The 241,033-nt window shown below is 40.5% G+C and overlaps 5 protein-coding genes across 22 annotated transcripts; 1 reads left to right on the forward strand and 4 right to left on the reverse strand.

Moving 5' to 3' along the window:
- Window positions 1-7,179: 7,179 nt before the first annotated feature.
- Window positions 7,180-14,403, forward strand: LOC311254663 (cytochrome c oxidase subunit NDUFA4). Its single transcript, XM_084348540.1, has 4 exons — window positions 7,180-7,342; window positions 10,089-10,174; window positions 13,195-13,258; window positions 14,243-14,403. Exons 1-4 carry the CDS (start codon window positions 7,301-7,303, stop codon window positions 14,297-14,299), a joined length of 249 nt encoding a protein of 82 aa, XP_084204666.1. The 5' UTR covers window positions 7,180-7,300; the 3' UTR covers window positions 14,300-14,403.
- A 9,458-nt stretch (window positions 14,404-23,861) lies between these two features.
- On the reverse strand, window positions 23,862-50,283 carry shmt2 (serine hydroxymethyltransferase 2 (mitochondrial)). Its single transcript, XM_084349379.1, has 12 exons — window positions 50,135-50,283; window positions 41,300-41,491; window positions 37,548-37,627; window positions 35,746-35,946; window positions 35,416-35,497; window positions 32,890-33,012; window positions 30,147-30,286; window positions 29,662-29,824; window positions 28,670-28,769; window positions 27,178-27,333; window positions 26,346-26,453; window positions 23,862-25,636 (listed from the first exon to the last, which is right to left on the reverse strand). Exons 1-12 carry the CDS (start codon window positions 50,165-50,167, stop codon window positions 25,509-25,511), a joined length of 1,506 nt encoding a protein of 501 aa, XP_084205505.1. The 5' UTR covers window positions 50,168-50,283; the 3' UTR covers window positions 23,862-25,508.
- Window positions 50,284-52,842: 2,559 nt separating this feature from the next.
- nxph4 (neurexophilin 4) lies at window positions 52,843-170,546 on the reverse strand. Of its 7 annotated transcripts, none has more exons than XM_084348023.1 (4): window positions 170,502-170,546; window positions 165,154-165,307; window positions 139,151-139,262; window positions 52,843-54,238 (listed from the first exon to the last, which is right to left on the reverse strand). In XM_084348023.1, the coding sequence occupies exon 4, from the start codon at window positions 54,179-54,181 to the stop codon at window positions 53,420-53,422; it is 762 nt and encodes a 253-aa protein (XP_084204149.1). In that variant the 5' UTR covers window positions 54,182-54,238; window positions 139,151-139,262; window positions 165,154-165,307; window positions 170,502-170,546; the 3' UTR covers window positions 52,843-53,419. The 7 variants fall into 7 exon arrangements, with proteins under 7 accessions (XP_084204149.1, XP_084204148.1, XP_084204150.1 ...); XM_084348022.1 differs by lacking the exon at window positions 170,502-170,546 and adding an exon at window positions 166,268-166,373; XM_084348024.1 differs by lacking the exons at window positions 165,154-165,307; window positions 170,502-170,546 and adding an exon at window positions 151,052-151,127.
- Window positions 170,547-173,865: 3,319 nt separating this feature from the next.
- On the reverse strand, window positions 173,866-180,614 carry LOC311253515 (SH3 and cysteine-rich domain-containing protein 3-like). 2 transcript variants are annotated; one of them, XM_084347538.1, is made up of 13 exons: window positions 180,443-180,614; window positions 179,906-179,987; window positions 179,536-179,614; window positions 177,065-177,218; window positions 176,842-176,939; window positions 176,655-176,736; window positions 176,340-176,437; window positions 176,153-176,219; window positions 175,326-175,375; window positions 175,119-175,222; window positions 174,975-175,026; window positions 174,704-174,841; window positions 173,866-174,261 (listed from the first exon to the last, which is right to left on the reverse strand). In XM_084347538.1, exons 2-13 carry the CDS (start codon window positions 179,920-179,922, stop codon window positions 174,163-174,165), a joined length of 1,038 nt encoding a protein of 345 aa, XP_084203664.1. In that variant the 5' UTR covers window positions 179,923-179,987; window positions 180,443-180,614; the 3' UTR covers window positions 173,866-174,162. The 2 variants fall into 2 exon arrangements, with proteins under 2 accessions (XP_084203664.1, XP_084203665.1); XM_084347539.1 differs by lacking the exons at window positions 176,655-176,736; window positions 176,842-176,939.
- A 1,297-nt stretch (window positions 180,615-181,911) lies between these two features.
- On the reverse strand, window positions 181,912-238,852 carry r3hdm2 (R3H domain containing 2). 11 transcript variants are annotated; one of them, XM_084349705.1, is made up of 28 exons: window positions 238,582-238,852; window positions 238,160-238,214; window positions 213,531-213,610; window positions 212,807-212,965; window positions 212,427-212,649; window positions 212,013-212,054; window positions 210,353-210,439; window positions 210,054-210,177; window positions 209,224-209,302; window positions 208,362-208,421; window positions 207,930-208,070; window positions 206,473-206,581; window positions 204,759-204,854; window positions 204,153-204,184; window positions 203,387-203,440; window positions 199,984-200,219; window positions 198,460-198,632; window positions 197,876-197,974; window positions 196,900-197,193; window positions 191,826-191,961; window positions 190,044-190,201; window positions 188,916-189,055; window positions 188,550-188,650; window positions 186,718-186,887; window positions 186,443-186,587; window positions 184,547-184,641; window positions 184,190-184,274; window positions 181,912-183,505 (listed from the first exon to the last, which is right to left on the reverse strand). In XM_084349705.1, exons 5-28 carry the CDS (start codon window positions 212,583-212,585, stop codon window positions 183,129-183,131), a joined length of 3,192 nt encoding a protein of 1,063 aa, XP_084205831.1. In that variant the 5' UTR covers window positions 212,586-212,649; window positions 212,807-212,965; window positions 213,531-213,610; window positions 238,160-238,214; window positions 238,582-238,852; the 3' UTR covers window positions 181,912-183,128. The 11 variants fall into 11 exon arrangements, with proteins under 11 accessions (XP_084205831.1, XP_084205832.1, XP_084205824.1 ...); XM_084349706.1 differs by having other exon boundaries at window positions 198,460-198,590; window positions 204,153-204,202; XM_084349698.1 differs by having other exon boundaries at window positions 204,153-204,202.
- Between the last annotated feature and the right edge of the window lie 2,181 nt (window positions 238,853-241,033).

The raw sequence follows: 241,033 nt of genomic DNA on the forward strand, positions 1-241,033 counted from the left end.
CGATCAGTTTAAAACACCTTCTTCACACGTGTTTTCGCCTAATAAACCCAAAGCGCGCGTTAAACAAATGCAGTACCTGTAAAACTAGAAGGTGTAAAACTCCGCAGATTGTGTGAATTCACCTTTTCTTCACACTTCAGGATAATGGCAAATGGATCTAATGGTGTGTTTTTATTCTGATAAACTTGCAGTCTCAAAGAAAGAAATAGGTTGTTGTTGTTTTTTTGGAGAAAAGCTGTCAATGAGCCCTATCTGAACTGATTAGGCAATTCACAGGTCTGGAAACAAACCAGTTACATGCGGGAAGCATACTGTGGGTTTATTAATGATTTTGTGAGAGCAGAATTTGTGGGCTAGAAAACCAAAGTAATGAGTGGAAAAAGCTACAAAGCAGCAGTGCAGTGGTAAACACTGTCACCTCACAACAGGAAGGTTCTGGTTCAAACCCGCCGGCCAGCCGGGGCTGTCTGTCAGGAGTTTGCATGTTCTCCCCGTGTGTGGAGGTTTCTCTGGGTCCTTCCTCCCAGAGCACAAAAATGTTAGATTTGACATACCAGAAAAAAACAGAGAAAGGCAAACTCATCGACTGGCAATGGGAAGGGGTCAATTGTCTATCTGAAGTTACAAAATTCTAAAAAGCTCTGGAATAGATAACTCTCTTCGGGTTTGTCGGTACAAGTGAACCGTTGAATACTGATTAGTGAAGCTTTAAATGCAGCCATCTAGCTACCAAGCAGTGATGGGAGATCAATTCAAAGTGACATGAAATCACAAAAGAAAAAAAACACGGCAATACAAATACAAGTTGGATATTGCAAGTATTCCACCTGCACGTTTGCTTCGGCCTAGAGAAACACAAACCTACAGAAAATCAGGTCGAACCTACAAAACATTACAGAGAAAGAGGAAGAGGAAGAGGAGAGGGGGGAGAGAGGGTTTCATTACAAAGTGTACCAAAACAGAACTTCAGCACTGCCACGATTCTGTCAGCTGGCACTGTGGAGGTACATTATAGGGCTCTTTACAGAACTTATATTATTGTTACAAAAAATTCCAGTGCAGCAAAGAAAATGTGACAAAGAAGAAATGGCGAGGATACTGTGTGCTGTCTGGAGGAATTGGAAGCTATGCGTTTTTGGCATTCATGTCACAGCCCTTTTGAAAAATGCATCAAAGCAATTGCAGAACTCGTGGGACTGGGTTTGGGCACACAAAGTCGTGACCATCATCCAAACCTCAGTGGTGAGGATGGAAGGGAGCCGCTGCTGCTTATAGTGAAGGGTTTGAAATGTGCTACTGTGCCACTTAATAATAAAAACTAGTGCCCTGCCAGACCATGGTAACAGAGATTCCTCTAATTTCTGCGGATGTGCCCGTTCAGATATGAAATGTGCGTGTATGTGTGCGCGCTCGCTTCGCCTTTGTGTACAGAAACAATTTGTCTGCGGCGGTGACGGGTATTTTTCATGCTTCTTGAAAAACTTGGAAACAGATTGTGTTGTTTTTCATGCTTACATTCACACAGGGCTATTAGCTGAAATGCCTTCTGCTTTTAGAACAACTCTGTCTTCTACCTTCTGTTGGAGAAATCTCAAATAACGAAGGCCACAGTCTAACTATGACTTTCTTACATGTGCACTGATGGCTAGGAATTGAAATGAGATCACTCACAGATGGATAATTCCCCACAGATGTCGTACTCGCCACTCATCTCCTGCTTTGTAATTTCTGGCCAAGACTTCTCTAAAAAAGGAAAAATAAGTTTGCATCTCTTAAAGCAGCAAAGCTCAGGCTGCTACTACTACAGCTACTATTATTACTTCTGCTCTGTTCCTGGTAAGTAGGCCTACACATACGATGATTTGCAATTTTATGATAAAAGTAAGATGTACGAGAAAACCGCATTATAATGAAGTGCTGTAGTGTTGCAGAGACGTCCTGGCCTACAAATCCTCTTATCCAGGAGGGAGAAAACATGTTTGTTTGATACAGACGGCAGCAAATGTCATGTTAACTCGAAAGATGCCCACATTTCTGTTCAACCAACATAGTTTATTACAATAACACACATAACCACAACAACACTACATATGTCCCAACCCTGAGGACTAGTCTTAATATCATCTAATAAAATATAAATCATCTTTTAAAAATACATGAAGAGGTATTATTTGACATGTAAAGAACAAACTGAATAGGTGGAGATATTACTGTGCTAATTTTTTTTTTTTAATTAGTAGTCAACCTAAGTGTATATACAGTGTTGACTGGCTTTTGATCTGTATACGAATATATTTTTCATATTAATGTAAGTAATGTTATTTAATGCATATTCTAATGTTCATCATGTTTGTGATGTGTGGCCCATGGCATCAGCTAAAGGGGATCCCTTTTCATAAAATTTCTTTCAGTGGAAATTTAAATTCTGAAGCAAAAACGATCATTCCCTCTTAGGACTGGGCAAAATATTAATACGACATACGACAAGTCTTCAATTTCATCATTATGTGATGTCATTTGAGGAGCTAAAACAAGAAAATGGTTGTCATTTCTGATAATTAAAGAATTGTGACCGAGATGTTCACAGCAGGAAATGATATTACAGTTGAAATATAAACCAAAAAAACAAAAGTAAACACATAAACAACTAACAAAGAATGTCACAGTGAAGTTGTTCCTATATTACCGTGAACATATTTTCTGTATAGGTTTTATCAAAAGGCCCTGAGCACGTCGGTCTATATAAAAGAAATGCTGCTGGAGCTTCTTCGCCTTTTCAGACTTTCACACTTCTCCATGCACATCGGAAGCAGGTGAAGTTGTGACAGGAACAGCTAATCTGCAAAGGATTCCTTCATGGCAAGTTTCTTTTTATCATATACTAGCTGACATATAAGCCAACAGCAAAGTATCTGTGACAAGCTAAAATCAGCTGATGTGTTGGTTGGCCTCTAATTATAATGAACTAGTTCTGGCCGGACACGATGTCATGTCAAGCTCCTCGGCCCATCACTCCCATGCCCTGGTCCGCTGGTCTATTTAAAGGCCCTCACTCTGACTGCAGCTGTCCACAAGGCTCTGCTCTGTTTATATACACCCTGCAGTCATTGTTTCTCAGATAAGTGAACGATTTTTCAATTCTGCAATTATCTTTAAACATGATTTATCTTATTCTTGTCCAGTATGTTAATTCATCAAGGTAGCTCAAGGTTTGTGTTCTTGGAGTTGAGAGTGTAATAATGGCACCCCTGGTCCGGTGTTCAACATCTGAAGTGGAAACACATGGAAAATAAACACATTCACAGCCAATCTCTGTACAGTCAGGAGCCACAATCACACACAGAGACATCAGTAACACAGCTATCTATTATTCTGAGGCTATCCCACTGGGGTCACATCTTGGGGTCACCACTTATTTGTACAGGGGGGCAGACTGAGTTTGGATAACAGCGTCATATTCCCCGGTGTTTCAAAGTCGTGTCACTGAGGGGGCTCACAACTACTCACCACTCTCCAAGGAATGAAAGAAAAACTTGTTGAAAATTTATAGGAGTTCTGAGTGTGTGTGTCGGGTCGTGTGGTGGATCTCTGGGATACGGCAGGTTGCATGAGTGTGTAGTTTTGTGAATGTCTGTGTAAAGGAGAGAGCAGGAAACGAACAGAAAATGAGACCAAAAAAAGAGCTAAAAAGGTTTCTAAGCATTTTATACCTGCAGGAACTGACTTTTTGCTCACTTGGTGGCAGCAGAGACAAACTTTGAAGAAAATTATATGGTGAATTAGCTAGTAAGTAGTTGCTCATTCACACACTGAGCAGAAAAGAAGCAACAACATGTTTCTGGCCGCCCTGTGACTGCGAGTCCAACATTTGTTTTTCTTGAAGCTCTGTTTTTGTCTTTTTCATCACCAACTCTTGAGAAAAATATCTGCTTCATTCATTAGTAAATGGATCCATTTTTGTTTTTTTGCAAAAACAATGTGATGAGAGCAGTGAAAGTGAACCAAAAACAGTGAGGATGCTGGATGGGAAAACACAACAATGAGCTGAAAGACAGGGACATTTTTTTACGTAAAGCTGAGGGAAACTGCAAAGTGGGGAGATAATTCTCTGAGTTCATCACTGCAGGTAACCTCTTTAACATTACAAAGTCATTTGATCCTTTGATAATATCAAAATATTGTTGTATGTATGTATGATGTAAGATTTGCAAATACTTTTTGACCCATTTGTGTAAACGTACACTGATTCTGAATTTTATGATTTCAAACACAATAATAATGTGAGGACAGGGGCATGTTTACCAGTGTGTTACATCATCTATTCTTTGTACAGCAGTCAGTCAGGGTTTGGGATCTGAGGACACTGATCATTAAAGTTTTGAAAGTATAATTCTTTCCCATTCTTCATTCTTCCGTTTACGTTTTCCACAGCTTTTTGGGAATGGCGGAGGTTGTGAATCAATACAGCTACAAAGCGGTGATTGGGAAATGTATCTAAAAGAAAAGCAAGGAAACACAAATAAACTGTGATATAATACAATGTATAGTGATCACATGTAACATGTTGTTTGTTTCAGACGTGTATGTTCAGTATGTGAGTGTATGAATGTGCTGAAGGTTTGGTCGGGGGGCCGGGTCAGGACTCGGGACAGGCTCAGCCTACTGGATCCATTCTTACACAGGAAATCTCATTAAAGCCACTCTTCCTCTTAACTACATCACCAGTGGGAAACAGATTTGGATATTGCACTCTGCCTCTTCTTTTAAACACCCGGCCTGCGATCTGTTAGGGGGAACAATGGAGGAGACTGATGAGGGACGGGGAGCATGTATTGACTTTTTCTCTCTCCTCTTTCGTCTTAATGCATCTCATTTCCCCCCCATCCTCTTTTGTTGAACACCTTTCCTTCCCCATCAACTGTCATCAATCTCTCTATCCTTGCTGGGTGAAAAATTGCACCCATTACCTTTGTCATGTGGTATACAGAAATAGCAGACTCTCCACTGACAAACGTGAAGTAAAACAACTTAGGGTGGCTCACACGACTGCAGGACGAAGGCAGCGCGGCATAAATCACTCATAATATCGGACAACTTTCACACTGTAAACAGAAGTTATAAGATGAGGAAACTGGTGCACATCCTGCAAACCAAGCCTCTACACATGGGTGAAAGATTTGTTATCTTCCTTATACTTTATCCCACAGGCTGCTACTGCAGATAACAGTGTTTTTAGTATTTGGTCAGCTAAATGAGGTTTAGATTAAAGTTACAACAGTGTTTGTTGTATTTTTCACATCTTTAATTACATTAAAGGGCAACATTTGTTTTATAAAGTAGGGAATCGTTCACGGTCATGTCTTAAAATGACTTTGTGATGACTTTAGAAGTTAAAGCCATAACCATTTACATAGCAGCGGCCTTCTCATGACTTCCCCTCTTGAACGCCAAGCACATCGTGTACACGACTTTCCATGTTCTACAAAACATTGATGATTAGCACCAATCAGAAAGCGGAGAGTGGCAGGAACGTTGGTTTGCAGGTATTAGATCATAAAACAAAGTAGGGCTGCACGACATTGGGAAAAACAAACATTACAAAATGTTGGTTTTCTGCAACACATATTGTGATATGAAATCTAATTTTCACCAGATAACGGGATTAAGCTCTATTTGGAAAGAATTAACCATTGTAGACATAATTGGGGTGATTTTTTTGGGGGGTGCATTTTACCAAACAACCAATGTAGGCCATGCTTTGTCTGATAAATTGATCAAGGATGATGGTGATTGGTTGTTTGCTCCCATCTATCGAAGAACCCTTAAATCGGACTAAATGATATAGTATCATACGAACTTCTCTTGTTGATTAATCATGGAAGATGATGATGATGAAAACAAATTTGTAGCAGGAAATGTTTAAGTTGATCTGCCAGACTTGACATTGGACGTCATACATACATTGCAATGTCAATGCTGAAACTATACATTGTGCAGCCCAAAATCAAAGTATTGCACACACAAAAAAAGAAAGAAAAGATGACCAGATGATGGTGCTCGTCTAGATAAAAATTCAGGGGCTCAACAAACATTGAGTACATCCTGTGGGGAACAGAACGTTTGAACCAAAATTCATGTCAGTCCCTCGAATCCTATCAAGATTAATTAATCATTAAGGTACAACATCTGGGAATCATGAATATTTGTACAAACGTTTTCTTCCAGTCCATCTGGTAGATGTTGGAATACTTTCTGGAAAGTGAAAAGTTTTACCTGCTGGTGGCGCTAGATGAAAAGTCAGTGGATCACCAAAGTTTTTATGATTCATCCTCTGGGGACCTTGACTGTTACCGTACGAAACTTCACGACAATCAGTCCGATAGCCGCGACACGAGTGTGGCTTGAAAAAAATGCAACCACTTTGCCTCATCCACTTAAGCATGATAAACAGTGAGAACAACCTTAAGTAAGGAATAGTAATGACCTCTGCATTTTGCACAGCGTAGCATTTTGGTGTTAATTACATTAGGTTGCAGAGTGCTGTTAAGGAACCTGAAAGGTCTGCAGGCGCTGCATCACCTACTAATCAATTGCCATTATCATGCCTGGTACAAAGGTCTCAACCCAAGGGACGTGTTAGACACCGCTATTACTTCTCTCCTCTTTACTCCGAACGAGACGCTCTACGAAAACAGCTCAGTTTAATGGCCACTGGGGGGTTATTTTAAAGTTTCAGAGTGATGACTATCCATAAAAACAGTAGCTTGTCATTTTAGAAACAACAATATAACTTGAAACTATCCAACACAATGGCTGCTCTCTGGGTGTGAGGTCTAAACATGGAGCCATTATTGGAGCAGTCTGCACCTCCAGGAGAAAATATCAGTCTGCATCTGTTGTGTCAGTGAAAATCTGAGTTTCAGTACCTGCAGTTTTGTTGTTGTATAACAAAAACACTTTAGGACACAGAGTACCCAATGAGCCTCAGCGGAAACATACAGTGTCGTCAACAGATGTGATTATGAGGATTAGGACTGCCTCACCCTCTCTTCCCCCGTCCTCCTCTCTCCTCTGACCCTCTCATTCATCCAATGGGAGGGACGGATAGAGGGAGGCAGGGAGGGAGAGGGACAGATTTGAGGGGGGAGATTGGCAACAGGTTTTGCTGCTCCGGCCAACACTGTACTTCAGCAAACAAACATTCATTCACATGGATACACTCGTCAGACTTTGACGCTAGTTTTAACGTTCTTTTCACATGGTTTAGTTTTTATTTGCTTCTTGTTTCGGGAGAATAAAGATGATTAAGACTATGTTTCAGCATGCGAAGAAACATCCAGGGGTAGGTTGCATCATTCTCATGTATCTGTTGAGCTGTGTGATTATTTCTATGGCTAACATGAAGCTCTTTTTGACATAATGTCGTGAACACAAATTCTAAGAAACAGACTTTACAGTTAGACTGTGTTTTTAAATTCATGAATGTGTGTAGCTTTTCTGTGGTGTTAGGCATTTTCAAATTGATTATATTGAGGTCATCAGTCTTGAATTAACTGAAAACTGAAGGACTTACTTTGAAAAGAAACATACTTTATATACAAAAATGCAATTACAAGATGTCCTCATGGGCTCCAGGAACTTGTGATGAACATTTTGCACCCTTTCATGATATTTTATAGGCAAAGAGTGTTGACATTAAATAATTCAAACTCAGAATTATAATATTTACAATATTAATGAGGTAATAATTCAAACTCTGGACACTGTTTGACGCTAGAAAGGTGGCAGGATCAGGCAAGTATAAACAAAGTAAAATAGTTTGAAATTATCCTTTAAGGTTAGTTTAGGCATAAAAAATCAGTCTATGAAGATGTTCCTCTTCTTAAAAAGTCTTCCCCAAAACTACATAATGCACCTTTAATATAATATTAACACCTCTGTGAGATGAAGCCTAAAGCTCTAAAAGCTTGTAAGTGGACCTTTGAGCTTAGATCCTTTAGTTACATAAAACATTAAAAGGATTATAATTACTGATGTGCTCACCTGAATCTTTTAACACAAGTGCTGTGACTGTACATAATTTCTTCATTAGTATCATGATACTATCATAATAAATGTAGAAAGAAAGTAAAAGAAAGGCACAGCAGCTCTCTGTGCTTGTGTTTTCTCTGTTGCCTCGCAGCTATGCTGAGGGTGACCCAAATTCATGGATTGACAGGGCTGGTTTGGCAGTGCACCAGAAAAGTAATAAGGGCAGCAACAGTATTGAACCCCAGCGAGTATAAAACACTTCCTATATCGGTCAGGCTGAATGGTAAAAGGTGAAACACTCTCTTGTGTGGCACGATATGAAGATCTCAGCACCGGGGAGTGGACAGCTCCCCACGCACAGGCCTGTCTCGATTATTTGTTAAGTGTGTGTGTGTGTGTGTGTGTGTGTGTGTGTGTGAGTGATCAAAGCTGACCTGCTTCCGTGTTTTTATGTGTGCTGCTGTGTGTGTGTCTACTTCAGTGATCGAAGCTGAGCGTCTGCAGTCAGCTCACAGCACGTGTTCAATGTGCACTTGTGTGTGTATGTTAGCATGTACAGTACGTGTGTGTGTGTGTGTGTGTGTGTGTGTGTGTGTGTGTGTGTGCATGCAGTGAAAACTTGGTGTGTACTATGTTTTTTTTTTTTTCCAAGGTTAACCTGGAAAAGTTGAGAAATTTATAGTAACATATTCTGAGAAGAATTCAGCCGTGCTGGGTGAGCAGCACGATGAACACGAAAACAGACTGGTGCTGAAATACAGTAAAAAAGTTAAAGCAACATTATGTAACATTTTTACTAGAAAATAACAGCTTCAAAATAAGTGAGAGTAGGATTACAACGTTTCGTACACGTTTACTCCAAGACACAAGTATTCAACACCTAACATTGTTATGACGTGACGTGGTGTTGCACTCAGAAACAGTGGGGGGCGCCAAATCGCACAGAATGCCAATTCCTACATAATGTTGCTTTAAACGTTCGGTTGATGAAAGTTGAGTACAATTCTTCTAATCGATTAATCATTGAAGCCATTTATAAAGGAAAACACCAAACATTGACTGCTTCTGTTTGCCGTCAAACTGCACTTGAGTAAAACTGATTCCTTGCCTTGAGTCGGAGCTGTGCTGAGCGTTTACAGCATGAAACCGGGGAGGGATATTTTCCTCATCTCTCTTGCTTTAAAGTAGTAAATATCAAAGTTTTATCACCAGACCTTCTCCTAATCAGCAACAAGAAAAGTGGCAACACAATCAGACAGAAGACAGATGTCCAGATACAGCTGAGTAGAGACATCCTTCAGTTCAACCTGATCAAACTGTCATCTCTCTACAGCTTGACTAGATCTGTGTGTGTTGAGAACAGCTGTTCGCCAGCGGTGTGACTCTCCCTCTCTCCCCGTCTCGCACACACAGTATCACGTAGCAAAGTAGACAGGAAATGTATGGCAGTGTAGTGTTGATGAATAGATGCAGCATGGTGAGAGGATTGACGCTAAGCTTTGGCTGTTTAAGATGACATATCACATTATCCCCCTGTCCCCCTAATGTGCTTTTATATTTTAATTCCTGTCATCATCACAGCTCAGAACATCAAATAAAAGTGTGTCCGCGCACACACACATTCGCGCCCGTGTGTTTGAGTGCTCAGACTGGGAGCGTTAGCTGATTTACGTGCATGTGTGTGTGCGTCTGTTTACGCCCACAGTTTTTGTGTGCGTTTGTGTGTGTGATGCTGTCGCTCAGTCTGACAGGTATAGTGTCGAGGAGGAGAGGCTGGCACACGCAGAGATGCAGCAGCTCTCTCTTCCACCGCGTCCTTGCCCATTCAACCCAGGCTGACAGTGAGCTGCCTCACACATGGCCCGGACCTCATGCATATGGAGGAGGGCAGGCAGAGGGAAAACAGGAATAACAACTACCTGTGTATGTGTGTATAATGTGTGTGTATCTCACAAAAGGTGTATGTTCATGGTACATATCACAGCCAACCACTTGATGGAATATGTTTGTTTACCTTCATATGTCTCTGTGGACTAATGCATTCCTCCTCTCCTCAGTTAATCCCTCAGTTCATCTTCCTGACTCTGGGCATCACTGGGGCCAGCTTCTATCTGGTTCGTCTGGCAAGAGGACCACATGTCACGTAAGCTCGCCATCTGTCTAAACTTGTAGCCGTTGTCGTAATCTTGCAAATATTTTAAAGATTTCTTCTGAATTATTGTCAACTGAATCCAAATGTGGGGTACAGCAAGAGAAACAGAGTTGGGATCTGATGGTCAACCCTCTTTAGGATCTGCGTCCAGGTTGGCAATAAAACCACATTTGCTGAGCTCAGAGGAAAAATAGATCTCTCATAGCAGAGTTATTCAACAAGTTTAGCTCGGTCAGATTTTAAAACCAGGAAACAGAGATGGGCCAGACGGGAGAAAGATAGTTTATATTGCGTCTCATCCCCAGGTTGTCATGCTTTGGGACGGCGTCTGGCGTCTGCCAACCAAATGTGTGAGATATTTGACAATCTGGGGATGAGACTCAACAATCAAATTTCTTTCTCCAGGAAGCAACATTTTGTTGCTTTAAAACAGTTTTCATTGTCAATTTTATGTGTCAGGGTTGACAGATATTTTCAGTCAAGCACTTGTCAGCTTGTGATTGTCACAGGCAGATGTTTTGAAAAGCTACAAAGCATGCTAACAACTGCATCACATGAGAAAACTTTGACGTCTTGCCTGATAGGTACTGTGCATGTGCAACTGTCAACAGAGATGAGAAGGAAGTGAGATGGCTCACTCCTCCTGAGCTACTTCCATCAACAGCCATGTCAAAAAAACAACAAACGATGTTTTTAATTCAGAATGTAATGCAGGAACACAACACTATGTAGAAGTTGGCATTTGGTGAGATGTGGCGCCCTACATAAATGGAGGTCCAGACTCAGAACAATGTAAGATTAAAATACAGACATGATGTAAGTAAATAAAGTTTAACGAGGAGACTCTACCCCCTGACACGGCTCAGTTTAACAAACATTTGTTTTCAGACTTTGTAAAACAGGCTTGCAGAGCACTCTTTAACTTGACGAGAGTTTATTTTCAGCTTTCGGGCCGGTTCATTTCAAAATCTACATTAATAAGGTACAGCTGATGATCTTCTGTGGCTGACATTTGTGATTTGACATTTGTCGGAGAGACAGATAGCACTAGCTAAAATTCAGAATCCTTCTACCTGAATGTTTTTTCATTGTTCTTTGCTATTAAGAATGAGTGAGCAGATCCTATAAGATCGGCCTTTTCAGTTGGCAGCCTGCGGACCACATGTACATAGATCTGATAAACTGCAAAATATAAGAACTACATTTTTTTCAGACATCCTCTCAAAAACAAGTGCTTCTTCATTCCAAGTTGCAAAAAATGTAAAACATTTATTGAGGATTTTAGGTTTAGTTATTTATAATTTCAATAACTTGCACATCAGAGCAATACCAATGTCCTGATAACAATTCACCAACTACTGGGTCATTCATTTTTTAGAATGAACACTGCTAAAGTGCCCTCTTGGATGCCCCTGTGGTAAATAAAACATGATGAAGGGCACATCCAGAATGTCCTCCGTGTAGTTTAATACAGCCGTACTTATAATAACATAAATACAATTCTTTACCAGGGTTTGTAACTATTTCACTCTAAATGTATCATGACTTTCTGCGCCTCAGTGCCCCACCGCGTACAGCTGGTGCCCTTTTTTATTTTTTCCACCGCCGCCCCTCAATCATCCGGAATCCGCCACTGATTAGAAATGTTGAAAGGGAATTAGATTCGATTAGGATTTAATAAACAGGTATGCATTCAGATTTGAAAAATGCCATCAAACCTGCGTCCTAATGCTATCCATGTATATGCGCTGATTTTAATATTCCTATCAATAAAAACCTTTTTTTGATAATGTTTATAGCAGCTGACTGTTCAGTTTTGATATCTCAGAAGCTGCACACGCCACACTGAACTCAGTGACTGCACACATACAGTGAATGTGCACTGTTTATGTCCTGTTTGGGGCCACACAGAACCACTTGTTCTGAGGGTCAGCCATAACGCCTGACCTCATCATCAGCTGGTGGTGAGTGCTGTGGTCAGTGGCTTCCTCTCTCTCTCTCTCTCTCTCTCAGAGGCTGTCTAGTGTTTGTGGTAATGGAGAGAGAGGGGGAGACATGCCCGCTCTGCCATCACTCTCTCGCTCTCTTTGTTTTGTGCTTTGGCTGCGTGTCGTTCTGCCAGAGCGGGAGGAGGAGGGATGGACAGTCACAGTGGAGTGCTGTGAAATCCAGACTTTGGTTAATGAACAGAGGAGAACTGCCAAGTCACCGAGTTCACCTCATCTCATAATCCCACATAATCTTTTTTTTTCCAACTTCTTTGTCTTCATCTCCTTTTGTCCCAGTCCTTCTGTTCCTATGTTCTTTTTCCAGGTATTTGTTTACAACCTTGGTTTCTCTTCTCCAAATGTTAGTTTTCTCAATTTTTACTCCAAAATTAATACGTATATGAAGGTTGTTAAAACATGGGTAAACCTGCTAAAACAAAGGTGATTGAACACCTTCCCACTGCCAGTAGATGAGTTTGCTTTTCTGTTTTGTTTCTTTTGCGTCACGTTTGACGTCACATATGTGCCGGAATACAGGGAACAGTTCAAAGCAGCAGATCATCATCATCAGACTGCATTCAGAAGACCTTAATATCCATTTTAAAAGTTACTTTTTCGTACAGAAACTTTTACTTCGGTCTCTTTTTTAAGCTGAGGATCATGTCCATCCGGGTGCCATGTTTCCATCAGAGCTGCTACAGATAAATACCTGTGAGAGTCACTTGACCTGTGATTGAATGGCGACTGAAGCCCTTCCCACTAAAGACAAAAGCCACATACCACAACACCAAAACCACGAGGTTGATTGTCAGCGTCTCCCAAAACAACATGACAGTGACATATGTACTGTACTGTACCTTCGCCGTACGGTCACAGTTTGGTTAGGTTAAGGCAAGAAATGTTAAAAGGTTTTTTGTTCGGTGTGAAAGAAGTATTACGTTGCCCTCCATCATACATGCTTGTCTTCTCTCTTCCTTCTTCCTCTCTCTATTCTGCATGCTCTGTATCTTTCCACATGTGCAGCCTCTGGGACAGGAAGAACAACCCAGAGCCCTGGAACAAGCTCGGCCCGAACTACCAGTACAAGGTGCCTACTCCCCTGTCACACACTGAAGGGCCACATGCCTGCTCACACCTATCACACCTGCCAGGTTAACTAGACATGAATGGCATCATTTCAGTGGGTCACTGAAAATCTCACATTCGTCACCAGCCCAAAAATATCCCAAAATAAATCTGGACCAATCATTGCAGGCGTAATAATGTCCGATCAACACGGCTGCTTCCTCGTTTCCTTCACATCTGTTCAAGCCAAAAGTACAAAAAAGTGTCTTTCAAAAACAAATTAAGGCAGATGGAACCGGTAGCTTTTAGTAGTCTGTAATAATTTGCCTTACCTCTTGAACAAGGCCAGAGCCACACACAAACTATTGAAAATATTAACAACGCTGACCCAAAATAGAGCAGAAAAACAACTAACTGACAAGTCCCAGAAGAGGAGAGCTGGATGATGTGTTTTTGAGAGAAAAGAGCATTTTCTGAGGGTTTCAAGGCTGCGTTGCTTGCCAGTGGAATGAAAGTCGCTGCAGACAAAAGGTCAGGACACGGCATGTTTAATTCTCGATAGTGAGGCAAAGGTCTCGCATCGAAATTCCACTGAAGTCCAAACAATGATCGTAATGAGGAGGGGGAAGTGGGAAAGAGGGGAGGGAGATGGTGGGAGGCGAGAGTCTTAATGGCAGGCCAATCAAGATAAATACACGGGGAGAAAATAATCACGGCAAGAATGTGAGTTTATCATGGTTGGAGGGCTGTGATGTATTTATAACACATGTATGTAGTCACACAGTATATACATCATCCACGACAAACTCAGCGAGACAAAAATCTGGAGAATGAATGATCTAGAAAGTATCGTGGTAAATAAATGTGTTTGGGTGTGTGTATTTGCACGAGAGGGATAAAATGTTCACCCCTGCCTCTTTGTTTTCCACGCGTTCTCCTAAAGACAGCACTGATGAATTTAATTTAAGCAAAACAGATTTAAATGTATTCCTCCTGCCTTCCACAGTTTGTGGCCGTCAACACAGACTACAAGAACCTGAAGAAAGATGGCCCTGACTTCTAAAGGTCCTCCAGGCAACTCCGGGGGCACCAAGTTTGGCATGACCTCCTGCTGCCGCGTCTTCCTGAACATTTCCGCTCATACTATTAAAAATCACATAAGACAGACGGCTGGTTCATTATTTCATCATTATATATAATATTGTATGCAAGCTACACTGTTGTTTAGAGGCTGCGTATTCATCAAATATTTGACTTTGGGGGGATATTGGAGATGAAAACGAATCTTTAATATTTCCAGCTACAGAAATAAAAATGATAGATATCTGTTAAAGTTCCCTGTTATTTCAGTTATTTTCTGTTGTCTCTCTTGTATGAATCCCTCAGTTGAAAGGTCAAAGGTCAGAGTCTGAAGCGGGTAGTTTCTTTAAAGCTGCACTATTGGAAATGGATCACTACATTTAAGTGAAATGTCTCCTTGACAGTTATTATTGAGCCAGATTTCAGTGTTTCCCACACATAGACTTTACTTGGTGACCTATTTTAGCATTTCATACTTTTATGTTTGTATATACGCCATTGTTTCGTACGAGCTTGTAATTGCACCTGGTTGTTGCGATGTCATTTGGTACCACTTTGGTCTCGATAGTTACGACAGTCTACAGAATTAACAAGCTTCCTCCCCACACAGATCACCTGCTGCTGTAAAAAACAGAACCGGGGTAGAAAAAATCACAAGCTGTGTTTATTGGGCAACTTTGTAAAAAAATACCGCTGATGCAGAAAGTCAACAGAGCAGCAGGCACATACTGGGAGAGAGGAACAGAAAGTACAGGCACGCCGGTGTGTGTGCGCATAAAGGTGGACAATTAAAGCATCAAAAAATAAGAAAGTGGATTTTTGATTCTCAGGTTGTCAATTACTGATGTTCTGACTGCCTTATTTTTTACTCTTTCATTACAGAGAGATTCAAGCTGTTGGGTACCGATACTGAATTCAAGGTATTGGTTCAGACGTGAACGGTACCCATCCAGGCTTATTATGTCACCCTGCTGCTGAACTAGAGTCTTTGACCACAACACGGACAGCCAATATCTGTGCTTAACTGTGCTGATGAACTCCGTGCCTGACCAAAAACCTAAATCTCGCTTTCAATTTCCAAGGGGAAAAAAACATTATTCACTGTGCTCATCACACCACAGATCCAGCGCTGCTGGGACAAGTCACACATGCACACATGCTGAGATACGAAGTTGCAGATGAAGAGGACCAAAATAGAAATCAATCATGAGAGATGAATATTCGTGTGGGTCATAGAGCTCTTTCAAACCAGTTTTCAGTCCCAGAAAGATGCAGTCCAAAGAGACAATTCACTAAACTGTTTGATCACTGCTTGTCTGTAAAAACCAAAACATTATTTTCACTTAGGTGTGGAGCAGAAAAGTGACAAGACTGAGAATAAGTAGCTTCTGCGAATATGCCTCCTGCAGCCATAATTTTCCCATTTTGGAGAGTTCATTGAATGATGAATGTTTGTGTCCGCGTGTGTTCTCACTCAGTATCACTGGCCACCAGACAACATAAAATCCTGCTCTAATGGCGCACAAACTGTCTCAATGTCGGACCCCTGGGTTCTCCTAATACACTCCTTAATAGACAATCTATGTTCCAGACGCTGCGTGGGCCCATTTATGTGTGTGTGCTCCTTTTAAACAGCAATATGCCTCCTGAAGCCGTGTGCTGACCTGCCCAGTGGGTATTGTCTGTTGCTGGGTGATGATTTGTGTGCGTGTGTGTGTGTTTGTGTGTGATGCACAAAACCTGCTGACAGGTAATCAGCCGGGCCAAAGCATCACACTGGGGCATAATCACAAGGTCACACACACAGAGGGGGGACAGTTATTATCCAACCCGAGCAGCCTCGCAGGCCGTTGTGATTGCATTGCCTCAGTTTGTTAGTATCAGTATAAAACTTTAAGGCCGAGGGCAACGCAGAACTGCAGCTCGCCATCAAACAATTTACCAATTAGGATAAGAGTTTGTAGAATATGGTGATTTTCTTTCTTTTCTGTCTCTTTTTTTTATGCCATTAACGCTCTCCCCATCCATCTTCCAACACTTCAAACGCGACACCTGAACACACTGTCCCTTCTTCATGTCTCTTCTCAGCTTTTTTTAAATTTTTTTTATCTAATGACACGTTTTGCCTGCCTGCTTTTAGTCGTTTTTCCAACTCATGCTACAGATAAAATAGGCCTAAAGTAGAGCTTAATTACTATATTCATATGGCTTTAACTGTTAGCGAATGTGTCAGCAAACCCACGCATGAAGGCAGACGCACAAACCGAAGCAGGCCCCTGTAAGCAGTGAAGTATGGCGGTGTGTGATTAAGATCTCAGCTTTACAAACACAGGTTGTGTTTGTCATTTTCGTACCTCGTCATTTAGTCGAAGTGAGAGCGCTTTCTCAACAGACACTCGAGCGCTCGTCGGCGAGAGCGAAACAGAAGGAGGGGGGGAGAATTGAGAGAGGCCATCTCCTCCTCGATTACATCCTCTCTGACGAGCCAGAGTAGATATTTTTAGATGAGGATTAATTTTAATGGGCGAGATAAGAAGTGAGTCGTGGGTGGAGGAGGGACGAATAAATAAGTAAATAGGACATGCTGCAAAACAGGAGGCAACAGTGGCAGGCAGCGTTGGGGTGGTGAGGCTGTGGTTGCGAGGCCCTGGGCAGATCCACTGATCCAGTGGAGATAGCGAGGCCTTTCATCCTCTAATGTTGTCTCCCAGAGGTGGAACACGAAAATCAAAGAGCGAACCAGTGTTTGTCCCTAACTTCAAATGGAGTGACCTTTCATAAAGGAGAGGTTGTTAGGTTAGATGGGGCTTTTGTTCCTACTTTTGATTGATGTCATTTCCAGCAAAATATTCTGCCTAAGAACAAAAGGTCCGTGTACCGACCCAGTGATGGCAGAATCACAAAACATGGTTTGGTTTTTGATACTAATGACTTTTTTTACTTTGATACTAAAAGCTGCTATTATAGTTTTAAATAAAATTGGACAACATCTTGGTGTGGCATGTTTCAGAGTTAATTTAAAGAGCGTTGCAAGAAATCTATGACATTTTCACGGGCGTACACCAACAGATGGTTGAGTGTCAAGTGCCACCACACAGTTAATAACAAGCTTACCGCATGTAGGGTGATAAAAGCACATAACTCACCAGCAACATTCAGTGTACAGACAGTCCGCTCTCACAAATGGACTTCTCTGTCTCTGCTGTGACAGTTTCCGTCTGATAAAGCTCAGGACAGAAAGACGCAGCCTGAACAACGTCCTCCATTTTCTCGGTTACCAGAGCGACAGGTGGCGAGCGCCGACTGATCCAATATAGGATCGCTTGCCTGAAAGAAAAGCAGACGAGACGCCACCGGCACCTTTCTGAAAAAATGAGAGATTTTCTATGTGACGCACTTGGAGCGGCCGCACAAAAAAAAGTGAAGGTGCACCTTCAAAGCAACTAGTTACTAAATTCATCAAATAAATGTAGTGGGGAGGAAGTATAAAGCAGAAGAAAATGGAAATAAGTGAAGTACTTAAAGGAACCGTACTTAAGAACAGTACTATATCAGTTTTCAGTCTCCTTGATTTCTAGTAATCAGTAACAGTATCGGTCCTGAAAAAGCCATATCGGTCGACCCATAGTCATTAAGTCACTAGATCTTGCTCTGGTGTCAGACTGCAGTGTCAGCTGTATTGAAGTCAATGGGAGACGCATGGAGAGACGCACCTAAACCCAACATATCTAATTCGTATGACATCTGATGAAGAATGTCTCCAGAAAATGAAAGAACACACTTCAGAGAATAGGTTAACTACAGGGCTGACGATATCATGACCAAACAGGGCAGGTCAGACTAAATATTACTGATGCTGACACTGCGACCAGGAGCCTTTCCCAAACGAAATGGAGGGACGAACGTGTCCATAAAAAAGAAATTAGTCTTAACCTACTCTTTGAAGTGTGTTCTTTCATTTTCTGGAAAAAAAAGTTCTACATGCAGGTTCTTGCAAAATTATTCCATAAATAACTTGATATCTGATGTTCATCAGCGAAGGAGAAAATTAAATTTGAAAAGGATTTTTTTGGTTAGTCTAGAGAGAAATTGTTTCATCCACGAAATTCAACATAAAACGTCTTTGAAATGGGCCAATTGCAAGTTTAACAGGGTACTTTTAGTGTTAATATACAGAACAGACCGACAACATAAATTATTCTGTATTTGTAAAATCAATTTGAATATAGAATTAAATATTAATAATGAAGCTGATAGATGAGAACGTGTGACGTGAACAGATTAGTTAAAGCATTGTTTTGGTTTTAATGACACATTTCAGCTGCTGTAGCCATGTAGAGACACGGCTGTGTGTCTGTGTGATAATATTATCACCATGCCAGCAGTTTTTTTCAAACTTTATATAAGTACGCTGAGCTGACCAATACAGATCATGAAACCACAACTCAAGTGAGCCACTTGTGAACACGGCTGCAGAGAGAAAACAGGCAGCACGTCCCACTAAAAATATGACACTGTACAAAGAAACATCCCGCCTGTATGGATTCCTAAATATGCCGGCGGCATGTTTATAATATACAGCATGAGAATAGCTCGCACTGTGTGAAAGGCAGGACAAAGATTTATGCTGCGTTGGCAGTCTTGTTCTGAGAATCCCTCGTCGCTTCAGGAGCGGAGAGTTTCCATCGAGTTAGAGGAGGTGATAAAAAAAATAAAAATAAACAGGTTTCAATTATTGGCTCCCTGCTGCAGGTGTGACAACATGTTTGTTTACTAAAGGTGAGGCTAAAAAAGGAAAATCTGGGTGTAAAATAGGTGTAACTGAGGGACACAACCCTGTAAAAAGAGCGTGGTTCAGCCCCAGATTATTTTAGTATTGGCTGATTAGACCCCCTCTTACCATCATCTGTGTAGAGACTGCACCTAAAATTGATATCTCGCTGAGTCTCCTGTTTGCTTATCTCCTTGGGCTGGACAAGTTTTACCTTTAACAATCTTATAAGCACAAGGAGTCCGGTGACAACATGTAAATCCCATCTTTACTTTGCCCATCTTCAACGAGGGGAGACAGAAAAAGGGGAAACACCTGTGAGTGTGAGTGTGTGTGCAGGGCATTTAATACGGAGTGTTTCTTTTATTGTGGTTTGTTAAATATTGCAAGTTGTCCCCACGTGCAAACTTGTCTTTATTTGATCCGTTCCTTTATTTTTGCCGCGCCTCACCGGCTGTTTTTACAGCAGGTACAGTGAAGTGATACAGGAATAAAAGTTTCATCACTGTTATTAGCAGCAGTAGTAGCAGCAGCAAGGTGCAGTAGTGAGGAGGGCTTAGGACAGGGATTAGGATTATTGACAGACCACACACACACACACACACACACACACACACACACACACAGAGAGAGAGAGACTGCAGTGATGCTTCTTACACTATGAGGAGCACTCATGTTTCATTACAGGATAATTAGGCTTACAGCGCATTAGAGTTGCTATGCTTGTCTAAATATGATTTGGAACGTCATTACGTCCAGACAGCTCTTCCCATCTATATTTAGATCTTTTTACTATCATATCAACTTCTGTCAGGTTTAATCATGACAGGTATTGAAGTGACAGAGGTACATTCATGCATACTGTATCTACACTTATACACACACACTCTCTCACACACACACACACACACAGACATGACAGATTGAAGATAGGCTTCTAATTAATTGGTGACATTGTCATTTATCCCTCTCCTCATTAAACAGACATGATTTATTGTCAGATCAGCTACCAAGGGAACTGAATTTTATCATCTTTTCATTTCACATTTCATACATTTCAGCATGTGTGTGTGTGTGTGTGTGTCTACAACAGCAGAGGGCAGATTAGAGGGGAGTTTTAAGGCTTTGAAATATGACCAACATTATGAGGAAATGTACCAGATGGGTAATACTGTGTACAATTATGACAATTACAACTGAAGAGTACTTTTTCATGGGACTTTTTTCTGCTCATGGACCTATTCATTTTACAGAGTGATTTTATGGTCCATCCCGCTCCTAAAAGATATCGCTCATCTGCGTTGCTCCTAAGGAATGGGAAAATTGTGTTAACGCCTCCACAGGGACAAGAGAAAGCTCCATTATGTAAAATGACCCACGAACAATTACAAGGGGGCTTTAAAATTCCCCCAACAATGTACATATAATGCTGCCTGTGAGAGTTGCTGACATATTCATTCATATACACACTGTAGATTCTCAAAGCAGTTTCTAAAATGAATTGCCAACTTTTGATAAACAAGTTATCAGTTCAAGTATCTCTCCAACAAAAAAAAAAGTCAAAATTCTCTGATTCTAGCTTCTTAAACATGAATATTTCCTGGTTTCTTCACTTCTCTCTGACAGTTTACTGAATATTTTTGGGATATTGGTAAAACCAGACATTGGAGGATGATAGCTTGGAAAAATCATCTATTTTGTAAAGACTGGTCGACATTTTTCACCATCTTTTTGATGGTTTCTGTGGCTTTTTAGGTCTTTTAAAAGGATAGGCCTTTAATGAAGAAGTCGGTTCAGTTAAATCACTTGTCCTTGTGTGTTTGTACATGTACTGAACACCTGCAGTTCAGTTTTTAGGGAGTTGTGATGGTTAAGTCCGAGCACAGCAATGCAACTGATACGCAGCAGGAGGTTAACACAGTGCAGCATATAACTATTAATTTACACATCAAATAAATTAATGCATCTGAACTGACAAACTCCTTATAAAATTATACGTGACACTGAGCAGCAGAAAACACCAACACACTGACAGTGTTTCCTCTGGATCTGTTCTGTTGAAGTGGTTGTAATGTTAGGTATTTGTTCCACGTCCATCTCTTTTGGTCTTAGTTTTGGTTTGAGTGCTACAAGCTGAAAAAAAAGCTTATTCTGTTCATATTTGGTATCTTGCTCACGATTAATGAGCTACATCAACGCATTAGGCCTTATACAGTACTTATTTCTGCTGGGTGTTTTTCTGTCCGTTTGTTTTATCTAGATTAAAATGTTGCATGTTATCTAGCCGTGGAGGTGATGTTCTTACTGTGGGTGTCCACCGCTCCTGGATTAATGTAGGGGAAACGCTGCTTTGATATGGAGCAGCATTTAAAGCTACACTATGTAGTTTTGGGGAAGAAAGCTCTTCACTGACAGATTTTATTTATGCCCAAACAAACTAAATAAACAAAGTCTTTGTTTTCATGACTGAATAAACTGAATAAACAAACTGACCTTAAAGGACAACACAGTTTCAAACTGTTTGACTTTGTTTATATGTGGCAGACCCTGCCACCTTTCTAGCTTCAAACAGTGTTCTGGGGACCTTATTTTCCTCTGAGAACAGCTTGTTTATTCAGTTATTTGTATTATCACCTCATTAAGACTGTAAATATTAAAATTCTGAGTTTGAATTTCTTCTCCTGAACTACCTTTAAGCACAGACATGTTAGCATTAGACTGTAAGTATGAATGAGGAAACAGAAAAGTAAGCGGTCACATAACCACACGGCGTTCAGCTATTATTACAAAGAAATGGCAGGCCTATGTAAAAGCGCTGCGTGCAGGCATCAGTCATGTTTGAATCTCTAACTTTATCACACACACACAGCATCATAATTCAGATGTCAGACAACCAAACAAAGGAGAAGTAATCTCATCCACTGTGAGAAAGAAATCAACAATGAATACGGAAGCAGACAGCACAGCAGAAACCATGACAACAACTACAGGAGCTATAAAAGGAGTCTGATAGCATGTTAGCACAAACAAGAAACACTTACTTGGTGAAGCAGCTGGCCACAGGAAGCAACTAAACCACAAATAATTCTTCCACAAAGTCCCTTTTTCAAAAGTGGTTTTCAAAAGTGTTTCAGTGCTTAACAGGTGAGTTGTGAAGCTGCAGGTGAGGAGCCGCACATGGGTGGGTTTAAATAAGCCGCCCAATCAGAGAGGGCGGGTTGGATTTGTGTTGCATCAAGTCGAGGATGTCGTGTGTGATTGAAGCAGCATGAGCAACAACTAGCTCTGAGCTAGCTTGCTGGCCTCACCATTATAACCTTACCGGCAAATGATTGTCACCTGGAAGGATAATGCATAATAATAACAATTATAATAATACTTTTGTTTATATAGCACTAATCTAAACAAGGTTACAAAGTGCTGCACATAAAATACAGGTTAAAATGCACTAGCTGAAGTCAGAGGATTCACAAAGGCAGGTGACAAGTGCATTGCAATTGTCGAGGCGTGCAAAAACAAGGGCATGAATAAGCCCATGAAAGTCTTGTTTGGAAGTCTGTTTCCCCTTCAAATAGTGTTTCCTTTATGTCCAGCTGTGAAGTTTAGTTAAGTTTAGATGATGTGAGATAACTTTATCGAGGTCAGGGTAAGGTTGAGGACAGTTTAAAGCAGGGTGCTCGACATTTTTCAAGCCAAGGACTCCTTCACTGATAGAGAGATGGAGCGGGGACCCCCTACTAGACTAACTGCTTGTTTTTGAGTAATCTCACTCCGTCATTTACTTTAGTCTGTGGCCAAATATGTAAATGAGGCAATTTCTGCTCACAAGAATATCTGTACAGTTGAGATATTCATACGGATAACTGGCCAATGACTAGGCTGCCGATATGTCTAGTAGCAGCACAGTGTTTTAGTGTGTGGTTATGAGGAATCGCAGCTAGACTATCAATGCAGATTACATGAAGTGTTTGTTTTTTTCTTTTACAAGTGTCCTCCAGATGCATTAAAATCTTTTGAAAAAACAAAATCTTCAAAATATTGTCATCCAATAAATTTGCAGGCCCCTTGCAGTAACTCTGAGGACCTGTTAGGAGTCAGGGACCCCCCTGTTGAAGACCCAGCGTTTGAAGGGACAGACGTCGACACAACACTAGCATTAAACGCTGCAGTTGCAAACAAAATTTAACCTAATTTGGCTAATTGCAGCCTAGCTAAAACTCTGAACACTGAAACACATTTCCAGGTGGATTAAACATATATATATATAAAAAATACATGATAAAAACATGTTTTGTAGGTAAAATCTACTTTATAAAGTAGCCTAACTTGTTACTAGATGTCAATTCAATGTAGATAGTAGTTTCATTTAAGAAGATATGTGAAGTTGTATGAAATGAAAATATACTCAAGTACAATGAATATGGTAATGTGGTCCACTACAGTTCATGAATGCAAAATAGGTGGAAAGTAGGAGGACAATTGCAGCATTAGTTCAGTAAGAGGTGGTTAAAATGGCTCTTAACTGTACTCATTACTTCACAGTCTGATGGCACACATTTTCAAATCCAGTTCATGCCAGATAAACTACGTATAAAAATATTACTAATCCAGTGATTCTCCTAATCGTATTCATTACAATATCTGGTCACGTATCAGTCCACATTTGGTCACACCCCAACACACATCTGAACCATCCAGATAAACATGATGACATTTTGACAGAATGACACAGTATTCTCACACACAAGACAAATATCAATGACATGAGACAAACTGTTTGCAATACTTTATTAGGACCCGGCTAAAAACAATCAAGTGTTAATTAATAAAAAATGTTTTGGAAAAGACAGTTGGTTCAAGCTTATGTTGATGTACAATGGCTGGCAACATGTAGTAAAATATAGTAAAATACTTGTTGGTATGTTTTGGCAGAAAGTCTAATCTACTGGCTGTGAGCGAGTTGTGATGTAGATAAATCATGTTTTGGTTTTAGAATATGTGTTTTGTACAAAGTAAGACATTAAGCATACCATCTCTTAATTGTGCAGTAAGACCATTTCACAAACAGAAATGCCTCCTCACTGATGCAGTGATAATGACAACAGTCCTGATCTGTGAACCAGATACAAGACAACACTCTGAATAAGTTCAAATCAAGCTGCTTTACAGTTTCCGTCAATGAACACTGCGGTGAAATAAATGATACTTAAATCATGCAGACTGCTCTACGAATCATCTTTCTTCTTGTACAACTAATCAGCTGGTATCAGAAACGAGAAAGTTTTATGAGAAATGATGGCAGTTAGACAGGGAACTCTATTTAAATAAGATATAGAAAAGTATATACTCTTTGTAAACGCACTTAAAAGGAGTAAGTATGGAAAAATGCAGGTTGATGCTGCTGTTATTTCATTTGGTTATCGGTCATAACATAACAAACGGCAACTAAAATCTGACATTGATGATATGCTGGAAGAAAATAAGACGAAGCAATCACAACGTAACACGGAAAATTAACTTTGAGCTTCTAAACTTTAAAAAATAGATTTCCATACAAGGTGGACTTTTCATGTTAAAGCAATCTTATACAATTTCTTGTTAAATACTATATTTGATGTTTGTTTACACTGTGTGTGAGATGTGGTATTTAAACAATATTTGTGACCACAGTATGTAGTGTTGCTATACTTGACCTTAGTGTATTAATTCTGTTAAAATTACTGAGTCCACCTCCTGTATAATCTTACCATTTCACCAGAGACACAAGTTAAAGGGCTAATTTTGGGATTTTAACAAGAACTCCCCAATAAAACTTTCAAAAGGCCAAAATAACATTTTTATGGCAGAGCACGCACTCAACCTCATGAAGCTTTCCCTCGTACCTAGTTTCATAAACAGAAAATGATGATACAAAACTATCACGCACATATCTCCGTCTGACAAGAACAACACATCAGTGACATTAGTTAAGACTCTTTACAGCATTAAGACTCATCAGCGTGTCTTATTATAATAACCAATTATAAACTGATCAAGTCACAGAGCATGTGACACTACGAGCTGCTGGTTGTTGTTGTTTGAATGTTATTTTCCTCCCACACACCCACTTTTAAGAAAAGGTGTGAAGACAACTGAGAGAGATCTTTACACATGCATTAGAAAATAGGTTGTTCCGCTCTATAAAATCCGTCCAAGTTTATTGTTTCTTTACCTCGGCGTGGAGGCCACGTTTTTACAAGAATAGATTGATGGATGACTGAAAAGAAGTATAAAAAAATGTGGTTTCCCAGATCTGATTGGAAAAAAAGGGAACTCAAGAGTCATCCCGATTCACAGGCACCAACCACATTTCACTGCCACAACCTGTCTCCCCTCTCCTGTTGCCCGACTGTTATGGCCCCCTGACTCTATACTGGCTTGTCTAATGGTCGTGGAAGCCTGGCATGGGGAATGGCCTGGCGAAAGCTTCAACACGGTGGCGCAGATTGGCAATGCGAGCCACAGTCTCTGGATCCTGGAGAAGGAAGTTCTTGAAGTCCTGGAGCTTTCCTGGAGAACACAACAGAGAAGAAAGTGGAAATGGATCAGCTTTCCAACATTTTGCTTCCTTTGTTTTATCACCACTGGGTTTTTGCTCTCTCATGCTTCAGCATCAAATAATTTAATATACAACATACAGCATTATGTAGCATGTCTAATAAAGACAGTTTTAAACTCTGTTTTGAAAATAAGAGACAAAAAGATGACACCAGCAGGGTTGGATACTGTTCACATATGAACAAAAACCAGAACAGATACTCAACACTACCGTTTTTTGGTACTTTACTGTCTCTGTGGTAACAAAAATGAAAATTTTCAGTTGTAAAAAAAAGAAAGAAAGAAAAGGCACCAATATGACCGGCACTGCGTCAAAGGAGGGAGCTGTTTTTACTCTTAACTCAACCTGGATCCCTGGACTTAAATGAAGAAAATGATTGAATATTAGTTTTGGACTAGATAATGGCTTGTATTTTACATTACAAATGACTGACTCACTTTGACTTGTTGCAGGGGTGACATCATGCTCTCTTTCTTTCTATAACATTACTCTAAAGATGCACTCTCAGGTATTGAAAAGTGGAACGATTGATTTAACGTAGATCAGTACTCAGTAGTACAAATGCAATTTGGCCGATACCCTTAAAAGCACCGAGTTTGTCACCCAACCCCAGACACCAGGCTACAGTGTACTCCATCTCCCCTCTCACACTAGACTTACCTGTCTTTTTCTTGACATCCAAGGCGATCTTGAAGCCCTCATCCATGAACTCGACAACCTGCACAAAGTCAGCTTCTTTGAACTGTCTTGAGGTCAGGGCTGGAGCACCTAGAACAGTACAGAACACAACATCTGGAGCTTAAAATACAAAGTAATGACTGACAATTACTTCCTTTTACAGGTTCAACTGTCTCTAATCAAGTTTCTGCTTTTTCCCTCTATTTAGAAACCATATGGTCTTTGCAAAAAAAGAAACAGAACCCTGGAGCATCTTGAAATCTGAATCTACAGAGACTCCAGATGTATCACACCTACATTAATGTTGATGGGTCACAAAGATTCAGCCCAAATCTCAATATAATAAAGAATTGAGAAGGTAATATGTGCAGTACATCACACTGAAGGTGAAGTACCTTGCCTTAAGACAATGCTAAAAATGTGGCAGTGTAGATGTGGAGCCACTGAACTTCCTGGAAGATGATTAAAAAGCCAAACATGCTTAATTAATCATGATCTGCTCAGAGCTTCTGGCTTAATTGGTGGCTGACTAATTTCCATATGCAGAAGTGCATTTTTAAAAAGTAAGTAAAACTGAAGAGGGTGATAAGTGCAGAGTGTACATTTGGCAAAAACCTCACGAACATAAAAAGACTGATTATCTTATAATAATCACAATAATCACTACATGTACAGGTGTTTAAAGACTCATTTTAAATGTACAAATCAGCACTTTGTTCTTTTTTTAAATGGTTTCTGATCATACTCATAATAAGTATGACGGGACCTTGTCTGACTCTAGTTAAATATAGTGTAATGTGAGGTTGTTCCTTACCTAGCCTGAGGCCACCAGGAGTCAGAGCGCTCTTGTCCCCGGGGCAGGTGTTCTTATTGGCGGTAATTGACACAAGCTCCAGCACCCTCTCAGCCCGCGCACCATCGATGCCCTTAGGCCGCAGGTCCACCAGGACCAGGTGGTTTTCAGTCCCACCTGAAATATTCAGCATTCCTAGTAAGAACTTTTGAAAGGGAGGAAAGTCCGAGGCTTCATACACATGGACTTCACTCTTTAATCCTTTGATCAGACCATGAGGTAATGTTACAGCATTTGGATGTAAAACTGAATGCAGTTAATGATGAAGCCAAATTACCATATTTTTATTCAAGTCAGTTACTTCATCCATCTCTTGCATACGTTATTTTATCTTCACATCTGTGCACTGTATTTATTTTAGATTTACTTAATTCTGGGACAACATGAACAAAACACGACTTTGCTTTAAGTCATGCACGATATTGATTTTAAACAATAATTACCCGCTTTTCATAGCAGATAACAAAATGGTAAACAACAAATTGACAGTTATTTTTATAACTATCGATTTATTGGCGTTAATTTCACTGATACTGATAATAAATACCAATATAAATGTTACCATACGATACATATACATTGTGTATCCATATGTGCTCTGTGAAGGATCTACCCCAGGTTAAACTAATGTAGCCTGACACAGCAATTCTGAGGATGGTGTTGTTGAACTGTATTGCGTTATACAGCAGATATTTCTATTATTTTGTCCACCCTTTTTAAAATCAATACAGAGAATTACCTCAATACAGTTCACCAGCACCACAAACTAAAATGATCTCAGCTGAATCAACACTTCTGTAAAAAAGAACTGAAAATTATAACCTTTGTGAAGAGAGGATTTATTACAGACCCGTAGGACTGCATTAGTTTTGGCTTGGTGTATCTAATAAACTGCCAAATTAAGTGTATACTACAACTCTAAAGTCTTGAAAATGTTTAAATAATCCTTCAGTCATTAATGTAACTAACTTACTTGAATATTACTTACTTCCTTTTGCAAGTCTCTTACTGACTGGAGCAGTAATACAATGCGCGTTTCACTTTTTTTGAACACCAAGATCTACAAATGTATTTAAATGCACACAATGCAATCTAAGCACAGGACAAGTCTGTGTTTTTTCCACAGTATCTTTTGAAGGCTATACATCAAAAAAGCGCTGAGGCCAGTGAATTAAATGCAGTACAAGATTCAAGCAGGAAGTGACCACTTTCATCTGGTTTTATTTTGTTGACTGGCAGGACAGCTACACGGACATTAGCCTATTTGCACATCATGAATTTAAATGCCTTTTGCTCGTCGCCTCATTTGCATTTTGTGACAGGACGTTTCTCTTGATTGACTGCGTTGTGGATTTTTCGATGTTTCTTACTGCCGTTTGCTGAGCAAATGTTTTTTTCTGGAAAAAAAAAAAAAAAAAAAAAAAAAAGAATGCTTAAATACAAGTTGGATTACCTGATACCAGAGTGTAGCCTTTGCTGAGGAGAGCTGCAGCCATGGTCTTGGAGTTCTTGATCACCTGGGAGATGTAGTCCTTGAACATGGGAGACTGTGCCTGGACAACCACACAAATCAACGGTAAACAAGGTTGAGCATGGGGCCAAGAAATTATTCAAGAAAGCAATTTTCTACAATATAAACAAATGCTGTTTTATTTCATATTGTGCTGATCAAAAAAAAAATATTTGGTCAACTTTCCAAGGTAAAAACTTCTGGTCTCCAAAAATGTCCTTCTATGGTGTGAATGAAATATATGGATATTGTTAATGAAGTAAACATACTGGAAAAAAATATTTTCTTTGCTTCAATTGAACACTTTAACTGAATTATGGTCTAAATGTACAGCAGTCATGTCCATACTTTAAAGAGTTAAAGTAATGGAATCCTTTGTGGTTGTGGGTTTGTTTGTTTGTTTGTTTGTTTGTGTGGGTTTTCTTTTGTATAATTCTGATGTCTAGGGAAAAGCTGGCTTGGCCTCCGACCCATTTTTTTTACATTTAAAACTTATTATAATTTTTTATTATAATAAAACGGATTATCTTCCAAGAAGTTAATGTGCATTTTTGTTACAATACATCCCCTTTATCAAAGTGTAAATGGTCATTTGGAAATTCTTTAGAATACATATTGATTTAAAAAAAGAAAATAACAACAACAAAAAAAAAAAAATCGTAATTAAGATCAAATATGAATATCTGTCTAGCACAGCATCAATATCCAAACCCCTGGGAAAGTGAAGGCGCAGATGCCCACAGCAGCTTAGGAAACAACTGTCTGTGTCTAGTTGCACCGAAGTCTCTCAGGGGTAAGATTTAGTTTCACTGTACAATTTGATTCACCCATCATCAACCTCTTATTAGGAAAATAGCAGACCAGGATAATAAAGCGTTACATCAATACAAACAAAGTTAGACACTTTTTCATTGAAGTTTGTGAGCTGTGCTGACCTGTCTGAGTGCCACAGCCACACCAGCGATGGCGTGGTTATGAGGTCCACCCTGCAGCGAAGGGAAGACAGAGAAGTTGACCTTGTCCTCGAGATCGTACATGATCTCCTTCCCCTTCTTGTCCACTGAGCGAACACCCTTGCGGTAGAAGATGAGGCCAGCCCTGGACACAACAGCGACTAATTAACTGAAGAAGAATTCTTTTTTCCATTTTATTTTTCTTGAAAACCCAACAAGATTTCTTCTTTAGTAATTTGATTTGTCCCTTCCTGTGGGCTTTTTGATTAGGAGGAAAACACAACATCACAAAATACCATAACTACCATTAATAAGAAATAACTGATCATTTCCTTGATGCTCTAAAGGTCAGTGACAGAGAGAAACAATAATGCACCTCCACCGAGCCTGTTAGCCTGCTCCCTAGCTTCAGTCACAACACCGCAGCAGTTCTAATGAGATTTTACTGAAATTTCTCTTGTTCTCACCTGGCTCCTCTGAGGGATTTGTGCGTGGTAGAGGTGACCAGGTCAGCATGTTCAAAGGGAGAGGGGATGGCTTTGGCTGCCACCAGGCCACTGATATGGGCCATGTCAGCTAGCATGTAGGCCTTAATGTCAGTACAGAGCTGAAGTTGAAACGGGTGGATAAGAGGGAAAAAGAAACACAAAATTAGGATTCCAATTTATACCACAGGACAGGAAATTTTTACATCGCATTTAACGTTTTTTTAACTAAGTCATGACATTACTGCCCGATACTGTGAACTGAAGGACAGTCAGTCAAGTCTTGGGGCAGTGAAACATTTTGTATTAAGATTAAGATTAAGCAATGAATATGAGGTTGTATCCACATCAGATTAACAGGGCAAGAATCCTCCCTGGACATAATCCCTTACTTTTAGGGGACTTTATTAAAAAAAATTCAATTAAAAAAAAATATATAATATTGTCAGACTGATTTATTGGTCAGGCACTACTGTTAACCCAATATACACAGATCAGCCACAACATTAAAAGAACTAATGGGTGAATTGAAGTCAATTGATCAGACTTGTTCTGGCAGATCCCACAGATGCTCAATTGAATTGGGATCTGTGGGTTTTTGGAGGCCAGGTTGATGCCTTGAGCACTTTGTTAAGTTCATCTCGTCATTCCTAAGCAGTTTGGTGGTGTGGTAGGGACTCTCAACGGGGGGGATGTACTTCGTCTGCAAAGGTACTTGGGTGGGTGGTGCGTGTCAAGTGGCATCCACATCAATGCCAGCACCCAATATGATGGTCTCGCATGATAGGGATTTTTTTTCAGCCCATACAGATAATATAGCCAACAAATTCCTATCTTTTTATTGAAAAAGAAAAGCTGAGGTTAAGAAAGGCTAAGATGTCGAGAGCAAAGATGGATGATTTAATATCCTATAGCTCTAAAACATTTGTTGTGTTAAAACTCAGCCTTTTTCCTCCTCTCTAAGCCCTTGTGTCACATTTTGATGGGCTGCACCTCTTATTATTCTTCTTCTTCTCCTCCTCCTCCTGTGTTTATTGGCAGATTACAAACTGACTTTAAAGGAGCATACTAAGTTTGTAGATGCTGCGCTTGTTAAGTCAATGAAAACAATTTGGTTGACTAGAATTTCAGATTCTGATAAATATACTATAATAAATTGATATTTATGCACAGATAGTTAATAATAATTAATTGTGCATTCATAATATTCACTTCACATGTTAGCCTTTTAATGTTCTGGCTGATTGGTGATAGATGTGGACGCACCCATAAAGCTGAAAATCAGCCCTTCAGCCTCAGTCACTGTTTAATTTCAGTTGCAGTGTCCTGGAGACAGAGCAAAAATCTGCATTGTCCAAATATTTATGAAGTGCACTGCATTTGCATACATTATTATTGATTTACAGAGTTCTACCAGAAATTATAATAGTTCCCATAAAACTAAACTACATGTTTAAACATCAGTGACCTGTGTTTTATTTGACTGTGCTATATATAAGTTGAAATGTGAGATAGAATCTCTCGGTGCAACAACATTTACATCTTTTACCCCACGGTTAAGATTTGATGACCAACTCTACATCTGTTAGCAGCACCTATCGTACAGGGCAGATATTTCAAATCAGAGCTGCTGTTATTACACTCCTCGGCAGTCTTCAGAGGCCTGTAATACCACAGCGTAATTCAATAAATCCTTGCCGTCTCTTGCCAAAAAAGCAAAAACAATAAATAGCTCGCTAACATGCAAATGAGTTGCTGGCGAACGATCAGAGCAGTAAGCAATCTTTTTAGTGCTCCAATTAATATGCATTATCATGACAATCTCCCTTCCTCTCATATCTAAACTGGATCAGCACATGTTTATTAGATTAAAAGGCAGGATAGATGGCAGGGTTACTGGAGGGGGTAAAGAACACAAGAGGGTGATGTGCGCAGGCTGATGAACGCCGATAGTGAAACAAATTACAGATTAAAAAATAAAAAAAGGAGCCTGCTCCAATCTAGGTAACACAATACTGAAAAACTGGAAAGGAGCCCGGCCCGGCAGATTCTGCCATAAAACAGTGAACAGTTCCACAGAGACATGCCAGGGGGAAAATATGGCCCCCACTTCAGGCCTAGTGGCAAAGTAGTTATGGTGCTTAATAAAAACACAGCTCTGTAATGGCGGGACACTCCATCTGATGGTACGAGCTAAAGTGGAGCTCTGCAACAAAGGGAAGCAGTCATGGAGTGAATGAAGTGAATCAGCGGGTGGGTATAACAAAACAGATAAAGGGGCCTCTTGTGCACTGTCAAAGAGAGCAGTGAAGTGTGCGGTGAAAAGTTGCTGCTGTGTACGTTTGAGTCAGTGCGAGCATCCACGTTTAGTTCGGATGAGTAGGCAAGAGAGGAGGAAAGCACCGGTGTTTGAAATTCAGTTTGTGTTTGGAAATGTTGACGCTTGAAAGTGACTGCTCAGTATTTAGTCTCTTGTGTGGGACAGAAATTAGTGAAGATGTGGTTGGAAGGTGTGGTGGGGAAGCAGGTGTGTGTGTGTGTGTGTGTGTGTGTGACAGTTTAGTGGAAAGGTTGACTGAGTTTTAAATAAGAGAGCAAAGCTGGTCTGACCTTCCTAATGCAGGATGAGAGGTGGAGAAAACAGGTGAAGTGAAACACACGCACAGAGAGAACGATGGGGTGAAAGCTGGGTGAGTTCTGAATAAAGAGAGAGTTCTCTGTGCACCTTCTTGATGCGGCCATAGTCAATGAGGCGGGCATAAGCGCTGGTGCCAGCAATGATGAGCTTGGGCCGGAACAGCTTGGCCGTCATCTCCATCTGGTCGTAGTCTATGAGTCCTGTTGCAGGCTGCAGAGAGATGGAGAGGGAGACTGATTAGAGGAGTGAAAAAAAGAGAGAGGCAAGACGTGGAGGATGAATATTAGGATATTAGAAAGGAGAGTAAGGGTCAGGGGGAAAATAAAAAGCAACATGAGAGGATGAAGATAAGTTGTCAGATATCTTGAGGATCAAGAGCAAACATATCAACACGGAAGAGAGATTTTTTCCATTTGAAGATCATTTGATGCAGCTGCATTTGAAGTACTCTGGCTACCTTAAAAGGGGGAAGGAATTTATCTTAGGGAGACATTTCAACCTCTCATATAAAGGAAGAAGATGGAGCAATTGCAGTAATGCACCCCTACTTATCCTAATTCAACCTTTTAGGGATCTACTCAACTGGTGTGATGAGGCTGAACAGATCAGAGCTTGGTTTGGAGACCTTTTCCTGCTCTTTACATTGAGCAATTTGAGAAATGTGTTGGACAATCTATCGTGCAGGGGATGTACTTCAGAGTCACATGAAATGGAGTCAGACTGGACCAGTCAAATGACCACTGTGCCTGAATCTTCGGTTTTACCCACTCTACTCCTCCTCCAGGCATTTGAAAAGAGAGATGGTGCAGGCGGGAGAAGGAGAGCAGCGTGGAGCAGTGAGAGACAGAACGGATGGCAAATAAGGGAGACGCAGACAAGAAAAAGCAGAGAGAAGAGGAGGAGGGAGAGCTTTATTTAGACAACCTGATAATCTCCCATCTCCAGAGCACATCTATGGATGCCCCCTCACTCCATCAAGCTGCTCATTGTGAAGACAGAGCCAGTGGTGCTGGCCAGCCTGTCGATTTCCCATTATCTCTCTCGCAGAGGGGTCCTGCCTGCTCATACATCAGCACGTCTGGACATGCACACTCTCATGGCCATCCATCAGCCGCTACCCAACACCACCACACAACTATGACCCCAGGGATAAAATACTATACACTAATACACGACGCACTGATCATATCTACGCGCTAACTCAAGAAAATTACTTGTCACATGTGAGGGACCCTGGTAGGACAGATCTCAATGCTGGTGGACACTGAATCCCTAACCACACTGCCTTCAGTCGTCCCTCTGGGGGCATGAAATCAAACAGGATTTCCCAAAAAAGATCACATCTATATTTATCTCTACTCCTTTTGTTTATTTCCAATTGATTTTCTGGTATTTTGAAAAGGAAAGACCGTCAAAATTACTTCACGTACACATGTAAATTTAGATATTTGTGCTTATTGAAGATTTGTCATTTCTTGTTTTGTCTTCTAGTTATTTTTGTCAATGACAGAAGCAGTCACATTTGAAGAACTACTTTTGAGGCTGACTGAAATTACAAATATAATGACAGCAACATGAAAAGGTATGCAGAGCTGCAATGATTAATTATCACATTGTTATGACATGATGAGTTTTGTTTGTAGTTAGCACCTACATTACATCTGACAAATTGTTACAAACCTGGAATTTGGTATTTACGACAGTGGTGGTGCACTCAAAAACTATGGGCGGCACGAAATTGCACAAATTGGCAATTTATACATAATGTTACTTAAATGTGAATATTTTCTGCTTTCTTTACTCCTCTATTACAGTGAGCTAAATATATTTGGGTTGTGGACAGAACAAATCATTTAAGGATTTCGTCTTCGGCTTTGGGGAACATTGATCAACATTTTTCACCATTTTCAGATGTTCTGCTGACCAAACAACTAATCGGTTGCTCAAGAAAATAACTGGCAGATTGATCAACATTGAAAATAATCGTTATCTGCAGTCCTAAAGGTAGATTATTATAAAAAACACATGTTTTGTCCCTGTTATGGTACAGATATACTGCATTCTACTTAGCATATTATTAGTATGGCGTGTCTAAACACTGGTGCAATTTCTTACTTCAACCAACAATTGTAAAATTAAAGGCAGAGACTGACAGAGTAAGTAGAAATGGCCGATAGCACTACTGAACATGGGAGACCTTATAGTGAGTACTGCAGCAGAATAAGTAATGCTTTGCACAGCTACGTTTCAGACATTTGAGAAGACACAGATCATGTGGGGGTCAGTTCATAAGTCATTCATAGAGAACACCTGACTGTGAAAAACTTTCCTGATTGTCTCCACTTCAACTCATTTCATCTGACAATCAAATAGGATCAAAATTATATGAACCTGTACGAAATATATTTATTATTATTTAAAAAATCATTAAGCCTGCACCTGCCTCACAGCCTTTATAACACTATAACACCTTTTTATTGCTGTTGTCTCATTTCAATAATCTGTACTGTTAATACTGTGTCTCACCATTGCCAACAAGGCTGACAATTTAACACTGGTATTAGACAGTCCACAACTTGTTAAATGATATCAGTAGTTGAGGTTTCTACTTACATTTAGCTTGTAGGGCATGGACTCAAAATAGATTGAGGTTGCTGAGATCCTCTTTACATCGGACATGTAGCCATGGGTCAGACTGTGGTGAGCAAAAGAAACAGGCAAGCACAAACACTCAAGTTACATTACCTTGAAAAAACAAAACAAAACAGGATTTATAACGGAAATAAACTTTTTATTGTAAAACACATGTCCAGGAAAAAGAAAATTGCATGCTATTGATTCAGGTCCTGAAAATGACTTAGGTAAGAAAAAATGTGAGAGAAAGAGAAAATAAGTGACAGGCTGAAGATTAAGAATAGAGAGAAAGCAGCAGTGACTACTGACTGTCCTCCGTCGGGCAGGTCCAGGCCCATGATGCGGTCGTGGGGTTTCAGCACTGCGGTGTAGACGGCAAAGTTAGCGGGGGAGCCAGAGTATGGCTGGACGTTAACACCCCACAGAGCCGGGTCCAGGTCAAAGGCCTCCAGGGCTCGTTTCTGACACAGCAGCTCAATTTGGTCGACCATTTCTGCTCCACCATAGTATCTGAGGGTGTAGTTGGACAAAAAAAGACCATTAGGCAGTTTACTAACGGATGCATCACTCCTGAAAATAACTTGCAGGAGAAAGCCTTTATATTAATGCATTTTAAAACTGCAATAACCATTGCCACATAAGTTACAACCGTCACATCTACACCTTTAAAGTTGAGATAGTGAACTACAAATACATTGATGGTGGAACTACATTATCATACAGCTGGATGCTGAGCAGCGTACAGTGAATTTTTATAGCTTTTTCTTTTGGAAACAGCAGCCTGCTGAGGCTTAAAACAACTCTAGCAGTGAGAGTGAACCAAAACAGAACAGCTAAAAAATGAGCTAAGTCACAAAAAAATGCAGTAAAGTCCGACTGTACAGATTTGGGTGATAATTCTCTGTAGGTTCATCACTAAGAACAACTCCTTTCACATTGTCATTTGACACTAGTGCTGTATTGACCGGTTTGAAGCTTCAAAGCTTTATTTATAACTTTCAAATTCTCAATTAATATTTCAATGTTTTGCAGGTATTTTGTTCTTTTGCATGATAGTTGATTGTTGAGTCCAATTTCCTAGTCGGCAAATATGGTTGCTGGCTCGGATCGAGCAACCAAACCAAAGCGCTGGTATTTGACAACCTGAAAATAAGAGTAATGATAATAATTAACTATATTTCTACAGAATCACTTTAATGCCACCTTGAATGGGGTAGTCTATGGGGGCAGTCTAGCAGCAATCTAACAGCACCGTACATTTCACCTCATTTAAAGTATCTTCAGTTACTTGGTGGTCATTTAAACCTATGAATCACTTTCTTTAAATTGAAGATTTTGTTAGAGGATCTGTTTTCAAGGGTGATGATAACATTTTTTTAAAAATGACGACAGACATTTGAAGCTTGGTTTATATTCTGTAAATATATACTGTATGTTACAGTCATAGGTCTGTAACAGCCACAAGTGGCGCTGTTTGTCATAAAAATCTAGAGCAATGTTAACTTGAAACTAGCACAGCAGATCTGGGACATCTCAGGTGAAAATGCTCATCAAAGCTTTTTAGTGAAATTACAGATAAAGGAGCAACAGATGGCTACTGTACAAACCACTCATTCAACGAGATCATCCGCTTCTTTCATTACATTAAAGTGTAAAAGCAGCAGATGAGTAGGATGTGGGGGGATAAAAATAAATAAATAAATAAAAATTAAAAACACATTCAGTGGGAGGGAGATTTATGGTAGGCTCGCAATCCAGAAATCAAAGGCATCAAATAAGAAACATTTCAAAATATGTCCGCTGTCTGTTGCTGCTGATAAATGTGAATTATTGGAGGAAAAATAACAGGAAATAGGAAACTGAAAATAGAAAATATGCAACTATCAGCCTAGGCACTAAATTCTTCCAGTGTATCCCCTCAGGAGTCTTGTTTGGCAAGGCAGAGGCTGTGGATTATTTGCTGTGTGGTTGGCATGTACTATTACAAGGCAAGCTAGAACACACAGTATACATGAGTGTGTGTTTGTGTGTGTATGTCTGGAACAAATATCCTAAAGCAGTGAATATCACCAGTGTTAATAAGCTGGGTGTGACTGAATACCCACACTCACCTTCTCCCTGGGTAGCCTTCAGAGTATTTGTTGTTGAGACAGGAGCCCTGAGCTTCCAGAGCTGCTCGACTGCAGAAATTCTGGGGTGGAGACACACACACACGAGCAAACACATACACACACACACACACAGTCAGATCAATGGCTCGAGTGGACAGAAGGGACAAGGACGGCAAATTAAAGTCTGTTAAGTGATAGTGAGAAATCCCCCTCCAGCTAAAGGCAATCATTACAGTATTGAACCTCTGGACTTCCATAGACTAACACTCTGCACTTCACAATGCTTATCGCCTTGCTGCTTCAGGATACAAGATAATGTAATAAACTTTTCTGCACATGCAGAGATACATTGGTGTGGCCTTTTTTTAATCACTCTGCAATGCGTTTTCCAAGAAAAACAAATCTTACTCTGTAGGGTTTGCTGTGAAAGGGGTATAATTATCCGCCAAAAGTTTTCCTTCATATTTTGCCTTGTGTGCTTGAGGATAAAAAAGACATGTTAAATATTTCTGTTTAATCCAATACCAGTTACTGATATCAGACTCATTCACTGACATATTTTAGTAGCCTGATTTCAGTAGACCTTTAATATTTTCAAATTATCATATTTTTGCTTTTTTTACTAGATCTGCAATCATAGGTTGATTAATCAGTTGGCTGATTTAAAACTACTTTGATAAAATATTTTGTTGAGACTGTTTTTTTTTGTGTTGTTTTGTTATTCAAAAAGAAAAAATATCAGAAATTCCTTGTACAAGCTTCCCATAAGTGAGGTTTTTCAGTTTCTCTTTGTCTTGTGATAGTAAACCTGTATATGCTTGGGTTTTAGACTGTTGGTCGAAAAGACCAGCAATTTCAAGGAGTCATCTTATGGGCTACAGGAAACTGTAAAAGTATTTGTCACCATTTTTTTAATAATTTAGGACTTAACGATTAACCAGGACAACAATCGGTAGATCAATCAATAATGAAAATCATCACTAGTTACAGCCATAATTCCTATGAATCGTTACAACTTTCTGATCAACTTTTAATTGCCATATCCAACCTACAGCAACCTACAACCCTTTTCTTTCTTGAAACGCTCCTTTGGCCATCCAGCGCATTATGGAACACTTTGTCACAATTAACATGTAGTAATCACTTTTTTTTTGGCTATATGTGAGCGGTTTGTAACACGATGTGAACAATGACACCTTCCGCATCTCTTTCAGTTGTCTATACCAGCCTGTGGATGATCGGTTTAAGTTATTTAATGCTGCTGGACTGTGTATTTCTTTGTAAAGGACTCGACTTGCACTTTAGTTTAGAGTCCACTAACATTAATACACAAAAGTTTCACAGAGCCCCTTTAAGGAAAGCATGTTGACAATGAATAGACTCACACTGGGGGACACATTAAACTTGACTTTACTATCTGTCACCTTTACCGTGCAATGTCTGAAACCCTGACTGTAACTGACAATAGATACCTCTTCTATAAAGGGCTCCTAACAAAACTTATTATTGTATGTGATCACACTGCCCAGTAATACTGTCTGACACACACATACAGTTAAGTCTAGTCTCATTGGGGTGGTGTGTGTCTGTGATGTGTGCGTGTGTGTTATGCTAATGCTTCACCTAGAAGCCAAGAGGAGATCAAGGAAGATAACAGCTCCAGTAACAGCTTTCTTCCACGTCTGTCTGTCATGCAGACGACTGTGCATTTATTAGAAATGGAAATGCATTTGCTTCTCCCCGTCTTAGTGTGTGTGAGGGCATGTGTGTTGACACGCGTGGGAGCATGTATGTCTTTTCATTCAAGGAATGCCTGCCTGAGCTGTAGTGTTGTGTGCCTTGCAGAGTTAGGTGGGGAGGAGGCAGAATGAAGATATCAGTTTTATCTCACACTAGAGTGGTCAGGCTTTGTGTAGAGAGGGGGCCGATATACTCCACTGAACAACTACTGTGGTGAAGAAGAAACAGGAGGAGAGAGAAAGAACAATACAAGATAAAACCTTGTCTGCTCTTTTGAATAGTAAAATTTCCCATTTCACACCATACAGCCTTGGAAAGAAAACAGACAAAGAAGAGATACCCAAAGTTCTCTGTAACAACTGAGCGACTCCGGCTTACAGACAACACTACATCCTGTCAGTTTTTTCACGATTAAAGATGTCAAATTTGAATCACTTGGTATGAATTTGTTCTTTTTTAAAATATGCTTGTCAAAGTTCATGAGATCTGTTTTATTATTTGTATGTCTGAGCCAGAAGGTCACTACAAGCCACTGAAAACATTAAAAAACAGCACATTCACCGCTATAAAATATTCAAACATACAACAGCAAGATGATTTAGGAAGAAATATGAGCAAAAATGACTTGATATTTGCAGTGTCTGATTTTAAAATGTTCCTATAACTCGTTGTACTTGATGTGCTATATGTAATGTATCCATCTACAGTATGAGCCCTTATAAACCACCGATAAGAGCTTTTCTATCAATGCTGTGTCTGACAGCAATAACACAGGGGAAAAAAAGACACAACCAGAATAGATATACATGAGGCAAGCAAGTCTATTCATTCATCCATTTAGCCAAAACATTAATCAGAGGTGATGAGGCATTCTCAGCTGCCATCACTGCCAACATTTAGGAGAGGTGCTGCCAGCTCTTACAGGCATTGAGTAAGTGTTTACACTGACTGTCTTTCTTTAAAAATGAGTCAATCAATACAAATTGGTATACGATGGGTCGTTATAGTCTATTAAAGGCTGACTGAATGAAAAATCTTTTCCTTATTCAAAGTGTCTGCCAGCATGTCAATACCATGCCAACATTTTTAAGGCAATGGCCAAATGTTCCCTAATCAAGGGGTTCAAAGAAATGTATTATTGTGTCCAGGCTATCTGCTCATCGTCTGGGCTATAATTTTCCAGATACTCATTCACTTTAAACTTCTAACATTTTGAAGGAAGCTAGTTCATCATTTATACATTATACGCAGCACACAAAGTTATCCTGGCATCCTACGTGGGTTTTAAAATCAGGCTTGAAAACTTTTTCTATGTAATATCTCTTTTAATTGCATCCCATTCTTCCAATCTCTCTCATCTGTAAACAAGTAGATAAGATTAAGAAATTACCACCATGTTTGTGTTTTGTGTGACACATTCACACGCGATTGTCAAGCCTCCACATAACATCAACTTTCAGAATCAGGGCGTCCATTTTAGCAGCCACGTTATTAATATAGTTTAGAGTTGATTTGTCCCCTTTCCACGTGTTACAAGAATAAATGCACAATTGCAGCTCATTTAGATCAAGTAAAAGATGCTCTGTGGCTGTACTTGAATATGACAACCTTTTGTTGCTCCTACCCTTTTATGTCGTCACTTTTATTCGTCAATATAGCCGATCTCACAGAACAGCTGTTAACTGCTGCTCAACATATTAAGAGGCGCAATCAAATTCCTTAGCAGTTGAAAAAGAAATACAACCCCAAATCACAATCATGACGATTTGCAGGGGACTAATATTATCACATGACCTATGTGTTTGGCGGTTTTACACAGAGGAATTTTAACTTTACGAATTACAGACATGGCAGATTTGCATGCGATTAAGATCAGACGTCCTCCGCAATTACGACAAATCGCTAGAACGTCCCCAAGTAATACTAGCCCTGTGCAAATAGGCCTTTAAACTGTCAAAAACAGATGAGGTTAAAAAGTAGAGAATAATATCTGTGAAAGAGTTTTCTTTTACCTCAGATGCGATGAGCTCCAAGCCACGGCACTGCCTGTCCTTCTCCTTTGTCAGCAGATCCCACATCTCAGGGTCGTCCTGAGCCAGGCTCTCCTGGCCTGTCCACGGACGATCTTCATCTACTGCACGGGTGGCGGCGTGGGACTGCTGGCCACGTACGCTGAGACGAACTGGGGCTCGCTGGCACAGTGGCTGAGGGCAGAAGAGAAGTTGCAGGGTCAGCGGTTACGATAAAAGAGAGAGGCATTAAATGTGTCTCATGACGGCTGAAATAAGCTTTCAAAGCTGTTAAATTGAACATTATTTTTCTGCCGAATGTAGGCCTATTTGATCATTTTACATATTTGATGTAACACCCTATTTTTTTCCTATATAAATAAAAGACATTTCAAGCCCTCCTCTGTTCCTCATACTCTCAAATAAGTAGCCTGGTATAATTAGAAACTGGCGTGTTTGCATGATATCAATAATCAGCATGGTTGTTCAATTATGCCTCTATCAGCACTTCTACAAACTGAGGGACTGACTTTTACAGCCTCAGTGTACCGAAGGAGGCATATAGAGAACAGATTCAGCACTTCCTGCTTATCTAATCTGGACTGGGGCTGGCGAGTCCTCCTGCTGCTGCTACTGCTGCAATGCCTGATCATATTAGTGTGCAGAGTCCATACAATTTTCACTCTCTCTGTGTCTTTTTTTCCTACTTTAACATTGTTCTTCTGTGCAGCACTATGCCTGTGATAGAATATGTTAACACTTGGCTTGGTATTACATACAGCATTCTCTATAAAATGATTGTCATGTATTAAAGCTGTACATGTGCTCTTCAGTGCTCAAGTTCTCTTTATAAACCCTAATCAACAGGGAGAGCACAAAAAAGAAAAACATTCCTTGACATGTTGATTGCACTTGGAACAAATTGGCTCTCTCCCATCATTTAATCAACAATATGATGATGACTCTGTGTTGAGATCAATCCCACCACTGCCAACCTATCGTTATCATCTGTACAGGTGTGCTGGGGTGTGAGGGACAACCTCCCTTTAATAGCACCATTAAAAAGCAATTAACATAATGCTCAGAACTGGTTGAGACACCCATTGGAAAAAACAACCTAAAAATGCAATTTACGCTTATTTCATGTGGTGCAAAATATTTGGGGGCACTTAATCTCTTGTAGTGGCTTTATTACATAGTAAATTTAGCAAAGAAGCCAACTCCTCAGTTTTTTGAAACACATTAGAATGTTAATGTTGTGAATAAAGGCTAAAATCTTGTCTGCAATGCTAAAACAGGGTTTAAGTCATTTAAATGTAATGCTTTATAAGACCTTTTTTGGACAAATCATCTTTATCTTATCTATCTTATCTTATCTAGTTTTATGAAGGAATATGGTTATTTAAGTAAGTTGAGTGACATTTTGCCAACAGGTAAGTGCAAGCATACAGTAAAAAAGAGGTTCAGTGGTGGGCTCAAAACTGTGTAACATCAGAAATGTCCATGCAGAAGAGCTTGACTCAATTTGACAAAAATAAAGTAAAAGATGAATAAATTAAATTAGATAAAATGTTTGTTGTAATTAAAGGGGCACTACTGTATGTAACAATTTGTGAGTGGATAGTAACATGACGTGAAAAATGAGACCTTCCCCTCTTGGTTGTCTATACAAGCCTGTGGATGATTTGTTTAAGTTGTTCAATGCTGCTGGACTGTGGATCTCTTTGTGAAAGACTCGGGTCGGATTTTCTGCAAAAGTCCAAAGGATGTGACTTTATGCACATGCTCAAGGGCCTCATCTCAGTACCTCTCTCCACTCCACTAACTGAGAGCAACAGCTCTAGCAAACGTTAGTTTAGAAATTGACGACCAGCTTCCAGCACAGCACAGAAGCTCCACAGTTAAATTTAAAACTATTTAATAAGGCCTATAATTTATAAAATTTAAGGACCAGCAGATACCCTGAAAAATGACCAACCATAGACCCATAATGCAACTTTCTTTGTAAAAAAAAGAAGAAGAAAAAAAAAAACAGTTAATAAGAAGCTTTATCCTTAGGAACAGCTTGCAGATAGTTTATCAACTCCATCGCTGTTCGGCCCACCCTCTCTCCTCCGCCTCTTCATCTGCTCCCCGGGGTGGCAGAGGGGACAGTGGTGACACACCAGGGGAGGCGTCTGGCACATTAATGGCCGATTTCTAACTGGCTCTACTCTGGCCTTCTGTCACCGGTGGCAGTGGTGATGGTGGAAAAAGGGGAGAGGGCCCCCCCTCTGGGTTCTGGAGGAGATGAGGGCCTGGGAGACAGGTCGAGCTGCCTCGGAGGACGCGTTTCTCACAGAGAAATCACACGGGTCATTAAATGTTGACGGGAACTGTCCTTCGCTGTCTGCATTTCTGCTGGAACACACCAAGGCTTGGGAAAGCAGTGGCAGAAAAACCCAACAGAAGCCAGCGACGCAGCGGTTACAACGCTTCTGACGACCGCAAAATAGACAAGGGTGCCTCTCTTCCCTCCAACTCACCTCCACCTTCATCCCTGCTTTCCTTTTCATACCATCTCCCTGTCCTCATCATGTCACTCGACACTGCTAAGCACGCTCACCATAGTCGTGGCATTTTTATTAGTTCGTCTTGTCATCGATATCACTGCCACGGTGTCCACTGGGCTTACACAAACCATACACAGGTCAGTCCCTGTGGTGTGCCTCTCTGCTTTCCTGCCTCGTTTGCCAGCCCTGATCATTACGGGAGATTAATTAATAAAAACAAGATGAGTTGTTCCAAGAAAAGTGAGAGCCAAGATACAAGCACCAAATATGTCACACAGTGGGACTATTTTTAGGCGACAGATGACGCTGTCCTTTGAAGGTGAACTTGATGAAAACTCTGCTGTGAGAAAAGAGGCGGCATAGGCCACATCAACCTGGGCTCCGAGCAAGAAATAATGGCAGACTCACAGATGCGCTGAATCTGCGTGACAATGATGCAGTAATTGTTGGCAGTTTAACTTTCCTGTCAAACATCTGTGCCCAAAGACTAGTGGCAGAGAAGAAGAAAAGGGAAGAAAGGAAATCATTTCATTAATCCTAGTTCTGTATTGTTTTTGCCCATTTCCTGAAGCTGCTCCAGAGGCGAGTCAATTTTACAGATGACTGCTGTCTATCAGTGACTATACCAAACAACAATCAGGCTGGTAACAGAAGGAAAACAGAAGGGACTAGAGAGGAGAAAAGAAGAAAAAAGATATGTAAGGTTAGAGAGAAGAAGTGTCAACAGGGCAGCTGCATCCGTCAGTCTGACACGCAGTTGCCTCTTCCCCTGTCACTGACTAATAACAGGCTGTCCGTTACAAATTGCCCTGTGATTCAGTCTGGATAACACTAGACTGAAAAATCTGGATGGGGTGAAGAGGCGTGAAGGGACGGAGGGCGACTCCACTCTATTCGGGTCAAAGGGTTGTCAGGGTGGCAATCTGAGTCTTAAGCGATGCCGGCAACAGAGGCAATCTTCAGGAGGTGTAGGCAGTGGAACGACACGTTTATGCTCTAATCTTTCCACAACTTTTGGTGAAGATGATGGTGGAAATGCTCTACACTGAGCTTCAAGGGGCCTGTTGACATAGTTTGAGCCAAGTCAGTCTCATGGCCTTCTCGTTGCCCCCTTCAAGTTTTAAGTCCGTTTTAACCAAAAATAGAAACACTTGACTGTAAAAACAATGAGCCAGGGTGGCCCAGTAGCTCACCTGATAAACCATGTGCATCACGTAATTAAAGCTGAGTCCTAACTGCAGTAGCCTTGGTTCGATTCCAACCCAGGCCCTAAACTGCATGTCATTCCCCCTCTCCTGTCTGTCTTCGCCTGTCACAATCTAATAAAAAAGCAAAAAGCCCCTGCCAAATTTTTTTTTAAAAAGTCTCAGTGGATGTTTTCTATCAGCAGTAAAAGGATATAAATCAAATGTTGGTGCGGAAAAGGGCTGTCTGAAAGGTGAAGTGAACTTGGCTAAACTAGGGCTGCAACTAATGATTATTGTCATTCTTGATCAATGAGCGACTCATTTTGTATACAAAATGTCAGAAACTAGTGAAAAATGCCTAGCACAAACTCCCATAGCCAAATGTTATGTTTTAAATAGTTATATATTCAATTTACAATGATGTAAGACATAGAAATGGATGAGAGGCCTCAACCAGCATGTGTTTGGAATTTATGATCTGTTAAAAGCAGTCATCCTTGATTGCTCTGCTCCCCACACACACACACACACACACACACACAAGTTATATAGAGGGGGTATTTGTGCAGTTTTTATGTTCATGAAGATGTATGCAAACAAAAGCAAAAATAGGAATGTAATGATAAAAGATTTTATTACGGATCGGGATAAAAAAAAATACAGGATACGTTAATTTTTCAGAATCTTCATGATCGGGATGATTGTGAATATCCTCGCAATTATTTGAAAAAGCCGTCCAGCTTACTGACGTCTATTGGTCTTGATGTATTGCCTAAGCCAGTCATGATGGCTGAAGCTATGGCTTGCACAAAAACATGTTAAATCGGATGTGTGTATATTCTGCGTATACCAAACTAAAAAACGACAGGGAGATAAGGGTTGCCACCATTTATTTATCCTTTTTATTTTTTGCTGGGGGACCTTATGATTTATGATTACTTGTTTAAGATTCTTTAATTGTTTGTCGCTAAAATAGACGTGTGTCCAACCTGTAACGCTATAAAAAAATATTCTTCTCCGTACAGTGTTTCTGTTCTGCTCCCGTTAAATGAAGAGAACTGAATTCAAAAAGCTAAAGAGGGCTTCTACTGCAACAGTGTTACATTAGTCTTTGTCAAAAAACTGATGTGTATAAAAACATTAAATTTTAGTGATTTTTGTGTGGGAGGTGATGAAGCCAGACAGGCTGCGTCCAGGGTGACAGCGAAAACTGTTTCTGAAACAACATAAAAAGTAGGTTAAAAAACAATTCTGAAAACTTAAGGTTGGGTTATATTGAACACACCAATAACACTTTGTTGATTGATGTTGCCATCACATACATAAAAACAAAAATGTTGCTGCTGCTTTTCAACCGAGTCAACCTCTGACATTTGAGAAAAGTAGGACTACTGTAAATATTTCCCTCAGAACTTCAAACAAAAGCATGTGGAGTTGAGTAAAAGTTATGCACTAAAAACGAAAGAGAAGCACATCTTCTCACAAAACAAAAACAGTCTCCTGGTTATCTGGCTACATCTCTGGCATGCCGACATTCCTGTTTGTCAAATTGTGGCACGGCTAGACTTATTTCACATCCAGTAAACTAATATTAAGAATTAGTAGAAGGTAAATTATCAGCTTTAGGTAGGAAAGCAGCCCCTAAATCTTAAAGACATTTAACTTTTTCAGGTTTTGTATGACCTCTGGTTGGCAGGTCTTACACACATCAGTGTGATCACTCAGTGATCGTGATTAAACATCAGTGATTTAACAAAAGTTTCCGATGGATGTACAGAGATGCAGCAGTCTGTGGAAATAGATTAAAGATGTCTAAGACCAGAACCTGAACTGCCAAAAATAGAATCTTCACACTCAATTTGCTCTAATCAAGTGTACTCAAGGACAATTTAAATTGATGTCATTTTGAAATTAAAGGTTTTTTACAAAAGGTTCACAGTGTTAATGTCTGGGTGCTTCTCCCATCATTAAACATCATCACTGAAACTAAACATGAACAGCCCGTGGGTTAAAGTGATCTCTTTATATACTGAATTCAAAGATTTAAATTGATCAGGGCCAAAAAAAATCCATGCAATATAAACATCATATGCACTAGAACAAGTGACGGGATTTAACTAAGTACATTTACTCAATTACTGTACAAAGCTTGAGGTACTCGTGGTTAACTTGAGTATTTCCATTTACTGCTACTTTATACTTCCACTCCACTACATTTTTGAGGCAAATGTTGTACTTTATACTCACTATATTGATTGCTAAATTTAGTTACTAGTTACTTTGCAGATTGCATCAGAGCCAGAGCTGCACATTTTTAAAATCAATTTATTTTATCAGATTACACTGATTCAGATCAAACAAGAAAACGCTTAAAATCTGATCTGATAACCTACATATATGTACATATATCTATAATTTACTTTACTTTTATTGCCAGAAAATCACTTTTAATACTTAAGAATATTTAAAAGCAGATAATTTGAGACTTTTATTAAAATACTCAAATTCTCATTTCTACTAATGTACTATTTTATCTAAATATCTCAACGTTTACTCTGGAATGACTTTTGGATATTTTTAAAAAACTGACAAGAACCAAGTTAAAATAACTTATAGAATGGTCAACTAAAAGAAAAGAAATCAGTTAAGATGATTAATGAAAGAAAGCATAATGTTATTAGAAGCAACAGCTGATAAGAACTTTGCTTTTTTTGGCTTCTTGTACTAAAGATTTTTCCTAATTCTCACACTGACCAACTGGAATTTCAAAAGTTGAGTTTCCCTCAGCGTTAATCATCTTTTGCCAATCCTATAATTTAGGTCAAAAGCAAGAAGAAATGCTGCACAAGGACACAGAGATCATGTGAGAACACTGCGTGCCTTGACCTAAAGGTCTTGTGAGTTATTTGGAAATTCAATGAAGGTGCACGCATAACCAATTAGCACCAATAGGAAAAGCATGCAAACACGTGAATCAGTCAGTATGATAGCAAATTTGAAACATACTGAGAGTCACTAATAAAACTAGGTCTGAATACATGCCACGAGATGTTGGCACAAACTTGGCATAGCCTAGTTGTTTCAGAGAAACTGCATGAAATTCACACCATCTCCAAAATGGGTCACTTCCTTAAGTTCAGAATTAGGCTATTAATAGTCCTCAATCCCCCCCCCCCCCAACACCTCCTTCAACCTAATCTCTCGTCTAATCAAAATAATTTATTTAATGAAAAAAATGTCAAATACTAAAACTTTTACCAACTTAAGTTCAACTAAGTTCAATTATCAACACTACAACAGAGGTGTACACTGAATCATAAGGTCTTTTATAGTGTTGCTGTATTGATATTCATTAAATATAGATGATGTTTTGACTGCTGTATATTTACAGTATCTCTCCAGCATAATTGTACTGTATATGCTGTAGGGTTATGAATCACAGAGTCTCTCAAGAAACGATACTTTTCACCACAAGTCGCCCACAATAATGATTAAAATCACGATACAGCAGTTCTGTTATAATCTGAAATAAATAATAATTTAACGATACAACAAAATATACAGTCTTAGCTTGGTTCTTCTTTATCACCCACACTGACTGCAACTTGTCCACATCCATGTGTGCCATCATTACAATCTAAAATAGCCATAAACTGGCAAGAGGCCGAACTAACAGAAAGTAGAACGGTTCTGGCGTTAAAAGCAGGAAGATACAACTACGGCTCATTAAATTCTTTTCAATCTATGTTAATTAAGTTTCAAAAGTCTACAACACAAGGAGCCGTGGAGTAGTGACTCTGGTATGTCATTGTGGTGGCTTCAGTTTGTGGTGCTATTGAACCTGTTTCTGTTACACCAAAATGTGTTTCAGGTATTTTGCCCAATCCATTTAATTCAACCTAAATCAACTAAATATTATTATTTAGTATCAGTGTTTCATGACAGACCAATACTTGATTATTGGAGCTGATGCCAACAAAGATTTTAGGAGGTAAACATTTCTGATATCGTTACATCAGCCAATAGACACATTTTCTGCAAACATTTGTGAAAAAGATATGTAACGGAGGTGAGATATTTTACAATTCAACAATAAACTTCTATTAGTGTACTGAAACAGTAAATACACTGGGAATTTAAAGATACCAATATATCCGTGAGAACCGATAATATCACCCAATCAGTACATTGGGTGGTGGACCCTTGAGCTTACAGTAGATTCACCATATATATTAGGAACTATATCTATATCAGGTCAATTAAGCTTTACGTTATCATTATAGCTATCCTAAAGTAATAAATATGTCAGCAGTTAAGAGTCTGCTGACACTCCTCAAACACTGATTATTACTTTCCCATGTTTGACAAAAAGCACAGCCTTATCTGTTACATGATTGTCTCAAAGTATGAGGTTAATATTTGCTGGGTGCTCCCTCAGACTCATTTGCACTTTGGACTTTATGGGGGCAAGACCCCTTATTTCTGGTTAATATATCATTATCAGACTACAACCATCTCTTGCTTTATCTGCAGTGTTATCCTGACTCAGGCTTTCAACTTTTGACTTCACTGAATCCCTTTGAGTTTAAAAACATAGTGTGCTGTGCTGGGTAACTGCAAAATAACTTCATAAAGTTGCGCAAATCTATTCCATCAAGCTACTGTAAGTGAATAATGTAAGAGATGTTTAATCGGAAGTTTTCTTCTGATGTGGGGACACACGGGGTCGTGTTGTTTCCCCACATGATGAAACTGAGCAGTCGCTGTTGCATCATTACGTGGACCCAGTTGCAGCTATGTCACAAACATGCACTAACACCTGGGTTAGCTTGCTAGCTAATCGGCTAACTCATTAGTGGTTAATGCGAGCAGGACAGAGAAGATAGCTGGCGGTTAAATGCTTAGAGAAAGACTGATTTGCTGATAATACCAGCACACCTTGCTAAAGCGGAGGTGGGCAACTTAAACCCCCACGACTGCAGTACCAACACACTGGCGTTAAGCTAGCAAACAGGAGGAAACCACGGGCTAACATGCCAGACTGAAACAAGCCGTGAATGAGAAAATGGCACACAAACAGTAGTTTATGGTCCTCTTACCCGTGCGAGTTGTCTCAGAGCGAAGGAGAGCATGTTTCCAGTTCTCAGGCCAGAGGAAGAAGCAGCACAGCCGGCCGACACACACCGCTGACAGGCTCCGAAAGGGCTGTTTGAAGTTGTTAGCAACGGCTGGTCACGTTTAACCTGCCGCAAGGGCTCATGGGAATCGTAGGCCTGTGTGAGGAACTTACGAAACGGCCACGTGCCTGTAGTCCATATTAGTGCTATAGCTGTCAGTCATTCACCCATTCATCTTATAAAAGCTCATCAGTGTTTCATGATCATAGGTTTATGTGTTTTTATATCTTTTTATTATCTTTTATGTTAAAACACACAGGCCTACCTTAAATCTCCGAACACCTCTGCCCACATTGTGCAAATGATGTGCCACTGTATCTATTGTAGGCATTGATGGAATGTAACTAACTATATTTACTGAAGTACTGTATTTAAAGGTGCAATATGTAGTTTCATTTAAAAAAGAAAATAATAATAATATTCAAATTCAGAAAGTCAGTATTTACTAAATTGAGAAATGAATTTCCTTTTTTCCTGCACGTAAGGTTTATGGCTTGAATCTCTGGTGCTTCCTTTGTGTGCAGTTTCTCTGGGTTCCAGCTCCGTTTGCCTCCCGAAAATCAGGCGAGTTTGACTTTTTCTTCTCTGACTTTGTCAGTTTCAAACCAATCACAAGTGGAATACACTTACAGCCATGAACTGTATGCTTTGTTCCCCATCTGGCGATCAATGTACTGTACTATTGTCAACATGTTTACTGAAATTTACTTATTTCCGCCCAAAGTTTTTTTTAAAAGGAACCTGAAGTCCAATGTTTGTCCAAAACTATGTTCGACCTACATTATTGTCACTTATTAGGGCCAGTATCTTCAAAGTGCTGCTTATCACACTCCACTGTCTAAGTTAGTTAAGTCCACCACATGACCAATGTGTCAAATGAAGCTTTGCTGTAATCTAATCTGTAATCTGATTACAATGTACTTTCTTCATAGTTTATTAGTACAGCTGAGTTTAAAAAAATCAATTTCGATTTCAAATCAATCTTTATTTGACTGATCCGATATCGATTTATCAAATCCTGAGAACAATGTTTTAATATATTCCTTTTCCTGTTGATGCAAGAAAAATCCCACCAAGTGCCAAATGCAGGCAGATTTTCCATTTGCTTTGTAAATACAGCGCTTCTCCTACATCTTTCATTATCTTCTTGTTCTTTCTTTCAGAACTTTTAATTATTAGACACTAAATTCATAACAATATCCAGTTAATTTCTGCTAGGCATATTCAAACCACAATTCTCCAAAACCATTTGATTAAATTCTTAATGTTAACATTACTATAGTTCATTGTACAATCTGCTGAATAAGTTCCTCTCAGAAACTCAATCATAACCAAGCAAAATTGGTACTGTAACTGAAATATCCCTAACTGAATCAATATCAAATCGAATCTAATTGAATCGGGAGCTTGTGAATCAGACCTGAATCAGTTCAGCTAATCAGTGGTGAGAGCCGGCTCTATTTATTACATGTTTTTGTTGGAGTTCTTGTAAAAAACAAACGCAAACAAACAAGGGCATAAATAAAGATAATCAGAATCACACACCCACTTACACGCACAAACATGCAATCACATGTACAGTCACACACAACCAACCCTGTGATTGTTCACCAAACCACTCTAAAGAAAACTGTGTGAAAACGAGGGAAACTCCAGAGAATCTGGGTCGCTGCAACTCCATCAATCTCTGTGTCCCGACTGTCCGCAGCAACTTGTGTAAGATACATGGACCTCCCTGGACCTCCATCTCAATGTAATTGATCAAGAGCATAATAGGGTATCGAGCCAGAGTGGGATGAAGATTCAATTAGCATCGGCTGCGTGTTTTCTAATGAAATTCTGAGCACCATTATCGTCAGATCATTGGTGTGGCGAGCAAAGAGCCATCGACTCAGCGCTGAGAGAGAGAAGAGGAAGTTTTTTGGGAAGGCAGAAGGTGTTCGAGGAGTGTTTGTTGAATAATGAGGCGGGTGAGTTGATCTTTAATCTGGATGCATATTTCTTAAGCAATCGTGACGCTGCGATGCTTCATCTTTCCATAAGCTCATATTTTTAGCACAAAGAGAGAAGTGAAAAAAGTAAATATTATTAGGTGGCTGAGATTACGACAGTAATACAGCAGTCAATAAAATGTGATGAAGCCACCTGGAGGTTTAGGTGCAACTGAAAAGTGTTTGCTCAGATGTGCAATACTTACTTTGCTCGCACGATCAAACAAACAGAAATCTGTCAGTCATATTGCCTCCAAGACAATACTTATTTTTCTTTTCAGTTTCGGTAAGGTAAATGTGATCAGAAATTATATCAGACACCTGCTTTGGATTCTACTGCTGTTACGTACCAACTCCCTCAAACAGAGTCAAACACTATCATCATCTTAAGAATGTTTCACTGCTGGTTTTCATGTTATAATTGAATCCATAACCAACTTTCCTTCAATATATTTTAGAAAATTAAAATAACATATCTTCACAGAGAGCTTGGGCATGAATTCCCAATCAGAGAGAAATGTAACTAAGTTCATTATAGCGAGCTAGATAGCATGAATGTGCTGCACAGCTTGTGCCCTGACATTGTGCTTCTAGCTCTGGACAGAAAAACATCGACACAGAGAAAGACAGACAGTTTAGGAGATTTTAATGTGCTTTTTCATACAGTATATTGTATGCATATCCAGCATAGCATTTCTCATACATATAACTCTCTTATATCCAGGGTTTGAAATGTAGAGCCGAGAGGATGATTAACAGTCAGTCTACCAGAACATTACGCCTGCCGTACAGTGGCGGCACAGCACAGCCGCCTCGGAGGCTCCCGTTGTACTCGGAGGGCATGATACTGATTCCAGCTGTTGTCAACTGAATTGTCCAAATGCAAAAAGTAATAACACTGAGAAACAAATATCTAAAAACAGTAAGTGTGCTGCGATTGAGTACATTATTTACAGAAAGGAAAATCAAATAAAAACAGAAGTTAGCAAATACAAAGTTGGAAAATAAGTCAGAGAAATCAGCCATATCCTAACCATCCTTTACTCTGAATATACTTGATTTAAATCCACAATTCACAGCAGCGTAGAGGCAAAAAACTGTCCCCTGCTTCCTCATAGTAATCAATATGACTATCATTTCCATCATTATAATCATCATCGTCGTCATTAACATTGTCTCTTTTTTTTTCTTTTCTTTTCAGTTTAGTCTCACTTACTTATCCAAGGTAAGGGTGCTCACTTTGGAAGTTGTAGTCCGGACACACTTTTTGAACCAGCTTGTAGTCGATGCTAAAGAAAGAGATGAAGATGCAGATCACCTTGAAGGGTTTGGCACACAGCCAGGCAGCGTGGGACTGGGTGTGCTCTGTGAAGCAGGTCTGAGATGGATCGTACAGGCAGGGTTTGGGCTTCTTGGATCTGTTGGTTTTCTCGTACTCAACCCGACAGTTAAAGGTCTTTGTCTCTTTGGGGTCGATGGTCGTCTGGTGGGTCTCCTGAAGCTGGACTTCCTGCTGGGTGTGAGGGTGCAGCTGCTGCTGCTGGAGCACCTCAAACTCCACCACTTTGGTCGGCGGCACGATACTGACCGACACGTTGCCAAGGCTGGACGAGTTGTGGCGGAAGTAAACAGTGAACGTCCCGTTGATGTGGTCCACAATCTTCCCCGTCACCAACAAGCTGAACTTCATGGTCTTGACGTTGAAGTAGAAGTCGCCCCAGCCAAAGATCTTCTTGGTCTTCATGGCCGTCTTTAGTGACGGCTTGCGCTTCGAGCGGTAGCCTGTCTGGTCCAGGAGCAGGGACTGGTTCCGGGCCGTGTCGTACGGGTTAAAGAAACTGTAGGTGGGTGGCTTGGATTTCATGGGTGTCTGGTCGATGGAAGTGGAGAAGATACGTGTTTGGTAAGGAGGCTTGACCACTCCACCTGTCGATCCTCCCACTGTGCCTCCACCCATGCCATATGGAAGAGTCTTCATCACAGACCCCACTGGGCCCAGGTCTGAGAAGTCCACTTGCTTCTCCAACCCTTGGACCTGGAGCGAAAAAGAAACAAGATAGAAAGAAGAAGAAAACTTTAATGATGGGTCAGAGGTTATTCAATTCGTATTTTCACATTTTCTCAAAGAAACTGTAGACTCCCACCAAAAAACGACAGCATCAGTCATTTCAGGAAATTCTCCCAATCTATGTGACAGTTTAAAATAGACAGCGGCTATGCGGAAAACTGCAGAACTGCTCAAACTTTACGACAGCTGACCAAATTGTTTGACATGTCATCAATCCATCTGAGCAATCCTAAACTCAGATTGTTTGGAAAATTGATCAGATGTCAGGATTTTGCTGAGAATTCAGTCCAATCTGGTGCAACCAATTGGGGATTAAAATCTGGTTAAATATGTACAATGTCAACCTGGCACATTGCCACAACTATAAAGCAGTTTAAGGGTTACGGACATTGACATATCTGAAGATGGCTGATGCATTTCAACATACCCTGCACTCCATCACTCATACTACCATACTATTTAGTATGCCAGAAAAAGGTTTAGTATGTCTCAATATGAAGTACGCAGTGTGCCAAAAATGTCAGGGTGTCCTACTACATCCCGTTGCATTTTGCAGCATGCTTTTCTGTTTTTTCTGACCCACAATCCTCTGCAGAGCGGCAGATACGTCACGGTGTGTCACACAAATATAAACAAAGACGAGAGAGCACAAATTCCACAGCTCACTGACAGATGACGGCTCATGTGACAGAATGACAGACTCTGCAATGACAGATGACAGCGCACTCAAGTGTAAATACCTTTTTTTTTTCTCCAAAACTACGCGCTAAGGCTACAACAGATGAAGGAGCAAGAGGGTCAAAGTTCAAGGTGCACTGTCAATAGAAGTAGTATGTCCCAATTGTATGCATACTGCATGCAAACAGTATGTACTTTGTAAGAGCAGCTGCAGTACACACTAAAAGTAAAAAGAAATAGTATACCATTTGGATCGTTAATACCACTGTACAAAAAGGAAGCCAAAATATTCTGGATAAAAGTGGTGCCATATTGTGCTGACGATGTCATTTGGAGCCAAAGTCTACGCCGGCTGATCGAGCGGTGAAGCCGCAGTATTGATTTAATGCGCACATACCCGTCTGACTCAGTCTCAAGAGGGGCTAGCCTGTCAATCTGAGGTTGAGGTTTTACCCCTTTTTTGTAGCATCAAATAACAAATTAAAACAAACTTGTCAGAAAAATGAACACTTGAAAATACATTAGCGTGATATGAATGATCCAAAATGACCGGAAGATTTATGATGTGTACTGCAGCAGGCCACCAGGGGGCGATCAATATGTTTTGGCTTCACTCTTGAGGATTTCTTGTGTCATCCATCTTTATAAATGCCAGTGGTTCTGCATCTTAATCGAGAGCACTAAACATAAAGTAGAGGGCAAAATACAATATATTTAATACCAGTCCCCTTTCTGTTGTGCTGCTCACACTACTGGGAGTTTAACCAGCAACCTTCAACCAGTTCTTGATTGACGTCTTTACTTCTAAGCCACGCTGAAGAAACCAGAGAGGCTAGGTCATCCAAAAATGGACAATAACTCCACTCCAATCTTGCAACAGTCTGGACACAACCTAATAAACAGAAAACCCATTATGCGTCATCTCATTTGACACACATTACCATAATTTTAAACGTTGTATAGGTCACTCTTCCGCAGAGATCTTTTAACCTCACAGGATTTTTTTCCCCACAAGCATCCAGAGTGTTAGATCTTGCTATGTTTCATCTCTTAAAATCCGAGAAAACAAAACCATCTATTTTTGTTAACACACTTTAATTTTGTTGTCAGTGTTGCTCCAGAGAGAAAAACAACTCCGTGTGTAAGGTAATGGATGTGACTCTTTGTTAGTTCAGACAGCTTTCTGCCTTTAATCCACATCCTAGGTGGTTATTCACAGGGCTGATTGACTGGAAATCTTCCCCTGCTCTCTTTCATGTCTCATCAATCACATCACTGCCATGCTCCCATCCATATGCATATATGTACACACACACACTTTAAGAACACACGCACCCACACGTTCGCACACATGCACACTTCAAGCTCGGAGCTGTCATGAAGTGACAGCGAGAAGTATTACAACTATTCGGAGAGGTTACATGTGCTTCCCCCGAGGATGTATTTGGATGGAGTTTAAAACTGCTCTCCTGGTGGATAAACAAACCAAAAAAAATAAATGAAAAACACCATTTCAAAAAAGAGTACAGGATCAGATCTTTGTGTCTACTCGTGCGAGGACAGTTTCTGTCTCCCTTCATTCGTATCCAGGGCAGTGGAACCGACAGGTTTGTGCTCAAGCTCTCCTTATCTTTCATCAATCACTGAACCTAATAATAACTCCATTTTGCTATTCGTAGAGGCAACAGTGCGGCGCTCAATGCAGCCCTTAATGTATTCAGTCATTCAATTAATGCATCTATGTCTGTTGGCCATTCATTAACATGCCCGCAGAGCTTATTTCCAAGCAGATTGATTGAGGGAAAAATAACTGAAAGTTTATTGACCACTCGAGGAATGAATGACCAAAAAAAAAAAGGAAGGTGTGATGAATGACCAGCGACCGGGATAATGACCCAGGGGAGGCTTTTAACAGACCTCGACTCGCTTCGGTGCTACGACAGGAGGCCTATGCAGCCCGCTCGCAATTCTCAAATGGTGAATTGGTGATGCGAGCTGACTTTGGCGTTGACGGGTAGGAGCTAAGCTACAGCTGATGGCAGAAAAACATCAGAATACGGACAGCAACAAACAGCGTGTACAGTGCATGCAAGATGGGGACTTCCTGTGAATGCGCTGTCAGCAGTGCTGTCAGCTAGCTCCATGTGTTGCCATCTGTCAGGCCAACACTCTGCTGGTGCAGTCCTAATCATTTCTCTTGCTGATGGCACAGAGCTCGAACTAGCACCATCATCATAATCCTTAACCATCTTCAGCGGCAACATCACGCTATGAACCTCAACCTAACCTTCAGGGTCAACTGTATGAAGCCCAGAAATGATTTTATGATGAGGGCTGAGGATGGCGTGAGGCTTTCTGGGGGGCAACTGTACACAGTCAGCAACTTTAACAAACATCGATTGAGTGGAGAAAGATGGGCATGGAGAGAGGGCTTCTTCTTCTGTGGCACAAAAGTAATAAAATGCCAGCAGACACCGATAAATAGATGGACTTTCTATTAGCATAAATATGAATTTTTTTTGTGCCGGACAGTAAATCCATTTAAAAGGCGAGGATTTGTTAGAAGAAATATCAGATATTTCCTCCTGACATGAAATCCATATGCTATGGACTTTTTGCAAAGCAGCGGATGTTTGCTATAAGGTCACATCAGACCGCCGCAAGTAGTGAAAGATAGACGGCTTGAAAAATACTTCTCCGTGCTTTTCTTCCTCCTCAGCCTCTACTGCTTAGATTACAATGAGTGAGGAGTAACTTTCAGAGCAGTAGCCAGAGGGATGCTGCTGCAGTGATGAGCACACCGTACACACTCAGGTGAATGCACGCACAAACACACAGTAGACACATCTTATTTACACACTGAGCGACTCAACTTGAGAGGCTTAAATGTTACAGTTCAAAAGAGCTCGAGCACTAACATGCACCGACTGTAATTCATTAGTCACACCTTAGGAGAATCAAATTTTGGTGATTTAGTGATTTTTTTGGTGAATGGTGTCACCCAAAGCAATTTTTCCTCCTATTTCCTTACCCTAAATCTACAGAAAGCCTCATGTAAATCTGCTCAGCTGGTGATCTTAACATCATTCAGCTTTTACATACGAGACATTGATTATGACAGTGGCCAGAATAAATAGTGGCACTGGCAATGTTAACATGCTGATGTTGAGCAGGTTTAATGTTTACTGGGTGCAGCATCTTTCTTTAGCACATTAGCAGGCCTAATTCGCGAATTAAAGATACAGGTCCAATTTGTAAGATAGCTGATTCTTTATCTCATTCCCAACTCCTGGATCTCTAAGGTTGAAAGGTTGGAAAATACTCCGAAATGAATTACATTTCCATCAACCTTAGAGGTCCAGGAGTTGGGAATGAGATAAAGAGTGAGGGTATCATGAAAGTTATTACAACTCACCCTGAGGGGGACTTAAGTGTGTGTACAGATTTTCATGGCAACCCATCGAATAATTATAGGCACCATGAATGTGGTACCAAATTTCATAACTATCCATTGAATAGTTGTTACGATATTTCAGTCTGGACCAAGTGTGAGACAGCAATTATGTACGTTCCAACTCTATAATATCTCAACAGCTTCTCATCCCAATTGAAGTGACTTCAAAATAAAAGTCTGAGAAAACTTGACCTGTTTAATGCTATAGGTTCCCATCGGGTGTCTATTTGTGGCTCCCAACCTGTAAAATCCCCCCACGTAGTGATGCTTCTCTCATGTCAACATGGCATTAGTGTTTCCTCCATTTAGGAAAGAGGTTCCTGTTTGGTATGATGCTGCGGGAATTCGTAGCAGAAGGTGAAATGAGTATTGTGGTGGACTTATACATATGTATGACACAGGCAACTCAATAACAGCACAATCATAGAAGGAACAATCAGATTACAGAGCTTGGGAGATAGAGGGGGATAGTGAAGAAAATGCTATTAGTGGAGAAGTGAGATGAGGAGAGGAGAGAGTAAGGAGATCTTGTACATTTTCTAGGAATGGCAAACATTAATCATCTTTAACTTCATTTGGAGGTTTATATGAGCAAGGAGCATCTTTAGTCGCTGCTTAGATGGGACGCCTGTAACTTACCTGGAAATGCAGGCGAGAATGAAATGTAGGGATTGTTCAATGAGGAGATTATGAGTGTCGCTCAGACAGCGAGAAAAGAAGACGAGACACCGGCAGACAGAAAAGAGTTCGTGGACGAGAGAGAAGTCTTCACATGAACTTATTAAATAAGAGAAGGTCAGATCAGCTCCAGAAACCTGATATATCACATGCCACCACAATTAAGATCTCTTTTCATCATTAAGGAAGCCTTGGATCAATGTCTCTGCTCTCCCTTTCTTTCACCCTCTCTCCCATCTATCGGCTATCTGATCCTGTCTGCAGTTCACGCACTCTCACTTTCATCCATAACTTCCCCACCTCCTTGATAGCAAGAGCGTTCAGAGGAAATGGACCTCGCTCACCGGCTCCCCAGCACACATCCGACTCCCTTCCCCTGCCGCCCCCGCCCTCTGATCCCTCCCCCCCTCCGAGAAGTGATGAGAAGATGAGAGCTGCTTGTCTCCTGGCTCTCTCCCAGGCTTGTTCTTTTGTTTAATTGGAGTTTTATTGGTGACAATCAATTCATTTCTATCCCAGCTCCAGGCTGCATTGATCTGCTGTCACAGAGTCAAATGTACAGTTCCACTCCCACCGCACTATAAACCACCGGCTCTGATGTCTCATAGTTTCTTTCTTTCTTTTTTTTTTTTACTTTCTGTTTCTACTTCTTTATTGCTTGTTGTGATTAGAAGCAGAAATGGCTTTTGAGGTCTTTTCAGGTTTAACTCATATTTTCTCTTGAAGGGAAGAGAACTTGTTTGTGAGCAGTTCGAGGACACTAATTCAAGATGAGATGTTGTAAAACCTTAAAGCACGTCAGTTTTTACTTTGAAGTCACTGTTTACCGTAAATGCTCCATTTCTGAAAATCAAGTTATTAACAACTATTGATAACGAGGTATGAGTTGAACTGTAGGACCCTGAATATGAGTGACTATTCTACTGAGGTCCAGAATGCCTTTTCCTCCATGATGTTCTCTATTGGCTTCACTGGGCTGTGTCGTCCGGTGCAGGCTGGGTCAGTTTTTTGCAGCTGAGTGTGAAGCGGATACAATGAGGGTCAGCACCTCAGAGTAAATGTACAGTGTTTGAAAACAGTGAATCGTCCCCTCTCTCCTGAGGGAAAGGAGCTGCCCCAAGTGAAGGAGGTCAAGAATGTTGGAGTCTCAGTGACAACTGAAGGTAAGACCACCATCTATCTGATGTGACTCAGGCACAAATGTTCATGTTAATTCACCTTTAATGTAGCCTTGCTCACCGACTTCTGTATCCCAAAAATAGTGTCGTAACCGTTACCTTGAGTAAACCTGTGGATATCTCTGGGTTTGAACATTGTCAGAAACATTCGGGATAATGCGCTGTAAGTACACAACTCAACAAAATATGCTATATAACAAAAATCTAGTCATTTTCAGACATTTTAATCCAGAATTCCTACATGCTATATCTTTAAAACCAATTAAAAATGGCGCTAAAACATGCTGGAATCATGTAACTTTATATTTTATTAAGAAACTAATTAACTTTTATTGCATCAAAGACAGGACACATCTTTTCTACTGGTGAAAATTGTTTCTTTTTGAAAACAATCAAACTGTTTCACGAACAGAACTGGATGTTTGTCATAGAGATGGAAGAGCAAATTGAAGGGGCTGGTTCTTGGGGCAGAAATGTCTAATAATGGACAATCACCACAAACAACTTATCCTGAGTGTTTGCATCGTGATCAGCAATAAAATCTTATATTATCCCACCCCTAGTTTCAGCCCCTCCCTGTCCATGAGCTCTAAGACCTCATTTACACTCAGTCACTTCAGTTGTGTAAATTCATCCAGAAAGCATTTGAGACGGATTAAAATCAGATTGCTCGAACCAGTTTGTGAAGTGGTTGATGATCTGTTTGGGTGAATGAAAGCCTGTGAAGAAGAAAAACTTAAGTCTTAGGCTTTTAATCCATAAATGTGATTCATCTTCTGTGTTTGAGTTAGTTGATGGATAGTTGTTGGAGTGACTCATTTGCTGAAATTTACAAGTCGCTCTCCTTCTGGAGTTTTTGGCAGTTACCAAACAGCTTATCTCTGTGCTGGAGTCGGGCCAACCTGCATTTGCACGTAGCCCAGGAATATCAAACAGGATTACAATAAGATTTATGATCTTACCATAGGAAATGCATATATGTTGCTAAGTGTGAACAAAAATGTAGTGAGCAGCAGATGCATTGTGTGGTAGACAAAGTAGGGAACCAAAAAGCAGACTTTGAGATCTGTAATTGGCAACAGACAGGCAGGTCTGGCACAGGTAAACAAAGAGAATCAAGCAGCAGGAAATCTGCAATAGTAAGTCAGATAAAAAAAAAATGTTGCAGGTCGGTAGCACGTAACGGGTACAAGCAGCAGGTATGCAGAAATTACTTTAAAAGATATAATATAAACACTTCTGCATTAAAATGTGTAAACTGACTAGACCTTTGATATATATTTTATTGAGCGGTGTTCTTCGATTATACTAAATGTTTGCAACAACGTTATAAAACCAAGAGAAATCAGTCATTTTATTCAAGGTAACAGTGCAACTCATTTGGTCACCTGTCGTTATAACATCCAAAGAAACACCAGGTGACATGTCAGACAGTGAGGTAAGAAGTTTGTGAACGTGACAAAACAGAAATTGCATAAAACTTTAAAACATTACCTCTTTTTCGAGTCATGTCAGATAGATTTTCATCTGCAATGGTGGTTGTTTAATAAATGAAGACAACAACTCCCACAATCCCACACTACTTTCAAACATCATCAATCCATCTCTTTTGTTGTCAAGGTTTCGATGGAGAGATGTGTGCAGACTGAGTAGACCCGGAGTAGACGTTTGAGTTGTCTTTCTTTTTGTAGTTGTGAACTGGATTGTAACTCAACTGTTTTGGGTTAAGGCTCATTTATGCTCAACATTAGATATGCATACCTCCGGTAGTCGTGTAGCAGTGTGGCCAAAAGAGGAAAAAAAATGGCTGATTTTTTGAGGAGAGGTTTTGCGACTTGGTGAGAAGATTTAAACATTTGTGTGATGTTACTTTGCCTGGGCACAGAGACAAACAGTTACTAAAGAACAGCTGGGAGGAGATTGGACGGTGGCGAAGGAAAAGTGGAGGTTTGTGCAAGACCGATATTACTCTGAGCAGTGCCCTCTTGTGGTTGTATTGCTTAACATCCATGCCAATGTAAAAAATGCATGGAAGTATGTAGGCAGTGACGGTTATATTGTTTGAAACTGACGTATCTATATTCATATGTGAATGGAGCATAAATAAAAGAGACTACTGACCAGGTGGATTGACCTCTGGGACGAGACCTTCACACTATCACACCCACACCAATATTGAATTGGGTTGTGGTATATTTGCTGTTGCAATGCTTGTTTTTAGAGATGTTTATTTGATTGCTACTTGCTATTTGCATGACTGTTTTGTGTGGTTTGAGGGTGCTATTTTATTTCTATTTCAAAATGTTCTATTGCAATACATCACGCAGAAAAGAAAAATACTGCAGTTGTTTTTTCTTCAATATTGTGTGGACACAAAGACAAAAACGAAAGACAGAAAATATGGCCTTAAGCTAAATGAAGAGCGTGCTGCACTTGAGATAAACTGAGAATGCTGCTTGGCAGGTGATCTAAAGAGGGGGGGCATTCACTGAGGCTGACTTGTGGGCAGGTGAGGAAAACACACAAAGCAAGAGGGACTTTAAGTATCTGAGGGTTGAATGTGAAACAATGTTGGAGTTGTCAGAACTTCACAGGGTGTCTGGGCTCGCCCTTGTGTTGAGGGGTAAGATATCTGGAAGGAGCGTGGAGCACAGACGCTGCTACTTGTATTGAAGGGAGGTCAGTTGAGGTGCTTTGGGCATTTACAGTCTCCCTGTTGCGCCTCAGGGCAGATACACAGGTCTCCTCCCAGGGATTACAAAATCCCATCTTTATGAATGTGGCAGGACCCCCTGGAAATGTTATAGGACGTGGCTGAAAAGAAGAATGTCTCGGTTTCTTTGCCTGACGCTGAATAAGGGGTGAAAATGGACTGATGGACGGATGTATTTGGACAGACAGACGGACATAAATATGATAGAATTTGAAACTATACCCATTGGTTGAAGGACATTACATAATTTTCAAAGTGCTCATTGCTGCTGTATTAATGGAACTAATTTGTGAGGCAAATAAGGCAGAGGGAGCCGAACTGAACATGTGCTGGTGGTACTGTGGCTAAGACGTGTTCAATTTTACCAGCAGTGACTCCTCTCTGTTTTGACAACGATCACATATTAAAAAAAAGAGAAACTTTTCTTCCTTATTCACCCTCAAAAATGGGAGAACTGAAAATGACATTTAATTACAAAAAGCAAAATAAAGCCAGGAGGAAGAAAGATAAACTCGTGGGGGGAAAATGGAGAGAGAGGGAGAGAGAGAGAGAGAGAGAGAGAGAGAGAGAGAGCAAGAGAGAGAGAGAGAGAGGAGGAGAAAAAGAAAAGGCAGTAAAAGCGATTTCGCAGTCCAGTGGTGTCGCTGGATTATCATGAAAATGAAAGCTACTGAGTCAGGGAGTATCAGGGAGCAAGGAAATGGAGCCGAGACAGATAACACAGTAAGGGAGAAGAAGAAAACGAATAAGAGAACTAGTGTAGAGAAGGCAGAGAGAGGTCTGTAAGACAATATGAAAAGAAAGTGCAAAGAACGAGAGAAAAGGTAAAAAGACAATATATATACGACAAGCAGTGAGATTATGAGTGCAATAAGCCAAAAATGAGAATCACTTCACCCCATAGAGAATAATCAGAGGTTTCTTGAGAAGTAATATCTGTAATATTGTTTCCAAGAAGACCGGCTCAGCGCTGAAATAATTTTTAGTTAAAGAAGGGATGAAGTATTTTTCCCCATGTATCAGGCAAAATATAAAAAGTGTTCTGGTTGATCATGAACAAAGGTTTCATATTGAAGAATACCGCATATGCAGCAAATAAAGTTCTATCAAAGTGTTGTTCGGATGAAGTATCCCAAGAAAGAAAGACAAAGAAAGGAAGAAAGGAAGAGAGAAAGATGTGAGACGGCGTTCTCTGCCATTTGATGTCTACATAAGAGGATTTATGAAGGTATTGTGTGCTAGATTAAGTGTTATACACTGACAATATTGCAAAATATTGCAGATGACACTAAGATTGGACTGAGGGGGAAATGTAGAAATCCCACACTGTGGCACACGAGGTAACTAAGAATTTAAAGATGTGCAGCAAAACAGACCTTCGTGGCAGTTTTCCATTTCTGCTGCCCTGCTCTGGCACTTGGAAACATTTTAAAGTCCTTCAGGGTTGTATGTATTGCTGTATTTTACTGAACAGTTCATGTTTCATTAATTAGCATCTTAAATTAACCTTAAGCACTAGATAGATGACTATCTCTATAATAGCGTTTGTGTTTTGGCAGAAGGTTTGCAACAGGGATCGAGTGGAGGCAGAGGGGTCAGTAGAAGTTAGACACTGCTGCGCAGAGTTTTTCTGCCTTCTTTTACTGTTAAAAACCACCTTGATAAAAGTCAAATAGATCACCATAACATTGTGCAGTGGTCCAATCAAGCACAAAGACATTTTGTCATGAATTTTAAGCAATAGTTTGCCCTTTTGAGAAATATGCATATTTGCTTTCTGGCAGAGAGTAAGATGAGAAGATGGATACCACTCTCAAACCCGGTTAGGTTGTATTGTTAGGGAGGTTATGTGCTGGACTATATCTTGTTTTGGCGCAGTAACTTCCTGAGGTGGAGGGAATGGTGGTGGAGTTACAGGCGAGCTGGCTGCCAAGCCAGGGACCACTGTTTGAGACTAGGTTTCTCTGTTTCAACATTTGTGAATTTGACACCACTGGATATTTTTAAGGAGACCTCAGGACAATTCCAGCTTGTTGAAGAGAAGCTGGAAAAAAAACAGTGTTTTGGCATTTTGGTTTTGGTTTTTGGTATTTTAAGCCAAAACATGATCTTCTCCTAACCCTAACTAAGTGATTTTTGACTACACCATAAGCACAGTGTTGTCAGAACATAAAATTAAATATTGAACCAAAACATATCCTTGGTTTGCAGAGACGTACATTGCCAACAATCATTCTGGTTTATAGTTTAAGTACGATGTTCAGAAACACATTGCAATAAAATGATAACCCTTTTACTATAACTCATCAAGATCAAAACAGTTTTACACTTGAAGCAGCTTCTCTCTTTGCATCATAATCTAAACCTCTCTTAACTCTGCTGTAAAATACTCGGGTGAACCTTAGGTCACAATGAATTTCAAATTTGAAAAGAACAACACAACCAAAAACTCGAGGTATGATGAAATCAATTGTTTTTCCACAGTTACTGACAGGCTCTATAGCACAAAGAAATAAGGTTATGTACTCACATAACAGCCCTAAATAGACCAGAATGTCCTTGCTAACGTCATCTTTTGTTAAACAAGGTGGATTATGGGACTATGTAAGATATTATCCCAAAGGACTGTACAATCACCCAATGAGTGCTGCCAAATCATACAATGGCTACGAAACATTGGGCGTCAGTGCCAGCATCGTGTGTGGGAGTTTTCTTTCATGTATGTTTAAACAATGCTTCACAGCCTAATCAGTGAAAACACTTGAATCTCAAATGTACCAGCCTAGACAAAACCATAGGATGGCTATATTCATCCCAAGAAAGACAATGTAGCAACAACCTTTAAATGGATCAGTCAGGTTGTGGTGTATTTATACCTACACATGGTTAATATTAGTCGATATGGGGAATAATGATGGCAGCAAAACAAAAGCTGACACCTTGTGACTGGGCTGGCGTCCTCGGGCACACAGTAAAGCCTGTAGCAAGGTAGGCTATGTTCATGTCACAAAATATGAAACCTCATTACTGTTGTACTGAGGCTACAACCAGGTTCTGTGATACAACAAGAATACAAATATGTAGCACAAACCACTGCATAAAACAATCAGTGCTCAAAGCAGCTGTGCAACCAAGATGTGTTGCTGAATCCACCATTGTGCGTCTTACGAGGAACGCACGACAACTCTCTAATTCTTAACAGTCTTAATTTCGTATAAAGACGAGTGTAAATCACACTTCTTAACATATTCTTTGTTGGGATATTGGGAAAATGTGTTGAGTAGGCAGGTATGATGTGAGGTTCTCTACGATACCTGAAAATGTTGACAGTCTGTCTTGAAAGTAACAGTCATATGGATGTTATATTGAATGAGGAAACATGACCTTAGGTATGTCAATAACAGTTAATAACTCCTACGCAGCACAGATTATGTACGGGCCTTGACGCACCAGGCTGACGGTTGGCAAAAGTCAGCCCTTGTTGGCAGCTTTTTGCCCGACCGAGCAAGTTGAACAGCCAGTGAGATAAATCACAATGTTCGGCTAACCGAATCCGTGCACAAGAGGAAAAACAGAAAAAGAAAAAGGAAGCTCCTTAAGCCTGTCGCTGCAATATCCATACTTTCTTCCATTTAGAGCGGTTTCTCCTTAGTTTTCGCCTCCGCCTCCTCGCCAGGGCAATTTGCAAATTTTCATCAGACATATTGTCGATTAGAAGTGGCTACATTAGCTAAACTTTGTATAGCCGCAGTCTGGTTTCCCTTTTTGAATGGCGAATACAGACTATATTGCTACCTGGTGATATGGAGTTAAAATCTCTGATGCAGGCTATTTTAACGTCAGCTGAAGTCTCTGCGGTGTGTTCAAGTGCAGCTGACACAGACTCTCCTGTGAGGCCAAACCAACCAAATTTAGGCTGGGTGAACTTAATTCGTGTCAACTGCAGTCTCACAACTTGAATGAAAAGTACTTTACACCTGTCCTAACCCTAAAATATATGTAATTCTTCAAACAGGACTGTGGAAACACAGCTAAACTCTCATTTCCTGCATCCTTAACATCTCCCTATGCCATCTGCTGAAAGGCAGACAAGAAAAGGGGTGAATATAAACCGCACTATGCTTTATCTTTAAAGTCATTAGAAGATTTTGCACTCAGGAACCTGACTTCAGTGGCAATAGATCAACTGCGTGCAGTAGTCCTCCCTTGTTCCTCCTATCTTACTGATCACATCAGATCAGCATGCCGGAGTGTTTGCGCCTGGCTGGCTGGGTGGGCAGACTTCCCACATGTCTCCAGTGATGCCATGGCACCTGATCAATCACCCGAGGCAACTCTTTGGGGACCCATCGGAGAAGAAGGGAGGGACGAAGGAGCCGGGAGGAAATCGGTGGAGTGAGGGTGTCTCGTTTGCATGCCGGATGGCGGGCAATGCATCAAAAGATGACAGCTATCCCATTCTTCCTTAAATAAGAGTGGTGAGACTCTGGCTGGCTGTGCCTTAACTTTAATCATTCATCTAAATAACTGTTTCAGAAGTCTGCTACCAGAGGGGGCCGCAGCTCCAGGCAGGCTGCCATGGGCGTGGGTGAATATGAAAACTGACGTCGCGCTTCTGGATTTCTCATTTGTAAACGTGTAAACATATATTTGACTCAGATTGCGAAAGCACAAAGGCGCTTGTCCTCATCACCCACATCTACTCCCCTCTTCTCTCTCTCTCTCTCTCTCTCTCTCTCATAGATTTATGTATTGAAAGACTTTGAAATTCATTGAGGTTAGACTAAGCAAGAAAGGTTCGGCGGAGGTGCAGGGTACTCGGGCTCTGGCAGCATGAGCGACGTGTTGAGCAGCTAAGTGACAGTGATTGATGCCCTCTGTGTTTCACGACTTATCAAGCGCATATACACACTGACTCGTCAAACAGATAAACAGCAGAAAGATAAATAAAGAATCAAATAAACACGAGGGACTGGCAAAGAAGAGGAGAAAAAAAAGCCAACAAACTATCTGCATAATGAATAGATGAGATGGAAAGGAGGAGGGAGAAGAGAGGCAGAGATTCCCAGCGGGTGAAACTGAGCCTAGGAGACGTCAGTTGGGGAGGGATGCAGGGACACATGGGCCTGTGACGACTCCGACAAGTCAACCAGGCGGCAAAATAAAGCCCCGCTTCCTCAGATTTGTTTCCAGTGCTCATCAGTAGGAGAGCTGGATGACGGATGGACTGGCGCTGGGCTCAACACGAGCGTGTCAAAGTTAGTCACCATAATAAAGACCTGCTCTTTTTCTTTCCACTCGCTTCCCTTTTTTCCAACCACCTGCAGTCCCACCGACTACCGCCCATTTCATTTCTGTTTAATCTGCCTTTGTTTGTGCCTTCCTTCACCCCTCAATTTCCATGCTTCCCTAATTCCATATCTTTTTCATCCCTTTATTGTTCTCATTCCTTCCTCCATTAGCTATTTCTTTTACTCTTCTGTGTCTTCATCGATCTACCCGTAACGTGACAAGAATTACGACTAGCTCCGGATTTTTCCTTCCTTAACTCTTCACTCTTTCTTTATCCATTTCTCAAGCCTATCTTTATTTCCCGCATCTTTCTTTTTCTCCATCCTTCCATCCATCCGACATACCATTCATGAAATAACTGGACCTCATCCTGGCAGTTAATTCCTTCTTTCCTTCCAAAATTTCCAAAGTCGTATATCCCCACGTTCTTGCTTCATCCCTTCCTTTTCCCCTCGCAAAATGTGTCCATCCACCCATCCAACGTGACCACATGACCAAAATCATGACTCGTTTCTTAATTCCGTCCTCAGTTCAATCCCTCCAGTCCTTTTTCATTTCCTCATCCTTTCTTTCAGTCACTGTTCCATTTCAGCATCCGTCAATCCATCCATAATTACAACTCATCTTTCCTTCTACTTTCTTTGCTCTCCTTTCTTTCTTTCTCCCTTCCTCAAGTCCTCCCATGTCATTCATTACATTTTTTTGGGTTTGTCCATGCATTCTTCCTTTATTTCCTTCTTTTCTATCTTTTCAGCTATCCATGACAAGAAAACATTTCTTCTATATTTTCTTTCTTAATACCCTCCATTCCCCACTTTTCCTCATTTTTCATCCTTACTGCCTTTATTCCCTCCTTTCTTGTATTCTTCCACATCTCCATCCTTGAACGGATTCTAGCTCCCTTTATTCTTCCCCCAGACTTCCTAAATCTCTCCACCCTTCCTCCTTTTTTCCTAAATCCTTACATTCATTTGCCCACCCATCCATGAAACCAAGACCAAAGTGTAACTACCTCCTGATACTTCCTTCTTTCCTTAATTTCTTCAATCCATCTTCTTCAAATCATCCCTCATTTATTTCTCTCTACATTCATGTTCTCACCCCCCCATCCTCTGTCATTCCATCCTGTCATTCATCCATGACTGAGAATTACAACTTGTTTCTGATTATTTCTTCCTTAAATTTTTTTCATCCTTCGACCTTCCTTACATCTTTCCTTTCTTCCTTAATTTTCTCATCTCTCCATCCTTCTTGCTTCATTTCCTCTCTCCAAGTGTCCTTTTATTTCTTCACAGTTCCATAATTATGACATGACCAGTGTTACAACTACCTCTGGATACTTTCCGCTGTTTTTCCTTCCTAAATTTCTTTCATCCCTCATCTCTCTCCCATCGCTTTCTCTCTCCATTCCCTCATTTTCCCTTTCCCCCCCTACTTTCCTAGTTTCAAACATGCGTCCATCCATTTGTCCCTCCATCCACCCATGTCCTCATGACCAGAACTGTGACCAGCTCCAGATACTTTTCTCCTTAATTTCCTCAATCCCTCGTCCTTAATTCCATCCCTCCATTCATCCTTTCATCCTGCTGCCAGAGCCCAAAGCCTCCCAGTCTCTCTCACTGGTTTGGGAGTCAGTCCACTTTTAGGATGTAATGGCGTGATTAGACAAAGATGAAAAGCCTAAGCGATTCCGTGTCTGCTTCCTCCCTGCTGTTAAGGATGCTCTCGTGCGTTTGGGGCGTTAGCCATGTGGGGCTGAGCAGGGCTTGGCAGGGGCAAAGCCCAAACCTGCGAGGGGATACGTGGCCCTCCGGCTTGGGGCAGACTGTCTTCACCGGGGCTGATGGCAGAGTTAATTGGAGAGAAAACAGTGGGAGGTGCCGATGAATAAAACCCCTCAGAGATGCTGGCAGCAGGGCACAGCGACATTCCCCTGTTCATTTCAAGGTTATGCACACACACACACACAGAAACACACACCTGCTGCTGAGGCTGAAGGCTCCTCTGGTATTATTTGCATAGAAAGCACTAGATTAGCTCCAGCACAGCTTCATTCTGGATGAGTAATTTGATTAAAAGGAACTGAAAATGAAACGATAGATACGATAGATGAACATAGGACAACGTGCACACATTCCAGCGCATAATGTATAGCACGTTTTCTCCTCTCCTGCCTTTTGGATGCCTTTGCCAGTGTATAAATCACCCTGCTTCAAGGACACAGCGTTGGGACCCCTAACTGGGATCTTTCACATCCACCATCTGGACGCAGAAAACCAGAGTGCTGACCAGCGGCCCTGCTCTCATTCTGCTCCTCAGGACGAGCCGCAAGATGGGGGTCGGGTGTATACGTTAGATAGAAACCTAATCAATCCAACGACTGCTTAGTGCGTACTGTGCTTCATAGAAAATCCTCTCTGGAGACAGAAGGAGTCGAATAAAGCAGTAATGATATTTTGAGAGTGAAAATGAGAGTGAGACGAAGGCCGGTACAGACAAAAATGAAGAGAGAGAAGCTGTCAGTGTCTCTGCTCATCCAGAACTGTCCGAAGTGTTCATTCACACACCCCCTCCCTCTGTCTTTCCTCTTCGCTCGCCCTCCTCCAGAGACGGTGTCCTTCCCTCATTCGACTTGGTTTCACACTCCGAGACCCAATATCAAGTAGATATGAACAGAAATGAGAAACACGGGATTGTCTTTCCACAGACAATCGTGTCCACTGAAGTTATTTGTGTCATGCTCTCCACCGCTCTAAGTAGGCCTGTATCTCTCTGGGCCGCCTGCCTGTCTGCCTGCCTGCCTGCTGTCTTTCCATCAGCCTGCACACATTACTGAGGACGGCCGTATTCCTCCTTCTCTCCCTCTCTACCTGATAGGACAGTCGCTTTGTTTTAGCTCAGGTCGTCTCACCTGCAGGGTGCTGACTGGTGGCTGATCACTTGGTCACTGTCAACACCCAGATGTGCACACACACACGGAGGCACGCACACATCATCCCTGACCAGTTGCCCACATGCATACATAAAAACAAACACACCTGTGTGTGCACCCTATTGAGAGACGCTTACAAGACTCACATCTGGTGTTTATGCTGATGTCAAGTTAATGCAAATAGAGCAGCGACTAATTATTGTTTTCATAAATAAAAAACGTCAAGAAGTAATTAAAAATGGCCTTTTACAATCTCCTGAAACACAAGATGATGCCGTCACCGTCATGCTTTGTCTGTCAAAAACTAAAAAGATATTCGGTTTATTGTCACATAAGACAAACAGAAAGCTGCAACTCTTCAAAACTGGAGGCTGGAACGAGTAAAAATTACTAAAATGACAAATCGTTTGTCAACCGATTGCTGATTATTCATCTAGCAATCGACTATTTTTTTCAGCTTGAGATAAAAATCCAATAATGCCTGCTGACTGATTGTAGAGAGATGTATAAGATCCCTTGATCTTTAATTGTTTTTCATAGCTTTGAACAGCTAACAAATATATATTGGGTGATAGTATTTTTCTTTTTATGATAACATGTCAAATAACATTTTGTTGAAACATTTGGATCCCTTACATTTGGTTATCACAGATTTGTGATCATGTGTGTACCAGGCAGTATATTTTACAGTTAGAAAATAAATGTGTCATCGCTTTCTGTTTGGCAAAGAGGGAGACACTCCCACAGGAGAACTGACCCACACATGTGCACAATGAATGGGCAGTGCATTGTGCATTTCAGATCATTGCTGTAAGAACCGTTTGAAACACTCTTGAGGAAGGTCCAGAGGGACCGAAACGTCATTAAAATGAATAAATTGTAATGCTGAGCAAGAGCAGTGTGGTGGATCTTCTTTTTTCAAGACTGGTGTGACACCTGCATTTGAGTAAGCTGGATGTGCGAATATCTTCTTTGATTAACAATGTTCAGCAAACTACGAAACGGACACACTGTTTCTAAGCTACCTCAAACATATCAGCGTTTCAGCCATAACTATAAGGCTTAAAGCTACAGTATATAGTTAAACACAGTGGTCAGATCTATCAGACGTTTCATTTGCTGTGTTGCTTTGCTTACGTGTTCGATATCAACCCAACAGCAACATCTCGGACTAATGTAGCCGCTTGCTTTGGGTCAACTCAAGCTGTCACTTCCTTTAGTCTGTGGCCCGACAGGTAAATGAGGTCTCCAACGTGACGTTAGTGAAAGTGTTTTTTATCAATGAGATATGAAAGCATCAAACATTCATTTTAGATGAATTAGATGTATACACTTTGAAATAACATTGTGAAAAAAGACAAGTAAATTATATGTAAGCTGATGCAGAGGTTTCCTACCTGGAAGTTTTCGGTAAACAAACATTGTTTAAAAGTCCTATCATCTGAGTGCTTGCTTCTTGCCTCATCTTACCTATTTTTTTTTAGCAAAGAAAGCAATCAACTAGGAAAGTACAATGTTCTCAAAAACATGGACAAACCTACAAAAATAGCATGTAGTAATAAACTGGAATTATCCTTTAAATGGACTGCCTGGTATGATGACGGTTGATAAATTCTCATCTTTCATTTCCAATAAAGTCTCATTGTCACATCAGCAGACCCTAGCTTAGTGATTGTGTGACTTCTGCAAAAGGAAAACTTCTTACAGTTTTTCTCGGGCACAGGCAACCTGTAGCAGAAGATTTGTTTAAAGGAAAATTGTGGCACGGCTATGATAGGTACATTTGTATTACTGACCTGCTCTCGTTCACACAGCTTGTGTTGATTCAACAGCGATAAAAGGCTCTGGACAGACCGAGACTTGTGACTAATAGTCCAGCAGGATCTGTGGTTCAATTACGGTGTGGGGCAGCTCTCCTCTGTCCCTGGGCTAGATGCTTTACTGGAATAGCTTCAGTTAACACACACACACTCACGAACACAGCCTTTATAAATGTGATGTCACTGACCAAAGGATATCAACACTGATACATTTCTCTGCCTCGTTTTTTCCCTTAAAGATACGTCCAGAAGAAATTTATCGGAAGATTGGATATTGGCACTATCTAAATGAATGTTTTCAGGCCCGGGGGAGGCGAGGCTCACTGCACCGTCTGGGTCTTTAAAAATCAGAGGACAGCTGATGAAAAGCTTGGCTGAAGCAGTTTATCCACAATGAGAGAGAAAACACAGGAAATGAATAGTGACCTATGAAGTCAGTTCCAGCACTTTCGCAGAACTCTTCTGACAGTTAGTGGGTGGAAAGCTTAACCAGTTTCGGCTGAATACATAGTTTCACTCGGCTGGCATACTGGTCTTTTGTAAGTTTGAATCCACGAACTCGTAATGTGCGTCTTGAGCAAACAAACTTGGTTTACAGAGAGATGTCAAAGATATTTTGGTCGGTGCAGCACAGCTTCAGTTTGGACAATATGCACTTAAAAGGCAAAACAGCTTATATCAACAAAACCAGCTCGGCCTTGGCATTCACAGTAGCAAAAAAACGATAGATGCAACAAAAGCGTGACTAGAAATCTCTTCAGCTCCCCCACTGGTCCGACCAGACCTACGGTGACAAAACTGAACTGACTGGCACGCGCACACACACAAACGCCCACACGGCGCAAACACAAGACGGGTCTAAGGATCTGGCGTGTTTCCAGAGCAGATGGGTGGGTTGGGTAGAGGAATGGGGTGGGCCTGGTGGGTGGGGGGTGCAGGAGAGCGCCAATCTGTCATTTCTAACAAGCCAGGAGACTTGGAGCCAGGGCAGGTCACAGACACAGGACACACACACACAAACACACACACACTCCTCGTCCTTGCGCACGTTTCACATTCCAACTGTGGCATTCCTGCTAATTAGAACACAAATTAATGATCCAAGCAAGTGAGACAGGCTGACTCTCCCTCCCTCCAGTCAACATTTAGCCTTCCTCCCCGGTCGCATCTTCCTCTGCGTTGGCTTCTCATTCTTATTCCTCTTCTCCTTCGTTTTGTCTTTATTTTCAATCCTTTTTCCCTTCGTCTCTTTACGCACTTCACCGCCTTCAAACAACGCAGGACTTCCACCATGGAAACAGGTGTTTGTGTCATCTGTGTAATCAAAAGTCAACACTGACTTGTTTTGACATATGTCGTCTATTAGCTAAACCTAACCAAACCTTGTTACGTGATTCTATGATGTCAAAGGTCACTTGAATATAGATTTACTCTTCACAGAAGTTAATGGAGGGGACTGGCTTATACTCTCTAATTAGCTGCTCCAACAACAATTAACTGAGAGTTCAGAGAAAAAACATAAAAATAAAGGTCGAAAGCCTCTCTTTTATGATATCAATTTTTGTATTAAATCGTCACCATGCTGATAAAGGACCAACCAGGGACACACTCATCTTTGTAATGACTTAACCGTCTGCTTACATGAAGTTGATGGTGAACAGTCACTCTGCATCTCTTATCTCTTTCAACGAGCTACTCAACTTGTTCTCATCATTCAGTTACGTTATTTGCACACAGACTGAGACGACTAGGCTGAGCTCCTCTGAACAGCACTTAGACAGGGATTGTCAGACAGATGCCATAACGTTAGGGTTGTTATTTTGTTATTTTTTTCCCCCACAAAAGCTGCAACACAATCAATTGCAGATACATTTCTGGATGGGGCGACTGTCGACTGTGACCCAGACATCTCTGCTTTCACTATCAGTGTAAATGTGTTCAATTTAATGTGCTTGCTGCTGCGTGAACACTATAAGTAAAGCTTGCTCCGCATCCTTTGTCTCTCTTACATTATTTTTCCTCTCAGCATTAGTGCGAAATTATCAGTGCATAGCTTGAAGAAACAGTGAAAAATGGGGTGTGTAACTTGCAGAACAAGTGCCGGTAGTTCCCTTCAGAGCCGCACTGCAGAATAAATTGCTTGTTCTGTGATTGTATCTGTTATTCTTTCAGCGAGAACAGTGATAAATTCTGGGGCAAAGTCACAGAACAACCACAACAACAACAACAAACTCAATCTGGCAGTGCTCCTCAGCGGTCCGGGACACCTTGCCCACAATGCATCAGCGGTGGGGCTGACCTTGAGCGCTAGGCATTAAGGTCAGGAGGCATCATTAGTCCTGCTTCCCCACTGCAAGGCTAAGAATAGGAACACCAGCACAATCACTCACTCATCATCTCCATATATCTTTCCCTTCTTGCTTTTTTCATCCTCAAATTCGTTATTTTTGGTCGGGTTTTCAAACAATATCCAACTGGAGCACATGTGGGATTAAAAGGGCAGAAGAACAGCTCTGAATTAAACTCTAAACAAAATCTACACTTCCAAATAAATGTGGAACATGTGTCTAATGTCCTTTCGTTAATAATTAAATGAACTAAAAATTACAATACAAATCACATATATTCCCATTTATTGTCTTTCTCTCTCTTACAAATGATATTACATGTACAGGTGTATTTTTCTAGCATTGCTGCATGCACCATACACCAGTTGTTACAGTTAGATTGTCTCCACATGCCACAAAAAAAGGTGCCCGAGGTAGTTTGTCAGGGACTGAAGTACGACCGCTTTGATTTATTCAAAAAAATAAAATAAATGCACCCCGCTCGTTTGAGTAAAGTGTGCTGGAAAATAACACCTTCCACGACGGCGTAAGAACATGTTTTTTTAAACACGCACAAATCACCTGCTGCTAACAGTCCACACCCTCCATCACTGCTTCCTTCACTTCAGTCTCAGTTGGGGCTCTGGCTCACAATCAATACCTTTCACCGCTAAGCCAATCTGCAATAATAAAGGCATTACAGACAGGGGAAAATAACACCAAATCTTATTAAATATAGAAGATGGTTTCTTCCCATCAATGTCTTCCTGTCTGTTGTTGCCTAGGTGAGCAAGAAAGCGCACCATTGGACAGATCACAGCGGTTGGCTTGATCCCTAAATGTTCTGGGATGATGAGCGGGCTCAGGATCAGGGCCGCTATTGTGGGTTACAGGTAGAGTTTGGAGCTTAGCATTCTGCTCAACGCTCCCACCAGCCATGTATATTTCACAGGATTGTCTTTTATATTCAGTCTGTGGCTCAGTGGAGCACTCATCTTTATTTCATTTTGTGGCATTTTTTAATTTTAGCTGAGGTTTTTTTTTTTTTCTTTTTTGCACCCTCCTCCTCCTCCTTCTTCACTCCCTCCATCCTTCCTGACAACACCCTCTGCCGACTGAATCAGTAATGACATTATGCATCTTGCACTCTGAAGCTCTCGGCAAAGCAAACACTAACTTCTAGCAATCTGATTTGTGCCCTAACCGCACCAGGTCTGAAAATAGAGCTATGACACCTTTGTCCTTTTCTGTAAATGAGCAAAAATCTACAAAAGAGCCACGTTCACAGTCACAAATGCAAGTTAGAAATGACACTCAGTCGGTAAACTGTAGAAAAAGGTGATGTTTCATTAAGGGTCGGTTCCCAATGTGATTTAATCTTGCAAATAGTTTTGGGTGTATTTGCGGAGGTTTTGCGAGCTGTACTGCTCAGACATCTCTCCTCTCACCAACATAATGGAGCTAAACGGAGGTTAGTTTGTTTGCTCAATGCATCTGAAAACATTTCTTTGGCTTACAGAAAAATACAACAAACATTTTGCATTGCTTATCCCACTATGGGTAACTGGGAAAATATCTTGCGGAGGAAAGATAATATGAAATAAGTGTTAACTGTTCTTTTAAAAGGTGAAAATCTGGAGTGTTGAGACCAGCGGTGGAATAAATTTACCTAATTGAAAGAAGACATTTGAAACAGTAAGAGAATGATCAACAAAATTGACAATAAAAGCAGCAAATGGCCTTCTTCACAGTGCAAATATTACACATTAGAATATTTTGTGATTCTTTTTGATGCATTAACATCTAAGCAACATTTTAATCCTGAAAACCATATTGTTGTCGCTCCCCCTTTAACCTCAAACATACGAATCCAAAACCTTCTGTTGCCTTACCAGCTGCCTCCGACTGACGAGGAAGAGACAGAGTTGATCACGACAGTTGACTTTGGCATCACAGTTTGTTTGTTTGCTGATAATTGAAAACTAAACTGAAATGGAGCCTTTCTTGGTCGTGCCAGAATGAATAGAAATCAACACAAAGTCGAAAACTACATCAACACCACTGTGTGTATAAGCTGCTGTATTTATCATGCCAGAATAGAGTTTGTGGAACTCTGCAAAATAAAATGCAGACATCTGGACCTTTTCCTTCGATGTTGAGAAGAAATTGGTAAATGTTGTGACTTCTACCTCTTAGCTCCTACTAAACCTTTATGTCAAGTTTGAATCAATATCCATTAGGGTTCAACCGATATGTTTTTTTTTTTAAATGGCTGACTCCAAAACTGATATGTGCAAAAGATATTGATTTGTTACTGAAGTACTGTACTTAAATACAATTTCGAGGTACTTTACTTGAGTATTTACATTTTCTGATACTCTATACTTCCCCTCCACTACATTTGTTTGATAACTTTACTAGATTCAGGTTATTCAGTGTTGCTGCGCTCATTGAAACCACTTGATGACAAGCTGATTTCACAGAACTCAGAATATTTTCTCTCACATCTCCTTTTTCTACATTAACTGGTGAGCTAAAATTAAAAAAATGATTGAAAAAAATTTAAAGTCAAGTTCAAAAGTATCGCTCTTACAGAAAACAATGAGGAATTTTAACATCAGGTATTCAGAAATCCTAAATATAAAGGCGGACAAGTTGGTGTAATCTCTTAGCAGCTTTAATCACTAAATATAATTTTTTTAACTGTTATTCATGAAACATTTTTTAACGGTTTCCACAAACTGATCTCAAACATCATACCTGCCCTTCACTGACTTCATGATGAGCTTGTATTGCAGATTTTCCGTACTGCGTTATATCACTCAACGAGCTTCCTGCCAAATAACTCTCCAGCTTTTTCTGTCGGCTAAAAATATATAAAATTCGAGCAGTCGCTCAAATCCACCACTGCATGTACGTGTAGAAAAACATCTGAGCCTTAAAGGATTGACAACTCTTTATCGTACATGACATTCAGTCTGATCTATAAAACAAGTGTGAAATTATTTGGCAACAGATTGTAATCTCCGTTTTCCACAACGAAAAGAAGACACTGGGGTTTGATATCTCAATGAAGAACAAGAATGAAATCATTAACTGAACCATTTGGCAACAGAATCCAATCTTTGCAAACATCAGATGTGGTAAATGAAAATGGGAGGGTGTGTTGATATCGCAACAAAGAACATTTGTTATCACAGATGAAAATCAATTCTTACCAAAATAGAAATCATTGTCGAGGCAATGTGCATAAAGACACCAGAGGTGTTTGGCGCAGCAGTTTCGCTGGCGGGAGGGGTACAGAAAAAAACACACATTAAATTTAAAGCTTTTTTTGTGATCTATGTGCTGTAAAAGATAATAACTGGAGCAGGTAGCGCATCTGATATAAAAATGCAGAAAATGGTGGGGGTGGAATGTGAATTACAGAATTGATATGGGTGACACGGGGAGGCTTGTGGGAAGCACTGACCTCGTGGATTAAACATCGGAGAAAATTACAAAAAACATTTATCAGCAACACTCATTTGTAAATCTCATTTTAATCTCGGTGTGGCAATCTCCAAATAATGCACATCCAGTTAAATACAAATTGCTTTGCCTGATGAGATTTTGTAAGATGTGATAAACCTTGAGGCACACAATAATGTGCGAGCAAAATTTGTGGACACATCATTTTTGATATTACTCTAAGGTTAAGTCCCCACGTCGATCTCAAGAATGATGTTCTGCTGGTGAACTACGCCATAAATTCTGCCTCTCGAAGAGAGGATTTACTCATTCAAGGTCCACACTGGGTATTTGATACCAGACTACTGCACAGGTACTTATATAACGTTGTATGTTTTTTTTTTAACCTTTGGGCTCTTCTATTTTACAAGGCAACAGGGTAGTCAATCTCTCACAGATATCTTTTTAATCTCTTTCTTTCTGTCCTTGTGTGCGCACGCGTTTGATTTATGCGGCTCAGCGGGCCATCAGGACACAACGCTGGCCTCTCAATACTCTGCTGTCTGATGTCGCAAGACATGAGATCACGCTGGCCACCTTATCTCAACTACAAGAAAACATCCAACTGCAGAGTGATAAAGAAAGAAATATAAAGGAAATGAATACCTGGAGAGCAGGAAGAGTTGGGTTAACACTTAAGAGTAGAGTCGGTAGAAGTAAAAGTGGTGAGGGACAGCAGAGAGAGCTGAACAAGACCATGGTGGCTCTGTGAGGCTGTGGCAATTTGAGCTAAATGCTCACAGTGACAACGCTTATAATGTTTACCATTGTCACCATCTTAGTTAAGGATGTTAGCATGCAATCATTTGCTAAACAATTTCTCAAACTTTCTACACCACGTACCACCTCAAAAAATACTGTGCTCCAAGTACCGCCATTATGACGATTTGATGTCGACTCATATCTCCCTACTGTTTTGTGCCGTTCGCTGGTGCTTTGAATGCTTCAGCCACAAGCACTCAAGCTCATTTCACTGTTGTCAACGTCCGTTTCAAAGGCGCTGCTTGAAATATTCTCCTGCTATGCACTTCTCATTCGAATAGTTCCTGTTTTGAGCCACAGCTGTTGTGCTTTTGAAACTTTCATTTTACTTCAGCCTAATACTTTCTGCCGTCGCTGTTTGTTGTCAATTTCAAAAGATACTTGGCAGGTAATTGTATTACCCATCTGTCGATCACTGTCTATCGCTGGCTTACTTCAACCAATCAGATCAACAGTGGGAGAGCGCTATCACCAGCGGAACCCGTCGGTAAATCAAACTCTCAACAAAGCCAGTTGTGAGCCGAGCAAAAGCATCTCTTCCACTGAGAAAAGCTCACAGTTGCCGCTTTTTGCTCTTCTTTCTTTCTTTTCAGACTCATCAGTTCTGACATAACAGATACTATGGCAGCTATGTTGTTTTCAAACAAACAGCTGCTTCTTTCGTTGGTTGTCACACCTAAGCCAAACCTGTAGCTGCCAGCTTCCATAAAGGACGCTGATTGGTTGAACACCTGTGCGTTCGGCCACATCATCACATAATCATGTGAATCAAGCTGTCTTACATGGTAACACCATCCACATACTACATACAATTTCCACACATCTGTCACCACAACCCGGCAACCCACAGCCAGATTCAAGGGGCATGTGCACAGCTGCTCTCTGCACAGGCAGACAGGCAAGCCCACTTAACGTTAGCTATTGTCAATATGTCCAGGCAGAACAGCTAGGAACGGACAATATTTCGTTAGGAATAGCACTGATATAATACCAATACCACCAATGCTGATGATTGTGGGTACGTTTTTACTTTAGCAGCACATTTTCTCCTTTTGTTTGGTAGCTCATTTGGCTAGCTGAGGTGTTACACAAGACTTCTCCATAAACATAATACTCAAGGGAACAAGGAGACATAAGCTAGAAGGCTATTGTGGGTTGTGGTTCAAAGCTTTTCTGGTAAGTCGACACCATCCATCAATCATCTTTAAACTGTTTTAGTTGAATACCAAATACATACATTCTTCAGAGCAGATCTGTATCCTGTAGCAGGAAACCCCACACAATTTAATTTCAGTTGGACTTAAAATTCAGTCGACATACATATAGGACTTTAAAGTTTGTTACAAAAAAAGAAAATGAAAGAAATGCAGACTTCTGAAGTCCTGGGGTGTGTACAGGATGAGTCACATGGATCACAGAGTTCGGAAATTAACTTGATTCATTCAAGCGATTACTGTCTTTTCATCCCTAAACTGTAGTTAGCTGAACTTCATGCAGTCACTCATGCAACGTATTTCACTACAGCAGACATGCACTGAGAGTTTAAGGTTGTACTGTTGCCAGCCTCTCCGGCCAAAGTCATGAGGAGAGGAAGAAGAGTTTGATCAGCACTCCTCGGTTGGTCCTTCAGGGGGTTACACTGTTCTGCTGTTGCCCTGATTGTTTATGCTGCATTACATTGTTCACACTCTCCTCAGCTGAACATACAGAAGCACAGCGCTCTGCAGCGAGGTGTCCGGCCTCTCGCTGGTGGAACATATGTGTCTGTTCCTCCGTCTGTCCCTCTGTCTGTCACTTCCTAGCTCTCATTCTCTGCCCGTTTCTGGTTACCACATTATGTCACTATCAGTGACTATCATGTCGCAACATGCAGGGTTGGGGTCGGGTCCAAGTGTCTGCCGAGGGGAGGGTGACATCTGGTGAGCGAAGTGAACTGAGGCTTATGGAAACTGGTTCTGTCTCAAGTTTTCTGACCAGGAAACATAGAGAGAAAGCACATTTTTGGGAGGATATGAATGTGTTTAATTTAGCTGTGATTCAGGGTGAACGAATGGATGGCAGTGCCAGCTATCTTTATTAAAGCCAGAGTCTGAGTCTAAGTCATAACCTGTTCCATCCGCTGGATTTAATTCAAAAGTGTTGAGTTTTTGTTTGATTGCTGGGAGTAGCGTTTTCAAAAATATCTATGTATTGATACTGAATATTCAAAATGGTTTGAATACTCATTTTCTGCAGTATCCACACACTCTTCTCTCCGACAGCGAGTTGAAATGCACACATTACTTTTAAAGGCCTCATCAAAAGAGAAAAAAATCAAATATTTCTACAAACAGTGTGTGATATTTAATGTTTACTACAGACCGGCTGTTCTCTGATACTCGCCAAGAAAAATTTCATTACGGTCTCATGTTATAGCTTTGTTATATTCATCTTTTAGTAAAAATCTTATATTTTATGCCCTCAATGTCAATATGTCGAAGTGAGAAATATCACCATCCTGGAGGTCAAAGGTCTTCAAAGAGATAAAGGAAAGATATTTCAATCTGCCTTAAAACTGTGATTCAGGCTATTGCCTATAGAAAAAATCCTAACAATTATGGTGTTAAATCTTATTCTTGCCTAAACCTCACAATCTCCATTTGAAGTCTGGACCCCAGACTAGTCAGTGACCAGCGAAAAATGTTTTATATTATGGTGACAAGAAGAGCTGCATGTAGAATTTGAACCGAGCACCTTGCCCTCTCCCAGCATCTGGAGAGCTAAAATCAAATCAAACAGTTGAGGTGAAATGTGACATTTTCTGCTAAAACTAAACTAAGAAAAGCTTGCACCAAAAATGACAAAACAGATATTTTGCCACGTTTTCTGATTTAGACCCCCATGATGGTGGTGGCAATGCCTTACAAAATTACCCCATACAGCCACTTACAGTAGTTATGGTTTGAGGATGACTACGGTCATGAACTTCTTGGTTAAGGTGTCGCTGTTCTGGCAGAGGGAGTTTGTCCAGTTGTAGATGTTCAAATTTAGTGCGTGTTAAAGAGGCACTATGTTAAGACTTTGTGCACTTTTTGTCCAATGTTTCATGTCAGTTAGTGTCAAATCCTGTGAAACTGACACAACAATGCAGTAAATAATTTCATCGTTCAGGCTCTTTGCCTTTTTAGGGGTATTGTCTTGCCATGTATCGATTGTCGTAGAAACGCTGTATCATGATAGAATCATCATTGTGAATCATATCGTATCGTATCGTATTGTGAGTTAATCTGTGATTCCCACCTTATTCTCAATGTTGGCTCAAAGGTTGAGACAGAAAGTTTATTTATCTTGAAAACAGAAATCAGACAAATAAAGAAAAATGTTATTATTTGCACAAAACATAATACGGTTGCTTGTCAAGAAAACAACGAAAGTTGTCATTTATCTGATGAGGAAAGTCTCATACGACAAGACCACTGAACATTTTAAAGCACGTTAAAGATAGCCACAATGCATTTAAGAGCAATAAAAACTTTTGTGGAGAATATAATTATATGCATTATATAACTACAATTACATTTTCTGAAACGTGTAACTAGAAACTAGCCCAAAACACAAATTCAAGATGTCTTCAATCAAGTTCTGACTAGTTGAACACCAACAACAGCCAACTGTTGTTGATTAATAGGCTTATAAATGATCCGTCCACCAATCATCAGCTGAAGGATTTTAGGGCCACACCGGCTCCTCTAACCCGAACAAACACGCAGTGAGCCGTGTCAGACTGCATTGAGTGAACAAAATGTATTCCTGCAAGGCTACTCACATATTAGTAACTTCCTCACAGACAGCTACAGCCCTTCAATATCTAATTCCCTTGTCCAGACGGTAATAACATCAAAGGCATAAAGTGGTAACATACATGTCAAGGTCCACTAACACACGCCGACAGTTAAGCTCTGCATGAGAAACTATAATGAAATTTGCCAATGTGAGGGCAGTCAAGATGTGAGATGATTTTCTGATGTTGCCCACACAGCCTCGAGTTCAGTCTGCTCCACTCTCCTCTCCTTCCTTAGCCCTGACCTAGACTCCCTCCCCAGCAACCTCCTTTGGGCCAATTTGGACCAAGTTAAAGGAGGGAAAGTCTACCCTCGCCGCCTCCGCACGCACCAGTCCTTCTCTCTTGCCATCAATCTCCCCACCCCCCTTGCTTCTCTGTTGCTCGGGCTAATTAACTAAAAACCAAGCAGAGATTTTATATAATTCAGCAGTGAGAACTGCCATGTCTTGATCCAGAAACACCCGGAGAGAAACATGGTGACTGGAGCCAGAAAAGCACCAGCAGAGGAAAAGGAAAAAATAAAACGCAAATCTCGTCTCCACACGAGCACGAGCTATCAGAGCACAAGGAAGCTGAAGACTATGAAATTCTCCTCACATATTTTATTTCTTCCAGGGCTACATTTTAATCAGACACACTGGCAAAGTAGTTGCGGCCCGGGCATGACCAGTATCTAGCAGGGAGGGAGCAGGGGAGAGGAGGAAGGGTGGAAAGAGCATGCAAGAGGAGAAATGGGGCGATGGAGCAAAAGATAGAGGCTCGATTGTGAAGGTTTTGACGGACAGGTGGCAGGTGAGAAGGGTGTAAGATGAAAGACAGCGAGGGGGAGAAAGACAGAGAAATAGGCCAAGAGCAGTGTGAGGGATCTGTGACCAAATGGTTCTGCGGAGTGCTCGCTCCTCCACTGAAATCTCCTGAACACTCTCCATTAAGCTCCAGTCCAGGAAACAATATATAAAGAAAAGTTTCGACGTGGGAAAACAGTGTACGTGGAACAAATCCAAAAAAATAACAGCTTGTGCAAGCGTACTGTCCTGCTTTCATCTCAATAATGCATCCCATGTAGCTGCTGGAATCCTGAAAGGACGGACACGGACGCAAACAAGACGCCTTTATTACATGTCTTCTTTAAAAACAACAACATCAAATCCCCGAGATTCTTGTATGTCGAGCGGATTTCTGCGGGATCTTTTATTTATTAAGATTGCCGAGGGTTCAGTGCATGCCGAGGCTTACCAAAGGGGTCACCGTGCTCGCAGGGTTACCTACGTCTTTTTTTCCCCTCTCACCCTGCCTCAGTTCTCCAATAAATTCAATGCATGTCTGAATTAATGCATTACAAGCCATGGTGGAGATATTAAAAAATGATAAAAACTAATCCCTCCTCCACAGTCCCGTCTGTGGCAGGGTCCTCACACCGAGCTGACCCTGAGCATTCCCTGCCGTCTGCACCATGAGTTATGATATTTGGTGTCGCTGGGATTACACTTTAATATTTCATTACATGCACAAATCCTATTCTATATATCTCCCCCAGGTGTGTCACTATTAATCATAAGACGTTGTGAAAACCCAAGGCTGTCTAATACCTTCTTAACCATGCGCGCTACACTCATATACAAACATTGTGTGCTGAACAAATCATACAAGTGCGAGTGGAGAATATATAGATGTACACACACCAACACAACCTGTCGTTTTCTTAAGATTCTGCAACAATTCAGCGCTCTGTGTGAGCCCGTGCTCAGTTCACATGCTTGTCTCTCGCATCAGTAAACACATGTGAACGCATCAGAATACACACTGCTATATCAGATAGCAAAAGTATGAAGCACAGCGTGCGTCTTCTCCCAGGGGGAGCTGAGACGAGGCAACACATTGACCACGGGCAGCGGCGTTATGCCATAACTGGTGGCCCCCGCCGAGAGCTGAGCTACTCATCATGCATGTATGAAACAAACACAGTGCCCATCATCAGGAGCCAAGCGTCCATTCTGATGTGATTTATTTCCAAAGCTCGACTCTGCTCCTCGCAGCCAGGAAAAAGAGAGAGAGTGAGTGACGGAGAGAGAGATTAACACACTGCTCACATCGCGAAGATGACTGGGGACCTCTCAAAGTGGAGCAACACCAGTAGAGCAATCCAAAGTAGGGCTGACCACTTCACACCCAGAGTCTCCCTTGCTGCTTTATTTATTAAGTCATGCAAAAGAGGACAACAACAACAAAACCCCAGCAGAGGTTCAGGCAAACCAACAGTCGAAATAATAACTGAAGGAAACAAACAAAAACACTGCCTCTCAGAAAGAGCAGTGATTTGATTAAGAATAACTGGCAACCTTGATTTTTTCAGTGCTCGTGCCAATATGATACCAAAGTTTCAGTGCTACGGCGAAACAATACTTTTTTCAGACAGCTTGCCTTTAGAAATATAAACATGTTTTTCTGCAAAATCCTGTTTTTCATTCAATGTAAGAGACTAAAGCTCTCAAACATTAAATGTACTCTAACAAGACTGGAGATCTGCAGCCATGCTGGTGGCTCTGTGAGGCTGTACCATGGATCAAAGAAGGGAAATCTGGATACAGAATTGGAGGTGGAGCCCTGTTCATGCCTGTGAAAGCTCATCAGTGATGCATGAAGCCAAAAGAGACTCAACTTCCTGGGTGTAAAAAAAAGAAAACTCTGGATCTTCAGCATAACTTCTGCATTGTGTGGCCCATAGAGCGAGTGCGTTAGATGCTTCTGACAGCCGAGTGCTTACCTTCCAGTTTAGCCCTCTTCTAACTTGAATGGGAATAAAACAATGTAATGACGAGGCTCTTCTAGATTTTCCAGAAGCGGTCAGACCCAATGGCTCAAATTCTGATATTGAAAGTCATTTTGTGACGTTTGACAATGTAAGCTTACGGGAAAAGTCTTTTTGGGGCTTGTGCATCATGTAATGTTCTAATTACATGTTTAGCCACTATGTTAAATAGGTCACAAAGCCTGGCACTACTCCTGGGGGCTTGGGGGGTACATACAGTGGTGCTTTGAGCTAAATGCTAATGTCGGTGTGCTAGTATAATATTTACCATGTTCATGATCTTAGCTTAGCACGATGCATGATAATATTTGCTGAATAACTGATTAAATAATTAATTTACAAATCTAAAAAGACACTCAATGCTAATCTAAGTAAATTCAAATCAGCAACAAAGAAGTGCTGAGGTTCAATACGCAGCCCTACTGCCTACAGTACCTCCTGCAAGGCAGATCAAATATACTCAACACAAACATTTTGGTCTCACTCTGAGTTAGAGTCAACATTTAAATAGTGAGATGATGGATGAAGTTGTGGAGATCCCTCTTGCCCTTCTCTGTTCAGGACATGGCGAAGTGATGGATGTCTGCACACTTAGCAGTCAGCATTACAGGGCCATGACACACCCAGCTGTAATGTCCCTTTATCGGCTTCAGCTAAGTGTTCATTTTCTCCCCTCTGCCATCATGGCTGTAATACCTCTGTGGTAATTGCAGCGTAATAGATAAGCTCTTTGTCTATCACACCTTGTTCATGACAACATGAGCAATCAGGCACTTGTGTACGCTGCATTCCTTAATTTTACCTCCCGGCTGTATGCGTGTGTTTATGCCTGTGCTCAGGGACATTTCATTTTATCACTGCTCCATTCTTTGCGTGCACGTCTGTGTCACATATCTATGCAGCAAACAGATTACGAGTAATATTTTCAAATTGATTCCTTTTCAGGCGTTATCGTCTCCTCAGACATTCCCTTTTTTTTGCCCCGCACAACTCCTCTCAGGGAGCAATTTTCCATAGTCGCTCCATAAGGCTCGGTGAGTCACACACAGTATTGTTGTAATAATGGTAGCGCATCTATTGAGGTAGCTGAGGATGCATTAAAATGCTGTGTGAGTGTGTGTTCTGCAGTGTAGGTAGAGCTCAGTTCAAGACAGATCAGGTGTGGCTATCTTGACCCGGACCTCCATATGTGCTTTGCCCTCGTCCTCCTTCCCTTTCCTTAACTCGGGTGGAGAAGAGAAAGGTGGAGGATACAGAGAAGCACAGTGAAGGCAAGAAATGGATAATGATGCAAAAACTACAACAATGACATCCATGGAGTTTCACAGACTTCCACGGTTGCTTTCTATAATCCTAGCCCATCAAAAATCACCAACAATCTCCACCATCACCACTTCTCCCGTCACCGTGTGAGCTGGCAATGTCATAGAAAGCTGTGTCGGAGCCTGGACGGTGGATCAGGCCGTGAGATGTAAGACCCTCTTGGGGCTGAGGCAACAGCTGTGCACAGGCCTTCTTCTCCAGATTATCCTGGCAATGAAACCCGGGCAGCATGGTCTGATGTGGAGCCCAGTGTTCTGCTTCTTTCTCTGTCAGGCTGTGTGTTCGCTGTAGCTCAAGAGCTAATTTTTCCAACAACAGGTCAGAGATATTTTCTGCTTATGTTAAAGCTTGCATAGTGACTGCTGAAACACTACTCCACTTACTCGTAGGCATCGTGGCTTGTTTTCTCACCATGACTTCACGTTTAACTTCAGCGCTCGTCTGCAACAAAGATATTTACATGAACTGCGCAAAAGACGGCTTTCTTGTACGGCCTCGGTTCATGATGGTGCACGTTGCCATAATGCAGAGAACAGAATGGTTATGTGAGTCAGGCGTCACGTTGGTTTAATTCAGATGGACTGACCGCATACTGTACTCTACATGCCTTTTCACACATCATCTCAGCTGCTGCCTGAGGCGCGTTCATTCATTCAGTGGCAGAGATAACCGCTTTATATTTGTAGCTCTTTATTCAGAAATACAGTGCAGAGGGACTTTTCACTATTTTGACATACATTTGGAGCTTAACAATCAATCATGAGTGCTTATTATTGTTCAATTAAGAGGTTTTAATGTGAAGTACACCTTCATAAACTCTTCAGTGATTGTCTCTTTTAGCACTGGTGGAAAGTAACTATGTTCATTTAATCAAGCTCTACACTTGATGCACTTAACATTACTGTATATGCTACTTTATACTTGTACTCCACATTTACTTCATTACTTTGTTTTTAAACTAAAAAAATGTGAACTTAGCGGTTATCTTTCGGTATCGGCCACGAGAAGCAGGTAATTGTTGGTTTACTGTGTCAGCTGATAAAAATCAATATTGTGCATCCCTAGAAAATATGATGCATTGTTTACAACTAAATCATCCAACAGTATATAAAGTATTAAAAAATAATACTTATATGTTAACGCATCTGTAATAACAATCCAGTATTATGCAGTAGTATATACTGTGTACAATAATGTCACTTTCTGAAACTGCTCATTCTGCAAAACGAGTATTTTTACTTTTAAAACTTGAAGCGCAGTTTGCTGATAATACTTCTGTACATATAGATTATTATTTTAGATCCAAATACGTCTTCCTCTGCTGTCTTTTAGCAACTATTTTTTGTTAGATGAGCTATACTACATAATGTTATAATGACATGCTGGGGAGGATGTGGCAGATATTTTCTAAGTCAAGGGAGCAGACAGGGTTGGAGTTGTAATCTGAGCTTCGTTGGGGAATGACTAACATTAGGGGCCGTCGCCAGCAGCGGCATTTTATTGGCGGCATGGTAGCTTGTCCATTGGTGATGTATGTATTGGTTTTGCACAATATTCTACTGCACCATTGTGGCCTGGATGTGACGTGCAGCCATTGTGACAGTCATTCACAAGAGACTATGTCACGTAGTTCTTTTGGAAAGTGTGGTGTTGTTTTTTTTATTCATTATTAATGTAAATAATACTCATTACATTATGAAATTCATTATTTGTGATTTTACTGCTTTCATGGGAGCTCAGACTCGTCCTTAAGGACGCTCAGCTCCCGTTGGCTCCCACAAAACTCAAACCCTGGAAAGGGTTTAAGGAAATAATAATAACCCCGGGGAAGGCCCTGATTTTTGAAACAGCCTCCCTCCCTAATCCAATACATTTGACCAAAGTGCTACACATTGGCTTTATATTCATCAGCTCTGTGAGTAACACTCTCTCCACATCATGATATGACAGCCTTGACATTAGGCTGCACAGTTGGTGGCTTTAAAGCAAGTTTGGATACTAATTTGTCTTTCTGATAAAGTGTGAGAAAAAAATTATTGACATTAAATTATTTTGATTAGGCTTTGTACGTCTGGAATGGTTTTTAAAGTAACTACACAACTGTCAACTGTGCAAGCACAATCTGTGCTGCCACTTAAAGGCTCCAGTTTTCAGCATGCTTTCTGTTTTTTTGCTTATTTTTTAAAAACATTTTCCTCCCGTCGGAGTTGAATGTGACTTGTTTGATGTGCAGGCACCGTGATTAGCTACAACTCTTGTTTGTTTCCACTGATTTCCAAATGACACAGAAAACCAATTCACAGACTTTTAATTCAGCCACTAAAGGTAGTAAATCACTGAACATGGAAACACATTTTGTTGTATCTGCCATCATGCTTTGAACTGTTACTATATGAAAGACATTCTGTTTACCATTTTATATTAACTTGAGCTTTCTGGAACAGCAACGCAGCCCAGACGAGACAGGATGGGATGCTTTTATTCAAGTTGTTTGCTTCTGCTTCTCTGATTTCCATATTTTTCTTTCCAGCATTAAAGCTTCTACCAATCGCCAACGTTATTTGCAGTTATGTGAAAAGCCCACCATCTGGCATTCACAACCTAGACGATCCAAACCGTAGCAATACTCTTCTGACAGCTGGAGGCTAGTTTGTAAAATTAAACAGAAAAATTTACTTTATTTTTCACAAAATCCTCTGTTTTTACTGGGAATACCTTGTCCTATTTAAAAAGCATTTATTTCAAAATAACTATGAAAAACAGCTAAGACCTCGGATAAATGGAGAGCAAATGCCTCCAAAGACTGACAGACTGCAGAAAATTAGCAATGACATCGATCATTCTACTGTACAACTATGCATAACAGGAGGTGATACTACCAGAGTGAAGCCAATAGATCATTTAACAGTGGTATGTTTACCAGAAGCCCCATGTTTGTGTACACTGGGCCTCAATTATAGACCTGTGCCACCTTCTGCTCAATGATTTGCAGTGGACATCATGATTTTGGTAATTATCTGCCTTTCCTGTAGCGCCACCAGCTAGCTGAAATCTTATTTTTTCTGATACTGTTATCAAAAGCTGTAAAACTAATTAACTCCTTAAATAATTTGTTCAAATTCCACCAAATCTACTGTGCCAGACATGTGTGATGACTGTAAATTATTCTGTCATGTTTCCCTGCATATCTCAGGCAGTGATTGTCTAATAGTGGAAATTTTTGGCAGCAGTGGAATATAATATTCATAATAAGGTTTTTATTAGCGTGGAATCACCTGAAACTTGGGGTTTGTTGTGTTTTTGTTAAAATCAGCCTTTTAAATCTACAGAGGGAGCAGATCCTCTTCCAGTCCACAATGTTGCACCACCATGTTTCTACAGTAGCCAAGAACAGACGAACCAAACACTGGAGAGAGGGCCTTTCTCGTTTTTAGAGGCCAACGTGACTTTTCACCAAAATCTTCAATTTTATCCTGATTCCATACTCAACATGAATGGACAATTGAAGTCTGCTTTCAATATATTTGACTTCATATGTAGTTGTCATTATTTTTTTTTATTATATCTGTCTTTTGACCAGCCCATTCTCACTCCCAACACATCAATACAGCTGCCTGGTCAGTGGCCCCACGCTTCTAAGTTTGACGCTGTAGGTCCCTTCTTGAAGCACTCCTCTTATTCAGTAGAAAGAAGAAAGAAGAAAAGAAAGAAGAAAAGAAAAGAAATACAAAAGGTCATTGGGTGGTTGGGATGGTATGATGGGTCGTTCACTGGACTTTACATAAATAAGTTAACACATGTAAAAGATGGAACGTACGTCACTTTAAATATAATGAGAGTTACAGCCGAACTGAAAGTATGATCTTTTCCTAAACCTAACCAAGTATTTTTTGTGGATAAACCGAAGTAAACCGCGACCGTTTGACAACATTAATAACGGTAAAAAATCATGTCGTCATAATAGGTGAACTGTAAACAGCAAGCTTTATGTAGGAAATCTAAACCGATTGGCCTATTAAGTATTTTTACGAACTTGACCGCAGAGTCCGTCGTGTGCAAAACTGATATATTTCACAAGTTGGGAGTGAGAACCTGTTGCTTTTGACACAAAAAAAGTAAGTTTAGCTGATTGGTTCAGTGTACTCCATAATTATACAAACTACATTGTGAGAATAATTTTCCAGATGGCAGCACAACAAAAACTAACAAAATTAATCATCCTTTTTCGCTTCATGACTAAATTGTGCCACAGGAGCTCTCATTGTTTCTGTCGTTCGTATAAACAAAAGATACCAGACAGCCAAACTAATCTCAGATTAACAGGAAAAGCTCCTTTTGCATATCACTACCCGTGTAATTCAACAATCCGAGTTGATCTAAATGGCACTGACCTAATATTAATATGTGACCGACCACTTTTCATTATCTAAAAATGATTAAAAAAAAGGAGATTCATTACATCTGTGATGCTTGTGAAAATCAGGAGTGAAGTTCTAGATCGAATCTCTCACAGCAACATGATAAACATCCAGAATGTAGCACAGGCAGCCTTATTTCTGACGGGTCAGTAGGCCCAGATTGGGAATAAGTTCTCATCTGTGTCCTGTTTTTAAGAAGTTTAAGGACCCAACCCTCAAATTAGTTCCAAAGCCGGTTGCATGTGTGACAGTGAAAACAGCGCAGCTTCTCTTCCCAGCTGTTTCCTGTCTGCCTGAAGAAGTGTGATGTGCCTCAGCATTTAAACCTGAGACGCATCTGTTCTGCTCCAGAATGGCTTCAAAGGAGCTAACTGTAGATGCTGAAATGTGAAGAAGCTGTGGATTTTAGTAAATGAGGCAATATGTCTAACATTCACTTTAAAGTGGCTGGATATGAAAAGTCCAATCCTTTATTTAATCCTTGCATGTGTTCTGTGCTTTTTGCACATTTCTGATACCACTATGAGATATATTTGCATGTAATGTACTTGATTGTAAACTCCTGACTCACTCTCCTCTTGTCTTTCTCCCAGCAACGACCTATTACCCGATTACCAATGACGCTCCATATACGGCCAGTTTGTGAAGAGGGGTAATTTTCTGGTGTTCCTCTGCACTGACAGTGTCCAAAAATACAAATTCCTGGAAATTAATTAAGCCTGAGAAGTGTTGCGTTACACAGAATGCAAATTCCCATGCTGCGAGGACGCTACAAGGCCATCACATGAAAGACAAACATAAAAATATAACTTATGCAATAAAATGTCTAAGTACGAAGTAAAAAAAACAACCCTGCTGTTGCTCATTTTCTGGTGCAATCAGTGATGTGTAATATAGTACATTTACTTTAATATTGAGCTTCAGTCCAATTTCTAAGATACTTGGGTCTGCAAAAATGAGTTGACAAATCAAGTAGTTGATTAAAAGAAAAATAACCGGCAATGATTTTGATAATTGATCTATCGTTAAGTCATTTTTGTGAAAAATGTTGGAAAACGCTGAAAATGTTTTCGGATGTCAAATATGGAGATTTCCTGCTTTTCTCTACCGTATCAGGGATAGACTTTCAGCACTTTCAGCATTTTTCTGATCAAGTGTTTCTTGTGCCTGTTTGCAAAATAAAATTAATTAATTTGAAATTGCAATACTTTTGCTCTGATGCAGCATCCTCTCTCTGTCTGTAGTCACCACTGTGTGGTCGCACTTGAAAACTCTGATTGGTTACATGTCACAAATAATAGCCAATCAGCACTGTATAATCTGAATCTCTTTAAAAGTTATATATATTTTAAAGGAGCATGTAGTTTTGAAGAAGAAATTCATTTTAATTATTAATTCAATTAATAATTTTTCCATAACTGATTAAACAAGCTGTTCTCAGAGGAAAATAAGGTCCCCAGAACAATTTTTGAAGCTAGAAAGGTGGCAGGGTCCGCCACATGTAAACAAAGTAAAACAGTATGAAATTGTATTGTCCTTTAAGGTCAATTTGTTTATTCAGTTCATTCAGACATGAAAACAAAAAGAGTGTGTTTATTTAGTTTGTGATTTAGTCTCTTCTGATTAAATTTCTTCCCCAAAACAACATAGTGCACCTTTAAAGTTATCAAATAAGCATGGTGGAGTGGAAGTATAAAGTAGAAGACTAAAAGTGAAAATAGATACTGAAGTAAAGTACCTGAAAATTTCACTTAAGGCAACATTATGTAGAAATTGGCATTATGTGCGATTCGGCGCCCCCCACAGCCTCTGAGTGCAACACCACTGTTGTAAATACAAATCCCAGCTCTGTAACGACTTGTCAGACGTAATGTAGGTGCTAACTACAAACAAAACTCATCACGTCACAACAATGTTGTGTGTTGAAAACTTGTATGTTGAGGTAAGCATGTATGTAACGCTGTGATCCCACCCTCACACTTGGTGCAGAAACAAGTGATAGAGACACCATTCACACTATTACAAGACACTGTACCATAAAAATGATTTTGAAGCTGTTACTTTAAGGTGAAAAAGTTACTTAATGTTCCTCAACGTACAGTACTTGAGTAAATTGTTCTTCATTGCTCTCCATCACTGGTTATTCTAAATTTTGACATGAAGATTTTCATTTTAAATGCAAATCTATATCGTTTCCAAATGTCATTTATTGGTCAGCTTGACTGACAATCATTGTCGGTATGAAAGGAAAAAAAAACATTGGTCGATCCCTGAACTGTATCATTTCAAACTGAATACCTTTGGGTTTTAGACGGACAAAACAAGACATTTAAAGACATCACCTTGGGCTTTGAGAAACTGGGATTGATATTTGTCGCACTGACATTTTATAGACCAAACAATCAATACGGCAAATAATCGTCAGACTATTCAAATAACAAAAATCATTGTTAGTTGCAGCCCTACTTGTACTTTCCTTTTTATGCTGCTTTATACATCAACTCCACAACATAACGGGGGGAAACACTGGCCTTATTAAACATCAGATTAAGATTTAACATACAAAATATATGATCAGCTTATAAAATATAATAAATTGTTATAGATGTTCCTCCCCAGCTGGATATAAAATGGTTAAATTAAGCTTTTCATCTGCCAACAGCAACAGTAAATGCTACCTACATATGAATACAACAATATAATATAACACATGATGGTGATTCTTCTTCATTATGAATGTTCTTCCTTTTGATACTTCATATATAATTTGCTCATAATACTTAAGTAATAGTTGTAATGCAGGAGTTTTAACTTGTAATGGAGTACTGCTACTGGTTAGGATTTATTCTGATATCACGATTGAGATTAACAAAAACAATAATGATGAAATGCATTTCCTATGCATCCACAGTATCTGGATCTCTGACCCGGGGCCATCAACATATCAAACATGAACAGTTGGCTCCAGCAGGAAAGAACCAAACCCTCACCACAGGCCTGTTCAGCAGTGAGAGCTGCAGCAGTGTTCATGCTCCCGAGTATGTTCTGGGTTTTCTCTTCTTTTGTGCTTTAAAAATAATACAATCGCCTTATCAATAATTTGAGACATAATGCTCCCTTTCTCAGAACTTCAGGTGTAGTTGAGCTGTCAGTCAAACAGAGGGTGCGCACATTGTTTGTAATTGGGTTTGGGCGCCACAGTTTTCATTTTTGTGCCTGCTTTTCACCTCCATTATTACAACTGCATCAGGATGGAACAGGATCTAGAAATTGTGGGATTATGAGAAGGTTATGATTGCCCAAGCTCTGTCTTTGTTTTGTAAGAAAAAGAATGTTTTAATTAAATCACAAGAAAAAATGCAATTACGTTCAAGTTTGCAGTTTTACATGAGCTCTATAACCTGAAGAGAGATGACAGATTCATGTGCAAAGCAGAACCCACACGTCTCTAATGATGTTTTATTTTACATTAGTCTAAAATATATGACATCTTCACACTGTTAAATTAAATTCCCCTCTCCTTAAGGCTCATGCAAAGCCTGAGGTGGAACCATTCACTGCACCAAGCCGGTGATAACTCATTTTAAAAGTAATGGCTTGTCAAAAAAATGGGGCATAGGGCTGTTGAAAGGGGAGAAAACAAATTAAATAAAAATGGATCGTTGCTTAACCTTAAGCTAACCATGTTAGAATCCATTAAAATACTGCATGAATCTGAGCCTCTTTTATGTAGCTTAAAGAATGCTGTGATCTCTGGGAACAATTTCAGAGGCGATAGATACAGCAGTAATGTGATTGCTTCTGTCATCGTGATTCAACAGATTACATATCTAATCGGTTAGTGAACAGAGAATACCGTTTGCACAGATTACAGACCAGTGGTGCCTCTTGCTTTTTGAAACTGGGCCGTTTGACGGTTTAGATGATCCACAGAAGGACAGATGGACGGACGAAAAAGACAGAGAGTGGGAGGGAAACCACCAACCACCTGGTTAAATCAGTGGTGGAGAAAAAAAAAACATCCAATACTGCTGTTCTGATGTTTTTTTTTCCCCGACAATGGCGCGAATAAGTGCATAACATGTGGGCATGGAGACGCACTCTGTTGTATTTCATACATGGACGTTTTACAGGGAGAGGGACTGCACTGAAATGCAAAGCCATGCAGAATATATGAGACAGGATTGCAAAGGAAGTAGGACTATATATAATGAAATTAAAGTGACTGAGTTGCTGTAATATCCCTGGGGTATATAGCTAGTTGTTTTATGGGGGGAGATAAGAGGATTTTGTCAGGTTGAGATGCCGGCTAATGCTATTGTTCCTACTGGGAGCATAAAACAGCAAAGAAGCTTTTCACACATCTTTTCTTCTTTTGTAGTGCTGTTACTGTAGATATCATTTCAAAAGCACGGGGTGGAAAAAGTGTAATATTGCAGCATTGGACATCATATGCAATTTGTTTATTTATTTATATTTCTTACATAAATGTGAGAAACCACCCACAAAATGTTCCTATCCGAGCGTGTATAAAAAAAAGACATTTTTCCTAACGCATTTTTGAAAATGATCTACACAATTTTACACTTTTAATTCAGTCAGAGAATTCAAACGAATGCGACTGTGTGATTCACATCCCTGCCTCCTCTCCTCTCGCTTGTGCACTGTCATGTGCTTCAACAGGCCTCTAAGTTACTGTAAATGGCTGGGTTTTTGTTCAAAGAGAGCATGAAATTAAGTTACAGAGATCGTTAATATTACCTTTCCTTCCCTCCCCTCCGCTGACATCCTCCTCTCTCTTTCCTCCTCTCTGTTTACAGAATATTTCACCTGCCTTCGTTCCCTCACTGCCTCTTTTGCCTCCTCACTTATTAATCCCTCAAGCTAATATTGCTCCCGAGGATGTAACTTGTCATCCTTATGTCAGCCAAATCACCGTGTCATCTACAACACGTTGTTGTTGAAGGCAAACAAGACTCGTATCCCCCCGTCACTCCTCAGGAAACACACACAAACACACACACAAAAAAGAAAAACGATGCAACACAATTTCAAATGGCACATTACTGAAAAGCGTGGCTGATATAATCTAATATCAAGTCGATCCCGGTACTTGAACCCGAGCTTCACTCTGATGCGGAAGAGGCAGAGCAGTTCCACTTTGGAAGAGGAATGATTTGCATTCAATCTTCAAAAAGAAGCGTAGGTGTTATTACCTGTCACAATGCAGCCTCACCCCAATCCGCCAGCAGCCAACAGGCCGTTTTAAAAAGACTAACAAACCAAACTGACCCAAAGTCTCCATTGTTCTCTCTCCGGAGAGAGCCGCCATGTAACTCTGTGAGGAGTGAGGGTTCATCAGCTCCTCACACAACAGTTTGTCACTTGAATCAAGTGATGTTCCTCTGTTAATAAGATTCATTTTAGACTTTCACAGCTGCCTTATAAAGATTTATAAGATAGCAGATTCTTTTTTCTTTTTTTTTTAAAGTCTTTTCATACCTCAACATGATTTAACAGTGTCAGGAATATTTTTACAACTGTATTTGAAGATACAGTAACTGTTTTTTTAATGAAAACCAGCGGGGGGTGAAATGATCCATAATGGAAGAAGGAGGAGAAGAAGAGGAAGAAGGAGGAGGAGGAGGAGGAAGAGGGAGGAGAGGAAGATCACGGTGAAAGGTCATGTTTTTATTCTCTTTCATTTCTTGCAGAAGCCAAAGACACACTGAGTACAGTGTGTGTGTGTGTGTGTGTGTGTGTGTGTGTGTGTGTGTGGCTGCTGGGACAGACAGCCCTCTATTGTGTTCTCCTGTGCTGTATTGCATTGTGAACAGTTGTGTGTGGATGTCTGTATATAATAACTACATTATTACTGTCAGTGTAGAAAAGCAATCAGGGAAACACTCCAAGATAATGCGCAAACAGCCACAAGACGAGTGTGCGCGCACACGCACGCATTTAACGGCACATAATCAGTAGCTGCAGCAGCATCAGAGCAAAAATGAAAAAAAAAAGAAAAGAAAACCTAGGCGTACAAACTCTTTGCCACAGCGATGCCGAGATAATAACACAAGCCACGGGCGTGTTTAACTTCTGAAGAAAAATTAGAGGAAGTTGCTGGGAGCGCAAATAGATAAATAGATAAGGAGGGCTGCTTAACTGGGAGTAAAGGGGAGGAAACGCACAGACAGCAGAGATCTGCGCGTTTTGGAGATCGGGCAAAAGTCGCACATTATTCAAACTGATGGAGGGAAAAAAAGACATAGTAAAGCGATAAAATGCGCCCTGTGCGGGTTTTGTTTGGAGTCTAAACAACTTTGAATCAAGTTCACGAGACGCTGCACATGCAGGAAAAAGAAAGTATAAAATCTTTGAGACCAGCAGCAAAAAAAAAAAAATCTTTACGTGACCCTGATTTCCCTGAGAAGACAGGTGCTGCTCTCCAGACGCACAACACACACACCTCACATCATGTGGTTGAATTTAACATAAATAAATAAAAAGGAGGTATTTTTTCTTTCTCCTGAGGATGATAATAAACTCACCTTCCGGAGGATCCACTGGCACAGGAGAACTATGGTCCAGCCGAGAACCTGCATGTCACCTTCCTTTGAGCGGACCACCCCGAATACAAAAAAAAAACTACACGTCTCCCCGGCTCAACATATAAAGACACGCCGCGGAATCCAAGCAATCCCAACAGGCAGGCGACGAGAGGAGAAGAAAAAAAGTATCAGGAAAGCAGAAAAACACGCGTAAAGTTGTGCGTTTGTTCAGTCAGTGTCACAGTGGAGCTCTGCTGGGGGGGAAACTTTGAGCGGTGGCTTCAGTTTCTGCGGTCCGCCTCATGTGGCGCATCCATGCTGTCTGCCGCCGCTCATGCCGGACGCTCGCTGGAAGTTTGGAGGACGGAGGCAAAGAGGGGATTTCAGCGCAGATCATCAGCGCTTCTTGTGTTTTGGGATATTGGCTGGCTGATCTCTCTCTCTCTCTCTCTCTCTCTCTCTCTCTCTCCTTCACACCCTCCTCTCCCTCTCTCTCTCTCCGTCCATGCGCGCGTCACGGCGCACAGGAGCTCTCGTTTTATTGGGAAACCACACTGACCACAACCGCATGTTTTCATATGTTGACCTGTCAGTGTTTAAATGATAGGGTGACTTTACTCACCTCGGCACTTAATCAGAGAAGATGCCAAGAATTACGCTTCAGATTCCTCAAAGTTCCTGCAATGTTGGCTTAAAATATGACTTTCAGATGCCAACTTTCATCCATTCATTCATTCATTGTTTCAGACTGGACTGTTAACTATTAGTGGATCGACAGAAAATGTATTAGAGATTTGTTTCATTCTGGTTGTGTTTGAGCTGTTTTTTCAAGCTAAAATGCCAAACGTTTCCTCGTTCCAGCTTGACAAATGTGAGGATTTGCTGCGTTCTTTTTCCTTCTGTCTTTTCTTTCTTTGCTTGGACAAAACAAGCAGTTTGAATGAGTAGATTTATCAAAAACAACAATAATAGTTGATAACTGCAGCCCTGTTTTATACCACCTCTCATTTGACAACTCAATCTCACCTTTTTTATGTAATATTGGCTTTATTATTTCAATTATGAACAGAAAACAAATGTAGTTGACCCGACCTGTGGCTCTTCACAGTTCAGATAGATAGATAGATAGATAGATAGATAGATAGTGAGAGTATTTACAGTAATATGTGACTCTGCCTCACGGTCTTTGTGGCATCTTCAGCTCTAATACACAGCAGCAAATGCAAAACAATCATCATCTTACACAAACATTTAAGTGACTGTGTGTGATGGAGGCCAACAGCACAAGCTGGCTCGACTATAAATTCCCAGAAAAACAATTTTGAAATATTAATGTTGCATGGATATATTGGGGCAGCATGGCCCCACATCTCTCCCTGATGGCCAGTCCCAGCTGCTGCCTGCCTGATTGTGGACCTTTAAAATGAACTGATCTGGGATGCGCAGTGTTCGCTCGCCTGTTTGTGTCTGTGTGGAGATCGGTGCGTCTGTCTGCCCGATTGTCAGTGTGTCTGTCTGTGTAGCCTTACATAATGCTGTCAATCAGTCATACATATCTGGGCTGAGCGACTGGCAGACGTCTCTTCTGTACACGCATAATGTCCATCTCGACTTTCTGTCGGTGTATGATGAAGTGTGTCCCTTCTGGATAACTGTCCGTCTGAATGACTGACCGACCAGCTAACTGTCTATTAGTTCTCTCCAATGACTCTTCGTCTACTTGTCTGTCTTACTGTTTTTTCATTTGTTTCTCTGTCTGTAGCTTTTCTAAATGTTTACAGAATGTCTACAGTATGCTGGACACAAGTAAATATTTTTCCCTGTCTCTCTCAAGAGAATTTGTCCCTGAACTCAAAGATATAAGTCACTGCAGCACTTTCTTCTTCACAAGCTCACCTGTGGCATCTCCTCCTACTCCTGGTCTCGCACTGACAAAGCCAGTTTTGTGGACTGTGGCCAAAGTGCACTTCATGCTGATGGACTGAGGGGTTGGTAAAATAGGGCTGGCCTATTCTGTGAGACCCTGTCACAGATGGAGAGGAGTGTCTGTGTCAAATGAACTGCCGTGTGTGACTCTATATATTATATATTAAGAATCTGCAATCACTCTTTGAATCAGGCTTTTTGCAGTCAGTCTGCGGATCTCATCAGTATGAGAATGACACAGCACTGCCTCCCTGCGAGGCAACGTGTCATTGCATGCAGACTCGAACACCGGGAGCTTTCACAAGGGAGGTAATGAAGTGGCATACTGGTAAATACACTATGACGTACACTAAGTCTGCAAATTACTGGATGATCAAAATTCTGGAGCAAAAAGAGGAAGTTATTTCTAATAACATGCCTGCTAAAGCAAAATTTCAAGTATGCAGTGGCAGGGCTGGATGTTTTGTTAGGCCGATTTAATCATTCACATGTCAGGCAAGTTTAGAGAGACTTTACTCCTGGTTCAGCTGATGCCAGAGATGAAATCTACAGGTAGTGACACTTAAAAATCAAAATGTTGTGCCACAGAGAAATATCACATATCTTATCTTTAAAGGTGCCCTATGTAGTTCTGGGGAAGAAAATTTAATCAGAAGAGAAAGATCTCAATTGACTGATTTTTTTTTATGCTTAAACAAGCTAAATAAACACACTGTCTTAGTTTTCAAAAATAAACATATCTGAATTTGTATTATTACCTCTTTAATATCATTAATATTAAAAGTCTGGTTTTGAATTTCTATCTCCAAAACTACACAGTGCCCCTTTAAGTAGTGACGTATTCAGAGAGGTGTTTAAAGGAGAAAAAAACTAATCTTATCACCTAGAAATTACATTTATACTGTACAGTATATACTACTAATTTGCAACAACAAATATGTTTGGAGAAAAACATGATGTCACTCAAATCATCGATATAATGAGGAAATAAAAGAAAGGAAATAACATTTGCAAAATGTTCATACTGATCTTCAAGCAACATATTTGCTATATTTTCATAATGTGCAGGAGTTTGCAGATCACAACCAACTGAATACCCCTCCACTCGCACTCACCTTCCAGGCATGGAGAAGAACCCACGGTGGCTGTGAAACTCGTGAAAAATGCCCCTCTATAAAGCCAGTGCTTGCTTTGTCCCTTCGGGGCTACTGTAGAAACATGGCAGTGCAATATGGCGAACTCCATGGAAGAGGACCCGCTCCCTCCATAGATTTAAAGTGCCCGTTCTAAGGTGACAAAAGCACAATGATTCTTAGGCTTAATCCCGTTTCTACATTTTTACCCCCACCCCTCATTTGCAACGTTCCCTTACCCTACCCATATTTCCCAACCCTAACCCAAAACGGAGGGGGTAAGGCTAAGTGATAGGTCAAAAACAAAATCACTTCTAACTAAACAAAGAACTAAAGCTACAAACCCGAGATCTTGTGTCAAAGTCCTTCTCTTTCATGCCCATCCCACCCCGACCACCTATAAACAACTTGTAGGTGGTACAAAGTGATAGCAATCCATATACGCACGTAACTCAGGCAGTCATGACATTTCACTCAAAAAGTATTTTGGATAGATAAATAAGTACATAAACATAGTTCATATGTTCAACACAGTAACACACACAAACATAGTACCCAGTTTAACAAAGACCATCAGAGTAAGTTACTCTTTTGGTATCTGTCAATCTTTCCGCTGCTGTAAATCAGTGCGTTACACCCATTGCTTCATCTTCAGCAGACCATGAAACCTTGTCTATCAAACACAGCAGGTCTCAAAGAATGTGACCATTTCCCATTTCCATCACTGCCCGCCATTCAATCTACTGTGTGTGATTTGTATGGCCACAGCACACTCTGTCCTCCTGTTTCCCCTAATTTTTTTCCCCCACTGTCGGAGAGGGGTTGCTGGTGTGAGTGCAATTTCTGATCCACATTGGAAGTGGCAGGTGAATTTCGCCCAGCTGCTCCCCTTCTCTGTTCCACTTAGCAGCTACGCTTCTGTTCCGAGTCACTCGGTCGCCGCATGGTTATAGTAAATGAATGAACATGCTCTGAGCAAGAGCACAGTGCATCTACTTTCACAAATATCATCCTCACATCATTATTCCTCTTTTACTTCCCCAAATGTCAGCAGAAAGTTTCATCATCTCCAAAACTGCACACTTAAGGGATGCTCGTGTTTATCATCTTCATGTCTGCAAACAAATTAGACTCAGCATGTATCATTATGGACAGTAAATTACAGTGGGGACTATGTAGAAGTACACACATATTTAACCATAAAACAGCCTGAAAGCAGTTCAACATTAATGTTTTTTGATGGATTAAGAGAAACGCAGGTGGAGGTGGAGGAGAAGGGTGGTAAAGGAGGTTGATTAAGGAGGACAACAATGTGAGTATGATGGAGGAGGATGAAGAAGCTAGTGGAAACAGGAGAATCAGCAAATGAGGAAGAAAGAGGCATGGGCGGGAAGAACGGGAGGTAGAGGCACAAGAAGAGAAGGTGGAAAAATTCAGGAAAATAGGGAGAAGAAGCAGATGGAGGGACCAGAAGGAGGGAAGGAAGAGGAGTAAAGTAAAAAAAAAAAAAGAAAAGAAAAAAAAGTGGTCCCAGAGATTCAAAGTAAAGGTGGGTTTCTCACGAGCACTCAGGACGAGCCCCGGGCTTTGAAGCCAATTGGACAAACTGTGAAAGTACAACATAACGTGATGAACTGGGGCGCCGATAAGCCTACATTGTGAAAGAAGCATAGGACTCCCACAATGTATCCAGATTTGCCCTACTAGCTCCATGGTTTGTAGACTGTAGACATCTAAACAGAATCACTGTGACGTCGCGCCAACAACAACTGTCCCTTCTGGTTAGAAAACTGGTGGTCGATTTGAATTGCTGAGATTTGTAAACCTGACAAACTTACTTATTTCTGTGAGGTGGCCTGCCCAAGTAAAGTATATGTGTGGGAAACACTGTGTATGATTAGACTGTAACACTCTTTAATTACAAACTTTAGGTATATTTACACTTGACATTTCAAGGGTCTTGTATCTAGAAAAAAAACAGATGCTTCTCTACACTTTAGTCAAGAAAGTCCAGTCCTGACACTGGCGGTAATGCATCTAAAACTCTTAAATGATTGCCGAAAATGCAAGGACAACACTTTATGCACTTTAGCAGTTTACATTGATGGTTATAACAGTTAAGCTAGCAATTAGCAAACCATAAACACATGTAATTATGAGTAATTGCAAGAATGCCTAAATGTACAGAGGAAGAATATAATTAGCCATCCCTCTGACATTTTTCGAAAAGCTGGAATTCTTTTTGCTAAAAACAGACGTCTGTGCAGTCATTGCTAACATGTCCCTGAAAAGAGTGCGAGGAAAAAAAAAAAAAGTCAGTATGAATGACAGATTCCTTTCCATTGCATGAGGAGCCCTGGTACATACACAATTATGCTGCTCAGCCACACATACACACACACAGACACACACCTGCAAACACATACATTGAAGCGCCGATCCTGGGGTGTCTAACTCGGAGGTTAAGGAACACAATGATGAGAGGTCACCTGGCAGTAATGGAGCCTTTTGTGTGTGGAAATAGTCATTTCCCTGTGTAGTCTCGTGGTATCACAGCAGTGATATGAAACCCTGTCATTTTGTTTTCCTTTCTATCGATTTTAGAAAGGAGAACGTGTGGAAAGGAGAGAGGGCGAGAGAAGCACAGCAGAAGAGCACGAGCTGTGTGGCTGTTGCGGGTATTAGGACTATGCCATTGTCATTCAAATGTTTTGTTGCAGGAAGGGAATCTGAGAGGAGAATGGGAGATGAGCACTAATGGGGAGCAAAGGGAGAAGTGGTATAATTGGATTTGATTACGTCTGTCTGTCAGAACAGGACAGGATTTAATATGCGGCTGGAATTATTTTGACAGTGTGGCAATGTGGATGACTCTTTGTGAAGTTGGTCCGGCGTGAGGAATGAGAATTGTCTCGCGTGAGATTTGCATCAGCGTGGCTCTAGGGATGGCAATGTCTGTCTGTCTGTCGCTCAGTTAGGTCCAGACCGAAATATCTCGCCAACTGTTGGTTGTACATTTGTACACATATTCATAGTGACACTCCAATGACTCTAGTGGCACTTTTCCTCTAGTGCCACCATCAGGTTGACATTTGTGCTGTTGTCAACTATGGCAAAGATTTTGATACAGACATTCATGTTTTCCAATGGGAAACATTGCAATAATTTTGCTGCTTCCCTAACTCTCCATTTTGTGCCATTATTAGCTCAAATTCTTAATTTGTTTACACTTTTTTTATGATCAAATATCTGCAAAACTAATGGCATTCTCATCAGTTTCAGCAATATTTTGTGTACAATTTAGTGAGATGACATGAGAGGGATGCCTGTCGGTTAGTGTTAGGGTGTACATCCAAAAAAGCGTTCATATAGGCTGAAAGTGAAAGCAGGTTATTCCGACCCATATTTACATTTGTTGTCAGGCGGCGACCTCTAGCAGCTGTAGTAATAATTACAAATGCAAAGGAGGAAGTGAGGAGAAGAAGTATAAAGAGTGAAAAGTTCGTAGAGGGAGGACTTTCATTCAGTAGACCACTGTTCGTGTCCAGTGTGAAACCTCATTTTAGGAGCTGCTGACAATCGACCTATTCAGCAGTTCATATATGAGGATGTGTTGACCTGTGCAGTACATCTAGCTGTGACTACAACTTTTGAAAAACCTCCACATCGTTTTTTGACTTTACCTTATTTACCACTGATAGCTAAAAGGTTATATATAAGACCTCAGGACAGCAATAAGGAATGGGGACTGATTCCTGGACTACAGATAAGACTTAGATAGAAGCCGGGTCGATTCTAGCCTGGAGGCATCGACACTCTCTGATGCTGAAAGACCCTAAACACTCTGTGACCTCAGGTTACATCCCTGATGTGTCCGAATGCATCAGATGATGTACAACATCAAGCTTACCTGACAACACTCACGTAATCCATCTCTGGTTTCAGAGATACACAAAGCGAGGTCACATGGGTAACTGACCACCTTGACCATCTCCAGATTTTCTCTTTATACTATGATCATTGCTTTGAGCATTTAATATAGCTGTGGATGGGTTAACACCGTAGGAAGTTGAGGGTCCGGGGAGTCTCATACAGACGCTATGGGTGCCTTGTGCATCTGTATCAGACACCGAGGGCCAGTCACAAAGCTGCCATATTTGACGCCCAGGGAACGAAACAGGTTGGAAAGAGGGTTGCTAGTCAGCTGTTACCGAAGTAGCTCGAGAATGAGCCAGTGATACTGACGAATGAATGAAGCCATTCATTCCAGTCGCTAAGCTCCAAACAATGTGTGAAACAACAGCGATCACAAACAAACAAGTAATTTTTTATGAGCTCAAACTGTTACACTATTCACATACAGTATGGTTCATTTGCAGTTCCTTTGTTTATCTGTGCACCTTCTCACAAAGACTCATTTCTATGAGTGAGAGCACCTCTACCTTCCAGTGCTCCACTACATACAAATACAGACACCCGACCACACAAATGCACAAAACACACAAATAAGATGCAGCCTGCTGGAGCCGGCTCCACTGCTGTTGTTGGGGTGTTGTTGTATCAGTAACCGTTGAAGATAAAAGCCCCTTTAAGCAACAATGGTTATAAATTACCAAAAATAATCTGGCAGCCAGGAAGCATACAGGGCCTGTCAGCACTCCACAACTCCCCATCTGTCACACACACACACACACACACACACACACACACACACACACACACACACACACACACACACACACACACAGTGTAACAGCAGCAGCATGCATCTGCTCCCACCTCCTCCTCCCCCCACTCCCCCCTTCATCCCACCTTATTAAGATTCATATCCCCGAAAGGTGACTTCTTAGTCGGGCACGGTGACAACCCCCCACCCCCCCACCACCATCCTGCCCCACAAGCTGCCTGGAGGTATAAGCACAGTGACAGGTAGCTCTTCACTCCCCTGGGCCCTGGGCAGGGGTGCAGAGGTGGAGGTGTGTGTGTGTTTGTGTGTGTATGGGGGGGGGGGGGAGTTCAGGGTGGTGTAAGTGACGAGGAGCAGGATTATCAAGTCAAAGATGCCCCCTGTAGATAAGAAGTCTCTCGGGAAGAGCGCCTGTCTGAGAGCTCTGGGAACTGAAGCCTCTCTTTCCGTCTCTCTCGTCCTCTTACTACCTGTGTTGCTCTTGCTCTCCTTCCGTCCGTCTGTCTCTGTCTGTCTGTTTTTCCGTATGTCTGTTTTCTCTCCAGGTTTATCTACTTCTCACCTCCTACGGCTTGCCAATCTCTTTATCCTCTAACACTCACTCTGGCTCCTCCTCTCTCTGTGGCACTCCTAACTCCAAGTACTCCCTCCGCACTCCAACAAATGAATCTAGCCACTTGACTCCTGATCCGCCATGCTGTTAAAGCAAATACTCAGCTCCCCACAGCAGACATATGGGGGGGGGCAAAGATGCACTTATTCATTTTCCCCTTAGATCTTAAAAGTTCCCTCTTTGTTTGTCTTCCACAGGAGCTTGGCTGCAATTGCGTTTGCTCTATTTTATCCCACCATAAAGCCTTTAATCACACAATGTTACACATGTTTTGCCTCACATGTAGTTTCCCATAACTACCACAGAAGAAGCAATGGACAATGCCGTTGCCGTGGAGGGCTTTGCCACTAGTTGAGTAACCCAACATTTTCTGGTTTTGCTGCTTCATAATAAAAGCTTTTAAATAGCTATATAACAAGGGACGTTTATTGCAAAGAATTTTATTGGAAATTAAACATATTTAGCATCAAAATAGCAGAGCTCTTTCAGCAATGACTGTCTGATAATAATACCGCTGGGAGGCAGAGCCTGTGACCAGGGTGTCCTGGCTCTACTGCTGACATCTTGGACATCACTATTTAGGCATAATACTCTGGCCACTGATGGGACTGAATAGAAGGTCGCCACCTTGAAGTCTGCACAGCCAGAGATTGTTAGTGGTGTTCTGAGGTCACAGGTGCAAATAGACAAGAGAGCTGCACATTTGCCTGCAGACATCAGGACTTCAGGTTACTGAGTTTGAAAGAGATGGTTATACACTCACAAATCTCTTCTAGTTTAATTAAATTCTTTGTCCGGACAAGCTGGCTTCAGGATAGTGCACACAGAATTTATGTTGTTTTCTGGCAAACGTTCGAATGAATTCAAACGCAACTCATATACTTTACATAAGCGGACTGGAATAAATTCAAACAGGTCATTACAGTTCCAATATTAATTTTTTCCCCACTTTAGAACAGAAGTGAAAACCCTTACCACGGCATCAAAGATATCTGATTAATTTCTTTGTAAATATTTAGTAAAAGCTAAGCTTTATTTTTGATAGAAACCCATTTTAATTTAGTGATGCGTGGATCTTAGCTGTCATTAGGACACTTGAATTAAAACAGGGATGCATTCAAACGTGCAAAGATGTTGCACATCTCAATAAAAACAGGACACAGTAGAGCAAAAGTGAGCTATAAGTCACTGTACAAGAGGACTTCGGGGGACTGTATCCCTCTCTTGTGTGCAGCAGTTCCTTGGGACTAGTGATCCTGTGAGTGGTGGCCCGGGAGCTGATGTTGTCAGGGACATTCGGAGGAGAAGGCCAAACTGAGGGACTTGAGAAAGGTTCTGGTCGGTGGCACCCATCAGGTGAGGTGTTTAATGAGGCGGTCCACGCAGACAGGCAAGGCTAATACCTTCACACCAGGCTGATTAGTGTGAACCTCCTCTAGGCTGCCAGCCAGAAGCAGGTCTAGGTGCCAACCTGGCCCTCATTATTACTCTTCAAGCAGGAAAGGAAGAGACTGGATTTTATTTTTTATTTTTTATTTTATTTTTACCTTTCCCCCCCACAGTCCCAGTGTACTACTTACACACTTCAAGTCTTTGGTTACTTTAGTTCACTGTGTTGGTGTTGAACTGATGTCACATGTTTAATGAGATTTAAAAATACATAGTGTAATTTATCGCTTCAGAATAAAGAGATGTTATAACCATAAAATACGTATTTGACATGCTAGTGAGACTGAACTGATAAACATGACAATAAGCCATGACAGATGTGTTAAAATTGTTTGTTTGAAACCTCTTCCATGTTATGATATTTTTGATTCTAGTCAAACTGACTTCTGACATGCAATGCTTTTCCTGTAAGATCTACTAAGCAGGATCGTCAGCTCATGAAATGAAGTCAAATTGCTCCTGCTTTCTTCGCAATTATCACACTTGATTCTACCTAGAGTTTATTAAGCTGTCTTGAACAATAGAGCACGCCTCCCCTGAAGTTGTTGAGCATGTAAGCATCACAAAGTTAACGTTTGTTTATTTTATATAAGTTTATTTTAAAGGATAAGTTTATCCAAGAATGTAAAAATTTTGCTTTGCAGCAAAACCATGCTCGCTAGTAGAAAGGGACTTGTTTGAAATGTTAAAAAACAACTGAAAAAAACATGAAATGACTCCATACAGCTCATCTGGCATAATCCAATTCCCTGGAAGACACTTGGCTTGTGTTGTGTGTTTTAATGTTTTTTGCTCCAGAAATGTTTTGTGACTACCTAAACTTCGGCCGACTTTCCATCCGCTTGAGGGTGAGTAGATAATGACAGAATTTTCATTTTTAGGTGAACTCATCCCTTAACTTTTAATTCAGACATTTTGCGCAAGTAAAAGTTCGACTTCTGACGATCCTGTAGCCCAAATGGTTATTTGCCAACATTTACATAGGTTATCAAACACACAGTAGTCACTGAATGTACAATAAATGCAATGACTACATTTCATCAATACTGGGAAAACAATGGGAAAGTGAAAAGTTAGGAGTTGATCTAACAATAGTTTGTCACGTTGCCTCCTGGTAGAACTAATCAACAGCTGCAGAACGGCAGCTTTGACCTCCGCATGACAGCGTTCTGGTGGAAAGGTCCATGTGATAACAACTTCTGTGTAAAGGGCTCTTGGCTGCCTGATGTAGTGTGGTTGTAGGAGAAAAAAAAAACACCCACTGCACATTTACAACACAAATGCAGCTAACGGTGGTCCGGTGTTTTACTCTTCACTGTGTACAACAAAGGCTTCGAGCCCTCAACATCATATGGCAGAAGCAATTAAATGTGTTTGCAAGCCACAAGTGGAAAGAAGCCTTTGACTGGAGGAGACATTTTTTACACCATGGACTGTACAGCAAGGAAACAAAAAGAAAGGGGAACACTTCTGCTATTCTTTGTTTCTTTTTTTAGCTGTTTTTAGCTGGGAGAAAAATATCGTACTTTTGTTCCTCTGGTCAAGATGATGGCTACAGTCAGCTGTCAGATTCCAGATGGACCAATGAAGCCAATGCACTGTCCGTGTCACTGGCAGAGCTTTACACTGCAGGTACCATGAATTTATCATGACTGACCCGAGATGGAACATACTCAAAATGTCAAAGCATTTGGTGCAAACAATCAACAGAACAGCCCTTCTACAGTGTGAGCAATTACACATGGAGACTTCACCGACCCACCAACAACAGCATGCACACGCACTTCATTAGCATGCATTGTTCAAACTGGGATGCATTGTTTAGGTCCTGTCCTTCATTCTGAGATGCAGATGGAGCAGGGTAGGGCAGGAGATGCGGGTTAGCAGCGATGGGCTGTGGCTCCTAATGAGCTCCTTGGTGCCTTCCCATCAGCATAGGGCTGGGCTCCCCTTACATTGCATCCTGGGAGCTTGTTAAGAGACATTCCCATTAAAACAATCATATGTCAGCGATCATCCGCTCCACATTTCTGTTTATATTTAAAGTTATTGGTATATGTTATTTTGGTTACTCTCTGCACCAGCCTTACTTTGGTTTCTCTCACATGAGCCCCTTTCCCCACTCGTTGTTACTGCCTCCTCCCTACATCCACATCACCTGTTATTCAGGCTCAGTATTCAGATTGGTGGCGGTGGATTCCCTGGGGAGCACATCCAGAGTTTGACATGTTTAAGAGGGATCAGAATGACAGGAAGTGGCGAAGGGAATCGAGCAGGCTGGAATGCAGCAAGAGGTATATAAGGTATGCATGTCTAATGCTGAGAGTAAAAGATGGAGATAGTGGAGAAGAAATAAAGTATGGTAGCTGTAATGCATTTGCAAATGAGAGTAAGGAAGAGAATTTGGAAAAGGAAAGGTCTTTATCCAGCGACATTGTCTCCAAAAAATGACATTTATATGGCACTACTCCACATGAAGGATTTATATTCAGGAACAAACGTCACTAAAATAGGTCACTAAAACCTGAGTCCTGCACAAGCGATCCTTTTCGTTTTAGTGGATTTGTACAGTTGTATCTGTTAACTCTGTTTTGAAAGTTCCTATATTAAGGTCGGGGACTGCCTATTGTTCTGGTGGGCCATAATTCCAAATTACTCACTTTCATATAAGACTTAACATTCACACAATTTATCTTGACTGTCCGTTAATACTAAATACTCTGACGTAAGTTGGTAATACCAGAGTGCGTATGTTAGGAACAATGGACCTTCAGAGCAGTGGGTATTTGTTTCAGACATCTGCACTAGTTCAATACAGAAGACACTATGTTTGAGGTGTGGTAGATTCTGAGTTGTTGAGCTGAAAAGGACCTTTGACAGAGCAGTGCTGACAGATATACCGACCATATACTTTTGCTGCTCCTGTTGTATGCCTGGTAGCAGTCTTCTAAAATCCCTAACCTTTGCCAAATGGTCCCAATTGCTTAGCCTCACTTATACCTCAGCCATTGTCACATACACATAATGAAGGAAAACTGAACTGATAAATATAAACAGAAACAATTTCAGATTAATTCAATGTTAATATTCTTTTTTGATTCAGTGAGGAAAACTGTAAAACCCAGATGGCATCACAACCTTGAAATGAGACTTGCTAATGTGAAACAGCTGCATATGAGTGTAGGTGATAAGTTAGAAGGAAATCAAAGAGAACAGTTGGAAGAGGATGTGAGAGAAGAGAAATATGCTGTTAAATGTAATTAAAAATCTATGAGAACACCAGCCCACACTCTTGTATCCCGTGTGCTCATCACACCTTCTCAAACACTATGCAGAAACAGCATATTCACCATCGCGAGAGGAACACTGTCAGACAACAAGGTCAAAAGGTTTTCCATTTGCCATAGAAAAGTACGGTAGTGAGTGTTTTGCTTCTGTCTTACCTGCCACACGTTCAAGTTTTGCCTTTTTTACACAGGGCTGGGCTGGCTATTAAACCTCTGGCTGCATGTTATGTGTGAGGGTGTTTTTATGGAGAGTAGTCTCACATAGCCAGCACTGTGTCAGCGCTGGAGATTTTCTGGCATAGGGGGAAAAAACACTCTGGCTTGTTTGCAATTCTTTAAACCAATCACAATCATCTTAGGCAAGGCTAAACCCAGGATGCAGCGAGGGTGCCTCTGCAAAATAGTGTCAGGGTGAATTTGTTTTGCACATGCGACAGGGATCTAGAAAACAGCAAAACACAGATAGCGGAATGGAGAACGCCTCCTGTAATAGGCGCCAAAATCTGGGATGAAGTGAAGTGTTAATGCAGCTCAGCTTTTCTGTTTGACATTGAAAAGCATTTCAAAACCATTAATGTGAAACTTTGGGGGCTAAACATGATGACCTTAAAAGAGCCTGACAGCAAAAGATTTCTAAATAAAACTTCTGTGAGAAAGCCAATATTCTGCTCACTTGAAATTGTGAATTGTAAATATTGTTTGCTTTTTCTGTATTTGGACACAGATAAAAGTAAAACAGCTACTCCAGCAGTGTTAACAGTGGACATATGGCATAATGTCTCATGAAAGCAAATATGACATTTGTGTAAGGAAATAGCCCTGTCTTTAGTGAAAATGCCACAAATCAGCTGATGGTAGGAACACCTTCCCTGTGTTCATTATGTGTACACAGTTTAATGCACACATAAAGGTGTAAAGTAAGAGCAAATACACCAGATCACAGCGATTAATCGTATTATATTTACACCTGTGCGCCACATTTTACACAAGCCATATGGCAACATGTTTATCTGTAATATTGTGTTTTAAAAACATTGATTCGGGTAAATGTCATATGAAATTTCATTGGACCCATCAGCATTTTGTTTATTGGATGTTCTACATCATATATTAATATTGGATTTATGATAATCCCATTGTTGAATTAAAAATCGTGTGTTGAATTAAATACACAGTTCTAGTACCACAGCTTTGACTGCACGCCCAGCCATCAGACGAGGGGGGATTTTACTTTTCCTCTCCTGTGACTTTTCTTTTGTTTTTCCTCGTCTGCTGGTGTATGTTGTGGTGCTAGACAAGACAGCTAAGGTGGAGGCTGCTGACACTGTTGGCTTCTGAAGACCACTGAGGCATTGTAGGTGATGTTGGGTTATAGCAATAAACATAAACTGTGATCTTGTATAACAACAGGGAGTACCACCGCAGTACAACTGCCATACAGATGAATATATTGCATTAAAATGCTATTTTAATGTTACTTTCTGTGGAGCTTTCTTCTTTTATATTTGGTTAAATCCAGCAGGTGCATAAATGTTTGATGCACTGCTTCAGTAGGACATACATGATGGGCTGATACCTTTGTATTAGAGCTGGGTGATATGGCCTTAAAATAATATGGCAATATTTTAGGCTATATCTCAATTGGCCCTGATCACACAGAGACTCGTTGCTACAGGCGTGGCCTCAAAATCGCCTCATGGAGGGGGGACGCGTGTGGAACTAGCCATCATCTGGAATTAATGGAAAAAGCAGTGTGACTCTGCACCTTGCGCTGAAAAGTTTAATGTATTTCAACTTCTAAAAACCTAAAATAAACACATCGCAAAGCACAAGAGAGGAGCACACGCCATAGGAAAACAATGGTTTTGCTGGTGACGCTCCTCGGCGTGATCAGCAGCATACACAACATATATCTCAATATTTTGAAATCTCGAAATGTAATTCATAAATGCTAGGAGTGGATGACAAAGTCAAATAAGTCAGGAAAAGTCGACACAGATGCCATATTGTGATATAACGATATCCAAAATTATATATCACCATAATAATATAATATCAATATATTGCCCAGCCTCACTTTAGATTTAAGACAGAAATAATTGTAATAACTTATTCGTGATCATTCAGGCATTCAGTCCTATGACACTTAATGTGAATATCGCAGGGCATCAGCACAACAGTTGTGGTTAAAGCTCATTCATTTGTTTAGTTGGATAAAATTGTAGTTCTTGATTTGATTCAGATTTGGCTGAGAGTTGCCTGTGACTGATTTTCATTTTCTCTCTTTGTCTCTATTAGAGAAAAAGAGAGGGAAAAAGAGAGAAAGAAGCAGAAAAACAGAGGGGACAGGAGACTCCACCATGCACAAAGCTGATCTGTGTGTATATATTGTGACATTTCCAAGTGGTCTCTGATGTAGGGACGGCACACCTGTTTAATGAGCCACTAATGGTGGCACTAATTGAGGTGGGCTAATTTCGTGTCATCATGAACTCGTCATATGCAGCACCAAAGGAATTGGATGCATGGCTCTGAAAGTATTCTGTGATAGCCTGCGGCTTAAACCGAGGCTACTCTGATCCCTCATCAACCTCCCTGAATCACACAAGCCTCTCTGAGCTTGTCTTTTTATTATCATCAAACAACTTCAAATTCATATTAGGCATGAGAAGACACTGTTTAACGCTCGACTATGATGTTTTTTATTGTTTTTGGGTTGTATTTTTTTTTTTTTTTTGCAGCAACACAGCTGTAATGAGCAGTGTTTTAAAGCTTGGCTGAAGGTTCAGTGGAGTGGGCTGAAGGATTGTAAGGCAGCGGACAGTGGAGAGTTGTAGCTAAGGAGAAGACACAATCCTCTCACACCCCCAGGGCTTTTCCATTATCCCACTCTTTCTGGATCATATAACACAGAGCTGTGACAGCGTGTGCGTGTGTGTGTGTACAGCCAACTTGTGTTTGTGCATGTGTGTGCTTTATATGGATGTGTGCACGTTATCCGTTCTTTTTTTTTTTGCCTTTCCCTCGTCTGCTCTCTTGTCCTGTTATGTTCTTTCAAAGCTTTCTTTTTATTACCGTTAATATCTGGTTTGTTCTACCAACTGGGGCCAATGACAGGCGCATGCTGTTTGATATTAATTTGCCAAGTGCCCCGGGTCTTGAGAACTTTGTGGGAGGAGAGAAGAGGAGCAGGAGTGGGACACAAGAGGAGTGAGGTGAAGGAGGCGAGATAAAGAGAATCTTTTCATTCATTGTCTGACGCCACAGTGTTTCCCTTTTTACTCTGAACCCAGACAGTCGCACACTGTGACGCTCGCAGCGGAAGACAAACAGGTTCACTGACAGATGTGCAAACACACCTAAAGGATAGGTTCACATCTTTTAAAAGTCTGTCTTAATACAATACTCACATAGTATGTATATTTAAAGTCATTGGGGGCTGCAATCATTCCACCTGTCTGTTTCACTGGCTGTGAAAAGATCTCTCCCTAATGCAATTCAAATGTAAGTGATGGAAAGGAGACTGTCTACATGAAGAGTAACAGCATCAATAAAAACAACATACAGTGCGTTCATTCGAGAAACAAAGCCCTCTAGTGGTCTTAGGGATTATGAAATGTCTGTTGGGAGTAAAGGAGGAAGTAGTGTTATATTTTTATAGAGCTGTCATTAAAGAGTCAGGAACATTGTTTTCTTCAAACCATGACCTCACACATATTATACATGTATCTGTTACCAAAACCATGATATTTCCTGAAAACCAAGTTGTTGTTGTACCTAAACCATTAAAATACGTTAAAACAGGTTCTGTCTCCAATAATTTGTATGGGTTGGAAGGCACAAACAAACCATGATGTCCTGATATTGGCATCACATCAAGAATAGCTTACTTTATATGTGTCATGCTAGAGGGCACAGGCTAATTACTTACTTTGCTGTTTAAGTTGGGAGAGTTGTTGGATTCCCACTTAATATGAATAACTAAAATTAACAGGTTATCTAAACTTACTGTGTTTTTGGCACAAATGTAATATTAAGAAAGTCTTCATATTCAAGTGACTAACTCTGGAAGATACAATCCTGATGTGACTAATCCCAGTTAAGAGACCTACTGGCTCTTGTCTGATGACAGTTTAGCCTGTGGGGGCAACGGTCAATGTTTCAGGTCTTCTGGTGTAGCCAGTGTATATATGGATAACGGATGTCTGGACCTAGAGTTCCTCTCCCATGCGCCGGTCATTATTTACAGCCTGATTAGCAGCCAGACTGCATTTCAGCTATCTTTATAAACAGATAGCTGCACATGAATGCAGACAAAATAAAAAAAGCTAATGAAGACCTAAATCATTGTGCCTCCTTTGTTGTCCATGCGGTCTGTTTACTAGAGCAATACATGATTTTTTGGGGGATGATGCCGATATTAGCAAACTCTTTTTTCATTAATTTTAACAATATACTTATAATTTTAAATGATGCCAGTCCCAAGTATCTTCTTATTCATCATAATCTCTAAAAACAAGCAACATATCTGCCGATATAAATAAATCTGTGATACGCTAATATCGGCCAACTGATATACTCTATACATTTTACCTTCTTAGCTTCAAATGAACAAGTAAGGACTGTGGACTCAAATCTCTTACACTGGAATCACACTTGAAAGGAATCTTTTCACAGCAAGTATGGACATGAGACATGATTAACAATAACCCTTCAAATGTACACCGGTGCGTTTTCTTTTAAGGTAGACTTGAGAACATGTCAACCTATCCCTTAATATTGTTTATCTCCCAGTATTTAATGGAAGAAACATTCCAATGTCACCAATGCTGCTCCCACACAATATTACATCATCTCAACATGCATGCAGCTTGCATGGATCCCAGCAGGGCCCTGAACAGTTGGCGGACTGTCCGTGGCACTACTCTACCTCTAAACCTCCCTCAGTGCGGTCAAACCCTGTGTACTCTACGTGTGTGTTGATAGACACTCCATGTCAGCGCCTGTGCCCTGGGTCAGTGAACGCCGCCTCTCTCTTACCCACCGCACAGCCGTGCGACTGTCTGCAGCTTCACAAAGCAATGGAGTAATGAGTCCCATGACAGTGCGGTAGAATAGGCTCTGAATAGGTAATGATGGAGTCTGAAGGTGTTGGAAACACCGGCGGTGTCTGATCGGGGGTTATAATGCAGTCTTGGAGCATTCCTCCCTCTGCTTGTCAGTAAGAGTTGTGCTGGCACAATACCTGCTATCTAAAATTTATTGTATAACGCTGCATGCCTGTGTTGGAAACGTGATCCCTACACACTGCCCATCAAATCATTTTCTGATCCCTGTCCTTGGTTAATGGTCTATACGTATAGCATAGACCACTAACCCCTCTTCCACATATGTATGCTATACATACAGCCAGGATCATAATAGGGAGGTGCACGGCTAGACAGACAGCCACTATGACGCTTTATATTCAGAGGCGGTGGAGCCCAGACAACGACTAACTGACTGGCTGGACTGAGGAACCTTGGGACCTCACCTGACAGTTCCTGTGTTACATTCAAATGACTTGTGTTAATGTGCTATTCTTTGCAGCTCCAGCGATGCATCTTATTGTGTTTATGTGCGTGTGTTGTGGCAAATGAATTTGTGTGCCTTTCTGTCCACCTGTCTGTATGTTTTTCTGTCTGTGCTTATGTATTTATGTATTTATGCTCGGAGAGAGGCTGCCTAGTAGTGCCTTAGGCATAATTAAAGCCCGAGAGTCGAAGCAGAGGAAAAGTTCTGGGAGGTGAATCAAAAACAGGAGCGCCTGGCAGAAACTGATAGACAGGAGTGGACAGTCATCTCTGTACCTTCCAGGCCTGGAGAGGGGGCGGGGTGGGTTGTGCGGACCCATAATGCTCTATTCCTCCATCTCATCTGCAGCACCAGACAGAAAGATAGGCCACATATTCCAATTTATGGCTTATCTCATCATCATCGTTCCTCAGTCTCGTTTTACTGCCCTTGAGATTTCACCCTTGTCGTCCAACTGGTAATCAGAGTTTGGAGAGTTACATTTATTACTATACAATCACATGTCTGTGATTAGCTGCTCAGTGTGACTGCTGTGAACTCCTGGCTCACTCTTTCTTGCACTTTAGGTTTGTTACCTTCGGATTACTTGCCTCCATATCTACAGTATAAGCAATTTCCGTACCTATTGATTTAGCGAAAGTAACAATGTACTTCATTATTACATGAAATCCTAGGCCAAATGTCACATCGGTGATGCAGTCACGGAGGCCGACTGAAAAGAAAACGCAATTATTGGACACACAGCTCATACATTCGCACACCTTAACAATTCTAAAGTTATGAGTTATCTGACATTTATCTATCTGTGTATTATGTATGCAATCACAGCTATAGGCTTTTTAATGAATCACATTCCTCACGCACAGCAACATGCTGCACTTTAATGCTCATCAGGCCTACGAACACCTGCTGTAGCAGGAAACGCTGCGCAGAGCTGCTGAGCAGATGAATAACACGGTTGTTCATCATCAGGAAATATCTCCAACCACGTGCCTCCTTCTTAAACCACCATGTCTCATTTTTACTTCCTCCAGAAATAAATACATTATTAAAACATTTCCTGGATGCGCCTTGCCTCTTTCTGCATTAGTTTCTGCGGAGGGTCCCAGCTTTCTCATGAGGGGAGTTTAATCAGGACAACAACATAGACCGGCGAGGAACCTGAACACCACAATGAGGTTTTTCAGCTTATGTCAGCATGATCAACAAAAGGTATGGCGAGTGAGCGAAAGGAGAATGGGAGAAAGATGGTGAAGGAATGCATAAAAAAGTGCTAAGAGCTTGTCAGCCATAAATCTTAGGACTCCTTATCCAATCGAGTGGCTGCAGAATGGTTGCAGGGGGCTTTACCTCTTCCTTCCCATCTGTTAGAAGCTTGTCTCGTGCGGTGGGGTAGGTGAGGCTGTGTCAGAGTGTGTGCAGGTCAATACACACATGCATGCATGGTGTTTCTATCTGTCTTTGGTGGGGTTGCGAGGGCCAGCTGGTAAGGGGATGAAGATTGGCCCCCCAACACACTGTGCGGGGACCCATCCAGTTACCCGCTGCTATTGATCAAGTATAACAGAAGCAGGGAGCTCACTAACTGGACACATTCACAGTCTTTATACCTCAGTAAGCACTAGTACACAACTCATGCATACAGTTTGATGCTCTTTATCCACTTCCCCCCTCGACTCTCGCTGTTACTGTCGCCAGTTCTCTCTCTCACACACACACACACACACACACACACACACACACACACACACACACACACACGCTCTTTCCCACTCAGTCCCTCAGTCTGAGCTTGAGAATACGGACATTTTTCACTGTCAGGAACCCGCTTGAGGAAAAACACCAATGGTAAGGTCTGCTGATTTCAGCAGGATAGGGATTTAAACATCATACCTGCATGGCATTGTTACTGTGGGAGCCTCTTTACTCTGCTCGATAAAGTCATCCATAAAAATGTAATTATTCTTTCTCTAGGTTCTGGCAGCTGATGTTAGGCTCTAGTGGTGAAGACATCAAAAGGGCAGCAGAGCCCAAATCCCTGAAGTGCTTTAACTGACTGGGGATAAACCACATTGACCCTGTTACACTTGTAGATAAGACTTGGGTCAAATACAAGCAGCAACCACCACGGCTGAATGGAGAAGTCAATGTGAACATGCGTTTAAATACACCTCCTCTGTGGCCGCTTAATCCCAGCTGAAGAAAAAGAAAGGGTGGTGGTGTGGGGCGGTTAAGGTACTTCAGTGTGGAGGTATGGTGTATTCATTCTAGGCTTAAAAATATTATATCATTTCTAATTGTATCATGATGAAACGACTTGATAATCAAGTGCCAACATTATACTTAATTATGTCATGCAAATTAATTATTCTTAGGAAATGTTGATTTGTCAGATTTAATGTATAATAGACAGATCGCATTCAACATCAGTTTGTTTTATATTTGGAATTTGGGAATATTTAACATATACTGTATCGATATAGGAAACATATTCATTTTAATACACAATAATATTTAAAGAATAAATTATATTCTTGGGATTTCTATGAAATATAATTTATTTCAAACATATTACCCAGCCCTACTTAAAGGAGCCTTATCTCGTTTTCTTTTGAACAAAAAAAGGTTCCATTAAGATTCACTGTTGCTCACCGAAACACATTATGCGTATCATTGAGTTCGAACAAACAGTTAATTTCCTCTTATTTTAAATCTAACATTGTAAACGGTCATGTTTACAGCTATTAGTCTTCTTCTTTCCTGCCTTTGCTGAAGCATTGCTGCATACTTTGCCTCGTTACCAGCGCATGTAAACAGTAGAATAGTGCGACACCACTGCTAAGAGTGTGTATCGCAACATCCAAGTGCGCGACCGTGAAAAAGTGCAAAAATGTGCACAAGATATAAAAGACGAGGATGGCTAAACAGCACGACTAGAAGTAAAAAAAATAATAATAATTAACAGCAAACCTTTTCAAAGAGCCCTTCAGCCATCTTTAAACAACAGCTGCTCTATATGTCCACAGATCCAGAAATTCAGACCTTAAAAGAAAAAAACAGAAAATGTATACAAAATATTACAGCGAAAAGCTGTTGCTGCAAATAAGGCAGGAGTGCTGGCAGAAAAAATAATAATTGAGTAAATCCGTAAGTTAGTTTTTTATTTGATCACACAGCAACTCTCAATGCCTACTGTTATTTTTAAAATGAATCTGTACATGCTAGAGCTCTTAAACTTTACACTTTATACAGCATATTCAGATACTGTACCCAAGAACTGCATTTAGGTTGGACACTGTCACAGTGAAGGATGTGTGAAATTTGCTGATTTTTGTGGCCAGATCAAAGTGAAATGATTATATGAATATGTATCATAAAATATGAATAGAAATAGACTAATACATGTTGGTGCTCTACTAGCTGTAATGTACCAGCAGTGTAATACAGACTTTACATTAAAACACAAGCAAAGGTTTTAAAAAGTTCTTGAGATGTTGTTTTGTTTTGTACTGTTTGTACTGTACTGAATGAAAAATGAAAGTTTCATGAAATTTAATCAAGTTTTGGGGAAAAAAATCTTTCTGGTAGCATCATTTTTTACACGTGGTAAGCATTATCTATCTTGTAGCATTTTGGAAAGCAAACTCAATTCATTATTAGTTTGCCGTTCTCTAAACCTCCTTTCCTGTCTCTGCAGAGATCCCTCAGCACAGCTCTTGTTAGCCGAACCTTGATGCATGAGTGCTGACCTTCCTATGAGGATATGAGAGAAAGAGGGGCCGGAGAAATTACACCAGTGTCTCCTCTGGATTTTCGTCGTCATAGTTTGTCTTAATCAACCTGTTTATCTGAGGGTAGAAGTACTTGCTCAGTTGTCGTTCCCTCTGTGAGTTATGTTCCTCTGCAGAGTTTGAATATTTAATTTTAACCTCTTCATTGTGATGGAAAAAAAAGAAAACCTTGCACAATTACTTACACGTGCCCTTTCCTGGGCCCATTGTCTAAGGAGAGTTCTGTTCCCTAACCTTTATCCAGTGATATATGAGCTTAGCGGAGTGGCTGCAGGCCTGTGCATCCATAATGTCAGAGCGGAGTCTAGTATGGCACAGGAGGAGTGAGGAAGCCATAAACAGGACTGTTATCTTTGTAATTGGCTTTAAATAATTAAAAACAATTTTTAAGTGTGCAGTATCGAACTCTTCTCAGTCGAACTTCTCTGGTTCAAGCCTCACTGATGTGAGAATTTGCTGCTTTTCTCTGTTTTACATCGTTTCGCATGAAATATTTTTGGATTTTAGACCCTTTGGTGGACAAAAAAAAGCTATTTGCAAATGTCACCCTGGGCTCTGGGAAAGTGGGAAGGACCTTTTTCACTATTTTCTGATGCTTTATAGACAATGTGATTGATTGAAAAACATAATCGATAGATCAATTGACCAATAAAACTAAAATGTTCAGATTCCAGGTATCTTTCTCATCATCACCAGTGGGGCCAGTGTTGTAAAAAGTACCCAAATGTCATACTTAAGTAAAAGTAAAGATACAGTGTGATTACTATTACTTTAGGAAAAGTGAAAGTCATTCACATGAATAGTAGCCTACTTGAGTAAAAGTAGGTAGTTCAGTGAACGTCAGGAAGTATTTCACCGCAGTAGAAAGACACAAATAGTGTTGACATTGTTGCTACCTGACCAGAGAAAGGCTGTGGTAATCCCTTTACCTCAAAAGGTAGAAAATCTGACTGCACTGCGCCGCATTGGACCAATAAACACTCCCACTGATGGTTACGCATGCTGCATTCATGTGCTCCTCCGATGGTCCCACTTCCAGAGGTCAGAAGTTGCCGACTTCGATGTGTTCAAGTTGTTTAAAGTTGGAATGTGGGAGCAACACAGACGATGTTTTTGCATTTTATCGTTCAGAGCATTTAAACAAAACATTGACAGCTGTTATCACCATTTCACTGACAAGGAGCAGCAAAGGAATATTCATGTAAGTCATGAAATATGTTTCACAAATACGCATGTTACCATCAATGCTTCCTTTTGTCCGCCATATTTCAGCGTCATATGACGTCAACTGGGCAACTCCTGAACCAAAATTGTGACTTTCCGAGTTGTTGCTCAGACTTGAGAAGGCGTTCACATGAATTTGCCATTATTGAGAACTTTAATCTGATTGCCAATAAAATACATGTATTTAAAAATGTGCCATTTTGGTTCTGGTCCAGCATGAAATCTTCAAAGTGACTAGTGACTGAAGTTGTCAAAAAAAATTATGTAAAACTAAATGAGTAAATAATGAGTAAAAGTGCAATATTTACCTCCAAAATGCAGTGGAGTGTAGAAGCATAAAGTGCGAGTACCTCCATCAAAATTGTACATGAGTACAGTACTTAAGTAAATGTACTTAAACTACAATCCATCACTGCATGAGGCATGATAAGACATCTGTATTGTATCTGTAAGTTTTAGTTGTACTGAACATACACTGAATAAAACAAATTACTGAATAATAAACTGAAGCCAATAAATCCTCCCTTTGTGAAGGTAAACTGTTTTAGAGAGGTGTTAAATCAACTTGATGCTCATTTTGGAGGCTGCAGTTTGTGGTGCTGCTGAATTTTATTGTGTTTTAGTGACAACTCATTTATATCAATGAGAGTAGGCTAAACACAACACTGCATTAAAACAGCATCGCAAACTACATCCTACAGAATGATCATACAGTTGAATCAACATCCCTCTAAAACACTCTAACCGTCATGAAGGGACGATTTATGCGGGACTGTTATGTTAGACTGTCTTAATAAACTGGCAACTGCGTGTAGCTTTCATGATACAGCGGATGGCAGTTTTGCACCCTCATACATTACAAGTCCCTCTGCAATAAGATACTGAGCCGCTCACACTAACTCAATAATGTCTGTATTTACCACATTTTCCGACTTGCAAACATCTATAATGTTTGTTTTGACATAACCATAAAGATGCATCCGCGGATACCGTCTCCCAAATTTGTGTTTTCTTCCCTGAGATATACAACTACTCACCTACCAGGCAAGTATACAGCCACAGCTATAATAGAGGCTTATCATTTGGAGGCAATTTCACACCATTCCGCCCCTAATTGAACAGTCTGTTTGTTACACTTCCATTTTCCCCTCTCCGCCCTCTCGGCGAGCCTGTGGGACAGGCCTGAGAAATGACACTCTCTGCGTCTCATTGAGCATCCTCGAGCTCAAACAAAGCTCACAGAGCTGTACGCAGGAGCCACGCATGGCCGCCTTGACTCATTGCTTCTACTTTGTCGGCTTGTGAAGGAACTCGGCGCACAAAAGGAGGGACGGGAAGAGGGAGGGTTTGGCTCGGATTAGCTTGGGGAGAATCTTTTTACATTGTTGTCAAGGCCGTTTTGCTACATGCACTTTTGGTGAAAGTCGTGGTGGTAAAAAATACAGACCGAATCATACAATGGATGACACGTGTACCATCCACACACTGTGTCCTTCTGTGTGTCCCGCTGAAGGTCAGCATCTCTATTTCATAAGAGAGACGCTCCCACGCGTGTCAATACAAAAGACCGAATGAGATGACGAGCTTGCAGTTGGTGTTTGTTGTTCGTTAATTCTAATTAATATCCCTTTAATTGGGAGATGGCTAAATGTTCATCAGCCTGAGAGGAGAGAGGCAGGAAGTCACAAAAATGCTTAATTAGTTTACTGATTGGCCAGTGCTAATTGAAGGGAGCGAGAAGAGAGCGAAGATGTGGGGAAAAGCAGGGCACACGGAGGCACGAAGGGAAACAGGGCCACGCTGATGCGAACGGTACGACACTTCTGCATGGTGTGAGATGTTGTTCCAATTAAAGCAAGTGAGGATCTGTCTTTCTCTTTGCCTCTCGCTCTCCCTATGTCTTTCTGCTTGTTAATTAATGGTGGGAGTTTTGAACAATCTGCTTCTGAAAACAAATTGGAGATATATTTTTGGTGACTGTGGGAAGGGAAAGGAGGGAGGTGAATATGTACAAACTGTCTCTCACCCTGCAACTGAAAGGTGATGATGCTGATTATGATGAAGACGATGAGAGGGAGAAGGTTGCTGGTGATAAAGGGGTAATATTGAGTTCTTGTTCATGACTGCAACGATATTGTCTCTTTACAGATTATCTGACACACGACAGGAAGTCATGTTCATTCCAGTCAAAGTTTCTCACGGTGTGTCCATTGTTTCTGAAGTTGCACTGTAAAAAGAAAGTGGAAAAATGCCTATAATTATATTCTAGCAGGTGGACAGGATACACTGCAATGAAAGAACTAATTATTAAGATTAATGCTGTTAACCAAAGTTCAAAGTTAAGGTCAAAGTAAAAATAAAAAATTTAGAAAACTGTCGCAGTCCGAGGTAAAAAGAGAAGATCGCTGAAAGAAGCAAAGAGTGGAAACATTTTCTCCGGGAAAGAGAAGGAAAGTCAAATGTAAGTTAATAGGTGTGATGCGACTCTTCAGTTTAATAGCGAGCACTATTCTGTACCACATTAAGAACAAACACCCTGCTGCCATGTCTGAGGATGATCACGTCTCTGCTAGTTGGAGTGGAGAAAGTGTGATGAGCTGGTCTGAGGAGATATGCTGCCGATGGAAAGTGTCATGAGATGACTTTTGTTGTGAATTGGCGATATACGAATAAAGATTGATTGTTTGATTGTTTGATTGATTGATTGATTGATTGATTGATTGATTGATTGATTGATTGATTGATGGCCAATCAGTGTGGTAGAGGGCAGTGTGATAGGTTATGTAGTAGTAAACTAGATTATTGCATCGAAATGTATAGAAAAGCACTTTGAATAGAAGAATCATGAGCTAAAAGTCAACATCAGACAAGACAAACTAACGTAAACTCTAATAAACTGCTGGAAAGCTCTCACAAATGAAAGCAAACTTTAGATGCAGTCCAGTGTGCTCCTCTCTCCAAGTGTGGAAATAAGTCCAGTTATTGTAGACCACTGTGCTCCTCACTCAGAGCCTCTCTGTCCGGTACATGTCAGAAAAACTTGCTGAGAAACTGACACTGAAAATCTTTCACCACCACTCTACAAGAAAAGCTCCTCTTGTATTTCGCGTCATTTTGCACTTTTTTTCTTAATAATTAGCCAATTAATACTATTTAATGGGCATCGGACAGACAGCCAACGTGGTGCGCTGGAGCTCATCGAGTCAAGTGAGCCAAGGATGAAAAGGAAAGCTCCTTTTCCATTTCACATCATTTTGCGCCTTTTTTTCTTAATAATTAACCAGTTAGTTGCTGGTTAAACCCAAGGCACCAGTATTTGACTGTCTTACAAATTGGACCTTCAGTGAATTTCGGGCTATCGAAAGCAAAGTCAACCAAAACTGACATCCCTAGTTGATATTAAATTATTGACTTAGAGAAAATCTCTAACGTCTTTGGCTTATAAAACCCTTTAAACACCCATCTAAATTTAGGATTGCCATGCGGTTTCAAGGAAAAAATGTGACTCTTTTTGGGACAGCGATGCTATGTGTCATTACTAAAAAAGTAAACTTTTAAACTAGACCCTGGTTGGCTAGCACAAAGACACAGCTAATGTTATGCATTTAATATTCTGACAGTGTATGACAATGTGTAGATGATAAATATATATGCTATACAATTGGTGCAAATAACTACTCATGTCAACAGATTGGGAAAAAAAAGATATTTTGCTAGCAGTCTATTTTTATGCCTTTTAGCAGCGCACCATCATTAATCTCGACCACCATCGGCTGACAGTGTGGGGACGGTGCCAATTATACAGAAGCGACTAAGCTTAATGTCATGATAAGCTGATGAAGATAAAAGTTAGATCTTAAGATTTGATGATTAAAAACAGCTTGGATGGAAACGTACAAGCAGCGTGATGTGTGTGCTGTTTTGTTTTTAAATCGGCAGCCACTGCCCCTCCATGTGTGTCTCTGTTCACTGTTAACCTGAAGAAATGTGCCAACTTCAACTGGCCCCGTTCCAACTGCTCTGGATCTCACAGAGACTTCTTCAATCCCATGATACCTGAACATGACCTTTCCAATTCTTTTTCAACCACTCCTTACAAACATCTTTAACCCAAGTTGTCCCATTCCTCCCATCCTCCTTCCAGCCAACCCACCAACATCGTGACATCACCCCTTTCCCTTTCCCTCCATCTTGTAGTCTCTCCATTTCCAACAACAACACCTCCCCTCTCCTCTTTCCTCCCCGATCCATCGCGTCCCCCTCCTCTTGTTTCCGTGGCTGTCTGGTGTATGATGAAGTGCACATATTGAGAGACTCTGGTTCCCATCTTCACTTCCCTTTATCTCCCCCGTTTGGAGTGTCAGTGTTATTAATGCAGACCCAGGGTCCACAAAAGGGAGAGAGACACACAGGCAGAGGGAAAATAGAAGAGAGAGAGAGAGAGAGAAGAAAGACTAGATGGAGACAGAGAAGTGGCACATGGACTTCCAGCAGCAGTAAATACACAAGTAGGAGTTGGAGAGAAGGAAGAGGTGTGTCACGGTGTGATTTATTACATGGGTTTCATTAGGCAGCAAACAAAAGGTCAGGGAACCTTAAGGTGATCCTTGCCGAATGATGGAAAATGCAAACAGTCGTAAGTATTCTTAGATACAATTAACCTTTCCCTTCTCTCAGTGCTCCTATCCCCCCTCTCTTTTCCTTTCTCTCACTCTGCAGCCTGGACAGCTGCTGTTCCCCGCTGTAATCTTACAGTTCTGGATTCTTCTTTTTTTTAACTTGTTCCCTTCTCTCTATTTCTAATCAGCTGTGCTTGGCACTGTGAATTGACCTGTGCTTTGGCGTGGAATATTTTTGCGTAAAGTACCTCGGGAAGTTTAACTTGCACATTTGCTACATTTAGATGCTATTATGGTGTGTTCTGTTGTAAGTTCGTATTACCACTTAAATGTCAAGAGGCTATGATTGTTTAAAGAAAACACAGTACTGTATATATATGAAATTCAGCCCATTGGCTGTTGCTGCAGCAGTGGCTCCTGGCCTCTTGTTTTGGGGTAAGTCAAAATTAAAGTGCTGAAAAAGGAGATGACTGTTTGCGCTATGTAAAGTTGGGTACTGTTGACATTTGAAATGATACAGTGCCAATACTGGTACCTGGAATTCGGTGCTGGCACCCAACAGTAAGAGAGAAGGCTGTTTTAAGACCTGGACAGACTGTTCCTACTTTGTGCACTTCACTCAAACTGGATAACAGGACTAAAATGTAGAAACTGATATCTAAACTAATACTGGACTTATATATATAAAACACAAACAATTGTTATAAGAATTGTATTAACAGTGTGTTGGTAAGGAATTTAGGATGCAGCCAATAGCTGAGTTTTGGCTAATGCTGGTTAAAATGCTAAAAATAACGCCAATCAAGACAGTTCAAAGACATAAAGTCCAGTTATCTCCGTCAACAATTTCTCAAACTGACTAATGAAATTACCACAAGATGTTGCCGAAGTCCTCGGATGCTCCGCTTAAGATTTCACCATTCGTAAAGGGGTTAAACTCTACAGTAACGAGTGAAGGGGTGTCTGCAGGCGTGCTAACACCAGCTGTTGGCGCTGCAGGGAACTTGGTGTTAAGGCTGTCAAACACTGTTCATGCTTCGGTTTTTATATTTTGTGTTTGACCAGGTGTTTCCTCAGGTTGGACGTGTTGCCCTGACTCACTCACTCGTTCTTTGTCTTCCTTTCTATACTCTAAGGAAGGGCTATGAAGTAGCAAAATTTGGCACAGTTTGATTAATTGAGAATTGACAGTACTGACGAGATTCGGTCAGTATCCCTAAAAGAACTGATTTCGGTACCCAACCCCAGCTCTATGTAATACAATGTGGAGAAAAAATTGTGTCTGATGTTCTTGGAAAACAGGGAAAAAGTACTTCAAAAACCGGAATACCGTTACTTAACCAAGTGAAAGCTCTTTGGATTGATAGGCTGGTAAGATCGGTAAGAGGTTCTTCACCTTCAGCCATTTTCAAGACAGGTACCTGTACTCCTCATTACTCCAAACAGAAGTACCTCTATTTAAACTGTTGTAAGTGATTTCTTATGTTAAATCATATGAACACTTAAAATCTCCTTGACGAGTGTGAACCTGCTGAAAGAGACTTCTTTGCCTTCTTTGCAGAAACTTAACTTTTCAAACTATTCTGCCAGGGCTCGGGCAATCTACCGAGACCTTGAAGTTAGGAATGCAAGATGGAGTCGTCCTCAATATCCCATCCTCCCCTGTGGCTGAGTAACAAGTTAAAGGCCTCATCATACATCAGCTGGAGAAGTCACATGCCTGCTCCAACAGTTACAGGATGAAACAGCTACAGCACAGTAAACATGCTAGAGGACATGTCCTGGTGCCATTCAGAGGTGTTAAATACTTGGACACGTTATTTAAGTATAGGCAAGCAGGTGTTTATGACGTACATGTAGGGGCAAACAATCAAGATTTCAAGGTTATCGAATTTCATTTTAGGGTGGTTTAGTGCACTTGGCATTTTATGGTGACAACACAGTTGGTGAGGACAGGATGGTTTATGGATGGTCATGATTGAGAAACAAAATTGAGTGGTTTTGGCAAAGCATTGCAAGTGGTCGTGATGGCACCAGACAATTTGTCAGGGAGGCAGTGGAGAGAATTTTAGGTCCACCAAACATTGGATTTTGCAGTTGAAATCATAAATGTCAGGGAGTGTTGGTCGCCTAGATGACATAATAGTATAAACAGACGAAATGCAGATAAATGTTGTCCCTGTACATATTTTTCTTACCTGTTTGTCACATAAAACATTTTAAGGTTAAGTTAACATAGAGGTAAGGCTGAAGACTGATTTATTGAAGAAGCAAAACCCTTGTTTGAGGTGAGACCTTTATCCATCCATTCATCCCAACCCTGACCCATAAAAAAATGACATCCATATTTGACAAGTCAGCTCCTCATTATTTACATCCAATGCCAATGACCAGTCCCGATGCAGGATGTAGAGTCCCTGACAGTACAGATGTAGAGGTGCCATTAATGTTGCCCTTTGATTTATTTTAACTGTGAACACAATCTTAACTAACCTGCTCTAAATGTCCTAACTTTGACCATATCTTACGTCACATAACCACAATCTTTCTCTAACCTTAATATAGCTGCCGTCCAGAGATATTGATTGAAAATGATGTCTTCATTGAAAGTATTGCAGGGTTTTGCAAAATTGCCTGGAGGTAAGTTGCAGTCAGTGTTTTTTAGCACATATTTGCATTTAGGACTTCAGCCACATTTTACTATCTTTTTAAAAAAAACTGTATGTAACTATAATGGACAGCTGACACAGTCTCCTGCATGTAAAAAAAACAAACAACAGTAAATCCTAAATGTTTTATATGCCTTCAATACACATTTTTATCAGAGCAGTCACATCATCCATAGTCAATTCCAGCTGTGCCATAAATCTCCATAAGGCACGGCTTTTGTAGCAGTGATTTATTGGTTGCTATGGCAACCCTTGTGTTAATCAGAGGGTTAATCAGTGATGTGCTATCTGTGCTCTCTCTGTTGTAGAAAAATGAAGCTGTGACTGTTGTATGAAAGCTATAATACCCTCGGCAGCATTTACTATTATTGCGGATAATTAATGAAGCTGGTGGGAGCTGTCTGCACTTCAAACCTATTGATCGCTGTCTTGAGGACGTTATGATGAGATGTTTGATATGAATTAGAGCAGACAAAATAGAGATGTAATGAAAGTTTATTCAGCAAAACCGACATTTACTGGAGACATGGCGGAGCTTTTTTTTTTGCTATGAGACATTAAAGATGCAATAGCCACTAAAAACTGCATCACCTTGGTGAAAAACATGAATTTGAACTTTGCGCTGATTATTGACAACATAGAGGAGTTAATTGTTTTTATATCTGAAACTTTGACAAAACTCAGAGGGCCTTAATACAGCTTTTAAAAAAGGTGCCAAATAGGCAAACAGACTATTACATTTCTCATGATTCATGAAAAGACTATTGGTAATGCACTTGTTTCCCACTGATTTCAGAACCACTACCCCTAAAATGCAGTCTGCTGAACTCCACACTGCAGAAAGCCTGCAGGTTTACTGGGTTATTGATGGTCTTAAATGTCCTGCTGTGAGGCTCTTCTCTGCAAGCAGATGCTGCGGTAACCGCTAACTGGCCGCTTAGATGAACATTTGTGCTAGGCAGCCTCTGAAGCACCGCGCTGATATCATAACACCACCTGTTCTCTCCAGATCCTAAAGAAGCAGAGTGAGTGTGTCTGTCATACCCTCTCTCACCTCTCTGATTCACACTTCCCTCTCTGAGCTTTAATCTCTAATGTTCTTCTCTCTGTCTTCATTTGGTTGACACTCTCTTTGACAGTGAAATGAGAAAACAAACAGTGAGTGAAAGAGTCGCAGGGGAGATAATGGCCCTACATTTGTTAAATTAAAGTCTTCAAAAAGTGATCACTGTGATGTCTCCTCTGGAGGAGGTAAATGACAATTTGTTGGCAGCATCCTCCATGACGGTCAGAAATAGCCAACATCTCAATCTCAAAATCAAAAACTATACCGTTCATTTAGATTTAAACACTTGCATGCATTGTGGTCCTATTGGACACATAAAGCTATTGGATATAAAAACAAACATGTGAATGATTCAAAGAAGCATTTGTGTAGTAGGTACACATGGAACCAAACAGATTTGTTTATTGTGTGACTTAAACTAAACTTTTACTGTAAAACCTAAAAGCCATAATCAGTAAAACCTATAATCCAATCACTTCCTGTAACTGTAACTCTCTTACTCTCTGTGTTTTTGCCTCTCGGATGGATCTCTGACATCTTGTCTGCTAGGAGCAGACGCACCAAACTTCTCTGGCAGTGATGCAAGAGTTTGCCTAAGATTTCTGGCTAGCTGCAGCAGCAGCAGCAGCTACAACACCAAACCCCTGCAGGGCGGTGTTATCAGACTACTGGAATTTCAAACTTTGATACAATACAATGACATTCAATACACGATTGATACCACAGGGAAAAATGACACATTGAGGGCCTAAAATTTTAGATTTTTATTAAAAGATAAATATAACAAGGCTTCTGTACTGTGTGTTAAGAACAACAGCATCTAAGTTAATTCACTTCTGGAGGAGGTTTGGGCTATGTGGGCACTGCAGCAGAGCAAATGTCAACTCGCTGTTGAAATGGAGAGCAAAAACACACAGCCACTGGTGTATCAATACTGCGAAATCAATAAGTATCAATATTTTGATATTTTTGACAACACAAGCAGTTGCCTCCAACTTGCACCAACGAAACCCTGCACAGCAAAGACTGCATTATTCAACGTCTGAACCACAACTCTTCCCAGCTGGGCTCATCCACAACCGATGGAAATGCCAACAAAGCAGCACACGAACAGGTAATTGGGCATACCTAGATAGCATAGCATAACACAGCTAAACACGTTAATTTGTATCAATGTATACATACTGATTTTGGTTTAACTTTCTACACTGAGCTTTTCTGCTGTGATGTCTTTTGGGCAGCCACACTGCTGATTTGAAGTTAGTTATGTTTCACAGAGATCCCGTGTCTTGCATGCAAACCATCCTTTTCTGTAGCCTGGCTTTGTTATCCTTTAGACATACTTTGAATTGGCCTTAAACACATTCACACACGGACAGGAATCTCAGAGCTCCTGCTTCACATACCTACTGTTTCTATCACGTGTTCATGACCGTGCATACAGAACAAACAGAGGCAGAACAAAGACACCTACACTCACATGCTCGCCTCCTTACACACACACACACGCACTCTCCCTATTGTTTTTTTAATTAGGTACATTTAGCTAGACTAATTATGTGTTTTAGTCTATTTATAGTTTCAATAAATGCTTTGGAATATACATGCTGGTCCATTTATTGTTGCACAGGAGTGAATGCCGTCTGCCTCGGCTATTCAGAACTCCAAAACCCTTCCACATTTACTGGCTATTGATTCGTTAATTGTGGTTATAGTTATTCATTTATTTCTCAATCAGAGTTCCCACTAGAAGGTTTAGTATGTAGTAGTTTGCTGGAACTAAATCAATTAGCTGTCAATTTTAACTTCTTTAAGGTTATAGCCTGAGGTGAATTCATTGCAAGTTAAATTGTACTTTTTAATATAAATAATGATTGTTTCAATTGAGACAGATAGAAATCCAGTTGAGAGTTCATAAGGATGATGAAACTTCTGTCTCGCTCCTAAATACAATTCATGCAAAGTTATTCTTCTTCTGGTGTTTTATGGCATTTACCAAACAGCTCTGATTTTTCAGATAGCCCACACAAAAAAAACAAAAGACGCACCTATGTGGTAAATGAGAGTGTATTAAAACTCAAGACACTTAAAGTGTGAAAGGAGCCATATTATTGTTGTGTGGGGGAGCTGTTGCGGCTGCCACATGAGAACTGCATACAGCATACACACTTACACAACACACTTCATAATATTGTACATATGGCCATGACACATATGCCACATGCACACATATTGTATAAACTCATTGTATAAACAGTAGCAAACAGCAAATACACACTCACATTGTTTTAATTTACACCTCTTTTTAAAAGCTGCAGGCCTGACTTTTTGTTGGCTGGTGTTTTGTCTTGCATATTATAGATACTGTAGGTGTGTTTACTGTAAACATCTGTTTTTAACTTGCTGCGATATCTATGTGCTAATTATCAGCACTGAGTTGCACCATCCAGAGTTACTGTAGCAATGATACTGAGGTTACAGGACATGGTATGGTTATATTCCAGTCCTTCTCATATTGTTTTGATGCTTCGTAGGATGTAGTTTCTGCACTCCACTTGGTGCTGGCCAAAAAATCTAAATATTTGGTTAAGATTAGATTATTATTTTCATTTGGGACAAAGATTCATAAATATTCTTCTGTATTTTGCTCTTAATCACAGATCATGTGTGAGCAGCAGATACGTAGCTGCTGACGGCATGTCATCCTTTTGTGATCACTTCAGTTACTAGTTGATGGTGTGAACAATAGCGTCAGATGTTTTGCTGTGTGAAATAGCAAATTTAACTGTAGTGTTGCTGCCCTTTAGCCACATGTTAAGAATCATTCTTGTTTTTGTTCTTACTCTGGTATGCCATTTCATTTTGAAAGCTAGTGATTGTCTTGCGATGGTTGTCAGATTTAGACTGCCTGCATCTAGTTAGCCATTAGGGAACAATTGAAAGAGAAAAACATTTGAGCATTTTTAGCACATTAAATCAAAACAGAAATGTTAAATTGAACTGAAGTTTTAACATCTTAGTCACATCTTCTCTGAAGGATAATAACCGAGCTCTGCCTTTCTTTCTGCTCTTCAATCCAAATGCAAAAGATTGTTTTTTTTTCTGCCATGTACTCCAGCGTGAAAGTAATATACAAGGTCATGCTTCAGAAATTCATAATTTCTTTTACAAGGTGTGATTTCAAATGTTAAAGTATTGTTACAGTGGGATAAAATCGATACAGCAATATATTGTATCGCAACCGACAGTCCTACATTTCCATATGTTCATGAAAACATGTAGGTGCTCTTAATAGATTCCTCTATTAAGAGCTCCTCCTCAACAAACTCACCAGAGTCTACTTCATAACTCCTTGTGGTGTAAACTTGTGAGAAAAGTAAATTTACACAGATCAAAAAAAGTTAAGTGAGCCATAGTTTTATTCGTTCTTTAAACATTTTAACTCCAGAACTGTTTTGCTTTCCGGCAATTCGATCATTTAACAATTTGTGGCTGTTTTACAATGAAACGATGGTACACATGATAAAGAGGCACTAAGCTAAGACTCGCACTTTTAGGTATATTGTTTTATCTCTGTTAAAAAGCATAATTCCTGCACTTGGACTTTTTAGGGGAATGTTGTATTCTTCAGTTCAGACAGATATTGTGATGTATTGTTAGATGATTGTCTTGCAACGTATTGATTAATGGAGAATTACTGTATCGTGTTACTGTCATTATCATGGGCACCGTATCATATTGTGCGTTACTGTACTCAGTGGTTCACACCTCCTACTAATTACTCAATTATTGTAAAGTATTAAACCTAATACTTTACAGACAATAAACTTGCAGGAGCAAGCTGAGTGAAAAACAACGCCTTTTACAACTGCTGAATAAGGTAACACATATTAAATAGTGGTATTATATTGAGGTAGATTAAGATATTGTAGCTAAACTGTAAGAGCATTTTTTTCACTTCCATGAAAATCCATGATCCAGAGACAAAAATGCTCACATACAAAATATCAGTGCAAAATATCAAAATGTTTGCAGTTTTCCTTTAAAAGTGACTGCTGAAACATTATCTTCCTGTGACACTTACTGTACAGTAGGTCTGCGCATATCTGTGCTTATTTGTGTCTGCGTGGCAGCAGCAGTGACTTGTCAGCGATAGGGCGACAGATGGGAGTGTGTCCATCTGCGTTTTTGTGAATGCACAAATGCAGTGTGTGTGTTTTGTGTTTGAAGCAGAGCAGTGAAGTGCTAGGTGACCTTTCGGTTGGTGTAGAGGTGGCATCACTGTGACAGTGTGTCAGAGCGGGCCTCAGCCTTCCTGTAATGGATGAGCACTCTCAAGGTGAACACCTCTCCTTCCTCTCTTTTCTCTTCCCCCTTCATCCCACGTGTCCTCTTTTCCACTGAGACTTGCTGCGTGTGGCCCATCTCCTTTGGTTGTTTTTGACCCAGTGTGTGAGTGTGTGTGTGAGTGTGTGTGTGTTTGAGTGATGATTTCCTGTTTTTGCTGTTATGTTTTGTATTTTTACAACGTAGAGCTGCTGCGTGTTCCACATACAGATAGCAAGAGCCTGTTTTATCTCACAAATGTATTACAATATCATGAGGTAACTTTTAAAATGAACACGAAAATGTATTCATCTGAAAATGAAAAAAAAAAAAAAAACTCACACATGGATCCATCATGTGATTGCTTCATTATGAGTTCCACTAAACTACTTTCCATCCTGTTACATCCCGTAGAGCTTATTCTGTCAATTGAATTTCTGTGGTGTTCCAACAGTCTAGCTGACACTGCCCTTTCAAAGAGGGGATATATGATAATGATGTTGAAAAGGCACACACTAATCCCTCAGAGAGCGAAGGTGGGGATGGAGGTTTGAGGGGGTGTACAATCTGTTCGTGTTATTGATCTAAGCTGAGGGGACACGCATGGCAGGTCACAGCAACATACTTGCATGATATTGATGGGTGGGCAAGCAGCCGGCCACCCACATCTCTGAGAAATGGACCCTGCTGTTCGTCCTTCAGACCAAGCAGACTGTGGGAGACTGTATTATTCAGTTGCAGGGGGCAGCTTGGATAAAAGGTGGAATGACCAACTGCACTGTCTGAGGGGACCTCACAAAGTAAAGAAGGTCTGACTGAAATAGTTTGACAGACATGTTTTTTTTTTCCAGTGATGCAAAAATGATCATTCCCACTGATCATGAATCATATCGCAGTTGTAACATCCGCAAAAATAATCAAAATATGATTCATTTTACATTATCGTGCAACCCTAATGTAGTGTAATTGAATAGAGAGTGGGTGTTTCTATTCTTCAAAACTACCTCAGACAAATCCACTGCAAAAATATGTATCGTAGTATCATGGGTGAAAACCATACGTACGTTAAAGGCCAAAACCAACTGAAGCAATAATTTGCCTACGATAGGATGAGGTCAAAACGTAGTCTATCAGTGTGCTAAAACTGCAGCCAAATCATTACATGGACAGTCATTGGTAGTGTCTATAATGTGACCCCGTGGATATCACATGTTACTTACTACAAATGCATATCACATGAAATTTGATTTGAAAGAGACATTGCAATGAAGCAGAAGCAGAACTCGTTAGTCTTCAGATAGTAGTATCCATGCTGCTGTAAAAGCCTCCTTAGGATGTAATTGAGGACTGCTTGTGCCAATTCAGAGTCATTTGGGGAAACTCCAACATTCAACTGACCAATGGTGTAACTTCATAACTAGGTACGTCTGGGACAGACTTACGTGTTATAGGCCTGGCCAAAAAATGTATATACCTCACTGCATGGAACATATTGGAGGTCCCAATGTTACTTAGTGATGAATTTTATGATAACATTGAAAAAAAAACTGTATTGCTGGGTTTCCACCAGTGTATTGCAAGGCCTAAGCATCAGGGAATTTTTGAAAAATGTATATTGAAGATGTTTATTAAACTTAAACGTGCATAGTAGCGAACTTCTTTCAAGAATAACTCAGAGCGCAAGCTGTGTGTAATGTTAGCAAAGAGTGCGTGTGTGTGACGGTCAGCGTGAAGTTTGCAGTAATGTTATGGTTGTGAACGCAGCATTGCAGTGTGTGAACAATTTAGCCTATTTGCTAGATAAAAGGTGCTAAAACTCCTCAAGACCCAAACCAAGTTCTCGTGTTTGTTGTGCTTGCCACTTGCTGATAGTAGTAGCCCCAGAGTTAGCAACAGCTTGGACCCAGGCTCAGTTAAGGTGGACTGATCTTAAAGGTGGATCAGCTATCTATTCTAACTACAGTTATGAACTAATTTAATCTCTATGGGTTGGAAATGTGTGTGCACACAAACACACAAGGATCTCAATTTTAGATGCAATAAATAAATTATTAAAATTTAGACAAATAGAAAAAAAAATATAGTAGGTTAGATCAAGACAACAAAATGTCTGAGCCCATTATGCCAGTAAATAGGCCGTGATACTCTACTCAGGATCAGGCTGAATAATTACCGCCCTCATGCTAAAGATCCTTTTAGTATCAGTTACACGTGACATAGCATTAGCTATACAATCTATTGTGCTGCTGAGGTTGGAAAAATATGTTTTTTTGGTCTCCATTCAACCATCAAGTGTTTTTGACCGAACCGACCTGGTTAAACTAAACCACAGTGAGCTCCCTCAGACCTGCTGTGAGCACCATCATATAAGCTTTATGTCACTTCAGCTCGACAGCTTCAACCCATCACTCAAAGGTAATTGAATATGCTGCGGCTATGTCTTAATTGTCCAATATGTTACTGTAAACAAGTGTAACGAGGTTAACATTTACACACACTGATATGAGAAATGTGTTGTAAATATGTGCTCTGTAGTCATTGAGTTAATTGTCAGATCATTAAACGTTAATGACACGATTAGGGCAACGCTCTAGCTGGTTCAGCACAGCGCACGAGGCCTCGCCCTGAACCGGGAAACAGCAGAGCGATTCAAAGAAGATTGCATTTGTGACAAACACCATTCCCCACTCATCCATCATGCTTGCCAAACTTAGACATTCATTACAAAGTTTGCCGATGGATGCAGCCCGTTCTGCTCGGCCATTCATTTTTTAGACCCTCTCGCTCTTTCTCTCTCTTCATCCCCTCTTTCCATCTCCATCTTTTTACCTCTCACTCTCCCTTTTGCGCTCTCTGTGTGTGTAAAGCGCGATGTGAATGAGTTTCTCTCATTCCTTCTCTCCTACCATGGACTAAAAGATGCTGAGCAGCAGTGTAACAAAGGAGGCGGTGCATTAATTAAATACAGCAATTTGCTTTCCTCTCCTTTTTGTTGTGGGAACAGCGCCACTAAGATTGATGAGGCACTGTCTGATACACAAGAAGCCCACTACATCTATATCTGAGGCTGATTGTGATGGAGCACCCATTGAATGGCCAGTATGTATTAAGATGTCAACTTTTATATTATAAGCCGTGTTGGTCTGTTTATTCATATTTTATTTCATTTATTAATCTTTTTTCCCTCTTTTGCATGTAAGCACATTTGTTTGCCAAGCAACAGTCACGCTAATAGTGGCTTTGCAAGCAGTGCTATTGTGAAAGTGATTCTGAACATAATCGAAAGGGAGAAGAACAAAGAGGTGACGAGCTGGAAGGAGGAGAAATCAGTTAGAAATGTTGCAAAGTGCTCATCTCCAAAATCTGAACTTTCTCTTCTGTCTGTTGTCTTTGTTTGCCTTCTGCAAACAGTCACACTATGTACTAATGTGTTGGTTAACATTAACTGTGAAAGTCTCGGTATGATGTCAATGCAACTTTGCAAGATGAAGAACAGCATGTTTGAACTCTAAGCATGGAGGTGAAAAAGTAAAGGAGGGTTCGGCACAAGAAATGCCGTTCAAGTGCCAAAAGCTGCCATGAAAAGAAAGGAGCCCTTGAGGGTCCTCTCATTACCATGCCCTGTATGAATTTCACATTGCAGGGCTGTAATGACCATTTAATGAAGGTTTTCATCAGCAATATTCACATCAATTACAGAATAATATTAAATGTTTCTGTTTTGGTGTATGAATCCTCCAGGGAGGTGGCTAAAGGGTCGATGAATAGGGTTCACTTTCGAGTCGTTTATCGATGCCCGTAATAATAATATGGTGGCCGTCTGGTCACAAATGTTCTTGTATTCAAGCTAAACAGTTCCCTACATTCAGTACGTATGTTTCTAAAAACATTTGAGACAAGAACAGGCAATGCATTAACAAAGTCTCGATTCATATTCGTCTCGATTCATAGTCATAGTCTCTGAGCCGCCCCTGTCTCTCTGGATCTTTATTCTATACTCATTGTGTTTGTGGACACATAACATGTATGCCATAAATATGTAATTACTGACAGTGTAATTAGTCACAGCAAAAGAAAATCAACATCTACACACGATTTTTCTGTATGATTTAAATAACTGTGAGAAGTAAATGTAGATCACAATTTAGTGATTATTTGTGCTGCCGTGTTATGTCGTTTTCTTCCATCTTCCAGCTCTAAAGTAACATAAAGTCCAGTGTAGTTATCTCAGATCCTCGCTGAACACCCACCTCTTTCTCAGCAGTGATGTGTCTTGCCCCTTTGTTTCTCCACTGTATTTCTCTTCCTTCCCTCTCTCACCTCTGGCCTCCCCTTGGTGCCGCATTCTCTCGCCTCTTCACTCTAATTGATAGGAGCAGACTTAGTTAAGATGTCACCTGAACACATCCACAAGCCTCAGACATGGCGACAGTCCACCATCGACAGCCCACCCTATGCCACACTTGGACTAACCGGTGGTTAAATTGGTGTTGTAAGAGGGTCAGGAGTGCCTGAGGCCCTCAGGGAACATTTGACCCTTCCTGTCACACACTTGCAAACTTGTACACACTCTACACACTTCAGCTGGTATAGCCAAAGCCCCATAATCCATTTACTTCCACTGCAGCTCAATTAACGCATGCAGCCAGTAGTGCAAGCAATACAGCCTTTCAAATATGCACATAATTACACATACATGCACATGCACACACAGCTCAGTTGCAGCATGTATTGTAATTGGTAATTGCTTCCATAGTTCTGACCCAGCTGTCATGATCAATGGGTGTGACTGGGTGATTAGACAAGACAAGAACCAAAAGCCATTGATTAAAGACATCCATTCCATAGGATATAGATTTATGAGCCCGTCCACTGCACAATGAGTCAACCCAATGGGATTTCTTGTGTAAAGGTTACAAAAGGGTAGAGAATCTTCTCCTAAAGGATTTTCATTTCCAACAGGATAGAAGTGACCTTTTCAAGAAACTTTGTCAGAATAGTGAAGGATGCAGTAATTGCAGAGCATGCATCTTTAAAATTCAGAGAATGGACTCCCGTGTTTGGCAGAAGGGTTAGGGTTAGGGGTCAACCGAGACATACATTTCATCTTTATTTCTTCTTCGCTGATGACAGAGGGCCCTCTTGTGATTATCAAGATAGATTCAGGGAAACTGTTCTTTGTGTTTCCACTGTTCTGACCACTGGACTAAAGACAACACGGGTCTAATTACTATGTCAATTGCTATCGTTTAAACATGTTTTTAGATAAGAAAATATAGTAATGCATTGAAATCATTCGTCATCATTGTAGAATAAAAACTATTTAAAGTACTGTGAGGCTTTCAGTTCAACATGCACATAAAAATCACCTATTTGGAAAAGATGAGTTTTAAGAATTTGCAGGCCTCAAGTAAAGCATTTCAAATAATGTATAGCTGAATTAGGTGGGATCAATAGTCTACAGCAGTTATTGCTGCATGAAGCAAATCAATAAACTGCAATAGAATTGTTTTTGTTGTGTGTTTAGTTGATACTGTAGCTCGAGTTCATTAAAGTCTGTATGTGTGTGTGTGTGTGTGTGCGTGTGTGCGTGTGTGCGTGTGTGCGTGTGTGCATACAGTAGTACAGTAGATGGAACAGACTCAATATGACCGTATGGATGCAATTTTATTTCTTTGTGCAATAGCCGGAGGACACATTCATAAAAAAAATGCAAGGTTAGGTCTTTTAAGAGTAAGCCTGGCCATTCAAGAAAGTCTTTCATGATATTCAGAACTCATTTAAAACATAAAACATGTATGCACACATATGAAACAACTTCCAAAGTTATTCTTTTGTTCACCATATAACTTTGATCATTACTTGACTGCATGTGTGTTAACTAGGGTTGCCACGATGATAACATTTTCCCACCAACTAATAAGATCATGTCAACGCCCCTTTCGCTATCGTGCATCAAAAATGCGTCTACAGAGCAAAACAATGGTAATTTTCACCATTTGTTGACAGTGGATCAGTTTGAAATATGTCAGGGAGTAGTTTTATACACTCAGTGGGAGTAATGGAACAAGGAAAGATGGTTTGTTTCATAAAAGGGTTTGATTCACACATCTGTCTGGGGAGAAGCCGCTAGAAACCGTTTGGAAAAGAGCAGGCGCTTTCAAAAAATACTTGGAAGGCGATTGGACAATCCACCTGCCTGTAACCGTCAATCATAGACTAACTTCAATCAATCAGATCAACAGTAGGAGAGCTCTACCAGCTGTGCTGTTGCTAAATCAAACTCTTGTAGAGTGAAAACATCTTTTCCATTTTGTCTTGTGAAAATGTTCCAATTACTTCTTCTCAACTCAGTCTCAGCTAAGCTGAACACCTTACTGTAGCACCTTTAAAAAAAGGGCTGCTCCCACTGCACCACTGTCTCACTTGTGCACCCCTGGAAGACCACACTTTTGAAATAACGTACATGACACATGGAGCATTAATTATTACTGAGGAGGATAGGGAAAATTAAGGAAATGGAGAGGGAGAAAAGTATCCATTCTATAGTTCTGGGGGAAGGGGAGGAGGAGTACTTATTTATCTTATCTAAAGATACACATTCGAACAATACTTCTGTGGATAAAAACTGGCCACAAGCCTGGCCTGTTGTGCCACTGTTAACAAAAAAAAAGCAAGACTTAGCATCTTCCCCCCTGCTGTTCACACGGTGATCAGCAAAAGTGCATCTCTCGAAACTCGCTGTCAGGCAGAATGGATTGTACTTAATTTCCAATAAGGTGCTTAAGAGCGATCCCTAATCATGCCTTTAATTAGAATCCCTTGGTCATTAAGGGGAGATAATTCAGTGAAAAATAACTCTGCTCTCTATGGGAGGAGCAAAGCGACAGACGGACGAACGGTCTGCTCTGTACACAGGCCAATCCCTCTCCTGTGTCACGGCAGGCCTAACTGCGCAAGTTAAAAAGGCTTCATGCATCGGCCTTTCACAAGAGATTCAACCAAAAATATTTGTTTTATTTTGAGCAAGGAAACTTTCATAGATCTGTAACTAGCTCTGACCTTCCTGCGATTGAAGCAGCGAAAACTGTAAACCCTTTCTACCCTTTCTCTTTGTGCCATGGTTTAACCTTCATTTTTCATGGAAAAAGCCAGCCTGGCGGGCGGCCACATAGCAAAGCAAAAGCAAGAATCACAGGTAACCAACCTATATGTGGATGGTGTCATTTTTCTACAGCCATTACACTATGCAATCAGTATTTATTTAAGAATGATAAGAAAAAAAGTTGTCTATTTCAAGTTTAAAGTCAAACACCTGCCCTCTACTAGCCAGACAAATATAAAAGAAAATTCATCAAAAGGAAGCAAAGCGACTGAATATGCCTTTGTATTGCAAGTTTTTTAATAAATTATTTTTCTTTATCCAAACCACAGTGAAAACGTTACTTCATTACTTTGTAATCTACTTCATTACTACATTACTTTGATCTACTTCCTAAGAAAACTTAAGAAGTTCTTGTAAACTTTTACAGAGGAGCAATAGAAAGCATCCTGACTTGAAACATCACATGAAAGACTCTGCAGCGAGTGATTAAAACCATCCAAAATATCATTGGCATCCATCTACCGAGGATCAGTGATACTGGTGAAGTAAGATGTCTGCACAGAGCCCAAAGGATACTAAAAGACAGCACCCACCCCAGCCACAGTCTGTTCACCCTGCTGCCATCTGGCAAAAGATATAGAAGTATCTGCTGCCATACCACCAGACTGCGGAGCAGCTTCATTTCTCAGACTGTAATACTCCTCTAATCATCCTCCACAATCCACCATATAACATACTTTGTTTTTGTTTCTTGTTTCATTTTCTGTGATGTAACTAAAAAGGACTCAGTTTCGTTTTGCAAACCTTGTGCTGTCAAATGACAAATAAATTAAACTTGTAACCTTGCATGAACCCAAACATACTTCATTTAGTGCATTATGGTTTAGTAACCACTAGCTCAGGCACTTTGACATCATGGGGAAACAAAGACTGACTGCAGTGGGAGGTCGTGAAGCACTCAGGCATTTTCCTGCACTCTATTAAAAATCCTTCTTGCCGTAGTGCATTTACTGCTTCCAGTCTACAGTCGTGTCACTTGTTTTCTCTACTTTGTTGTAAGTGTTTGTATTGTTTGTGTGTGCGTGAGATTCAATCTTTGCATGTGTGTGTGTGGATACATAGTGGCGTTTGATTAATAATCTTCTTTCATTACAGTAATCAGGTCTGGGATCGGCAGCGGTGGCAGGATGACTTAGAACTGGGGGCCTCGCCTCATTAACTCTCTGTGTCCAACGAGCGACACCCTCGCGACAAATTGAGATTGCTTCAGCTCCCTGATTCAGACTCTTCAGGCTCTTGTGTAGTGAGTTCAGTGAAAGTAAAGATTACATCCCTTCTCCTCTAATCTCCTGTCTCACAATCATACCTGAGATCATTTTCCAAATAACATAACTCCTTTTCCTATGACTATACTTTTTATGTATGTGTTTAAGCGCATTGACTGACCCCTTCTTCTTTCATTTCTAATCCTATTCCACACTGTTAACCCCAAGCTGACTTTTCCTTTGTCTCTGCTCCTCTATTTATTGCTTTCAATTCATCTTCTCATATATCAGGTACTAAATATATTCTCCTCTTTACTGTAAACGGTCTCCTGCCTCCAATAACAACAGTGTGACAGTTAGTCACTTTGAACAGCAAGGATGAAAACAAATGCTCTCTGTAAATAAAGTGGTAAATACTCCACGAAGCTGTAACTGCCTGGAAATCTGGCCTCCACTGGAGTGTGTTTTTGAACTCATTAGGCATCGCTAAATCCGACTTGAACATTTGAAGTGAGACACTTTTCTGAAGCTTGACCCAAGTTTACTTCACATTCAAGAAGCTGTGGATAAGAAGGAAATAATGAGAGTTTCTGTGCATGATCAGTTACTGTGTACCTCTGTATGTAAAAAATGTGTGGACATGTGATACTGTATGTGTTAGAGTTTTTAAATTCACACGTTTTAAGAGTGCCTGAGGTTTAAATAATGACCTGCTGTCATCTCCATGGCCTCTGAATCCCCACACTTAATCAGCCCCCTCCATGTGCAGGCATACAATTTAATTAGCTGCCCACCAATGTTATTATTAAAACTAATCACAAATGCCCCTCTGAGACTCTAATCACATCCAGCATTTTATTTAGTTTTGGTGAAACCGGTAGCTTTAGAGTCAAATTAAAAAAAAATAAATAAATAAAAAACATTCTGCTGTAAACTGCCCAGGTACTGTAAAGCCGTATATAAGCAGTAGCATTTTGAAGACTGGCTCCTTTCAAATTTATATCCAACAATACTAAATGAATAAAAAAAAACGACTTGATGCAACTTCAGAGTCGAGTCACCATCAAAGCTACCACCCTGGAGGCATTCAGAGTCGACAGAGCAGGAGGCCTCTTAACCACGACAGTTCAATGTTAAGATTCTGGCTCTGCGTTCCTGTGTTAAAGCTAAATAACCTCCATATTTCCCTGTGTGGCTGACACTAATGGGAACCACGCTGCGTCGCACAACTCACCGCCCTGTCTTTGTGCGCTCACTGATGCTCAACCTACTGATTAGCTTGGTGACGGAGGTCATCTTTTTCTACGCTGACCACAAGTTGTGAAGCAAAACTTCAATAACCCGCTGGGCTAATGCAATTAGTATCCAACAACCATATAACTCACACAAGCCATGAGTGCTGCCCCAGAGGGAATGAATGCCATTCCAGTCTATGTGTGATAAACAATGAGGTTTCACAAAAGGGGAATAGGGAAAGAGGAGGGAGAGAGTAATGTTATGATAGAGCCTCTGTGTTATCAAGTCATCGGTGTGCGGTTAGGTGAGAGAGAAAGAAAGGTGAGCAGCGTGCTATCAGCAAGGGAGAGGATGTTATCCCAGAGGAATTTTGTCAGTTTTGCCTTCGCTATCAGCGCTTTATATCTGATGAACACTCCACAGTGTGCACACTGCCAGAGATACGGCACCAGTAAAAGTGTTTTTTCCTGCCACACAAGCATAACGGGTAGATAAAGAGCTCAGAAATGTTACGGTTTTCTTGTTTCAGGAAGAATTATGACTTTTTTTTTTGTTGCATAGATTATTCAACAATGGCTGGACCACATTTATGTGTGTGTGTGTTTAATTGGGATACACGGCTATAGAAATCTGTAAAGGAGCCAGACACAGAAAATACTTTGAATGTGCAGGGAATACAAAGCAATTTATGCTGCTTATAGTAATATATTTAACATATATGTATATATTTATACATTGCTTTTAATTCTGTTATTATTTATTCTTTTTGTTCTGTGTATTTTTAAACGCTGTTGGCAAAGTGTTTCTCAGCCCCTAAATTTTTATTTTGAAATATCTTCTTAAAGGTTATGTCTTATGAAGCCATTAAATGAGAATACTGTGATGCATTTTTGTGAGCGATACAGGCGTAGCATCCTGAAACATTTTACAATGTGGTGACTATGCATTACACTCACTATTTTATTGAAAAATCCATAATAATTTAAGGAAACCATGACCCAAAAAACGCAAGCTTTACCACAAAACATCCAGGGAGTGCGTCGTCTCCACGCTCCCTGCAGTTCGACCTTCAACCTGATCACAATCAGCACCTGATGTAATTAATGAGGTGATTAATTGCTGTATTGATCCATTGATCAATCAAACAGCTCTCGGGAAGAAATTGAAATCCTACGCTCGGTGTAATTACTGGGAATATTAGGAGTTTAATTGGATCCTGGGGTTCATTTTGGTGAAAATTTGTGGGAAAGTTCTTTAAATGAAAGTACCACTAATACAAATAACTGGGAATAAATCCTACACACTATAAATTTTAAATAAAACTAAAATATGAAAAATATTGTAAAAATAACCTTGGAAAATAACCCATGACATACAGCATAAGCCAAATCACATACAAGTACAATAAATATAAAGTACAATTATTGGATTGAGTGCTATCAAGCCTTGTAGCTACAGTATGCGTCATGGAGTTTGCACTTATTGCCACTTATTATCTGCTTTTTGTTCAGTCAATACCATTTACATTTAGGGCATTTAGCAGACGTTTTTGTCCAAAGCGACTTGCAGTAATTCATACATACATTCATACACTGATGGCGGTGGCTGCCATGCAAGGTGCCGACCTGCGAACCAGCGACCTTCTGATAACAAGACGCTGGCTCTACCCCTGAGCCATAGTCGCTACAAAAGTTTTGTCAGATTAAGAGGCTTACATAGCCTGGGTTTGTTTTGCTTTTCTAGACTTTCTGACAGTGAATGTATAACGCTATTTTTTCAGCCAACCTTCAATTCTTAGATGGTTATTGCATGGACTCCTGTCAGAAAAGAAAGTAAACGTGAAAGGAAGTATGAGGGATAAAGTGCATGACAGTGAAGACATGATGGAAAACACAGGTAGTATAAACACAGAGGAAAACACAAAGGGGGAGACAGAGAGGTGAAATGAGTTAGTGTTAGTGGCGGCTTGTAGCTGCGGAAGGTGACCCTGAGATACAGGCAGGGCTGTTCATTTAAGCAGGCAGGGAGCAGAGCAGTGACAGGCTGCACCAGAGTAGTCGCGGACCCCTGGAGAGAGGCACTGTAGCAGATGGAATAAGAGAATTTAGATTAAACAATCCCACACTGCACAATGTCACCATGTTGATCCTGTTCTCTTATTAGAGGTGATGTTAGACTCAAGTACCTGAAGGATTTGGTAGGAAAGAATTGAATTCCTCTGATATACAGCTTTTTAAAAGAATGTATACAAAATCCATGCTTTTTGTTAGGGTAACTGTGGCTGTGTTGACATGAGGATGCAACTTTAGTATTCTAATTATTGATTAATCTCCTAATTAGTTTGCTGATAATCCATTTAATAGAAAATGATGATAAGAAAGGACCCATTGCAATTTCCCACAGCCTGAGGGGAAGTTTTCAATGTGCTTGTTCTTTCCAAAAAACTGTCCAATACCCCAAAGATATGATCCAATAATATTGGAGAATGTTTGAACTGACAAACAAATCAATTATCCAAACTATTTATATATTTATTTTTTGACGACTTGTTTTTTACTATTGATTAATCAAATAATAATGGCAGCACAATTTAATGGTGTTACCTTAAAATATAACCTTCCTAATATAACATTCCTTGCGTTCCTGTGTAGAAACACTGGGGGTGTCAAGATGTGAAGCAGTATCTGCAATAATGGCGACAAACTTGCCTAACCACAACCTGCATGAAACCCTGCAGATAAAGTCAAGCTGCTGTTGTAAAAAGCCCTAACCTTTTAAGGAAGAATTTTAAAATGTAAATGACAGTCGTCAGCGCATAAAACCAACAGTCTGTTGATCTTTACAAATCCAAAGAGGAGTATAACAATAGCACAGCTGTCAGTGCTGAACACAATGTTTAATTTGAAAATCTAATCAAATCGAATCGTGGATTTGGACATATGTGACACCCTAACCAACACCGGGCACAGTCAGTAAACACATCTTGCGCAGCTAATCTGTCAGAAACTAGAAAAATAGTAGTCACAACGGTTTCAAGAAGACTGGGTTTGATCTGATGGAAATCTTAAGATGTGTAATTTTCTGGACGAATGCACAATGAGGGTGAAAATGGAGAGAAGAATAAAAATATGGATGTGTATATCTATGTGTTAAAGTACAGACGACATCTTGAACTCACTCAGTTTATCTATATCTCTATCCTGTTCAATTTTCAGTATATCTTTCATGTTTTATGGAAAAACAAAAGCGTATACCAGATGATAAAAAACGATTTCCATCTCAATATAAAGCAAAAAGCAACTATCAGGTAGATTATGCCAGAGTTCAGCCTTTTCAAATGTTTGGCAGGGAAGTCATACAAGCCTTACAGTCGGCAATGACCCCATGTGGATCCAATCTGACCATGAAAAAGAAGAAAAAAGCGAGAACAGACTGAGTGTGGACAGGGTTGGCCAAACTCATCATTATTGGGTAACTGGACTTCTAATTTTTCCACTTCAGTCTCATTCTCCATTTCAAGGGCACATTGGTGGCTCAGAGTTTGATTGCAGTGTGGCTGTACCAGTGATGCTCCCTCCATTGTGGTTGGACAGCAGCTGCCTGATGTATTATATCTTCTGATTACCACCCACCACACACACTGATAAGATCCCAGCTGGAACAGGACAGGGGCAGGAGTGCCAACACTCAGTCTGTCTGTCTTTTATAAGCCAGTATCAGCATGCCTGTGCATATGAGCATGTTTGTCTGGCTACTCAAACATCAGCACGCCTCAGTGTTATTAGTGAAGACGTCAGCACCTCACATCTGGGTGTCGTGAAAAGGGAAACACTAAGTCACCGTTACTCACACACATACACAGATGTGCTCCTTCACACACAATACAAAGTAGATTGTTAAGACTTTCAAGATTGATGACAATATAAAATTTTCTGATCACCCACCCTAATGTCTTGGTCACAGCTCCCTGACAACAACAACAACAACAACAAAAGGGATCGAATAATAAAAGAGGTCTAACTATTTCTACTTTAACTGTGGTGTTACATTATCAGATTAAAGGGGCGCCTTGTGAGCGTTTTGAATCTGATAATATGAACTCAAATAAATAGATCTATCACCATGGGTGCATAAGTTCACTTCGACACTTTGGCTTTCACAACTGTCAATACACAGGGAAATGGTAACAATTGTAACTTGTAATTAACACAAAGGAATGACTGGCAGTGTCACTAGCGTGTTAGCCGCACACTGGAAGTAACCAGATGGTCTCATTGTATCCACACTGTTTGTTGTTGTTGCAACTACCCAGGCTGCTGAGATCATTTTGCTTTATTATCGCCATCGTTGTGCCTTCTCTTCGTGACAGACCCATTTCTCACCAAGACACCCTCTTCTTACTAATTCATTTTCCTGAAACAGAATTTATCTCCCATTACTCTGCACATACAGAGACACAATCATATTTTCTCTTCAGTGAAAAAGGGGGAAAAGGGTTTTTGTTGCCAGTGAATGTCTCATCTTCTTTTTTTTTACGATGGCGGGTTCCTGATGATCACTTTTGTATGTAAACCGTCTGAATTTATAATGTGGCACTGACGGATGCATTAATTTTATTCGCCACTTGTCCGACTCAATATTATGTGTTTATCTGAGAGTGCTGCCTCTTCTTCTCACTGGCGTTACAAAACAATTACTGTGTCGGAAAATTTCCGATAATGACTGAAAATAGGTGTACAGATGTTTATCTCTCCCTACAGTCTGATGTTGATATGACACTTGTCTGTGTCACTCAGAGGTATTCTGCCTTTTTCCCCGAAGGAACATGTGTATATGAAAGCTGCTCTGCCACTGACGATGTACACAAAGCTCCCTGGTAGAGCAGGAACACACACATACATAAACATACACATTCATGCACATCAATGCCAAAAACATTCACTCACAACACAAATGCCACGCAGGTATAGATGGATTTTTTACATCAACAGCCCACAGCCATTTTTTCCTCATTTTTCCCTCCTCTCACTCCATCTTCTCCTCAATCTTTTTTCTGTCTTTCCCCTCATCTCCTCAGCCTCCAGAGGGTTCCTCCTGATTCATTATTTCCTGTCAACATGTGTCTCCTGAGGCCTCCCATGCACTGGAGCACCTTCTCTAACTTCACTTGAGCTGTTAAATGGATACACATTCCCTCTACCATGACAACTGAACCCAGTGTGTTTACACTTTAACTTTTAGACAGGCAACAGGTGCTTTTAATTGAATCATGTGGATCTTGCGCTTGACTCAAGGCTAATCATTGAATGGTTTCAGATGCATAGCCTTAACACTTAAGATGGACCTAGGACAATTTTTATGAGCAAAAAGTCTGCCTTTATTTAAGTGGAGCATTTCTTTACAACAACAGGTGAGTTTTAAAATGGTAAATAATTAATTTTGAGTACCAGGCCCTTTCCTCTAGCTGTTAAATTGTTATAGGCCTACATATATTTGCCCTTCGCAAGGCCCTCCAGCTACTTGGAAGTATATCAGCATGTTGCTACATAAATGGTGGCTTGTGGAATTTGAGCTCATTTCAAATTGCATCACTGTCCTGGAAAAGGTTTATTTAAAGTAGAGAAAAATTAGAAGCACAGTTCTGATGCCAGAGTTACGTAAATAATGGGCAAGCCAAGAATAGTTAGAAAAAAACCCTGCAGTGTTGACGAAGCCTATATGAGAGGGCTGGTGCTGCCTTGACGTAATTCATGTCAGTGTTGTTGAAAGCAGGGATCGATTATTGAGTTGACTATGTTGAAACAGCAACAATACGTTGTGCCCCCTTCTTAAGATATTCACATACGAAGTGATGACGTATTCAAATTGTTTTTGCTGAAATTTATATAAAAAAAATGTTGATCAGTGTTTTCCAAAACCCAAGATCACATCTCTGATGTTTTGTTTTGTCCACAGCCCAAATATATACTGTAAGATAACTTTTCCACGAGTTTGATTATTTTTTACATCTTGAAAAGACAACCAGATAGTCTTCCATTTTTCTTCAGAGTAGCAGCTGCCAACAACACAAGACAAAACGTGAGTTTACTCATTCAGATAGTCTAAAATGGAGACGTGAAAGCAGATAGAAATGTTGCCAGACTGACTGGTTCACCAGTAAGCCATCATTTTCCAATGTAGCATAGTGAAAGTGAAGTTTATATAGAACCGTGCCCGTGGTGTCATTATTCACTGTGAAATCAGCGCTTAATAGTAACAGGTTAAACAAACAGCTTGTCTATTGCCACTTCAATGTGATAAATATTCACATTTAAGTCTGAAATCAGAGACAACATGTTAGACAGCTCTCCACCACCATCATCAAAACAACAAATGTTGTACAATCAATGCCAAGGAACTTCAAATCTGTTCCAGAGGGATGCTAAAACTTTACTAATGTTTTAGCATCTTTTACTGTCTCACCCATCTGTACTTTTACATACAGTACAGTATGTGTATGCACAAGCACACACATGAACACACACTCACAAGAACAAATGCCTTACTCTGCATCTTGGATTTCTAATGCTAGCAGGATCCATTGATTCTGTCGAGCTACCGTCAGTCCATCGTGTTTCTGCCATTGGTCATTATTCGCTGTACAGCATTTGGAGAAATGTGGAAAAGAGAGAGAACAGATCAAATGTGATTTATACAATGTTGGACAGCCAGCCAGCAAACTGCACATGCTGAAGAGGATCAGGGGGTCACAGAGGGGAAGGTCACAACTGTATAAATACTGGCATGGCAGTCACAGACATGATTGGTGTGTGAAGAAGAGGTGATGTGATTGTGAATGTGGGAGATGGTTATTTGTTTTTTAGCTGACCCATACTCACCTCCATACAGCTATTTTTGCTACAGTATATTCCAATGCCTCTCTATTCTTGTCATTTAAGAATACAATATTAACTTTTCTGCTGATCTGAGCAAACATGCTCAAATCATGACCACAGAGGCTTTCTATACAGACGGTCACTCGTCACTTTGCGCTAAGGTGCTGGTAATGTGGTTTCTGTGAGTTATGGGCAGCTGCAAAGCAATCTGGCACCAGGTTGTTGGGGTCAGACACCTTAATGATCTGACCCAGGACCTTGGACTGTCTTGTTGCCAATGGAGAAAAAAAACAGCGGCGGTTCCAGTATGAACTGGGTCAGTGCAGTATGACAGGTCATCATCACAGTGTGTAGAACAGATAACTGCATTATATGCATTTTGTAAGTAATACAGTACTTTGACTGCATATAGAGGATTAATGCAATTACTCTGAATGTCACATTTCTGTCAATCAATTATATCATTACACCATTAGATTTAATCTGGGTGTATTCAATCATTTATGCATCGAATCAGTGATGAGTATATGATCATTTTCCTCGGGGTTAACTGAAATGCAAATAGTCTGGAAAGAGGACATATGGCAATAATATATGGGCTCTGATTGGGGTTTTTTGTATCACACACTTCCATTGAATAAAAACCAAACGACTAAAAATGGAAGATAGACCAATTTTGGCAATGAATAAGCAGCCTGCGAGCAAATTTTTCTCAAAGAGCTGCCAGTGTTTCTTTGCCAACCGCAAACTGGAAACTCTCGCCAATATAACTTGTCCTGTTTCTCCGTCTAATGAAAATTAACCGTTTTTAATGTGTTTTCGGTGTGGATGACTGCAAGTGCTCCACATTCCCCTCACATTTTTTAAGTACTGTTCAACATTTAATATCTTTATATCCTTTGACATCTGGCTTCTAAAGTCTTTCTCTCCCCCTTTTCTCCCCTAGAGCCTCCCACTGTGTCCTAGCAGTCCTGTGGCTGTGAAGGTCAGCCTGTCTCTCCTCACATACGACCCTGACTGGCTGTGCTGCCTTTGGGGCATGAACCCAAGAACTGCAGGTGCGTGTCTGAGTGTGTGTGTGTGTGTGTGTGTGTGTAATGCACATACTGAAGACTTACATGCATATACTTGTGTGTACTGAACAAATGGGCTGAGCTAATTACCAGCAGTAACATCCTAAACCTAAAAAAAAATCTGATATAAAGATACTGGCTGATAGAGATAGAACAGTTTTGAAGAGGATCCCCTATTTTACTTTAACTCAACAGTTTGACTAAGATATGTTTGAACTACCTTTCAAATCACGCTCATTTCTAAATCACCAGACTGTGACAATGCATGGACAGTTTCAGCCTATATGGACCTGTCATGGCAGCTGTGACACTAAAGATGGAGCATATCTGGGCACGTATGGACAAATATTTACTACTCTGGTAACTTTCTTGGTCTTGGATTTGTTTGTTTTTGTCACACTGTTTGTGCTGAGTGGGACATTTTACTAGGGATCGAACAATATGTTGTTTTGAGGGCAGATAGCGATTCCAGAAACAAAAAAAAAACTCTGCAAAATGCTGGCTCAAACAATTGGCTGCTCATCGATCTCTCCTTACATTTACAAGTGGAAAATGAAACCAGTCAGTGCTTTCTGGTGGACCAACCATGTAACAGAGACACTGTTTTAAAACGACTACCAACAAATCCTTGACTTTTCTGTACTGCAATTTCTTGCCAATAACAATTTATCTGTAAAAACATAATATTGGCTGATTATATTGATCAGGCTCTGACAAAAAACAGGGATGAAAGCAAAGATTCACACCAGGAGAGGATGATACCACTGGTATTGTTTTAACCTGATATCTACCCATACCAGTAACAAAATGCTGATATCAATGAATAGCTAAAATTAAAAAATTAAAATAAAGAGAGACCATCTTGTGATGGGATCATACCACAAAAATGTGTCCACAGACATACAGACACCTGGGAAAACCCTCAAAATCACTTCTGTGTTAGTTCCAACGACAAAAGATGTCTCCGGGACCACATTTGGCCATGATGACACACATACACACCGACTCACAAAGTGAAAAAGTAACCTTACAACGCTACTGCGGCTGGTAACAGTAGGAAATGTTCTTATATACATATAAATAGTATGTTTTCCTCAATCTGAAATTGTAAAACTTATTTATTATTTGCATTTTTTACTAAAAGCAAACTCATTTTCTTTTTTGATTTAACACCAGCAGTTACAAAACAGATCATTTTCTTGTCTAATGTTTACCGAACAGTCACACTTGTGGTAGCACAGCGATGGGCATTTGACTTATTATAAAGTAACCTTGTGGGATCTAGAGATGGTGTTAACAGTCCAGTGCATTTCAGCCAACATAGCCTCTCTTTAGAGGAAATTGTTGTCCTTGCACAGGAGGTGTAGAATTGCCAGCAGCGACTGAATGGTGTCTTAAATTAAATTAGTCTGGGAGAAGAGAACACATTTGGTTACCATGCTGCTCTGGTCCCCGGAGACCCAATGCCCAATGAAACAAATAGTTCAGTGATATCAAGTGAAGAGACAAACAGAGCCAACAGCAGTCTGCGGGGACAGTCTGAGTATAAGAAAGGGACCCAGCAGCTCCATCTACATCTACAAAAAAAAGCTCCAAGTTGAATGTTATATGAAAATCATTCAATCACCAGCCACATTTACATAATGAGAGCTAAAAGTGGGGGAAAAAATGCATTTCAGAGGCATTTGGATTACCTCTCCTTTACTTTTTTAAAGCCAGACAAACACAGCACAGATATGATACCTTCTACCTGAGCAGGGAGGCAGTGTTAGCACAGATCTGAGTGATTCTAGTCATGAAAATTGAATAGCACTGCTGGACCATGACTGACACACACCCTTCTGTGCCTTTCCTTTCACTTCACTGCAGTCACATTGTTGGAAAGAAATCATAATATCAAACTGTCACAGGTGAGGGGAAGAGAGAGACTGCTTGGTCTGCAGAGCACCTGGTGTTAATACATTCAAACATCTCGTTTGCAGCTTTTACAGTAGGATGATTAATGTATTCTGAGATTTTTCATTCTTGTCTCACCCCTGCAGCAAACACCTAGAGTTTGTTGGGAAAGAATTATGCAGTAAAAATTGCATTAATGTTAGATAAGCTTAACAGTGTTGCAGATTGTGTTGATATGAAGGTACAACACGCAGGGAAAAATACCCTCAATTCATTATTTACCAAGAGGTGCACACATGCAAAAAGTTAAATGGACTGACATAACGGTATAACGACATAACATGCGTGATTCTTGTATCTATTTCCGGTGTTGAACAACGTACAGATAGTTTTTAAGAGTAAACATTTTTCACATTACTGACTATCACTTATTTCTATTTGTGTATACATTGAAAAAGTCATTACAATAAGTTTTCATTCAGGATGATGACACCTATAAAAAGGGTTTATGCTCTGTACATTTATTGTATACACTGAACAAGTCTGTCGCTGCCGTAGAGGCACTCGTTCTTTGGCTCAGGAGGTGTGTGCTTTGTGCTACAGGTGAAGCCTCAAAACCAGAGTCTGTACTGCGAGCACAGCGCATTGTTGTCATTGCTGACCTTGTCCATCTACCTCCTGTCTTGCATGTAAGAAAACACCCAATATTATCAACTAACAACATGTAAACAACATGACCATTGTTAGTACGCAGCGCTGTCAAGCTACCATGTTAGTACTGGAACATTTTTGGCTGCACTTTCTCTGCCATTTTTGTGCTATTAACTCACTAATAGCTTTAATATATTAGCCTTGTGGAAGATGCCAGTCATGCACAATGAGTGGACAGACAGATCGTGTGCCCAGTCTGTGTGTATACAGGCAGGTATACACACAGACTGGGCTAGATTTATTAACTGAGATTTTCTACCAATGAAAAACAAATGCTTCTTACCAACTGTAGCGTTAATCTCAGACTACAGTTGAGGCAGGGGATCACCAAAGTCACCAGAAACTATCCTCTGGGGACAAAGAATGTCTGGACCAAACTTGGTTGGCTGGTTTTTCAAGAGAGCCCAACAGACCTGCATAGAGGTGTGTAAATCTAATTAAATACATAGTAACCACTGGGTGCTAATATTCACCTGAGGGAAACACCCTAACCCTTGGTAATATCTGCACCTAGTGTCCCAGAATTCATTTGTAGAATCTAAACTACAAAGTAACTACAAAACTTCTTCCCTCAGGTTTGATTTGACAGTCAATCTCTCAGAATCTGTCTGTCGACGCCCGGTTTGTTCTCTAGAGACTATTTGTTGATCAGTGGCACCATTCTGTCATTCAACAATACAAGTGATTTACCTGAAGACAAAGACTTGAAACAATTGAGTCAGTGCCCATCAATCTTTCCCTCTGTTATTCTTCTATTTCTTCAAAGAGCAGCATCTACTGCCACCACTTAACATATTACAGATATCCTAAGTTTAAAAAAGTCCAATAGATAGGGTTCAGGAGTGTAACTATTTAAATAGAATAGAGGCATAAAAAAGTAGTTTAAGTCTAGAAAAAACCCTCAGTAAGGGAAACTGAATATATCTATCACAGTAAACACAAAACTGCTTAAAAACAAGAGGCTGGACTAATCAACAAAGTGTTAAAGACCAAATTAAAACAATATATTTGGTGCCTTTTGCATTAATGTTCCCAACTTTTCATTGGTTTGAATGACTCTATGTTTTGCAGAAAGGCATCATGGGAGTTTTCCTGAACTTTTTCTCAAGAGGGGGAAAACTGCTTACGTTCTATTGATTTCCCCCTTTTTTATATTCCCCTTTGCCATTCTGCAGACGCTTCACTTTTTTCTGCCCATCTGTAAGTCGTGCATTTCCTGCCAGCAGATAACAGTTATCTGCACAATTATTTGTTGTGAAGTGATGGTCAATAGAACTATAAAATGGTTAAAGAAGAAGCAGGCTGATATCCCCCAAAACACATTCGCATAAGTGGGTTTGAATGCAGAAGCCACGAGGATGACTCTTTAATGAGATGGGGTGTGAGAGACATAGAAATGTATTCTGAGTGTGTGGCTGGTGGCATTACCACCTCCACTGCCACCTGTCAACACACACACACACACACACACACACACACACACTTTAACCACACACACTGTCACATGACAGAGAGAGAGAGAGAGAGAGAGAGAGAGAACACACACATGCACACACCAGTCAAACCGCGCTGCCTCACTACCAGTTACTTTACAAACTGAGCCACTAGTGTGTGTCTGGCCCATCTGCTGAGAGAGGACAGCGAAAATGAGAGGAGAGGAGAGGAGAGGAGAGGAGGAGGATGGGGTGAGGAGATGTAAGATTGACAGTCATGTTTCACTGGTAACTGTCACTGTTGAAGGAGCATAAAGCAATCTCACTGAACAACAGAAAACTGATAAACCTGCTGAGCAACATGAACATAAACAGCCTTTTCTGTTAATGTCTCTCATGGACATGAGTACGCTGGCAGAGCATTATGGGAGTTCAGAACCAGGCATACCATCAATGTAAGGACTTGCTGCTTTTCTGTGTTTCATATCATTATAAACTGAATATATTTGGGCAAACTGGGATGGCCATTTTTTACTAAAGTTTTTTGACATTTCCAGTGATGTTGCCAGATAAACGTCCTATTTTCCTGATACTATTACTTTGTGAACAACGAATCTGTGCTGGAATAATTGTAATAAACAAAACCTAGGGAGAAAAAAAAAATCCACAGGTCACCATGCACAGACAGACTCTTGTGTTCATAGTCTCAATCATCGTAACATGCTACTTCCACTGCAACATGGTCTCTGAGGCTAAATTACAAGTACTACTACTACTAACCTGCCCTACTCAGCTTCTAACTGGCTAGCACTTGTTGCAATCCTTGGTTGGTTAGATTTTGGTGGGATGATTGATCGGAGTAAGCATATATATTGCGGAATTGCGGTGATATGTCAATCATCACAGCCCTAATAACATCAGAAAAAAACACAAAAAAACAAATTTTAGCAGTGACCCACTCATGACCACCTGTGGATTGATTGAAGAAATAATTGGTGGATTAATTAATAATGAAAGTCTTGTTTTTACTTTATTCCATCAAACACAGAAAAAAAAACTATAATAATTTCACCGGCAATAATTTAATGCTTCCTAGACAACTAAATTAGGAGAGTGCGATGAACTCAGAACAGGGGGCATTTTGCTGCAGGGGATGTTATTCTTACAGGGCATGCTCTATTGTTTTTTTCTTTCCACTGTTTGAGTTTGTTTCCTCTTTGGAGCATGTGTATTCCCTCAAAAAGAAAAAAAAAACAAAAAAAAAAAACATCAAAATGAATGCTGGGTACATGGGAAATGTTCGTACTGAGAGTGTGAGAGGGAGTGAGGGTGTGCTGACAGGGTGAAGGGGGGAAAAAAGACAGAAATAGAGTTGTTTGTGGGTTTATTTTGAGCTCCATTACGCCTATTACAGATGAGTATCTACTCTCCGCCCTCTTCCAAATGCTGAGGATGCAGGTGGCCCACTGAGGAAAGCACCTATTAATCTCTCCCTGGCCATCTACCTATCTGCCTTCCCATTTATTCATCAGCTCATCTGATGACAATCCACGCTGTCCATTCCACTATTCTTCTGCCTCTCCTCCATCTTTCAGATAATCACTCCATCAACACATCCATCTGTGCACCCATCCAGCAATTCATCTACCCATCCATTTATCTCCCCATCATTCATCCATTTGTCTATCATCTATCCATCCATCCATCCATCCTAACACACACGCTTGCTTCCATCAGTTTCCAGCGGCTCCATCAAGACTGCACCTCAGCTGTTTAAGGTGCCTCACGTGAATACAATAGAGCGTATGCTTGCTTTCCAAACAGACAAACAGGAAACAGAGGAGCTTTTCGATCGATAGTCGGGGCAAACTGTAATCACTCCTGTGACTGTGATAGTTCTGGGAAAATGCAAAATACAACAACAAGGGGAAACAATTAAAAACACTGATAGAAAACAATGTACAGACGGTGTTCGGAGGCGTGGGTGATAGCGTCAATTACCTAGAGAGTCTTTGAAATCAATTACACATTAACAGATATCCTGTAATTGGAATAGATTAGTGTTCAAGGATTATTCTCCTGTGCCATGTACAGTAAAGCAGTGATTGTGTGAAACTGTCTAGACACACAGTCTTTGCAGATTAAAGGAATAGTTTGACATTTCGGGAAAACACGCTTTCCAAAACCAGAGTAAGATGAAAAGATTGATAAATTAAATATAAAACAACAACAGCAACACTGTTGTTGCTGATTACACTTGTACAATAGAAGATGCTCACTATCTGTAGAGCATTGTATTAATTTATCTACACGAGTTGACTTTAATTGTAGGCTGTTAACAGGAAATGCCATGTGTGAAGCCACAATAGTTCATTTAACAATGTGTCTAAGGAGCAAATCAAAGTCTGATACGAAAACTTTTTTTTTATTTTAGAGATTATCATGCAGAAAAAGATGCTTGGGGTCATTTATAATTAATACATTCCCAGGGAAGTTGACTATTTCAGTAATAAAGTTTGTTGATAAACTGTAAAATATCCTGCCTCCATTACATATCTTTGTCACAAGTGTTTGATATGGATCACTGCAAAACAAATGCGTGTATAGCTGCTGATATATCTTACATTTTTACATTTTTGTTAGTTGGATTCTTTTTTCTAATAAGCACTTCTTGTAATAGAAGTGGTGTTATCTGTAGTGGTGTAATCTGTTATTTAAAAAGAGAAATTAAATAATTTTAAATTCAAATAAACACATCAGATTAGGTGCGCAAGATTTTGTTTGGTTTTTCAGATGATGAATCCCGAATAATGATCACGATGAATTCAAACTTTCAATTGCTAGAATACATGGTGCTACCAAACGTACCGTGAATGCTCGGCATATATTGCTGATTCTACTTTGTTGCTCTACTCTTTCCTGTTATGTTTAATAATGCTCAGTAAAAAGTTGATCCCTGAAAAAAGCAGCTTTAGTTTTAAAGAAAATTTCAAATCGAAAGGGGATACTTACAATGGATACTGAAAATACCTCTACTGTAGATGTTCTGTTAACCACTGAGGTTAGCCTTGGCTGGTGATGACATTACCCTCAGGGGAATAAAAATATTTGTTGTTTGCCACGTAAGCCTTTTCAGATAATTATCGCATTATTGAATTCTTATTGATTCATCTTCTCTGCCCTCAATGGAACATCAGCAGTTGTCTGCGAAGGTGAACCTCACTGGTAACATTAGGAAGAGATGAAACGATTGCAGGGGGAAGAGCTTAGCTGCACATGTCATTCTCTGACACCCCTCCAGGCCAACCATTAGCAAGCAAGAGGCAATCACCATTTCATCAACGTTCACCACACGGCCTCTCCCCCTCTCTATTTTATTCATGTCTTCTTTCTTTTCTGTTTTGTTTTTCCTCCACTATTTCTCATTTTCATTCTATTTTCATCACTCTTCTCCCTCTCTGAGCTCTTCTCTCCTTCCCTTGGTTGACAGTGGTGGTGGATGCATCTATTCATCCACCTCTGTATGCGCTGATGAATGTTGATTTGAGGGAAGAAAGCAACCCTATTGTGTAAGATTTTGTACATACGTGTGATACCACAAAAGTGTGTGTGTGTGTACGTTAATGTTTGTGTGCTTGTATGTGCAGCCACCTCAGGGCCACCTGATGCACCCTGATGGCAGAAGAGGAGAGTGAGGCATCCAGCAGCACCGCTGTTATGGGATAATGGAGGATGTATCACTCATTTCTCTCATTATAGGTCTCCATCGCTGTCTTTCTCTTTCACACACACACATACGCACCTCTTACCACTCTCTTTCCTTCCTCACACATACACACGCACATGCACGCACACACACATACACCTGTATCCTTTCCCTCTCTCGCTGAGAGGCTTCACTCTCCACCTTATCGGCTTAAACCAGCTCTGACAGTGCTGGCCCCGCTCACACACACCTTGTCTCGGGGGCAGACCACATTATGAAACAATTACTCCCTTAATTGACAGTTAATTAATCTAAAGTCAATTTGACCTTGCCAGACTAACCTTGAGATGGAAAGCCATGGTAGTCGTGACACGGAGGCGAAGAACTGGGTTGATGGTGAGATGGAGGGAAATGATAGACTGATGTCGACTTATCTCTACACCAGCGGAGAAATCACTTGCAGTATCATCTTGTCTGAGTAAAGATAGACTGCACTAGAGTGGGATATGTTTCCGTGTGTGTGTGTTGTGTCCTGTTTTTTGTGTGCAACATTACACCTTATCAGACATTTGCCAGCTTATTCTGCTGAGTTGATCATTTAGGTGTTAATTACGTCTCTCATTTGAAAACTGGGCAAAGCCTCGGTTTTCAATCTCTCAGGCAACCATCTGCGTGTGTGTGTGTGGTGTCCCTAAGTGTCTTTATGGGTGAAGGTGCAATTACCAAAAAACTTATTATTTCAGTTGCATATTTTTCTCAGAGTTCGTCTTTATCTTCTCTTGGGTCTACGGTTGTAGATAAACAACTTCTGCAATAAATCCTACCCACATCAGACACAGAGGCAGGACATTCAACGAGGAACGTACCCAAAAGATTAAGACGATATACTAACAGATGACGGATTGGATTTTTTGCAGAACTACAGCTAAATAAACTGGTAACTCAATGGTTACAACTTATATTAACCCTGTGCATTTATATCTTATTGAATGCAAAGTAAAGTATAGAAAAAAACGTATAATTTGGTATCAGTATAGAAAAGCCATGACAAAGGCAGTGTGTCACAGGTGCAAAGTAAAACACATTCTTGCATATGAAGAACATAAACTCCTGTTTCCAGGACAACTGAATTGTTCACTCGCCCTTTAACTCATAAATGTCCATCCTGCTGCCATTTTATCACTAGTATCCAATCAACTTTTAACTGCAAGACCGCTCATACCTCTGGCCAGTAGATCTAGAGAAGTGAATTGCTAGATCTAGTAGCCAGACATGGCATCTTACTTGTCCTGAGTGAGAGTGAAGTTAGCTAGGTAGCTAACTTAACGCTAGGTTAACAGAGTGTTGACTTCACAGCTAACAACAAGTTTACAAAGCGTACGATGCTGAGAGGACAACAGTCACCAGCAACATTCAGCGTCGAGCTGATCTGCTCAGACAAACAGGCTTTTCTGTCTCTGGCCTAAACACACATGAAAACAAGATGCTTCTGATATATATCTGATAAACAACAAAGGTAACTGAATCACAACCTCGCCATCCCTCCCTCCTCCTCATCAGTGGCTAAGCTTAATTATTCGTAGCAAGAAAGCTATCAGTTTAATGTCTTTTGGTATTGTGTGAATGCCCTCTTGTGGACAGACGAAAATGTATAACAACTACATACTGATAGTGACACCAGCAATGTCTAAGCCTGTGTATACAGTGTACACAGTGTACACACAACTTTAAATGTAATTTGAACATCAAGAAAATAAGGAATGAACTTTGAACGGGATTAAAGAGGGAGACTGACAGTAATATTTTGTCTATAACTTGACCTCTCAGGCATGTACTCATCCAAATTAACGAGAAACAGACATTCCCATCCGCTTATTTCACTCTATAAAAGTTTCTCAGTTGAATTTCCAGAAAAGTATGTTACACTATGTTACATTATTCATATCAGCCGACCCTGTCACGCAGGTTATGGGTGGGAATAAAGGAGCAAATGCTTCTAAACAAAATGTCATCACATGTGTAGCTGCACCAGTTTGTGTGTGTCCCCACCAAATGTATGAGCATCATAGTTGTAGAAAAAATGCAGTCAGCATATAATGTCAAGCATTCTCAGAATCACAATGACAAGGGCAATTGTTTATCCTGCCTCAACCCAACTTTCCATCGTCATAGCTGTCAAATTAAAAGTTCAACGTCTTGCTATGCAACCGAACAGCAGCCAGCACTCATCAAAACAATATCAGAGCCGACGTCAACACGAGGGGCTGAACCTAAATGCCCTGTTTAGGTTTAGACCCTTTTCTTCACAAGTGCCTGCACATTTTCAGTATCAAAATCTATGGCGTGCTGGATAAATTTGTCTCCACTTTGTGTTGCTTTGACAAGACAGAGCTCCGGCTTCATGGCCGACTGAATTTGTGTGATTAAAGACGACAAGCAAAACCATCTGCTTGTCACATCCATCTGTCATCGCCCAGCGTTCGCCATCAGCCGCACATCACTCAAAAACAACAGCAAGTCGTCGAGAGAGGGATGGAGAAAAAGAGAAAGAGAGGGGGACCGTACGCCGCAACACCTCAGAGAGAGAGAGAGACGAAAGAAGAGAGGGGGGTGAGGAGAGAGGATGGGGAGCTGAAGAGACCGGGAGGTGCAAGAATGAGAGTCGAAGGATGTGGGTGAAAGTAAATGAGGGAGCGAGGGTAAGGAGACAGAGCACAGGGGTGATGGAGAGAGGGGCAAACAAAAAAAGAAAAAAGACGGAGACAGATGGAGGTTTTCTGCTGTCCAACTCTGGGCCAACCTGTTGAAGTTCCCCTGTTGTGCCCCACAGATTGTCTTACGGTTACAGAAAGTGCCCTGCCAGCTCCCGCCAGCCAACGATCGAATCTCACCTATTCCTTCTTTCCCTACCTGTCAAACTCTCTTCTTCACGACTGTAGTTTTACAACAAAAAATACCTAAAGCAGTAGACTGCTCACACTACTTTTACTACAATAACAAAACAAAGACTGACCTGTGTAGACCTGAATCCCATCAACATTAAGAGAGAAAAGTTGGCAAATATTAGCATAGTCTGAGAAACTTGCAGGTACAACCAACTTATATTTATTCCCACGCAAACACACACATCATGAGCAGGTTCGGGGTTCAGTGTCTCGCTCCGACGAAATAACATATAATGACTACCCAGCTGTATATTTTATCTTGTGTTTCTGTATTATTAAAATCTTACATATGCAGGTCTCATATATACGTCTATTGTCATCAACATGTATAGAAACGCTAATGATACTGTATTTCTTATCCTAACTTAATTGAAGAGTATGCTCTAGACCTGCTCAAACTGGAAAGTGTCATGAGACAGCTTCTGTTGTGAATTGACGCTATACAATCAAAGTCTACATACAACATATGCGACAAATAATTACATATATACATGTTGCAAATTATCCTCAGGGTTTCATGGATGCTCAAGACAAATTTAAACCCAATCCAGTGGAAAAACAAGCAACTGGTAATGAGTAGAATAAAAACAGAATCACAAAAATGATGACGTTTTGCTCTGACTGCCAAACTTTAAAAAATGATAACTAAAAAGTATTTTGAGTGCAGTTATAGGATTTTGCAAGGTCTCGTCTGTCTTTACATTATTATTTTTTTCGTGAAAATCCAGGACATGAACTGGGAAAAGTTCTGAATTCTGGCTGAGTTGACATAAAATGAACCATTTTCAATAGGACGACGGGGCTTGGGACTGAGAGTCTCACAGGGAACTGAGGGAGTATTACGAGACGGACTGACTGCTGGCTTTTATGTTTTTATAGGTTTTGTTGTCCATCAGAGAAAAGAGGAGATACTGTAGAAAAAAGTGAACTGAAAATGCTGTAACACTCTCTTTTAAATCAGACAAACACTAAAACCGCAGGGCTAGCTAGAAAATGACTCTGCGTTTCTTAGTAAGCTGAGTCAACAATGTATGAGCAAGGTTAAGCAAAAACTCAAAAGGAGGTGTTTGTTTATGCAGTTGACATCTTGTTTCATGGCATCTGTACTCACTCTCCATGTCTTTCCCCGTTACTTCTCAGTCATTTATCCCTTCCTCTCTACCTCCTCTCTCGGTTTCTCTCCTTTCACCTCAACAATGTCCTCTCATCCTCAGATAAAACCACAGTCAGCTAAAGGGCCTTTGGGAGTTTGTGGGAAAGCCAGCCCTCATCTTTCATCTCGCCATCCTGGCCCCCGTTCTTCCCCTCGCCCGTCTCTCTCCCCTTCCTCCTCTGGTGTGTCTGTCTCCTCTTCTTCTCCTCCTCCACCCTTGCTCTCTCTCCCCCAGCCACTTTCTCTCCATCTTTCGCTCTTTCCCTCCCACAAACTATCTCCAGGATTATCGATTTAGCGTAGGCTGTGATTGAGTCTCACTGGGTGTAATGCAGCCCCTAAGGTGTCTTCTGAATGGAGAGCATCATGAGTTATGGACTAACTATAGTCACTCTTCCACAACACCTGAATCACAGGCAGCCACGGTATCCACACACACACATACACGCACACACACACACAGAAAGAAACTGCTTCCCCCAGTGCTAACCAACCCTTGTGTGCAAAAACAAGGACACACACATCAATCGTACTTACATTCACTGAGACGCATACACACATATGATCTGATGCTCATTGTCCACATAACTTAATTTCAATATTTCAAATTTTTTTTAATAACCTCTTGTGTTTTGTTTGCACTCATTTACATTCAGATCGATTGCATCCACCAGTGACCTCTGACATTTCCTTTTTTCTTTTCATTTTCACTGCAATGAAGGTAAATCACACACTCCTGTCTAAAGCTACACCCATGATTCAACACTGTTAACTGCCACAGACACGCACGGTGTACAGATCAGACAATAGACTCACAATATTGCCTGTGGTAGAAAAAAAAAAAGCTTTACTCACCAATAAAATAGGATAGGACTGTGTTTAAGCGTTGAACCATCTTAGGTTAATATCCTTTCTGTCATTAGTGCACTTGTTCCTCTCAAAGCTCAGCTGCTGTTACCAGACCTTTCATCTGTGAGACATTGGCTCGTCCATGTTCAGGGAAATTAATCTACAAAGAAAAAAATACAGTGGCGTTAATTGACACACAGTACTGCAAAGGCAGTTGATTTTACGGCACTTCAGAGTGTATTGTAGAGGGTAATATTGTGATTTTAACTACATTCCAGTATGTGCAGAACAAATGTAACTCGTATATAGTCACTGCTTACATTTCAGATGATGATGTTTATCCAAAACTTACTATGAGCTTATAAGAAAATATTTACTACTGAAGCTCAAACTGCCCAACAACAATATATAAAGTAGTAAACAGAACAGTTGCTCCATTAAAAAGCTGCACATATTAATCTGTCAGTAATAATTATATTAATAATGAGTTCTGAGATGGTTATTGTACAGTAAAAATGTCATAACACACACAACCCTAGTGTGTGTGTGTGTGTGTGTGTGTGTGTGTGTGTGTGTATACACGACGTTTATTATCACTATGTGAATATATCTATATATATTCTTTGTATATGTATTAATGGCTGGATTAGTATGTCTATGTATAGTGACTTACTGTACACTTTCATCCTATTCTGCACTACTTTTTGTCACAACAGAAACATAATTATTTCAAACAATTGATTTATTCATGTTTTGCTTTCACAGATTGCTCCTTTATGTGCATGTGTAACGTAAATTAACTTGTGTTTATCCTTTCGACCTCGTGTAGGTCTAATAAACTAATTAATAAAAAAGTTCCTGTATTTTTATTGACATAGATTTTGATTCAGAGCTTTTACTGACAAATAGGTTCAATTTGGCTGTTGTATTTGGTCTTCTTATATAACTAAAATAGATGACTTCAGCAAAATACTACGACAAAACAAGTTGTATTGCGGCAGTAAAAGCACTGAAAGGCAATGAATGCAGTTATAGCTAGCTAACTTTAGCTACAGGGCAAAAAAAAAAAAAAAAAACGTTTGTATCCATGTTACATGAAGTCAGAAATTAAACTTGTTACCTTGTGCTGTAACCTGGCCTGTCGGTCCCGAAATCATTAGGCAACAACAGAGGCCGTGCCAGTGGCTCGTGGGCCTGCTAGCTTTCCGAACGTTAGCCGTTAGCGTTAGCTGTTGTTAGCTGTTGTTAGCTTAGCAGTGACTAATATCTATCAGTGGCAGGTTTCCTCACTGGTGCTGCATTATATGGCCACCACACAACTAGTGTACAAATTGGGTGAAGTGGGGGGGAAAAGGGAGCGCTAATTGTTGATGTGAGCTATCGTTTAGGTTTAGCTTTCATTAGGAGATAAGCTACTTCCTGTTATGTGATGTCACCCACTGGAGGGCGCCCAATTTGAAGTTGTAACCTTTGGGATTGTTTTTCATAGATTTTTTTGCAGCCAAAAACAGTAATATATTTATTTATTTAATGTATTTATTTAATTTTTATTTATTTATTTAATGTATTATTTCTACATCCTAGTGTAAGAGGTAAAACACTTTGTGAGTACAGTGCTGAATCTAAAGTGTCACAAATCTAAAGTGTCATTCAAACTATAACAATTTCAATATGCCTAGCGACTACCAAACGTTCCCTGAAGCACAGATGGTCTCCGCAAATTGATGGACAGATTTTCTTTAAATGAACGCTCACACATATTGCGTTAGAGCTGAAGAGTTTTAAAGGGGAAGTAAATTGGATTTCGTCCTCTGGATGGGTATGGTGTTTTGTCAGTTTTAAGTACTGTAGAATAAAAATATGTTAGAAAGTGAAAAAGATCTCTCAGAGCGCTCTAAGAAGACAGAGACTCGCTCCAAAATACAGAGATTTAAAAAATAGATTAAAAAAACACACAAGCACACAAAAAACAATGTCTGGCAATAGATGTAAGTTACAATCTGATCAGAAACAAATTGCACTGAACAAAACTTGACATTAATTGTAGGTCCATGACTAAAACGATAAAATATCAATGATAGCGTGAACTTGGCCTGTGCAACTGGATTAGCAGAATTGATTTCAGGGTGCCAGTTTGACCTGACTTCCTCACACAACACACCGAACTACCAGGGACATCACATATATTATTGATGATAGTTTGGGGGCCCATAATAGGTCTGCATAATTGATTAAAAGGCATTTCTTTCAGCATAAGCCAGTCGTATTTGCTGATGTTTCCAAATTTATGCTCGCTTTTATCCGTGCATTAACCCTCCCCTCCTGCTCCCTCCTCCTCAAGCATCATTCGCGCCCCAAAACAAGATGCTCATTGTAATTCGTGAATCCTATTAGGATTGGCCCCAGAGTCGGCCTCTGCTTAGCAAATAAATAATGGTAATGATGATGATCCCTCATCTTGTCACTGGGGCTCTCCCCCGGGGGCCTTGCAGTGCAGGTGGAGGGAGCTTCTCCTGGCCTAATTGGTTCCAACCCTGCAGTCTTCTCTCCAGCCTTTTCTCCCTCCCTCCCTCTCTCCCCCTCTCTCTCTCTCTCTCTCTCTCTCTCTGGGCCTTGGGACTCACTCGGTAAACTTGTCTTTCTCTTTATACGTGTGTGTGTCATCACCATCTTTACTTCTTGCACAAGCATGAAATCGCATACAGTATACACACCAGCACTTTTGGTCCCTCTGTCCGCGGCCTAGTCACCAAGATATAATGTTCAGTTTCTGCAAACCACAGATACGTCCAAGTTTGGAGTGGCACGGGCCAAGTACCACACTGACATTTGTACAAAACGTGCCATATCACATTCACATGACATGTTTATTAACTGACTTTCACACTCTGAGGTGGAGGGGACAGTGGTGGAGTTACAAACAACAAGGCAGCCGCAGTTAGAGTCCGTGTTGTAGCATTTGTAAACATGTTATCGCTTGATATTTTTAAGGAGAACTAGGGACATCTCCAGCCGTGTTCGTGGTGACCAAATCCAAAAGAAATTTTGACAGGAAGTTGGGACATCTCCAGCTGTGTTTTTGATGACAAATACAGGTGTTTTGAATGAGACCTCAGGACATTTCCTGTCAGTGGTGGCGTTACAAACAAAAAGGCTGCCAAACGGGCAACCGCAGTTATCGCTGGATATTTTTGAGGAGAAGTGGGGACATTTCCAGCCGTGTTTGTGGTCCAACCATCTGTAGCAGTGTTTGTGGCGACAAAACCGGGTGTCTTTAAGGAGACCTTGAGACATTTCCAGCCGTGTTTGTGTCAACCAAAAGAGGGCCCTTAAGCCAAACCATGATGGTTTTTGTGCCAAAACCTAACCAGAGCAAAAGCACAACATTACGACAAGTGAGAAATAGGAGATTGAACGTAAGCAAAGGCAAAGATGCATCATGAAGAAACGTACAGCTTGAGCTTTTCAGGTTTTTTTGCAGAAACACACTTGCTGTCCCGGACTCTGCTCTCACAGGTGTATGGACTGATGAGCTGAAAACACACACACACACTGAGACATCTATGGACTGTACTATAGTAACAGACAGCTAATGTCTTCCCTTTTGTCTAAAAGAAAGACACTGTTTTGCAGCACACAAGATTGCAAAGTCATCTTGAATGTATGAGCAATGGAGATTAATACTCATACAAATCTGATTAGATAATTGAATTTTGGCGCCTCAATGAAAAATGGAAGGTAATAAAAGGAGTGTTATTAAAAGAATCATGTCAGGGCTTTAATTTAACACTTCAGAGGTTTTGTCAGGAAATATGGGATTTGATACACATTCACACTACTGCACACACACACACACACGTCACAAAAACTGAGACAGACAGACTTTCTATAAATAAATCCGCTCTCTAAGCTTTGTAAAAGGTCTAAAATGTTGTTTTGTTGCTTTGACGACTGGGAGCCGAAGCAGCTTCGGCACTGGCCCGTGGAAGAGACTTTCAGAAACATTTCTCTAAAAATCAATACCTTCTCTGCTAAGCAAAGAGGATCTCTAATATAGTTTGATGTTATTATTTTTCCTCACACATTGCTACATTTCTCGGCGGCCGGCGGAGGGAAGATGGATTTTCTCTTCGACTGCATGCTAAATGTGATTCTGAATGCGGTGGGTCAATGAGATGATGCACAGTCTGCACTCGTAAAAGGGGATGCGTCACTTTTTTTGCACATCCATAAGTGCAGTTTGACACCTCGCTAAGCTGTATAACTTTCCAGTGCTGTGTAATGCTTTGCAAACATGTACAACATGTTACACGGAAGCATCGAGCTGTGCGCAGCCTCAAACTGCACCCATGGGTGTGACACCTAACACCTCAGATTCACATATTAATTAGAGGAGGGTTAATTGGAGTTTGAACTACAACTTGATCACTTAATCTAATACAAATTTTACATACTGATGGCAGCCTATAAAATATCTGCATTCGATTGCATGGATGGAAGATTACTTGAAAACTGCAGGAGCATAAGGTCCAAACGAATCGTCCTTCAAAGCCACATTATCATTAAATTAAAAAAAATAGCACATTTACTCCCTCTTGCAAGCCTGTGATCCTTTGGCCTGAACAGACTGCACATCAGCTTCACGACCGAAACTCACAATAAACACACACTTGTGTCCTTGTGGCGTGTGAAGTCGGTTCAGTGATTATTTCAGTGTGCTCTGCTCGATATCCAGTACAACAGGGACCTCTGTTGGGTAAAATCACCATTACATGTTAACTAACAACACAACACATTACGATACAGTATGTACTGTGTTTGCTTCAATATGTGTAGGTTTAACACATGAGATTCAGCCTCTTATGTAAATTTAAGGTAATCTTTTTACTCTTTTGTTGTTTCACTATTTCTATTACATACTTGATTGTTGGTACAACAATGAAAGAGGAGATCTTGTATCTCAATTGGACCTTCCTGGCTACATAAAGGATCAACTATGGCACACAGTAGAGCGCATACCTCCACCACAGGCCCAACAGCCCCCTTTAAGTCAGTTAAGCCTGATCCCATATCAAATAAAACATATTTGAATCTGCTAGATCTAGATTTATATTTGGATCTGCATCAAATTTTACTCACTCATAGATACCAGCCGCCTAAATACACTTGATTATTTTCGTCAAGATCTGTGCATTATCCCCTGAGACATTAATGAAAATGTTGAAAACAACTAATCTCTGAAGGGTTTAAAGGGCCAAATTAAATATATAAATAAATATAATTATAATATACAAAGTGTAAATAACATGTGTGACGGCCTCTCCCACTCTGTTTATAATTCCTTGTGTTTTTACCTGTTCTGTATTGAGGCAGAGTGGCAGGACTGGCAGGTGAATGAGCCACACCTGAAGCAACTTTGTCTGATTGCTGCACCGACGATAAGAGGGCTGAGATCTCCCTCTTTCTTTGTCCTCTGCGCTCCCAACCAGCAGGCTTTTAGATTTGCTTTGGAATTGGTCTAACTTGGTTCACTTTGATTTAATAGAATATTATTTAAAATGTTTGCCTTTGTGTGGTTTCCCCTTTTGTTGCAACCCTTTGAGCTGTTTTGTAACACATGACAATGAATAATAACATTTATATATTTAATGTGCAATTTAATTCATGAATTATTTATTTATTTATGAAGCATTTAATTATAAAATTGTATATTCATTAGGCATTAAACTATACAATAATTTATTCCCTCTATTATTAGGTGTTATATAATTGTGTATTTATTTATTTAGACATTTAATTATATGATTATTTATGTGTTTATATATTTATTCATATCTTTAGTTTTGTCCCTTACAACCCTCCATATGTGTTAGTTTAATCCGTTGTCCCAATGGCTAAAAAGTGACGTCTTCTTTGCTTTTCTTGTTCATAGTTACATAATCAACGTGCAGCTTTGACTGTGAAAACTGAGCTTGACAGTGGCCGTTGCCATGGATTCGTGCATGTGTAAACTTGTGAACTGTTTCCATGGTTGAGAACGACTGCCAAGCTCAACATGGATGAAAAGATAAGTCATAAGTGTGATAAGCTCAAAAGCGCCAGAACAAGCAAGAAATATTGAAATACATCATTTTGGTACAGTGGAGATGAACCCTGTTTACTTTCCAATTACATTTTTGTGTCTCTTGTTATATTTTAACCTGAGAAAATACATATAACCCAAAGTTTACCTGCTCTAAGTTTTGCTCCTGATGTGGTGCCTCCAATAAAATTGAAATTCTCTTGAGTTGAGCAGATTCATTGCCACAGCATCATACCGTCGCCCCCTCCATGCCCTCTCCCTCTCACATACAGACACACACATGAAATCATCCACCCACAGAAATCCACAAACATTTTGGCAACCCTCCTCCACCCTGCCTGTCTGGAGTGGCAGGGTCAAGGGGTCGGGGATGACAACATGGCAGCTGTGATATCTTTCCACGCGGTCCCTCGGTCCAGAGCGGCATGAAGCAGTGGCTGTTTCCCAGGGGGGAAGTGACCCGTGTCTGAAGGGGGCCTCTGTTGTCCAATCAGAGGACTGCTGAAGCCTGGCGGCGCTACCTGCTCGGGCCACGCTGCTCCTTTCCTCTTGACAGACAACAGAGGAGGAAGGAGGCGTGACCAGGCAGCTCATCATCTGCATCCGGATGTGGTTGTTGAGTGTGAGGAAACCAGAGAGAGACGGAAACAAAGAGGTAATGAATGAGAAAATCAATCTGATCTAGATAAACAAATAGGGAAAGTCAAAGAATTAAAGGAAGGACTTGTTCATTAGCAACAAACAGAAGATGGAGAGGGAAAAAAGAGAGAAACCAAAGGAAGCTGTCCGTCTGTCTGTCTCGGTGTCGTGTTCTTCAGGCCTGTTGTCACTAATAGAAAGTCTCTTCGGACATACTGATGCCATTCCCTGCATTCCTGATCTCTGAGCCGTCTCCTTACATAGCAACCCATCCCCACACATTTTCCTACATGGCTAATTACACTGCACTCAGACTAGCTTCAGAAAATAGCTCTGCATCCTTTTGAAGTTCTGGAAATGCCTCCGTGTCATTTGAATCTCTCATTTGTTCCCCCGACATGTGAGGAGAAGGATTCTTCCCTTCAGTTTGAATGACACCAATGGCTAAGTGAAAACAACCTTTTTACAGATTTCATTTCTTTGACACTTCTTTAACACATACACACGACAAAAACAAACAAAACAAAACACACTCAAGAAATGTTCCCTGAAGGAAGTTGTGTTTCAAACAGATGTCGTGATGGAAAGAGGCACACATGTACTGATGTGTCATGTGTACGGAAACAGAGTCTCACACATTTGTGACTTATTTCCATGTGTAAACCTGTTATAAACCTTTTATTAAGCATTTTATTAAGGTTAATAAATATCAGTTGCAACTTTATTATAGCCATTCAAATAAAGTTTATGCACCACCACTCCAAATTCTGGAGTCACTTACAAATGTGAAAGAAAAGCTCGTTTTTTTTTTTCAATAAAATAGTATGGTTCATTTTTAATTGAAAATCTCCGGCTGTACAGAGGACAGTTTTCAGCCAGCATCTCTCCTGTGATCCAATCGCATACTGTGTCAGTCAAACCAATTAGATCATGTCAAAATGCAAATTGATCATTACAAAACCCGTGTGCAGGTATGTTAGCAATGCTTAAAAAATATTGTGTTGATTAAAGAAGCTATGAAATTGGCCTTTATTAGGCTAGTTCAGTATCTGAATCATCAGCATTTGTGGGTCCGACTATAGTCTCAAAATAGACGGGAAAAAAAGAACTTGACCGGGTCGGTCTATTCTTGTTCTGAGAAATGAAGACTGCCAAAAAACTGACCAACAGTGTGCAGGCTACAACCCCCCTCAAACAGTTGATGAATTAAAGTTTCCAAAGTTTATGGAAAACATGAAATTCTTTGTGTGACCATCTATTTTTGAGTGGTTGTGTACATAGATGAACTACACAGTATTTATTTACCATTTACAAAGTATTATAAGCATCAGATGCTACTTTACAATAAACAATTGCTTTTAAAAAATGGTTTATTAAGCATGTCATTGTTTGTTAAAGTGAAATAACTAAGTCTAATTAACTATAAATGTATAATTTATTAAGCATCCACATGTCAAATGAGCTAACTAAAGTACTTTACTTCCCTAAACATCTCTGTATTTGTATAAAACTGATAAAACAAGCAATAAGAGACAGAAATCAAGTTGAAATAATAAACAGAAATGTGTCTCTATGAGGAAAACCACATAACATATGCTGTCTGTGCAATGAATCCAAAGTTTTAGACAGGTCATACATTCTCATTTTACATTTACAGTAGTATGTCGAGTATTGTTGGAAGTAATAACTGTTAAAAAGGAAACAGCAGCCCATAAATGTTAAAAAAGGTTTAACAAAAAATAAATCCAACTGAGACGATTTCGTATTTTTCTGGGTATGGCTTATTGCCTGAATAGCGGCGCAAGATGAGTGAAAACATTTTCACAGATCTTTACAGCAAATTTACAGGAAGAGGTGACATAAATTCCTGATCCTTTTTATTGTGATCACAACCGCGTTCTTCTTCAGTGCATACTGGAGTTCAACACAGTTGCAATGCCTTTAATGATAAGACTACTGTACATCTGAGATAGAAAACATGAGTAACAATAAAATCAGAGAAGTAACCTGTGCACTGTGCAGCCGGCCTGTGCAGCTACTCTTTCTGACATGAACTGTGGTGATGCTCAGTTTTCTTGGACCATTATTTTATTATTTTATTCCCACATCACTGATGAATTCATCGCAATACATCGCACACAAGCATCGTGAGGTCGTGTGTAAAGGTTACAGCTGAGCAAACGGAAATACCGATGTGTGTGGAAAATTAAAATTCAAGTATAAACTTTTATTGCTGGTTGGGTCGTGATCAAGCGTTTCAGCCACAGCAGGTGACGAAACTGAGATCCTCCTCCTCAGATCTCCTGCAGCAGGTTGGAGGGGAAGAAGCCGAGCTTCCGTCCTGTGCTGACCTTCAGGTAACCGTTAACCTCCTCAGCCTTCTTCACCACAATCTGAGGATACACAAGATAAACACTCATTTACACTGGGAAAGGTCTCGGTTATCTCATGCAATGAATCAACAACAAATCCACTGAGAGCACACAAGAACTTTGAGCAGAAATTAATCTGCAGTCCAACAGTTGAGCGTGCAAAGAGATATTTATGAATGCAGAACAGGTCCCAGTAGCAGGAGGGGACAGAAATGTGCATGTAAAACACGTTTGGAGCCTGTGGGAGGAACTGTGTCACTAAACAGTAGAGCAAATTATACAAACTCTCCTGTACAAACACAGAGGCAGAACAAAATCCACTGGATCAGACCATGAGCGAAAATCAAAATTTGAGTGTGTCAAGTTGACGTTTTTGAGTGTGTACTGTGTTAAAGCCACTTTATGTAGAACTGGAAACTTTTCAACTTTAGCACCACATGGAGGTGCATGCTTGTGTGTTAACCTGGTCTTTCTTCAGAGTGATTTGGCCCATCTCTCTGTTGCCGACGAAGGAGCGTGTCACCTTGTAGACCACCTCTCCTGATCGCACTCGGATGATGTAGTTGGCAGGGAGGAAGCCCGTCCTCTCTCTGATCTTCCCCTGGTGGTGCAAAAGCTTTAAAAGTGAGGTGCTGCAGACTTGATGTAAACAGAAACATATTGTCCAGTGGTGGCTTTTGAAACCTGAGAGAGTGGGTGAAACAGCTGGATGAGAAAACAAATCTACGACTCACCCTCCACCATTCCTCATTGGAGTCATCTATCACTGTGATGCGGTCACCAGCACTTGGGAACAAACAGGATATGAGTATCTTTAAGTATTGACCCACAAAGACAGAGACTGAGGCGGATCGCTGAAGATGCTGAGAGGGACTTACTGAACGTCCAGATCATCTTTCTCTATGGCTTTGAAGCGGTACAGAGCCAGATAGTAGTGAGACTGACTGAACACACCGATCTTCCCAGGCTGAGGCTTTTTACTCTGATAAACACAAACGCACAAAGCCGGTAATGACTTCACATCACCAGTTCCGATTCTTATGCTTTTGATTGATATCATCATCATCATCATCGTCATTTCTGACCTTGTCATCGGCAGGAGCCTTGTCTCCTTTTTTGTCTCCCTCTGTGTTTGCTGGCACACAAACAAACAAAAAGAGAGGAAGTTATTCACCTTCACAGATTCTACCTTCATTCGTGTAAAGAACACACGCTTGACCAAAAACTGATGGTTAAAAGTCGGGCAGAAGAAGATCTGTATCTTGTAACAATGGCTTCCATGTGATTTAAGTTAAAGGTTAAGTTCTCCCAAAAATGAAAATACCGTCATTATCTGCTCACCCTCATGCCGATGGAAAGTCAGGTAAAGTTTTATAGTCCACAAGACACTTCTGGAGCTTCACAGCAAAACAGCATTGCAGCATCTACTTCAGCAAAACAGCTGATGCTTTGGAGAGCATTTTGTCATGCTGCAACTTCACCTGACTTTCCATCGGCATGAGGGTTGAGTAGATAATGACCGATAATGAGTTTTTCAGTGAACTTATTCTTTAAGGGTCCAGTTTGTAAAATTGTTGATTGTTGAGTCTCTTTCCCAGCTCATCAAGCACCGACACTACTGGTGGTGGCTGGTTTGATCTACCAACCCAAAGCGTAAGCGTTTAACAAGTTGGGAATGAGACTAACGATCTGCTATCTTACAAAAATTGACCTTTAATGGTACAACATTTTGATCCGACATGGATCTTGTACAGGCATTTGTCAAGAGAGACAGTAAACATGAACAAAATACAAGGGAGGTGATATTTAGCAAAGGTCCCTATCTGGACTCAAACCTGCCACATGCACCCAACCAAAGGGATATTGTGTCTGTACACTTTCCAGTGGCGACAGCTGGTCAGTACACACTCACCTCCTTCAACTCCTTCATCCTCCTGTTTGGGCTGTGACTCATCATCCTCCATCATCATCATCATCATCTGAACAATTTAGGAAAAACAACCGTCATTTACATGATATAGAGCCAAACGAAACATATTTTATAATACAATTTTGTGTTAAAAAAAAAAGATTAAATCTGATTGTTTTCTCACACTCACATTCTTTTTGTCCTCCGAACCTTTTTTACGCTCCTTGTTGGCCATGATCACACCGATACGCAGCGTCTCAAACACGGGGTCAGTGCGGTTTGACTGTGCTGCCGATCAGACGTCATCGATCAATAAAAAGAGAAAATATGACACGATTTTTAAGTCTGATCCGCTTTACTGTAACTGCAGCAGAGGATTCAAAAACAGCAGTTTATGTTATTTTGTATTACTTTTTCTTGGGATTAAACTGCCAATCTTTTCATCTGTGACAATGTGTGGTTCATTTGGTTTCAGGGTGGAAAAATGAACATATGCTGGACTCACAAAAGGGCAGCAGCTGCGAGACTGTGGCATTCTGCTGACTGCTGTAGAGAGGAGAACTGTAGGCTCTTCTGAATCCTGGAGGCTACAACAGCAGAGGAGATGAGTGTGTGCACTTAAAATCTGAATAAAAAATCCCGGCAGTGCATTTGGAGTTACAATCAGTAGCACTCTGTAACATGAAGCTCACAATTTTGCCAAAACACTTCTGGAACTCAACGTAGGACTGACACTGGTGGTGGATGCTGGTTTTGCAGTTCTTACATCTCAATGCAAACTTATTGTTTACTGAAGAGAGAAAAAAACCCAAAATAAAGCAAAATTACATACAGAAGACACATTTTTAAAGATCACAATGCACTGAGGTCAACTTATTTTGCAGGAAACCAAGACGAGACACAAGGTGGACGTACAAACTATCATGCGTGCGCAGACGTCACAAAACTTTGGTTTCTTGCAGTAGTGGTCCTTGAACTTGTGAGGTTTGTCGTTGACTGGTTTGACCGGTTCAGGAGGCGACTCGTCTTTCTCTTCCACTTCTACTTCCTCATCGTAGATGAAATACACCTGGAGGTAGATAAGGAAGTAGGTCAGAGGCAAGACATTTTGACATTAAAACACAATGGACTTATAACTACTTTGACCTCTTCAGACTTTCTCCCTCCTCCGTGCACCTTGGAAGTTGTGCCAGAGCTTCCTACTCTGCTTTCACTGGGGTTTAACTACAGGAGCCCAGAGAGCAAACCTTTTTTTCCACCTGTTCTTAAGTCCTAAAAACAGGAGAGAAAACAATACAGCTCAAACTTAGAAAATGGATCACCATTTTTTTTCCCCTCGCCTCTCTGGGCTTTCATAGATAACAGTAGAGACTTGACAGAAAAGATGTGTATCATGAAGCTATTTGAGAGTTTTATCAGCCAGTATGCTTCAAGATACAAGGTCCACTTATTTATCATATTACAGTACAGAGGTGAAGTCCCTTTAAGCTACTCAGAAACCTGAGTGGGGAATGGATAAAGCTTCAGAAACCCTATTCTTTTTGGAGATAGATAAGCAAGTAGGTCATCTGCCTCGACCAACCGGTCCACGCAGATTCTTCCTGTTAAAGGGCAGTTTTTTCACACCACTGTCGCCAAGTGCTTGCTGATGGGGGAAATGTTGGGTCTGTGTAGATAAATGAATCAAGGAGTATGGTCTAGACCTGCTCAGTTTGGAAAGTGTCATGAGATGACTTTTGTTGTGAATTGGCACTATACAAATAAAGATTGAATAAAGGTGGGTGGGTGGGTCGGTCGGTCGGTCGGTCGGTCGGTCGGGTGCTAGGTTGGTTGCTTGGTTATTGTGGATATTGTCTCACAGCCTGAAGATAGGAGCTGCTCTGCAGTCTGGTGGAGCGGCGGCAGATTCTTCGGCAGTCTAGCAAAGTCTAAACAAACAGAATTAAACCTCCTCCTTCAGTTTTGTTTCTATTTAATCCAAACAGTCACAGCATCCTGCACCACCCCGCAGCCTGACACATTTATATGAGAACGATTCTATTAATACTGAACCACACTGCGGTCTGAGTCATATGGAGTCTGTCTGGTGTTCACACAAACTGTATCGTATCAGCCTGAGACAGACCCATGAATAATGACACGCACACACACGTCAAGACTACTGTGTGTCTTTCTCATGTTTTTTATTTTGGTGATATTCCTAAATTGAGCTGTAATTCTGCACGCCGCTGGGAGTTTTTAAGACGAACACACGCGCACACATAGAGACCACAGGTGGGATCAACTGAAAGGGCTTAGATCTCAAAATAGCTTCAGCAGAGACCGACAGAATTCCCAACTGAATGTAACAAAGCCTGACATTACTCCTAAATATACTACGGTCTGGTTAAACAGAGTCATAAGGATGTCACACACACACATTCACAGCTTTGTACACACACACACACTCAGAGGGACGCCTGACAGAACCAAACTGGCTCCGACTCTCCATCACTGGCAGGATTAGAGAAGTCCTGCGGCTGCCAGGCTGTGGATTAACACTACAATAACTGATAATACCGGGGAGAGTTCACACATTACAGCTCCATCACTCCGCAGCTCTGTTTAGCTGTCAGGATTCCTAAACAAACCAACCGCAACGCCTCAGTAGATATGTCAGCTTAGAGTTGACTTATTCAAACCCACCATGGCAGTTTTTTTTTTTTCCACAAATCAAGTGAAGAAAAACAGGCGATGTGACATCTGTCCTTACATCCTGTATCAAGTGTTAACAGTGAAGAAATTCAGCAGAATGGATACAAATCAAGGGTCAGTTCGACCATACAACAATAAACGCTGATATTCATCTATCGGTAGCCGACTACTCCCAGAGTTTTGGTTTGGTGTCCAGGGCTCACATTTATCAACAGCCCCGTCCCCTGGATAAAATATTTGGAGTTCACGTTTTGTTTAGGGAGACCACAGAGCAATAGTATCCTGCAGCTATTGTGGCGCCTGATAATTTAAGCCAAAACACCATCTTTTCCTCACCCTAAACAAATGGTTCTCTCGCCTAAACCCCATAAAGTTGCGGCATAAAGAAATGTAAAGTGTCATCGTGTCTGTGGTTTGCAGAAACGTACATTGCCATTATTTATTCTGGTGATTGGGGTTTTTCTGTTGACTGCTTTTAAATGGTGTCTTTACAGCTGTCAGCACCAATATGGTACTCCATTCAACTTATTTGTATTTGGATATGATACAAATCTCAGAGACAGACACTCTCTGCAAACTCACTTCACCTTACTTGACATGTATCTATCAGTTTTCTGGACAGTTGGCCCGAATAGCAAACAGCCCCGTGACGTGTGTGCCACATGGTTAGTTGTGGGTATCGGGTGTCTCACCGTGTTGTCCTCCTCTTTCACCACATTATCAGGGAGAGGTGGGTTGTCATGAATATCCACAGAGTCCTTGTCATCCAACCTGTCATCAGAAGATAGCAAATGTCATGTAAGGAGGAAAATGTTGGAGAGACAAATCTCTCTCGCTCAGACGTCACATACTCGTGTTTTTAAGCTTGTTTTCTGTTCTCTCTGGTTTCCATCTGTGCACTTTTTGTTCTTTAAGATTCTTTTCTGATATTAAGGGACCTGTAAGGCAACCAGGCCTTCAAAATACGGGAAAACGTACAGTTATTTGTGATTTGTGTACCGGTTATCAACATAATGACATGTGTTTATCCCTTTTCTGATCCTCTCTGCAGTCTGAACTTACGAGTCGTAATTAGCCATGGTGCCGTTTGGTCAGTCGAGGTGTAGCTCCTCCGGATATTCAAGGCCCAGACCAGTAGATGGCACTGTCGAGAGAAAACACATGAGCATCACTTCAAAAAGTCTCTGAAATCTCTGTAGGCTACTCATAATGAAGCATCTCCTTTCTGCTTATCTTACAATTAATGATCAAATCAGGTCAAAACTGCCTACACATTTCAGATGTTGATTCGCCTTGTTTGGCATCACTTTACGGCTGTCCTTTTCAAGATGTATTGATCACTGAGGTCTGTTTTGAGTAGGCAACTTGATCTTAGCTAAGTTTAAACAGGGCTCACTTGTAACCTAGTACAAGATATGGCCGTTAAGTTACAGGGGTTAAGAGGGTTTCCTTCTTCTTGGGGTGGATTTACATGTTAGAATGAAAGTTTAGGACACAAACAAGAAAAACATTTAGCAATCTAACACTTAGCAAGTGCCCAGCAAGTATTAGTAAGGGGTTAAGAATGGCTAAGGGTGGGTAGAAAAGCTGTCAACTGACCGTTAAACTCGAATCTCCCTTCTTCTTTAAGTGAGGTGGCTCTTACGGGCTGCGTCCAGTCAGGAGGGGTCCCCGCAGCTTTAAACTTCACGGGACTCTTTCTAGCCTTTTCCAGCAGCCCTGTTGTTCCGTCCTTTCCAAATGAGGCTCCAACAGGTGGGAGATTGGGATGAGTGAATGCCAGCAGGCCAACCCGGCCCAGCCCTGCGTCTGCATGTGTGTGTGTGTGTGTTCATGTGTGCGTTAATGTGACAGTCTGGGACAGCTGAGCACTTTAAAAGCTGAGAAGCTCTCCCAGCTGAGTGGTAAAACCACAGAGCGCTCTGCTTCTGGCTCCTCGCTCGGTGAAGTGAAGCATAATGTTAGAATATTATCACACTCGTAAACAATTTGTGGTATTTGTGAGTTGTCTTGTTTTGGGATTTTAACTGAATCAGCCACCGAGGCAGAGAATAAAGGGTTTTTTGGATGCAGTGGCGGGACTGAGATCCCACTCGTCACAAGAACATGAAAATTCCTCTCAGCCAAAGAACAAAACAATCAGCTACATCAGCCTGAACCACAAATACAGGATATAAATGTTAAATATTCAAAAAATTCCTATATATTAACTGACCAAACATCAGCATTAATTGTACCCCTGTATTTAACTAATACAGTATGTATTTAACTTATTTTACTTTTATTTCTCTGTAATTCATTTTGTAATACTTTGTGATTACTAGGCTGTAAATTAAAAATGTTACCCTGAAGGCCATGGAAACAAAGCATCGATGACACAAATTAAATGTACAGTAGTCTATATTACAGTATATACAATTTAAGTATTTTATTACCAGTTTTCAAATACGATGGATACGTATGTAGAAAGACAGGCCCCTGTAATGATCATAGAGCACTTCTTTTCATTTATCTTCAATCAACCTGCTTCTGTTTCTAATCATAAATTTTACACTTGAGATAGAGTAATCATTTATTTATAATGTGAATGTAAATATTTGTATTGCTTTCAATGTGTATGTGTACATTTACTGTATGTATATTGTATGTATAGGCATTTATTATTTATTACCAGCTGAATGTTGGGTCTCTCCGCTCTATAAAAAGTGACATAACACAAAATGTGGTGCCATCTATTAGCTTGACACAGGGTGCCATGGTGGTACAGTGGTTAGCACTGTTACCTCACAGCAAGAAGCTCCTGAGTTGATTCTCGACTGGTGCCTCCTGTACTCTCCCACTATTCCCACCCTTCCCTCCCTCTTTCTCTCGACCCAAGCGGTCAAGACAGATGGTCGCCCACCTAGATCTTGGTTCTGGTTTATATGACAATATCAGACATTTTCAAAGTGGTCTCAGACTTTTGGACACGGCTGTACACAATGTGGATTACGGCTCTGTGCAGCTCAGACTACAGAGTCGGTAAGCTTCAGTAAAGTCAAACAAATGAACCACAATGACACAGATGATTTGATAGATTTTTTCTCGACTTTTATATTTTTAAAAACAAACAAAAAATAACAGATTAAATAAAATTTACAGTAGACATATGCAATCATTGTGCACTTTAACTACTTCTTCTTATACGTTCTGCACAGCTGTCAACGAAAAACGCAAACACAATGGGGCGTCGGGGTGGAGCGGGCGGGGATGTGGGGCGGTTGTGGGAGAGAGGAGAGGACCAAAAGAAGTGAGGTAGAGGGCAGTAAGGAGGAAAAAAATGCCGGGGAAGAGGAGAGGAGGGATGAAGAGGGGAGGAGTAAAGGATAAAGGAAGGCCTAAAGTTTTTCACTCAGGGGAAAGAAAGAAAAATCACTGAATATATAGATTTCTTTTATTCCTTACATCACTTATATAAATATATTGAATCCCAAAAAACAAAAAAACAAAAAAAAACTTTTGAGAAAAAAAAAAAAAAAACAGCGCAATACAGAAACCCACAACAGCAGTAAGGCAAACAGAAAGCAAGAGAGGAGAGAGCAGTGAGAGAGTACATGAGAGGGACAGAGGAGCAGAGAAAGAGAGGAGGCAGTATGAGACATGGCAAGAAAAGAGGGGGGAGCGGTGGGGAAAAGCAGAGAGAGTGCGCAACTGTGCGTATGAAAATTTATAAATATGTGAGATTAAGAGACAACTGGGTGACGGAGAGTTGAGGAAGGAGGGAGAGTGTTGGCAGAAAAAGGAGGAACAAGGAGGAAGGGTTGGAGAGTGGAGGGAGGAGGAAGAGGAGGAAAAGGTTTGACTGAGGTCGACTGTCCAGTGTGTTTTTGTTATGTGCTACGTGACCCTGTTGCCTGCGTTTGTGTGTCTGTGTCTCCTCATTTGTATGTGTGTGTATGTGTGTGTGTGTGTGTTTGTATAATGGCAGCACACATTCCACAGCAACAGTGAAACATCTGCTCACGTGTCTTGTGTGCTCTTCTGTTATATAAATACAAAACAAAAACAATGAATAAAAACAAACAACAAAATCATATTTTCAACCAAACACCAGCCACCTCATGATTCACACCTTCTTCCCTTTTATACATTTGACACATCATTTAACTCAAGTTTTTTTTTTTGTTTTGTTTTTAAATTGTACACTAAGAGCAGTCCCCCTCAGTCCTCCTTCCTTTTCCACCACTCCACCAAGAGTCTTTCTTTCTGTCTCTTTGACTTTCTTTCCTCCCCCTCTCTTTTCCTTTCACTGAGAACTGGCTCTCTCCAGCACACGCAGGTCATAGTTCTTTTTGGCGGCCCTCAGTTTGAAGAGGCTGGCCCCGCTGTTGTTAAGTTTGAAGGAAGCACTCTGGGCAGCCATGGTGCTGGGGAACACTGCCACTACCGTGTAGAGGTGAGCAGGGTCGCTGCTGTCGCATTTCGGCCCAGCGGTGGCTCCTGGACCTGAAGGCCCTGCACCGGGACAGGGGCCACAGCCACCTGCTCCTCCTCTGCCCCCCTGGGGCTCCTTCAGCCACTGGATCTTGGCACCACACATAGACAGCTGGTTGAAGAGCTTTTCAGCTTCTGGACGTGAAATCCCCTCTGGCAGGTCCGTTACCTCGAGTACTCGACTCACCACTGGACAAAGAAGAGAGTCAGAGAAAGATAGAAGATGTTAGCGGGCTTGATTTTCCGAGCCATCTTCGTGAGAGGAAAATATGATGTGTTGAAATCCAATAGGACGTAGTAAACTCTCTATTGACAAAAGACACACCCTACTTTTTCTCTGATATGGCTACATGGTGAAGCACAAACCAAGATGAAATCGGCAGGATGAGAGCTAGTTAACTATTAGCAGGCGGTGGGCAGGCTAAGACCAGGCCTCTTTCTAAACGAATGACCACTTTCAATGGTAACCAGGGCATTAAAAGTTAATGTAAGGAATCGGAAATCAAATCTGATGAAAACCTCTTCAGGAGTTTGGTGACTTTGCCCCAAAATTAAGTTATATGTGGGGTCCTCTGTGTGCTTACGTAACATCTCTGCTTCATTTGAGTACAGTTTGGAGGTAAACGTACTTTGAATGCTCATACTTCTAACTCCTAGTCAACTGCCAACTATAGATGACAATAAAGTTGAGTTTAGTTTTTTCTTTGGGCAGTTGTGGGAAGGTGGTGAAAAAACTTAGACTGGAGCCCTGTCTTTAGTATCCACTGACATACAAGACCACCTGCAAGAGTAACAGTACCTGCAGCAGAACACTGTACAATGTCAGCACTGACGGATGTTACGCAGGTCTGTAGTGATGCATCTTTAACTTACCGACATCAGTGGTGCCGAGATCTGTTGATGCAGATTTGAGTGTTTGTTTCTTCCCCCGTGCCCCGTGTTTCATTACTCCTTGGCCCTGAACACAACATAGATATTATGAGGCTCGTTATTAAAATGCAGTTCCACAACAAGACACTAGATGGGGGTATAAGCAATCAGTGTGAGTCTTTGGTAGCTGGGACAGTTGCAACATTGGCTAGTGAGCATTACAGCTTCAATTCACACCTGTTTTACCACCGTATCAACCAATAGCAATACATGGCAACACATGCTTGATTCAAAGAGTATCAAGACCAGTCAATATCCCATGCTTAACATGTAGAAGGTCTGAATTATGCCAGTACTAACCTGATGGGAGCTGTAGGAGGACTGGCCATGCATGAGTGGAGGAGGACACAGGCTGTACTGGAGAGGCTGCCCCAACAGAGAGTAGCGTCCGTCACCTAAACAACATAAATTACAAGTTCAAATTTAGATGATCGATCCTGAAAACTCTTCAGCTTAGAGTTTTATTGCCCCACAAGAGGAAACCAGGGGAACCACATCAGCATGTTTTTTGTTTTTTATCAAACCAGGTCACATTGAAGGGCAGTTCTGGTATTCTTAAATCCCCAGGCCATATTTTTTATTTATCTTTTATTTTACTCTCTTCTTACATATTTTGGTGTCTAAATGAGTAAGTGGTCCAGTAGATCGCCTCAGCGAGCGGCCATGACACGTCTGCAAAAAATGAAACCTGATCCAAAGTACGTCAATTGAAAGTGTTTGTTTTTGCCACTGACAGGCTCAGACTGTTAATCTAAGTTCAGTATGAAAAGGATCCCAGCAGCGACAGACCTTTGTGTAAAAGAGTATGATCCTTTTTGTTTAACCATAAACAGCTGTTACATCACTCTCTTTAAAGCCACCAGACTCCACTGACAAAATTGGTCATTTCACCTTGCAGAGCACGCTTATTGCGTGTCTACCGCAGCCTCGACTGGTTAGTTTGTTTGTGTTAATGTGGTGTTTTAAAGGGTTTGTTCGGATCATTCGAACAGTGTTATAACAAAGATTACACTGATAAATAGCAGTCAAAAAGGGGATGGCTGATGGATCAAATAAGGGTTTGTGGAATTGAATTTACATTCAAGATTTTCTTTCGTCACAATTTGGAGAGTTAAAAGAAAATTGACAAAAATAATATAAAGCCATTAGAAATGGGTCAAAGGGCCTACTGTAGCTCTTTCATTCAGGTGTTTTGAGGATGGTACGGTCAAGACCAGCATCATGGTGATTACATGGGTCTAGACTGACGCAAGACCGTATTTGTACGTGTAATCCTGCATGCCAAACAGTGGTTGTATTTATCAGTAAAGGTATTGTGACTCTGTGTGTAAATATCGGTCAAAGGACACGGACGAGGCAAAGCCATGTGTGGGTGCACGAGGTTTGACTGGGTGCCACAGTGCCTGTCATGTGAACCTGCTGAGGTGAGGTGAACTGACAACCTGCTGGCTCGGGGCCAAAAGCCACCTGACGGACCTGTTTAGAGGGTCACTGTGGAAGTGGGTGAAAAGGTCTGAGCAGGGTAAGCACACAGCTGTAACAGCAGTCTATGTTTATTAACCTGTCAGCTAAAGGAGAAATCAGTTTTAACAACCTGCTTCTTATTTTTGCAGTTTGGGGAATGATTTGTGACGGTTGTGAAAATATGTTTAAATTCATTTCTCAATTCTTCCTCAAATTTTGGGATGTTGCAACATCACTACAACATCACTACAACAGGGATCAAAGAAGAAAGACATTTCAGACGATCACACAACTGCATGTGTTTGTGGGAAGGTTGTGTCCCATTTACATCGTTTGTTGGTCATATTTAAGCAATTAAATGCCTTTATCCCAATCCTGCCCTCTGATGAATATCTGTAAATGTGTTTATCGCCGTTTGTTTCTCTTTCTGCGTGTAAATATGATATAAATGCTATAGGCATGTAAAATTCATAGCTCAGTGCCTAATAAACGTCTTTTTTTAGGATAAAACTGCACATTTAAGAGTGGCCTTTTATTGCTATAATCCTGCTGTTTAATCAAAGCAAAAGAGAAGTGCGCACTAACATGGATTTAAACAAATTTGCTGACAAAGTTTGAAAGAAACCAGTCTTTTGTGTGCACAGAAAAAGTAAACGGGAGCAAAACCAAGAACGGCTGTGCTTATATGATTGATTATTGTATATCTATGTATTGTTCAGAGTTCACTTGTACCTTGAGCTGGTCCTCCTGGCCGGGGAAACTGGGAAATGAGGGGTAATGGTCCCAGACCTGGACAGACACTGCTGACGCTGCCGGAGGGAGACGGGGTGGGAGACTGAGTGGGGGAGGCCAGGGGACTCGTCAGTTGTGTACTGGCCTGGAAAAGAAAGGAGAAGAAAGATATAAAATACTGTGACACATGAGTACTATTTCCATGATCAAATTATAACATCTTCAGCCACCAGGGGGCACCAATTAAGAAGACCTTCATGTGTATTTGCGTGTACCTGTGGAGTGTTGTCAGGTTTGTAGAGTTCTCCTGGCTTGCCGGGCCTCTGCTCTATGCTGTAGTACTTGCACGGGTTCCACTGGACCAGAGGGGGGTTCTGGGAAGGCTGTGGTCCATTGGGGACGCTGAGCTGCATGACCATCACCCCAGGCCCGGGAGGCGGTACGCCTGAGAGAGCAGAGACAGACAGACAGGCACACATGTAGATAAACAGGGGATTTATGACATTAAATAGTGACTACTGATGGTTTTAAAACAACACTGACAGTTTCTGGTTGATCCGGTTGAATTCCTGGTTGATGTATTGCAGGTAAGTGTAAAGGCAGAAAATGTGACCGTGATTCATCACAAAGATAAAAATATGAGGAAAAGGGTAATTCCACTGACGGTGACATACTCAAATTACAGTCTTTCATTCCATTTAAAATGGAGATTTTGAAGCTTTGCTGTTTGTGTTCCTGTGAATGTTTCTTGTTCTCAGTTCTCTTAATCTCAATGAAACCTCCTGATTAAATAAAGATTCAATTCAATTAAACAATTCAAACTTTCAGGAAAAATTGAGAGTCATTGCCAGAAATATTATTTTGTAAAAGTATAAGTACTCATTTGGACTTTCCCTCTCTGTGGCTCGAGTATAAATGTAAGTACAAAAGTAGTCGGTTTTATCTTGAACAACAGGTAAGAGCAGCAGATGAGTAACAAAGCAAGCATTACAGAGCAAGCACAATGGTAAGCATTAGAGTTGGAGTTGAACACGTTATCTACCCTTCAGATTTTGAAGTTGAAGTAAATGAACTAATCAAAACTGAACAAAACATTTTAATGGCTTTAAGGTCTGATATGACCTGCAGACAACCTGTAATTCACACGACCATGAAGCCTTGTTTCCTGGTTCAAGATTACCATCTGGTTTACCTGCCAGTATCACAGTTTAAGCTATCAAATGCCAGAAGATGAACTGGATTCATTATTACAAACATGTTAAATAAACTGCTGACAACATCTTGTAAAACTCAAGAAGACTGAAAGTTTCAACACATTATTGAATTTAGTCTCAGGCCAGGGAAAGTTTGAGAACAGAGCGTGAAATAAAAATCTGTTTGTGGTCAACAAATAAACATACACCTGAGTAAATGGGACAAAATGGGTCAACGTTGACTTAAGGCCAAATGAAAGCACGAGGTTCTTTGTGAAAGTTTTCCAGGACTTCTTCAAACATTCCCTTTTCCCGATTTACGAGTTTGACATGAACCCTGTGTGCCTCTGTATCAACTTTCCCCTCAATACCTTTCACCTGGTTTCAAAGAATTGCAAGTTGGATTTCACTGAATTGCAAAATGTACTAGGCATGGTCGCAAATTAAATACAATGAATTAAAAAACAAAATTAATTCTTAAGGAACCAAAAACAGAACGGTGCATCACCATCATCCAAAATCAACTCAAAATCGATACTTCAGTGTCAGTGTTCAATTTTGTTCGGATATGAAAGAGAGTCTGAGAGAACTGGTGCTGTAAATTGTAAACAGATGCCCCTCTTAAAAAAATGGTTTCAGATATTTGTGGTTAAAATCTACCCATGGATAAAATTGCTGGATATTGTTATGATTTTAGCAAAGTAATGACAGATGTAGGCATATGTATTTTCGACAAAGGAAAATATAAGAAAATAAGTAAATAAGTTTTTGAGGTGCATTTGAATGCACCATGTGAACCCTCATCCACAGGAAAAGGGAATTGGAAAACCTAATTAAAAAAAACAAAAAAACTAAAGTAATGTTCGTCCTATTTACTAATGACCATGTAAGACTCTCTTGATGCAATGTCTCACCTGAATATTGCTGCTGCAACTGTTGAGGGTTGCAAGGGGACGGCGACTGTGTGATTTGATACTGCTCAGAGCTGGGGGGCTGCAGGTAACCTACTGATGGGCTGCAGGACACACACACACAAAATGGGAGAGAAAATAAAAACACTGAAAGGTAATTCACACGCAAACAAGATGATATCCACACAACTCTGCCAGAAAATACATGTCATGTATGTGAGGAGAAGCTCCCACAGTCATAACTGACTATCATGATTATCGCTGTGCCAAAAGTTTATGTTTAATGCAAACATAAATTTAAGCTCATTAGAAATGTTTTCGATGCTACTGCCACCCCATTTATTTGAATATTTATTCATTCGTACATACCTTGTGCTATTCTGCTGTGTGGGTGTGATAACACTGTAGTAGACAGGCATGGGTCCCTGAACAGACTGGCTGACTGGTACCATCACCTGCTGCTGGTACTGCTGCTGCACCACCTGCTGATTTTCATTTCCCACTGGTACCTAGACAAGTGTCAAGGGTCAAGAGAAAAGACACCATTTCAGAAAAATGAAAACAGAGAAAAAAGAAGAGTAATAGAGAAGGATTAACTTGTCATTTTTTCACAATTTAATAAAAACAAACGTCCATTTTAGCTTGTTCTGTTTGTGAGGGTTTGGAATAGTATTAACATTTTCTTCCATGCAGGAATGACGACTGTTAAAATAACAGACGGGAAGCTCGCTCCCTCTGTTACTGCTTAGCACATAGCTACACAGCAGTTAAATCATCGGCTCGGTCTTCATTAATAACAGTGTTTAAGGATCATACCAATGTTCTGCATGACTTTTCTCATTTAATTATTTGGATTAAAAAATAATACTCTGAAAGTGTAGCTGCCACTTCTTGTTGTGCGGTGATGTGTTTATGTGCTGGACTGAGCAGCTGTTTAAATGGCCAATAAAATTCACAACCTTTTAGATGAGGTCCATCTTTGCTCATTGTTTTTCCTCCTAACAATATCAAGATGTTACACTGTATTATGAAAGCAGTCCTTTTTGATGGCCAACAGACAGGCTTAACAGCTTCACACAACCCATAGGCACACCACGCATAAAATATAGTTAAAATTATTTGATTACGTCAACTCAAGCCGAATCCAAACTATCAGCTGAAGAAAACAAGCCATAAAAAAAAATGTGCAAATTTGTGTACTTTTATACCGTTTACTTGATGTGTTTTTGTTGCAATTGTATGACTCGACTGATTATTGATTAATGCTGGAACTGAACATTTTTGGGGTCATTTAACTGGTCAGATTCAATGATTGAAGTGTGCACCAGATGGAGCTGTTTAACCTGAGAAGATTAGCCACATATTTATGGATCCTGCTGGGCCTCAAGTTTTTAGATCACCACACAAGGTCCATCTACTTAACAATGACAATAAAAGTGTTATCTTTGTTTCCTTTATTAATTATGTCCTATACAGCTGACTTAAAGCCGTCGATACCTGATATGATGTCATCTGCGGGTACTGAACCATTATGCTTTGCATTTGTCCTCCCATGCCTGCCCTCTGGGAATTGAGCAGACCAGGGTTTTGGGGCTGCTGCACACCCATCATGCTCTGGTAGCTCGGCTGCTGGCTGGGCATCATGGTCTGGAGACCTGGCGGCAAGAAACAACAAGTGGAGCAGTGAAATTAGAGAGGGTTGATAAAGGAAGAGGAGAAAAAGAGTAGAAAGGTAGTTGAGTCCTTGTACAGCAGGACAGAAGTAAAACTGACTTCAGCCAACAGACCAGAACAACTTACAGGTTATGGCGGTCTAAGTTATCTTAACTCAAAGGCCAAAATCAAGGCGACTTGGAGATGGTACACGAAACCAACAAATAACCCTGGACTGTCTTTATATATATTGTTAGGTTTGTATACCGTTTACCTTGTTTTCATAAAAAAGAGGATGTCAGTAGCACAAAATCAAGGGTTTTGCAGTATAGAAGTATTTGTGAAGGTACTTCAAAGGATTAAAAAGTTAATAAGAGTTTTAAAAGTGAAACAAATAATAAATGCACCATTATAGATAGTATAGTGTTATAGCAGTTCTGGTACATTTTTGTTTGTTTTTATTTATTTGTGTCAACAATTGTGTTTTTGTTTCCATTATCATAGCTTTAGGTAGTTGTTTTTTGTGCGAAGGTAGACCAATTTAATGGGTGTTTTATGTGTAAATTTATTCACTTGATTGCTATGGCACAAATTTAATTAGTACTTTTTGTTTTGTTGTGAGAATGAGAACCACAGGAAGACTAGCAACCACTTTGTGGAGGCTAATAGGGATCCAATGAATTATAAAGAATAGTTTTAGAGAGAAGAGAGAAAGAAAAAACAAATTCTATTATTGTAGCTTCTTAATTGTGAATATTTCAGGTTTATTTACTCCTCTATGACAGTAAACTGAATATCTTTGAGGACCTCATCCTGAGATCTGGGAAACATTGATCAACATTTTACACATTTTTCTAACATTTTATGGATCAAACAAATAATTGATTAATACAAAAATGATCAGCAGATTAATTAACAATTAAAATAATCAGTATTTGCAGCCCTAATTCTGACTGGAATAATCAATAAATGGTCTCAGTTTGCATGTTTAATATTTCTTTAAGTATAAATCTTCACTATCACAAAACTCCGGGCAGCTGTCATGGTGTGATGGTGCATGGTCTGGCTGACGCTATGTTCATGATCCAAGTAGATTTGGCAGGCTTCTGCTGTGAGCCAGAGTCCATACAGGTTGTCAACACTGTCTATCAGTCACGTACTGTATAAACACACAGCCAACCTTCACAGATCCCAAATGAAAGAGGTTGAGGGATAAATCTGTCAATGTTCTCCATGAAAAAAAGGGAAAAGTTCTATTTTGGTCAGAGCATATTTGACTTGGCAGAGCAGTGCAGAGACAAGTCTTCAAATCAACCTTTCACCTGAAAGCCAGAAAAACACCAACTGCTGAATCATACACAGGTTTAAGTCTGAGTATAGTTATAAAATCAAGTGGATGCAAACAGTGTATTAACTTGTCCTGCAGAAATTTTGGAGGGTGCTCCAAATAAGTTCAAAGATGTGTACATCTCAATAAAATATTAAACATAAGAAAGACAGTGTGTTAATAGCAAACACTGATATTAATTCTTTACGTCGTTATCCATCTCCATCCATTCATCTATAAAGAGCTGGGGTAGGGTTTATGATAGAACAGTGAAGTAGAGCATAACAAAATAGACTGACCTGACTGCTGTGTGGGCTGAGGTATGGGTTGTGTGCGCTGGGCAGGATAAGACACCTGGTGGGACATGGGCTGGGGCACACGATACTGCTGGCCTGAGCTGGGATACTGACCAGGAGGGTAGTACGACACCTGTATCTGAAGAGAAACAACAAACAAACTATTTAGAGAATAAATACATACACAAAGATGAGAGAAGATTAATCAGTGATTTAGATTAGCTTTAATCTCTTTCACATTTGGCCCAGGGAGAATACGAAGGTTTCTCCTTTCACAGACTCATGTTGAAAACCCCAGACTTAGCTGGTCAGTAAGGAAATTACTTTCGGACATGCTAGATAAAAATGATATTATATATTGGTGTTTGGAATGAGTGAATTTTGTTTCTGTAAAAGAATTGAGTTCTTCAACTCTTCTATTTTTGAATATTTCAACTTTTAAATGCAACTAGTGGGTTACTTTTATAATCTGTAGTATAATCTGTCCACATGATTATTTTAAGTTCAGTTAGGGGTAGACTATCTGACTAAAAAAATATTATAGTGATCTATTTAACTGCAATCACAATCCATGATGTAAATTGTGTTTTTTTTTTCTAATTTCAAAATGGCCCATAGACTTTAATCAGAATTGTAATAGTCTATGAATTTCTCCATTTGCACTATTAAAAACACAATATTGCATTACAGATGGGTTTTTCCTGGCATAAGCTTCTCATCCGCCACGTTGCAAGCTAGAATGCACGTTGCAATTTGCATCACCATTAGGTTGGCTATTTGTTTATTCACATAGCGCAGATCTGCTCGTCAATGAGGTTACACGTATTTTGGAAACAGAAGTAAGAGGACATTAAATACTAGGATATTTCACCAATTTGAAATTAAAGTAGACTGGGACACCTTCAAGATGGATAATGATCCAAAATTGGTAGATCAAATAATCAAATAAAACAAGTCACGCGATCCATTGCTAACCTAAACAGAAGCCGGACTTAATTCTGAGCTTCCTTCCTTCCCTTCCCTAATCTGTGAGAAACACTGCAACATCCAGAGCTGTAAGTGTCAAACATTGAAGCTTGCAGCTTATACAACTGGGCTAAATGTATAAATACAGAATTTCCAAAAGAGATTTCAAACGAGCAAACAGAGAGGAAGTTGAATGTTAGGAGGATCGATAGTTCCTGCCTCCACCTTCATCTGCATACATGACAACATTCAGCCCATCTAGAGGCTGCAGCGGTGTCAATATTTGCACTCCTGTTACACCGTCGACCACCCACACATCGAACAACACAGTGCATCTTCCTCTCCCAGCCAATGCTGTTTATACAGGTATAGAGATCTAAGAATGAGGATAACATAAGACGGTGTGTAGGGTGATGAAAGGCATGAAAAGACACTGTCTGCATAGGTCAGAACTTGGAACTACAAAATAAAAGCACACGAAATGAAGGCTCTAAAAAGACAGAAAACAGTTGTTGTTTTTTTACAATGCAGCAACATGGCAAAACTATTTGTAAGACTGACAATAGTAAATCAGCATTAATGGTCTCTAAGTTAAGTAAAGCACATTATAAAACATATAATGTGCATCTGATTGCAGCGAACACTCTTTTGTCAATCACATCTACTCTCATCTGTTACATCACCCATTTACAAACGGTTTTAACCGGATACTGCCGACTGCAGACTCCCTTCATATGGCACGACTCGATTGCCAATTTAAAAAAACATTAGTTACATCACCTATTAAAAACTCTGCGGAACAGACCATCTTCCTTTAAGACTTAGCCTCAGAGCAACATTACATGGCCTAATGTCTCCCACAGGGTGTTTAATGGCCAGGTCAATTTAGTTCTCTCTCCTCAAATGAATTATAATAACTACTTTATGGATTCAAGTAAGAGCCTGAGGGAGGGGAGGAAGAGTGTGAGTGACAGAGAGTGAGAGAACTCATTATTGTCACCGCCTCTGCATTCGGAAGAAAGTGACAGGCTAGCCGACTGACTGAGACAGAGCCTGTGAAGGTGACGCACACGGAGCTCAAGGTTTACAAAAGAAGGATCATTTTAATTTGTGATTTTATGGCATTTATGCTTCACTGGATAGCTCTTATGGTATTTGAAAGTTTCCTTAAATAAACTAATGATGAAGGAATAATTTTCTAGAGTTTAATGAAGCTGCTCTTTCATGGAAATGTGTACTTTCCCTGTAATTAGTACCAAATTACATCGTTCTTTCTGGCAAACTTATTAAATTTGTAGAAAGAAAGAGGAGAGAAAGAGTGGAGACAGAGGTATGATGTGACACTGTATTTGAATAAAGATGCATGGGATTCCATCTTTGTGCCACAGCTGGACACTATTAAATACAAATAATGTATTTAATGAGAGTAGAGCTCACCTGAGCCATTGTCAATTAAATCAGTTATTACTTCCTTGTACCAGGAAAGCCATTACTCACTTAGAAACAGCGTGACGCTGTTATAACTGTGCTGCTGTGCCACTATCGATTTGAATTGCACTTTAAAGGTCACAATTCGATCCGATTCTCATTTTTTAATTCTTCTTTAAGAAAATATGCATATTTTAAAACAGCTTGACAGCTCCAACTGACTTTTTGCAGGTTATAGTTTGGCAAGTCCAATTAATATTCACCAAAACTAAAGATTCCAGAGATTAACAAAAAATACCACCCAGCTGGGATTAAACAATAAACAAAGAAAAAGAAGATACATTTAGTTTGTTACAAAATCCGGCTTCTCTAATCTGTCCCCAGTAAACCTTCTTCCCAAACAAAAGAAAGAAGGATCTCTGAAATGGAAAACCAACCAGTCAGTTGATCGTCTTCTTGCACACAACTGTGTGTTGGAAGTTAGAAGGTTACCGGTAAGCTAGCTGTGCAGTCTTTGAAGTGTTGGGGTGGGTGGGGAGAAAAAAGGATTCCTGGGAGAATCACTGATCCTGCTGTTGACTTCCAATGATCCAAACTGAAAGCTTATTTCGATCTACAATAAAAATCAAGACACCCCTACTTCTTTATCTCTCTAATCTTATTTTATAACACAAACAGAACCAGAAAATGTAGTTCTGTGGCTTAGTTGCGATGTTCATGTCTGATAAACTTCCCTGTACACTTTATCCAAATGACTTTCATTGGTCTCTCTCTTTTTCCATTATATTAACTTAACAACAGCGAGACAACTGTCACACAACTGTTACATAAAAGAAAGCAATCAAGTTTCACCTCTGTAACTACATGTTAACAAGTTGCAGTGATGATCACACTGTGCACCCTTCTCTTTCATGAACAAATCTTTACATTAACACTCATTAATATGAGGTGTAAGGAACACGATCTTCCACAGTGGCAAACATCTGAGGGAGCAGATGCAGGAACAGTCTGACACGAACAGAGATTGTGTCCGCGTGTTGGAAACTAATTCAAATTTAAAGGAGAAATGAACACTTAAACATATTTCGCACATAAATAACATGGATGGAATAAACTACTTTAATTCTTCCAGACACTTCCAGACGTCACAGATCCCTTTATAAAATCATCAACACTCAAGTCCTCTGCTTGAAATCTAACTCAAGTATTTTACAAAATACAGTGGTGAAAAAGCTCTAAGGTCCAGGCTGTTCAACCTTTTTGGATGTGGGGACTGGCAAAGTAGCAAATAATGTACTAATGGAGGGTTTGGGTGGTTGGTGGTGAGGGTCAGACCAGACCCCTTTTAAAGATCCTTTCTAGAAATGTTTTAAGACAAACGAAAATGTGGTCTGGTAAATGGCTAAAATTATATAGAGCTTTGACTTGCCCTTTGGCATGTGGACAGGAGGAAGCGGTGATCGAACGGTCAATGGGATTTTGAACACTTTACTTAAAATCCATCATATAAGATAATGTGTAGATCATCAGTGCAATGATAATTTTGTCCATATGTCCTACACCACATATATGAGTGTTGTCAAAAATATCGATATTGAATATTTGAAACTGTTTCATTACTCATTTTCCACATTGATACTGACACCAGCTGTGTTTTCCTGCCCTCTCTTCTCTCCAACAGCGACACACGAACAACTGCAGTGTTCACATATTCCCACTTCCTCCCACTGTTCCTTACATGCTGTTGTTCTTAACCCACAGTACACAAGCCTTGTTATACTTATCTTTTAATACAAATCTAAAATGTAACACCCTCAATATTGTGTCAATGCTTACCTGTGAAAACATGGTATTGAATATTTAAACTTTCAAATGTATTGTATAGAACTTACACATTCCAGTATCATGACAACACTACCACACATATACTGTTAAATTAATTAATATTGTACACCGATTTAATAATCATCTACACACTTCAATGTACTAACAACTACAGCACCGACCAACATGGTGATCCTGCAGCAAGTGCTTAAGTCCAGAAGTCAGGACTGCACTTCAGATCGACTCCGAGCAAGCCATTTCTCCTCAGTAAATGTGACCTCCAATCATTTTAACTGCTTACATTTTAACTGTAGTGGAAGTCAAAGTGCCATCTCTTTCCTTGACTACAAGGACCTGTGTGAATTTTTAATGCTCTAAATTATTTCTTAGGCTTATGAAACATTTATAATGTCTTGCTAAACAAGGAAATCCTCTGCACATGTGGAATATTAAATTGTCCCTTTCAAATAAATTTCAGTTGTCCTGTATGTCGGCCCCAGAACAATGACACATTACTATCTGTGTTGCCTCTCATGTATTCAAATGGTCCCTAGGTAGAATCCTCTGAATTCTGCAAGCCTGACTTGCAACAGAAGTCATAGTCGCACAACCAAATACTGTATTACAGCAGTTCTTGTTGACCTGGGGCTAATTAATGTTAGAGTGATACTAGAGAAATACACCTATCACATGGTAAAGGCAAAGTATGCTAAAAAGACCAGAGTCGCAAAATTATATTAAGTGCTTCACAGGTGTGCTACTGTACTTTCTAGGAGATACACATCTTAAAAACATATGAGAACTGGATTTCAACTAATGTGTCATGTCTTTAACTCACAACCTGTGAAGAACAATGTACCTGTTGTGGTGGAGGGGGCTGCATGTAGCCTTGTGGAGGGGGTGGGGCCTGCATGACGGGCTGGGATGGAGGAGGTGGTGGAGGTGGAGGATGGGGGTGTCCAGTGGCAGGCTGGTAGCCAGACGGAGGTGGCATAGGCTGACCCGTGGTAGCCATGATGTAGCTGGTCTGAGGAGGGGGATGCTGGGACAGAACCGTAGGAGGAGCCTGATACATTGGGGGAGGCTCAGGGTTCTCACTGGAGCCCTGCCGACTCAGCGTCATCTGGCTGAATTGAGGCGCCAGCTCTTCTCCCTGGGAGGAATAGGAACAATGTCATTGGTGGGTTAGTGCCACCACAATGAAGAGTATATTCAGCATGTGGGATATAATGAACAACTACACATAACTCTTAAATGGCAGTTCTCTTAAACAGGTACTATTAGCCATACAAGACAACCATAAACTGGCAGGAACCCTTAGTCATACTAAAAATAAAAAATAAGGAACAGAAACCCACACATTGACTTGATATTCAATGCACTTTTTAAAACAGGCCATTCATTGAAAGGTGCATTTAAACAAGTCCCTATGAAACTTCTAAAGATATGTAAAGCTAGAGGCCATGATCTATGACTGCATGTGTCTAGCTTTTAATATCTATGTATCAAGATGTAGGTCATGATCTCAAATGGGCTGTAGACCTGTTTGCTGCTGACATCTCTGTCAGAGAAGATGGCGTCATCTTATCATATACACATATTTAAATTAAATACCACCAAGTACACAGTACAGCCTGAAGAGAAAAGTGTTGGTTCAGAGTAGCAGAATTGTTAAATGGTTAAACATCAACCTAATATGAATGAGAACAGGGTATAAGAGTGCAAGAGTTTCGAACAAAATACAGCAATTGCTAAAAGTGACGTGAGAGGATGTCAATAATGCAAAGTTTAACTAAATAAATATAACGAGATGAAGCTATAAGAGGTGCCAGTACCATTGTGTACTGCTGGGGAGGAGAAACTGGCAGGAGAACCTGGGGGCAGGAAGGGCTGGAGTAGGAGACAGGCTGAGAGGGCTGCAGAGACGCCACCGGCTACACCCACCACCAGAAAGAAGGAGGAAATAAAGAGGCAGAGCGTATAGAGAGATAGAGGAGCAAGCCAGTGAGAGGGAGGGTGTCAGAAGCAGACGGTTAAGAAGGGTATAAAGAGAAATGAAGATATAGGAAAGATGTGGGTTAGAACACGGAGGAAAAGTTGTTAATGAACAGATGGATAGAAATGGAAATATTTAGCTTCTAAATATTATCCAAAAGCAATCAAACTGAACAAAATGAAAGGTAATCAACGAGAAGAGAAATGGCTGTCATTGTACATGTTGTCATTGAAGGTAAATAACTTTTATATTGTTGCTCAAAGTAACTTCTCAGGCACAACATTTATTCAGTTACCAACCCATTATCAGTAGGATGGTGCAAATAAGAAAGACGCTCTAATGGCATGATCCTCTGTAAGTCGCACATTTGCCTACATTTTTACTGACATGGTTGACGTGAATGCAGGTGGTGGAGGTACATACCTGAGCAATCATGTGGTTGCCCATGGGATGTTGCTGTGGGGTCGGCAGCAGGGCGGTCTGAGGCGGAGCCTGGGGCTGTGGCTGTGGCTGTTGTGACGGGCAGGGAAGTAGGCTACGGCTAGACTGGGAGGCTGCAGGTGGGGGACACACATCAGGACTGACTAGGGGCAGGCCTAGTGATGCACAAGAAGACATGATAGATACATATAGTCCTGTTAACATTCCAGTAAGGGGTGTCTTCCTCTAGTTTAAATGGTTTATCGTGATTAATTATAGTTACAAATTATTCCTATTGTACCCGGCAGAAATTGTTAAATGAGCTTGCAATCACAACACCATAAGAGCCTGAATGTATGATGATTTTTTTTCCCTCAGGATACTCCATTTGAAAAAGTGGAGGTCACATTACATTCAAGGACTAGACATTTGAAACATTCACACAAGAATTTCTGTCACTTTTTATATGAAAAACTCTCACTTTCAAGCATAACTGTCACTTTTAAAGTGCAAAGCTACAGATGACTTTCAGGAGAGACTGTGCACTGTATCCCCATATTTGAAAAATATTGTGTCTCCTTCTCTCTATGATGGTTGGCTTTACACTCTGCCTTTAAGTATGGCCTCTCAGAAACGGGTATAAACATAAACACTTTTTTGTTGGATAATATATTGTACACACTTTTTCTGTTCAAGCACATACCGACCCTAGTCAGGTCTGCCAGAGTGTTTAGTTAGTGCACTTTAACCTGCAGGAGTTTTCCACAGTTTATGTAACACAGGAAATAAATTCCTAATGAGTGAAAATGAGAAGTATCTCTGACTCTCAGTCAAAAGTGACCAGGGTCACAGAATAAGGAGCTCAAAAAGAAAGTGATACCAGCTCCACAAATTTAATTCCGAGCACTTCAAATAGCCTGACAGGAGAGAGTGAGAGTATATAACCAATAGACAAGGTAAACTAAGGGTGGTTTGCTACACGTTTTATTGTTTAATTTTTTGACAGTAAAGGCTTCAAGGATGATGACCCTCTGCCCCAGGACCAGCAGTATATTGGAGGGCTCTTTCCCAACAGGACTATTTTATGGTCCATTCCCAATATATCCCTTGCCCCTTCCACTTCATTGGGGGGAGATTTCAACCACTACCCCTTGTAACTCTGTTCTGCTGGGCAAGGGAGCACTGAAAAATGAGAGGCAGGGGGAAAACATGGAAATGGGACTGAGCCATTAAGTTAGTGCTATCCTAATTAAATTCTTTAAAAATAACACAAGTGGGTATGTTATTGTCTTATAATTAGTGTTGTCTCATATTCAGGCATTATGGTAATATATAATTTTTTGTCATTATATCTACATTAGCCTAAATGACTGGGGGCAACGCATTTCTTTATGCTGTTTGCTTTACTTAAGTAGCAATAATTACAATGAATAATAAAAGCTTGTGTTACAACTTAGCTAATGCTAGGCTTAATGACATAAACTAGAAAGACCAACACGGCTCTACTTTTTCCTCCGCGGTCCTTACCAGATCGAGAGCCTTTACAGCTTCCCTGCGATCCCTTGTTGCTGCCAAGGCTATCCCCTCTGGTAAGGATGGAGATGCCAGAGAAGCTGCTAGCCTTAGTGACAGGCGGCCGGAGGGTGCGGTTGGAGCTGTCTGAGTCGGTGCTGCTCCAGGGCCGTGGCTCCAGGCACTTCATGTCACTGTCTGTGCTGCTTTGACGACTGCTTGACGCTCGGCTGGAGCTCTCACGGTTCCCTCTGAGAGAAGACAGAACGGGGAGGAAGAAGAGAGACACAAAGAGATGAAATGAAGGGGATAAAATGGGGTTAGACCCAGAAAAGAAGATTTGACAGGAGAGTTAGGAAGTAACAAGTGAGAGATGTGTACAGAGAGCAGAGTTGAAGATTAAGAAGTTGGAGGAGAAGACAGACAAAAATGGGGTAGGATGAGGTAGGAGTTTATAGACAAGGAAAGATGTGCACAAAAGAGAATTTAAGCAGAGAAGAATGTCGGTGGAAACAGAAACAGAAGGATAGTTGAAGACAAAATATGACAGGGGAGAGCAGAAGAGACAGTAAGGTCATCAGAAGGTAGAGAGGACACAGTGTGACAGGCTTTAGGATGGGGCATTCAACATGGATGCATATTGGCTGGTTTAGTCAAACCACAATACAAAAAAATCAGGCAACAGACCACCAAACAATATTATTTCCAGTTGTAAACATACGACCACACACACTTTCACACACACACATACAAACCCATCCACGTACAAAAACATACATGCAGGAAGAAAAGATGCTCCTGACAATCAACACTGGGGTGTGAGAGGATATTACACTGACACAAGATGAGACAAACATCCATGAATTCAACACACAAACTATCAAAGACTGGACATTCACATAAAGAACTTAACAGAATGAGCACTTGCATACATACATGTTTTACATTTGGATACAGATAAAAAGGTAACGCATGCTCGTAAAATACATCGTAATAAAGACAAGAAATGACATGGAAACAAGACACGCATACACCTGTACATTAATACCAGATGTACATCAACACTCAGACTCACACGCAGTTATCTACAAAATAACCACTTGCTACCACTGGTTCACCACTATGGTTCTTTAAACTGTATATTGCTGTATACACACTCATTGTGTTGTTGTGATGCTGTCACCCTGGATAAGGGCAGCTGCTGAGAAAACCAACGATCACACTGTAAGCGTAACCACCACTCTGGGGAAACCCTTCCATTACAAGTGAATGGTTGGGTCTGCCATTGACATGTCAGCATTGAGAATACACTCTGCGGTGTGGCATCAAGACCCTGTCCACACCTACACGGGTATTTCTTAAAACAAAGCTTTTTTTCTCTCAGTTTCGCCTTTTGTAAACATGTAAACAGTGTTTCAGGTCACTGAAAACTGAGCTTTTGGAATATTACGGCCAAGATGAAGATATTCGGAAATGCTGTTTTCAGTGTTCACATCTGGACAGGAAGAGCTTTTTGGAAATGACGCACATGTTTATTAGTGTATGAATCAATATCGTCAAACGTAAACTCGGAGTAAGTGTTATGATATTTAAGTATTTGAGAGTTTGTACGGTAACTGAATGGATGCTCTATTGTTTTACTGTTATATTCAGAGAGACCAAATGGACATTCATAATACAATGGCTGTTTTCCACTTGTACTATGTTATCATCATATTGTTTCAATAAAATATTTTGGGGAAAAAAGGACAGCAAAGTAAAAGGGAAAAAAACCCCAACATAGTCAAGCCAGCCATAAACGCTTGCTTTATTCATCCTGTTAGAACTGGAGGAGGGATATGAACTGAATATGTCTGTGCAGACAGAACAAGAGTAAAACACGTAAGGCTGATTGTGGGAATCTCCATGACGAGAACAGGGCTGTGGTACGGGTTGTAAAACCCTACTGATAGTGAGTGGTGTTTGAAGGTGGCTGTGGCTGATAAATATTTCAGAGAGACTGTAATTAATGGAGGATCTATTTTCAGTCCTCTCTCTGCACAGCCTATTTAAAAGGAAGGGTGGGTGCTCTGCTATTCTCTGTAATGGGAGGCGCACACTTGTTCGCTTGGCTCTGCAGACAAAGATGAGAGCAGGAGGAAAAAGAGGAGGAGGGATTCTGCTGCTGATCACATGATATTTCATCTCTCCACTCTCTCCACCCGACAGCATCATATGCACAAGCAGGGGAAGCTGCTGTTGTTGCTATTGTGCTTCTATCAGTCTTTATTAGACAGCTCAATTCACACAGATCTCACAAAAGAGCCTCTTGCTTTGGTTCATTTAAGTAAAGTCTGTGGTTTTATGGCATTAGTTTAACAGCATATACTCTGTAAAGGTTAACACCTAATATATATATATATTATATATATAAATAAGTCTCTATATGACATGGTGCACACAAGACCCAATGCACAGCATATTACCTACTTTTACATGATGAAAAGGAAAATATTGTTATATATTGTTGTGCTCTAGAGCTGAAACGATTAGTTGATTGACAAAAAATGTTTAGCAATCATTTATTATTTTTTGTGTGTGGAAATGTTGTAGAGAAAGATTCAGTAAAGGTCCCCATAATTAGATTCTAACTGGGGACATTGTGGTTCATAGTTGGTATCTTTACAGCACTTTTTGAAATTCACTGATTATTTCAAGTCATTCTTAAACAGAAGTGGCCAACATTCACAGGTTACAGCTTCTTAAATGTGAATACTTGCTGATTTTCTTAGTCCTCTATGATAGTGAACTGTCTATCTTTGGGTTTTGATGGCTGGTCGGACCAAAAAAAGCAATATAAATATGTCAACTAGGGCTTTGGGAAAAGGTAATAAACATATTTTTTATTATTGTCTAATATTTTACAGAACAAAAGGTTAAAAATAATTAGACGAAAATATTTCTTAGCTGAAGCCTTTTTGCACTTGAAGCAAAACATGGTAGCACTGTCTTTTCTATTCAGTCTCATGTTTCCTTTTTTCTTTCTGCCAGCTCAACGGCACCATTGCATGTATGTACTTACATTTGTAGGTGCTAACTATGCAACAGGTGACATGCTAACAAAAACTACAAGAAGTCAAAGTCAACCACAAAACAAACAGGTTACTGTGGAAGCGATGCAGTTACTTTATATAAAATAATGTAGTTGACGGTGAATGGGTGGAAGGGTAAGTAGGTCAATCAGTCCCCAGTGAAACCACAAAGCAGCCATGCATGGGCCATGGGAAGCCCCACGGTGCAGTGCTGGAATAGCCATCAATCAGCCGACTACGCCAAGCAAAGATATAAAAACCACCACAAGTCACCACTATCATCACCAAACCACTTTCAAAAAATGGGCATGGCAACACACAAGTCAAAGTCAGCAGCACCCCAATACCTAAAGATCTGCCTCCTCTTTTGAGAGCTAGAGCAGTAGCCCTCAGTGGAAAGTCTGTTGGGGTTAACATTAGGAGAAAATGCTAGGGTTACAGGACTGGATTGGAGAACAGGAGGAGGGTTCAGGGGAGGGTGAGATAAGGAGGGGTAGGAGGTGGAGGTAGGCACAGTGTAGATTTTTTACCCCTGAGAAGAAAAAAGAAAATGCACACAAGGCAGAAACTTTGACTGTTGAAAAGCCCACGCATCCTCTTTCTCTCTCAGGATACATAGTCCTAATTTTTCAACCTCGATGGCCAAGGTGCCTAGGGATGGAAGCTGACTGTGTAAGCTCACTTATTTCTAGAAAACATTTGATCCACTACCTATAAATCTTTCTCAGAGACAGTGTGTCCCTCACAATCTAGCATAGCACAAACCTTGAAAATCTGGCCAAGGAGAGAAATACCAGCAAATGAATATTAATCATTTGCCTGGCAATAAAATAATTGGGAGTGGAATACAGAAATGGGGAATACGAATCTATAAATTCTTTGTCCTTTGCAGTCAGCTGTAAAACCTTTGAAGGGGCTACATTATCACAAGTGGTCAGATTTGTGCGGAGAATCAATATATAATTTAAAAAAAATTATGTTTACGGGTCTACAACCCTCTAGCTTTCATACCTGAAACCTAACAAGAAAAATGTGACTTTAAGGGGAAAGGTGGCAAGGATGGTGTCTTTTAAATTTACACACTAGAGTTTCCTGCAGGATGCATCATCTTACCTGTTGTCGTTGATGTATCCATTTTGAGAGGACTGCAAAAAAAAGGAGACCTACACATTATGAAATGCTTCATTCATCCAGGAGTACTTTAGACCAACATTTTCTACTTATAAACCTTTGAGAAGTAATAAAATTGAAAGCATAATTAGGTCACTTAAAGGGTCAGGACCCTCTCAAGGGATTGAGAAATAGATCTGGGTCAATTTCTTAAAATTATTTTATGTAATTTAAATACTGCATAGATTAACCCCCTCAGGCCTAAAAAGGTATGAGAAGGTTAAAGGAAAAGTCACAAGTCACATGAGCTGTTCACAACTCACTGACAACCACCCTGTAACGGAGGGTTGCAAGTAGAGATTGCTTTGCATTAACCGGTTGCAAGCAAAACACGTCGGCATCCACTGACTTTAAGTATACATATTACTAAGTTTCACAACAGTTATCAAACAGTAGACGGTAAGGTCTTACTCTTGTCTAATTAAGAAAGACCGACTTCTCACTAGTCATATGAAATGGAGATAACAACTAATGATACAGAAATGGTTTGGGGTTTAATGTTGATCTAACCTCGCAGTGTCTGTTACCCTGTCCAGGTCCAATACTTACTTCTCGCGCAAAGATCCGGTCTCGTACTCGCTGATACTCTTCCTCTCGCTCTTCAATGGACTTACTACGTCGCCCGTCCTGCAGTGGCACACGGATCTAACATTTGGGAAAACCATCATAATGGGAAAAATACTTAAAATCTAACACACAGTTAGCGCGACCTGCTGTAAAGATAAGTAGCAACAAGTCGCATGATAACAACAGTAGCATGCGAAGGGAGAGCAGCTGCCTGCCGTCAAAACAACATAATGGAAACTGTGCAGAATGAGTGTTTCACAGGGTGGAATCAGCGTGGGAAGGTTTAACACGACAAACGTGATAGAACACTTGCAGTTTCATTTACAAAGGAATATGACAAATATGTACGCGCATTAGGCGCCAAAGAAAAGTGTCAATGCTTAAAACAGACATTGTTAGAAGGAATGAAGAAGTGTGAGAAACGTTCTTCAGACAGCAACAAAACAAGCAAAGTTGATAAAAAATAAAAAGTTTAATTATTCTTATTCTGATGGTCAAACTGTTGCTGTGGTTGAAAACATGGGGTTTTGAAAACCTTAGAACTACTGTTGCACGTCTGTAGAAGCAAGGTGTCCTTTTTGAAACGGAGAGAAAATGATGCAGTTGTGTGTTTCATAGCTGACAAAGGTCTAAATGTGCATCTTGTGTTATTAGTAAGTCAGACAGCACAGCAGACGAGACTTTAAAAGTACTGCTCCAGGCTAAACTGTTTTGCGGCTCACACACAGGGAAATCAGCAGCAATGGTGGAGCTGTCAGATGCACGGCAAATTAAGAACTGTAAGCTCTGTCTCGATTTAAGAGACAGTGCCAGGGACATGCAGTCTGCTGCATATGAATGACTTATTAATCATCGAGTAGACTCTCGGTGTATGTATGAAATGAAAAACTGGTATAAAACCATTATAAGAGACCTGAAAAGTCCAATCAGCACAGTATCGAGTAACATATGTCGTTGGACTGGGGTCGGAGGACAGGACAGGATTAAATGGTTTGGACCTAAACAGCCTGAAAAAGGGGACTGAGCTTCCTCCATATTTAGTACCACTCCAAGATTATACAATTTTCTTTTCCTTGCCAATTTTTCATCATCGTCAGAATGAACTGTTTCACACCCACCTGCCACTTGTACAGTAATCACTGTTCAAACCCATGCTTTTACACAGTTACCATTGACAAATCCATTATGACTCTCCGTTAACGTCTTAAGCTTTATTTGAAATGATAAAAGAGTTCTTTTTAATTATCAACAAATGGCTGGGTCAAGATGATGCTGCAGTACTTGTTGAAGCCACTCCGCCCACTACTACTCCTACTTCCAGATGCCCAGATAGTCTGGGGGCTCACCACTGGAAATTCGTGAGTGTTTGATTAACATATTATTCACCATCAAAAAAGACCAAGCCTCCCTTCAACTGATAATACCACTTATCTGGAAAATGCTGATTTAAATGGTTAGTTTTAAGGTCATTAAGAAAGATTGCGTGAGACGAGCCTGCAGCAAAGTTTTTGTTGCTCAATGACTAGCACAACTGATGGTTGTAAGTACAAAAAGATGCCTGAATGAGGAAGAGGGAAGCATGAGAACAAGTGGCACATGTTTGGACCATTAAACACTCATTTTCAAATGTATTTAGTGGTAACATTGAACGAATATGATATAGTTAACAAAAATCAGTGCACACAATGCAGCCTACCTGATTATCATCTTTGTCCATGCTGGCATCATCTCGCTTAAGAATGAATTTCTTCTGGAAGTCCATGTTACGTTCATCCTTGATGTGTTCAGAGAACCGTTGTTCTGGGCTGTAGAGAATGTAGAGGACAAAAGGTATGATTTATGATACATTGAAGAAACAAAGAAAAAATATAACATTTGACTGCATTACAGTAAAAGTGTAAGCAAAGTAAAGACAAAAAAGTGAGACTTGAACCATTTAAAACAGTTCTACAGCGGATGTGAATATCAAGTATCAAATCTTCACAAGTTAATTTGGAAAACTATAACGGTTAAGCTGCATCTGGCTGGTGTTAACAATAACAGCGCCGCAACACAAGAACATTCTACTGTCTTCTGACAAACAACAAAAAAATGCTCAGCCTAAAAGATGGACAATAAAAAGAGGCTTAGATTTATTAAGGATTTCCCCATGTACTGTATCTGATTTTAGATCTAGAAGAGTTACAAGCAATATAAATGGATGCATGAAGACCAGTGGCCTCTACTACAGGAAATTGTATTATGTTTTTATATATTTGGCAGAACTGTCACAGTTGCTATTGGAAACTTGCAATCACGAATCTGTAGCTGTAACAGCTGCTATCAACTGTATGTTGCAGCCCCAAGATGTATCAGCAAAGCATGTAAATGTGGAATAGCTAGTTGAAATTAATCAAAAGAGGGATACCTTGCTAATAAAGCAAGGACTAATAAAAAACACCCCTTCTCTTTTGTTAACATAAAAGTACCAGTCAACTTTTTCTGAGCAAAGACAATTGTAATTTGAATGCATCACACATTTCAGCCAGGTGCTTTGTGGGGTAACAGGTGTGTTTCCAAAATAACTACTTCATTAATTACACACAACTATAATATAACTTAAATGTAAACAGCTTGCTGGTAACTAAATTAACAAGTTCCTCTATCCCCGTCTCAAGAGCACACACAGTGTGATAAGCACAGTGTTTCTGCCAGTCATCGGGCCGTTGTGTTGAGTTGATTAGGTGTATATACATGAAGCTTCTCTGTCTAAGTTTTGGTTCAGGTTGTTCTTCACCAAATCAAACAGAGAATATGGCTGTGGGATTCTTCTGTTACCTTCATGCTGTGATTCCTGTGTTGTCACAGCAAACTCAGCCATGTGGGTTTGTTAATGTGTTTTCCCCTGAGGTTGTTTACACTATTCATGTAGCCTTCTGGATTTAATTAGCATATAATAAACCCTTCCAAAACCCCTATTAATGCCACCAAAATACTGGCATCTGGTAAAGTCAGAGGAAAGTAAAGCATTTCTTTAACTGTTACTTTATGTTAGAGTAATCCATATATGCATATCTATATAAAGATTGGAATAAAAAGTAATTCTATATCGTGTTTCCTGTGACTTTAAGACTGCAGCCGCTGTCTGGAGTCAAAGTCAGAAACTACACTCACATGCGTGTGTTGCCCGTCTTGTTGATTATGACCGCCTTGCCTGTCTGATCCACATTGTGGTCCATGCCAAAGTAGGCAGCCACACGGTGCAGCAGCATACGGTGATAAGAAGTCATCTGAGGAAACTTCTTATACTGGTTACTGCAGGGGACACAAAGTACAAAGGTGCAAGTATGTATCTATTATTTCAAAAAAAATTTCACAATGCTGAGGCTGTTTTGAAATCATAATAATAAGTCCAACATCACCATTCTGGTTACAGGGGAACACAGAGTCCTAGCCAGAAATACTGTCAGCCTAAACTTGTCCCATAATATCAACTACAACTTGCCATATTTGTCTCATTAGCTCAGCAATCTAAAAATAAAAAGGAATGGATGTGGGAGCGCTAAATTTAAATACAAGAGAGTGGTTATGAAGGACGTGGCTTACTTGTCGTCATTAATGAACTCCAGGATATCTTGTTCTAGTTTGAGCAGCATCATTCGATCCCTGCTGGGCCAAAAGGGGGGAGAGAAAGGGGGAGAGAGATCAGAGGTGGGAGCGGCTCAGTGACTAGAGTGCAGTGAGCATACCAACTACAGATCAAAGGCATGACGCATGGCAACAAATACTTCCAGTCATTTTTGTATTACTTGCATTACAATCACGATCTTTCTGAAATGTTTATCTTTTTCAAATGCATTTTTATCAGTGCTTCTTTAAACAACTGGATGCAATTATGTTGCTCTTTTTTAAAGGGATATTGGAGTTTGTTTGTTTTTTTAAATTAACAATTCATGTACAGACTCTTGCAGAGGATAAAGGACTTAAAATTCCACTTTTTTGGACAATATTACTCAGCAGCAACTGCAGGAAACTTCATGCTGATGTAATATTAGACCTGAATCTTTAATTAGTATCTTTCACTTTAAGAATAGTCAAGTGTTTAAGTAGTTAGTGTGTGTTGAAATTCATATTTCACATCATCGTCGAAGCAACAAGCAGACCATTTCGCTTCATGTAACTTGAGAGATGAAGGTGCAAGTGCTTTTTGTGCCAGTTTGTCTTTATAAATCTGTTAAAAGTATACCTAAAGAGCTACATAATACACGAACAAATGCAAGATACTAGATTAAAGATGATCAAAAAACTGCCCATTTAAACTTCATCATAAAATATATATCTTCCATGTCTAAACAAATATGTAAATGACAAATCTTTTCCCATCTTTTTCATGTTTTTGTTAATATTCAGTTGTGGTCCTGTTGTTATAGTTGTGAATATGTGTCAACCTTTGATGGCAATTTCATACCTGGGATTGTTTTTCAGTGTGTTGACCAGAAACTCATGAACATCGATGCCCGTTGAGTCAGTATATTCCTGGCTGGAGTCTAACAGAGAGAACAGAAAAGTAAACAGGCAGGCATGAGAAAGAATAGGTTTAGAGATTGGGTGGAAAAAGAGAGTGACACTTCTGTAAAGTGCAGGGGAGATTGAAAGAGTAAAGCCAGAATGCTAACGCAAAGCTTAGCTCCTAAAATGGCACCGAAACACACCAGCAACGACAATCCAGGTTGTTCAGACAGGATAAATATAAGAAGCAGATAGCATGAGACACCAGCTAGCTGTTCTTCTTTGCTTTCACACATAGGCACACACAAAAACACTCTGCAGGGGATCATTTTCCACAATTTTCCACTACACTAGACAGTTGGCCTAGCCATTTCATCTCTGCTGCTCTCAGAGTCTAATGAAGCCTGAGGGCCTCTGCAGAGAGAGGGAGTAAGGTAGGTAATTAAAAAAGAAGAGGGAGGGATCCCATTATCTTCTGGAGAAATTAGCTTGACATCATATTAGTTTGGGTATTAATAATGCAGTGGACATTATATTTACATGTAGCAGTTATGACATGTCAAAACCTTTGCCCTGGCATTCATTGTATTTGTGAAGGAAGAACGATTATGATAAAAACTAACTGAACTTATTATCACATATTTGACCAAGCTTTTAATTATGTCAAACAATAAGCACGGCACCAGAACTGCCATTTAAGGTTTGTGAAATAGATGCTGTTAAAGTTTCCTTTTACCTGTGTTGCCAGCAAGGTACAAAATGCATTTAAGCTACAAAGCGGCATCTTACCACGTGACAACATCTTCCGCGGAGTCTTGTCCTTCTTCTCCTTCTCTTCATTTTCGTACTCATCCTTTGAGGACTTCTCCTCTTCCTTGTCTGATGGACAGCTTATATGAAGCTGGATGATATCCTAGGAAAAAAATCCATCGCTATTAGAAAAGATGGTTAAATATTGAATCCAAATTTAGTTTAGTCTAGTAAGCATTGTTAATACAACTCAAACTGCAGAGGCATACAAAGAATTGCAGGCTAGGGTATGGACTAGGACTTGGGTTAGGGTGAGGGGTTAGAGGCAGGAACAGTACCGATTCTGGAGGTCCATCATTGGAGAACGGACCAGAGGACTCCTCACACACTGCCAGACTCCGTACCAGCTTCAGTTTGGCATTAGACTGAAACAGAATCATACAAATATTACCTGTAAGGCTAGTTGTGTTTGTTTTTAGGGACTTTCACTGAATAGTGTAGCGGTTTTTAATGTAGCAGATCATATTAAACTGTTCTTTATCCCAATTCTATGCATCAGAGGCACCCAAAATCCATGCTATGTGATAGCACTGATTATTGTAGTTTATGGTGAACAAGTTCCTGTTGCAACAAACAAAGTTCAAAAACTACTGCTAATAATATGAAATTAGGAACAAAGGGGAAAACATTGTGGTACTGCAAGTAATTTGCTTTTAAAGCAGTACCTTGAAATGAAAAATGGTGAACCGTTATTAGAAGCCATTTTTCAACATTTAATTTTTTGTTATATTGATTTCCTTTTAAAATCAAGCTTTTTGTCAATAAAAACTTGAAATGACAATAAAGAACCGTAATAATCCGTGAGTACTTAGCGTTACAATACCAAATGTCCTACAATGTGTGGCTATGTGTGTATCAGCAAGTTTTCTTCTTTCACCTTATGTTTTGGAAGAAACAATCCTCTCTACTTAAATTCAGACGTTTTTGAACAATGACTGATAAGAGAGTTGCCTGAGGAAGGGAGGCAGAGCTGATGTAAGACGTGGAGAACACACAGAGCTTTAATCCAACATAGCTGATCAGGACACTTGTCCCTTTGCAGATTATATACTAAAACCAAGAGGGAAATGAAGCAAGCCCGATCAAACTTCAAGAATGTTTTCACTGTGATAACAGCAATTTGATCTAATCCCTTTCATAGGAAGTATAATGAGCAGATTAAGCATTTGATTTCAGGTTAGACAGCCACTCACAAAAAACACCATGATAGGGGTTTAACTCTCATGTTCCAGCATAACCGACTACTGCCCTGACATCCTTAAAGACCCAAACAGGCTAGTGATGTAATAATACAGTGTTTATGTTTCAATACACTCACAACAATAATAAGTATAAGAATATTTACTATTTTTACAATGATTGTTTCCAAACTTTTAAGCTGTGTGTAGGGATATATAGAGGTGGTATGAATGCATACAATGTCCAATGCAAGACTTTGATGCATATCTAAGGTGGAAGTATTGTATCTCTCATCTCAAAGAGGGTCTGGAGGAAAACGCAGAACACAGCTTGCTCAGTGGAAATTAAAGTATCTTGGAGTGAGAGATAAGACCGACTGGCTGACTAGGAATTATCTTAAGAGATTTAGTTATTTGTTTAACAAATACACATTTATCAAATTTAATTAGTTGTAGTCTTTATCCACTGTCTGAAGTGTATTCTCCCATTTCATAGCCTTACTGAGGTCCCTCATATCCCATGAGTGGGTTCAAAGTAGGCAGGTTAAAGGGTGTGAGCCAATGATAAGAAGAAGGTAGTCCACAGTAGCAGAGAGGATTAGAACGTTAATAATGGAAGGTCACATTATATAACAAACCAGCAGGGCGTTATTTCAGGGAGCAGGATTATGAAGTTTTATGGGTGACTTTCAGAGAGATGAGCATCTCTTTTTGCAGTTGAAAAACAAAAAATTCAAATCAGTGAGCACATGTCACTTACCTTGGCCCTTTTCCTGCCATGGCTGTGATTAGGAGCCCGTTTCTGCAAGAGAAACTTACTATTTTACTCATCTTAAAAAAAGATGCACAATACAGATTAAATACAAATAAAGACATCTGGAAAGATATTGCTACTGATTCCTCTAGCAGTATCCAGTATAACTAAATCCAAAATATTCTTAAAACTGACACAGAAATACCACCAAATAAGCCAGTTTCTATGTAAATGGTGTAAAATTCAAACAAATTTGCGTGATAGGGAAGAAAAAAGGTGTGCATTTATTATGATAGAGCCTGTACTCTCTTAAACACTTAAAATATGGTAACCTGGACAAATAAAATGTGGTAAAGAGAAGGAGGTACACATAATTATGGACCAGCTGTACACATATGCTATATTGCCACTTCTTCCCACCTGTGCATCCTGTGGGGAGCTATCCTCTGGCTCCAGGCCCTCTCCTGTCCCTTCCTTGGTGCCCTGTGGTTGAGGGGAGGTCTTGCCTCGACTGCAGGGCTCAATGAGTGGCCCACTCTCTCCCTCCTGCTGGATGTCTGTTGTCAGGCTCACTGACATCTTCTTAGGGGAGGGGGAGAGGGTGGGAGTTGGGGAGGGGGTTGGGTGGAGAACCCAGGAGTGGCTGAGAGAAAGCAGGCAGGAGAAAAGAGAAAAATTCAGGCTCTGACAGTTTTAAAACAACAAAAGGCTATACAATTTTGACATTGAATGACCACAGAGAAAGCAAAGAGAAAGAGGCATACAGTATATGTGTGAGAGTGTGCCACTATACTATCTACCTGTAGGTGGTACCAGATCTGTGCTGGACTCTGTACAGTGAGTCTGGATGGGAACCACACACAGGAAGATGAAGGGGACCCACTAAGGTAGTGTACTGGGCCGGGCTGCAGCAGGGGGCGAAGCGCAGTCCATAGCAAGCCTTAGCTTTCGGGGTGGGGCTGTGAGAACAAAAACACACGGATGAAAAAAAACCCCTTCTAACTGTATGAAATAAGACTGATTTACTGAGTTTAATCGCTAATCTCCTCTACTGGTTTGTTGTTTTACTTGTTCAGCTTAAGCTGCCTTATTTTCAGGAAAAAGAAAAAAGTCGATCTGGAGTTCTTTTTAAGATTAACGTCTTAATTTGTAAACAGTAACAATCAAGTCTGACATATTGACAGCAGGTTGGTGCAAGTACCTGAAAACAGGAAAGGCTGTTTTATCACTTTTGTTTCCTCATTTTATGAAGAAAGGTGTTTTAGCATAAGCCAGAACGTTTTCATTTCATTCATGAGAATCAATTACAAAATAAACTTTCAATTTTCAAAAGTTAAATTTTGTCCTTTGAGTCAACAAAAATGGTAATGGTCATAAACTCACTCTGAAAGACACATCATTAGTAGCACAATATGACAAACATATCAACATGCACAACAAAAAAAAGGCTGCAATATTTACAGCGTTCAGGTGAACTGAAGAAGTAACAGCTATCCAGCCAGAAAAGGGGGAGGGGCACACTACCTCAGCGGTCACTGGGGCCTCTCTCTTTTCTCTCCCTCCGGCTCAGTGCAGCAGCATGGTCTGTCCTCCAGTCAGGAGCCCTGAACACCAAGAGCAGAAGAGGAAGACACGGATGACGTCATTGTTTCACACACTCAGTGACTCATCGCTGCTGCTGCTGCTACTGCTGCTACTGCTGATTGAAGCAGGGAGGGGGACAAAGCAGCAGAGAGCTCAGAGCATACTGCCACACAGGGCTTATAAATGAAAACCTCGAGACAGGTTAATCTTCTCAAACCTGCCATATTGTTCTTTATTTGACTTTGTCACAGTTTAATATACTTGTTTCTACAGTGTGGCCACCATTCTTTATGAATGGGAAATGTGCTTTTTCTGTCAAACACCAAAAACCAAACTAGCAGCAATATGTCAGAGATAGACAGATCGTTTGGCAAAGCTGTGAAGTGCAGCGAATGTTACTGCCCTTTCAGCTGGAGGTCCTGTGCCAATTACAGTTGCATTTCTTTAGCAAAGTACACCTAGTCATTAAGACCTGTGCTGTGATGTTTCCCCTCAGATTTGGGGTGTTGCCTGCTTTATCTGCTTGCACAAAGAATCACTGAAATAAGCCAAACAAGTGCAACTCTCACACTGCCATTTCAGCACAGAATTAAGAATGCAATGAAGGACTAAAACAGGATAATAGTCATCATCTGTCTGACCAGCTTTGGTCGAACATACAACATAAACACATCTACGTTTCCCATTCAAACCCCCTAAGCATCTAACAGCTGCAACCTCATCTTTATTAAACCTTCACCAATCACAAAACCCGTTTAGAATTGGGCAACAAAAAATGTTATACAACAACATTTGTGCTAAACATATTCCTCTATGTTGCCCTCGTTTATGTACTGTAAATTACATCATTAAACCCATTTTCACAGCATGGAAAAACATGACACAGAATCGCAAACAGCTTTGGGGTGAATTCTGGCTCTGAAGCAGTACCTCTGACGTCTTAGGCATTACACCCATACACAGACGGACACACAAATGAATAACAATCCATCTGGCCTACAAGCCTATATCCTCTGGAATCACAGGGTCAACAGCAGCATATGTCAAATGTGCTTGTTGAAAGAAAGATGAGAAGTATGCATTAAATCCCATATGCATACATGCGCGCAAACGAGGAGAAATTCAGGCATCAAAAGCGTGACTGCCAGATTGTATGCATGCAGCATGGATGAGTGCAATTCATGCAAGTCCCTGCTTGTACCGCTGTGCTGTACTGTGCTGTGCTGTGCTGCAGGATAGATGAGATGAGTGAACAAACGAGGCAGGGATTCCCAGTGTGGGGAAAACCCAAGCAATGCAACAGCAAAGGCGTCATCAGCAGCAGCATCAGCAGCATTACACCACATCACTGACCAGGACACCCACATGCCCCGGCCCTGCACTGCTTACACAAGCCTGCCACACAACAGCATAGGAAACAGCCACGCTATCTACTGTGGGCAGATACAACAGCCTGACACAGTCTCTTCGAAATAATCTCCTCCCTTTGCTCGCTTACACACACAGTGCATTCTCAGGCAAAAAGAATGAATGGTTTTGGATTAGAAAGCAAAGATAATCATTCATCTCGAGTGTCAGTCTCATGGCTGACTGAACTACCCTAGCGTAATAGCAGGGAGGGGCTGCAGGACAAATTGTGAATCGGAGCCAGAGTGCTGATGAATAAACCAGCTTTTACCTATTCTCTCCTCCGCCACCCATTTCTCCTAGCTCTCGCCTCAACACTCCCCCCCTACCCGCTTTCCTCGACACACACACACACATACACACACACACACACACACACACACACACACACACCAGCCCACAGGGTTGCCAAGGAGACGGTAACGTCATTCTCAACTGCTGCCATTTGTGTTGAGCGAGTACAAGTGAGAAGGGCAGGAAGATGAGTGATATTAAAAATAAATATGTGGATTGCAGCGCACACAGACTGAGAGGGAAAGACAGAAGCAGAGAAATTAAGACAGGATGAAAAGAAAATGAGACCAGGATGTGCTACTGCTTGCGTTACAATTTCTACCAAGATCAGGCAATCATAGACTGTGATAAAAGCAAAGAATGTGGGTTCTCAGTCCTTTGGCTTTGGTTATCAAGAGGTTGAAAGTCAAATCTGTGCCGCTGAACTGATGAAGCCTTGTAGATACGTAGTGAAGCCTCTGCAAAAATTATTCTACTATTAAGCCCAGTTGCCTTTGACCTACCATTATCAGACAAACAGCAATATACATTAAAAAATCTATTTATATTTAGTCCGTTCCAAATATCAGCTATCAGTCTCCTTGATTACTAATAATCTGTAATGGCCCTGAAAAAAACGTATTGGTTGATTCCTCGTCCATATACTCTCAATCACCTGATAAATGGTCAGTGCAAACAAATTCATACAAGTGTTTTGAGGAGACCTCATGTACCACACTTAAAAGTAAAGAGATGACAATGTTTAAGTGGTGGTTCAATTGTGAAGCAGTGACAGGAAGTGTTTGAATCAAGAAAAACTTAATCACAGCTCTAAGCTGAGCAGATGAGGAAACACAGCATGTACATGTCACCATAGTTATGTGTTAGAATTTGTAGCCCCATTACTTTTACCGCCACTGTAACTAGTGCTGATAAAGAACATCCTTATTCTTATGTAGTGGTACACAAAGTGTTATCTGGGCATAAGAACCAGTGTATCATAATACAGGCTGCACACTGCAGACTCAACATCTACAATACCAGCTGCAGCAGCACAATCTCTGCCTGCTGTGTCCCAGTTCAGTCAGTGTGTCGGTCGGCCTGATGTTGGCATCCCTCTGCCAACTGTTTGCATCATCACATGCGGCTGCAGCCATGCAGCAAGGCAGCTGATTCACACAGGACTCTGGGCTAGTTACGTCATAGATATCCACATCATGTTGGCCTCATAAAACCACATCAATGGGCTGTTGTGATACAACATGACAGGGATGATTTCATTAGGCATAACCCATTTAATATTTTGAGAATTGTCTTGTTCCTAACCATTTTTTACAAAAAGACAATCTGTAAAAGTGACGATGTTTGTATGAACTAATCTCACAATAGCACTGTATTAATTCAGTGAATATATACATGTAGGGAGACTAACACCACCCACCAAAAACCCCCCATCATCTGTCATCATGCAGTGTAGGGCACCCTGACCCACTTCACACACACATTACCGCCCTTGCAGGATCTTACAAGGGCCCTCCTGATGACATGTAACCAGCAGAGACACCCAGGTCAAACACTGCCCTGCCCGCTGTGTCAGGTTACCAAACTAAAGACTGCCAGTGCGTGTGTTTGCGAGTAAGCCAGTGAGTGAAAGAGACAGAGAGAGCTATCTGTCTGGTCAACACTGTGCGTATGTGTGTACGTGTTCACGTTTCTGTTAAGGTTCACAGAATGTATATCACCACTTCAGACAGCAGTGTAGCTGGACTAAATATTTCGAGCAGGTATGAGCTCACTGTCAAATTTAGCTGCTCCGGGCCAAGCAGGGTCAGGGTCTCAGCAATAGTTAGCAGCGGGGCAGGCCAAAGAATTGAGAGAAATTCTACTGCATGGTAGCCATTTAAAATGGCAAGATTGTCTATATCAAGTCTATCAACTGTTTGATTTATTAGATAACTATCAGGTGAACTGACTGACATCAGGCACGTGGAGCCAAAAGCCAGTTTGAAACCAGCCATTGCCAGAAGTGACAATAATGAATTTGACAAGTTGTAATTTCAAAGACTTTTGTACTTTTAGCTAAACCTAGACAGCTAAAACAAAACTAATCAATTAGTGGATCCAAAGAAAACTAAATGACAGCTATTATTAATCAATTACTAGCTTTAACCAATTTGTTATATGAAAATGACAAACGTATGTAGGTCCCAAATTCATCCCAAAAAGTAAATACCTATGAGCTTGAACAGCACAACCAATAAATCAGCAGGCCCACAATGGCCTATCACAGATATATCAGTGTCGGCGTACATGTTGTCCGATATGTGTTTTTTTTTTTTTTTTTAGAAATTATAAGGCAGAAGATGTTTGGGATGATTTATAATTATTCCATTTTCACTGAGTTTACTGCACTGGGTCAATAAAGTTTATAGTTAAACTATAAAATACCCCTCTGTTACATTAGAAGTGTCCGTCGGGCTCTTGTTTAGACAACACCTGCCATTACAAGATCACAGCTCAGACTAAGTGCCCTAACATTTTATGGGTTAATCAATTAATTGATAAATTATTGATAAGATTAAATGGTAACTTATGATTAAATAAAGGTTGGAAAATGTATGCTAAAACTAGTCAGGAAGATAAAAATTTGAACATGTACAGTGTAAGGTAAAACTCATTATTTTGCAAACAGCACATTTGTTAAATAAGAGAAATTTAAAGTACAGAGACAGTACAAATGGACAGATGAATCTACAGTAGGTATCTGTTCTGACCTACTCTGGTTATTTCTCATTAATGACAGCCAGAGTGCAAGTGAACAGAAAATGGTGTCTATTCCTACAACTGCATGTGGGTAATGACAGAGAGCTGCCTCTGTTAACAGTCATTCATTCATTGCATTATTTCAAATTTCATTGGGGAGAAGCATTGCGTAGCAGACATGCCTCTCCATTTTCTCTGCAGAGGCTGAATGAAAGATGAAGGTGAATGGAAGCGCAGAACGCTGCAAACAGGAGTGAGCAAGCACGTACAAACCCACAGACAGCAGTGGGAGAGACATACACTGGCAGCTCGACCCAATTCAGCTCCTCTGTATTCAGCCGCGCACCTAGCCCATTTGACGTCAGAGAGAACCCATTTCACAAAAGGCAGCAAGGTTATGTCTTCGGAGTAGAGGCTGATGTGTGTGTAGTAATGGCAGAGTTTGTGCAAGCTCAGTGCCTGCACATATTATATATCAGCAGTGCTCGCAGTGTGTGCGCACCAGTGTTTGTCTATGTCAGAGAGGATTCCCCTTTGCGTCGGTTGCACAATCTCGCAAAGGGAGGGGCCGAGGGGGCTGGCGGAGCATTAGGGACTGTAGAGGAACAGTCCAGGCACATTTGCACTAAAACAGTCTGCGCTTCACACAGTAAAAATATGGATACATGCGTCACCGGCCAAACCATTCATAGACACTCAAGAACACTGTTCATATTTTCTGCCATTAGTTATGTAAAAGCAATTGATGTGACTGTATGGGCTCGGAAAAACAGGGCTGAGAAACCACAGTAGCAACAAAGATATGAAGAAAAACCATCCTAACAAACAAGACACGAAAAACAGATGAGGGGGGCATGAATGGACAAATGCAGCGGAAGACAGGGTTCCTCTTTTTCCATTTACGTCTCTCTGTGTCCTTCTCCCTGCCACCCCCTCTCTCGTTTCTCTCAGTGCTGAGGATACCCCTTCCTGCCTTCCACCCCCTCCACATCAACCCCTCCCATCAATATCTCTCTCCGTCCACCCACTTCTAAGTCTTAGCTCTTAGTCTCTCTCTCTCCCCTTTTCTTCCTCTTTTAATGTGTCTTCTTAAATTGTCAGGCCTGCTGCTGACGCCATCCTCCTCCACTCAGCCAGCCCACTCAGTCCTGTGGGACGAGCTATGACTCATTCTCTCCCTCCTTCCCTCCCCTCCCTCCTTAGTTACCTACCTACCTTTCTGCAGCTCTCTCCAAGTCTCCCTCTCTCCGTTGCTCTCACTAGTTACAACCTATGTATAGTTCGCTGCTGCGTGTGGCGGAACATGCAGAGGTATGAAGGGAAAAATGAGACTGAAGGATAAAAACACAACAAGAAAGTGGGTGATGGAAAGAAAGATGTCGGCCAAGTGAACGACAGTCTCCTTTCTGCATAATGAACGAATGGCAGTGGAGAGAGAGGGGATCCTGATCCTGTACGAATTATTGATGAAGACGAGAGTGCAGGAATGTGGGTGAGGGAGAGAATAAGGCCCACGTGGGCCAAAATACAAGAAGTAAATAAGAATTATGGAATAATCACATTTATTAATGCAGATAATAATGTCCTTTTATCCAAATAATTAGACATAACTCACTATGAATCCTTCCATATTCTTTTCTCTAGGGTAAAACCTCTTTCAAGATGCCTTCTTCCTTTATGGTGGACCATGGTGATCAGATCCAGGGATGTTTTTTATGTTAATGTCCATTAACATATTGAAATGGCATCTTAACTATGGTATTGCACTATTATATCCTCCACCATATAATAGTGCAATCTCAACTGTGCACAGCATGAGTTTTTCTTGACTAATAATTGTATAACAATACCAGTTTAATAAACAAGGAAACATGTGAAAGAGACACTTTAGATAGTGTATATAAACTACTTTTCCCTCACAGTGCAACTGGAGGAAAGGAAGTTTTAAAAATAAAAACCTCCTACAGTTACAATCTGACCAACAGTCTCTCCATGTAGTCCATGTCTCTCCATGTTCTTTCATAACAGCAGCATGAATGTTTTGTTCATGAATGAACAAAAGAATATCTGTGGGGTAATAACAATTGAACATTTCATATCTGTCAAGTATTCAAGTTGCATCAACAAATGACAAGACTGCATTAGACCACGTGATAAACCGCGTGGAGACAGAAACATATCTAACGTGTGAACAACCACAGCAAACGAAAAACGTTTTAGAGGAACAACTGAAGAGGAAAAAATGAGTCACAATCAAGAAAACCCTGATGGTTTTGTTGAAGACAAGGAAATTCACACTGGGTTTGTACCAATTCTGTTGTGAGAAAGGAGATCAAGCTCAGAAATGGCTTGCTGTTGCAGCAGCAATGCACTACACAGTGAAATTCACACAACCACTTGAAACGTCCCCATATAAAATAAATAACATGAGGTTAACAAGGCCATAAAAATCAACACCTTTTGCAATGTTTAATCTAGGAGGAAATCCCTGCTCCTTAATGCAGTTCTATTTTGGTCACATCAATGACCACTGGAATATCCAATACTAGCAGCAAACTGGGCCTCAAAGGCATTTCTCATCAGTGTCTTGTCAAGCAGACGCCCTTAGGGACCGTGTTAATTACACCACCAGAGCACAATCTACAGTATCACCTAGCAAAATGGATATTGGCATTATAGTTTTAATAGCACAGGATCCTTAATATTCACATTTTCTATGTAAGTTAAACTGTGGTTGATAATAATACACCTTTACACGATCAAAGTAAGGTACCAGAAACGATTTAAATACCACAAAAAAAAATGTCTTTACTACTGTGGTATGCAACATGCACGTGAATTTCATATTCCTACCTACGAATAACGGAAAAAAATATTAATATTAATTATACTCTGATTCGAAACTTTGCTTGGCCTTTTCTTTTTTTTACAGATCCTGTTTGATTTGTTTTTAAATTCTGTGTTTTCAGTTTTAATTATTCTGAATTTCTTTGTTTTAATATTTAAACACATTTTGTCGTAGAAAGACTGTAATTGTGTTGTGGATGAATAAAATTTCAATAACAAAATATTCCAAATTTAATGAATATCAATGATTTTGATGAGATGCAACATTGCACTATTTTTTAATCAAAGAGTGCTTCATCGCAGTTAAATAAATAAAAAACATTCAATACTAAGACAAAGGGCTTCATATCTCAGCTTCACAAAAAAGACTGTTGTTGCAACAAAGACAAATCTTTTGGAACTGCTTTATGAGTTCTTCTTATATGCCTGTCTATCCCAAGTCTTCCATCATTCACTGACATCTCAGTTAAAGTACATGATTGTCCGCCTCGTGTTCAGCTCAATGAACACAGCTCCTCCTGCTCATCTCCATGTGGAGTCTTGTATTTGGTGAAACTCTCCCTCTTACAGTTGACTGACCTAACTGGGAAGTAGTTGTAGGACACTGCCACCCCTGCAAACCCTGAATATATCACACTCGGGTCTCTCGAGTATTCAACAAGATACAAACCAGGCGTGAAGGGTTCCCGGGACAGACAGAACTGATAGGCAATCCATATCACACTAAGCTCTGATAGGTTTGCTAAGGGGTTCAGTTAACTAGGATCCAACACCGTCACCAGCCTTTGACCTCTTTGGCTAGATATGAATCCCAGTGCTTTGAGAACTTTGTGAAGGTATCACGGAGACGATCAAGCTACTCTCTCCTTCTTAAATCCACATCTTTCTCAGTAGCGTCTGTTTTTGCAACATGCCCAATTGCTACTTCCATTACATTCACTAGGTAGGACCCAAGATCCCCCATTAGATGTGTGCAGAAACTGCTGTGCGATGTAGGGTTCATTCCAGTATTGTCAAAGCCATTATCAAGTAAGTGTAGCCCTTGGAGATGAAGGTCAGCTTCTCTTCTGTTTCCATGTTGATGATGTATGTGATTGCCTGTGATGATGATTTTTTTCCCCTACAGGAACTCTCTATACAGATGAACATGCTGTGCATGCTACTTCCCAAGCTATGTGCTGAATTTGACTGACAACAAACTGAGAAAGCATCAGTCAAATGTCTGCACTACTAAGGTGCTGGACAGATGCATTTAACTTAAAACTTTGCCAGTCTTTAACCATCTGGCTAGTGAGAAAGACGATTTAAACTGATAGCACTTCTTAGCTGTCCAATAAATACATAAATGATAGAATGTGGGATTGTGGGGTCTGTCTTCTCAAGTGCAGTGCAGAGATTTGTGAAAGATTCTGCCTGCTCAACTTGAGCTGCTGATGTAACGTGAATAACTGTGTCAAAATGAAATTGGGTGGCAGCTCCTGCGCTCATTATAAACCTTATGTAATTTATCAGCTTCTTTCACTGTGAGAAAGGGGGGGGGGGGCAGTGGAGGAGGGAAAAAAGAGAAAGATGGAGGAGCAAGGGGTGGCTAGTAAGACAGGAAGAGAGGAAAAACTTCTCAATGATGAAACAATCTGTGCTGTTAAGCGATTGGACCAGACTTCCACCAATGGGAGGACCAGCTCCATGGCAACAGGCTCTGTCACCAAGAGAAAAGCAGCCATATCCCTCAACACCCCCATATTTTTCTCTCCCTTTCTCTCTCACGACCCCCCTCCATTCCCCAATTACAAGACCCGGTGTATTTATCACTGGGTAAACACAAATAAAACAGCACACAGACACACACCTCACACACCACACACAGCTGCCTTATCGGTTACTTATAGCATGAATAACACAGCTCAATCGCACAGACACAACAAATATATACACATGCAGCAAGGCTTGCAGATGTACACACATGCACGCAGACTTAATGGGGCTTACACAGTGATCAGAATGTGAGTCATTCACACACACACACACACACACACACACACACACACTTATTTAAATGTGCCGATTGGCGATGACTCCCCTCACACACTGTCTGACTGCAGACAGTTCTGTTCTACTTCATCCTGATGAGAGCAGTGACTAAATATCAGGTCCGGTGGAGCTGAACCTTGAACTAAACAGATTGAGCTCACAGACACAAGAACAGACCTCCAGAATCAGGAAGTAGGCCTCAGCAGATAGAAACTACCATTCCCTCAGTGACATAAATATGCGCAAGGTAAAGTGAGCATGGTTCAAAGGGTATTGCTCCCAAGTACCGACCCAGCTTTACTCAACTCAACTAGCTTTAAGGGCTAAACCTTGCAGATATGAGGTGGTAAACCACAGGATACCAGTCTTATCGTTTGAGGTTAACCCCAAAGCTTTACTGGAGGCATATACAATACACAATACATAATAATAATGGAGTGCTGCATAACAAATGAAGATGCTACACCAGCGTGCATACTGAGAGGTGAAGTCACTCAGAAGCAGTAATACATACTCAAGAAGGTGCAATGTTTACTCAAGTAAACATTATTAACATTAAAACTGATATATGAAATACATTTGTATTAATTCTATATTGCCTGCTAGTTTGCAGTTTTTTATATTTCACTGAATTGTTGTTTGCCACGATGAACATTGTGTTTCAATGGCTGCATGTTTACGTGCAAACACCCATGAGGAAGCGTTACCTTATGACTACAAGGAGAAAGCAAAATGCAGAAACCTTGATTGTTTGCATCTGATCCATTGTCAGGCAAGAGCAAATCTTTTGCACCTGCTGTGTATTTTCAAGTTTCCAAAACTTGATAGGCACAGAACCACTTAGAGCTGGTTGATCGTGGTTTCCACTCCATTTCAGTTCAGCACAGCAAATGCCACATGCCATTTCCGCAGACTCGAATGAAAGGTAAAATACCATGTGTACGAACAGCATCATAACTAATAAAAAATAACACACTGAAAAATAGACTAGTTACACACATTCGAATGATTCCAAATTAAACAGGTTATATACAGGTCATGATGCAGCAAAGCATTTGACTTCTATACATGATTGTTTTTCCTCACTGTGCGACTACGTGCAGCTTTTAAAACGGCGTATTCATAATGATCCATAATGAAAACAAACGGATGAATTAACTTCCATTATCTTTGCTCACGCTCAGTCTTCCTCACCGAAACTCAAGAAGCAGCCCATCTTAGAATGTAAACACAAGGTACGTTTAGACTTTTACATTTTATCATCCACTTGGTTCAGGCATAAGAAAGATAAACAGGATGCAGAGGCGCACATATTTTACATCCGTTATGTTTCACCATCCAATTGTTTTAGCCTTAAGGAACATACAGCCCAGTCTCACAAAATAGTTACAGCAGCGTATAATGTCAAGAATTGGGTTTTAAATTTCTGCTTATTGACTTTTCTGCATTGAGTCAGTCAATCGCTGAAGAGAGAACTGCATCTGAAAAGTCCCCCCCCCACCCCTAGTAAAAGGATAAAATTAAACTTTATCACAACATTAATACAACACTTTTCCATATGACCCGTCACTAAGGTTGATGAATTACTAGGGAAAGCCCTGGCCTGACAGAACAGAAGTAGCCAGCTCTGTCAGAGAACCTTCCTGGAATGCCTTACCCAGCCAGGTAGGCAGGGACTCCAGCCCTGAGGGAGGGACCACCAATGACTGTTGTAGCATAAATCAAGCACACAAATGTATTGCTCCACTGCACTGTGGATGTCTTGCGCTCCATTTCTAACCGTCTCTCTGTTTAGCCGGTGGTCTTTAGCTGACAGGCTCTGCCCCTAGCATAAGATGCATATTTTACTAGCCCTTTAGGCATCTAACTCCAGGTCACACATTTGTAAGGCCAATGACTTGTCCCCTAGGTATGGTACAGACAAGAACTCCTACTGTTTGCTACCAACTGTTATTGTCTGTTTATGGCTGCCTCTCTTTCACCCAATATCTATTACTTTCTGATCCATCATGTTTCATAGCCGAATTGAGCAGCAGCATTTTCACTCCCCCTCAAAGCATTTCGTAATCACTCCACTCCCAGTCTCCTGTTTGCTTTCTACTCACACCAAGAGAAATCCCGCTCCTTTACGCTTCATTGCAAATAATGTTGAGTCTTGTCTTCCTGTTGCACAAGACAACACAAAGAAAAAAGTAAAGGCATCACGAATGATTATAAAGTCAGTTTCAACAGTTTCAACATGAACAGAAAAAAAAACCTACTTTCCTACGTTGTATAATTTCGTGAGCAAATGAAAAGTGTCTGGAGGAAGATAAGAGAAGCAACTGGAGTTCCTGGAAAGTTTGAAAAGAGTATGTCTAATCTGTTACAGCAAAATGCAATACTCACAGTGTGGAAACACATAAATCTGGCCAGTAAACAGTGGTCAATTTCCCACAAATTAAGCTGAACAAAACTGTACTATCCTTCCTATTTGAATGCAGGTGCTCGTGGGATGGATCAGCATCTTGGAGCGAGAAAGAAATCCAATGTTCCAAGCCGCTTCATGTTCCAGGCAAAATCATCCGCTCCCACATCCTGCTCCTATCTATAGTTGCTTGTGTCTTAATCCCTCTTCCACAGTCTTGTAGCCCTCAAGTCAGGACTGAATCTTCTTTGCAATTTGTCTGAGTGGTCACAAGTATCTTTGATCTGAGAAAAGCACTGAGAAACATTTACTGGAATAGTTTTGGAGGTTTTAGGTAGGTTTATCATGAGGCTATGATGAAGAGTGGTGGATCACGATATTTATATTTTCTCTTAGCTACAACCTGTGTGCTGTTCTACATTCTGCCTAGGGCTGTAACGATTCATCGAGTTACTCGAGTTACTCGATTACAAAAATTGGTCGAGGCAAAAACTCTGCCTCGAAGCGTCGTTAAATTCCTATGACGCGCAGGGATCTTGAATGTTCCACACGGACCGTTGTTAATACTACTGCGTAAAGTGCCGTACACGGACACGGAGAGCCCTCTCCGTCGCCGGAGAGCCGGAGAGCCTCTCCGTACTCTCCGGGCGCGGAGTGTCCGGCAGTCCGTCGCGGGGAAACGGAGACGGCAAGGGCTGTGATTGGTCCTCTAAACTCACGTCCTCACGCTGGTTCTCCAGCAGGAGATTGCATTGCGTATCCGCCACCACGACGGAGAACTGCGAAGGCTCGAGATGACATGCCAGAGCAGAATCAGTTTGTGCGCGTTTAAAAAACGTAGATATGATATCTGCTTTACAGACAGTTGAGACCGACGTGACATGTTCTCTCTCTCTCTGTCTGTCTGTAAGTGTGTGTGCACGCGTGTTTGTTTACGTCGGTCCGGAGCTCCTCCCTTCGTAAAACAGAGCGGAGGAGAATTGTAGATGCGCGACGATGAAGAAATTATTAATTAAATGAACACGGTCCGGACCGGTTCTATAGGAAAAGTGACCTTAAATGACTTCTGTTGTGATTTGGTGCTGTGTATAACATAAAATTATATATAACACAGCATGCGTGCACACACATAGGTTGCTAGGTTACCATAGCAAATAGGCCTATCCCAGAGATTATATATTATTTGTTAGTAGGTGGTTAGAAGGTGCAATCCCTTTTTGTAATGTTGTATAAGACAACACTAAGGCAAAATGGCCGTTACTATTTAAGTTTGTATTGATTCATAGTGTTACATGTTATACATGTTTTACAGTAAGTTGAAACTGTATTGTTATTTAATTGTTTGCACTTGCACTAAATGAGTAAATTGCAATAAAGTTTTGGAGCCAAATGTTGGAGTTGTAAGAAATACCTCTGTTTTTTAAAGAAATAAAAGCCAAATGGTTGATCATTTTACAGCCACATCATTTTCGTCATGCATTATTTGTTTTGGTTGTTTAAAAATGCAAAAAATATATATATACGATTAATCGATTAATCGATCGATAAAGTGCTAGATTAATCGATTCCAAAAAGAATCGATAGCTACAGCCCTAATTCTGCCCTTCATTTTCACTGCTTTCCACAAGTCATTAAAAACAGAGGGACAAACGTAATTATTTTAAACAGCTAAGTAAACATAACAAACACTGACAATGTCTGCAAAAAACAAATAGACCATGAGGAAAGTCTATTATAATCCCTGGCCTAATCAAAGTAGATCAATTCTAAAACTTATAATCAAAACTCTGTTAACAAAATGATTAGCTACACTAGGAAACTGTTGTGAATTGCCCACTCCTCAATACCGTAGACAGTAGATCAATACAGGCACAATCAATTGCCATGATTGACCACATGCAGTGGCATAGTCAAGTGTGATGGATGACCTACTGGCAGCAACAAAAAAAATAAATTAAAAAAAGGGAAATAGAAATTACATGACAACAGCACTTGAGGAACAGACTGATGGAGACTACATCTTTAGAGGGCTGGATCACTGGACTCAATTAAACACAACCAAGGGTTTCCCTGCATACAGTATTGAGTTTTTCCACCACTTACATGAAAATCTCTGCCATCAAAACAAGGGTAAGAAACATAACCCATGATATCTTTGCAGGGAGATTAAATATCTGATATCAAAATTTGTTCAACACTAATTCCAAGCTGGTGACCATTTTAAATCAAGTGTAGCTCCCATTTGGAATAAAGATAGCATTATAGATCCCTGAGCAGAAGTTTTTATATAGAAATCACTACCTTTGAGCAGAATTAGGTTTTACATTTCTTGACAAAGTATGACATAATCAATTTGAAACCAAAATGATTTACAGATGTTTAGTGTATGAGAAGATGATTACCTATCAAATAAAAACTGCTTTAAAAACGTTCCAAAGCAATTAAAACACCAAAGCTTTCATACGTTGACAATATTTTGGCTAAAAAGTGGTCCATATGGTAAAAAACAAGTGTGTGTATCAAGAACCCAGCCCCCTCCTAACCCAGCTCAATAAACCTGCTATAAGCAATGCGTTGCAAGACCACTGGCACATCATAGTATTATAAAATGCTGTGCAGTGTTCTGGCGTCTAATTAGGATTCAAACGTGACTTCCTGGATTGTATGCACAACGTACCCTTGCTATTTTCTAACACTGTGCTTTTTTGGGTCTCAACATCCCCTAAGAGACTGAGTGGAACTTCTGTCTACATGATGAAAAAGATGCTCTTAGCTACAACCTGAGTAAATGTTAAATAATGCACTGGCCAACAGCTGGATGCGTCCAGATGGTGACCAATGTCCTCTATGATCTGCACAAACACCTCCATTTGCCATTGCAACACTTAACGACAGCTGGCTGACTGGGCTGCCATGCTGAAACAGTGATGGCAAGTTGAGTGCTGCCAACCAGCGAGCCAGCCTGACCCGGAAGTCAGGCATCCAGCCAGTCAAACTGCCAGGCTGTCCCTGCTGGGCCAGCAGAAAGTGTGGTCTCTTACAATGTGGCTTGTGCACTCCAGAATAACTAGCAGGAAGGCAACAGGCCAGTCATTCAGACATCCATCCAGCTAAACAACACTCAGCATCCCCCTTCAACTTCTCTTCAGTGTTTTTTATCCCTCCTTCATTCCCCAGGCACCTAGCCAGATAAATATAGTCCCCTCAAATCCCATAGGGCCACAAGGGTCAGGGTCTGCAAACCAAACACACCCTAAACAAATTCTCTCTATTACACATGAGATGAGCTCTCTTGTAGCCATCCACACAGACAGCTTTAAAAGCACAAAGAGCAGCAGCCATAACAGTAAGTCAATACAGACAGATAAAACATGGCCTCTGTCCTTTTTGCATTACCATTACACCAGGCCCTGGATGGCTGCGATGTTCCAACCATGACGACACTGTGCGAAAATAGAAAATAGGGGGATGATGACAGGCTGGCAGTTGGCCGTAGAAGCTGTAAACCCAAATTAACATGCATAAAGTGTAGACTATCTGACAGATGTGTAAACTCAACTAAGTAGGGCTAAGATTCTGCTATTTTTTAATACAGTTTTGTAGATCGTCAGGTCGTCAACCATCAGAGGCTTCAACACACTTTTATGCAAGAGGGATTTGAGTCCATAAGTAATCATCTAATAAAATGACTCTTTCCTTTACTATGATTATTTAGCTTCAGCAAATGAAAAAGCTTTCTACAACATACCGTACATTATGCATGTTAAATTCTTGAGTCGTTGGATTTGAAATCTGTTGCCATTGTTACATTCATGATGTGCATTGCTCTCTACTCACCCATTTCATGTGTAAGAGAGTGTGTACGGCACTGGCAACACTGCAGCCCCAGCACAGATAAGGAGGTAGTGTTAATTAGAGAAACTGCACACGGCAGCCAGTCGCTAGATCACGTAGCTGACCTGACAGCGGTGGCAAGTCAGTGTCTCGCTGCGCTATGCCATCTGTTTACCTGTAAAAGCCAACCACTCCCAATACCTCTACCTGCCTAAGGATAGCAATTATCTGTCCCCACATTTTTCATGTTTTTCTTGCCTCTCTGTACCTCAGCCGCTTCATACATCGTCACAACCTATTAATGCCAACCGAAACAACCAAGTCTACTTTCAACTCATTTACTTACTGATTACTGTTTGGGAAAAAGAGATCTATTGGATTTAGAGGCCTCTTACGGACACCTTTTTCCTTTCTCTCTGTTGCTCCCTCTGTTCATCTGACTAGAAACTTAAACAAGTGGGTGCTTCTCTTTGCCAGTCTCACCTGAGTACTAGGCTGATTCAGGTTTGGCTGGCCTAATTTGCACCAAACCGTCATCAGTCCTTTAACACGTCAACCCTAAGCGGACTCTAAGGTAGTAGTTTCTCTACATTTTATTGTTTAAAAAGTGTATTTAAAGCTGCTGTAGGTGATATATTTACATTAAAATAAGTAATTACTGTTATAGAGTGTTTGGTCAGAAACCCATGTCTCTCAAAACACACACACACATACAAAAATGCATTAACACCATAAAAACCTGTGAGTGGAAGATGAGGAAGCAAAAAGTTCAAATAAAGAAAAATGTATAGAGAAGAAGCTATTAGAAGAGACAAGGGGATGTGAACTCTCTGATGCGACTATGAATGATTTAATTAATTTCTTCTAGTGTTTGTTAATCTAACTTAAAAAGGGTGAGGTAATTTTAAAAAAAAGCCCCAGATAAGAAAGTGTGAACCCTCTGACTTAAAGGCAATTACAGCAGCAGTTACTCCAGGGGCTGCTATTGATTATTTTCCTCCTTTACGCTCCCTCTCGTGCTTCCTCTCTTTCATACTCTGTCTTTTTCCCACGCATTGGCGATTAGTATGCAGGAGCAAGGCTTCAGGAGCGCCAACTACCTGGGGAGCAGAACTCCAAAGTCACAAACAAAAACAAAACAAATGTAATCGTCATGTCATAGACAAGGATGCACCAAAACACAATTTCATAATGCGAGTCATGGCTAAGCAGCTAGCTTTGGCCACTTCAACTATCCATGAATTTTCCTGTTCAAGAAAGAGGCTATAACATTCAGACTGGCAGACATAAGGAAGAAAACAGCATTAGCCCTAGAAACCTGACACCAAATGGGCGGCTTCTATCTAATTTGGGGGTTGCTGCGGTTGTTGTCCGTCTTTTGCATTTGTAATTGACACAAGGGTAGAATCATGGGATCATTGACATTTTATGAGCCAACATCAAGCTAGTTGAATTAGGGTGCATTGCTTAGGATACAAATAAATCTTGATTTATTATAATGCTGAAAAACATGCACCGGCGTACACAAACAGGCAGTCATTACATAAACAACCCATATCCAGCACAAGACAGATCTGGGCCGAGAGAACAAAAAAAGAATAGAAGGAAGAGGCGATGAGGAGGATTGCGAGTCTGATTTTGCGAGGCTCTAACCATCAGAACAGAAAAAGAGAGGGAAAAGCCAGGTCTCCTCAACCTGAAACAGTGCTGAGGCCATGAGGACGACTTGCTATTTATAGCGACAGATTTTTTATTCAAGAGGGCTCTGCTGTTGTGCTTTCTCTCTCACGCTTGTGCTGCCTCTCTTGCACCTCTTCTCTATTCTTTCTCTATTCGACCGCACATTTTTTTCCCCAAATAAAAGAGGGAAAACACCAACATACGCAGGTGTAAATGTAAATTATCTTTAAAGATTAAAAAAGGAGATTTCCATTGTCCGATGCATTCATAAACAGTCAACCATAACCTATTAATGCACACCTTCAAGCCAAGAGGATCACTGAGGATAAACTTAAGGGTTTCTGAACACAGGACTTCCCACATGCAGCCTTATGTAAGCCTATAGGTTGTTCTTTTTTCCCTGCACCCCTCCCTCCCTGGTATGACAGTGTTGCAGAGTGACGCCTACTTCTCAGTGACACACCACCCCCACCGGGCCACCTCCACCCTCCTCTCTCCCTCCTCCCACACAGGGACACAGTGGAAGGGAATTCCTTATTACCTCAGCATTTCCCTCACTAAACACGCATTGTGTGCATCCGTACAAATATACACGAACATAAACTGACCACTAGCCACACAAACACCATTAAAGTCACCATAAATGAGATGCATCTATCAGCCAGTAATGCGTAGAATCCATCTAAGTCAAACACATCATGGTTCTATATCCAGCTTGAGCACAAGTTACAATTATATAAGAAGAAACGGCATGCATAGTATGTGAAACTATCTTCTTGCACGCCCCATTAAATGATTTTTGAAGTTTCACTAAGGCATAATTAAATTAATTGCCACAGGACTTTACAGAGCAACAATAAAAAGTGCCAAGATAATTATAACCGCGGCAATGGCTGCACGTTAAACCAAATCTCAAGAGTTGTAAAAGGCACAAGAGCAAGCTACATCTCACCAATGAATTACTTACACCCACTGACAAAGACACACAAGACACATACACACACACAGCACATGCTTACTGTATTTAGAGTTCAGCTCTGTGGATCTCCAGCCAAGTCGGATCAGGTGTCTCACAGATAAAAGCACATTATCGCAGGAGAAGCAGAAGCAGCTCTGGACCACGACACCGCTGACATTAGTTTTATCTCGCTAAGTAGAACAGATGAATGACTTCCATTTCCTGCAGCATGTAAATAACGGAGTTTCAGGGGTGTTTACCTCTGTCACTCTCTTCATCTCATTCTACTTTTCTTCGTCTTCACGCTTGCTCTGTTCCCTTCCTACCCGTAGGTACCAACAGCTGAGTTTTGTTAATGGGTTTCATGACAATGGACAGAAAACGCGTTTTCGACTGCCCCCTCTCCTTTTCTGAATGAAGCACAAGCACAACAGGGAAACAGAAAGCCTTGCTTGCTTGCTGGCTCCCTCTATACTGCTCTTATGCTATCATGCGCACAGTTTGCACCGCTCCCTTCTCCTCCAACCCTCCCTTTCGTGTGGATTCTCTCTCTCGCGCTTACATATCTTGTTTGCTCCCTTCCTCTGTGTAACAATATAATTGCAATGACAGCCAACCCAGGGCTCACTAGAAGCCCAGCTGTTTAAAGGGCTGCTTGGATCGGCCTATATATCACTTGATACAAAAGCAGGATGCTTATATGAGAGTTTACAGTATAGATTTATTCCGTCACAACTACATTTTAACGTTTGGTACTTTTCTTGCAGGAATGGACATAAGCCTACATCCCGAGGGAGGCAGGAGACACAGTCCAGGCGCACTCTGGTCACCGTTCATCACTCTCCATTTCATGGGAATACATGAAGCCGTTATCTGTAGCCTGTGTCTGGACAAATTGAATAGGCTTAAAGTACTGACAGCTGCTGGTGAAACCGAGCACTGCTGCAATGGTCAAAAATAAATCATGAAAAAAAAGGGGGGTTTGAAGGAAAGATAGTGGGGGGAAATAATGAAACCACCTCATTAGCTCGGAAAAACCTTAATCCCACAAGACGACATATTTGCATCTTTCCCTGCAGCCCCCTCACTGCAAACAGCAGCTGAAAGACGCAGTGAAAAGAGGCAGTCAAAAGTTCAGCATCAAAAGAAACGTCAGCAGGGAACTCTGGGTAAGTCCAGGGATGTCTGTCTCAGATGGCTGTGTTGACAGCACGTAATATGGCTGTTTTGAGCACTTGAGGGAAACATTTGAACAGAGCAATGTGTGGCCAAGTTCGCGGGGTTCCTGCTTCAAATACGCTTAAATATTAGTGACAAATATAGTCTTTGATAGTTCAATCAGTATTTCATATTTTGGCTGTTACTATAACCAGGATAACTTATAAACCGTGTCAACACCCCATGGTAGGAAGACGAATAAAACCTTGATGTGGAGGAGTCTGGGATGAACTGGTGTACATGTGTTAAGTCCAAGACAAATCAGCGGAGCATTCAGCCTGCATCAGAACAGCTGGGCCTGTTATTTTCTAAGTTCTCCTCATCACAGGTGGACACAACGCTGTCCTATTTTCTAGCACTTACACTGATCAATCATTTTACCACAGAAAGGCCAGCATACAGCAACTTGTTTTCTGTCGGGTGATAGCGTATCCTCTGATGTCTGGTAGCAGTCACTGCTAGGGGTGCCTTGCATGAAACAGCTGGGGATGTTATTTGCATTTGGGTGTAGATTTAAGCTTACACCTGCCAACCAGCATCAGGCTTTTACTGTGAAGTAGCTACAGACAGCTACTGTACATGACACTAGCAACTGCAGTACATTGAAACAAGCCTAAATTAAAAATATACACATTTTTGGCTAGCAGGTCAGGTTTAAATATATCAGGAAGGAACGTTATAGTTACCATGTGCTGATTAGACTGAGTGGTACACTCAACAGGTGCTTGCTACAGTTTAGTGAAGCATCTAAAAGGCACAAGACTTCACCCAGTTAAGTGACACATTTTACTGGTGTTGTTTTACAGTAAACTACTTCTACTGTGAACCTTTTAGTCACACATTGAAATGTTCAAAAATGAGCGTGACTGTTTTGTCGAGGGTAAGATGGTCTAAACTTAATCTTAGTAATTAAGAATCACTCACTCAAGGGCCCATTTCTAATACCCATTTTTCACTGGTCAACAATCCCATTTAAACCTGCTAAGATCAGCCTTCGTGTGCAATGGAAATGTTAATCCCTCCATTTACACCCGGGTCAAATTGATTTTATCACACTAAATTTCGGCGCGCGAAGTGATGACACGTTATCAACATCTTGTGGTGCTGGTTAATAAGGAGGGAATTTGGGATGCGATCTATTCAAGGACATTTTAATACTGTACACAGTGTTGAAGGCGGAGCCCCATTCATTCCTAAAGCTGCTCAGTGGTGTTTTGAAGCCAAAAAAGCTTGACTTCCCAGGTATGAAAATACCTGGATCGTCAACCGAGCTGGCTAACTTCCGGTTTAGCACCCGGGTAACTTGAAGGGGGACAAAATAATTTAATCGTGCGGCTCTTCTAGACTTTCCAAATGTTATTGGACCGAATGGCTCAAATTACGACAGTGAAACTAGACAGTGAATTTATCCACCGTTTTACAGATGCTTCTTTCACAATGGGTCAGGTTGTTGTTTTCTCTTCTGTTACAACTGTTTCCGGGACATTTGTGACATGAAACTTGACGTCAGTGATGTTCAACGTATGCTAATAAAAATCACAGACGGGCTGCCTTGCTTGCAGAAAGTGTTAATGGGGTCAATAGGCGATTTTTAGCAGATATACGCTTAAATATCCTGTGTAGACCCGCTAATTTTGGTGGAAAAGCGGTATAAGCATTGTCCCTGTTCTTATAATTTAGGAAGTGGTTCTCGACATAAAATCCCAGTAGTGGGACTGGTTGCCAAATCAGCACGCTGGGCTGTCAGTGCTTGATTATTTTCAATTTCCCTCTTGAAGCCATGTCTTATTCATTCATTACTTTTACCTTATTATATTCATTGTCTTACATTATATGTGACAGCACATCTCTGGTATGACTGCCTGGGAGATGCATACATCTGTTTATAAAAGTAAAGATGTGTACATCAGAAAATAAATTCAGCTTCAGTTCACAAAAATCTTGTTTTCTCAAAGCACTGTTTCTGGGAGTTTGGACCCAATACTGATGCTAGATAGTTGAGCACATCAATCTTCCCATTTTTATTTCCAAGGCCACTGCACTGCCCTAAAGCACTACAATTTGAGGCAGTAATCAGGCCTAAAACCTTGTAAAAGCACCTTTTTGCGGAGTTTGTCCACAATGTTAGTCTGCCACTTAAATTACATGAAGCATATCTTAGATTTGACTCTTGACGATAAGCAAGGCCATGTTCTCCTTCAACTTCGGGACAGAGCTGTTCATGTTTACGAATTGGTCCGGTCGCATATCAAGGGTCTATATTTATTCTACTTTTAAGCACACAACTGACCTTTTATATGTATGGAGCCGAGTTGAGATGACGCTGCAATCCTAGCGTGGAAAAAAAAGTTTGTCTCTGGTTGACCACATGACTGGGATAAAGGGGATGGCATGCACTAATGCCACCTAATGCCTGAAACCAAGTCAAACAGCTTCATCTGCATTTAGACAGCCAGGTAGCCTCTTTCAAAAGACAGTAAGAGAAGACAGCGAAAGACTTTGAGAGCAGCAGGGAGAAAGGGGAGGAGCTGAGCAAGGATCAGTAGCCAAAGATACCACAGATAAACCGTTCATGAACACAATCACCTAACACGCTGCTGCAGTTTATACACGCAGCATATGACTGAGGCAAAGCTGTTAGGAAACACTAAGAATAATGGTTATTACTTGCACTGCGAACGTACAAACAGGCCTTTATAAAGAGGGCTTTATAAATACAAATGTGCTTGGATAAAACCAGTTTCTTATTAACTTGTATGAAGTTAAATAAGGCCTATTTCAGACCAAATCTTGCATTAAGTAAATAGATAGATTTTAAAAGTGTAATTCTGCATGAAAAAAATAGCAAAACAGACACTTTTTCAACCGCTGCTTGGATCCTGTGATCCTACGATTTTTTTGTTTTCTTTCCCTTTGAACTATCATGCGAAAACCCTCCAGCTTTGCAGCAATTACAGTGAAGTCAGTCAGGCAGCTATACCCAATCTGAGGCCAGACTCACGGCCATGCAACCAGTCGCCTCCCTTCTGCTCTGATCAATAATTTATATCAAAGCAAGCAATGAAGAAAAGATATGAAAACAGAGTATTGAGAAACAGCGAGAGAGAAAAGACATCAAGAGAAAGGGAGCTCCGAAAACAAAGAACCGAGGGGGAAAGAAGAGGGGAAAAAAATAAAGATGGAGAGACACAGAGAAACAGAAGCAGGAGTGGTTAAGAGACGAGAGAGAGATAGGAGCAGCAGCAACAGCACCACGCTTGGTGCTCTGGCAGAGATCTATAAATAGCTCTTCAAATCTCTCTAGAAAAAGCCACTCTTCTGCTTATGCTGCTGCAAACAGAGATTCAGAGACAGAAGATATGGATACCTGGTTTACAAATAAAAACAGATCATGTCTTATTGGATAATAGCATGCCATTTCAATTAAATCAGCCCATAAAATACAGTGTTAAAACCTCTCTTACGTCGACCATCACGGCATGTATAAATATTTGATCGCAGGAAGTGAATACTCTAAATGCAAGCACCTCCAACACAAAAAAATCACATGTTCCACTGGCATACGAATAAAGGTTTCTTTATACTCACACATCCTGCCACAACAAAAAAAAATTTGAATAGGCACCCTTACAAAATCTCTTTATCAATTCTTACACTTGTCCACCAAAAATAAGCCTTTGTAAGTGCTGTAACTGCAATAAATTAGCCTCACAATTTATTTCCACTGAGGAGTATGATTCAAAATGCAACAAAAAGCTCTGCAAGTTGCAGGGAATAAAAGGGGAAACGTGTTGATAGGGAGGCAGGATACTCCCTCTTTCTCATGCTGACCTTAGCAACAGCAGACTGTTGAATCAATGACTCACTTCCATCGGGTCTTACTATGGATAAGCCTTTTCTCAATGATTCTGCCATTACACCAGCAAATGGACTCAATAATATTTAGAAACCATATGTGCACATTGTACAAATGCATATAGAAGAGCTGTAATGGGGTCACATCTAAGGAATCACTGAGTATACCGATGCTTTCAACTGGAAACACAGAAATTGCTCAGGGGGGTTACCTGCTCAACCTGTCCATAATCTCCCTCAGAGGGAGTTTATAAAGAAAAAGACAAATTGTGATATTTACAAGCCAATCTCGGCATCAAATGTGACATAACTTGGCAACCCCCGCCTGACACTTGCCAATTCTCGGCATCACATGACTGTCCATTGCCAATTGATATGAATATTTATGCTTTCAGACACACATGCTGTTTTCCCAGAGCAGATGTTTGAATCACAGCTCTGACAGTCTGTGCTGTGATCCCACCTAGTTTGACACAACCGTCTTGTTATCTATTTTCAGCTCGAGTGTCAAAATGCAGAGCCAAAGCCAAGACACAGAGAGACCGATGACCATTTGTCGAGTATTTCTCGACGAATCGTACTTCATATTTGAAGCCTCCTCAACCGTGTTTTGCTGGAAAACGAAATGAGTGACAGGCTTGATTCTGTTTCATCTCATAAAATTCAAGATTTATGCCTCACTGAGCGTTTAGATATATACCTTAGTTTGTAGGAAAGCTCAGGAAAGCAATTAACGCAAACTTCCAAGGTAAACACAGCCGAACAGTGTCGTGTACAGCAATTGTTTACAGTGATTTCTAAAACAGCTCACTTCCACTGAACTGTTGACTAACCCACTGACATCCAATAATTTCAACAACCTATGGGTTTGAAAGAGCTGGCTAATTATTACATTTGCATGTTGTTTGTTGTTGTTTATGACCACATGTGGAAACACACATACTTATACGCCAGGGTGTGATGGTGTAAATAACACCTGGATGTCACTGTAGCTAAGGTGGGCTTTAAAGTATGATTTCAATGATCAGTTACAATCAAATTTCCAATCACTTCATTCAATTACAACCAAATATCAAACGCTCGTTCTCAGTCATTCAGTCATGCTTTCATTCAATGAGCTTCAGTCATGTCTCTCAACTAAGATCAGAAGGGTAAATGTTAACATGGCCATCTCGTGTCAGCCACAGAGAACGCGGACTTTAAAGATGGTGCTTAACGTTGCCTTACATATCTGAGTAAAGATCACGGATCATCGATCATAAGTTATCTCAAGTCATGTGAAAAGGTTCAGCTCACCGTTTTGCTGGTCGTGCGTCTCGGGTCCGTGTGCGGAATCCTTCAAGTTGTGTGTCTGTGGAGAACAGATGGCAGTATGGTCATAGCCGTGGCAGAGCAGTTGACTGAAAATATTAGCTTGCCCACACGCTAACAATAGCTAGCTCACGGCATTAGCTGGCTTCCTCCGGCAAGTATAATTAGCCACCTACAGCACCTAGCCACCTAGCTAATGTTAGCCCGCTAGCTAGCCTTTTCTTTTCAGTGTACGCTAGCACCCCAGCGTTAACAAAACCCAGCGATAATATTACAACGGCTCATCCAACAAAGTAGCCTGCGTTTACTGTGAGGCGAACCTTGTTATAAATCTTCCCCCAGCACTGTCAGGTCTGAAAATAGGAGGCGATAACTGGCACTGGTAGCTAGCTTTCCGAATGACTTACCAGTGCTAATATAATGGTGCTGCTAGCTTGAGTTGGTTCACTGCGACCCCGACTGTCAAAATAGCGCCGCGTGAGGGGAGAGCGGCATGGACGCTGGCGAGAGATAGCAAGCGCCGAGGAGCGAGGCAGTCGGCTCTGTTACGGGAATACAGCTAAGTGACAACAAAACGCCAAAGAATAAAAGGATACAAATTAAAGAAAAAAGAAACAAAACGCTATTCCCCCTTCACGGCTCCGGCTTGTGTGTGTATGTGTGTGTGTGTGTGTGTGTGTGTCAGCGTCACTTTTTTCCCCCCCTCACCGACAGTTTACGTCAGCGGCGTACTTCACAGTCGCAGGGAGACGTTCAGGGTACAGTAAACTTCAAACCTCAGGCGACTGATCACAGGATGCACAAACTGTATGTATGTCTTAAGGATATATGTCATCGAGGTGCCATTTTGTCGCCAGCTTTTTGTATGAGTCCTTTTTGTATTTAGTCGTTTAAATCAAGGCTGAAGACTTTCTGTGTGCCACAGTCTTTAACTGGAGCAATGTCAAGGCTTTGAACTGCACTGTGACTTTTATTCTTTAGTCTTGTCTCTTTTAAACCTCTTCTGTTTTAGCCTACTTTTCTATTTCTTTCTATTTTAATGTTTTGTTTGTTGATGTCTTCCTACTTGTTTTTAATGTATTTTAAATGCAATTTTTAATGTCTTTCAATGTAGTTTTTATGCCCCTGTAAAGCACTTTGAGTTGCCTTGTGTCTTGATTGTGCTATACAGAACTTGCCTTGCCTGTATGGTTAGATACAACGAAGGTTTGAGCTGTTAAAGGTGCACTATGTAGTTTTGTTGTTTTACTCTGGTGTAGAAAACAACAACAATTGAGCATAAGTTAAAATGTAGAAGTAGGATGTGGCTCAGGGGTAGGGCCAGTGTCTTGTTATCGGGAGGTCGCTGGTTCGATTCCCATGTTCTGCATGTCGAAGTGTCCTTGGTCCACTGAATGCCAAAACTGCTCCTGATGTGCTGGTCGGCACCTTGCATGGCAGCCACCGCCATCAGTGTATGAATTGCTGTAAGTCGCTTTGGACAAAGTGTATGAATATGAATATACAAATTCAGATATGTCACGGAATAAAGAAGTGAAACACTAAAATATTACTACTAATTGTGAGTAGTGTATATAAAACAGAATAGAGGATATAATGCTGTGGTAAACTGGTGACCAGTAGTGATAAAATCAACTATATGTTGACAGGTTGTGCAGGTATGTAATGGGCCTATGCTAAAAGAAACTGATTATGGTTCGTAATGTAATGTAAATAATGTAAATGTAAACATGCTGTTGTGAGGGTGAGCAAAGTCACATATTCAAACCTATAAGGCAAACAGAAATATATACATATGTTTTAAGGGCGACTGAAAACAATGAAGGTTTATTGGTGCTATGATCTGTTAGTGGTGCACTTTTGTGGATGAAATTTTAATCAGAAGAGAAAAATTGATTTATTTTATGTCTAAACAAACAAACTCTCTTCGTTTTCATGACTGAGTAAACTGAATAAACAGACTGACCTTAACCCTAATGTGAGTGATCAAAAAAAATGGACAAAAACTGCCATTAAAATACTATATATTAATATAATTTTCAACTTGCACTGGGTTACATTTTTGAGAAAACATCAGTCCTGATAATAACTACCAAATATTCATTCATTATCAGTATTTTAACCCTTTTAATACCAGTTTGTTTACACGATACCACTGGGTTTTTTTTAAATAAAATAATTATTATTTCCCATATACTTAATATATGGTATTTCTAAGGCAGTTTTTGACCTGGAACATTAGTTGTATTATATGTGGTCTTTTATCACTTAGCATGAGGGTTAAGTTTTACTATGAGGCAAAGCCCCCTATAGGACACAAGGGAAGTAGCATGTATTGAGCCTATGGGCCAAAATACAGGTAAATTGCCTTAGCTAGTGAAAAATAGTAAAAATTACAAAAACGCATCCATGACCACAGAATGAAAGCTTGATGACATGGAAAACGTGATTTTATGTTGAAATGACAGTGGGATGACAGTAATGGTACGTAACATGTACAACTGTTTTAGTTGTCCGTCTGAAATATACACAGTGTATTACAGATGTATTGAATGAGCTGAGGTTGACATTTAAAGTAAAACAAATAACAAACACCTTTGCCAAAATGTATGCAATATGCATTAATACAGCCAGAATGATCCAAATAGTAAAGTAAACAAGAAAACAAACATGAAATGTATCAACAGTGCCCCTTTAAATCACCACAGCATTTAAAATAAACAAAAATACCTCCAACATAGCATGTGTAATCCTTCTAAGAAATATGGAATAACAAAACATGCATACTGTACATTAACATGATCAGTCTAATGTTGAATGATAATGACTTTCATCCTTGATTTTTAAACCTCCCTAGTA

This window comes from Pagrus pagrus (assembly GCF_965226575.1).
Source record: "Pagrus pagrus genome assembly, chromosome: 3".
Taxonomy (NCBI): Eukaryota; Metazoa; Chordata; class Actinopteri; order Spariformes; family Sparidae; genus Pagrus; species Pagrus pagrus.

What these genes read in the sequence shown, in the direction of transcription:
- LOC311254663 (XM_084348540.1), top strand. Translation starts at nt 7,301, where the DNA reads ATGATTAAGACTATGTTTCAGCATGCGAAGAAACATCCAGGG. An exon ending in GCAAGAGGACCACATGTCAC is followed by an intron (nt 10,175 to 13,194) that starts GTAAGCTCGCCA and finishes CCACATGTGCAG; the next exon opens with CCTCTGGGACAGGAAGAACA. An exon ending in GCCCGAACTACCAGTACAAG is followed by an intron (nt 13,259 to 14,242) that starts GTGCCTACTCCC and finishes TGCCTTCCACAG; the next exon opens with TTTGTGGCCGTCAACACAGA.
- shmt2 (XM_084349379.1), bottom strand. Translation starts at nt 50,167, where the DNA reads ATGCTCTCCTTCGCTCTGAGACAACTCGCACGG. An exon ending in GACCTGCCCGACGGAGGACA is followed by an intron (nt 35,498 to 35,745) that starts GTCAGTAGTCAC and finishes TGCTCACCACAG; the next exon opens with TCTGACCCATGGCTACATGT. An exon ending in AGGCTACACTCTGGTATCAG is followed by an intron (nt 27,334 to 28,669) that starts GTAATCCAACTT and finishes TGAATATTTCAG; the next exon opens with GTGGGACTGAAAACCACCTG.
- r3hdm2 (XM_084349698.1), bottom strand. Translation starts at nt 212,585, where the DNA reads ATGTCAGTGAGCCTGACAACAGACATCCAGCAGGAGGGAGAGAGTGGG. An exon ending in ACACTGAAAAACAATCCCAG is followed by an intron (nt 208,422 to 209,223) that starts GTATGAAATTGC and finishes TTGGCCCAGCAG; the next exon opens with GGATCGAATGATGCTGCTCA. An exon ending in AAGACGGGCAACACACGCAT is followed by an intron (nt 206,582 to 207,929) that starts GTGAGTGTAGTT and finishes CATTCTCTACAG; the next exon opens with CCCAGAACAACGGTTCTCTG.
- LOC311253515 (XM_084347538.1), bottom strand. An exon ending in AGGCTCCTGCCGATGACAAG is followed by an intron (nt 175,223 to 175,325) that starts GTCAGAAATGAC and finishes TGTGTTTATCAG; the next exon opens with AGTAAAAAGCCTCAGCCTGG. An exon ending in CCAATGAGGAATGGTGGAGG is followed by an intron (nt 174,842 to 174,974) that starts GTGAGTCGTAGA and finishes TTGCACCACCAG; the next exon opens with GGGAAGATCAGAGAGAGGAC.
- nxph4 (XM_084348019.1), bottom strand. Translation starts at nt 151,129, where the DNA reads ATGGCAGAAACACGATGGACTGACGGTAGCTCGACAGAATCAATGGAT. An exon ending in TTAGAAATCCAAGATGCAGA is followed by an intron (nt 54,239 to 151,051) that starts GTAAGGCATTTG and finishes TTTTCGCTCCAG; the next exon opens with GTCCAAGGGTTGGAGAAGCA.